The 288,358-nt window shown below is 43.8% G+C and overlaps 3 protein-coding genes across 9 annotated transcripts in view; all 3 read left to right on the forward strand.

The window, feature by feature from the left end:
• The first annotated feature begins 371 nt into the window (after positions 1-371).
• On the forward strand, positions 372-32,051 carry LOC120944872 (calreticulin-like). Its single transcript, XM_040358622.1, has 10 exons — positions 372-445; positions 5,085-5,204; positions 7,910-8,011; positions 9,736-9,939; positions 14,059-14,153; positions 17,596-17,805; positions 21,451-21,564; positions 24,037-24,180; positions 28,424-28,516; positions 31,742-32,051. Exons 2-10 carry the CDS (start codon positions 5,117-5,119, stop codon positions 31,973-31,975), a joined length of 1,284 nt encoding a protein of 427 aa, XP_040214556.1. The 5' UTR covers positions 372-445; positions 5,085-5,116; the 3' UTR covers positions 31,976-32,051.
• Positions 32,052-44,703: 12,652 nt separating this feature from the next.
• Positions 44,704-203,358, forward strand: EPS15 (epidermal growth factor receptor pathway substrate 15). 7 transcript variants are annotated; one of them, XM_040360498.1, is made up of 27 exons: positions 44,745-44,802; positions 79,311-79,452; positions 85,772-85,813; positions 87,844-87,933; positions 90,908-90,955; positions 98,552-98,647; positions 101,411-101,476; positions 102,951-103,076; positions 103,192-103,251; positions 106,109-106,315; positions 108,826-108,971; positions 111,223-111,379; positions 113,700-113,759; positions 130,667-130,752; positions 155,303-155,375; positions 170,590-170,751; positions 172,014-172,211; positions 175,579-175,785; positions 177,527-177,616; positions 178,024-178,132; positions 178,792-178,827; positions 182,138-182,406; positions 185,910-185,979; positions 186,095-186,174; positions 189,516-189,678; positions 193,707-193,858; positions 203,156-203,358. In XM_040360498.1, exons 2-27 carry the CDS (start codon positions 79,426-79,428, stop codon positions 203,300-203,302), a joined length of 2,967 nt encoding a protein of 988 aa, XP_040216432.1. In that variant the 5' UTR covers positions 44,745-44,802; positions 79,311-79,425; the 3' UTR covers positions 203,303-203,358. The 7 variants fall into 7 exon arrangements, with proteins under 7 accessions (XP_040216430.1, XP_040216432.1, XP_040216428.1 ...); XM_040360497.1 differs by lacking the exon at positions 44,745-44,802 and adding an exon at positions 78,545-78,616; XM_040360496.1 differs by lacking the exon at positions 79,311-79,452 and having other exon boundaries at positions 44,704-44,802.
• A 47,777-nt stretch (positions 203,359-251,135) lies between these two features.
• The window catches only part of TTC39A (tetratricopeptide repeat domain 39A), a 104,588-nt gene continuing 67,365 nt past the window's right edge, over positions 251,136-288,358 (forward strand). The window contains exons 1-2 of the mRNA XM_040360502.1: positions 251,136-251,477; positions 280,209-280,313. Of these exons, the coding sequence (XP_040216436.1) occupies positions 251,179-251,477; positions 280,209-280,313 (404 nt within the window). The 5' untranslated portion in view covers positions 251,136-251,178. The remainder of the gene's footprint in view (positions 251,478-280,208; positions 280,314-288,358) is intronic.

Genomic DNA, 288,358 nt, shown 5'->3' on the forward strand with positions numbered 1-288,358 from the left:
TCTTTGACCAGCAATATGGTCCGGGGGGTAAGTGGTTAAAACGTCTCGTTTTGTCGCGGCAAATCGCGGTACAATACGCCGCTATTTGTCACGGCAAAATACGCCGCGTTATAGTGTGAATGCAGCCTAATAGTGTATATCAACCTCTCCGAAAACATCATATATGATACTGATACATATTAGATCATTTATTAGGTTATTATTACAATTCCTTAGAGCTCAGCTGCAGGATGCCCATCTTAGACACTTTCTCATCTTTTCTTGCATGCATGTGGTTTGCTGTGATTGGCTGCCTTGGGTCTTCACCGACCAATAGCAGCAAGCCATCTGTTTGACAAATCGTTTGAGAAGTAGAATCTATTTACAGGTGAAGCCACATGGGTCCAGTACATCACCTGCCTGGGTACCTGTTGCTTTCTCGATTCCTCCTGATACATTTCTACAGGTATGCTAGATATTCATTGTATTACATTATAGATGGAGATTTATTCTTTTTATAACATTTATAATATATGAATCCTACATTTCTAATTCACTAAGGATCATATCTGCATATTCTGGGGCATTTATTTTATTGCATTCATATTTTACTCTCAGTGTATATTGTATGTAATGTTTTGAGTATGTGTGTTTTCCATTGTACAGCAATCCCCTTTGTAGCAGCAGACCTTATAATGTATCTGGGGATCCTCTGTATCGTAAAGTATAATTATCATACTACGGTATATCACCTGCTCACTTGCTAGGAAACAAGTAAAGGGCTGGATGGGTCTTTGTCCAACAGTGTGAGTGCCATTCAACTCTGGAATTATTTTTCTTAAAGTGTAAGGAACCTATACTTTTATACTGTATGTACCAAGATATTTTCTGTAAAATATGTGCCTATGACAAACGCATGTTGTCTAGTTCTATACTAGCGCAGTACTAAGTAATGTTTATGTAGCGCTACCCCCTCAGGAGCCGCTGATTGTTTTGGGATCGGCGTATTAAGTTACCTCTATGTGTTGTCTAGGGGTGAAGGTAGTGAGTAGAGCAATAAGCGAATGTCCACTTCGTGGATAAGGTTTTCTGAATGCTTTATTTCTTGGCCCAACACGACCAACACATCAACTTGAGGTAGACAGGAAAGGTTGATGAAGTAAAGGAACTTTGCGGTATCAGGCTTTGGATAGAAGGGAAGCAATCCTGCTTCTCTACAGCTGTAACAATATGTCGCCACTCTAGCCAGAGTGGGTGAAGTGCCCCCGAACAGACCTTTGCCACAGGCCTGGCAGCCCGAGCGTCACTTTAGGTTGCTGGGAGGAACAAGTCTCTGCCACCGACTTGGCTCTCATTAGATTAGGATGCCAGATGAAACCTCTGCCACAGGCTCAATGCTGACAATGTGAACAGCAGAGCGAATCCTCCCAATAAATCGCTTCAGGGTCTCCGGTTGACAGTGCAAGTGTACCTGTCAATGTCCGGTCACCAGATCCCAGATGGTTCGTTCAAACCCTTTTGGATAACCTGCCTCCGGGTTTTCCTCAAGCCGATCCCCCACTGAACAGCATACAGCCTGGGATCTCCTCAGTAGAAGTGGGGACCCAGTAAGTCACTGAGGCCCCTTTGTGGCTTTAGTTGCTCCAGGCCAGAAGGGCCCAGAGTCTGGAACTCCGCATTGCGCACGACCCCAGGCCAGGTAGGCCATAGTGGTGGGGCCCGCGATGTGCGCACACCCTAAAGGTGGGTGCCACACCTGGAACCAGGAACCCCACGAAGAACCCAGAACAACGGCCTCCGCCACAGAAATACCCCCTCCCAGCATGCACAGCGAGGCTTAACTCTTCTCAATGGCTGCTGGGAGGAAGCGGCTCCGCCTGGATCCCTCTGGCTCCATCTGCCGTCCAGAGATGAGACCGTATCTCTGGACACACAGACTGACCCACAGGACAATCCAGAATTTGGCGACAGCCAAATTTAACAAAATTTTGAATGAGAGCAACTTACCTCTCTCATTCCCCCACTAACTTTAGCGTAGTGCCCTTACTGAAAGTAAAGGGGGCGCTACATTTAGTAATCAGAGCCCCTTACACAGCTGCAGTGAAGGGCCCCCCTGGAGCATCAAAGTTGTTGAGTGTTGAGCGGGGGGGCTGGGTGCTGCCGAGAATTACATCCATCCGCGCCGAAGTTGTTGAGCGGGGGGTGCCGAAGATTACATCCATCCGCCGAAGTTGTTGAGCGGGGTGGTGCCGAAATTGCCACAATTGCCGGGAACGGGAGGGAGATTGCCACAAAATTGCGGGAGGGGGTTTCTGCCAACAGTGGATTGCCGCGAAATTACGGGAGGGTATTGCCGCGCTTGTCACAAAACTGTGGGAGGGGATTTCCGCAAAATTGTGGGAGGGGGTTGCCGTTATTGCCGTGAACGGGGGGTTGCCTGGGATCACTGTCCCCCTGCTCATCTGCCCCACCACTGCAACCCCCTGCTCATCTGCCCCATCACTGTCCCCCCTGCAAATATGCCCCACCACTGTATCCCCCTGCTCACCTGCCCCACCACTGTAACCCCCCTGCTCACCTGCCCCACCACTGTAACCCCCCTGCTCATCTGCCCCACCACTGTATCCCCCCTCCTGCTCACCTGCCCCACCACTTGACCCCCCCTCCTGCTCACCTGCCCCACCACTGTAACCCCCCCTCCTGCTCATCTGCCCCACCACTGTATCTCCCTGCTCACCTGCCCCACCACTGTAGCCCCCCTGCTCACCTGCCCCACCACTGTAACCCCCCCTCCTGCTCACCTGCCCCACCACTGTATCCCCCTGCTCACCTGCCCCACCACTGTAACCCCCCTGCTCACCTGCCCCACCACTGTATCCCCCCCCCTCCTGCTCACCTGCCCCACCACTGTATTGCCGCTCCGGCGCTTTGATTGGCCGGAGCCGAAGTGACGTCACTCCCGTGCATGCGCGCGGGACCTGCCGCTAACGGCAGTCTGTAAATGCAAATGAACCCTTATGTGCCATTGCTTCAGTTTGCTTTAGTGTGCATGTACCAATGACATCGGCAAATGCAGGGGACAGGGGATATCTCCTAAACCGTGCAGGTACAGGAGATATCCTGGGTAACTACAGGTAAGCCTTAATATAGGCTAACCTGTAGTATAAAGTGGTTGTAAAGGGTTTACTTCCACTTTAAAGCAGGCAGCTTTGTGTTGCTTTCTCCCCACCTGCATTCTCACCACCTGCTTTAAGTCCTTGAACCCCGCAGAAGCTTGCAGTTGTGGGGCACTTGCAGAGTGGCCCCATTTACTTGAATGGGTCATGATTGGCAGGCAGTAGCACCCACCAAAAGCAACTGGGGTCTTAACTCCTGCTGTGGCATGTGTACACATTTGGCTACTGCCCCAGCAGCTAAAGGGGGTAGGGATTGGGGGCAGTAAAACCTAGACTCATCCGCAGGGTTGTAGCACCCCCAGCTTTACAGGTGAATGAGCCCTAAGGGTACCGCTGCCAAATGCAATTAAGGGCTAATTCACAAGTACAGCAGGCACTGCTGCTCCTCTGAAACGTGATCTGAGCGTGTTTGACAGATGGTGAAGAGGCGAAATGTTGTTTCCTCACAACCTGATTTAAACCCATGATTGCAGTAATGTATGCGATTGCGACACAGTAGTACGACAATTAGGAGTTTAAGTCAGGTGTGAGGAGGCGACACTGTACCCGGTGATCTTTGATTTCTCCTGTGTTGTTCAGGTAGATCTCCACCTCTTTAAGGTTACCAACCCCTGATATAGATAAATAGATAGATAGATAGATAGATAGATAGATAGATAGATAGATATACAATAATGTTTTATAGGTAGATTCAGGTACGTTGCCGTAACTTTGCGGCGGCGTAGCTTAAGGAATTTAAGCTACGCCGCCGTAAGTTAGGGAGGCAAGTACATGATTCACAATGTACTTGCCTGCTAAGTTACGTCGGCGTAGCCTAAATCGGCGGGCGTAAGGGCGCCTAATTCAAATGTGTTTGAGGGGGGCGTGTTTTATGTTAATGGCGCTTGACCTCACGTTTTTTACGTTTTTTTTTACTGTGCATGCGCCGGGCCCCTACATTTCCCAGTGTGCATTGCGGCTAAGTAAGCCGCACGGGCCTATTGATTTTGACGTGGACGTAAACGACATAAATCCCGATTCACGGACAACTTCTGCAAACGACGTAAAAAATTCGAATTTCGACGCGGGAACGACGGCCATACTTGACATTACTATTCCAATAGGGCCTAGCTCTAACTTTACGCGGCCTATCTCTTACGTAAACGGCGTAAAAGTACTGCGTCGGCTGGGCGTACGTTCGTGAATCGGCGTATCTCCTCATTTACATATTCTACACCAACCGCAATGGAAGCGCCACCTAGCGGGCATCCAAAATATTGCAATCTAAGATAGGACGGCGCAAGCCGTCGTATCTTAGATATGTTTAAGCGTATCTCTGTTTGAGCATACGCTTAAACATAAGTCGGCGTAGATTCTGAGTTAGGTCGGCTTATCTACTGATAAGTCGGCCTAACTCTTACTGAATCTACCTATTAGTGTTTACTTTTTAGAAAAATGTTTCCCGTCATATTCTGTATTGCTTCTTGGATGTATTGTTTGAATGAAAAGTAAATTATAATTACAGTAAGGGCTCTTTCACACGGATCCCCGCTGAGCTGTCGGCGGATAGGGCGGTCCCCGCACACAGTGCAGGGACCGCCCTGTCTCAGCTCCGCTCTGCCCTATGGGGAACCGGATGCAGACGGACCGTCTGTCCGTCTGCATCAGTTCCGTTCCGCCGGACGGAAGAAAAATAGGGTTTTCTTCTGTCCGAAAACCGGATCCCGACGGACGCGGACGCTAGCGGATGCTCCATCCGCTAACGGACGCGATCCCATAGGGATGTATTACAAGTCCGTTAACGGATTTGTAAAAACGGACAGGCGGAGCGGACGTCTGAAAGGGGCCTAAAGTAATTTTCTTACATCAGTCTTTCTACCACCATGTTTACAGTGTTCTCATTCATATATAACCTGTATGGTAACAAGAGTGTATCTCCTTTTTCCTTAGGCATCTGGGATCCAGAATCTTCCTTTCATACCATGAGGTGGTGCATGCTGTTGGCAGCTGCTGTCTTGGCTATATCTGCAGACCCTATAATATATTTTCGAGAGCAGTTTGAGGATGGAGGTAAGAGGTTTAGATAATCTTTAACCACTTCAGCCCTAGAAGATTTGGCTGCCCAATGACCGGGCCATTTTTTGCGATTCAGCACTGCGTCGCTTTAACTGACAAATGCGCAGTCGTACGACGTTGCACCCAAACAAAATTGACGTCTATTTTTTCCCACAAATAGAGCTTTCTTTTGATCATCTCTGCAGTTTTTATTTTTTGCGCTATAAACAAAAAAAGAGCGAAAATTTTGGGAAAAAAAGCAATATTTTTTACTTTTTGCTATAATAAATATTATCAAAAAATATATAAAAAAGCTAATTCTTTCCTCAGTTTAGGTCGATATATATTCTTCTACATATTTATGGTTATACTCAGAGACTAAAAAAAGCAGCTAACACTCACTAGACATATAGTGCAAACATATAACAAATAAATAAATAGTGCATCGCTCTGTAAAGATTGAGAATATGAAGTAAATAGATAAATGAACTGTCAATAAGACTGATGTAGTGATACAACAAAATCACATAATATTTAGGGATGAGCCGAACACCCCCCCTGTTCGGTTCGCACCAGAACCTGAGAACAGACCAAAAGTTTGTGTGAACTTTAGTACCCCGTAAAAGTCTATGCGTGGGGGTCCCCCCAAATTCAATTACCAGGCCCTTCAGGTCTGGTATGGATATTAAGGGGAACCCTGCGTCAAATTTAAAAGAAATTACGTGGGGTTCCCCCTCAAATATCCATTCCAGACCCTTCAGGTCTGGTATGGATTTTAAGGGGAACTCCACCCCAAATAAAAAAAAAATGGCATGGAGTTCCCCCCAAAAATCCATACCAGACCCTTTATCCGAGCACGCAACCTGGCAGGCCGCAAGAAAAGACGGGGGACGAGAGAGAGCCCCCCCCTCCTGAACCATACCAGGCCACATGCCCTCAACAATGGGAGGATGCTTTGGGGATCTGTGACCCCTCAAAGCACCATGTCCCCATGTTGATGGGGACAAGGGCCTCATCCCCACAACCCTTGCTCGGTGGTTGTGGGGGTCTGCGGGCGGGGGGCTTATCGGAATCTGGAAGAGCCCTTTAACAAAGGGGACCCCCAGATCCAGCCCCCCCTATGTGAATTGGTGAATTGTTCCCCTACCATTTCACAAAGAAAGTGTAACAATTAAAAAAAAAAACACAGACACTGTTGGGAAAGTCCTTTTTTAAAATAAAAAAAATAAAAATAAAAAAAAGATTCCAGCGGTGGTAATCCACTCTCAGTCTCTGCTCCAGTGCTGTCGGTATCCTGCGATGGGTGATCTCCTCTCCGGGGTCCACCAATGAGAAGATCTCCTCTTCATCCAGGTCCACGATCCAGCGATGAATTGTCCATCCAAGGACTTTCCCAATGGTTACACTTCCTTTGTGAAACCCCATTACCAATTCACATAGGGGGTGCCAGGATCTGGGGGTCCCCTTTGTTAAAGGTTTCTTCCAGATTCCGATAAGCCCCCCCCCCCGCCAGCAGATCCCCACAACCACCGGTAATGGGTTGAGGGGATGAGGCCCTTATCCCCATCAACATGGGGACATGGTGCTTTGAGGGGTCACAGACACCCAAAGCATCCTCCCAATGTTGGTACGGTTCAGGAGGTGGGGCGCTCTCTCGTGTCCCCCTCTTTTCCTGAAGGGTCTAAAATGAATATTTGGGGGGAACCCCACGTTTATTTATTTTTTTAATTTGACGCAGAGTTCCCCTTAATATCCATACCAGACCTGAAGGGTCTGGTAATTGAATTTGGGGGGACCCCCACGCATTTTTTTTTTATTAATGACTTTTCTCTGTATTGCCGGGAGCCGACAATTCATTATAGCTGCGAGTGGTTTTAAATTACTTTTTTCCTTCAGAAATTACACTTTGTGCAGAGACAGTTCTAAGCACGGGAAACAAACGCTGCTTTACAGGCATACTATATACACCCCCCCCCCCCCCCCGTACGAAATTTAAAGGAATATTTCACTTTTATTGTTTCACTTTAAGCATTATTAAACTCACTGCACCTGAAAAATTGGCAGTTTTTAAAACTTTTTTTGCATTGATACACGTCCCCTGGGGCAGGACCCAGGTCCCCAAACACTTTTTATGACAATAACTTGCATATTAGCCTTTAAAATTAGCACTTTAGATTCCTCCCATAGACTTTTTCAGGGTGTTCCGCGGCTTTTCAAATTTGCCGTGAACACCCCAAATTGTTTGCTGTTCGCCGAACGGGCGAACAGGCAATGTTCGAGTCGAACATGAGTCCCACTTGAACTCGAAGCTCATCCCTAATAATAATAATATACATCAACAATAACAAGTAATACATGAAAAGACTTGCAGTGATCAAAAAATGTAAGGATCATAAATAGATAATCATATGAAAAATGGTCCACTGTGAAAATGAAATCACTGAAGTAGAAGAAAAGACACCCATGTGAGGGCACAAAAGGGTTTTGACTTTGCCTTTGATTGTGAGATCCACCACCATATGATAAGATTGGCACGCTTACCAGAGAGTGTGAACTCATATACAGATACTGTAAGTATTGAGTCAAACAAGCTTTCGAGAGGTATACCTCTTGCTTTGGGCAAGAAAAGTTTTTATGGTGAACCATATAGCTAGACTGTCATTTGTTGGCTCTGTTTAAATCCTTCAGTTTCACATATTCTATTTATGTGTTCTTTTCAGATGAGTGGCAGAACAGGTGGGTTGAATCCAAAAGTAAATCTGATTATGGCAAGTGGCAGCTGACTGCTGGCAAATTCTGGGGTGACCCCGAAAAGGATAAAGGTAAGCTTCACATGACAATTATTGGACTCAAAGAGCAATGAGGATGTGTATACTAAAGTAATCCACAGGAATCCTTCAGATGTCATTTTATTGTTGTCATTGAATAATTATTTCTGATCGGTTAGGATGGGTAACACATTTTGGCCTTCACTTTATTAATGTGATATGTGGAGTAAGGAATGATTTTTTTATGTGGAGACAGACAAAATACATTTTTAGGAGAGTGAGGAATAAATGAAGATTCTGTTTTATTGGTGTCTGGGCCTTCCTTTTCCAGCGATGATGACAACCCCCTGACCCCCTTTTTATTTTATGGGACCCTTGATGTTCCAATAAAGAGAACCTGTCATTACAGTTTGCTATCACATAGGGGGGTGGTAGCTGTAGGCTCCATGCACACAGAAGCTAAAAAAAGCTATAAAAAAATGCCAGTAGCTTTGCAGGGAGCCTTTCACAGTTTTGTAGCGTTTTTGCAATAGCGTTTATTAGCGTTTTTCAGTGTAGCGTTTTTTAGCTTTTTTTTCTAATGGATAAAAAAATGCAAAAAAACGCTGGCGCCAAAGTTTTTGAGCGTTTTTCTGCGTTTTCCCATCCCCTACTCAAGAGGCTTTCTCCACACCAGGGAGAAAGTGTTGCATTACGGTTTGTAGTTACAGACAGAAGAACAGGAAGTGAGGATTTCTCAGAAGAAATAAGGACATTTAAAAGCAAAATGGAAGGATGAGGTAAGTGAAGGAGGACTGCACTAAGGTAAAGGAAGCTATTTAGGGAAACAAAAAAATTACTTTACAACCCCTTTAACCCCCCTGGCGGTGTTCCCGAGTCTGACTCGGGGTTACATTTTTGTGCTGCGATCGGTAACCCTGAGTCAGACTCGAGCTCGCCTCGCTGCAGCCACAGGCATGGTTTACTTACCTTGTCCCTGGATCCAGTGATGCCACCACGCTGTGTGAGCGAGCGGGTGCTCGATCGATTCACACAGTGCCTCTGTGTGCCGCTGATCTTCGTTCCCTGCGACGTTACAACGTACGGGGGCTGAGATCAGCGCCAAATTCAAAAAGGTAAACAAACACCTTACATACAGTATACTGTAATCTTATAGATTACAGTACTGTATCTAAAAAAATACACACCCCCTTGTCCCTAGTGGTCTGCCCAGTGCCCTACATGTACTTTTATAATGGTTTTAGAGCAGCTAGAAAACAGCGATAATAAATTATAATCACTGAGCGAAATAAAGAGAATTGAGCGAAATAAAAGTAATGACATCGACAATTCTGCAACTGAGCAAATTTCAGTGATTTTGAGTTGATTACATTATTGAATAATTTTTATTATAATTATATTATTATTTGTTATAATTATTTATAATGCCTACTAGACTCTTGTTTGGTCAGATTTAAGTGAGTTATTCCTAAGAATTGCAGGCCTACAATTTAAAACGCCAAATTTCCTTGCAAATAATGGTACCGCTTTCAGCACCTAAAATCTGAAATAATCATACCGCCAGGGAGGTTAATGCATAGAATGCATTAAGGTGAAAAAACATCTACCTTTACAACCTTTTTAAATAAGGCCTTATTCAGTATTTTGTTTATTTTTTGTTTGTGTGTGGGTAAATATGTGCAAATAATTGTATTGTTAATTTAGTATTATTTGTCCTTACCATAGCATTATTTATAACACAAGTTAAAAGTATACTTTTGGAATGCCATTGCTGCCAGGTATACAGACTACTCAAGACTGGAAGTACTATGCTTTGTCAGCTCGGTTTGAGCCAATCGGCAATGAGAACCAGAGTTTGGTGATACAGTTCACTGTTAAACATGAGCAAGGAATTGATTGCGGAGGAGGCTACGTGAAGTTATATCCTGCAGACACAAACCAAGAGGAGATTCATGGGGACACTTTATATTGTATTATGTTTGGTGAGTAGTTCCTTTATGGGAAGATTTTTTCTTCAAAATTAAGCTACCCTTAAAAGTGTTCCGTTTGTGACATGAGCCAAAAAGTAGCCGTAGGCATGTAAATCCCTCAGCTCCAGCCCGTGACAAATCTATTCATTACTAATCAAATGATGTGGTTCATGAACTGTGAGATGTTCGTTCTTCTCCATAAAAAGGGTAATGACTGGTGATTGGTTTACAAGAGAGTGAAAGAAAAATTGATGATGCTTGAAACTTCTTAGTATCATTATGCATAGCACCCAACTGTCCCTGATTTGGAGGGACTGTCACTGATTTGGAACAAAGTCCCTCTGTCCCTCTTTCCTACTCATATGTCCCTCATTTTGGTCTGATCTATATACCGGTAGTTGTATATAAAATGCACTTTTTATCTTTAAAAAAGTGTTTCATGGTGCTGCTAAACCTTTCATATCATTTCTACATTGCTGTATTTGTACATTTCAGAAGCCAGTATAAAGGAATAGACAAGGTAAAAAAGGACTTGTGGGCTTACCTTTGCTAATAGGTGTCCCTTATTCCCATCTGAATAAAGTTGGGAGGTATGCATTATGCTGTTTACCTTAGGCCTCGTACACACAATAGGTTAACCAGAGGACAGCGGTCTGAAGGACCGTTTTCATCGGTCAAAACCGATCGTGTGTGGGCCCCATAGGTTATTTAACCATAGGTTAAAAAAAAGCCAACTTGCTTTAAAATTAACCTATGGATTCCTAACCAATAGGTCAAAACCGATCGTTAGTAGGCACGACTATCGGTTAAAAATCCATGCATGCTCAGAATCAAGTCGACGCATGCTTGGAAGCAAACTTCGTTTTTTTCAGCACGTCGTTGTGTTTTACGTCACCGCGTTCTGTCACGATCGGTTATTTAACCTATGGTGTGTAGGCGTGAAGGACCATCAGTCAGCTTCATCGGTTAACCTAAGACAACCGTTGTCCTCTGGTTAACCTATCGTGTGTTTACGAGGCTTTACATGACCAAATTGTCATAAAGGATATACAGATCTGTTTTATATCTGTCAGGCCATGCACTGCCCACCGTAAAGTGAACCTGGTTCGGCCAAAAAAGTAACAAAATAGTAACAATAGTGCCAAAGTGCAAGTACCTTGCAGTGCCTGCTAGTACCTTTTTTATTCTTCAAACTGATATATTTGTATTTGTGGGGCCTATAGATTTCTATGCCAAGTTTCAGACTAAAGGCTTGTACACCCGATCAGAAAATTGCACGAAAAACACCGCTTCAACAAGCGATTGTGCGATAATCTGATTGTTGGTAAACATCTTTCGAGAGTCAGTCTTGACAGGTCGTGCAAAAATATCTGATGGGATATGCACAAAAACAATTCTTGTATGATACCAGATCGTACAATTTTTGTTTAATCAGTGCAGTTTTTGTCCAAAAATACAATACAAATACACTACAACACATTACATCACTTCCAAAAAAAAATTCAGTCGTACGAGAATTTTTGTTTTTTAGTAACCTCTTAATTTTCGATATTGAGACTAGCATGCAAAAAAGCATGCCAGGCCAGTCACAGAGCTGAAGTCCGCGACTTAGGAAGAAATATGGATGCTTTCAGCCAGCGAGGACAGCGGTGACATCGCAGGCTTCAGTTTTAGGTAAGTGGCACATAATGGACTACTATGCAGTAGTAGCCCATTATGCTTTACCTTTGCAGGGAAACAAAGAGGAAGTAAAACCAATCAGGGATTACTTCCTCTTTAAACAGTTAAAGCTAAACTCCAGGAATTATTTGTATTACATACTTACATTGTTTCAGCTTGACAGTAGTTGGTGCTACTACAATGATAACCACGATCTTTCAGGTCCTTCTCAGGTTCTATGCAAACAGCTGCCCCACTGCACACTGATCACAGATAGTTGCTTGCTTTACCGCCACTGTTTAAGTAAAGACTTTTTTTAATCAGTACATGTTCTTTGATTGGAAGAGGCTGAGATGGTGATTTCACTGCCATTCATCTCCACCTTGTCCAATTAAAAAAAAACGACTTGTAGTTTTTGAATGAACGGCAGTAGTATTGGGCGAGCTACCCCATTGGTCAGTTGGGCAGTCAGTTGCATAAAGCCTGATCAGGACCTACAAGATGGCAGCTAACGCTGAAACACTGCTGACTACTACAGTGATTTCCAGCTTTCCCAGAAGTCCATAAGGAGTAATGCACACGCCAGTGGTGGAACTACCAGGGTTGCAAAGGTCACACTTGTGATCGGGTAATGGTGTTCCATCACTGTCAGGGGGGGGGGCAGCAGGGTTGCTGGCCACAGGGCTCTGAGAGAGTCTCTCTCATACAGCCCAGAGCCTGCGCTGACAATTCCCCCTCCCTCCTCCCTCATATGGATGGGAGAGGAGAGAGCTGATTTGCACCTTCCTCTCCTCCTGTGTGTGCACGACTGGAAGTTTGAAGCTAAGCAGCTGAATTTGATCATTCAGCTGCTGGGCTTCACACTTCCCGCAGTGCACACACAAGAGGAAAGGGACGGGAGAAGAATTAGCAGATCGGCTTGCTCCTCTCCCATCCGTGCAAGGGAGGATCTGTGATTAGCTGTCACAGAGTGCGCTAAATGCACTCCCCAGGGTGCACGCGGGAGGCAGGGTTCTGGGAGGATGTCCATAAATGCCATCCCAGAATTAAAAGCCCGGGCTCGAATAGAAGTTTGGGAGGTCAGGGGGGCCCTTTGTGGTTTCTTGCGCTGGGTTCCTCAAGGTTCTAGTTACGTCTCTGGCACACGTATATTGTGCCAAGCTGGACCAATATAAGTATGCTATACAAATAATTCCTTTATTACAGTGCTTTAACACCTGTCCCAGACTTCATGGCACCATGGTGTTTGGATTATGGAAATAGATTAGATTGGTTTAATAAACTTTCACACTTCCTGTCATATCCTTGAACAATCAGCATCTACCATGACACATACATGGTGATTGGTGATTAAGGTGACTAAGCTACCAGTGTATCTATGACATTCATTAAAATGTGAGAAGAAGCTACTGATAAGTAGAGAAACATCTTCATTTGTTAGAGTTTAGAGCAAGTCCAGTTGGATGTGACTAAATACTAATTGCTTAACCATGATCTGCAAAAAATAAAATCTTCAGAAACATTTCAATTATAATATTATCCAATATATTAGAAACTCAAAGACCAGGCAAATCTTTGCACATTTGTGTTTATGCCAGGTATTCAAAGATGGTGGCATGGGCGAGGAGAGGTGGGCCAGATATTAGGGGACTAAAGTTCCTCTTTAGGCTAAGTGTTTGTGTGTGTGTGTGTGTGTGTGTGTGTGTGTGATGTCTTTGTGGACCTTGTTTGTACACTGGTACGTAATCATGTTGGAACAGGAAAGGGTCATCCCCAAATTGTTCCCACAAAGTTGGGAGCATGAAATTGTCCAAAATGTCTTGGTATGCTGACGCCTTAAGAGTTCCCTTCACTAAAACTAAGGGGCCAAGCACAACACCTGAAAAACAACCCCACACCGTAATCCCCCCTCCACCAAATGATATGGATCAGTGCACAAAGCAAGGTCCATAAAGACATGGATGAGTGAGTTTGTGGTGGAGGAACTTTACTGGCCTGCACATAGTCTTGACCTAAACCTGATAAAACACCTTTGGGATGCATTAGAGTGGAGACTGAGAGACAGGCCCTCTCATCCACATCAGTGCCTGACCTCACAAATGCGCTTCTGAAAGAATGGTCAAACATTCCCATAGACACATTCCTAAACCTTGTGGACAGCCTTCCCATAAGAGTTGAAGTTGTTATAGCTGCAAAGGGTGGGCCAGCTAAATATTGAACCCTACGGACTAAGACTGGGCTGCCATTAAAGTTTATGTGTGTGCAGATGTCCCAATACTTTTGACAATATAGTGTATATATATATATTTATTTAATATTTTTGTATTTATTATTTAATGTAGATGAACAATGTGTAAGGTGCTGTGTAAATTGTCAGTGTTATATAAATACCTGTAATAAATAAATATATACAGTATAAATATATATACAGTATGACAACTGATACGTACTTTCTATTGTCACATTTTACAGGTCCTGACATATGTGGTACAGTCCACGAGAGAGTCCATATTATTCTGAATTATAAGGAGAAACATCATTTAATTAAGAAGAATGTTACATGCATGGTATGGAACTCTAATTAATATGAGGTGTGTTAGTAGGCTAGTGTTTGCCTGTTGGGCAAGTATGAAAATATACTTACCTTCATGTATGAAATAACCAAGAATTGCAACCGGGACCTGAAAAACAGAGAGTCCTGGGATCCAAAGCACCATGGGTGCAACTGCACATAAATAATTAATAATTTGGAGGCTAGATAATTGCTTGCACTGCATGAAAGAGAGAAAAGGACAAAATTGGGTTTTAGGCCCCATTCACACGAGGCGGACTCCGTTCCTACGGAGTCCGCCTGCTGCCGCCAGCTCAGCGGGAGATCAGTCTCCAGATCTCCGCTGAGCCGATGGATGACAAGCTCCTCTCTGCTCACTGAGCGGGGAGGGGCTTGTCGGGCACCGCTGTCTCCTATGGAGCTATCTGATGAAAACGGACAGCATGTCCGTTTTCATCAGATCTTACCCGATCCGATCCGCATGGACGGATGGGGACGTGCCCCCCATATGCCTGTTTTTAGCGGATCGGATAGGGTCGGATGTCAGCGGACCTGTCTCCGCTGACATCCGACACTCCATAGGATTGCATGGAGCGGCGTTCAGGTCCGCCGTCAAAACTGACAGGCGAACCCGAAAGGTCCGTCGTGTGAATGAGGCCTTACACCCTGTGATTTTTTTTAACAGTGTTCAAATCAAAATATATAGTTTTTTTTTTCCTTTTTTATATTTTTCTCAATAAAAGAACATTCTATTCATGTTAAAAATAAATAATATATATATATATATATACACACACCATATTTATCGGCGTATAACACGCACAGGCGTTTAACACGCACCCTAACTTTAAGAGGGAAGTTTCAGGAAAAAAACTTTCCACGGCCCCCTGTGTATAACACGCAGGCACAGTTTAACCTCTACTTTCAGGGTAAAAAAGTGAGTATTATTATATGCCAATAAATACAGTATATATATATATATAAATACAAAAGTTTTAAAATGTAAACATGCTTATTGAAAAATATAAAATATACAAAACAAACAAAAATAGACCATCCATGTTGATAGCATGACTTGGGCCATGGGTATAAACAGCTGCCGTAAAGTCACTCTACTAGTTACGCTCAAATGAGCTTCTTCAGGAGTTTCATTTGACGTTAGAGCAGGTCATACCTCGCAGCCCCAGTTCAGATCACACATGAATATGTGGGAGGTCATTAAAACATTCGTGCAGGACATTCTTGTAAATGATTCTGAAAATCCACCACTTCAAAGAAATCCAATCACTCCTATTGTTTCAAACTGTATATGGTAATCAAGCCAGTTGAATCAGTCCACCAACCAGAGAGTTGAGTCCTGACTCATTTGGACAGAGGGAGAGGGGATTTCTCTCTCTCTCCATTCTGTTGATCCATCACCTTATATCATTTTATTTGCTTCCCAGTCTTCAAAGGGATTGTTTGATAGCACACTTATACTACAATTAAATATTACTCTAGGACATTAATCCTCAATTAACCCATCCCTTAGTGGTTTGGAGATTCTTTTTGAATGGTCACTCTCTGGTTGGTGGACTGATTAAACTGGCTTGATTACCATATACAGTTTGAAACAATAGGATTGGTTGGATCTCTTTGAAGTGGTGGATTTTTAGAATCATGTACAAGAATGTCCTGCACAAATGTTTTAATGACCTCTCACATATTCATGTGCGATCTGAACTGGGGCTGCGAGGTATGACCTACTCTAACGTCAAAAGAAACTCCCGAAGAAGCTCAATTGAGTGTAACTAGTAGAGTGACTTTACGGCAGCTGTTTGTACCCATGGCCCAAGTTATGCTATCAACATGGATGGTCTATTTCTGTTTGTTTTGTATATTTTATATTTTTCAATAAACATCTTTAAATTTTAATGGCCCTTTCACACTAGCGGACCGTATGTCCGGATTTTCATCCGTCCGTTTGCGGATGAAAACGGGACATACATGGGTCCCTATGTGATTATGGGTGTCAGCGGATGAACATCCGCTAACACCCGTAATTTGTCCGCCTCCGCAAAGATCCGCATTTGCAGACGGAAGAAATCCTATTTTTCTTCCGTCTGCCGGATCGGATGAACACGGACATACGGTCCGTGTTCGTCCGATCCCCCATAGGGGAGAGCGGAGGAAACACAGAGGGGTCCTTGCACATTGTGCGGGGACCGCCCTGTCAGCTCAGCTGGGATTTTACGGAGGATCCCCGCTGAGCAAAGCGGACACACGGAGCGGATCATTACTGATCCGCTCCGTGTGAAAGGGCCCTAATACTTATGTATTTCTATAATTTTTGATTTTAACACCGTTAAAAAATCCCAGGGTGTAAAACCCAATGTTGTCCTTTTCTCTCTTTCATGATCGCAATGGGATAAGGTGTTCTTGATTTGAATGTTTATGTCCCATATCATACAATGCTTGCACTACATGTCACATGTTGTTAAGGCTGGGTTCACACTGCAGACGGATGCGGCTCGCAGCAGGGGTCTGGTTCGTCCCTTTTCTTAGTTTCGGCCCTGAAACGGATCCAAAGATGCACAGGACTCCTGTGCAAGCAGCTCCTCAGCCACCACAGAGATGTGTGAACCAGCTCCATAGAGAGCTGATCACAAGCTCCTGCCATGCGAATTGGATGCCGAGAAACCCACATCCAATACGCAGCAATACGCACTAGTGTGAACCCAGCCTTAAAGTGTATCTTAAGCCAAAACCGTGTGTAGTCTAGGACTGGGTAGAGCAGCAATTCTCAATCAGGTTTCTGTAGAACCCTAAGGCCGCGTACACACGGTCGTTCCAAATCGATGAGAATGGTCCGACGGGCCATTTCCATCGGTTCACCGCTGAAGTGGCCTGATGGTCTGATGTGCGTACACACCATTGTTCCAAAAACCGATTGGGTCAGAACGCGGTGACGTCAAACACACGACCTGCTGAATAAAACGAAGTTCAATGCTTCCAAGCATGCGTCGACTTGATTCTGAGCATGCTGGGGTTTTGAACAGATGCTTTCTGTACTAACCATCGGTTTGGACCGATCGGGCAGCGGGCCATCGGTTCGATTTTAAAGCATGTTTTAAAATTTTGGACCGAAGGACAACAGACCGATGGGCTATACACACAGTTGGTTTGGATCGATGAAACTGAACCTCGGTCCATTCTCATCGGTTTTGTCCGAACGTGTGTACGCGGCCTTAGGTTTCTCCAGAGATTGCTGGGGGTTCCTTTAGCTGTGGCTGATTGACCCTTTATTTGATGGTGCCTGCATACTTCCAGGGCTAACACCACTTGGTAACTCCAGAAGCATGACACAATTATCTTTTTATCTACGGTAATGGTGCCATTCTGATTGGCATCCGATCTAACACACTTCTTATAAAAATGTATTTTTTTTAATTTTAGTGCTTTTTCTTTCTTCTGAACAGCATGATGAAAGCACCCATTTGTATACATTAATTATCCGTCCAAACAATACATATGCAGTGAAGATTGACAATGAGGTGGTGTCAAATGGGACTCTGGAGGATGACTTTGGCTTCCTACTGCCCCGTAAAATCAAAGACGTAAATGCTACAAGGCCTGTTGATTGGGATGATCGAAAGAGGATTGAGGACCCCAATGAGCTAAGGCCAGATGTAAGTAATAAAGGAGTTACTTTACTGATAACTGTAAAAGGAAATCTATCAGCATAATTACTATATTCACTGTCCTCCCAAAATGTACTATATTATCTATGAAATAAATTCTTCCTGTTTACGCACATGTCATTCTGCAGCACAATTTGTGCTGTAAAGGAGGATAATAGAGAAGATGGACATCACCCTTTTTTTCCCATTATGCCCCGTACATACGATCGGAATTTCCGATGGAAAAAGTCAGTCGGAAAAAAATCCACGGTTTTCTTTTTGGAATTTCCCATCGTGTGTACGCGGCATAAAGCTACAAAACACTCAGATGTGAATGGGGCCTTACAGTGGATACAATTTCAGAGGGGTGGAAAAAGCACAGTTATCAAGCTAATGAAAGTAATATCATTCATCTTGTTTAACCTGCTTTTAGAAAAGACTTTTGCGTTTACAAATTGAAAGCGGCTATCACCTTTATGTTAATTTGCTATTGACTGTTTTATTCTGGAAAGGATTCACCCCTCTGTAAGCATTTTCTCATTTTACTGCAGCTGAAATTAGCAGTGTAGGGAGATTTGCTGAGGACAGTGTCAGCATAGCATCCCAATTTACATAATTAGCAGAAATGTCCTATTAGCTGCTTAATGTAAGTTTATGCTTTTGTTAGAATAATGTGCAGAGTTTGAAACAATTAGCTACAATGGAATGTGTGTGTGTGTGTGTGTGTGTGTGTATATATTGCGATATTTTTGTAAAATGCAACAAAAAATGATTCTAAGGTTCAGTGTTTTTTTTTCAAATACGTACTTACCTGCTCCGTGCAATGGTTTTTCACAGAGCGGCCAAGATCCTCTTCATCTCGGATCCCCCTCCTCCCGCTTGACCAGTGCCCCCAATAGCAAGTTGCTTGCTTCGGGGGCACTAGTCCAAGCTTGCTCCCGAGCCCCACTCTATGCGTCCATAATTCACATAGCGCTTGGCCACGACCCCGTTCTCTCTCTACATTGAGGAAAGAGAGACCTGGGACAGCCGAGGCTTCTGTTCACATTGCTGGATCGAGAGGGAGTTCAGGTAAGTAGTATTAGTAGTAGTAGTAGTAGGTAGGGGCTGGCGGGGAGTTCTGATCAGCCAGCTTAGATGCTCTTGATCAAGATCATCTGCTGATCTGGGAACTGTAGTGGGGACTTTAAATGGCAACTCTAATCACAGGTAGTGTTACTCAATGTGTCGTCAGCTCTGTGGTGTCTCGCAGCAGTGACACCTATGCCGAAATCAGGAGATAGGGTCTCCTCCAGCCATTCCCACTTCACATTTCTCGCCATTCAGCTGACCTCTAGTCTCTGCCCCAAAGCCATGCTGTGAAGTGAATGGGCAGGCAAGGGCTCCAGGAGCAGCTCAGTTGGGCAGCCACAGGCTCCAGGGACAGCCCTGCTGGATGGCTGTGAAAAGGCTGAGAGGGCTGCAGGGTTCAGGAAGAGCCCAGGATTTGGTGACCCCTGGCAAATTGTCATTTGACCCCCAAGGGGGTCCCGAACCCCAGGTTGAGAACCACTGGTCTAGACCAATATAACAATGTATATGACATACCTGGCCAATGGCGCTGGATTATCACTGACACCGCTACTCCAGTGATCTCCACTTGCTTCCATTCCCTGTGCTGAGTAGAGGTCAGCCACTTGGCACAGGCACCATATAAATACCTTGGATTTTTTGTTTCTTACTTTTTTCCATTTCAGTTTGTTTACACCCTTAAAAAGCATATGTAGCGCCCCCCCTTTAAAGTTAGTGGGGCGTTACGCTAAAGTTAGTGGGGAGTGGGAGATTTAAGTTGCTCCCACTCACAAAGTGTTTAGTTTATGCTGTTGCCAGTTTGGTACTGCCTCGTTGGGTCAGTCTGCGTGCCAGGGGTGTGTTGTCACCCCTGGGCGACAGTTGGCGCTAGAGGGGTTCTGACGGACCTATCTTCCTCAGCAGCCAATCAGAGGGGTTTTCCCTCTTCAGCATGCTGGCGGGGGGTATATCTGTGGCGACCGCCACAAGCTGTTCTGTTCTATGCGGGGCCCGAGTCCCAGGTGCGGCATCCACCTTCAGGGTGCGTGCATCCATGGGTCCCGCCATCGAGGCCTGTTTGGCCGAAGCTACGCACCAAGCAAAATCTCACCTTGATGCTGAGAGGGACCCCATCGGCTCGCTGGGTCCCAGATCCTAAGCTGGAGGCTGTACGATGGGGGGTCTGCTCTGGAGAACCTAGATACAGAGGTTGTCTGCGAGGTTTGGACGTGCCATCGGGGATCCGGTCACCACGCCACATGACAGGTACATTTTAGCTGTCTATTGGTGACCCTGAATTGGACTTAGGCCCCTTTCAGACTGGGGCGGGAGCCGCGGTGGCGGTATAACGCCGCTAAAAATAGCGGCGCTATACCGCCGGGATTGCCGTGGAAATCAGCCGCTAGCGGTGCGGTATTAACCCCCGCTAGCGGCCGATAAAGGGTTAATACCGCCCGCAATGCGCCTATATAGAGGCGCATTGCGGGCGGTATTGCCGCGGTTTCCCATTGTTTTCAATGGGAAGGAGCGGTGAAGGAGGGGTATACACGCCGCTCCTCTCACCGCTCCAAAGATGCTGCTGACAGGAGATTTTCTTGTCTCCCGCCAGCGCATCGCCTCAGTGTGAAAGCCCTTCGGCTTTCACATTGAGGTAGCTGGGCAGGAGTTTTTCAGGCGGGATAGCAGCGCTATTTTTAGCGCTGTACCGCCTGAAAAACTCCTCAATGTGAAAGGGGCCTTACTGGGAGGATTCGGTAGTTCTATCATTTAATCATATTTGAATATACACCAGGCCTGTGCAGGGGCCCTGTTTTCCTCCCAGTGACTTTATTTGCAAGTGACCTTCTGGCTTCCAGGCTCAAGTTAATTACCTGTCCAGGGGCACTTTACCTACTCCGGCGGGAGTGGCGATGTTTGAACTGTCTATGCTGAGAGCAGGCTTGCTCTCCATGTTCTTGATATCCAAGGCCTGATACTGCAGTTTCTTTTCCTCTCTGCTCATTAACCCTCTTCCTATTGTGTGCTATGTTAATGTTGGCTATGTTGGTCTTGGAATAAAGCATTAGAAACTCACACTGTTGACTGAATACTTGCTCCCTATCCACACTTACAAGTTGTACCCCTAGACAAGACTTGGTAACCTAATACGCCGATCCCCAAATTATCCAGCGGCTCCTTCGGGGGTGAGCGCTACACATACATAGCTTAACGATGGCCATACACTAGTAGATTTTCAAATGCACATTTATTACGAACAATTGTATAAAAATATGCACAAAAATTCTCAGGACATTGAATGACTTGACAAATGTCATTCAAAGGTACTTCAAAATCTCGTTTGCATTTAGCAATTGGTTTTAGAGTGAATGGACTATACAGAGTGAAAATCACATACAATGTTGTAAATTTTTTAAGTTTGAGGAAAAAAAATCCACCCTGCTCCAGATTTTCTTGTCACTGCGGTCACAAACAAACGTCAACCCAAAAAGAAAATTTTCAAACTACGTTCTACAAAATTCTACAAAAGTTTTCTATAACATTTTGAAAACTCATAACATGTAGAATATACACAAGGATTTTGTATTTTCTGTTTATGTTTTGCAGGACTGGGACGAGAGAGAGCTAATTGTAGATCCAGAAGCAAAGGAACCCCATGACTGGGACTCTGCCATGGATGGGCAGTGGGAACCACCAATGATTCCCAATCCAAAGTACAAAGTAGGCAATTCTATACAGATCATGTGACTTCTAGATAGGGCTTGTTAGTAAATCAGCTCACAAAAATAACAAAAAAGGTATTATTTAATAAGTTAAAGAAACAGTACTCTATAAATACATTATGGGTTTGTAACATAAAAACACACATATTTCTATTTTGTATAACTGTGAAAAGGTGATGGTCTTAAGTTTCTGACAGGCACCAATCAGATTCAGGTCTGCATTGGAAATCTGAATGTGACTGATAAAGCAGAAAGAATAGATAGGAAGTTACACAACATAGGATTCTGAATGTACGATCATATTACTATCCAGAGAAAAACAACAAAAACAGGCGCCACTTAGAAAAGACTGTAAACCTTTAATGAAATGACAGCATCAAAGTACTCACATAGAAGTTACTGTATTCAGGCATATGGATGGGGTCCAAAGGACAGTCAGTCTCTCAGCCGTGTAGTGAGGTCCCCTTGTAGCAGCTGTTGTGTGTTGCAACGATGAGCGTGTGCTGCATAGATGAACGCAGGTGCCTGTTTTCCACACAGGAGATTCCCGGGTGAACTGTGCGGTAGTTGGATGGAGGGCTGAAGCGCACACTGGGACGCAACGGCGTGAGGGGGGGGAAATGGCGTCACAGGACCAGGATGCAACGCGTTTCAGTGCTAGCGCTGTGAGTTCTGGGGGATCACAGCATGCACCTTTCTCAAGCTGACTGTCCTTTGGACCCCATCCATATGCCTGAATACAGTAACTTCTATGTGAGTACTTTGATGCTGTCATTTCATTAAAGTTTACAGTCTTTTCTAAGTGGCGCCTGTTTTTGTTGTTTTTCTCTGTTACATGTTTGGAGTTTGGCTTCAGCTCCCCATACAAGGCAGCCCAGAACTTACAGACTGTTATCTCACTCTAGAGCTTGTTGCTCAAAGGACTTTTACTTGAAATGTGTTTTATCTTCTAACTTCAGTGTGCGCCATCAGTGTATATATTGTATCATATTACTATCCTACTGACTCTGTAAATTGTTTGAAAGGCAGACTACAGAGAACCCAGAGTCAAGTTGGCCATAGATAGATCAAATTTGGTCGGTTCGATAGGGACTAATTATGGATTTCTCTAAAATGGGCCTGTTGAAAATGTTTCCTTCAGTCAGCGCTACAGCCAATAGGCTACAGTGCTGATCAGTGTATTCTGCCAGTAGACGAGTTCCCACTGTCAGAATACATTTACACAGCGGGGAGGATTCCTTCATTCACCTCGCTTGTGTGAAAGGGCGAATATGCTCATTTTCTTTCTTCAGTGGACTGATCAAGAAAATCTGATGCATGTACGGCCAACCTAAGGTAAACCAAGTGAACATTCTGATTTTAGTCTAACTGCAGCATTTACTTGATGACATTGAGCTCATTGATTGCTTTCACCTATTGGCTAGTCGTGCTTTAATACAAAACCAGAGAAATTCCCTGCTTAACTTACCAACCAGCCTGCAACCAACCGAATTATCCTGTCTAACAGTATGCCCTAAAAACAGGGATTTAGTCTGCACACATTTGCAAATACATGTGTAAGTTACAGAGCCCTGTCAAGGCACTCTAGTATTCTCTAAAGTCCTAACTCTAAATTTTGAGAGCCTTCACAGTGGAAGCACATGCATTATAATGGATAGGCAGAGGACAAGTGAGCCTGGTGGAAGCCCACTCCTCCTTAAAGGCACAGGGGCACACTGGACACCCAGCACTGACTGAAGAGTGCCTTTTAGATGTTTTGCGTCTGCTAGGACGGAGGTAAGGGATATAGCCCAGGGCAGGACTGAGCCAGGGGGAAGGGGGGCCTTTGACCCCTAATCTAGTACTAAGACATGTTGGGCTGGCCAGATCAGTGAGGGACCTGCAGTCAGTGACACATGTTGTGTAATATACAGCTACCTGCTCCCTGTTCTGACCTTTCGAACGCTGCGTCTTGCAGGGCAAAGTCTTCCAGCACAATTTCCTAAGTTTTTTTTTAAGATGTGATCAAATGCTGCCAGCCACAAAGGAAGCTGAGTGTCACAATAAGCCATGCCCATTAGGAACATTCAACATGGCTACCAACCTATATAACATGCTTTCCATGGCACATTTTCTTTAGCCCACAAAAATTGCCACGAAAGGGCTAGTTGGTTGTATTTAGTCCCCCAGGCCACAGGTCCACAGTCGTTCTTCTTATTATAATCCCATCAAAATATTAAGTGCAGCCACATACTGTACCTTGTGAATATAGTGTTTCAATAAACTTTATTCATCTCAGTAAAAAGGCTGACAGAACCCGTTGCTGCAAAATACTGACTATGCCTTAAGAAATGTCCTAATCTTCCTTGGTGGGTCCTGGTTTCAACAAAGCTAGAAAACAGGGTAATGCACGAGATATCAAAATATATTATATAATACTATTATTCTATAATATGAGTCATTTAATTATATTTCTCATCTCAATGAACAGGGAATATGGGTGCCAAAAATTATAGATAATCCAAACTACCAAGGTGTGTGGGTTCAGCCAGACATGGACAATCCAGATTATGTTCCAGATGACACATTATACAGATATGAGGAACTTGGAGTTATTGGCTTAGATCTCTGGCAGGTGAGTTCACAATATTTTCTGTTGCTAACTATATACCATTCTTTTTGCCAAGACTGTAGGTGCAAATAATAAATTCACCCAGGTGACTCTGCTGCTGGCTTTTTACAGTGTTTCTTTCTAAAATTACAGCATTAATATCCCTGTGTCAATTTGGGTTGGCTTTTAAAGTTGAATTTATCGTATTAATATGTATATTAACTGTAAATCTTATCTCAAACTTTTTCTTATTGGCTTTGGATGGCATCAGGGAAGAATTAGTGTCCTTGTGAGGTTTTAACTGTTGTATGTGTTCCGAACACAGAGGGCAAAATACCAGACAGGGGTTTAACCAATGCAAAATAGAAATACACTTTTGTTTAGATATACTTTGTTGCAAGCAGCCCAAAATTTCCCATCTATCTGATCAATTTTCTATCATTTTAAAGTGGAAGTTTGGGCTAAACTCATCGAATCTTAAACCTGTCCTCAGACAGTGTAGGGATTGGTTAAACCAGTCAACATTTTTGCCCAATGTGTTCCCATACCCTGGACTTACACTTTAAGTATACTACACTAGGGATGGGCCGAACGACCCCCTGTTTAGTTCGCACCAGAACTTTTAAACATTGTGAAAGTTTGGAACCGAAGTCTATGGGACCCGAATTGTAAAAAGCCGATTATGAAGGCTTATATGCAAGTAATTGGACATACAATTGTTATGGGAGTCCGGGTACTGCCCAGAGGGACATGTATCAATGAAAAAACAGTTTGCGAAAAACATAATTTTTAAATGAGCAGCAATTTATTGATGCTTAAAGTGAAAGCAACGGCTTGGGGAGCCAGTCTGCATGATTAAAGTAACAGGTGCGGATAAAGTGGTCTTTGGGTGTCGGTGGTGCCTTCACACCCTAACCCTATAAGAAGTACTCTTATTGAAAGCAAAAATTGGCCTTGTTGTCAAAAATTTAAATGATATGCACCTTTCAAACAGGTGCGTAAAAATTGGTCTTTGGGTGTTGATGGCGCCTTCACACCATAACCCTATAAGAGGTACTCTTGATGAAAGCAAGAATTGACCTTGCTGTCAAAAATTGCAATGATATGCACTTGTCAAACGGGTGTGGAAAAATTTGTCTTTGGGTGTTAATTATGCCCATGAAACCTACATCAAAAACATTCTTCCAGATGAAATCAACACCCACAACGCTAGGTAGCCTAGAAGTCCTGCAGAGATTCTACATCCCCAAAACACTCAATCAACAACATCGGCATCAGGGCTTCATAGCTGCTGGTAATCCAGGACTGATTAATTTTGATAAATGTCAGATGGTCCACGGAGTCTGTGGACAGACGCGTTCTATCATCAGTAACAAAACCTCCAGCAGCACTGAATGCCCTGGATGCAGGGCAGCCCAGCAGCTGGTTCTGGTCAGTGGTCTATTCAAATGACCCAGTAAGCCAGTGTATGGTCTACTGGAAAGCTCTCCATCTCTGTTTTTGCCCCTAGACAAATGTCCATGTGATGCAGATGCTGCCGATGGGATGTGGAAGCTGACAGCCCTGGAAGGTGAAAACTAAAAAAATTGTGAAATGCATCATTTAGGCTGCGGCCTTCTTCACTGCTCCTCTCTTGACCTCTGTTGGTCAAGAAAGGAGGTACAGCTGACAGATCTCGCATTATCACCACTAGCTTTATGCTGACGTGGGGGCACAACAAGCTGCAGCACTGAGCCCTGTCCTGCATTATTTTGCGAGTTATCAAGTTGCTGTGAACAAAATATATCATCCCTGACCATGCTTGCTCGACCACGTGTCAGCAGTAATGTGGACTTTGCAGCTGACTGCCTTGCCCAATGATGCCACAACATTGCCTTCCACATGATGGTACAGAGCTGGAACAGCCTTACGTGAAAAGAAATAGCAACTGGAAACCTTCCATTGTGCACATTCTGCAAATTCAAGGGGGTAGAATCCACCAGACAGAAAGGCAAAAGTTGTAGAGCCAGCAGCTTTGACAAGCTTGCATTTAGTCACTGGGCATGCGGGTGGCAGTGACTGTATTTTTTTTCCGCTGCAGCAGATAGGGCAGAGAAATTTGCCAGCTATAGTCTACAGCTGGTGGTGTGCTGCTGGCAGATGTGCTGTAAGGACCTGGGACACCCTGCGTTATACCATCATCCCTGTCAGTGGAGGCGGCTGAGAGGTCATGAGGTATAGTGGGGGGCAGACTGGAGTGAGTAAGGAGGAAGAACAGATTTGTGACCCTTTTGTGTGTCTTTTAGGTGAACTTGCCAACGGCTGAGTGGTGAGAGGTTAAATACCTTGTCAAGCATGTGGTACCCAAATGGCTGGTGTTTATGCCACACTTGATGTGCTTGAGACAAAATTTGCAAATTGCAACAGTGCGATCGGCTGCACATGTGTTAAAAAAGGCCCAGATAGCTGAGCTGTGGGAAGTGGGCTGGGGGATAACAGCTCCACAATGTAATGGAATAGGGTGGCTGCTCTCAACTCTTCCATGATGGCTGCCTCATTGGGGTTGTGCCTCACCCTCACTTTCCTTCTTTGCTCTAACTGGCACCCAAGTCGCGCCCGTGACCTCATCATCATCTCCTCCTTCCTCATTACCACTGGAGACAACTTGGCAATACGCTGTGGCTGGGGGAACATGACTGCCAATCTGTGTACCAGTGTTCTTCCCTCTCTGTAAGCTCATGATCCTGCCTTCCTCAGCCTCAGAACCAACATCTGAATCAAGTAATGGCTGTGCATCGTCAAGGAGCATGTGGCAGATGCTGTGTTCAAATAAATCGGCTGACTCATCCATGCCTGATGCTGGGGCTATGGCAGGAATAGCTGTGGACAAGGAGGCAGGTTTAACCACTTTGGCAGCTGCAGCGGACTATGCATTAGTCTCTGATTGGGTGACGGAGAATTGGGATGGTTTAGTAAGCAGTCCACCACCTCCTCTGCGTGCTGTGGCTGGAAAACACGAGCAACATCACTAAACAGAGGAAATGATGCCCTGCCTGAGGAATGACCACATCCACCTTTGCCTGTGGACACATACGCTGCTGGTCCCCTCACAGCGCCATTGGCAATGTCTGCCTCTTTTTGTTGTCCTCCCAGACATGATGGGAGGGTGCTTATTAACAAAATGTAATAAAGATGTGGAAATGTGCACGTGGATGCAATTTAATCAATGGAAAGTGGTGTTTGGTGCACTTTAACTTGAGTACTCACTACAAAGACATACTCCACTGATGCACTATAATGTATTGCAGTAAAACTGCACTGGCGCACTGCATTATACTGCGTCAAACGTGCACTAAAGCACTGAAATATACATTGTTAAACTTACAGTAACGCACTGAATTATACTGCATTAAATGGAAGGTAACGCGCTGAAATATACAGCGTTAAACTTGCAATAACGCACAGAAATATACTGCGTTAAATGGCACGTAACTATCCCTAGATTCACACCAATGTAAAGATGAATGGTGGTCACTACACTCACAATGACTGAACTATTCTTAGATTCACACTAATATAAAGATGAATGGTGGTCACACTACACTCACACTGACTAAACATTGAACTATTCCTAGATTCACACTAAACTGATATTCGACTACACTGACAATAGAATCACAATAGCACACTAACTGTCTAGTAGCACTGAACAGAGCCCTGTTATATCGCTCTGCATGCCGATATCACACTAAAAATGGCTGCTATTAAAAGAATACTTTTATAGTGTGGGGCGGGACTAAGAGCAATGAGCTATGATTGGACAGAATCATCATGACAGCGTCCAATCATGGCTCTAAAAGTGCTCTGCGCCCTGATTGGGCAAAGCTTTCATTGCTAAAGCTATCCAGGTCTTAGGGGGGGGGGGGGTTAGTTAGTAACTTGAAATAGCAGATGTTTTGGTTTGTTTTATGTGCAAGGCCTTCCTGGGCTGTTTCGAGGTGTTCCTGTCTAGTGCATGGTTTACCACTATCACTAGCAGTTGAGCACGTCCCTCTTATAACATCAATTGCAATTGTTAATACGTGGCACATGGGGTGCTGATCATGAGATAAAGTGGGAATCATTTTCCACGTAGGAAATGTTCTCTGTGAAAATACTCATTAACTCACTATTTTAGATGGGTAGCAGCTCCATTGTTTTACAGCTTCCATAAATTAACCTTATTGTCATAGTATAAAACAAGCATGTTAAATTCCTCTTACGTAAACACATTATTTTGTTTCTTTAGGTGAAATCAGGCACAATTTTTGACAACTTCCTTATCACAAATGATGAAATTTTAGCTGAGGAAATTGGAAACGAGACGTGGGGTGCAAGCAGGGTAAGGAACCATGGAGTCAGGGTCTTATATCTGTATGCAAATAAAACTGTTCTCGCGGAACTAGATGTATCCAAATCTTCAAATTAAATAGTAACAAATTTTGTTGAAATTTGTTTAATTTAGTTTTGTATATTTGTTTTCTAATGAATTCCAAATTTTCGGAAAGATTTGAATTTGAATCAGTCGAAAAATTAGCGACTGATTCAAATTCTGAGTGAAGAATAGCTGGTTGTTAAGGAGCAGGCCAGGAAGTTGGCAGCAGTGTCCTTAACAACCGATGACTCATCAGCTGTCAGCGGACTTCCCCACTGACAGCTGAAATATAAACAAAAGAATGCCAGCAATGAAAAATTCTGAACAAAAAGCATGGGGTTCCCCCTCAATCCATACCATGCTAAAATGTATTTAAAAAAAACAAAACATGTGGGGCCCTCAAAAAATACATACCAGACCCTTAGTATGGAATCTGCAACCCCCATGTTGAGGGCATGTCGCCTGGTATGATTCAGGGGGAGGGCGATTGCTCGCCCCGCCCCTTTCCTGGCCTGCTGGGCAGCCTGCTCGGATAAGGGTCTGGTATAGATTTTGGGGGGCCCCATGCCGTTTTTCCTTTTTTTATAGGGTGGGTTTCCCCTTGAAATCCATACCAGACCAAAAGGGCTTGGTATGGATTGGGGGGGGGGCACACTGTTTGTTTCAGAATTTTTTATTGCCGTCATTCCTTTGTTTACATTCAGCTGTCAGTGACTCATCGGTTGTTAAGGACGCGGCAGACAGCTTCCCGGCCAGCTCCTAAACAGACAACCAGCTATTCTCCACACAGAATTTAATCGGTTGATTTTTTTTCTGAACGATTAGATTTTTAATCAGTGCGCATGCTCAGAATCACGTCGAAAATACTCCCTAAGATACGTCGAATCACTGCCTACGACGTGAACGTAACCTACGCCCATCCATATTCACATAATACTACGTAAACGACGTAAAATACGACGGCTGTTCCCTGGTTCATACCTTTGCATTGAGTTGCGGAATAACTATACGCCGGTCATAAGCCTTACGTAAACCGCGTATATTAATGCGCCGGGCGCAAGTACGTTCGTAAATCGGCGTATCTCACTCATTTGCATAATCGAAACGTAAATCAATGGGAGCTCCCCTTGCGGCCAGCGTAAATATGCACCCACGATACGGCAGCGTAGGAAACTTACGTTGGTCGTAGGAAGCCTATTTTCAGGCGTATCTAGTTCTGTGGGCACGGCGCAGAGATACGACGCGCACAATAACACTTACGTGGCGTATCTCGAGATACGCTGGCGTAAGTGCTACGTGAATCCGGGCCAGGGTGCGTGTTATACGCCTGTGCGTGTTATACGCTGATAAATACGGTAGTTATCATCTGCAACAATCAGATAACAGGTATTACAACCCAAAATAAAAGATACATTTTAATTGGTTTCACTTGGCAAGAACCACAAACGAATTACGCCGGCGTATCTATTGATACGCCGCGTAATTTCAAAGTTCCCCCGTCGTATCTTTGTTTTGTATACACAAAACAAGATACGATTGAATGAGGGATCGATCCGACTGGCGTACGTCTTAGTATGTCATCGGATCGTAGGTGCATATTTACGCTGGCCGCTAGGTGGCGTTTCCGTCGATTTCCACGTCGAGTATGCAAATTAGCTAGATACGGCGATCCGCGAACGTACGTCCGGCCGGCGCATTTTTTTACGTCGTTTCCGTAAGGCTTTTTTCGGCGTATAGTTACCCCTGCTATATGAGGCGTATCCTATGTTAAGTATGGCCGTCGTTCCCGCGTCAAATTTTGAAATGTTACATCGTCTGCGTAAGTCGTTCGCGAATAGGGCTTTGCGTAGAATGACATCACCGTCGTAAGCATTGGCTTGTTCCGGTTTAATTTTGAGCATGCGCACTGGGATACCCCCACAAATAAATATAGCAGTCTTGTGACTTCTATCGGTGTCCGGCCAAGCACTGGTAAAAGCTTGTAGGAGGAGTTTTCATTCTCCTCTGACTGTCCTATAAGGCTGCATGACCCCTGACCCTCTGTCTGAACAGTGCTGTTTGGCACTGTGCCAATTACATGCACCCTACCAAGAAAGAAAAAAAACTCTCTAGCAATACACACCAAATTGAGCATGTGCAGAGTGACTCCAAAGGCTCTGTACTATCAGGAGATGGATTGGGAGCAGTGAAAGAAGGGCAGGATCAGAGAAGACAGGATCAAACAGCATTTTTACACAATGTGAAGGATTAACCCCTTAGGTTCCACAGTGAGTATAACAAGCATGCTTTCCTGCATGTACACACTAATTTTACTGTTGTGGGTTTAGTAACACTTTAACAGATGCAGTAGCTAGTATGTATAGGTGGACTTACCAGATGGAGAAAGTTTGACATACAACAGCTGCTTTTTCTTAGAATTAGAATCTAAAGAGCTTCCTGTAATAGAAGACTTTGAATATACACCTCTCTAAACAGTTAAAGCGGAGGTCCGCCCACCGCTGCAAAAATTAAAAGCCAGCAGCTGCACATACTGCAGCTACTGACTTTTAATAAATGGACACTTACCAGTCCAGCGATGTCGGCACCCTATGTCGGCTTCCCCCCGGGAACCCTACTGCTCATGCGCAAGGCTCTGCTCCTCTCTCCTACTGGCCTGGCAGCCAGGGAGCCCGAGCAGTGACGCAAATATCCACACCTGAGGCTCATGGAAGTGAGGTATCCTTTACCCCCTCCCCCCTGAAAGGTGCCAAATGTGACACCGGAGGGGGGAAGGAGTACAATGAGCGGAATTTCCACTTTTGGGTGGATCTCCGCTTTAAGGGAGTTTAGAATGTACCCACTAAGCATAGTAGTTATTTTCCCTGACTCCTGCATCAATGCTGAGTCCTGAAAATGTCAGCATCATAAATTTCACCTGAGAAATCAGTGACTTTCACTCTGATGCTGTCCTCCATCAATGCTGTTTAGTGTGAATGGAGGAATCGCCTGATTTCTCTTGTTCAGCCTGCAATGCTTACCAAAGTAGGTCTATCTTTGGCGTCAATCGGATGGCACAGTCATACTTAGACACCCTACACAACTGCTCTAAGAGAAGGGTGCAGGTACGACTGCAAAAATGAAGATTATTGGTACAATGTCTATATGACTGAATATCTACTTTTGTAGCTTCAACTGAGCTTTAATCTCTTACAGGAACCAGAACTGAAGATGAAAACAATACAAGATGAAGCGAGGGATGCCAAGGATGAAAAGAAGCAGAGATATAAGAAGCTTGAGGAAGAGTTTAAAATGCTTGATGAACTGGAAAGGCAGGAAAACGAGAGGAAGTCAAAACTACGTAAAAGATTACGAAAGCAGTATGGACTGGAGCCACAAGTAGAACAGCCACAGCTGCCAGAGCCTTCACATCCTAAAGATGAGTTGTGAACACCAATTCAAGAAAGAAGAATTAGAGAAAGATATGTGTTGGGGCTTACAGGTGAAACTCGAAAAATTAGAATATCGTGCAAAAGTTCATTTATTTCACTAATGCAACTTAAAAGGTGAAACTAATATATGAAATAGACTCATTACATGCAAAGCAAGATGGTTCACGCCGTGATTTGTTATAATTGTGATGATTATGGCTTACAGCTCATGAAAACCCCAAATCCACAATCTCAGAAAATTAGAATATTGTGAAAAGGTGCAATATTCTAGGCTCAAAGTGTCCCACTCTAATCAGCTAATTAAGCCATAACACCTGCAAAGGGTTCCTGAGCCTTTAAATGGTCTCTCAGTCTGGTTCAGTAGGAATCACAATCATGGTAAAGATTGCTGACCCTCCATAACGAGGAAAAGCCTTAGGCCCCTTTCACATGTGCGGACCGTATGTCCGCATTTTCATCCATCCGTTGCGGACATACATTGGTCCCTATGTGATTGCGGGTGTCAGCGGATGACCATCCGCTGACACCCGTAATCACCCGCCTCCGCAAAGCTCCGCTTTTTCGGACGGAAGAAAATCCTATTTTTCTTCCGTCTGGCGGATCGGATCGGGTGAACACGGACATACAGTCCGTGTTCATCCGATCCCCCCCATGGGGGAGAGCGGAGGAAAGACAGGGCGGTCCCTGCACAGTGTGTGCGGGGACCGCCCTGTCAGCCGCTGGCTCAGCTGGGATTTTACGGAGGATCCCCGCTGAGCAAAGCGGACACACGGAGGCGGATCATTACTGATCCGCCCCATGTGAAAGGGCCCTAAAAATGTAAAAAAAATTGCAAAAGAAGTTGAATGTTCCCAAAGTGCTGTATCAAAGCACATTAATAGAAAATTATGTGGAAACCAAGGACCAAGAGTATGGAGGAAGAATAGAGAGGCACACACTGCAAGATGCTTGAAGTCCAGTGTGGAGTTTCCACAGTCTGTGTTGATTTGGGGAGCCATGTCATCTGCTGGTGTTGGTCCACTGTGCTTCATTAAGTCCAGCGTCAATGCAGCCGGCTACCAGGAGATTTTGAAGCACTTCATGCTTCCTTCCACAGACAAGCTCTATGGGGACGCTGACTTCATTTTCCAGCAGGACTTGGCACCTGCCCACATTGCCAAAAGCACCAAAACCTGGGTCAATGACCGTGGGATTACTGTGCTTGATTGGCCAGCAAACTCGTCTGACCTGAACCCTATAGAGAATCTATGGGGCATTGCCAAGAGAAAGATGAGAGACATGAGACCGAACAATGCAGAAGAGCTGAAGGCCACTATTGAAGCATCCCAGTCTTCCATAACACCTCAGCAGTGCCACAGGCTGATAGCTTCCATGCCACGCCGCATTGAGGCAGTAATTGCTGCAAAAGGGGCCCAAACCAAGTACTGGGTACATATGCATGCTTATACTTTTCAGAGGTCCTATATTGTTCTATGTACAATCCTTGTTTTATTGATTGCATGTACAATTCTAATTTTCTGAGATTGTGGATTTGCGGTTTTCATGAGCTGTAAGCCATATCACAAATCACGACTTGAACTATCTTGCTTTGCATGTTATGAGTCTCTCTCATATATTAGTTTCACCTTTTAAGTTGCATTAGTGAAATAAATGAACTTTAGCACAATATTCACATTTTTCGAGTTTCACCTGTATTTAATAAATACAAGGAAAAGCCAGAGGTGATCAGTAACCCCATAAAAACAATCAGGAACATAAATTGCTCAATCCAGGATGTGATGTTTGACTAGACACCACTGTACTTTGCACTGTGTTACGGAATAAGCCCACTTCTCTGGGGTGGTCAGATGTCCAGAAACCTATGTTTTTGTTAATCTGATGCAAAACTGAAAATGTATTTGTTAGTGTCCTTCCACATGGAGAAGGTCTTCATATACCACACAACTATCTATAGTGTGTCATATAAACCTACCTAAACATTACTCCTTACACATATGATTACCATATTAATATATAATATTATTATTGCACTGTTACCATATTGTAAAGCGGGCATGTGCTTAGAAAAGTGCTTTTTTATTAAGGACTCCTTCCCCATGCCAAAATGCTGAAGTAAAATAAAGAAATATATATATACTCACAGGCAGGGCCGCCATCAGGGTGGTACAGGCAGTACACCTGTAAGGGGCCCGGATGGCAACCCCTTTTAAAAAACAATACAAAAAAATACATTTTTTTTTTTTTTTGTTAGGGGTCCGGAGGTTCCCAGGGCCCCAGATGGCAACCCCTCTTTTTTTTATTTATTTTTTATATATTTATTTATATTTTTTTATTTCTTTGATTTACATTTATTTATATATATATATATATATATATATATATATATATATATATATATATATATATATATATATATAGTACAGACCAAAAGTTTGGACACACCTTCTCATTCAAAGAGTTTTCTTTATTTTCATGACTATGAAAATTGTAGATTCACACTGAAGGCATCAAAACTATGAATTAACACATGTGGAAATATACATAACAAAAAAGTGTGAAACAACTGAAAATATATTTCATATTCTAGGTTCTTCAAAGTAGCCACCTTTTGCTTTGATTACTGCTTTAGCGCCTCAGTGTAAACGTGGCAGTTCAGAAGTGTCAATTCTGCCTTATGTTGTGCAATAATCATCTGACCACAGGGGTCACTGTGGCTGAATTTTCATGCTGTAGACTTGCAGAACTTTTGCTGTAGACTCACCACTGCAACTTTGCTCTTGCTAGAGACTTGCCACCCAAATGCGCTACAAATTGGAAAAGTGCCAATTGAGACTTGTACTTGCCAGGGAAAATGTTCAGCAAGTTAAAGCTGTGTTCTGCCCCCCCCCCCATCCCTCCAAAAATGTTAAGTCAGGAGCTACACATACTGTAGCTGCTAACTTTTAATATTAGGACATGTACCTGTCCTGGAATCCAGCAATGTCAGCATCCCAGCCGATGTTTCCATCGGTTGTCGGGTGCTGCCACCTACATTGCCAAAGCTCTCTTACTGGTCGGGCAGCAGGGGAAAGAGGAGGAAGGAGGAGGGAGCCGAACTTCTAACGTACCTCACCGTGTCGAATTCCGACGGAAGTGGGGACAGCGTACCTGTCAAAAACGGGTACCCTCTCCCCCCTCCTCCAAAAGGTGCCAAATGAGGCAACAGAGGGGGAGGGGGAGAAATCAGATAAACGGAAGTTCCACTTTTGGGTGGATCTCTGCTTTAACAGACTTACAGTTCAACAGCCACAAATTTGTGACAAGTTATCCCTGCAACTAAGATGTGAAAAAAACTGAAGAGAGTGAACCCTGGGTGGCCAACTGGCCATATGGTGGTGGTTTCAATTAATGTCAGTTATTCTCAAGCACTATATTTGTTGCTCATTTTATAAAGCTATGTCTTTGGGGACTCCCAGGTCACCAGAACTAATGTCCCCATTGGAAGATTTCCCCTATTACTTTTCTGGGGTCAACCCAAAATGTTCTATTACTTTCACTTTCAATGATAATGGTAAACACGACAATAGAATCTCCTTAACGGTGGCACAGATGGCAATAAAAACTGACAAGCTTTCAAATCCCTCTTCAATTCATCCAAAACGAAAAAAAAAAAAAAGTTTTGCCTTTAGTAATACTTTAATTGTACCTGTAACCCAAAATAGGCAGCTGTTTTATGGGCTGGCTCAGTAATGCAGATAACTCATCTCACTAGGCCTTTAGTAAATGCAGTATCACTAGTTCCCATTGAATCTGGTAGGCCAAGTATATATGATAATCTATTATGGCTTGCTTTATGGCATGCATTATTTATAATTAGAAAATGTATTTTGTCAGTATCACATACATATAATGGTTATTATTCAAAAATATGCAATAATGCACTGTTTACTAAATGTATTTAAGTTTTTTGTAAATCGTAGTAAAAGCTGAACTCCAGGCAAACAAATAGACTATATATATATATATATATATATATATATATATATATATATATATATATATATATATATATATATATATATATATATATATATATATATATAAATGAGCAGTTTGATTTGTATGACAATTTGTATTTCTGTCAACCTAGTTTTGAGACTTGCACAGTTCTGTTGCAAAACACAGTCCTGGTAGGGAGGAATATATATATTTTTTTGGTTGCAGCTCAGAATGACTTACCGGCCTTGTTCTTCCCCCCACCTGGTGACTGGACAATGAAAAAAAAGCAACAGACTGATAAGCTCAACCTTCTTTATCTCAGCTCTCTCCTCCTAGTTGCATGCTCACTGCACTACAGCAGTAATTATTGGAAAGTTTTTCTGCTTTTATCTTCCCCAAGTCTAAGCTCTGTTGTACAGGAAACTTCAGCACGCTGAGACCAACTAAAAGTCAAGTATTTATACTGATTGTTTTTAAAAAAAAAATATCTAATTTGAGGATGTTATGTGATGTGTTAACCACTTCAGCCCCGGACCATATCGCTGGTCAATGACCGGGCCACTTTTTGCGATTCGGCACTGCGTCGCTTTAACTGACAATTGCGCGGCCGTGCGACGTGGCTCCCAAACAAAATTGGCGTCCTTTTTTCCCCACAAATAGAGCTTTCTTTTGGTGGTATTTGATCACCTCTGCAGTTTTTAGTTTTTGCGCTATAAACAAAAATAAAGTGACAATTTTGAAAAAAATGAATATTTTTTACTTTTTGCTATAATAAATATCCCCCAAAAATATATAAAAAAACATTTTTTTCCTCAGTTTAGGCCGATTCGTATTCTTCTACATATTTTTCGTTAAAAAAAATCCCAATAAGCGTTTATTGATTGGTTTGCGCAAAAGTTATAGCGTTTACAAAATAGGGGATAGTTTTATGGCATTTCTATTAATATTTTTTTTTTACTGGTAATGGCGGCGATAATTTTTATCGGTACTGCGACATTATGGCGGACACTTCAGACACTTTTGACACATTTTTGGGACCATTGGCAATTTTATAGTGATCAGTGCTATAAAAATGCATTGATTACTATAAAAATGCCACTGGCAGTGAAGGGGTTACCACTAGGGGGCGAGGAAGGGGTTAAGTATGTTCCCTGGGTGTGTTCTAACTGAAGGGGAAATGACAAATCGCTGTTCATACATTGTATGAACAGACTATAGGTAATTTCCCCCCCTGACAGGATCGTGTTTACACACACAGCTCCCGGTTCTCGCTCTGTAACGAGCAATCGCGGGTGCCCGGCGGTGATCACACCCCCCCGGGCATGCGCGTCGGGATCAGGGGCGAGCAGGAGGGTGCGCACGCGCCCCTAGTGGCTGATTCGCGAAGTGACGTAGATCTACGTCACCTCGAGCAGGAGAGCCAACCTGGTCGGCAAGTAGTTAACAAACACGGAGCTGCATTAATTTATCTTTTATATACAGTATGCCTAAAGTTCAGCTTTAACGTATATTATTTTGTATACTACATATAAAAAAATGCAAAAATCAGAGATGGTAAAACTCAAGTATAAGGTGTCACTGTTATATTTTAAATTATCAATTGATCTGAAAACATTTTTAACTTAATAAATAAAATTTGTACTTAAAACATGCAAGGTTCATTTACTAAATGGCTCAATGACATTAAAGAAGATCTGGGAACTGACTATTGAATATGGGGGCTAGACCTGCCCAAATGAATACCTGACGATGTCCTATGACGAAACTTGTTGGGCTGGTCTAGGCATGTGAATGTCACCTCAGACGGAATACCTGCACCAGGCAGGGAGAGATGGTATCAAACATAGGATACCTTTTTTTTTAGCATAGCCCAAGGATTGGGCACCAACTACTGTGAGTGTGATAATTTTTCTTGTGGATACATATTAATAACCATCTGCCTGGAGTTTGCATGTTCTCCCTGTGCCTGCGTGGGTTTCCTCTAGGTACTCCGGTTTCCTTCCACACTCCAAAGACATGCTGGTAGGTTAATCGGATCCAGACTAAATTGGCCCTAGTATATGTATGAATGTGTGTTAGGGACCTTAGGTTGTAAGCTCCTTGAGGGTAGGGACGGAGTCCGCCTCGTCTGAAAGTAGCCTTAGAACCCCCAAACATTATATATATATATATATTTTTTTTTTACACTGTGCCTAACACCATTGTCTAGGTAAGTACTGATTTAACCCTTTTACCATTAAAAATGTATTGTAATACATAATGCAAGATCATGGCCAATGGTAAAACGGCATCCCATGCCAACACATTTTACAGATATCCTTGGGATGGAATGGTGAGAATGCAGTGAACATCATGCAAGTAAGAGAATTTTAGAATTCAATCACACAATTCCAGAAACTCTACCAATAGAGCGTATATGATATAAAATTCATAATTTGTTGTGCTGTATATACTTATGTTACAACCAAATCTGCCTTAAAACCACTCTCCAGGCAGACACATGGTAACAGCCGGCAATGTCAAAGTGGCAACCTCACCAGCAAATCATTTATCCTATTTAGAAACGTAAATCTAATATAGAGTTTGCGTTCTAGGCACCAATATATAAAATAAACCAAATTCTATTCTGCCAACATATACATCCTTTCCTCACCTCCATTACCGTTGATCCATACCTCCCAACATTTTGAGATGGGAATGAGGGACACCTACTAGCAAACGTATGTAGGCATAGGGCACGCCCCTTGCCACACCCCCTCAAAGGAGAGTTAACAGAAAAAAAAAGGTTAAAGTGGAGGTTTACCCGGAAATATGAATTTTTAACCTTAGATTGATGCTCATTTTGTCGCTCTCTACCGTTTTAGAGAGCGATCTTCTCCGCCGCTTCCAGGTATGCGCTGCGGGACTGGGCGTTCCTATTTTGATTGACAGGCTTCCGACGGTCGCATCTATCGCGTCACGATTTTCCGAAAGTAGCCGAACGTCGTTGCGCAGGCGCCGAATAGAGCCACGCCGATGTTCGGCTTCTTTCGGCTACTCGTGACGCGATGGATGCGACCGTCGGAAGACTGTCAATCAAAATGGGAACGCCCAGTCCCGAAGACCCATACCCGGAAGCGGCGGAGAAGATGGCTCTCTAAAACGGTAAGTACAGCTTCGATTTAAAAAAAACTAGCCGATTCCCCTAGACAAAATGAGCATCAATCTAATGTTAAAAATAATTTTTAGGGTGAACTCCCGCTTTAATTAAATCCACAAGCTACTTTATTATGGCTTTTAAAATTTGTAAATGTAGCAATTTAGAAATTGGATGAAAGGTTTAGCACTGGGAAACACTTTTTGAATTATAAAAAGTGCAGTTTATATACAACTATATAGATCAGACCAAAATGAGGGAAAAATTAGGGGGAAACAGGGACAGAGGGACATTTCTCCAGATCAGGGACAATCCCTCGAAATCAGGGACAGTTGAGAGCTATGTTGATCTGCACCCTGACATCCATTTATGGCATACGAGATTACTCGACCTGGAAACATCCAAGTACATAGATCTTTTCTTGCAGTAATAGAAACTAGACAGTGATATATAGATTTCAGTAGATGTATACATATATACTGTAATTTATATAAGCAGCTAACAAAGGCTGATTTCCACACCACTGTATAGATTTCCCTCTATTGCAGATGCCACTTGAAGGGTCACCCAAAGCAAACTCCTTGTTTTATATATACTGTATACAGTATAGACCAAAAGTTTGGACACCTTCTCATTCAAAGAGTTTTCTTTATTTTCATGACTATGAAAATTGTAGATTCACACTGAAGGCATCAAAACTATGAATTAACACATGTGGAATTATACATAACAAAAAAGTGTGAAACAACTGAATATATATTTTATATTCTAGGTTCTTCAAAGTAGCCACCTTTTGCAGCAGACACATCTCTAGAACTGTTAGGAGGAGACTGTGTGAATCAGGCCTTCATGGTAGAATATCTGCTAGGAAACCACTGCTAAAGAAAGGCAACAAGCAGAAGAGACTTGTTTGGGCTAAAGAACACAATGAATGGACATTAGACCAGTGGAAATCTGTGTTTTGGTCTGATGAGTCCAAACTTGAGATCTTTGGTTCTAACCCCCGTGTCTTTGTGCGACGCAGAAAAGGTGAACGGATGGACTCTACATGCCTGGTTCCCACCGTGAAGCATGGAGGAGGAGGTGTGATGGTGTGGGGGTGCTTTGCTGGTGACACTGTTGGGGATTTATTCAAAATTGAAGGCATACTGAACCAGCATGGCTACCACAGCATCTTGCAGCGGCATGCTATTCCATCCGGTTTGCGTTTAGTTGGACCATCATTTATTTTTCAACAGGACAATGACCCCAAACACACCTCCAGGCTGTGTAAGGGCTATTTGACCAAGAATGAGAGTGATGAGGGGCTGCGCCAGGTGACTACCTCTTGAAGCTCATCAAGAGAATGCCAAGAGTGTGCCAAGCAGTAATCAAAGCAAAAGGTGGCTACTTTGAAGAACCTAGACTATGAAATATATTTTCAGTTGTTTCACACTTTTTTGTTATGTATAATTCCACATGTGTTCATTCATAGTTTTGATGCCTTCAGTGTGAATCTACAATTTTCATAGTCATGAAAATAAAGAAAACTCTTTAAATGAGAAGGTGTGTCCAAACTTTTGGTCTGTACTGTATAAATATATATATATATATATATATATATATATATATATATATATATATATATATATATATATATATATATATATATATACTGTATATATGTCCAAATCAAAGCTTAGTAGTCTCTCCTCCCCAGTAGACCCTAATGCTGTTGGCATACAAAATATATACATGTAATTCATGAAATAAACCACTAGAGGGCTTCCAAACAACCCCAAGATTATATAGGACTAAATGATAATTCCAAATGTTTACACACTATACACACCATACACACTATACACACTATCTACATATCGGCCGGTTCAGACTTTTGGTCAGTTTGTACAGCTGCCAGTCCGACAAAAGCTGGTCTCACAACTGGCTTCTGTCAAATGGACATGCTGGAAATTCTGTGTGTTCTGGCAGGGGTCAGCATAGGTACCAACTGTCCCTGATTTGGAACAAAGTCCCTCTGTCCCTCATTTCTCCTCATTTGTCCCTCATTTTGGTCTGATCTATAAAGTTGTATATAAAATGTGCTGTCTATCTTTCAAATAGTGCTAAACCTTTCATCCAAATTCTAAATTGGTGCATTTGTAAATTTCAAAAGCCAGTATAAAGGCATAGTAGCCGGGGAAAAAAAAAAAACACTTGTGGGATTACCACTTAAGCCCCGGACCATATTGCTGCCCAAAGACCAGAGCACTTTTTGCGATTCGGCACTGCGTCACTTTAACTGATAATTGCGCGGTCGTGCGACGTGGCTCCCAAACAAAATTGGCGTCCTTTGTTTCCCACAAATAGAGCTTTCTTTTGGTGGTATTTGATCACCTCTGCGGTTTTTATTTTTTGCGCTATAAACAAAAATAGAGCGACAATTTAAAAAAAAATGCAATATTTTTTACTTTTTGCTATAATAAATATCCCCCAAAAATATATATATATATATAAAAAAAAAAGGTTCTCAGTTTAGGCTGATATGTATTTTTCTACATATTTTTTGGTAAAAATAAGTGTTTATTGATCGGTTTCAGCAAAAGTTATAGCGTTTACAAAAAGAGGATAGTTTTATGGCATTTTTATTAATATTTTTTTGTTACTAGTAATGGCGGTGATCTGCGATTTTTATTGGTACTGCGACATTATGGCGGACACATCGGACACTTTTGACACATTTTTGGGACCATTGTAATTTTTACAGCGATTAGTGCTATAAAAATGCACTGATTTCTGTGAAAATGACACTGGCAGTGAAGGGGTTGACCACTAGGTGGCGCTGTAGGGGTTAAGTGTTCCCTAGGGAGTGATTCTTAGGCCGCGTACACACGATCGGTCCATCCGATGAGAACGGTCCGAAGGACCGTTGTCATCGGTTAACCGATGAAGCTGACTGATGGTCTGATGTGCCTACACACCATCAGTTAAAAAAACGATTGTGTCAGAACGCGGTGACGTAAAACACAACGACATGCAGAAAAAACGCAGTTCAATGCTTCCAAGCATGCGTCGACTTAATTGGCAGCATGCGCAGGTTTTTAACCGATGCTTTTGCATACTAACAATCGGTTTTGACCTATCGGTTATCAGTCCATCGGTTAAATTTTAAAGCAAGTTCTAAATTTTTTGACCGAAGGTTAACTGACCGATGGGGCCCACACACGATCGGTTTGGACCAATGAAAAGGTCCTTCAGTCCGTTTTTCGTGTGTACGCGGCCTCACTGTTAGGGGGCGTGGCTACGCATGACACGTCACTGATGACCGTTCCCGATCACGGGGAACGGCCATCAGTGACAGTGTCACAAGGCAGAATAGGGGAATGCCTTGTTTACAAAGGCATCCCCCTGTTTTGCCTTTGCCGACTGCAATTGCGGTTCGCCCGGGAACATCGAGTTTCCGGGACCCGCGAACATCGAGTTTCCGGGACCCGCGAGGAACGCAGCGGAGCGCGCACCCGCTGGGCAGCAGATATAAAGGGACGTACCTGTACGCCAATCTGCCTGCCCGTGCCATTATGTCGACATACATCTGCGCGCGGTGGTAGGCAAGCCTGTTAATAGATAGTGCATTGTTGGTTCACATACATTTTCCTTCAATTTCCCTTCTAAATGTTTTTTTTTCTTTGTATGAATTTCTCACTTCCTGTTTCTCCTCAGAAAGCTTGCCACCATCATCCATGGGGGTTAGTCAGCCAGAACAGCTTACTGAGGAGGAACAGGAAGTGAGAAATTCAGACAAAGAAAACAAACATTTAGAAGGGAAATCGAAGGAAAAGGTTAGTGAACCAACAATGCACTATCTTAAAGAGGAAGTAAAGCCTCTAAAATATAAATAAAAAAAAGCAACCCTGCAAGACAAAGGCATAATAAGCTAGTATGCATAGCATACTAGCTCATTATGAGGTACTTACCTGAGATTGAAGCCCCCGCAGCGGCCCTCGTTCGCCTCCTCCATTGCCGCCATTACTCCCGGAGTGACTTCCGGGTATCGTGGCTCCGGCACTGTGATTGGCCGGAGCCACAATGACGTCACTCCCGTGCATGCTCAGTAGACATCGGTGCAGTCTTTTCTGCAAATATCTCCTAAACCGTGGAGGTTTAGGAGATATTTCCTGTACCTGGAGGTAAGACTTAGGCCCCTTTTACATTGAGGCGTTTTTCATGCGGTACAGCGCTAAAAATAGCCCTGCTATATCGCATGAAAAAACCTGCCCTGTAGTGTTCAATGTGAAAGCCTGAAGGCTTTCACACTGAAGCGGTGCGCTAGCAGGAGCGCTCCAAAAGTCCTGCTAGCCGCATCTTTACCGCAGTATAGGAGCGGTGTGTTCACCGCGCCTTCCCATTGAAATCAATGGGAAAGCGTGGTAATACCGCCCGCAACGCTAGCGGGGGTACCGTCACCGCGGCTGCACGCCTCAATGTGAAAGCAGCCTAAATCTAGGCTTACCTGTAGGTAAAAGTGGTCTGTAAGGGTTTACAACCACTAAAGGAACCTATTTAGAAAATAAAAACGAACCTTTGCAACCCCTTTAACTAAGGCCCCTTTCACATTGAGGCGTTTTTCATGCGGTACATCGCTAAAAATAGCGCTGCTATACCGCATGAAAAAACCTGCCCTGTAGTGTTCAATGTGAAAGCCCGAAGGCTTTCACATTGAAGCGGTGCGCTAGCAGGAGCGCTCCAAAAGTCCTGCTAGCCGCATCTTTACCGCGGTATAAGAGCGGTGTGTTCACCGCTCCTTTCCATTGAAATCAATGGGAAAGCACGGTAATACCGTGGTATTAACCCTTTTTCGGCCGCAAGCGGGGGTTAAAACCTCACCGCTAGCGCCCCGAATATCGCAGTAAATACGACGGTATAGCCGCGCTACAAATAGCGCGGCTATACCGTCACCGCGCTACACGCCTCAATGTGAAAGCAGCCTAATAATCTTTTTTGTACAATTCTCCTCTAAGGGGGCGTGGCAGGGGTGTGTCCTACGCCTGCATACTTTTGCTGATAGGTGTCCCTCGTTTCCATCTCAAAAAGTTGGGCGGTTTGGCTTTCTCTATGCAGCGGCTGCGTCTCAATGGACATGAATGGGACTTCCTGCACTGGAATACATGGAACACTTGTATCGCTGTGTGCGCAAACACAGCCCTCACGTACGCCGCAGTATTCCTGAGGGAACGAGGCCTGAACACAATTTATGAGCTGTTTTTCCATACATTGAAATGCACATGTTAGGCCTGGTGGTCAGTTATAATAACCCCCAAACAGGATCTATTCTCTGGAAGCACTGAGATCCGGAGAAACAATGATGGTTGTTGCAATTGTTTATATCATATAATAAATACTAGTGTCCTGCTAGGGACACGACAGTCACTTCTCCCGCACTTTTTCTTCTTTCACTTTGTTCTTTTATTGTGAACTATGTGAGGCATTTGTGAGGGAAAATGTCATGTCAGGACCACTGACACTGCACGTCCCCTCAGCTTCACCTCAGGCACCCTCTCCCTCCTCCCACTGCCGCCTTCTCTACATGGCTCCGCCCCTCCTACCTCTCACCCCGCCCGCTGTGTCTGCTAGCACGCCATGGCCCCGCCCCATGTCCCTCCCGTGCCTGGCTGAGTGGATGATGGGCGGATCAAGCCGGAAGCAGCATGGCGGCCACACTGCCCCGGACACAGGTAACCCGGACAACGGGGGAGCGGAGAATGGGGGCGGGGGGACTCGGGGTGTCTGAGAGGAATGTGTCACCCCGGGTGGGGGAGAGGAGCGCCGGACAGTACCGGGGGACACAGCGGGAGAGAGAGGGACACTGATTGTATACAGAGAGAGAGACCCCGTCACCTTATACACAGAGACACACACACACTGATTGTATACAGAGAGAGACCCTCCTCACCTTATACACAGAGACACACACACTGAGTGTATACAGAGAGAGAGAGAGAGACCCCTTCACCTTATACACAGAGAGACACACACTGATTGTATACAGAGAGAGACTCCTCACTATACAGAGAGAGACCCTCCTCACCTTATACACAGAGACACACACACACTGATTGTATACAGAGAGAGACCCCCACAGCTTATACACAGAGAGACCCACACTGATTGTATACAGAGAGAGAGAGACCCCTCACTATACAGAGAGACACACACTGATTGTATACAGAGAGAGACCCCCACACCTTATACACAGAGAGACACGCACACTGAGTGTATACAGAGAGAGAGAGAGACCCCCACACCTTATACACAGAGAGACACACACACACTGATTGTATACAGAGAGAGACCCCCTCACCTTATACACAGAGAGACACACACACTGAGTGTATACAGAGAGAGAGACCCCCACACCTTATACACACAGAGACACACACACTGATTGTATACAGAGAGAGACGCACACTGATTGTATATAGAGACTTCACTTTATACATGGGTAGAGAGAGACCCCTCATTATACAGAGAGACCCCTCATTATACAGAGAGAGAGACCTCTCATACAGAGAGAGACCCCTCACTATATGGAGAGAGAGAGAGACACCCCTCACTATACAGAGCCAGAGACCCCTCCCCACCTCACTATACAGAGAGAGACCCCTCACTATATGGAGAGAGAGAGAGACACCCCTCACTATACAGAGCCAGAGACCCCTCCCCACCTCACTATACAGAGAGAGACCCCTCACTATATGGAGAGAGAGACACCCCTCACTATACAGAGCCAGAGACCCCTCCCCACCTCACTATACAGAGAGAGACCCCTCACTTCTCACTATACACACAGAGAGAGAGGGAGGCTTCCTTACTATACACAGAGATGGAGACTTCCTCACTATACAGAGAGAGAGCGACCCCTCACTATAGAGACACCTCACTATACAGAGAGAGACCCCTCACCTTATCGCTATACAGAGAGAGAGAGAGAGACAGACATTTCTCACTATACCGAGAGACCACCTCACTATACAGAGAGAGACCCTGATCTTATACACAGAGACCCCTCACTATACAGAGAGAGACCCTGATCTTATACACAGAGACCCCTCACTATACAGAGAGAGACCCTGATCTTATACACAGAGACCCCTCACTATACAGAGAGACAGGGGAGTGTCGGGGGGCCTACTAATTTCTGTATAAGACCCCCTGATGAGACTCTGAGAATCCTACCAACCTCTATATAAGACCTCCGTTGCATTGTGAATGGAGAAAACAATTGTTATGTACAAAGAGTAGAGAAGAGAATCCCCCCCTCTCTTAAAATCAAATTGTTGTTGCTCTGCAGCCTGAAATGAAGACAAGCACAGTTTTTGTTTTATCCAGCTGTATTTACTCAGTACAACTTCTATCATCCAAGTGAAAGATAGAACCCCAACAGGTCAGAAAAAAAATCAGAATCACGAGTTGGAAAAAGGACCACCCTCCTCCTCGTCCTCCTCCCTTGTAAACTCAATCAGGTGTAGCTAATCAACTTCTCAATGGCACATAAAGCCATTTGACTTTCAGCTGTGGTGATTAGCTCAGCATGAAAAGAGCTTTCCTGGAGCATTTCAGTCTCTGGTTGTGCAACTGAAGCAAACCATAACCTATGGGTGGCAAGACGCTGTGACTGGGAGCTCCGGGATAACGTTGTGGACAGGTACAAGTCAGAAGATGGATACAAACAATGTCAAAGGCTTTATCAATGCCCAGAAGTACAGTGAAGTCTATTATTAGGAAGTGGAAGGTATTTGGTACAACACAGACCCTCCCTGGATCAGGACGTCTCTCCAAACTGCATGAAAGAGCCAGGAGGAAACTGGTCAGAGAGACTACCCAGAGGCCTACAGCAACTCTGAAGCAAATGTGTGAATTTATGAAATTTTTGTGTTTTTGTGACAACAATATCACAAATTCTCCACAAATGTGGCTTGTATGGGAGGGGTGCAAAATAAAAGCCACTCCTCAAAAAAGGCCACATGTAGTGACAACTGAGCTTTACTGAAAAACACCTTGAAGATTCTGAGGACACGTGGAAAAAGGTGTTGTGGTCGGATGAGACTCAAATATAATGATTTGGCCTCAACACAAAATGTGTCTGGTGGAAATCCAATACAGCTCACCATCCAAATAACACCATTCCTACAGTAAAGCATGGAGGGGGTAATATCCCGTTATGGGGGGGGGGGTGTCCCTCTGCAGCAGGGACTGGAGAACTTGTCAGGATAGAAGGAAAAATGGATGGGGAAAATACTATCAAATTCTTGAGGAAAATCTGCTGCCCTCTGCCACAAAGTTGTCAATGTGAAGAAGGTGACAACGTGACAATGACCCAAAACACAGCAAGAATGACCACACAGTGTCTGATGGAGAAAAAGGCGATGGTTGACTCGTGTGGCTTGCATGGCCTAGTCAGAGTTCAGACTTAACCACTTCCTTACTGGGCACTTAAACCCCTTCCTGACCAGAGGACTTTTTGCGATTCGGGACTGCGTCGCTTTAACTGACAATTGCGCGGTCGTGCGACGTGGCTCCCAAACAAAATTAACGTCCTTTTTTCCCCACAAATAGAGCTTTCTTTTGGTGGTATTTGATCACCTCTGCGGTTTTTATTTTTTGCGCTATAAACAAAAATAAAGCGACAATTTTGAAAAAAAACCAACATTTTTTTACTTGTTGCTATAATAAATAGCTCAATTTTTTTTTTGACGTTTTTTTTTTTTTTTCTTTATCCTCAGTCTAGGCCGATACGTATTCTACATATTTTTAGTAAAAAAAAAAAATCGCAATAAGCGACTGGTTTGCGCAAAAGTTATAGCGCCTACAAAATAAGGGACAGAATTATTATTATTTTTTTTTTTTTTTACTAGTAATAGCGGCGATCTGCGATTTTTATTGGGACTGCGACGTTATGGCGGACACATCGGACACTTTTGACACATTTTTGGCGCCATTCACATTTATACTGCAATCAGTGCTATAAATATGCACTAATTACTGTATAAATGTGACTGGCAGGGAAGGGGTTAACACTAGGGGGTGAGGAAGGGGTTAAATATGTACCCTAATTAGTGTTCTAACTGGGGGAAGGGGGGTGACTGGGGGGGTTGACCGATCTGTGTCTCTATGTACAAGAGACACAGATCCGTCTCCTCTCTCCCCCGACAGCACCGCTGTCTGCGAGAGCCGGGAATGAGAGATGATCTCGTATGTAAACATATGAGATCATCTCTCATTGGCCGCACAGATCGCCTAGGAAACGGCCGCTCCGATTGGCCGTTCACGGCGGTCTGTGACTGGCTGTGTCCAAGGGACACGGCCAGCACAGCAGTTCCCCGCTGCGCGCTCGGGGAACGTGCAAAGGGGCGGCCGTAAAAAGACGGCCTGTTAGAGATTGGGAGCCGCGCTGAGGCCGTACAAAGTCGTACGGCCGTCAGCAAGTGGTTAAAGGGGTGGTTCCCCCGAATTTCTTTTTAAAAAAAAAAAAAAAAAACTTTCTCCCACTTGCATAGTGTACAAAAATGTACTCACCCGTCCCATTAACCTAAGCGCCGTCATTCATGAATCATAAAAAAGTGAATTTTATAAAATGGAGCGATGGACGTTTCCATCTTAGCTCCTGGCAGTCTGAAGCCCTGGCAGTCTGACGTCCGTGTCTTCCGGGTTGCGGCGAATGCTGTACTACCAGCATTCACCGCTCTATCCCGCGCATGCGCAGTGTTGACGGCGGGCGCGCCGTCAACACTGCACAGTTACTAGGACAACGGCGCAGCGTGCTGAAAAGGACTCGCCCCCTTCAAACTAAACAGAACATACTGCAGAGATTTCTCTGCAAGAAATCGTGACGCTAGGTGACGCTGCTTTCCCAGGAAGCATAGCGGCTATCCTGGAAGAAAATAGACACGCCCACCGCCACTGAGACAGACCCGGAAGTGCAGGCTTCTCAGAGCCGAAAGTAAGGTAATGAAACCTTTAAAAAAATTGTCGATGGCGAACTGTTTTTAGAAGAAATGTGCCCATGTGTTTAAGGTTAGGTTGCTAGATAGGTGGAACCACCCCTTTAAACCTCATTGAAAATCTGTGGAATGACTTGAAGACAGCAGCCCACAAACAGTCACCATCAAATTTAACTGAACGTGAGCAATTCTACAAAAGAAGAGCGGGCGTGCAAATATTGCAAAGTCTAGATGTGTAGAGACATCTCAACAGACTAAAATTAAGGTGGTTCAACAACAACTGACACAAGGGGGTGATCCTTTTTCCAACTCAGTGATTCTGTTTTTTTTTTATCTTTTTTTTCTGACCTGACAAATACAGGCCATACATGGGTTCGAATTCCGAACAAATTTTCTTTTGAAAATTTAGAAATGTCGATGCGTTTTGTGCCACCATTGATTTTAAAATTCGACCAATAAAGCCTTCAATTGATGTTGCTACAGAAAATAATTTTCCTGGCCGGCAATTTATCTTTTCTTTCCGGGAATTTTCTTTTCTTGTGCATTTCGATTATATTTCTCACAAGGTTCTCCTATTGATTAGAAAATCATTAGTCTTTCCAAAAAATTCCAACGTTCCCGATCACTCAAATTAGATGGCTGCACAAAATTTGGCCATTGCTGCGGCCCACCAATACCGCAAATTTCAAACAAAAATTATTTAGGAATTTGACACATGAACGGCCTTCAGAATAACAAAAGGTAGGAATCTGCAACAGAGTTTGTTAAAATCCCTGCAATGTACAGAGATTATACAGACGGGAATATTATATTTCTCAAGAAAATTGGAATTCCTCTTTAAAGGGGTTGTAATACCACCCCCCGAGCCCTCGAAAGTCCCGCGCTCGCCCCCGTCGTCGATTCTGAGCCTGGCCGTTGATTGGCTACACTGGATGGATTGAAAGCAGCGCAGTCATAGGCTCGCGCTGCTGCCAATCACATCCAATGACGCGGGGAGCAGGGGCGAGTGATACAGTAAGCGGCAATAGCCGCCGGCTGTATCACGGGAGCACACCCGCAGGAACTCAACACCATGCAAGCTCGCTCGCATGAAGGTGTTGAGTTCTTGCGGCGGCCAAGACAGTAACTTTACAACCCCTTTAACATTGTTTCCACCAAGAAATCGCACCCTGTGTGTGTGCGCATCTATCTATCTCTGCTGGAGTCTGACTCAGGGTGAGAGTCTAGTTTAGCGTTTTACTAAAGGAGGATTAGTATGAGAAATGGCCTCACGTGTAGTAGAGAGAGGGCGGATTGTGGTGTTTATAGGATTATTATGAATTCTGACTTATTATACAATGATTATTAGTACGTGATATTCCCTGAGTGCTGATGATTAATGGTCAGCAATGCCAGTGTTACCGAGCCAGGTCAGTGGTCCACATATATATATATATATATATATATATATATATGATTTATGATAGTGTCGATTTTCAAGGCTTCAGGTTGCAATGTGTCATTATTATACATTATTTATATAGTGTAGTAATACTGTGCTAATACTATACAGGCTATGAATGGAGTGATGATGTAGATGGGTCTTCCATTAAGTGTATAGAGCAGTTTATGAGCTGTAGCATTAGTTTGGATGCATTTATTCAGGAGCTCGGGATCAATTTAATGCTAATATTTTCGAATTGTTATATAGTTTAGACCCCTTTCACACTGGAGCATATCGCAGGCGCTATAGCGTTAAAAATAGTGCCTGCAATACGCCCTTAAAACTCTGTCCCTATTCACTCCAGTGTGAAAGCCAGAGGGGCTTTCACACTGGAGCGGTGTGCTAGCGGGACAGTAAAAAAAGTCCTGCTAGCCGCATCTTTGGAGCGGTGTGTTTACCACTCCTCCACCACTGCTGCCCATTGAAATGTGGGAGACAGATATAGTGAATGCAGGCTCCTGGGTTAGTAACACTTTAACTGTTTTACTACTCAAGAGCCTTCAGTCCTAATGCAAGCGGTAAGCTGGGTCTTGGGAGGAGTTCTGTAAGTATAAAAACGTCTTGATGGGTAGATGTCAGTCTGGAGGAGTAGGCATTCCTAGGCAGACTGAATCTGAATGCAGGCCACATGAGAGGATGAGTCTCCATAACTGAAATCCAAAGAATGAAAGTGGGGGCGCTGGAGAGGAAAGAGCTAGAGGATGCTGGATGTCCTCCAGCCAGGGGATGAGGTGGGCTCCGTCTGACCTGCTACAGTGGGGGACAGCCATTCATCAATCGTGATCATCTGACAAGTAGATCGCAACCCGGCATGCTGTCGGCACCCGACTGCCCTAGCCACCTGTGCAATCTATAATATGTAAAGCTGAGCTGAACTAAAGTCCAGCGTTTAAAGATGCTCAGCAATGCACACAGGACACTGGCAGAGCTGCAGCGGGGTGCACTGATTGCACACAGGACACTGGCAGAGCTGCAGCGGGGTGCACTGATTGCACACAGGACACTGGCAGAGCTGCAGCGGGGTGCACTGATTGCACACAGGACACTGGCAGAGCTGCAGCGGGGTGCACTGATTGCACACAGGACACTGGCAGAGCTGCAGCGGGGTGCACTGATTGCACACAGGACACTTGCAGAGCTGCTGCGGGGTGCACTGATTGCACACAGGACACTTGCAGAGCTGCTGCGGGGTGCACTGATTGCACACAGGACACTTGCAGAGCTGCTGCGGGGTGCACTGATTGCACACAGGACACTTGCAGAGCTGCAGCGGGGTGCACTGATTGCACACAGGACACTGGCAGAGCTGCAGCGGGGTGCACTGATTGCACACAGGACACTGGCAGAGCTGCAGCGGGGTGCACTGATTGCACACAGGACACTGGCAGAGCTGCAGCGGGGTGCACTGATTGCACACAGGACACTTGCAGAGCTGCTGCGGGGTGCACTGATTGCACACAGGACACTTGCAGAGCTGCTGCGGGGTGCACTGATTGCACACAGGACACTTGCAGAGCTGCTGCGGGGTGCACTGATTGCACACAGGACACTGGCAGAGCTGCAGCGGGGTGCACTGATTGCACACAGGACACTGGCAGAGCTGCAGCGGGGTGCACTGATCAGTGGAGACGGGATACAGCTGATTTTGAGTGTCATGGCAAAGGCTGTATTTAGTGATGTACATGGGAGTTTTTTTTTTTTTTTTTTCATTTTTAATGAATTTGCAGAGATTTCAAACAAACTTCTTTCATATTGTCATTATGGGGTATTGTTTGTAGAGTTTTGATCAAATTAATTGAATCCATTTGGGAATAAAGCTTTATATAAAATGTGGGAAAAGTGAAGCGCTGTGAATACTTTCCAGATGCGCTGTACGGCGAGTGAATTTCAGTTGGTTACTGATGAACGGGTTGATGATTTACTCATTGGGTATCCCCTCTCCATTCCACATAAGCTGATTGTTCCATTGACTTGTGAAGGAGTCTGTCGGAATATTTTTGGCCGAACAGCACAGGCATCCAATCAGATGAAGACGATGTTCAGGTATTCTGACAGCCACCACTGCTGTCAGAATACTGTAGTCCAGCAGGGGGATTCATCCAATGGGCAGAACACTTAACTTTTTTTGGACAGGTTCTCTTTATGGAAACCTATCGTGTTTGCTCAGCATTTACCCAAGAGTGGTTGGCCAGAAGGCCTTGTTTATGTGGACAGTATAAAATGAAATGCTTGGAACAGCTGTAAACCTATTTGTTTCTATGGAGGAAGAACACAATGTCATGTTACTACTAACCTTGTGGGAGGTTTCAGCGTGAACTTGTCTGAACTTCCTCTTGGCCAATCTGGAGATGTAATCCTGCTGTTGCAATTTATTCCCAGGACCACCTTCCCTTTGCTTGAAACAGCTGGGAACCTCCCCAAAAAACAAACTTGTACTGACACAGCTAGTAGTAGGGGTGCAATGGATCGTCCATTGATCCGAACTGATCAACGTCCGCAGATTGGCACACCACGTGATCCGCGGATTGAGCCCATAGGCAAGGCCGCAGCTTTGGCCTAGCTCCGGAGCGGCGGGCATCTTGGTACACCCAGCAGCGGCCTAGGCGAGCTTCCCAGAGCAGCGCTTACTGGGGAGATGTGGACATTACAGTGTGGGGGGAGATGTGGACATTACAGTGTGTGGGGGGGGGATATGTGGACATTACAGTGTGTGGGGGGGGGATATGTGGACATTACAGTGTGTGGGGGGGGGGGGGAAGATGTGGACATTACAGTGTGTGGGGGGGGGATATGTGGACATTACAGTGTGTGGGGGGGGGGGAAGATGTGGACATTACAGTGTGTGGGGGGGGGAGATGTGGACATTACAGTGTGTGGGGGGGGGGATATGTGGACATTACAGTGTGTGGGGGGGGGGGGAAGATGTGGACATTACAGTGTGTGGGGGGGGGAGATGTGGACATTACAGTGTGGGGGGGGGGGGATATGTGGACATTACAGTGTGTGGGGGGGGATATGTGGACATTACAGTGTGTGGGGGGGGGGGGGAGATGTGGACATTACAGTGTGGGGGGGGGGGGATGTGGACATTACAGTGTGGGGGGGGGATGTGGACATTACAGTGTGGGGGGGGGATGTGGACATTACAATGGGGGGGGGAGATGTGGACATTACAGTGTGGGGGGGGGGGAGATGTGGACATTACAGTGTGGGGGGGGGGGGGAGATGTGGACATTACAATGGGGGGGGGAGATGTGGACATTACAGTGTGGGGGCGGGGGGGCAGATGTGGACATTACAGTGGGGACTATATATGGTGGCGATCTGAAAAATGATCCGATCCGTGGCTCTGATCCGAGGAATGATCGAAACTGTGAGTTATTTGATCCGTTGCACCCCTGGCTCGTAGTAGGTAGTCACATTCAACTGAACGTGTTCTGTAATAATAATGTTACATAGCAGTAATTGATAAGCGGATCTTTTGCCTCTTTCATCTTGTTTTCCTAACGCCGCGATTCCTAGAGATCGGTGTGATGTCAGGTTCAGTTTTGCTGATGTTTATTATTTTTGTCTCCTTGGTTGCACACTTTTCATCCATTAAAGTGGTACATATATCCAGTGAAGTGACTGGCCTAAAGTGATACATAGAGATGAAATCCTCCTACATAAGTTGTACCTGTTTATCTGCTGGGATCTCTCCTCTACAAGCCTTCTAATGCATACATTTTACACAGCTTTTCTGAGCTTTTAAAGGCAGGGGTCGGGGGGCCGATGTACCTACTGTACAGCTCAGAGAGGAGAGCTGAGTATAATCTGAGACCTGAGTGGAGGGAATGGACACATCCCCCTCCACACAATCTCCTAGAGCAGGGGTCTCCATACTTGTCAAGCAAAGGGCCAGTTTACAGTCTTTCAGACTTCAGGGGGGCCGGATCGGGTAGAAAATGCCCCAGGGCGGAGCACCAGTGAGAATAAACATGGCCCCAGTGTTGGTGGGCAGTAGGAGGAGGAGGAATAGGGCTCCATCATTGCTATTAGTCTGAGAGATAGTGCCCCATTGTTGGTGCCATTGGGAGGAATAATGTCTCATATAATTGGAAGCAATACTGCCCCAAGGGCCGGATGAAGGCTAGCAAAGGGCCACATCCGGCCCTCGGGCCGCAGTATAGGGACCCCTGTCCTAGAGCATGGGTGCTCAATCTGTGACCCTCCAGCTAATGCAGAATTACAAGTCCCATCATGCCTCTGGCTTTGGGAGTCATACTTGTAGTCCCACAACAGCTGGAGGGCCACAGGTTGAGCACCCCTGTTTTAGGGAAACATGCACAACTGATGCTTGCAATTTCGGGCAGTGTGCTTGAGCTACCCCCCCCCCTCCCCTGTCCCCCCTCCCCTGTCCCCCCTGATTGCTTGGAGTTGGCACCACCTATCAGAAATGACTCTTGTGGCAAGGCAACAAATGACATTCACACTATAGGAGGATATGCTTTGTTAACTTTCCAAGGCAGAGGTTTACAACCACGTTAAACCCAGCGGGAATTGTGATAAAGGATCCTAATCTTATCCGATCATCTCTGCCTCTCATCTGCTCCTGAACAAGTTCCACCTATAAAACAAACACCAGTCTGACCTGTTTATGCTGTCCGCGTTTTGTTTACAATATTTCTCGAGATTTCCGCAGTAAATGCCAGTTTATCTGTTGCACAAGCTGCCCACTGGAGCTTCTGCTTTCCCTTCATTGGTGCAGGAAATGTTTTGGTTGGTAGACGCCAAGGAGAATTTGCAATGCTTACTGATGACAGTGTTGCTTAAAGTGTAACTAAATGCAAACCTTTTTATTTTTTCCTGGTTTTGGATGGAGTGAAGAGGGATTATAACTAGAGGTCGACCGATAAGGGCTTTTCTCTGGCCGATGCCGATATTTGGAAATCGGGGCGGCCGATGGCCGATATGTGTTGCCGATATTTTAGGCCGATTTTTTTTTTTTTTCCCCTCATCTCAAAAAACCTAGGGCGGAGAGGTGGGGAGGAGATAATTGTTTAGGGTGGAGAGGTGGGGTGCAGCCTGTCAGTGCCACATCAGTGCCCACCAGTGCAGCCCATCGGTGCCACCTCATTAGTGCCCACCAGTGCAGCCTATCAGTGTCCATCAGTGCCACCTCATTGGTGTCTATCAGTGCCACCTCATCAATGCACCAGTGCATCCCATCATTGCCCACCAGCACATATCACCAGTGTGTCACCTCAGTGCCAACCAGTCATCACCTCATCAGTGCCAACCAGTGCCCACCAGTACAGCCCAATTTCATTCACTCATCAATGCCCACCAGCCTAGCACAAGACTTTATTCGTCCCTGGCGTGCCTCTGCCTACAATCCCCAGAATGCAGAGCGGGCCGGTAGCAGCCAATCGGCGGCCGCCGCTGCCGACATCATCCACTGTAAAAAAAAAAAGTCCCCCGACTGCTTGCGCGCCCTGCCTCTGCCTACAAACCCCAGAATGCAACGCGGGCTGGCATTTACCGGCCCGCGCTGCATTCTGGGGCTTGTAGGCAGAGGCAGGGCGCACAGCAGTCAGGGGACGTTTTTTTTCCAGAGTGGAGGATGTCTGCAGCGGCGGACGCCGATTGGCGGTTACAGGCCCGCTGCCGACTTCCTAAAACTAAAAAAAAAAAAAAAAAAATGGGCAGATAGCGAGCGGGCCCCTCCTCCTCTAGGTATAAACAGAGGGGAGGGCCGCCGCGCTGGGAGTACCAAGATGGCCGCGGCTCCGGAGCTAGGCCGAAGTCGCGGCCTTTCCTGATGCTGTGACCCCGGTCACAGCATCAGGAAAGGCTGCGGCTTCGGCCTAGCTCCGGAGCTGAGGCACCGCCAACGGCCATGTTAAATATCGGCCTAATTTGGATGAAAATCGGCCAATGCAGATTTCTCCAAAACGGCCAAATATCGGCCGACCTCTAATTATAACCCCTGTCAGTTTTTATTACTGTCTGTTGCTCTGTTATGGAGAGTCGCCCTCTATCGGTCTTGTTTACCATTTGGCATTGGGACAATATTAGATGGGAAATCTTCCAATGAAGACACTAGTTCTGGTGACACTCTGGGATTTCTCCACACTTCCTGTTTTGGCTGTGGGGCAGGAAGTGAAGGTAAATCTCTCTTATGGGACACAGATGGGTAAAATACTGACTGACAGGTGATTATAACCCTCCCTTTATCCAATATGAAAAAAGTTCTGCCTTTTTTACACTGTAACTTTGACTACTGAGAGGTTGAAGTGATTGTAAAGTTGGGTTTCCTTTTTTTTTTTATAAATCGCAAACCTTTTATACTTGCTGGCCCTGCTCTGCTCTGTGGGGGCACTCATGCTTACTCGCTCCCGAGCCATGCTCTGTGTGTCCATAAGACACACAGAGCGGTGCTTGGCTCCACCCCCACTCACTGGCTCTGATTGACAGCGGTGGGAGCCAATGGCCCTTTCTGCTTTATCTGAGCTAATGAGGGAGCAGAGAGAGCCTTGGCTCTTGTGCACATCGCTGGATCAAGATCGTGCTCATGTACCGTATGTATGCTCACATTTTTTCTTGCGTACTGGTGTGTACGTTTTTCCAAGTAAAGTGGTATATGTAGTTCTTGTGTGTTTTTTATCAGCATAAAACCTTTACCAATTATAAAGATAAATACCGTTATGACAGAAATTATTATTGCTGGTCAGTACAGATGAGCTCAGGCATGTTTGGGATCCTATTCTGAACCCACCTGAGTGAGCCTGCAGGAAGCTGTAGGGCCGGCCAAACATGGATCGAAATTCAGATGGTTCAGCAGGGACAGGTCTAGATTTAATTCCTGTTGGGCAGCACGATTTGTACCCAAGTAAATCTGTTTTTTAAATGTAAAAATGAAAGTTACACCCAAGCACAAAAACAAAAACGTTGAGGCACGCCCACACATACGCACATACAAATGTAAACGCACACGGAAAAGGTTGATTGTGATACATGTTGCATATGATCGTGCACCCTCATTATTAGGCTGCTTGGCATGCGCTTATACTGAGCATCCAAGTGCTTCCGTGTGTAAGGGTAACCTTAAGGGAAAAAAGTTTAACATTTTAAGATTTAAATAGGGTTTTTGTTAAAATATTATTGTGGTGTGTGTGTGTTTTTTTTTTTTTTTTGTTATCGGGACAAATAGATTGGCATGAGGGACAAGTAGATTTAGACCCCAACTTTAGTTTTTAAAAACCTTTCCACACCTTTTGTATATGTGTGGCTGTGGGCAGGGAATGCCCGGTACAGGTTACCGTTCACTCAGGTGGGTTCCAAACATTCCTATTGGCCACGTGACCAGAATTATTCATCTGGTCTTTCCCCAAAAAAAAATTATAATTTTATCTTGTGCTGCAGAAACTATAACGGCTAGATTCTTGGGCCACAGCTCATGTTGTGTGGTGCTGCAGCTTATCTTCTGTCGCAGGATATATATTACAAAGCGGTCATTGGGCATTTACAATTTTTAGAACAACATAGTCTAAGCAGGAAACGCCAAGTTGAGTGTCTGAATAGGAAATACATTCTTACCATCCAGGAAAAGATGATGTGTGAAATCCCACTGGACTCCTAATAATCAACAATTTAGGGCTACAAAGGGCCCTGTTGGTTCTGAATAGTCTCAATTACGTTTTTTAATAAAATGCTTTTTTTCTCAGATGGGATGGTTTTCAGATATTAGAAAGGCCAGGATTGGCCATCTAATCATTGAGGCGCCTAGAACCGATTCCTGTTTCTATTGTTAAAAAAAAAAAAAAACTGATTCCTGTGGCCCAAGTTTGTACGTGAAGGTCATGGACCAGTGGTTCTCAACCTGGGGGACGGGACCCCCTCAGGGGTCGAATGGCGATTTGCAGGTCACCGAATCCTGGGCTGTTCCTGAAGCCCACACCACTCTGCTAGCCTTTTTGCGACCGAGCCAGAAACACAGTGAGTAACACTGATTATATTTGCCATTAAAAGTCCCCACTATAGTTCTTAGATCAGCAGATGACCTTTGATCAAGAACACCTAAGTTGGCTGATCAGAAATCCCCCCAGCATTGCCACTGATCCCAACTCCCCGCCAGCACTGTCACTGATACCACCCCTGCCTGCACTGCCACGGATCCCACCCCCCGCCAGCCCTGCCACGGATCCCACCCCCCGCCAGCCCTGCCACGGATCCCACCCCTCGCCAGCCCTGCCACGGATCCCACCCCTCGCCAGCCCTGCCACGGATCCCACCCCTCGCCAGCCCTGCCACGGATCCCACCCCTCGCCAGCCCTGCCACGGATCCCAGCCACGGATCCCACCCCTCGCCAGCCCTGCCACGGATCCCACCCCTCGCCAGCCCTGCCACGGATCCCACCCCTCGCCAGCCCTGCCACGGATCCCACCCCTCGCCAGCCCTGCCACGGATCCCACCCCTCGCCAGCCCTGCCACGGATCCCAGCCCTGCCACGTATCTCACCCCTCGCCAGCCCTGCCACGTATCTCACCCCTCGCCAGCCCTGCCACGGATCCCACCCCTTTGCCAGCACTGCCACTGATCCCACCCCCAACCAGCACTGCCGCTCTTCTCATTTCCTCCACCAAGGAGTAAGAGAAGGAATACAAATAGAGAATACATGGAAAGGAGAGAGAAAGAGGGGGAGGCACAAAGAAAAAAGGAGAGAAAGAATAGGACGGGGAAAAAAAAATTAATTGGATATAGCCCTGGTTCACACTGGGTACGATTTGGTAAGATTTGAGATGCGATTTGACATGTCAAATTGCATCTCAAATCGGCGGCAATTGTCGGCAATGGCACTGTCCTAATCGGTGCGACGCCGCATCTGCGGCGCTGCACCGATTTCAAAAAGTAGTTCCTGTACTTCTTTTTGCGATTTCGGGCCGCGATTTACATTGAACCCTGCACAGATGTCTCTTAAATCGCGGCAAAATCGTGGCCGCGAAATCGCGGTAAAATCGCGTTTTTACCGCGATTTTGAATTCGCAGCAGTGTGAACCTAGCCATAGAGAGATAAAAGGGAAACAAAGAGAGTGGTACAGCCTAAAATGTACCATAAGGAGTTTTAATACTATACGAGTGGAAGGGACCCAGGGAGCGCTAAATGTCCATGGATTAGGGCCACAAATTACTTGTCTTGCTTTGGGTGCTGACAACCCGCGCTACGAGAATAATTTTGCTGTTAGGGGTCCCCACAGCTTTGCAAAATGTATCAAGGGGTCACGGCACTAGGAAGGTTGAGAACCACTGTCATGGACTTTAGTTGTCCAAATGGTTCACCCAGATTTCATGTACTGCAAGTGTGTCTGAAGCCATTCTCAATAGAATTTTAAATTTCTATTCTCCCCAAGCACACCCTGTTTAAGACCAGACTTCTCTGTAATTAGCCAAGACCGACACTCACTCTTCCCAATCAAAACAAAGCGACAGAGCCAATTATAGTCTACTCAGCAGTCCATGATCCTTCACTATCTCCTCACTATTTCCAAGTCCTTGCTTTATTAAAGCGTGGGTTCACCCTAAAAAAAAATTATTTTTTTCTACCATGCCATCCAGCATACTAGCGCGAGCTACAGTATGCCTTTATTTTATTTTTTTGCGCCGTACTCACAGTTTAATCCCTTAGTTAAGTTTCAGAGTAGGCGTTCCTATGCAGAGGGGAACATGATTGACGGCCAGCTATGGCGCGTCACGCTTCCCGAAAATAGCCGAAATAGGACTTGGCTCTTCACGGCGCCTGCACAGTCAGCTCCTAGTCTGTGCGCAGACGCCGTATAGCGCCGTGTCATACTCCGGCTATTTTCGCGCAAGTGTCTTGAGAGAGGAGCGCGCAGGACTTCAGCAGACCAGCGCAGGCTCTGAAACGCGTTGTGTAGTTTCTTGACCCGTGTCAGCCACCGTCCCTCTGACGTCACCATCCATCAGACGAGCGGCTTGTCTAAACAGCGCTCACACACAGCTATAAGACTCGGCTCTCCCGGCTTCAGAATCGAGTTTTCTTCACAGACTGCAGGCACAGCCCGGCTCCACTTGAAATACCTTCACTTCTACTCCTGTTCCTGCTATTTTAAATGTAAGTGTTGGTTACCTGCACCTGTTATTATAATTAAACCAGATGACTTAGAGGCGCTTTTTCCTGTCTTTCTTTTATCATGTATGCTCGAGTTGACTACACTCTTGGAGAGCAGCCCATGGTTATCTGATGAAATTTGCCCAGTGAATACATCTTTTTTGCATGGACTTTTTGTATTCATATTTATGGACTCTAATACTTAATTTCTGAAAAGCTGCTGTCACTACATCCTTGTTTTTACCTCTAATGCTGATTGTCTTCAATGAACTTCCTGAGCGCTGTAATCCTGTGTTAGCTCAGATTTTACAAACTTGTAATGTTATAGATCTGCCTTACAAAGGGTTTTACTTGTTCTTTCATGTTTTAATTTTTATTTTTTTGCAGATGTTTTTTTAAGTGTCCTTGGTTTAGCCTGTGATATACAAAAATCAGTGTTTTATTATTATACACGATTCATATAGCGCCAACAGTTTAGGCAGCACTTTACAATATAAATGTATTATGCCCCGTACACACAATCACTTTATGTGATGAAAAAAAATGACGTTTTTAAAAACATCACTTTAATTGACCGTGTGTGGGGGAAAACGTCGTTTTATGTCTTCTAAAAAACGACCAAAAAAAATTGAAGCATGCTTAAATTTTATGTGTCGTTTTTCAAAACGTCAACTTTTACTTCACAGAAATTGACCGTGTGTAGCAAAAAACGTTGTTTAAAACGACGTTTTTTCACCCGCGCATGCTCAGAAGCTACTTATGAAGCAAGCTTCAATGGAAAACGTGGTGGAACGTAACCTTGCTTTGCTAGAACATTGTGAGAAAAACGATGGTGTGTAGGCAACTTCATCTTTGAAAATTGAAGTTTCAAAAACGTAATTTTTTACTTCACAGAAAATGTCGTTTTTTTTCATCACATAAAGTGATGGTGTGTATGCGGCATTACATTTTATTAGATGTTTTCCCCCCTTCAGTTTCTCGTTGAGCTGTTGGATAATTTTATATTGGTAAAGTAGGGTTATGTATTTGTCCACAGGCTGCCCAGCGAAACGAGCTCTCTGGTGTGTCTAGGGTTACATGTGAGCGGAGTGGCTATTGCCGATTCAGCGAATGATGTTTCCAAAGATAACCGGCATTCCAAAGAGGGGAAGGACTAGAATTTCCAGCTATTATGTAGTATGCTGTGCTGTCAGCCCCCTTTACCACGATGACCCACACGTTCCATGCCCTTTCTTCCTTTTATACTGTACATATTTTTATATGGTGTATTTATTCAGGACCTGGTTAACAAGATGGTGTTGGGGATCTTTGACTTTTTTTTTTAATATACGATGCTCAGTGGGGTTTAGCTATTTTTGTTCCATTGTCTTTGATGGGTAACACCACTTGCATTTTTTTTGCTTTATTCTGAAGTGTACCTGTCCATTAGGCACAGAAGTCAAGGTAATTTTTTGGGGGGCTGAGAGCTGTTTCAACTAGGGAAGATTTGCTGTGTTATCAGCAACGTGCAGAAATGTTAATTGTTCTAAGCAGATTCCTAAACAATGTACCTGTTGTCTTGAATTCCTCCTGATATGTGAATGTGCCTAGGCCAGAGGTATTGAATTAAAATTCAAAGAGGGCCGGTCATTAAAAAAAAATTCCGGCCGACGTCCGAATCTCTAGTTTGTGAAAGATTGCAGTCACTGTATGTTTATCAAAGAAATTCAATTTTTTCCATAGCATTTCAACAGTGTTTTTATTGTCAAGTTCCATCAGGTGTCTCCAGCAGAGTACCCCTTTCCATCTTATTTTCCCAGCAGAGTTCCCCTTAACATTATAATGTGCCCATCAGTGTGCCCCGCTTACCAGCATAACGGCATATAAGTAAACGGCATACCTTGCGGGCAGGCACCATGTGCAAGCTTAGAAAGGTAGCAAGCTGTAGGGGGTGGGATCTGCGCTGAGAACCTTGGTGAAGAGGGCAGGACACACACATGTGTCATTGGTTGCTGGGATGCCCGTGGTCATTGTTTAAAAGAAAGCCATAAGAAGTCCCGTTTGCGAGAAGCCATGTGGGGGACATGGCAAACATGTGGAAGAAGGTGTTCTGGTCAGATGAGACCAAAATTTTAACTTTTTGGCCTCAAAGCAAAATGCTATGTGGGGCGGAAAATTATCACTGCAAATCACTCTAAACACACCATCCCCACCGTGAAACATGGTGGTGGCAGCATCATGTTGTGGGGATGCTTTTCTTCAGCAGGGACAGGGAAGCTGGTCAGGGTTGATGGGAAGATGGATGGAGCCAAATGCAGAGCAGTCTTATGCCGCGTACACACCATCACTTTATGTGATGAAAAAAAAAAAACATTTTCTGTGAAGTAAAAAACTAAGTTTTTGAAACTTCAATTTTCAAAAACAACGTTGCCTACACGCCATCGTTTTTTCACAATGCTCTAGCAAAGCGAGGTTACGTTCTCCACTTTTTTCTATTGAAGCTCGCTTCATAACTAGCTTCTGGACATGCGCGGGTTTAAAAACGTCATTTTAAACGTCTTTTTTGCTACACACAGTGATTTTTTTTGTGAAACAAAAACGACGTTTTGAAAAACGACAGTTTTTTTTTCTCGTTTTTCACAAGACATAAAACAACGTTTTCCCCCACACACGGTCATTTAAATTGACGTTTTTAAAAACGTCGTTTTTTTTCATCACATAAAGTGAACGCGGCATTAGAAGAAAACCTGTTAGCGTCTGCAAAAGACTTGAGACTGAGGTGGAGGTTCACCTTCCAGCAGGACAATGACCCTAAACATACAGCCAGAGCTACAATGGAATGGTTCAGATCAAAGCATATTCATGTGCTAGAATGGCCCAGTCAAAGTCCTGACCCAAATCCTATTGAGAATCTGTGGAAATATTTGAAAATTGCTATTCAGACTCTCTCCATCCAATCTAACAGAGCTTGAGCTGTTTTGCAGAGAATGGGCAAAAATGTCACTCTCTAGATGTGCAAAGCTGGTAGAGACATCCCCAAAAAGACTTGCAGCTGTAATTGCAGTGAAAGGAGATTCTACAAAGTATTGACTCAGGGGGGCTGAATACAAATGCCCCCCACACTTTTCAGATATTTATTTGTAAAAAATTTATCATTTTCTTTCCATGTCCCAATTATGTGCCACTTTGTGTTGGTCTATCACATAAAATCCCAATAAAATACATTTGTTTTTGGTTGTAACATGACAAAATGTTGAAAATTTCAAGGGGGTATGAATACTTTTTCAAGGCACTGTACATTACTGCTGCATTGCCTTGTGAAGCTGAACACAGACTGGCCTGCTTACCTCCGGGACCAGACCATTATTCTAGATCCCATAACAAGCCTTCCGTCATCTCTCTAACCTTGTAAAGTCTAGAAATTTCCTGTTTTTCCTGAACCGATCAATAAGCACCATAACATTCATGTCTGTACAGGAGACAGTTTGACTTTCTGAACACTCGCAGCCCTATTTGTGGCACTTTCTTTTCATAACCCCTCACCCTTATCTATTGGTTGCAGTTGTCGTCCTTCTACGCCCATCCCGTACTTTTCATAGATGGAGTCCATTGAGTTTCTAGGTAGCAAATGCTTTCCTTACACTAAATATTATCAAACTCATTTAGTAAGTGCAATGTTTTGTAAACCAAGAAACCAGTCAGATTTCAGGTTACTTTTATAATGTAGTAGTAGAACAGAATTCTTATTGGTTGCTGTGGGATGTTTCACTGTTGACGTAATAAATGCACTTTGTACTACTTTGGATAAGAATAAGGACAAATCTGTACAGCAGATTACATTCTTGAGTTGCCCTGTTTATCTGTAGCTGTCTTTTTGATACCTGGTGTAATATTTCTTCCTCCATTTACACATGGTTCTTACTACTTGCAGTATCTTATGCCGCGTACACATGTGATGGAAAAAAACGTCATTTTTAAAAACGTCATTTAAAATGACCGTGTGTGGGGAAAACGTTGTTTTATGTCTTCTGAAAAACGACAAAAAAAAAATTCGAACATGCTTCAATTTTTTGTCGTTTTTCAAAACGTCGTTTTTTGTGTCATAAAAAAATGACCGTGTGTGGGCTAAAACAACGTTTTTAAACCCGCGCATGCTCAGAAGCAAGTTATGACGCAAGCTTGAATGGAACAGAGTGCCACCGTACGTGCTGAACGTAACCGCACTTTGCTAGAGCATTTTGAAAAAACGATGGTGTGTAGGCAACGTTGTTTTTTAAAATGAAGTTTAAAAAACGTAGTTTTTTTACAAGACAAAAAACGACCGTGTGTACGCGGCATTAGTGTTACTAAACCTAGGAGCCTGCATTCAATATATCTAGTCTCCCACAGTACACAGAACATGGGGATGCGATTATTTTAGTAACTATAAACTGCTTAAAGTGGAGGTTCACCCAAAAAAAAAAAATTTTAACATTACATTCAGCCGAGTTGTCCTAATGACAATTATCCCCGTACATACCGTATTTTCACCGCCGCTTCCGGGTATGTCTTCTGCGGGACTGGGCGTTCCTAATTGATTGACAGGCTTCCGACCGTCGCCGAATAGAGCCGAGCCAAACTTCCTTCGGGAAGTCGTGACGCGCTGTGTACGCCGTCGTTTAGCATGTCAATCAATTGGCATGTCAATAGGAACGCCCACTCCCGCGGGATTCCCTACCCGGAAGCCACGGTGAATTCTTTTTTTTTTTTTTTCAATTAACAGTTTTTATTGGACACGAGGTAACCCCCGTGCCAGAAAAGATACGGTACAAGGATGCCATCAGAGCATCAACAGAAAAGAAAACAGTGCATAGCATATAACAGTACAGTACAAGGCAGGTATCAGGGGGAGCTCAATAAAGCCACGGTGAATTCTAAAGCTAAACCTATCTATGGCAAAAAAAAAAAAAAAAGGTCAGTGTCATTTTATATGCAGAACTGGGCTGGATGTAGTGTTAGAAATGTTTTATAGGGTGAACCTCCACTTTAAAGTATGCATCGCATACTAGCCCATTATGAGAAACTTACCTTAGAACGAAGCCTTCCAGCACCACAATGTCGCTGTCGAGAGGCCTGATCTCTTCTGGTCTTCCTTCCAGGTTCGCAGCCACGGCTGCATGAGTGGCCGGAGGCACCATGATGTCACTCCAATGCATGCGTGCAGGAGCCGCCGTTTATGGCACGGGCTCTGAAGGTCTGGCACTGTAAGCCGGACCCTCAGAACGCTTGCGCCGGTGAGGTCATCGGCTTCATGCACTCTGAATATCTCCTAAACTATGCAAGTTTAGGAGATACTCACAGTACCTACAGTACAGGTAAGCCTCATTCTAGGTTTACCTTTTAGGTACATGTGGTGTAACAGAATTTACTACCACTTTAAAGTTATTGTAAACAATCACCTTGTAAAACAACCTATTCCGTTTAAAATTGAAATAAAAGGCAAAACATTTTTGTGTAGATATATAAAAAAATGATAAATACCACTTTTTTCTCTCTCTTTTTTTCCCTGTTACTTGTACATGTGTGTTCTGTGGATCCCTGGACTAACGTGTGTGTGTGTGTAGGCCTCACAGCTCTCCGCTTCTTGTACTCTAAATACATGAAATGCCAATGCAAATGACCGCACATTCCATCCTTGTAATGGTGAGGACTTGGTGCTTAGGAACTGTATTTGTTGCACAATAAGTGTAGATGTAACACGTGGATGTGTATAGGGGGATCAAATTTTTAGTTACAGAAAATGTGTAATGTAGAGAAAGTGGTCAAAAGTCTAAGAAAATACTGTTTTCATACGTCGCACATTATCTTCTGTATTTGTATAGACCCAATGTATATTATGCCCAGGTTACACAAAATCATTTAGAAGAGTAGCTGTGCCCCATAAAAGCTCACAGTCTGGCAGAAATGATACATTTTTATAACTTATCAGAATGGAGGATCTGAGGTAGAACACAGGGCTGCACTGTGACACATTGCATGCAATCTCTCCTTTACTTCACCTTCAATCTGAAATAGTTAACCTCTACACTTGAGGAAAACGTGACAGGAAAGTCGGATCCTTTTCCTCCACTGTAGCAAAAACTCTCGCCAGGACTTTTGATTGGATATTGAATGAGAAGTTTAACACTGATGGGGACACCCCTCTGCTCTCTGCTCCTGACATGTTCACTGTAAGCACTTTAACAAACTGCGATTGGCTCAGATTATTAAGGGAGAGAGAATTATAAATATAGTAGTATTATTGAAAACAAGTGAAGGTGTTTGGTGTGTCCTCTATTAGATATGGCGCCTCATCCCAATAATGGTAACAAAGTAAAGGGAGTGGAGGGGATTATCACGGTGCCTTGCAAAAAATTGTATATTGAGGACAATGTTTTTAAAAGAAGACAATATTTTATTACAGTCAATTAATTAACAGACAATATTCATGAGGGGTGTACATTGATGGATAAATATAACACAATTTCCCAACATTGATTTGGCGAAACATGTTGGGAAATTGTGTTATATTTATCCATCAATGTACACCCCTCAATTAAATACCCCCAATATATACCCCTAAATATTGTCTGTTAATTAATTGACTGTAATAAAATATGGTCTTCTTTTAAAAACATTGTCCTCAATATACAATTTTTTGCAAGACACCGTGATAACCCCCATCACTCCCTTTACTTTGTTAATAGTAGTAGTATTAATAACAATATTTTTTGGGGGCGGCGGGGGGTTTCTTTTGTTGGGATGAATGATTTAAGAAATTGAATTACTTAAAGTGGATGTGAACCCGATTCATGAAATTTTAGCTGGGCACCTATATCTGCAGTATTTTGTTATCTATTTTCAATGAGCCAAGTCCTGTAGCTCTGAACAGTTCCCCTGTTATCAGCCTGAGAACTTCTGACATATTTTTTTACTTTTTAGACAAAAGCAGCCTGAATCTTTTGTCAAAAGAGGTTGCTAAAATAAAGTAGCAGAGAGCAGCTCCAATTACAGAACAGCTCTGAGAGTCTCTGCCTATGAGGAGAAGGGGTGTGTGCCTTTCCTCCAATCAGCAATATTAGCTCTCTTGGCTGTATGCCCAGACATTGCACTCTGTTAACCAGAAAGAGAAAGTCTCCTAACACAATCTGAACTTTCTAAACAGTATATAAATGTGAACACAGCAGATATACATATAAAACCTATGTAGGGAGATTTGTTTCATCTCTGTGTATCATCTGAGGCTGTTCACTTCACTGGGTGTATGGAGGGTTTACATCCACTTTAAGATTGTAAGCAGTAAACTAGGTTGGGATTTCAATTGTTGATTGAATTATGTCTTGTATATTAAGGAATTGAGAAACACTCAACATGTAAGATTGTGTGGAAGAGTGTGCTTATTTTGCCACAAAACTTAAAAAAATATATATATTATTACATTAAAACGGGACAAACGCATGAGAGGGTGGGGAGGGGGTGGACCACCATCCAACAGTGGACTCGCAAGGAGAGTAGTAAATGGGCTGATCAGGTTAACCACTTAAGGACCGCCGCACGACGATATACATCGGCAGAATGGCACGGCTGGGCACAGGAACGTATATATGTCCCCAAGAGCCCAGCCGTGGGTCGCTCGCGACCTGGTCCGAAGCATCGCGCCCACTGGAACCGCGGACCTGATCGCCACGGGTGTCCCGCAATCGGGTCACAGGAGCTGAAGAATGGGGAGAGGTGTGTGTGTGTGTGTGTAAACTAGGGCCAAAACAACTAATCGATTATGAAATTATTCGATTACAATTTTCATAATCGATTAATCGGCCAGTAACATAATGGGGTTAAAATAACTAAAATTAGCCCTTTTCGCAAACCAATCGATAAACGCTTATTGCGTTTTTTTTTTTTTTATACCAAAAATAGGTAGAATAATACGTATCGGCCTAAACTAAAATTTTTGTTTATAGCGCAAAAAATAAAAACCGCAGAGGCGATCAAATACCACCAAAAGAAATCTCTATTTGTGGGGAAAAAAAGGACGGCAATTTTGTTTGGGAGCCACGTCGCACGGCCGCGCAATTGTCAGTTAAAGCGACGCAGTGCCGAATTGCAAAAAGGGGCAACAGCGCCCGCGCAGTCAGCTCTACACGGCTCCTAGTCTGTGCGCAGGCGCCGTATAGAGCCGAGTCCCAGTTCGGCTATTTTCGGAACGCGTGACGCGCCTTATCCACACGTCAATCATCTACGCCTCTTCGTAGGAACGCCTATTCCCCGCGGGAGTGAGAACCCGGAAAACGGGTGAAAAAGAACTATAAGACGGTATGTGCAGCGAAAAAAAAAAAAATACCAGCATACTGTAGATGTCGGAAGTATGCTGGATGTAATGGTATATGGATGTTTTTTAGGGTGAACCTCCGCTAAGTGGCATTACTTTATTTTGAATTTTAAAATGATAATGTAAAATTTGTAGATGAACATATATAAAACGTGAGAGGATTCGCTGAGCTGCGATGATGATTGTAACATTAGTCGCAATGCGGGAAATGTATGTAAAATATTAATTTGCATGTCACCTAAAAATGACAGCATGTTTTTGGATTGTTGGAGGAATCTAGGGCAGTCAGGGGAGAGTCAATGAAACATGGAAAGAATGTACAGATTTCATGCAAACAATGTCCCTGGAGGCCGGAGAGTCTAAGACCCCAGCTATGCCAGAATGGTTTAACCACAGGATATCTCTTGCTCTAGGAAATGTATAGTACATCTGAGTATAGGTGGTTACTTTAACATAAACAATATTATCACAGAGTGCTGTTACCTTTGTGCTGCAGTCTTGTTGATTTTCTTCATGGGAAGATAGGACAGCTGTATCTGCGTATTACTTTTACAAGCTATGTGTGCGTCGGTAGTACAGTGATTGTTCTTTACCGATTGCTGCTTATCGGAGAAAAAAGAATTGCTAGACACATAAAGGAAATCCATACTGAGAGAAATACTGAAGCTGCTATTGCTGCACCTCTAACATACCCTTCATTTAGTTGTCTTCTACACCAATGTTTCTCAACTCCAGTCCTCAGCTACCCCCAACAGGTCATGTTTTTAGGCTATCCAATCATTTTGCACAGGTGATTTGATCAGTTTCACTGCCTGTTTTTACCACAGTTGTTTCATCTGAGGGAAATCCTGAAAACATGACCTGTTGGGGGTACTTGAGAAACATTGTTCTACACGCTCATGCGAAAAGCCGGAAGCTTCCTCTTCTTTTACAGCTTTGGTGGTGATTACTGCCCCGCTCAATGGCATTCACTTGGTGATGTATGGAAAAAGGTACCAAAGTTCAAACATCAATAGAAGACTACGTCAATTTATTTGACACAATAAAAAAAAATTACATCTAGGTAAGCAGATGGCTGTGTCGGGTAAGAAAGCTTCTGTGACCGGTGTGGCTGGCTGGCAGAACCTGCTGTCATGCACGGATTGCCAAAGCCACAGAGAGAATTGAAAGGTTGTAGCAGTGTCTCCTTCAGGCAGAGGGACAAGCAACAGGTGTAAGGGGGCATATACAACGTGTTTCAGGGGTCTTGCCTTCTTTGTCAAGTATCCTTTTGTACTGAACTGTACTGTAATTGTGTTGCCCCCCCTCCATACATTGTAAAGTGCTGCGTAAACTGTTGGTGCTATATAAATCGTGTATAATAATAATATTAATCTGTTCTGCAGTTGTGACTGGGCTGCTTTCAAACTGATCCGCAGGGTTAGCTGCACTCTGCCACAGACTTCTGTTATTACATGGGGGTTGGGGGCATTTTCAGAAAGAGAAAGAGGTCTATGGCAAAGTGCAGCTAACCCGCAGCTAACAAACTTGTGTCTATTTACACCCACCTACTGCCAATACGATCTGCTAAAAAAAAAACAGGGATCTGTCGTCTTCTCCCTGAGCAGATCACATCAGAGGCCCCCTAGAGTAGAGTGGGCTGTGTTTGTGTCTGCTCTACATATGCATAGTGAACACGGATCTGCCATCAGCCCGCTAGGCTCATTGTGGCCTGTGACTGGTTGCCAAGTCGCTTAAGTGGCCCTCGCTATTCTAAAGGTTGGGCACCCCTGGTTTAAATGATACTGGGCATCACTGAATGTGAGCAGCAATGGAGGGTGTGGAGGGCAGGACTGGGGGGGTTGAGAGAGCAAGTAGATCACTTGTGGGTTTTTTTTTTTTTTTTTAGGGAGGACAAGAGAAATTGTATAAAAAAAAATAGGAGTGTTGCTTTAAATTCCAACTCTATGCCATCCTACTGTGTTTGTTTTTTTCTACTCTCCCTTTCCAAGCTCTAGTGCTGCCCTCTTCATCCTCCTCCTATTGTCTTCTGTACTGAACAGGGTAGCCATCACAGATTTTGGGGCCCCTTACACAGCTTTAGGCAGGGCCCCCCTGGAGCAGAGAACCGGGGGGAGGGGGCGGGAACAAGTGTAATCTCTTCTGTCCAATCTCCTGGCACGAGATAAGGGGGCGGCCTAGGGACCACCGGGCCCCTTGCAGGTGTAATGCATCCAGGGTCTGTCAGTCTTCTTCCTTTAAGCCTGGGCTGTCATAGACACTCCCCAATGTGACTGTGTTTCTCCAATGTTGAGGACCGGCCACCAGTCATGCTGGAGGAGAAAACAAAGTCACATGACTGGCCAGAAGAGTCCTCAAATCTAGGTATATATGCTTATTTTGGTTGAGAGTAGAGGGGTGAACCCCTAAATTACATTTGCCAGTCCCTATAGTAATCCAAGGTCACAGGGATTCGCCCTTCAGTGTGTGTATTGTATAAAAATTGGATCCTGTAGATACTTGGTAAAGAATAGTGCCGTGTGGAGCTTAGAGACTTGGCCAATGTTGGCTCATCTGATGTTCATGCAGACGGAGCTGTGAAACCGGCTTCTATGTGTTTGTATCCTTCTGTTTATTATAAACTCAAACAATAGAAACTCTGTGACTGTCACTATGGGGAAAACCATCTCTTGGATGTACACTGATTTAGTATCTGTGCTGAATAGTTGCTTTTATTTTGTATTTGTGAGAGTCATTCATATGAAAACTGTTTTAAAATTACATAATACACATTTAAAGTGGTAGTACTATAAAAGAATAAAAGAAATTGGGCTTCAGGTGCTTTTTGCCATGTTGTACACATACACAGCCTGTTTGCACATTATGGCACATTTACCTAGTAAGTGACCCCCCTCCATCACCGGCATTTCTATCTTCAGTCTTCTGAGTTTGGAATCTTCAGCCATCTTTATTGGCTGGACTGGTGTGACTTGACTCCCATGCATCCGCAGAGCAGTTGGTGCGTTCTAGTGTAGAATGGTGCTGAGGCTGTACACTGAGCTGTGCATGGGCGGCCCAGTGTGCAAAAATGTACCATAGAGTCTTTTCAGTCATAAAAAGCCTTTCGGCTGAGTTTACGTCCGCTCTAAAGAGTCAGTATAGGCAAGATAACATTTTCAGTCTTGGTTCACATTATGAATCGCGACGCATTCCTGTTCAGTTCACATGCGATTCAATATGGTGTGATATGATACCAAATGGCACCGCTTGGCATCAGTCGTGCATGCATCAATTTTAAAACTGTATTACATCTGGATGGCATTGTACTTTTGTAGCATGCGATCCAGTGCGGGCGAACGTGCTGCATTTGGGGTGTTTGTTAAAATTGCTCTGACACCCGCTGGAGATCACAAGGGCAGTGCAATATGTACAGTTGTGGCCAAAAGTTTTGAGAATGACACAAATATTAGTTTTCACAAAGTTTGCTGCTAAACTGCTTTTAGATCTTTGTTTCAGTTGTTTCTGTGATGTAGTGAAATATAATTACACGCACTTCATACGTTTCAAAGGGTTTTATTGACAATTACATGACATTTATGCAAAGAGTCAGTATTTGCAGTGTTGGCCCTTCTTTTTCAGGACCTCTGCAATTCCACTGGGCATGCTCTCAATCAATTTCTGGGCCAATTCCTGACTGATAGCAACCCATTCTTTCATTAACACTTCTTGGAGTTTGTCAGAATTAGTGGGTTTTTGTTTGTCCACCCGCCTCTTGAGGATTGACCACAAGTTCTCAATGGGATTATGATCTGGGGAGTTTCCAGGCCATGGACCCAAAATGTCAACGTTTTGGTCCCCGAGCCACTTAGTTATCACTTTTGCCTTATGGCACGGTGCTCCATCGTGCTGGAAAATGCATTGTTCTTCACCAAACTGTTGTTGGATTGTTGGAAGAAGTTGCTGTTGGAGGGTGTTTTGGTACCATTCTTTATTCATGGCTGTGTTTTTGGGCAAAATTGTGAGTGAGCCCACTCCCTTGGATGAGAAGCAACCCCCACACATGAATGGTCTCAGGATGCTTTACTGTTGGCATGACACAGGACTGATGGTAGCGCTCACCTTTTCTTCTCCTTTTCTTCTCCGGACAAGCCTTTTTCCTGATGCCCCCAAACAATCGGAAAGAGGCTTCATCGGAGAATATGACTTTGCCCCAGTCCTCAGCAGTCCATTCACCATATTTTTTGCAGAAGATCAATCTGTCCCTGAAGTTTTTTTTTGGAGAGAAGTGGCTTCTTTGCTGCCCTTCTTGACACCAGGCCATCTTCCAAAAGTCTTCGCCTCACTGTGCGTGCCGATGCGCTCACACCTGCCTGCTGCCATTCCTGAGCAAGCTCTGTACTGGTGGCACTCCGATCCCGCAGCTGAATCCTCTTTAGGAGACGGTCCTGGCGCTTGCTGGACTTTCTTGGGCACCCTGAAGCCTTCTTCACAAATGCAGTGGAAATTTTTTGTATGGGATTAAGTTCATTTTCATGGCAAAGAGGAACTTTGCAATTAATTGCAATTTGTCTGATCACTCTTCATAACATTCTGGAGTATATGAAATTTCCCATCTCAAAAACTGAGGAAGCAGACTTTGTGAAAATTAGTATTTGTGTCACTCTCAAAACTTTTGGCCATGACTGTATGTGATGTGGGAAAAACGCACGGATCGCGGGATTTCCCGCACTGCATTAGTGTGAACCTAGACTTCTAGACAAACCTCTGGTGGTTTGAACCTCTAGCTACTCAAAATAAAAATTTCCTTCTGTAATAACTTCTGCACTGAGTGTTCTAAGAAATGTTAATACGGATTTCCCCCTTTTTTTCTAAAGTTTTGGCTTCTTTGAACACTTGTTTGTGAATGCTGCTAGGACCTCTTGTACATAAATGTATCCTACATTTTAAAGTGACGTTGTCACCACAGTAAACAAAATCGGTTGCAACACCCTAAATGATAAAAGGCTTCAGGTGAGTTTGGTCCCATAGACTCCCTTTCTGTATATAAGCATTTGATAGCAGCCCAAGAATAACCGTGTGTAAATACTCGTGTTTTCCTCTTCCCAGATTAATTTCTAAGGCCTCTCGTACACACTGTGTATTTTGCCCCGGTGCAGGTGGAAGGCATAAGTATGCACCATCCAGCCCTGCTGCTGGCAGTCTGTAAAACATTGGGAGGCTGAAGACTGCTTTGAATTGGGAATGATTCCAATTTGGAGAACTGCTGTTAATATTTCTTAATCCCGAACCATTTAGGAGAGATTCTAGCGAGCAGCAGCTGGTGACTTCACCGGCGCATGCGCTCGGAAAGGGACATCATACCCGTGCCTTTCCTTCAGAGCTGTGTGCCACACCCACGACTCCTGCACCCATACGCGAGAGTGACATCATTGCGGCTCAGCCAATCAGACGGCCAGGGCCCCAGAACCCGGAAAGAAGACCGGGAGAAGATGGAAGCCTCTGCAGCAGGGACAGCACACCACAGGAGGGCTTCGTTTTAAAGTTATTGTAAAGGCAGAAGGTTTTTTATCTTGATGCATTTTATGCATTAATAAAAAAAAGCCCCCTGTGTGCAGCAGCCGCACCCCCCCCCCCCCAATACTTACCTGAGCCCATCTCTATCCAGCGAAGTTGCACTAGAGACTCGTGCAACATCACTAAGACATTGGCTGAGACGGCAGCGGAGCGCCATTGGCTCCTGCTGCTGTCAATTAAAGTCAGTGAGCCAATGAGAGAGAGAGGGGTGGGACCTAGCGAGGGCTCTGTGTCTAAATGGACACACGGAGCTGCTGCTCGGCTCAGGTGCCCCCATAGCAAGCTGCTTTCTGTGGAAGGCACTCATCAGGGGGAGGGGCCAGGAGAGCTAAAGAGGGACCCAAGAAGAGGAGGGTCTGGGCTGCTCTGTGCAAAACCATTACTCAGAGCAGGTAAGTATAACAACATGTTTGTTATTTTAAGAAAAAAAAAAAAAAGACTTTACAATCACAAGGTAAGTTTTTTCATAATGTGTTAGTATGGGTACTAGCATATGATTTTTTTTAAAGGCTTTACTTCCGCTTTTAATCCTTCTTAGTAGAATGGGAGATGATTGGGCCAAAGCGGTTCTCACTTGATGGAGAGACATTTTGAGTTGACTTGGAGCATTTGTTTTTATTCATAAACGTGCCAAATTCAGTAGTGGAAACTCCTATATTTCCTTTTTATATTTGGCAGGCGGCTCAAGCTCTTGTAAGTCCAGACTTGAATTCCACGATTTCTCAGGGAGACCACGTGAAACTTATTAAAGACTTTGAAGAAGTATTACAGCGCGGGTGGTTATTAAACGTTCATTTAAAAATGATTAAATCTGAACTACAGGCCACTGGCTAAATATGGAAACCATGACTACATAATAAATGCATTAATAAGGGTGCTCTTGTATCTGTCGGAGTGTTTTTATTTCTGTCCACCCAGTTCTTAGATTTAGACAGCTCTGCCACACAGCACGCGAGTGCATATGAAAACAGTTTTCAAACTACACATGTTGTGAGGTATCGCCGCAATCGTTAGAGCAAGAGCTATTCTCTATTGTCTGGATTTTTATAATGTTTGTGGGTTTTAAAGCGGATGTGCCAGTAAAAAAAAATATTAAAAGCCAGCAGCTACAAATACTGCAGCTGCTGACTTTTAATATTAGGACACTTACCTGTCCTGGAGTCCAGCGCTGATCGCAGCAGAGCACGAGCGATCGCTCGTCTCTCTGCTGCTCCCCCCGCCATCCTCCGTGAGGGAACCAGGAAGTGAAGCGCTCCGGCTTCACTACCCGGTTCCCTACGGCGCATGTGCGAGTCGCGCTGCGCCTGCCGATTGGCTCACACGCTGGGAGCCGAGTGTTCCCAGCACACAACGGGGGACAGACGGGAAGTCAGGAAAAACCCGTCTTTTGCCCGAGACGCGTGGCCGGAAGTGGGTGCAAATACCTGTCTTTAGACAGGTATCTGCACCCCCCTCCCCCCTGAAAGGTGACAAATGTGACATCGGAGGGGGGGAGGGTTCCGATCAGCGTGAGTTCCACTTTAGGGTGGAGCTCCGCTTTAAGAATTTTTCTAGCTGAAAAAAAAAAAAAGACAGATTTTAACTTGTAAACAACACATTTGAAAAATAGGCCTGGTCCTTAACCACTTCCATACCGGGCACTTATACACCTTCCCGCCCAGACCAATTTTTAGCTTTCAGTGCTGTTGCACTTTGAATGACAATTGCACGGTCATGCTACACTGTACCCAAACTAAATTTTTATCATTTTGTACCCACAAATAGAGCTTTCTTTTGCTGGTATTTGATCACCTCTGGGATATTTATTTTCTGCAAAAAAAATAAAAAATGACCGAAATTTTTGAAAAAAAAAAAGTTTTTTTGTTTCTATTATAAAACATTGTAAATAAGTACGTTTTCTCCTTCACTGATGGGCACTGATAAGGCGGCACTGATGGGCACCGATGAGGTGGCACTGATGTGGTGGCATTGATGGGCACTAAAATGCGGCACGGATGGGCACTGATAGGCGGCTTGGATAGGCGGCACGGATAGGTGGCACGGCTAGGCGGCACGGCTAGGCGGCACGGCTGGGCACGGCTAGGCGGCACGGCTGGGCACAGATGGGCACTATTGTATGTGTTTTACTAATGGATGCCAATCAGTGCCAAACAATGCCTGCCAATCAGTGATGCCCATTGTGGGCACTGATTGGCATCCATTTTTTGTGTCCTCATCCCTGGTGGTCTAGGGTGGCATCCTCGGGGGGGGGGGGGGGGCTGTGCTGAAAATTCGAACAGCACAACCCCCCCCCCCCCCCTGTCACAGGAGCAGCCGATCGGCTCTCCTCTACTCGCGTTTGACAGACGCGAGTGAGGAAAAGCCGATTACCGGCTTTTCCTGATTACATCGTGATCAGCCGTGATTGGACACGGCTGATCACGTGGTAAAGAGTCTCCGTGAGAGACTCTTTACCTTGATCGGTGTTGCAGGGTGTCAGCCTGACACCCTGCAACAACGATCGCCGCGATGCAGTGGCTCAGAATCCTGAGGACGTCATATGACGTCCAGTCAGGATTCTACAACCACTTTGCCGACGTCAATGTGTCATTGGTGGGCGGCAAGTGGTTAAAGCGGAGGTTCACACAAAAAGTGAACCTCCGCTTTTTGGATCCCTCTCCCCTCCGATGTCACATTTGGCACCTTTATTAAATTTGCAGAAGTGCATTACATACATTATCTTCATTGCAATACAGGTTAATCACATGTAACACAGCCATAGTGATGACCAACAACATACTCTTATCTTTTTTCAGTAAGAAAAAAACTGACACACAGAGAAATAGGAGTAATGCTGGCCATACAGTTTCCGAAAAATCGGCCAAACCCATTTTCGAAAAACGAACGTTCTGCCGTGACCGCAAACGATGGTGCCATCATGTAATGACCAATAAATCGTTCAGTGGACATAAATAAAATAACATTTGGTTCGTTTTTTTTTTACATATACATACCTAGTGCAGACAGTTTGGTCGGGAAACACAATAAAGGGGTTGTAAAGGTAAATTATTTTTTCCTAAATAGCTTCCTATACACTATATGAAAAATCTGCCGAAATTCGGTCATTTAGACAGTTCATTCGTTTTTCGGACAGTTAATGGGCACAAAATCAATAAACATTTGGACCTTTTTGAACCGAAAAAACTGAGGACAAGTTTGGAAATTTTCTGCTGAACGAACGACAAATTGAAAGGTTAAAGGGGTTGTAAAGGTACATTTTTTTTTCCTAAATAGCTTCCCTTACCTTAGGGTCCTGACAGGACCGGGAGCTGTGTGTTTACACACACAGCTCCCGGTCCCCGCTCTGTAACGAGCGATCGCCTGTCCCCTAGTGGCCTGCGCGAGAGCCGACGTTATATTACATGCTCTCGCGCAGGGGAGCCGACTTGCCGCCGTAAAACGACGATGGGCGGTCGGCAAGCAGTTAAACTGCTTCTCTATTCACTCCAGTGTAAAAGCCTGAGGGCTTTCACACTGCATCGGTGCGCTGACAGGGCATCAGAAAAAGTCCTGCCAGCAGCATCTTGTGGAGCGCATTAGGAGCGGTGAACCCGCTGCTCCTAATGCGCTCCTGCCCATTGAAATTGATGTAGTGGCGCATTGCGGGCGGTTTTAACCCTTTCTCGGCCACTAGCGGGGGTTAAAAGCGCCCCACTAGCGGGTGAAATGCGCCGCAAATCCGACGGTTAAAATAGCAGCATTTTACCGCCGACGCTATGGGCTACACAGTGTGAAAGGGGTCTTGCCCCCTCTTTATATGCCAGGAAGTCCGGGAGGCCTGCTTTTATTTTTGAACGTTGCTCCTGAAACTCTCCACCTGACTGGGTGACTCACAATAATATTGACATGAATGGTGATTCTCCACCTGAGTTTTTACTCACTCTGTCCTACTTTCCTCCATTTACCGCCCACATTCCGGGTGTGCCTGTTTGTTAGAAAAAAAATTGGCAGCTATGAAAACTGAAAGTTATGTCGTCGTCGGATGTTTCCGTGTGTGAAACCAGAAACTCCTCCAGCTTGGAGCCGAGAGGAACATCTGTAAGTATAACGTGGAGGCGGAGCTGTCATTGAGATGTCTTCTCTTTTGACGCGCCTTAAATAGAGTTTTTGTTTAACCTGGACATGTAATTCTTTGTGAATGCGATTTTATTGTAACTCATCTGTCCCAAGGCTGATACAGCAGAACCCTTCCCTGGTCCTTGACGGCTTCAGTCTCCTTTCACCTGCTTCCTGGTGGCAACGTTTTCCTTTGGATTTTTACAGGAAATGTTGCTTGGGAGCCTGAGATAACTTCCCCTCCAGCCTTCCCTCTCACAGGCTTCTCTATTGTTTGCATTTTTAAAGTTTGCTGGGGTAAACATTTTGGCTCCAGGATTAAAATAAAGCTACTATTATTATTATGTCTGCAGCACAAAGGCTGCATAATAGTATATATGTGCTCTGAGGTGTATATAAAATGTTTAGAAACGTAGTTCTTTTACAACAATTCTGAAGTAATAACGCTCTGTGTTGTCACAGCAACCAATCAGACTTGTCGTTCTTTGTCATTTTCCAATGCAGTAGGTTTCATCTGGTTGGTTTCTTTGGGGTATCTTTGACAGTTCTTCTTTCAGATGGCATTCTGTAAACCTACTCTGTCTGTTTGCTGTGTGGGTGATATCATTTGTTATAATTGGGGAAATGGTCGTCAAACACTTTCAAATCACATTTCTGTGTGTAATGCTCTTTCCAGTAAAATGGAGCTGATCTGGGAATGATGATCAAAGAACAGCAGACACTTTCCAGTTGATGACTGAAAATTAAACAGTGGATGGTTGGATGTGCTACTGGAGGGATCCAAAAGAAGGATGGCGCTTACTGCAAACAACAACCTGGTCAGTGGTTGGCAAATAGCAGATCTTTAGCTATTGCAGCACCGCAAATCCCAGCATGCCTTGTCCACTTTTTGGCATACAGTCCCACAGTCCTTCTCTCATCCACAATGTACCTTCTTTATAGTTTTATTCCTCTTTATATTCGGATGTATAAACCTCTATAGCTAAATGAACGGATTAAAGCGGAGGTTCACCGCTAAATTGCTATTTTTACCCTTAGATGGATGCTCATTTAGTCTAGGGGAATCGGCTAGTTGTTTTAAAATCGAACCTGTACTTACCGTTGTAGAGAGCGATCTTCTCCGCCACTTCCGGGTATGGGCTGCGGGACTGGGCGTTCCTTCTTGATTGACAGTCTTCCGACAGGCTTCCGACGGTCGCATCCATCGCGTCACGATTTTCCGAAAGTAGCCGAACGTCGGGTCGCAGTATAGAGCCGCACCAACGTTCGGCTTCTTTCGGCTACTCGTGACGCGATGGATGCGACCGTTGGAAGACTGTCGGAAGACTGTCAATCAAGAAGGAACGCCCAGTCCCGAAGACCCATACCCGGAAGTGGCGGAGAAGATCGCCCTCTACAACGGTAAGTACTGCTCGGGTTTTAAAACAACTAGCCGATTCCCCTAGACACAACGAGCATCAATCTAAGGGTATCTAAGGTTAAAAAAACATTTATGGGAGAACTCCCGCTTTAAAGAGCTTGTATTGTCCAAACTTTTTTTGGTTTAACCACTTGCCTACAGGGCACTTACACCCCCCTTCCTGCCCAGGCTGTCGCAAATTGTGCGGTCATGCTAAACTGTACCCATATGACATTTTTATCATTTTTTCCCACACAAATAGAGATTTCTTTTGGTGGTATTTAATCGCTACTGGGGTTTTTATTTTTTGCTAAACAAACAAAAAAGACCAATTTTTTTTTTAAAAACAAACAAAAAAACAGTTTTCGTAATTTGTTATAAAATTTAGCAAACAGGTAATTTTTCTGGTGAGCATTGATAGGAGGCACTCAAGGGCACTAATAGGTAACACTAATGATGAGGCACTGTTGGGCATTAATAGGTGGCACTGATGGGCAGCACTGGTAGGTGACACTGGTGTACACAGATGAGGCGGCGGTGGCTCTCTGTGTGAGGTACCAATGTCCCTCTGACAGAAGCCGGTGATCAGGGTATTTTTTTTTCGCCTCACGCTGTCAGCGCGAGGAAAGAAAATAACAGATTTGACAGCTTTGTTTACATCATGTTATCAGCTGTCATTGGCTGACAGCTGATCATGTGTTAAGAGGCTGGGATCAGCCCCTTCAATCTTCGTGCCCCGCAGGCAGCTATTGAATGATGGGAAGGCTGAATGAACTACCAAGAGCTCTCATCAGCACAGTTCATTGAGATCTACAGGCTGTCAGTTGCAATGACTGACGGTAGTTGTAGTTTTCCCGTTCACAGAACTCCCTGAATGAATGACTTGGCTAGGTGGGTGGAGCCCTGCACGACCTTGGTTTAAAAAAAATGACAGTGGATCCTGGGAAAGGATGCCTGGCCCCGCTGTCGCAGAGTGGAATGGGTGGGGGATTTGGAGGCTGCTCAGTTTGTAACATGGTATACCCCAAATATGGGTGTAACGTGTTACTATAGGACAGAGGTTTGCAATTGGCAGACCTCCAGCTGTTGCAGAACTACAATTCCCATGAGGCACAGCAAGACTCTGACAGCCACAATCATGGCACCCAGTGGCAGAGGCATGATGGGACTTGTGGTTTTGCAACAGCTGGAGGTCTGCTAATTGCATATCCCTGCTATAGGTGAACTTATCCTGTAAATTGCACATTTTAGGCTTGAAGAATAGTTAAAACGCTCAAATACATTTTCTGAAAGCAGAGACCCTGTAAAATAAAATAATGGTAGTTGCAATTTTCTGTCGCATAACATTGGCACAACAGTTTACCAAATGCATTTTTTGTTAAAAAAAAAATAATACAATATATTTTATTTTAGTGGACACAAACACAACAATGGGGAGAGGGAGTTCAGTAAAGCTGCTGCGTCACTGTTTTTTGGTACTTTGGTTTTGTTAATGTGTTACACCTAATTCAAAAGAATATGCAACAGTTTTGGTTCTGACAGCAACTCGTGTGCCAAATTTGTGTAGTTTTAATTTTCTCCACTTCTACATTCTTCCTTGCAATCTATGTAAACTTGTAATCAAAAGCCTGGTTCACATTAGTGCAATTTTCAGATACGAATTGAGTCGCACATAATTTGCATGGCAAGGGAAATCCCATTGTTTTCAATGATGCCCATTCACATCAATGCGACTCAGCACAGAGTGATTTTGGAAAAGGTTCCTGTATTAATTTTATGCAATTCCACCAAATTCCAATTATCAAAGTTGCATTCAAGTAGCGCTACATAATCGCACTGAAAGGCGAATCCAAATCCTATCCCAGCAGTGTGAACTTTGCCTAACCCATTAGATGGATGTGGCTCGGTAGTGACGTTGCACGAGTTGCTGGGATTTTCTGAAGATGCCGGTGACTTGTCGTTAAGGTTCTCCTATCGAGATGGTTCCTGTAAGGACTGTGCAGGCGCAATCCTTGCCGACAGAAATCTCCGAACCTCGGCCGGCATCCAGGCTCATTCCTTAAAGGGGAGGTTCACCCTAAAAACGACTTTCCCTTATTACACTGGCCCCCCACATTACAATACGATTATGCCAATTAGTTTTTTTTTTTATGCTGTACATACCTTCGTACAGCTATTCACCCGTGGCTTCCGGGTTGCGAGTCCCGCAGGAGTGGGCGTTCCTAACATGCTGGTGATTGACGTTTTGACAAAAAACGAGCTCCCCCCGTCGCGTAAGCAGCGTCACGATTGGCGAAATTAGCCGAACGGCGAGTCGGCGCTATACTGCGCCTGCGCATCGCCGTTCGGCTCCTTTCGCCAATCGTGACGCTGCTTACGCGACGGGGGGAGCTCGTTTTTTGTCAAAACGTCAATCACCAGCATGTTAGGAATGCCAACTCCTGCGGGACTCGCAACCCGGAAGCCACGGGTGAATATGCTGTATCAAGGTATGTACAGCAGCAAAAAAAAACTAATAGGCATAATCGTATTGTAATGTGGGGGGCCAGTGTAATAAGGGAAAGTCGTTTTTAGGGTGAACCTCCCCTTTAACATCCCCGTGGATTGGAGGATGTTAAAAAAAAGAGCCAGGAGGCAGAGCGAAGTGAGGACGTGAGGCCGACTGGCCACTTTCCTCAAATTCCACGTCGCCCTGGATGCTGGCCGAGGTTCGGAGATTTTCGTCGGCAAGGATTGCGCCTGCGCAGTCCTTACAGGAACCATCTCGATAGCCGGAACAATATATTGTCAGATCACCAGCTCCTCTCCAAATGAAGGTTTCCTGCGAGTTCCACTTTTCTATCTTTGATATTTCCAGTGCCAGGAAGGGAATTGGGTTGTTGTAGTGAACTGTATGAAATTTCAACTATATGTACTTGTTCTCTTTACCTTGGTTATTTATTATTCCTTGAAATAGTAGATGGGTCTGAGGGATGTCATCAATAACTACCTCCCATATTCCTCTAAGTAGCGGTGACCTTTAATGTGTCACTTTGCTGTAGAATGCCAATTACACGTCTGTTCTGACTATTTGTATGATGTAGAAGCTGTGCACATAGGTGTAGCTTGTATGTCAAATGAGATGTCGTTCCAAACATCCAAATGATATCCTTTAATACAGAAAATGATAAACGTGTGTTACTCATACCAACTAAATTGTTCCTTTACATCGTCGCTATGCTGCACATAGCCTGGCCTGGGGGTGACGTGGAAATCCTCTGACATGCCAGGATGTCCTATCATTTAGATTCCGACCCTCACTCAGTCCTTCTCACCACCCGGGTGACTGACCGCAATGTGACCCAGGCCAGGAAGGGGAACCCGGCTTGTGTCATGTGACTTCCTGTTGCATGGAGTGCAGGGAATGCCGAGTCCCAGTGCTTATAGTATAGCTGGTTGCTTGTGATAAGATGGTTTTATCTGAGGTTGGAGAGGTTTTTTAAGTGATTTTTGCTATGCCAAGATGCTGTAAGGCTATCGCAGTTATTGATGAACTCCAGGCACAAAAATATTGATTGAAAGGGGTTGTAAACCCTCGTGTGTGTTTTCACCTTAATGCATTCTAATGCTCCCGCTGCTTTCAATCAAATCCAATGACGCGGGCGCTGGGGGGCAGGGCAGAGTTATACACTCGGTGTCTATGGACACAGAGTGTATGACACGGGAGCACGGTAACCCTCTCGGGAGAGAGCTTCCCAGAGGGGGTTAGCTATTGCGGGAGGAGCCGCCGAGGGCCCCCAGAAGAGGAGGATCGGGACCACTCTGTGCACAGTGGAGGTAAGTATGACATGTTTTTTAATTTATTTTTTCAGAGTGAACCTTTAGTGTCTCAAAGGCTAGTAAGCCCTTTTTGTGTACCAGATGCTTTTGGAAACCCAGATATTACCTTGTAAAAGTAGCAGTGACATCAACACTGTGTTGCACATAAACGGTGCAGAAAACAGAGCTGTGGGAGTGGCCCAGCAGGCCCCACCCACTACAGGCTGCTTTCCGAAAACGACCTGAGGGGGGCGGAGGCAAGACCACAGAGTCTGTATAAGGAGAGAGAATAGCACTGAGTGGTCTTGCCTACAGAAAGCTCCTGCACAGAGGCAAAGTTTCATGCTGCATTACTGCACAGATCTCAAAGAAACACACAAAGCACACCCAGATTCAAGTGAGAATACACGCGGCTCTTGTATTTAGACAATATTTGCTTATCCCGGTGTTCAGCTTTAAACTTTATACCACTTACAACAATGCTAGGATTGTTACAAAGGGACAATGATTGTAAATGTTATGCGGGGAGATTTTAACCACTTAACCCCCGGACCATATTGCTGGTCAAAGACCAGAGCACTTTTCGCGATTCGGCACTGCGTCGCTTTAACTGACAATTACGTGGTCGTGCGATGTGGCTCCCAAACAAAATTGGCGTCCTTTTTTTTCCCCACAAATAGAGCTTTCTTTTGGTGGTATTTGATCACCTCTGCGGTTTTTTAGTTTTTGCGCTATAAACAAAAATAGAGCGACAATTTAAAAAAAAAATGAATATTTTTTACTTTTTGCTATAATAAATATCCCCCAAAAAATATATATAAAAAAAATGTTTTCCTCAGTTTAGGCCGATACGTATTCTTCTACATATTTTTCGTAAAAAAAAAAAATCGCAATAAGTGTTTGGTTTGCGCAAAAGTTATAGCGTTTACAAAATAGGGGGTAGTTTTATGGCATTTTTATTAATATTTTTTTTTACTTGTAATGGCGGCGATCTGCGATTTTTATCGGTACTTCCACATTATGGTGGACACTTCGGACACTTTTGACACATTTTTGGGACCATTGGCATTTTTATAGCGATCAGTGCTATAAAAATGCATTGGATTACTATAAAAATGCCACTGGCAGGGAAGGGGTAACACTAGGGGGCGGGGAAGAGAATAAGTATGTTCCCTGGGTGTGTTCTAACTGAAGGGGGGGGGGTGGACTCACTAGGGGAAATGACTGATCGCTGTTCATACATTGTATGAACAGACGGTCAGGCATTTCTCCCCTGACAGGACCGGGACCTGTGTGTTGCCCCTATTGGTTGCTGGGAGAGATGACGTAGATCTACGTGATCTCGCCCAGCAGAGCCGACCTGCTGCCGTAAAGCACTTGTATATCAAAGCATTTTCTTTACAGGGTATAAAAGAGAAGAGAGGCACCTCTAAGTGTAGCAATAAGTTGCTTAATGTTGGACCTTCATTAAATGTAACCATATTGCTACACTTAGAGGCTCCTCTCTTATCTTTTATACTCGGGTGTGACATGACGCTACTCTTATATCAAGGCATCGCTTGTATACCAAGGCAAAATTTATAAAATTATTTTGCTTGTCTTGCAAAACGCTCTCAAACCAAGTTACTCTCAAACCAAGGTTTTACTGTGTATGGCTGCAGTGGGCTAGGAAGGGGTTTAAACTGTATTTGGCTACTTTGGGGTGGAGAGAGGTTGAAAGGATTAGTAAATATGGCTACAGTTGGCAGGTTAGGAGTTAAACAGAACAGTGTGTGTGGCTGCTGTAGGGTGCGTGGGAAAGGAGTTGAGATCTGTATATATGGATATTAATATACTTGACTATATAGAGTATTGTATGGCTGTATTTTCTATTCTATTATGTACTGCCTGGCAAACTTGGCTTAATAATTCCAATAAATCTCCTTGTTTTTATTTTCCAGATCCCGAGTAACAATGCGGTATATGAGAAATACTTCCTCCAGGTCAGTGTTCTTTTTATGGGGATGAGTGTATATTGATTATTGTACATTGATTGTAATCGATTTCTCAGCCAGTTAGACACAAGTCCTAGGAGTTTCTAATAGGCTCATGTGTTGTTTACACTCAGCTAGTATCGGGTTGGACCTCTTTTGCCTTTAGAGCGGTATTCATTTTTTGTGGCATAGATTCAACAAGGTGTTGGAAACATTCCTCAGATTTTGGTCCATAGTGACATGATGGCATCAAGCAGTTGCTGCAAATTTGTCGGCTCCCGTTCCACCACATCACAAAGGTGCTCCATTGGATTGAGAACTGGTGACTGTGGAAGCCATTGGAGTACAGTGACCTCATTGTCATGTTCAAGAAACCAGTGGTGAGATGATTTGAGCTTTGTGACATGGTGCATTATCCTGCTGGAAGGAGCCATCGGAAGATGGGGACACTGTAGTCATAAAGGGATGGACATGGTCAGCAACAATGCTCAGGTAGGCCGTGGCGTTTAATCAATGCTCAGTTGGTACAAAGTGTGCCAATAAAATATCCCCCACACTAAACTACCTTACAGAACCAGCCTAAACCATTGAAGCAAGTCAGGATGGATCCATGCCTTCATGTTTTACACCAAATTCTCACCCGACCATCTAAATTTTGCTGCTGAAATTGACTCATCAGACCAGGCAATGTTTTTCCAGTCTTCTATTGTCCAATTTTGGCGAGCCTGTGCGAATTGTAGCCTCGGTTTCCTGTTGGCTGACCGGAGTGGCACCCCGGTGGGGTTTTCTGCTGCTGTAACCCATCTGCTTCAATGTTCGATGTGTTGTGCATTCAGAGATGGTATTCTGCATACTTTGGGTGTAATGAGTAGTTATTTGAGTCACTGTTGCTTTTCTATCATCTTAAACCCATTCTCTTCTGACCTCTGACATAAGGCATTTTCTTCCACAAAACTGCCGTTTACTGGATATTTTCTGTTTTTCTGACTATTTTCTGTAAACCCTAGAGATGGTTGTGCGTGAAAATCCCAGTAGATCAGCAGTTTTTGAAATACTCAGATCAGCCCGTCTGGCACCAACAACCATGCCACGTTCAGTCACTTAAATCCCCTTTCTTCCCCATTCTGATGCTCGGTTTGAACTTCAAGTCTACTTCAACACATCTAGATACCTAAATGCATTGAGTTGCTACTAGGGTTGAGCTCCGGCGTGTTTGCACACTCCACGTGCAGAGCCCGCCAGGAAATCGGCGCTGCGCTAATCGCAGGCAGTGAGACATTTCCTGATCTCTTCAGCTTCCTGGCGGGCTCTGCACGTGGAGCACGCCAGAGCTCATCCCTAGTTGATACCTGCCAAGCCGTGTTCAGCAGAGAGAGGACTGAAGTCTGTTCTCTACTGAGGTCACCAATGTCAGTCCAGGCATCGCGTCTTCTCGACCACGGAGTCTGGGTCCGCCAGGAGCCTGGACTGACGCCTGTCTCAGTCTCTCAGCGAGCCGCTAAGAGGCTGAGACGGCTGCTCCGCCCCTTCACAGCTCAGAACACCAATGAGTTAGGAGGGATAAAAGCATAGATCTGAGACTCGCAGTCCACCAGCTCTCTGCTTCCGGAGCTCTGAAAACCGAGCGATTGGCGGTGTTCGATCGCTCGGTTCTCAGTGTGGAGGCATCGGGGGACAGATGCTGCATCCACCTAGGTAAGTATACTTGGGGGGGGGGGGGAAAGTCCTTTACTTATTTTTTAAGGTTTCATGTTTATAAAGAGCATAAGTGAGCAATACAATGAATGATTTCATATGTTATGTAAGAGTTTCATACTCCACTATATTTGTACAAGACCTTAAGTCCTTTTATATACAATTGTTTTATTGGAAAACAAAATAAAAAAAACGGACAAATTTTAACCCAAAAATTGCTTTAGATCCTCTTTATTTATTGATGTTGATCATCTGTGATTGAAAGCCCAATCAATGAACCTCGTTTCTGTAGAATTCAGCTGTGTTCAGTAACTTACCTTTTCCATCATGCACATTTCTCTCAGTTGGAGTCCGCTAGCTCTGGGAAGGTGTTGGCTGGAGATGCTGCTGTGTTCCTGAAGAAGTCCGGTCTCCCGGATCTGGTTCTCGGCAAGGCAAGCGATTCAAAAATAAAATAAAAATCTGTGTATTAACCTATTCTGTTTTTCTGTATTTCTAATTGCAGGTTTTGTGACTCTGCAGTAAAACAATTTTTTGGGGATTTGATTCTTTTAGATATCAGTCACATAGTTCACAATAGCCAATTATTTGTCATTTTGTTTGAAATCCTAAACATTCTTGTGGATCAGCTGCTATGGGCGGCATCTCCAAATTTATTTTACTATTGTTCTATATTATCTTGCACCAACACAGGTTACATCTAAGTTTGTCCCTGGTGTCATGCTCCCTATAAGTCCAGTATTGTCCCGGTGTGTTTCCCATAACCATTTTTCCTGCCAAATGCCAGATTTGTCCTGTATTTTATATTGAGAACATGGGATTGTCTTGCTTTAGTTACCCTTTTTTGTCTTACTTTTTCAACCTAAAATTAACTGCAGCACCATTTTTTTTCTTTGTTTGCTCACACAAGTTAGGATTACATTTTTATACCCTTTGGACTTTGAGCCGGTTCACACTGGGGCGTCTTGCGATCCGACTTCATGACGCCTCAAGTCGTCCCGAGTCGCGCTGTAGAGAAAAACAATGGAAGTGAATGGGAGCGCTGTTAATACACACGACTCAAGGCGATCCGACTTCAGAAAAGGTTCCTGTACTACTTCAATCCGACTTGTAGGCGATTTGTACCCATTGATTTCAATGGAAGTCGCCTCAGAAGTCGGATCACTGTCTTAACTGAAGCTACTTTCCAGGAAGATAACATACATTTCTCAGGCAAACCTCTCCTGCCTCTCCCAGAGCTGATTGTTGTTTTATTGGCCACTGGAAAGTCTCCTGTCCTGGAGACGGCTTCAAGTTGTGTTGTAAATTGCCCCAGATCGCCCTGTGGTTCATGTTCAAGTCATGTCGGAGTCGCCTCTGAAAGTCGCGCTGGAAGTCGTGTCGCCCTAGTGTGAACCAACTCTTTTAGTTTGGTATTTAAAGCTGCAGCATCCTTGAATTTCAAATGCCCCAGTGCAGACATGCTAACCACTAAGCCACTGTGCTACAGTAAACTGAACGCCAGGCAAACAACTAAAATACTTGTGTCATACATATACAGCACTGTGCAAAAGTTTTAAGCAGGTGTGAAGAAATGCTGTCAAGTAAAAATCCTTTTAGAAATCTATATTTTAATTGTATTTATATCGCAATGAAAATCTAAATCAAATCTACCCTTTTGGCTTTAAATCAGCATCAATTCTTACACTTGCACAAAGTCAGGGATTTTTTTTGAATTAGAGTCAGGTGTACGATTAACCAGTTACCCAAACAGGTGCCATGATCATCAATTTCATATGTAGGTTGAAACGGTCATTAACTCAAACAGCTGTGTAGGAGGCTTAAAACTGGGTGAGGAATAGCCAAACTCTGCTACTAAGGTGAGGTTGTGGAAGATCGTTTTATGTCACAGGTCATGCTCCATGGTAAGACTGAGCACAGCAACCAGACACAATGTCGGTATACTACATCAGCAAGGTCTCTTCCAGGCCAAGGATTTAAAGCAGACTGTGGTTTCAAGATGTGCTGTTCAAGCTCTTTTGAAGAACCACAAAGAAACGGGCAACTTTGAGGACCATAGAAGCAGTGGCCGGCCAAGGAAACGGTACAGCAGATGAAAGACGCTTGCTTCCCTTCGACATCGGAAGATTTCCAGCAGTGCCATCATCGCAGAACTGGAGGAAACCAGTGTTGACCCAGCTCCACCCATCTAATCTGGCCAGATTTGCAGCCAAAAAAGCCATACCTCTGATGAAACAAAGCTAAGCGACTCAACTATGCACAGAAACATAGGAACTGGGGTGCAGGAAAAATGTCAGCAGGTGCTGTACCATCAGGGAGACGTGTGATTTGGCCCCAAATGTATTCTGCAGAAAGACAATGACCCCAAACATACAGCCAATGTCATTAAGAACTATCTTCAGTGTAAAGAACAAGAAGGAGTCCTGGAAGTGATGATTGGACCCTCACAGAGCCCTGATCCCAACATCATCAAGTCTGTCTGGAGTGACACAATAAACAAGGGAGAACATAGACCTCATAACCCATAATACGTACGCGAGACAGAAGGATTTAAGGCAGCCTACATCCACAGAAGATCTGTGGTTAGTTCTCCAAGATGTTTGGAATAACCAACCCGCCGAGTTCCTTCAAAAACTGTGTATAAGTGTACCTAGAAGAATTGATGCCGATTTGAAGGCAAAGAGGGGTAACGACAAATATTGGTTTGAAACTATTGACACTTCTATTTTCTGAAAGCTATCTTAATTTACAGATTTTCTCACCCGCCTAAAACTTTTGCACAGTACTGTATATTGATATACAAATGGGCCAAGCTATTTGTTTTGTTCCATCCAGTCTTGAAAATTACACTGTACTCCAACACAGCACAACCCTGTCTGGTAGGCTAGAACACCTGAATACTCTCTGTTGCAGCGAAGTAATGTAGGTTCTATCCTTCCCCCGGTTTGTGACTGTAAAGAAACAGCAAAAACACGATTTAGTGATTAATGGATACAGAGGTCCGGTCATTTGTTTTATATTTTCCTGGAGTTTTACGTACTGTCGTCCAATTCAAAATTAATAGGTTTTCCTAATGCAACATTTGAAAAACCATTTAGTGAGATGAGATTATTTATAAAGGGGGTAGGCTGAGTAACTTGCATTTTCTTTCACTTCTTTTTTTCTATGAATGTTGTAATCATTTTTCCGTATAAATTACAGAGAACAATGTACTTTTTCTTGTTCACTGAATTGTGTGGGTGTTTTGTGTGATTTTTTTTTTCCTATTCCCAGTAATTCTTTTGATGACAAAGCATACTTTCTGCTGACTTGGGAAATGTAAATGTCTGTAGAGTATCTGTGCTTTCCTGCGGATGTGTGTATGTAGTGGTCTCTGGAACTGACCCTTTGTCCTGTGTCTCCGTACAGGTTTGGGATTTGGCTGATACAGAAAGCAAGGGATACTTAAACAAGCAGGTAATGAGCTTTGCGAATACATATTTAAAATACTACTAATGCCAAACAGTATGCTTCTTGGTGAAATCTGTCCATTAGTTAGCGACCCCCCCCTTCCCCATTCAGTCGACTGTACGTACATGCGATAGTGAACAGTCTATATAGCAGATGTATTGGATCTAAATATGATGAGAGAGGAAATCTGAGCAGAGGAAAGCAGCAATTGTTTCCAGTTTGGGGATTTCCTGTTAGCTCATAATTGGGAAGTCCAGATCTTCTTTTTTCAGTTACTGAAGATCTATCTATAAGTCCTGTTGTATTTGGCCAGCCAGCTATCAGTTCAGCCTGCGTTTGGCAGGGTTACTGGGACTTGTAGTCACTCGGTAGCCAACATTTTAGTGCTATTCCCCCAAACAAGGATAGGGGGAATTTTCCAATGGTGACAAATAATGCAACAATTGAGGTTAAAGTGGTTCTAAAGGCAGAATGTTTTTTTACCTTCATGCATTCTATGTATTAAAGTGGTTGTATAGTTATTTGTTTAACTTTTACCTACAGGTAAGCCTATAATAAGGCTTACCTGTAGAAAAATTAAAAATCTCAAGAAGTCTCCCGCACGCATGTGCGGGAGTGACATCGCGGCTCCAGACGCTCAGAGCGCTGGAGCCGCGATACCCGGAAGAGACGGCGAAGCAAGATGACATCTCCCTCGGTGTGAACCAGGTAAGTTACTAAGGCCTCGAACCAGGCAAGTATTTCATAATGAGCTAGTATGCGGTGCATACTAGCTCATTATGCCTTTTGCTTTACAGGGTTTAAAAAAAAAAAGTTCAGCGGGTTTACGACCGCTTTAAGGTTAAAAGAAAAAAAAACTTCTGTGACCAGCTTCCCCCTAGACCCCCCTGTATACTTACCTGAGCCTGATTTGGATCCAGCATTATGCCTTAGGGCACCAGCACTGCTCTCTCTCCCTCCTCACAGGACTCGGATGCAGCCATTGGCTCCAGCTGTTGTCAATCATATAGGTACTGTGTGCGTCAATAGATGCTCACAGTGTGGCTTGAGATCGAGCCTGTACGAGTGCCCCCATAGCAGGCGTCTTTCTATAAAAAAGTATGATATTTAAAAAAAAAAAAAATCACTTTACAGTTTATCTAATGCCAAGAGTGATTAAAATTTGGTAAATTTGTATTGTTTGGTCTGTGTCCCTGCTAGTAAGATTGTCTCCGTTTCCCCTGGTGACCGGGACTGATAATAAGAGAAAATATAACCTTTAGCGTTTTTACCAGAACAAGATGCGAGGGATAATCTTTCAGTTGGGACAGTTGCAGTGATAACTGTTTTAAAAAAGTGTATTTCTCTTACTTTGGAGGAATGTTCTCTTGCTTAGGCCTCATGTATTGAAATTATGTTAGTAAGTCACAAGGCACCACACACACAGTGTGTCTAGTACTGTGCAACGCTCCAAGCAAGTACTTATTGGCAACCTTACTAGATAAGAGACTGCCTCCACTCGAGTTGCTAGATCATGTCAGCAGCCAACCATCCTCAATAGCCATACATACTGGAGTCACACTAGTCACGTTATTCAATTTCAATTTTGACACTATATCTCAGTGACTGTTCTCATTTGTATAAGTGCTATGCTCTACAATCATAGGAACCACTAATACCACATAAGGGCACTTGATGGGGTTAAAAAAACTAAAAATTAGCCCTTTATAGTACAAAAAAGCAAATCGCTACTGTAAATATTACTTTCACTGTCCCACAGTAAAAAAATGAACCCCTTACAGTAGCGATTTTTTGCTCTTTTTGTACTTATTTTTGTTTTTTATGTTACTAAACATCACAGGCCTGGGTTCACACCTCTGTTTTTTGCAGAAACACACTACAGTTCATTTACATGTTTTCCTATGGGACACGTTCACATCCATGATTTTTTTTCGGCTGCTGCGTATTTGGAAAGAGCAAGGACTTTTTTGGTTCAATATACTTCAATGGAGAAGCTGCAGAAAAGCATGTAATGTGTTTTTGCGGCAATTTGTAATCTGCCCAACAACAAATTGGCCCAAAAAAATGTAAAAATTCAATTTTCTTTTTTTTTTTAAAGGCTATTATCTGATTAATCGAAACAATAATCGGCCTACTAATCGATTATGAAAATAATCATTAGTTGCAGCCCTACAACATTTAGAAACTTATTGCTACACTTAGAGGCACCTCTCTTCTCTTTTATACCCTGTAAAAAAAATGCTTTGATATACAAGTGCTTTGGATTACAAGCATGTTTCTGGAACGAATTATGGTCGCAAACCAAGGTTTTACTGTATTTCAGTAATGGAGGCACAGCATTACATGCAGGCGTTACCTAGGACAGTCAGCATTCTAATTAGGACAGCCCACTGCTTCACACTACATACAACAGTCGAGGCATTTTGATCTTTTTATAACCTCTCCCAGGAGCCATAGCCAGCTGTTTGCATCAGTGGGGCAGTCTGCTGTAATGTTTCCCATAAGCTATGTACAGACAGCACCCTGTTGGCCCCTCCCACAATCCGAGATCTGCCTGCATTGCATAGGGAAGCACAGAAACTCTAAAGACTAAAGTAAGTTAAATACGGTAATTAAAAAACATTTTTTTTTTAAATGTAGTAATTATGTTGGAGGTGCAGGGAAGTTTTTAAATTATAAACGGATTAAACTTCAGTTTAAGCCATTGAGATATTTGGTAATGTAACCTTTTCCTAGCAAAAAAAAAAGAATGTAATTATGCATGAAGCTACAGGGCAAAATCCCATTTGGGCACAGGGTAACAGATAACCGCTAAATTACTTGAACCTGGGAAATGTTTACATTTTGCTTATATTTTTCCAACAAGATTGCATAACTTTTTTTATCTTTCATGATTTATTATACTTCAACAAAATATTCAAGTCAACATTTAACCCAAAGGTTAAGTGAAACATTCACCCAATTAGAAATGACAAGTTAAACCTCGAGTTACATACCAGAAGCACAGCTTATTTGCAGAGTATTTTTTAACTTGGATTTGCTATAGTGCAGCTCACCCCAATCTGCTATGTCAGTGTCTGAAAACGCCCGCTTGGGAATAACATTCCTACATTACAAACATACCCAATGCAAAATCCTTGCGCTCTCAAATAGCTAAAGCAAAGTGTAAAAATAAATAAATAAGAAAAAAAAAAAAACTTTGCCACTAAGGCCCCTTTCACACCTATACGACTTGTCCCACGATTTGTGATGGCAAAGTAGCATGACAAGTTGTTTCCCATGATTTCTAATGACAACCACTGATATTCGTACGACTTCAAAATAGTCCTTGCACTACTTTGGTCTGATTTTGATGCCAGTTACACAGGCATTCCCTAAAATCGCGTCAAAATCGTGCGACTTTGAAGTCGTAGTAGTGTGAAACAGGTCTAAGAGGTTTCTCACAGCCACCAATTAGAATCATACCTAAATTGGAAGATGTAATGTTCATGCACATGAGCATATTTAAAATAAATACATTTTTGCTGTAAGTTGTGGCCATTTAAAGTGGTTGTAAACCCTCTCTGACATGTTTTGCCTACAGGTAAGCCTAGATTAAGGCTTACCTGTAGGTGTTTGCAATATCTCCTAAACCTACACGGTTTAGGAGATATTTGCCAAAAAGAATGCACCGATGTCTACGGCGCAGGCATACTGAGAGTGCCGGTTTTGTGAATGGGTAATGCCGGCTTTGACGGCTCCTGCGCGGAGTGATGTCTTCGACGCTTCAGCCAATCACAGCGCTGGAGCGGCGATACCCAGAAGTAACTTTCAGGGTAGATGTCTGCGGCCGGAGGAGGAGATGAGCACAGCTTCGGGGGGCTTCGATCTAAGGCAAGTAATTCATAATGAGCTAGTATGCTGCTCATACTAGCTCATTATGCCTTTGTCTTTCAGGTTTTTAGTTTTATTTTAAATGTGGGGGTTTACAACCACTTTAATGCTTGTGCTAACGTTCACACACATACTACCTATAGTATGTATGTATGTGTGTGTGTGTATATATATATGTATATATATATATATATATATATATATATATATATATATATATATATATATATATATATATATATATATATATATATATATATATATATATATATATATATATAGACTGTATTGGCTGCCGCTCCCTGGCCTTCATGTATTGATTAACAAAGGGGCACCGCAGCTGCTGATTACACACTATTGATGTTTAGATATTCTCCTGAATGACTCTTTCAGATGGCAGCAGCCCATGCACAGAATGACCTCCAGCCAATTCTGAAGGTCAAGGTCATCCTGTGTGCTGCCACTGCATGGCTCGTTCAGGGTAGATATATACCTCAATAATGTGTAATCAGTGGTAGCGCTTGCTACAAAATATTGGTATTTGCATTCTATTCCTGAGCAGCTGCGGTCAGTAGAGTCAATGTATGCTAGTTCTAACATTTACAGTGTAACAAAGGCCCATCTGCAGGGCCATAAATGCAGGTTTTTCTAGTTTTATTTTATGCATTTGAAGAACTGGAATGAAGCAGTGTTCATGGGGCCATAGCATATGGTACTGTTTACGTTCAGATCTGTATAAATGACAGCTCTGTACACAGTAAACTGTACTCCTCTGTGCATGAGCCCTAAATGTGATACAGAGAGAAAGAAAGGGCACAGGATTCAGAAAATGCATCCCCAGAAATGTTGTAAGGAGCCGTCTGGCTTCTGACTGCAGGGGATGAGCTAAATCCGATTTACAGAACTTCTGAATTTAGCACAGCTTAAAGCGGATCTCCACTCTAAAGTGGAGTCCCGCTGATCGGCACCCTCCCCCCCTCCGGTGTCACATTTGACACCTTTCAGGGGGGAGGGGGGTGCAGATACCTGTCTACAGACAGGTATCTGCACCCACTTCCGGCCCTACGATACGGGCAAAGGACGGGTTTTTCCTCCGCTTCCCGTCGCCCCCCCGTTGTATGCTGGGAACACTCGGCTCCCAGCACACAGCGGGAGCCAATCGGCGGGCGCAGCGCGACTCGCGCATGCGCCGTAGGGAACCGGGCAGTGAAGCCGGAGCGCTTCACTTCCTGGTTCCCTCAACGTGGATGGAGGGGGGAGCAGCAGAGAGACGAGCGATCGGCTCGTCATCTGCTGCGATCACCGCTGGACTCCAGGACAGGTAAGTGTCCTTATATTAAAAGTCAGCAGCTGCAGTATTTGTAGCTGCTTGCTTTTAATATAGTTTTTTAGTGGCACATCCGCTTTAACCACTTAAGGCCCTTTTTACACGGATGGCTGTTTTGCCGCAATTAAAGCGTGTGTAAATGTTCTGTGAAATTCAAGGCTCCAGGCACTGCGATTAGCTGCATTTTTACATTGCGATTACCTGCGTTTACGTGTGGTTACATGCGGCCACGTTTAGCTGCGGTAGTCATTCCCATAGCAACCCTTTTTATTTTTGGTCCCTTCAATCTACCCATGATGCATTTTTTTTCTCACGCTGCTATCCGCAGTTGACACAAAAGACTGCGATTACCTGCGGTTATGTGCATATAACTGCGCTAAATCGCACCTGGACGCATTTAATTCAATTTTTTCTATTCGCACCAAACCGCATGTAACGAAATCGCAGCTAAACACTGTGTCTGAATGGGGCCATAGGAAAGCATTGTATGCTTTTAGCTGCGGTAGAAAACCAGAAAATCCACAGCTAAAAGCACCATTCTATCCGTCCGTGTGAAAGGGGCCCACGTGTTTGTATACTAATTGTTCTACTTCTCGCTGGGAGTTTCTCTTTGTTACCAGTGTCACATGGCGAAATAAAAAGTGCAATAAAAACACTGAAACGCCACCTCTTCAGGAGAAAATGTTTCTTCTGGCTCGTTCCAATGCTGGTCATGTGACCAAAAGGCAGCACATTTTTCTGCTAACCCACAGGAAAGCCACAGGGGCACTTCTGTTCACCTGCAGATCAGCGTGAAACCGTCCTAATAACACTTCTTTATAAGTGCCAATATGCCCATTGCAAAGTGCAGTGTATGTGATGTTTATTACACTAAGGTAGAAATATAATCAGCGCAATAAAACCACAATATAAAGAAAAGCAGCTGAACCATGGGATTCAATCAATAAAATTCCTAAAAGTACATATAAATAGATAGTGCAAAACAATGGAAGGCAATAATCTCGGAAAGTTGGTCAGCATACACAGCCAAGTAACGAATCCGGTCATATAAAAAAAAGGCAGGCCCGCGACCATTCACCGGACTACATGCTTGTATATGCCCCTCATTCCTGGCACTGGATTAAGTGCCTTGCTTGTAAGTGTTATTCTTTTGCCCATTAAATTTACACGGAGAAACACTATGTACTGCCTTTTTTTTATATGACCGGATTCGTTACTTGGCTGTGTATGCTGACCAACTTTCCGAGATTATTGCCTTCCATTGTTTTGATCATTGCTGGATTCACATTGGAGATGAGCTTTATACACCCGTATGGGAATGCTGATCTTGACCTAATCTAACAGATGGTCAAAACCGGGAGGTGAGCGGCCATTGTTACCATTGGTGGAGGTGTTCCTTCTTTCCCACGCTACATCACCTGCATGTTTTGTATTCATCACCAGTCACTACAAATGATCATTTCATGACTTGTATTTGGACTCTTATTCTAAGCGCTGCACTATCTATTTATATGTTTATTACACTGACCTTTTCTCTTCCAACTTCTGCTGGCATCGCTTTCTGGGCTGCTAGAAAAGTCCCAGGCGAAGTTTACTTGGTATCGCTCCTAGGACAGGAGCGGGCACTACAGAGGAAGCATTGGCTCATGTAGCTCCTGCTCCCTCGGTGGCCGTCTGCTCCCTCAGCTTCAGGCTCCATGCACTCTGATGCTCTGAGATGGCGGGTCACCAACCCGTTGATCGCAATCTGGGCTTGCCAACCCGCCATCCCAGATGCCTGGTTTGCGTGCACAGGCCACATCCGAGGGTGCAGCACCCCTGTTATACACAGATCTTAATTGGAGTGCTGATTGTCAATGTAAACAAGGCTTCAGCAGACTTTCATGTGCCAAAGCCCATGTAAACCACAGGCCTAAACCTTTGCTGTATGGGGGCTGCACTGCAGGCCAAGTGCATTATGTTTTCCCTCTCCCTCTGAACATTTGATGTGGGGTAACTCCAGCCAGTTACCCCCAGCAAAACCGTCAGGATTAATATTTCACTGGACAATAAACCATGGCTTTTAATTGGCTGCTATAAGCAACTACTACCTTTTTTATAGGCTTATTTGCTTCTGTATCGGCTCCTTTTATGAGGTTCATTATCTCTAAGAAACTTGTAAAAACCCTGGAAGGCTTGTTACTGTGGAATGACTGTTTGTCTTCACCTTGTCACTTATTCCTGAAAGTCAGGAATTTCTTCCTTTTGCTCAGCTTGATTGCTTTACCCGGATCCTCCTTGTAAACTTTTGTTTGAATTTCCAGGTCTACAGAGTGTCACGCATGTGGCTGTAAAACTGTAGTGGTTGAGTTTATATAATGTTAAGAAAGACATAAACTAATGGATTATCTTATTTTGTTAAGGAATTTTTTGTAGCCTTGCAGCTGGTCGCCTGTGCACAAAATGGCATGGAAGTGTCACTCAACAGTGTCAAGATGGTGGTGCCTCCTCCCAGATTTGTAAGTTTTGCATTTTATTTTTTATTTTTTAAAGAAGTAGGCTTGTAAGGCCCCTTTCACACTGGGGCAGGAAGTGCGGTGGCGCTGAAGCGCTGCTATTTTCGTGATGCTATTCGGCTGCTAGCGGTTTTACCCCCCGCTAGCGGCCGAGAAAGGGTTCAAAATAATGGGAGGCGCATTGCCGGCGGTATAGGCGCGCTGTCCCAATAATTTCAATGGGTGGGAGTGGTGAAGGAGCGCTATACCCACCGCTCCAAAGATGCGGCTAGCAGGCCTTTTTTTTCCCGTCCTGCTAGCGCACTGCTCCAGTGTGAAAGCCCTCGGGCTTTCACACTGGAGAAACAGCAGCAGCTGTTAGGGTCGGTTTGCAGGCGCTATTTTTACTGCAATAGTGCCTGCAAACCGCTCCAGTGTGAAAGGAGTCTAAAGGTAGAAGTCATTAAAGGACAGTTGAAGTAACAGAAACAGATATTTAGAGAGCGGCCTTTGCTGCAAAACTGTCCTCTTAAGTGCCTCTTCTTTGCTGCTGGATTACCTTTTAGGTAAAGTGGAAGACCATCATTATTTAACCCACTTTCTCTGAGCCCTCTCTGGGTCATGAAATTGCACCAACTTTGTGGCTGGAAAGCGAAGAAGAAACTTTACAGTGATGAGCCCCTTTTCCTCCAATCAGAATGCTGCTTCTCAGCACATGAACTGATTGGCTCCTTGTGCTGATTTTCCCCCTGCCGTAGTCTGAGCTTGGCTGTACACGAGGCATATATTAAAGCGGATCTCCACTCTAAAGTGGAGTCCCGCTGATCGGAACCCTCCCCCCCTCCGGTGTCACATTTGACACCTTTCAGGGGGGAGGGGGGTGCAGATACCTGTCTACAGACAGGTATCTGCACCCACTTCCGGCCCTACGATACGGGCAAAGGACGGGTTTTTCCTCCGCTTCCCGTCGCCCCCCCCCGTTGTATGCTGGGAACACTCGGCTCCCAGCACACAGCGGGAGCCAATCGGCGGGCGCAGCGCGACTCGCGCATGCGCCGTAGGGAACCGGGCAGTGAAGCCGGAGCGCTTCACTTCCTGGTTCCCTCACCGTGGATGGAGGGGGGAGCAGCAGGGTGACGAGCGATCGGCTCGTCATCTGCTGCGATCACCGCTGGACTCCAGGACAGGTAAGTGTCCTTATATTAAAAGTCAGCAGCTGCAGTATTTGTAGCTGCTTGCTTTTAATATAGTTTTTTAGTGGCACATCCGCTTTAAAGTCAATTTCTGTTACACTGATTTAATTTAAAAAAAATGTTGTCTTTAATATCTACCTACATTTCAGCTTTAGCAGCAATTGTAGTGAGCCTATTGGCTTGTGTACCCTTGTGACTGGGGGGATGTATGTGTTTTTTAAGAATCATTCTTACCTAGGTGGATGTAGCATCAGTCTGATGCTACATCTGGTGCCTCTAACACTGAGAACCAAGTGATCGAACGCTTCCGATCGTTCAGTGCTCACAGCTCTCTGCTCTGCAACCCCCCCCCCCCCCCTGCGCGTTTATGGGAACACTGACCTGTGTAGGGCCTGAGCAGGGTGCTGGTCCAGGAATGTCGGCGGATCCCTAATTCATTATCGCGATCTTGCCTGGGCCTGCTATGTGATGTCCGTCAATAGCGGCCTTCAGCCCACTGTCTACTGGAAATGGGTCACAGGAGTGCAGAATGAACTGCACTCCTGTAATTCGACAGGAGAAGTACAGCCAAATGAGCTTTGGCTGTACTAATTTAAGCTGCAAAGGCAACCGGATAGGAGTGTACATCACAGCTGTGAAGTTTTGCTCTCTGTGGCAATATTATCCCCTGTAGCATTTAGCGGGCAGTAGCACCACCAAATGCGCCCCTTTCAAGTTATTAGGGTGGCACTGCAACTGTATGCATTGCAAATACAGATGGAGAGGTGACATGTTGCCTGTTGGACAGGTGCGGGAAGCACTAGTCCAAGGGCTTTTGTCAGTGGCATAAGTTAGGCATAAATATTAAGATCATTCTAAAATTATTTGCTGGCGCTTTTGACCAGCGTCAATCTGCGTTTGCATTCCTATAAACTTATAGGGGAATACAAAACCTGCTTGATGCAAATAAAGCCCTGTGGCACAAGCCCTTAATATGATTGTATAGCTGAATAGGCACAAGAGTTTGACCGCTCTGCCCAGTGCATACTAATCTAACAGACCTGCTTGGGTGCACCCTTCTCTGTCCAACACCCATTACTGCTGTCCCACTCATTTCTATGGATCTTGTAGTCACACCTGCACACTGATAGAACATTGACAGTAAACACTGCCTGACGCTGCAGACCATCTTTTTTTTTTTTTTATAGAATACATGATAGGGTAGACTTTCAGTATAAGAGTACAAAGAGAAATATGGAGAATGACAATGCTGATCTCCCCTTAAATTGAGGAGAGGTGTGGCATGGGTTTCCTTTGCCACAGAATCTATATACTGTACAGTCTGTAAGATTTTGAGGTCAGTTGCTTATTTGTTAACCCACAAGGGACCTCTTCAGACTACAATGTAGTTCATTGGCAGATTTTTGAACTTTCTTTTTATGACCTTGATGGCAACATCGACATTGAGCTAGGTAGGATAGAAATGACAAGCGTTTCTGGTATACTATACATATAATTTTTTCAAGTACTGTCCCTGTACTGGAATGCAAAGAAGCTTTTCCAGAGTGCCCACTGATCATTTGATTTAATAAACAACATTTTTGTTCTTCCTTAGCATGACACTGCAAGCCCTTCCTTGGCGGCGGCCCCCATCTCTTCAGACCTGCCATGGACTGTCAAGGTGAGTGTTAACAGTGTTACTTTGGTGTTTAATATCACTAGTTATGTGGATGATTACTCTTTATTGCTGGAGAACTTTACATTAATGTTATGCTGTGTTACAAATTACAATACAGTAAAACCTTGGATTGCGAGCTTAATTCGTTCCAGAAACATGCTTGTAATTCAAAGCACTTGTATATCAAAGCAAATTGCCCCATAAGAAATAATGGAAACACAAAAATGATTCGTTCCACAACCATTTATTCATAAGTCCTTCAGTTTATAGTCCATATAAAAAGATTATAGCAATGTGATAGGTTGTGTAACCATAAAATGTCCATCCACAAATAGAAGCCTCCACAAGGGGATTAGAAGCAAAATCCAGCAGAAGCTCCAGAGTATAAAAGAGAAGAGAGGCGCCTCCAAGTGTAGCAATATGGTGCCAAATGTTGTACCTTCATTAAATGTAACCATATTGCTACACTTGGAGGCGCCTCTCTTCTCTTTTATACTCAGATGTGACATGAGGCTACTTGATATACAAGCAATGTCTTGATATACAAGTCACAATTTATTAAAACATTTTGCTTGTCTTGCAAAACGCTCTCAAACCAAGTTACTCTCAAACCAAGGTTTTACTGTAACTTACTCATGGATTTTTTTTGGGCAGTTTATCTTCGAGCATTCAAACAAACTTTTTTTATTTATTTTTTTATTTATTTTTTGTGTTAAAATTAAATTGTCCCTTTTGAGCAGAACTAAAGTCCTACTTTAATGCCGCGTACACACGATCGATTAAACTGATGAGAATGGTCTGATGGACCGTTTTCATCGGTCAAAACCGATCGTGTGTGGGCACCATCGGTTATTTATCCATAGGTTAAAAAAAAGCAATCTTGTTTTAAAAATCCACGCATGCTCAGAATCAAGTCGACTCATGCTTGGAAGCATTGAACTTCGTTTTTTTTCAGCACGTCACTGCGTTCTGACACGATCATTTTTTTTAATTGATGGTGTGTAGGCACGACTGACCATCAGTTAGCTTCATAGGTTAACCGATGAAAACGGTCCATCAGACCGTTCTCATCGGATGGACCAACCGTGTGTACGCGGCACAACACTCCCTCCCCAAAGCAGAATTGTGGGCCAACTAAAATGTATTCTTTTGTCGCTTTTGTTTTTTTTGTCTAGACCAGAATGTCATGTACAGGGTCCTGCATGGTACTGTTTTAAAGCTAAAAAATAGCCGTGAGTCTTTGCATGTTTCATCTTTCCCATCTCCTAACATTTTTATTTTTAATAGTGTAAACTGCCAGTGAGGTATGTGCAGTGCAGTGTACACCACAACTCATTCCTGATGTCTGTAAGATGCTTAGAATACAGACGGTTGTCGGGGACAGTGTTACTCCAGTGTGCATGTGTTTTTTTAAAAGTTGGTCAATTTTTTTCCACTTTATGAAATATGAATTAATTGACTTTTGATTGCTTTACAGGCAGATGAAAAGGCTAAATATGATGCAATATTTGACAGTTTAAACCCTTCGAATGGATTCCTGTCGGGGGACAAGGTCAAACCTGTGCTGCTCAATTCCAAATTGCCTGTGGAAGTGCTTGGAAGGGTAGGTGTGACCGTCGGGGGTTTACTCTTCCTACTGCCTGGCTAGTCCTTGTATTGCTTCTTATTCTGTCAATTTCTTTTCTAGCTACTAAATCACTTGCTTTTTTTTTTTTAAGGTCTGGGAGTTAAGTGACATTGAACACGATGGACTTTTAGACCGAGATGAGTTTGCAGTTGTGAGTATTTTGTTTGTTAATAATGTGTTGGTCATTCCCCACACTCACCATAAAGAGTATGCATGCCTGTTATATACACTCACTGGCCACTTTATTAGGCCTGGCTAATACCAGGTTAAACCCCCTTTTGCCTTCAGAACTGCCTTAATTCTTCATGGCATAGATTCAACAAGGTGTTAGAAACATTCCTCAGAGATTTTGGTCCATATTGACATGATGGCATCATGCAGTTGCTGCAGATTTATCGGCTGAATTTCCATGATACAAATCTCCCATTCCACCACATCCCAAAGATGCTCTTATTGGATTGAGATCTGGTGACTGTGTAGGTCATTGGAGTACAGTGACCTCATTGTCATGTTCAAGAAACCAGTGATGAGATGATTTGAGCTTTGTGACATGTTGCATTATCCTGCTGGAAGGAGCCATCAGTAGTTGGGTAGGCTGTGGCATTTAAATGATGCTCATTTGGTACTAAGTGGCCCAAAGTCTTCCAAGAAAGTATCCCCCACAACATTACACCACCAGCCTAAACCGTTGATACAAGGCAGGATGGATCCATGTTTAGGCCAAATCCTAACCCTACCATCTGAATGTCGCAGCTTTAATCGAGACTCCTCAGACCAGGCAACATTTTTCCAATCTTCTATTGTCCAATTTCGCTGAGCCTGTGCGAATTGTAGCCTCCGTTTCCTTTTCTCAGCTGACAGGAGTGACACCCGGTGTGGTCTTCTGCTGAGCATATGTTTCAAGACTCGATGTGTTGTGTGTTCAGAGATGGTATTCTGCATGCCTCGATTGTAACGAGTGGTTATTTGAGTTACTGTCACCTTTCTATTATCTCGAACCAGTCTGCCCATTCTCCTCTGAACTCATCAAGGCATTTTCATCCACACAACTGCCACTCCCTAAATATTTTCACTTTTTCTGATCATTCTCTGTAAACCCAAGAGATGGTTGTGCATGAAAATGCCAGTAGATGAGCAGTTTTTGAGATACTCAGACCAGAATGTCTGGCACCAACAATCATGACCCGCTCAAAGTCACTTAAATTCCCTTTCTTCTCCATTCTGATGCTTAATTTGAACTTCATACAAAATGTGATCCTACGCTACTCTTTTTCAATACTGTGTGCAAAATTAATTCAAGTGCTACTGTGTTTCCAATACCTTAGTGACAAGTAATAATGTAAACAATAAAATTACAGTGAAACTTTAACCACAATAATAAAGTGACATAGTGCTCCATATAAATTTCAATCTCCGAGGGTGAATATACAACGTCCATAGGTGTACCAGCACTAGGAATAATCTGACAACAATATCGATATGGCTGCTCTGCCATCCTTTGGAGCCAGAACGTGATATAGTTTAAAAAATATCACATAAATAAAAGTCAAAAATGTCCACTCACATGTACAAGTGGCATATCCTGGCACGAAGAATAATCTGCCAACAATATCATTATGGCTGCTGCTGCTCCACGATCCTCTGGAGCCAGCGTGTGTTCCACTAGGCGGAAGTTCTGAGGTATGTGACTGAATTGCCTGCCCTCAGTTCAGTCACGTACCCCAGTACTTCTGCCTAGTGGAACGCACGCTGGCTCCAGAGGATCGTAGAGCGGCAGCGGCCATAATGATATTGTTGGCAGATTATTCTTCGTGCCAGGAAATGGCACTTGTACATGTGAGTGGACATTTTTGACTTTTATTTATGTGATCTTTTATTTTAAACGATATCACGCTATGTTGGTTCCTGTCATTCCATTTCCTGTATAATGCCGACACACAAGGTAAATTCCAGAGAAATCACCAGTGTAGACAAGCCTGATAGACCCACCTCGGCATAAGATCCGGGGGTAAATATCTGCTGGTGAGTGAGCACCCCGGTGGGGGATCATCCATGGTGTAGGATAGTGGAACTGAAGAGCTAAATGCACACAGAGCACTTTATTAGAAGCAGTTCTGGATATCATAATTACAGCTTTCACTGGGAGCATGCTTGCTTTGGAATTATGGACTTTTTAGTTGTATATACACTCAGATTGAGATTTATATAGAACACTACAGAACTTTATTATTGTGGTTAAAGTTTCACTGGAATTTTATTCTTTACTTTATTACTTGTCACTAAGATATTGAAAACATAGTAGTACTTGAATAAATGTTGCACACCATATTGAAAAGGGTAGTGCAGGATAAACATTTTGTATCAATTTATATATGGTAACAACAATTAAGCTGCTGCAACCCATACATTGGATATCTAAATTATATTTTTATTTCTAAATTTCTTTTTTTTTTTTGGACATCATATTCACCTTTGTGCGAGTGATACACACCACTTCATTTGAACTTCAGCAAGTTGTCTTCACCATGTCTAGATGCCTAAATGCGCTGACTTGCTGCCATGTGGTTGGTTGATTAGAAATTTGTTACCAAGCAATTGAACAGGTGTACCTAATAAAGTGTCTGGTGAGTGTATGTGTGCCATCCCTGTATTGTGATTCACGAAAACTGTGCTTATAGAAAAGGACAATCTGCTGTGGACGACCTCCTCAGGAAATGCCAGCTGCCTGGCTCTTTTATGCTAGTACAATGGCTTCCGTAGCCTTTGCATTTTTAATCTGGAAATTCAGTGCAGATCGGGAGTTCTCAATTGCAGCTGTCTTGCTCTCAGTCAGACTTATAAAGTTTATGTAGAGGCATTATGAGACTTGTAGTTCTGCAGCAGCGGGAGGGCCACAGGTTGAGCACAACTGCATGGTAAAACATTCTCGTGAACAAGTAAAAAATATAAAAAGTCACATAGAAATATGGAAACCAGCTGCTAACATCATGTGTGATTTGTTTGTGCAGGCAATGTTTTTAGTGTACTCTGCTCTGGAGAAAGAGCCAGTTCCAATGATATTACCTCCTGCATTGGTGCCACCATCCAAGAGGAAAACCTCTGGTCCTGCCTCATCCTTGCCAATCATACCACCACTGCCAATGCCACCATCTAAAGAGCCACGACATTCGCTGCCACCTGTAGGAATCATCCCCACGAAAACGCCTGGTACACAGGTAAGAGCATAAAGGCTGCTAAGCAAGAGAATTTGTCATTCCGCACGTAGATATGTCTGAATTTATTTGCTTTCTGAAATAGCTGTAGTCATAAATTCCTTAATCAATACATTTTATCACAACTTGGATAACGGTAATAAAGGTTTGGATGGCTTATGCCCCATACACACGATCAGAATATCTGACTACTGATCATCCAAATTTTTTTTTTGCATGCTTGTCGCATATCCAACATGAATAGTTTACTAAAGTTATGAAAATTCTCGTACAACAGAATAAAAAATTGGAAGTGATGTCATGTATTGTAGTGTATTTTTATTGTTTTTTTGGATAACAACTGTACTGATTAAACAAAAATCATACAATCTGGTATCGTACGAGGGACAATTTTTGTGCATCTTTGATCGGATAATATCTGATGAACGGTCGTGATCGGCTCTCGAAAACTGCGTACTAACGATCTGATTATCGCATGATCGACTCGAAAGCCGTATTTTCCGTACGATTTTTGGATTGTGTTTACCGGCCATTAGAAATGCGTATCTTTTAACTGGAGTCCTTATAATGTTTCTGTGCCTCAGTGCTTGTTGCATAACCAGTGCTGTGGCATCTTTGCAGAAGGGAGTGTTTGTCTTTTAGTGGCTGAATGATTCAGCTTCCATATCGCTCCCTTAGGCTGAGACCGTGTGACCAGTTTCACAGCATTGGTCATGTGATTGAAACTTGAGGCACGAAAGCACTGACCAGGGGAAAATGACCTTCTTGAAGTGTACATGTACTTCAGTAATAAGAATAACTCTAAAAGGAGCAAGGTGTAATGGAGTTTTTCTCCATACATTTTCGAATTAGTGTTGATAGTATTTGTCATGTTTACCATTTAAAGTTTAACTCCAGGCAAACAGGTTACCCGCCCCTCCCCCTCGTCACTCTGTTCTATCCTCCCACGAGCGTGCTTCTTGCACTGCAACACACCTAATACACTCCATGTACTACTTTTCCCTCCCCCTTTCTGAGCTCTGCTGTACAACCAAAGGCTCCTGTATAACAGTATAAAGAGGTCCCAAATCCAGTTATTATGTAATAAACAAGTCTCATGACGTAAATTTCCTTTTAAAGCGGTAGTAAATCGCAGTTAAAGGAGAAGTGTAACCATTTAACTGTGGCCACGGTGCACTCCTATGATGTGTGGAAGGTGGAGAGGGGCAGTCCAAGGCGGAGAGGGGCGGTCCTGGGCGTCTGGTATACAGTGCTGGGCAATTCTACTGGACTGAGAGGGGCGGTCCCGGCGTCTGGTATACAGTGCTGGGCAATTCTAATGGACTGAGAGAGCCGGAGAGGGGCGGTCCCGGGCGGCAGTTCTAGAAAATTCTACTGGACTGTGGGAGGTGAAGAGGGGCGGTCCCGGGCGGCAGGTACAGTTGTGGGAAATCCTACTGGCCTATGGGAGGTGGAGAGGGGCGGTCCCATTCTGCTGCTAGCCTGTGCGAAATGGCGTGGCAGCTCTATAGTTGAATACAAATATTTTACTGGCCGCACTGTGTGTGTCTGAGCGGCGTACAAGGGATACTCGCACTGCACATAAATTCCCTCGCCAAATGCGAGGAGGCGAGCACACACACTGTGAATTTAGTAGTAAACTTACCTTTAAATAACAGTTTTTCATCCAGGTAGGAAGTATCGGCTTATGTGGCTCTGCTCTGCAGACACTTGCTTCCTCTACCTGATTTCCTGCACTGCATGAGAGATGGTGAGGCTGCAGATAGGCATCAGGCTGCAGATGGGCATCAGGCTGCATTGGATGGGCGCAGATGGGCACAGAGGCTGCAGATGGGCATCAGGCTGCATTGTATGGGCGCAGATCAGCTGTGGCTTCATTCACAAAACTACTGCTCTGGGATTAGCAGGTTGGCAACCCGTGATCTGGGCTTGCCAATCTGCTATCCCAGAGCAGGAGGTCGAGGGCCACATGTGGCCCCCGGGCCACTGGTTGGGCACCCCTGTTCTAAATGAACAGGTGTGCCTGCTGGACTCTTTGTATAAACTGTATGCTGCCTCATCTACATACAGTATACAACGGTGATATGGAAGCTTCTCTCTTCACTTCGGTAACAAAGCAGAGGTGGGCTGAGCGCTGCTCAACCATTCATAAGCAGCTTTGTATTCTCTGAATGAAGACAAAGCTTTCTTCGGAATGCATGAGGCTGAGAAGTGACGGGATGACGTCACAATCTCTGACTCATTCAATGAATACAAAGCTCCATGTGAATGTATGAGCAGCACTCAGCCTGGATGTGAGAAGGAAACTTCCCATCTTAGTGCTGGAAGACAGTGCTACATACTGTATGTAGCTGAGGATATATTTCTCATTATCACCAGTCTTGTTGATTTATGGTATTCCGAAGGTTAACATGAAGTTTAATTAAATTTCTGCTCTGAATTTTTTTTACTTTGTTCTTTAGGATAGAGTCGTGTAAAACATTGCCTCTGACTGTCTTTATTTTTATTTACAGTGGGTTGTGTCACCTATAGAGAAAACAAAATACGAAGATATTTTCATGAAACTTGACAAAGATCAGGACGGCCTGGTGTCCGGTCTGGAGGTCAGAGAGATCTTTCTTAAGACTGGGTTGCCCTCAGGACTTCTTGCCCACATATGGTAAGCACAACAGAGTAGCTGCCATATAAAAAGATGATCAGCCATAGATGAGCATATTCAATAGAAATACACACTCACCGGTCACTTGATTAGGTACATCTGGTTAGTACCGGGTCGGACCCCTTTTGCCTTCAGAACTGCCTTAATTCTTCATGGCAAAGATTCCACACGGTGTTGGAAACATTCCTCCGAGATTTTGGTCCATATTGGCATGATAGCATCACACAGATTTGCGATGGTATGTGAATTCCCATGAAGATCCTGGAAAGTCCAACGCGTTTCGGGACACTGTTTGTCCCTTCATCAGGGGCTAATATCCTGACGGGATCACACTATACAATACAGATAAAAACATCTTAGAGAATTATACATTTGAACATTAATTGTCTGTGCAAAAATGGGCAAAAAGAACAAAGTAATTACACGGTACTAGAATCGTACCCAATCACATCATTATAAAGACTCGCGGGCCCCCAAGGAAGGCACCAGATAGCCTCCTGCGTCCAAAGGGCACACAGGTGAGGAAGGTCCCCAAAAGCTCCCAACAGATCCAAGCCGCACCACCAAATTACAGACACAGAAGCCACGTTAAGACGGTCCTTGAAGTTCTATTGAAAGAACAATAATATATATATTGAAATCATCTGGGACATATGAGCTTCCCAGTGTCTATCCCTCTAGAATATTCCCTCAATATTCCGTGATTTGGTGGTGCGGCTTGGATCTATTGGGAGCTTTTGGGGACCCTCCTCACCTGTGTGCCCTTTGGACACAGCAGGCTATCTGGTGCCTTCCTTGGGGGCCCGCCAGTCCAACCGCGAGTCTTTATAATGATGTGATTGGGTATGATTCTTGTACAGTGTAATTACTTTGTTCTTTTTGCCCATTTTTTTGCACAGACAATTAATGTTCAAATGTATAATTTTCTAAGATGTTTTTATCTGTATTGTATAGTGTGATCCCGTCCGGATACTATCCCCTGACGAAGGGATGGACAGTGTCCCGAAACACATTGGGCTTTCCAGGACCATCATTAGAATTCATGTACTATCGCACCATTCATGTTTTAATGTTATTAAGTTGTATATTTTGTATAATTTGTGAATAAAATTACAATTTTATACGTTCTTAGTTATTGCCCTTAAAGCGGATGTGCCACGGGGAAAAAATATTAAAAGACAGCAGCTACAAATACTGCAGCTGCTGACTTTTAATATTAGGACACTTACCTGTCCTGGAGTCCAGCGCTGATCGCAGCAGAGCACGAGCGATCGCTCGTCTCTGCTGCTCCCCCCTCCATCCACGCTCAGGGAACCAGGAAGTGAAGCGCTGCGGCTTCACTGCCCGGTTCCCTACGGCGCATGCGCGAGTCGCGCTGCGCCCGCCGATTGGCTCACACGCTGTGTGCTGGGAGCCGAGTGTTCCCAGCACACAACGGGCGACAGACGGGATGTGACGGAATGCCCGTCTTTCGCCCGTAGCGTGTGGCCGGAAGTGGGTGCAAATACCTGTCTTTAGACAGGTGTCTGCACCCCCCTCCCCCCTGAAAGGTGTCAAATGTGACACCGGAGGGGGGGAGGGTTCCGATCAGCGGGACTCCACTTTAGGGTGGAGAACCGCTTTAAAGTCCCACCTGGGGGGTTCTTCCTCTTTAAGGAAGATTACATGTCCCCCCCCCTATTTTTAGGGTGGAACATGTAACGTGTTCCTTCTCCCTGCAGCCCCTCCCAGATCCCCCTTCTTATTGCGACAGAGGGCTGAGAATCTTCTCCCTGCACCCGGTGTCACAATTTAAAAAGAGGTCCGTCAATGAACTACATGTACCGGCAGCTTTTGCAACTGACAGCTTGTAGATCTCCATAAACTACCAGGGCACGGATGTGTGCTCCAGGTAGTTCATTGATGCTTCCTGTCACTTAGTAACTGTCTTCTTGTATGAGCTACAGGAAGACCGATACACAGACAGTCTGCAGGAGCCCTTGGATTGCACCTGCAATCTGTAGATCGTGGGTGCAATGCTTTACAGGCGCCTAAAAATAATTATAAATGCACATTTTTTTCTACCTGCCAAAAAGACAGTACTTGATTATTATTTTTATAGAGGTGAACTTATTCTTTAAGAAGGCATTACTGTGCTCTGCGCTATTAAGAGTGAGGGCTTTTTGATTGCTTTGACCATAGTCTGTATGGTTATACTGTCATGTTTTGTTTTTAGATTGAAACTGACGTTTTTTGTATTGTTGGATTACAGGTCTTTGTGTGATACAAAAGATTGTGGAAAACTTACCAAAGAACAGTTTGCATTGGCCTTTCATTTTATTAACTTGAAGCTGCTGAAAGGTACTGATCCTCCTCAAGTCCTCACCTCTGAAATGCTCCCACCATCTGAAAGATCTGCCACACCTCAGGTAAGACTCATAGAAATCCTCTTGTTTATTGTGTCCACTATCATTCCACATTGTAGCACCAATGTTCAGAGCTATTTCAACAAAAACAGATGTAACTTCAGGTTTCACAAGTTTTGCATTGTAAGGCTAGGTTCACATCTGAGCAGGTACATCATTGCGTGTAATTTGCATGCTTTCCTCCACCTGCAACAGAAACGTGCTGCTGCTCAGATGCATGGGGGTGCTATTCGTTTTTAATGGCACCCCAAGCACTAGAATCTGCAGCACGGTTTCCCATGCTGGGAACTACATATCAGTATGCAGTTTCCCCACAGAGGTGATTTTGGAAAAGGCGCAGGACCATTTTCCCTGCATTTTCCATAAGTATAGCAGCCCATTCAAATAAATGGGCTGCTCTCCCATGCAAACGTGGTCGCAGGGAAACCTACATAGTGTGAACCTAGCCTAAAGCAGTGTTGTAATAACTATTCCTTATCAATGTTTTCTTAAATGCGTGTACAGGCTTTTGAGTTATTCACTGTGTCTTGTGGGGACTATAACATGCCTTGATCAAGGGATCCATTTACAGATGCCTGCTATTCTCTACAGCTGCATGTGACATGCACTAAATATACAGCATTCTGTATGTCTTATAGTTTTCACAAGTAAATGTTGATCTGGCAGTATAGTGATTGTGTCAAATCTATATGCACACAAGAGTAATAGATATGTAATTAATATACTTTATATGGCTGAAAATGTTGTTATGCCTGAAAAGCTAAGGGGTCAGTAGAGCCACATGTTTGACCTTAATGCACAAACATACTGTTGATATCTACTGTAAAATGCTGCTAAATAATCAATTGTTCAGTGTATTAATGGTTTAATCAGTGTGCTAGACAATAAAATGCACACCTATATGGCCAGGCATAGTCTTTATAAGTCCTTAAAGCCTGCCATAGATTGTGTAAATCTCTGCGGGTTCAGCAGGCAGCGGCCGTGGTATGATCCATGTATGGGCAGGCTGATTGTACCCAAGTCAATTCATTGATCAGCTTGAGTACAAACCAGCATGTTGGATTTCTAGCATGCGATTATTGCCAGTGGCTAAAGCAACTAGCAATAATCACTGAGTTCTCCCAGCAGGGACGGCTCCCCGTTCCCCCCCACCAGGAGCGCACAATGGATTGCTTTGGTTGCAGGAAAGAAAGTCGCATCATCTATGGCTTGCCCTCATGTGCGGTTAATAGATGTACTATATGTTTGTTTATAGATGGATATATGTAGTTTTTCCTAAATTTCTGGTAGGAAAGACAGAGCCATTCAGTTTTATGATTACCTATGGCAGTTATATGCCATATTGTGTTATCTGAGATTCTAGTGGAACTTGGGTCTCTGTTATCTGAAACTAATAATGAGAGATCACTGCTCCTTCTCATAAGGCCATTTTTTGCAAGTTGGGTTCCCCAGTTATTTAATGTATCTTGTTTCATGTAAAAGCCTGGCGCCATGTCTAGGCCTTGTATAGCATGTTGGGCACAGTTAGAAACTCTGGTAGGGCTATGTCACTGCTGGACTTTACCAGAGATGAGAAGCTAGACCTTGATTCAATTTGTAACCACACCAGCCACAGTAAAAAAAAATGCTCAATTTAAAAGTAACAATGAATGTGCTAAATGGGACAAGCAAAGTTATTTGTTAAATACTATACTGTACAGTATTTCACATTCTTCAGCCTTGTTAAAGAATACCTTGCAGTAGAATGCAAGGTCCACCAATAATGTCCAGGCCTCCTCCTTTTGTAATAATCACTGGCCAATAGTGTTTCTAAAATGTACCTGTACAGAATAAAGACATATTTTATGTTTTCCTTGCTCCGTTTTCTGCGTTTAGCCCCTTGGTGAGGGCGACTTTACACTCCATCCAGTGAGATCCCTCGGAAGACAGCAGCCCACATTTCACAAGAAGACAGTAATAAACTAGTAAATTAGTAACTAAAGAACGAGTATCTACTCGTGAGATTTGGGGTACTTATCCTTCTCCCAGTAATTTTCCTAGAAGGAAGGTAACATCACACCCTATAATCTGGAGCACTAAGGCAAGTATTTAGTCAGAATTTTTTCTTAACAGGTACATATTGGAAAGAATATCAGCCAGCGATCTATATAGGTGGGGAGGGCCCAGACATTATAAGCAGACCTTGCATGGTACTGAAAAGTCCCCTTTGCTGGTTTCTAGCGTTGCATTGTTGAGAAGTATGTAATTAATGAGATTGTGTATTTTTTTTTTTTATAAACAACAAAATAAAATGTCTTCTAATTTACACTTCAAATTGCCTTAGAGAGCTGATCGTTTGCCGGTATGGAATGTACCTTATTCCTTTTCTTCAGGTCCTCTCTGTGTAAGTCAAGGGGGAGTTTGCATTCAATAACAGGCTCACTGCATTGTTTTTTTTTTTTTTTAACTGTTTAACTTTGTTATGCTTTGGATAAGGATGCTGCTGTGTAACAAAATACACAAAGTATATTAACATCCTACTTCCATCGTTTGCTGTGAATATTTTTCTTGGAAAGTGTTTTAACACTTAACCCTTTCATGTCTAAGCCTATTTCTGACATTTGTTGCTTACAAGTTAAAACCCTTTTTTTTTTGATCGAAAATTACTTAGAACCCCCAAACATTTTATATATATATTTATTTATTTTTATATATATATATATATATATATATATATATATATATATATATATATATATATATATATATTTTAGCAGAGACCCTAGAGAATAAAATAGCGATCGTTGCAATATTTATGTCACACGGTATTTGCGCAGCAGTCTTGCAAACGCACTTTTTGGGGAAAAAATACTTTCATGAATAAAAAAAACTAAACAGAAAGTTAGCCCAATTTCTTTTGAATAATGTCAAAGATGATGTTACGCCAAGTAAATAGATACCCAACATGTCATGCTTTGAAATTGCGCACACTCGTGGAATCTCGGCAAACTACGGTACCTAAAAATCTCCATAGGTGATGTTTTTAAAAAAATGTAGCGGTTACCAAATTAGAGTTACAGAGGAGGTGTTTTGCTAGAATTATTGCTCTCGCTTTAACGATCACAGCAATACCTCACGTGTGATTTGAACACTGTTTACATATGCGTACAAGATTTATGTTTGCGTTTCTTTTCTGCATGAGCTCGCGGGGACGGGGGTGCTTTTAATTTTTTTTTTTTTTCATTTTTTTGCAATCAATTAAAAAAAAAAATTCTGATCACTTTTATTGCTGTCACAAGGAATGTAAACAATCTCTTGTGACAGTAATAGGAGGTGACAGGTACTCTTTATGGAGGGATCAAGGGTTTAAAAGACACCAAATCCCTCCTTTTGCACTTAAAAGTATTTCGATCGCCAAAAGTTGCAAATCTGAATACTGTGTCCCAGAAAAGTTGAAGCTGTTATAGCTGCAAAGGGTGGGCCAACTCAATATTGAACCCTACGGACTAAGACTGGGATTCTATTAAAGTTCATGTGCGTGTAAAGGCAGGTGTCCCAATACTTTTGGTAATATAGTGTATATAGCAGCTAGGCACTGCAAAGTGCTGCATAAATGCTAATCGGATATAACCTGGTTTAATGTGAGTTCACTGATTTTTGTTTTGTCTTGACTGAACTTCTCCTTTTCAATGCAGTGAATTGGTTCTTTTGAAGGCTCTTTTGCTCCTTGCACTAACCAACTATCCTCGTTTTGCTTTCTTTGCTTTGTTCTAGCTTGCTGGACTGTTTATTTCCATCTGCCTCAATCTGCTTTCAGCCTCGCTCTAATATTCCTAACTCTCGCCTCTCCTCTTCTGGCTTTGCAAGGTTAGACCATCTCTTACACTCTTTTGTCAGACTCGTGTTTACCTAGCTTTATAGACATCCAAATAATGAAATGGCCAGGCCACCCCAGTTGGAATTGGCTGGGAAGTCTGATGCAGAGATCTGCTCTCTGGAGCCCCAACCTCACATTTTTAATTTAGAGTTGGTTGTAGTGGCCCTTTAAAGTCACCATGCTTGTATCCTTTTGTGTTTGTGACCGAGTACGTGAAAACGATGTCTGGGAATGTCCCTCATGTCCTCTTGCAGCATATTATGGTAAAGAGTATATAATTCTAAAAACCATCATTATACTGTAGTTTACCAATCCTTAGATGTGGTAGCTACTTTAAGATCTTTTATTTTAATTTGGTGATCCTGCCAGCAACACATTTCCTGTCCTAGGGGGACAATTGTGATCTGCTGTTTTGTATGTGTGGAGGAGCAGCATCTCCCCCTCTTCTCTATAACATAGGGGGAAGGTGTTCTGTAGTTCAGGCATGGAACAGGCAAGGCTGTTTAAGATATCACTGCAGAGAACACAGGACAGCACTGGATTTCTGGAAGGACCAACAGGTGTTTTTTGCACTTATCGAACACTTTAGGCAAATCTAAAACCCTCTAAAAACTACTTGCCGACCAGCCGCTGCAGTTATACGGTGGCAGGTCGTCTCCCCTTCGCGAGAGCACGTAGCTCTACGTCACCTCGCGAAGCGGCCACTAGGGGCACGTGCGCGCCCCTCACTCGTCCCTGATCCCGACGTGCGGGTGCGATCACCGCCGGGCACCCGCGATCGCTCGTTACAGAGCGAGGACCGGGAGCAATGTATGAACAGCAATCTGTCATTTCCCCTATTGAGTCCACCCCCCCTACAGTTAGAACACACCCAGGGAACATACTTAACCCCCTTCCCCTCCCCCTAGTGTTAACCCCTTCCCTGCCAGTTGCATTTTTATAGTAATCAATGCATTTTTATAGCACTGATTGCTAAAAAAATGACCAAAAATGTGTCAAAAGTGTCCGCCTTAATGTCGCAGTACCAAACAAAAAACACTGATCGCCGCCATTACTAGTAAAAAAAAAAAAAGTATTAATAAAAATGCCATAAAACTACCCCCTATTTTGTAAACGCTATAACTTTTGCGCAAACCAATCAATAAATGTTTATTGCAATTTTTTTTTTTTACAAAAAATATGTAGAAGAATACGTATCGGCCTAAGCTAAGGAAAAAAAATTGTGTTTTTATTTATTTTTGGGGGATATTTATTATAGCAAAAAGTTAAAAATATTCATTTTTTTTTTCAAAATTGTCGCTCTATTTTTGTTTATAGCGCAAAAACTAAAAACCGCAGAGGTGATCAAATACCACCAAAAGAAAGCTCTATTTGTGGGAAAAAAAGGACGCCAATTTTGTTTGGGAGCCACGACGCGCGACCGCGAAATTGTCAGTTAAAGCGACGCAGTGCCGAATCGCAAAAAGTGCTCTGGTCTTTGACCAGCAATATGGTCCGGGGGTTAAGTGGATAAAAATCAACTTAACAATTTGCATCCTGTGAAATGCAATCACTGTTTGCCAGAACCAGCATGTGCCCAGAGCTGCTTGACAATACAATAGCGATTCCATTATCCACACTGTAATCGGGGATGGGGAAATTATATATGCACCCCAAATTTAAACCATATATTGAGGATCTTGAGAATACCTCCACCCAGAGCATATTTTTGGGGTGGCAGAAAGTACTGGTTATATGTAAATAATTAGCCAGCTTTCTTTGTACAGTAGGTGTCCATCCCATGTTGGTATTAACATACAATTTAAGGTATTATTTGTAGGGACTACTGATATCAAGTAAACTGCTTTTGTAGTTTCTTTTTTTTTTTTTCTTCAGTATATTTTATACTGGGCATTGAATGACTTGGGAGCAGAATCCCTTACTTCACTATAGATATTGGTTCCTAATTAAATGTTAAAATATTACAATAATTAGTTGTCTTTCAGTGGAGAGCAAAGAGTGTAATAGCTTGCATGAATGCGGTGTGACTGCTGCATGTTAAACTGCTTATGTCATGGCTTTTGCTGTTTTTTTCTTCCAGCTAATAAATTTCAAACCCGCTTGTAATATGGTAATGACTTTTGCAACTATGTACATGTCGTCCTCTCCAGTGTATAGCTTATTGGTTCATAGAAAAATTATTTTTAAAAGAAATGTTTTGTTAAATGGACAACTGATAATACCTGTGAAAGGCACGCAAGTAGTTTATGTAGTGCAAAAATTCAATTCAGCACCATGCAAGTGGGTATTCCATGCAAGACTCATCTCTGCATGCAGAGTAGGAAACATACAAATATAAATATATAGTGGTCTTTTCTTCCAACTTTGACTAATACCATAAGTCCTGTCTTTCTGCATACCTCCCACCCTTTTATGTTGCTTGTATTGTATGCACAATTTCCATTCTTATGCCCCATACACATGATCTGAAAATCGGACAAAAAATACAGATTTCAATGCGATCGTACAATAATCAGATCGTTGGTATAGAGCTTTCGAGAGCCGATCACGACAGTTCATCCGATAGTATTTTAAAGGACATGCACGAAAAATGTTCTCATACAATACCAGATTGTACGATTTGCGTTTAATTGGTACAGTTGTCATCTGAAAATACAATACAAATTCACTACAACACATGAATTTTTTATTCTGTCGTAGGAGAATTTTCGTATATTTAGTAAACTCTTGAGGTTTGATATGCGACTAGCATGCAGGAAAAAAGCGAACGATCTGTTGTTCGATTGTCGGATCGTGTGTACAGGGCAGTAGTCCAGAATGAACAAGGTTATACCATGTGTGAGTTTTGGGAATTGGTGAAGCTGGAGTCACCTGCCCTTAGATATGTCTGGTGTTGCTTCAGTTGTCGTCTTTGTGCTTTTATGTTGGACGGTGCCATGGAAACAGGAACGCTTTGATATGAAGCTTTTCACCTCAGCAAAAGTGAACTTGTTAGCCATTATAAGCCTTTAAAAGTTAAAGGGAAAATACAGACTATGCTTTGTATTGGTGCAAATGCATACACAATGCTTTATTGTGCATTAAAGCATTAATACATGCTCACATTTTTTTTTTAAGTAAATCCATTCTGATCAATTAGTAAAACATTCCTTATTTGTGCCCAACACAGTGTTAGGCCCCTTTCACACAGATGGATAGAATGGTGCTTTTAGCTGCGGATTTTCTAGTTTTCTACCGCAGCTAAAAGCACACAATGCTTTCCTATGGCCCCATTCACACACAACGTTTAGCTGCGATTTCGTTGCATGCGGTTTGGTGCGAATAGAAAAAATTGAATTTAATGCGTCCAGGTGCGCTTTAGCGCAGCTATATGCACTTAACCGCAGGTAATCGCAGTCTTTTGTGTCAACTGCAGATAACAGCGTGAGAAAAAAAAAACAGGAAGCACATCATAATAAAAAAAAATAAAAAGGGTTGCTATGGAAATGACTACCGCAGCTAAACGCGGCCGCATGTAACCGCACGTAATCGCAAATGCAGCTAATCGCAGTGCCCAGAGCCTTGAATTTCACTGAAAAAGTACATGCTTTTAATTGCGGCAAAACTGCCGTCCGTCTGAAGTGGCCTTATTGCTCTACACCACTTCCCCAAACACCCAGGTATGGAATCACCTGCACTGGCCACATCACAGGGAGCAAGTCACTTGGACAGCGCAGGCTCCAGCTGTCAGTCAACTTGCTAGAAGAAGCTTGTTGTTGCTGTATCCCTCTGGGCTATGTGTGTGCGTGGACTCAAGCAGTACAGGGACACTCGGCTGCAGTTCCAACATGCACACATGCAGAAGCAGCTCCATTGGATGGAGCCAACCTAAAGCAGGAGCTAGTAAAGAGTCCTTTTTCACACATGGAAATGCAAAGCAACCACAGGATTTAAAAATAAAATAAAAAACATGGCGCAAACCTGGTGAATGCTGAGGTCTGCAGCACCAAAGGCTTTTTTTTTATTTTAGGATTTTTAACATTTAAGGTAGTCCTTTCAGTTTAAATTAGATTGCATGGCACCTTAAAGAGACCCTGTTAATTAAAAAAGAAAATGCAAGTAGAAATCGAAAAATCAAGTATTTTAAATACATAGCGTTTTTCCTTTTTCATAAATGACTTTGCATTTACTTGCAAAGTGCTTCAGTTGGTTCCCTAGCCTTCTCCTCTAGTGGGAATATGTACCGTAATTACTCTGTACTGGCCCAGCTCCTCTGCCTTTTCCCTCAGCTCAATGCATAACCCTTTATGTAGCTGCTAAGGGAATAGCGAAAGAGAATACTATGGAATATCATGGCTCGGAGTCTGTTGGGGATGCTGACATCACATCTATAATAGTGGCGCCAACCAGCATTCTCTGGGCTCTTCTCTACACCCGGGAGGCTTTTACATGTAAATAATATGTCTAAAGTATGTTAAATGGACATATAATCTTATGAAGAGGAGAGATTGCTGTTTATATGAATGGCCTGGTGAGGGGGTCTCTAGCAGACTAAAAATGGACCTGACCCCTTTTTATTTATTCAGTGCACCACAGTTTGTATATTTTGGTGCACTCCATTGCCTGCTACTGTAATTGCACATTGGGGTGCCGTTCAGGAATATAGTACCACACCACAGTGCACATGCAACCACAATGGGGGGGGGGGGGAGGTGTTCTTGCCCCTAAAATTTGTTGGCGTTTTTTTTTTGGTGCAATTGTGAACTATTAAAATCTTGTACTCTTAGCTTATGGTTTGCCATCCAATCATGATGATTTACATGGCGGGCAATAAAAAAAACAGACATCAAACCCTTCCCTACTCTATCCAAAACCCCCAAAATGTTTTGGTTAAAACTTGCTTAAGGAACCTCCCACATCATCCCCCACTACACACACACTTGAAAAAGTATTCGCACCCCTTGAAATTTTCCACATTTTGTCATGTTACAACCAAAAACATAAATGTGTTGTATTGGGATTTTATGTGAGAGACCAACACAAAGTGGCACATAATTGTGAACTGGAAGGAAAATGATAAATGGTTTTAATTTTTTTTTTTTTTTTACAAATATCTGAAAAGTGTGGCGTGCATTTGTATTCAACCCTCCTTACTTTGATATCCCTAACTAAAATCTAGTGGAATCTAGAGTCCCCCTGTGTAAAATATAATCTTAGTCTAAATACAGCTGTTCTGTGAAGCCCTTAGAGGTTTGTTAGAGAACCTTGGTGAACAAATCGCATCATGAAGACCAAGGAACACACCAGAAAGGAAAGAGTCCACCTGTGTGTATTTTAGTCTCCGTCTAAATACAGCTGTTCTGTGAAGCCCTCAAAGGTTTGTTAGAGAGAACCTTAGTGAACAAAAAGCATCATGAAGGCCAAGGAACACACCAGACGGGTCAGGGATAAAGTTGTGGAGAAGTTTAAAGCAGGATTGTCTTTTAAAAAAATATCCCAAGCTTAGAACATCTCACGGAGCACTGTTCAATCTATCATCTGAAAATGGAAAGAGTATGGCACAACTGCAAACCTACCAAGACATGGCCGTCCACCTAAACTGACAGGCCGGGCAAGGAGAGCAATAATCAGAGAAGCAGCCAAGAGGCCCATGGTAACTGGAGGAGCTGCAGAGATCCACATCTCAGGTGGAAGAATCTGTCCACAGGACAACTATTAGTTGTGCACTCCACAAATCTGGCCTTTATGGAAGAGTGGCAAGAAGAAAGCCATTGTTATAAGAAGTCCTGTTTTCAATTTGCCAGAAGCCATGTGGGGGACACAGCAAACATGTGGAAGAAGATGCTCGGGTCAGCTGAAACGAGAATTAACTTTTTGTCCTATAGCAAAGGTTATGTGTGGTGGAAAACTTAACACGACATATCACCCTGAACACACCATCCCGACTGTGAAACGTGGTAATGGCAGCATTATGTTGTGGAGATGCTTTGCTTCAGCAGGGATAGGGCTGATGGGAAGATGGATGGAGCCAAATACAGGGCAATCTTAGAAGAAAACCTGTTAAAGTCTCCAAAATACTTGAGACTGGGGCGGAGGTTCACCTTCCAGCAGGACAACGACCCTAAACATACAGCCAGAGCTACAATAGAATGGTTTAGATCAAAGCATATTCATGTGTTAGAATGGTTCAGTCAAAGTTCAGACCTAAATCCAATTGAGAATCTGTGGCAAGACTTGAATTTTCTGTTCAGACGCTCTCCATCCAATCCGACAGAGCTTGAGCTATTTTGCTAAGAAGAATGGTCAAAAATGTCTCTCTCTAGATGTGCGAAGCTGGTAGAGACATCTCCAAAAAGACTTGAAGCTGTAATTGCAGTGAAAGGAGGTTCTACAAAGTATTGACTGAATACAAATGCAAGCCACGCTTTTCAGGTATTTTGTTTTTGTCAAAGATTTTGAAAACCTCTCTTTATTTTCCTTCCACTTCACAATAATGTGCCACTTTGTGTTGGTCTATCACATAAAATCCCAATAAAATACATTTAAGTTTTTGGTTGTAACATGACAAAATGTGGAAAATTTCAAGGGGGGGTATGAATACTTTTTCAAGGCACTGTAAAACATTTTCAGCTTGCCAGCCCTGGGACCCTCTATCTATTCCACACACCATCCTTTCTTATGCCAGAATACACCAGCATGAGAGTTCTGGCTTTGGAATGTGCTGTGTGGCCAAATTGTTAAGACCTCTGCTAGCAATGTAGTAATTTCTGGCAGGTAAATTAGGCAGGTCCCAGTTCTCTTTGTGCAGCAGAAATGTTTTCATGCCTTTTTATAAACATCTGCAATGATCAACATGAGCAAAAAGTTAATACATAGGACATTGTGTACTTTTTTTACTTGTTTTTTCTGGCTGTAGCAACTACATTCCATCATGTCTCTGGAGTCCTGAATACATTTTATTGGTTTCTATTCACTACTTTTCACTTTGACAATAATAAGCAGCACCACATATCATGACAGCATTACAAAGTCACGAGTAAGTTTACCATACCGGTTAAAGCGGAGCTCCACCCTATTTCAATACATTATCTTAATCAAACAGCAGACTAGAATGCATTAAGGGATGAAAGGTTTTTTTTTTTTTCTGCGATAGTACCTTTGTTATCAGCAGCTGTCACTCGGCTTCCTGTCTCTCTCTTTTGCGGGTAGCGCGTAATTTTTTTTACCCGCAATGTCTCCTGGGAGCTTTTCTCATTACTTCCTCAGAGTTATGGTGGAATTTCTTAAAGCGCAACGCTGCTGTCTCGTCACATCAGGCTCCCCATCACAGATTGCTCTGGAAGTGACCGTCGCCACCATCTTGCTACTCCCCACACTCCTGCACAGTAATGATAGAGTGAGAAGGGTCAAGCAGTGTAGCAAGATGGCGGCGACGGGACGTCACTTCTGGAGCAATCTGTGATAGGAGAGCCGAATGTGACGAGACACCGCCCGTTTAGATGGAAACCCGGAACAAGGAAATGAGTGCTTGTGGGCTTAACAGTGCCCACAAGCAAAATGGAAACGGCGTTACAAAGAAAATATAAGTTATAATTCCAGACGAAATCGGACAGCGGATGACTTTAAACAGCAGTAGAGTGAGTGCTCTCTTTATACGCCATAAATAATTTAATGGCCTAAAAAAAAACGAATGGCTACGGGAGATCCGCTTTAAGATGTGAAGGACTAAAGCAGTAGAAATTCATTTTATTTTGAGTATAATTAATTTTCTTGCTATAAATGATAAAATGCTAAAACACTAATCTTGAACCCCCTTTTGTGGCCTAACATGACAAAAATGGTCTCTGGCTGTTGAGAACAATGTTGCTCTTTTATATTAAATTTAGGATTATTATTTTTTACATTTGGATGGAGTAAGGAACCACTGTTCATTGTTTTCTCTTTTTGCCAACTGTGGAGATTTGCCTTCACTTCTTGACCTTTAGCCAAAAACAATTGTCCCTATTGGAAAGTTTCTTCCTCTATTCCTTTTCTGGTGATAACCCAGGATTTGGGATTTTCTTACACCCTCACTTTCAATGATGATAAAAAGGACAAATGGAGGGGAAGAATCTCCCCAATGGACATAGACAGCTAATCCCTCTTTACTCTATCAATAACTAAGAATCCCCCTCCCAAAAGAAAGGGATTATACTTTTAGTCATCAATGCGTTGTTTTAGTGTGATAAAGGCAACAGCCAGGTACAAACATTGTGTAGCATTACTAGTATGGCTCCCCCCATGTACATATACTGGTAATATTAAAAACACTGTCGTTTCTCTAAGACTCCATTCATACCTGAGCAATCTGCACCTACAGCTGCTGCAGCTCATTTTGTTGTACCTTTTTTTTTTTTTTTTTTTTTTTTTAGAGAAGCATTTTCGGAGTGTCACCATTCATTTGAATGGGCCTCCCTCCGATCCACAAGAAGCTCATTTACCAAATCTTGGCACAGAGCCAGGAGCGTTTGCAGTTGTGATTTTGCCGCGACTGTAGTGCATTTTGTTGCTCAACAATGGCAGCAAAATCGCACTGAGGTTTTTAAACAATGGCATTGCAAATGCGTTCAGCTTTTTTGCAGCGATTCTGGATTTGTGGGCAGAATTACAGCGACCCCAATCCGGATCACCCGGGTGTAAACTGAGCCTTAAGAAGCAAAATAATCACTAGTAGCTAAATGGTGTATTTGTTGCAGTCCATCTATCATTTCTAAAAGAAGGGCAGTTAGTAGCAAAAAGACAAATGCAAAAAATATTAAGAGTGTTATGAAATATAACCACACAAAAAAAACACACTTGCACTGCTCTGTCATTTTTCACAGTAAAAAAAATGTAAAATGAGTAATAAATCAGACTCTGCTGTCCTGCTGGTTGGAATGTACCTATTGCCACCAGGGGGTGCTCTGTCCCTTCTGATATCACAGTCTCCAGCTACTTCTATGTAAAGAATATGCAGGGAGGTAGGTGATGTAAATTTATGAATCTCATATTTGTCTAGTAATTGTCATTTGTGAAAGCTGCATTGAGGGATGTAAAGTGTAGGGTTATTACCAACAATAGGTTTTGCCTAGTTAAAAATTTTGCTGCAGATTCTTTTTTTGGGTGGGGAGTGCCTAAGACGATTTTAAAGCTGGCAAAGGAGTCGATCAATTGCAATTAAGCCTTAAGGGCCATACACACGAGCTGAATATCAGGCGGTTCAATAGAAACTGGCTGCCACTCGGCTCTTTTGTATGGCAGCCGGCCAAATGTCCGGCTTCTGTCAAAGGGTATCCCCGAGAAAGGTCTTCTGATCAGCTTCCAACCAGCGCTCTCAGCCTAGGGGGGTCCCCCTGTCAGAACACGATAGCTGAACGAGGAGATTGATGTACTAACATTGCATAGTTAGTACAGCGGCTCCTCCCAAGCAGTTCATTTTTTTTTTGTTCTGCCCGCTGGATTAAATGGGGGGGGGGGGGGAAATAAACTTCTAGTGTGTACCAGGTATATAAGTCACCATACATATTGCATTGTGATTGTACAATCTCCTTTAGATCTACCTATTGGTTTATTGTATACAAATAAATAAGTCCCCCTGTTATTTAGTTTGGTAAATATAAAGTTGAATATACAAAGATTGCCTGGCCAGATTATAACGTTTTATGATGACCTTAAAGCCCTGTATACTCAGGCCACATGTCGGGAGACATCGGCTGGTTCAATAAAAACAGGCCGACGTTCGGCCCTTGTGTATGTCAGTCGGTCCGACAGAAGCCGGCTTTTGATGGACAAGCATACAGGAAAACCACCAGCCAACCAGCTCCCGATCAGCCTTCTCAGCCAATGGCTAAGAGCGCTAATCTGCATGTTCTGGCCGGGGGGGGGCGGCATCCCTCTGTTAGAACACAAAAGCTCAGCAGGGGAGATCGCTGTGCTGTTCTTTCCATAGTGAGTTCATGGGCTCCACCAGAGCTGTCATTTTTTTTGTTTTTGCTCAACCCGCTATGTTGGAAAAAAAACAAAAACCTGTTAGTGTGTTCCAGGCTTTAAAGATGGACTTTAGGAGTTTTTTTTTGTAAACTTGCATTGGCTTTGCTCTATGTAAGTATTGATTATCCTATATCCTGAGGATGCTGAAAATCACTGTACTAGCCTGAGCTACATACAATGAGAGCCGTGATCTTCCCGTCCTCTGCACACTTGACCACAGGGGGCACCTCTGCCATTCAGCCAACTCCTATTTTTTTCAATGAATACAATGCCTTCTTAGATTGGAACAGGTGAATATTGTGGCATCACCATCTCTCCTCTCCACATCACTCAACCAAAGAACATCTTGTATTCATGGGGAAAAAATACAATAAGTTTTATGAATGGCAGACGTAACAAGCGAAACCATGTGGTCAGTGTATAGAGGGAAAGCCATTGGCACAGAAGCTCTCTGGATATCAGATATACATTATGCTTTAGGTCCCCCTGAAAGATCCTCTACTCAGCCAAGATACACCCACACTGTTCTGTATTCTGAAGTGGCAGTAATGGGTAGAGCTGGGTTATCTCATGAGAGATATTAATGGAAGAAAGGATAAGATTCCTACCCACATAGTCTGTAGCAGTGCTAGGTTCCTATACAATTGCTGTTTTACCATACATTGATATTATATGATGTGCAGTATTGTATGTGAGCCTTAAAAGCAAATTATGAAAGAAATGTATGGGTTGCTGTTGATCTTCTCCCTCTCTGAAAAAGCTATTCATCTTTTATGCCAGCCTGCTCACCTTCGTTCACTGACTGAGATTATTCCAGGTCAGCTACTCAGAAAATACTGAAGATAGACATGTAGTTTGTATTTTACCCAATAATACATTTTTCTAGGTAATATATTTCTAAAGGTGCTATTGACATTAAATTTTCACCACATGTCAATAACAACCCATGCAATTCATACATACGAAAAAAACAAAACAATTAAATTCAGAAATTTGTAATAAAATGGAATGACATTGGGGGATAAAGTGTTGAACGCATGAAAATAAGGAGATGCAAATAGGCATGGAAAGCCAAGACACCAGCTGAAATCTATCCGTAATTAGAAAGTCACCCTGTCCCTTGTTAGTGCAAATTAACATCAGCTGGTTCAGTCTCAACTGATGGCCTATAAAAAGGTGTCTCATTACCAAGGTGTCAGCCGAGAAACTTCTCATGACGGGTAACTGCAAAGAGTTTTCCCAAGACCTTCCCAACCTTATTGTTGCAAAACATACTGATGGCATTGGTTGCAGGAAGATTTCTAAACTCTTGAATGTTCTAGTGAGCACTGTTGGGGCCGTAATCCGGAAGTGGAAAGAACATTATTTTACCATAAACGGGCCACGACCAGGTGCGCCTCCTTGCAAATTATCAGAAGAGTTGTCCAGGAGCCAAGGGCACCAATATTTCGTTTTTTTCATAGAAGAGGCCCACAGGACCTTCAATATTGGAAGACTGTGTGAAAGAATGGGCCAAAATCACACCCGAGCAATGCATGCGACTAGTTTTTCCATACAGGAGGCATCTCTACACTGGATTTTTTCACAAGTATTTAATTTCAGTTCAATACTTTTTTCCCTGTGTCATTCCATTTTATTACACATAACTTAATTTCTGAACTTGCCTTATTTATCGGCATATAACTCGCACCTTCATTTTGAGAGACGTTTCAGGAAAAAAAAACGTACATTTTAAATAAAGAACTTTGAAGCCAAATAAGGGTCAGTGCCCATCAATGCAGCCTAATCAATGCCCTTCTGCAGCCTAAAAATTGCTCATCAATGCCCATCCACAGCCTCCCCATTGCCATGAATGCAGTCTGATCAATGCCCATCTCAGGGAAGGGGCGGGATGAGCGCCGTCAGATTACAGACAGCGAGAATCTCCTGTTTACTTAATATAAAGTCCCGCCTCCTGGACCAGCTTTTATGATAGACCGAACAATGGTTCAATGCTTGACCAGGAGGCGGGACTTTCTTTTAAAGAGGCCGCTGTGTAAACAGGAGATTGTCGCTGTATGTAATTTGTTGGCGCTCGTCCCACCCTCCTCCCCGGTCTCTCCGAGGCAGGCCAATATAACACGCACACACTATTTGAAAACGATTTGCAGGGTGAAAAAGTGAGTGTTTATATGCCAATAAATACAGAATTTGTTTTGGTTTCTTTGTATGTCTGAATTGCTTGGGTTGTTGCCGACGTGGGGAAAATTCTTTGTCAACAGCACCTTTAGGAATATATTTACCTAGCAAAATGGTGACGTGTTTGATACATATTTTTCCCGCTGTGTGTATATATGAATACAGTTTGTGCTCATAAGTTTACATACCCTGGCAGAATTTATGATTTCTTGGCAATTTGTCAGAGAATATGAATAAGACAAAAACTTTTCTTTCACTCATGTTTAGTGTTTGCTTGAAGCCATTTCTTATCAGTCAACTGTGTTTACTCTTTTTAAATCATGATGACAACAGAAACTACCCAAAGGACCCTGATCAAAAGTTTTTTGGTCTAATAACATGCACACAAGTTGACACACAAAGGGGTTTAATGGCTATTAAAGGTAACCATCCTCACCTGTCATCTGTTTGCTTGTAATTAGTGTGTGTGTGATTGATAAAAGGTCAATGAGTTTCAGGACTCCTGACATACCCTTGCATCTTTCATTCAGTGCTGCACTGACATTTCTGAATTCTGAGTCATGGGGAAAGCAAAAGAATTGTCAAAGGATCTGCAGGAAAGGGTAGTTGAACTGTATAAAACAGGAAAGGGATATAAAAAGATATCCAAGGAATTGAGAATGCCAATCAGCAGTGTTCAAACTCTAATCAAGAAGAGGAAAATGAGGGGTTCTGTTGAAACCAAACCACGGTCAGGTAGACCAACTAAAATTTTAGCCACAACTGCCAGGAAAATAGTTTGGGATGCAAAGAAACCCACACATAACTTCAGGTGAAAAACAGGACTCTCTGAAAACATGTGGTGTGGCTGTTTCAAGATGTACAAAAAGGAGGCACTTTGAGAAAGATGGGCTGCATGGTCGAGTCGCCAGAAGAAAGCCATTACTATGCAAATGTCAGAAAGTATCCCGCTTACAATACGCCAAACAGCACAGAGACAAGTCTCAAACCTTCTGGCACAAAGTCATTTGGAGTGATGAGACCAAAATTGAGCTTTTTGGCCGTAACCATAAACACTACATTTGGAGAGGAGGCAACAAGGCCTATGATGAAAGGTACACCATTCCTACTGTGAAACACGGAGGTGGATCGCTGATGGTTTGGTGATGTGTGAGCTACAAAGGCACGGGATGTTTTGGTCAAAATTGATGACAAGATGAATGCAGTATGTTATCAAAAAATACCGGAGGAACATTTGCATTCATCAGCCAGGAAGCTGCGCATGTGATGTACTTGGACATTCCAACATGACAATGATCCAAAACACAAGGCCAAGTCTACCTGGCATTGGCTACAGCAGAATAAAGTGAAGGTTCCAAAAATTTACAGGAACTGGAGGCTTTTTGCCAAGAGGAATGGGCAGCTTTACCATCTGAGAAGATAAAGAGCCTCATCCACAAATACCAAAAAAGACTTCAAGCTGTCATTGATGTTAAAGGGGACAATACACTGCATTTTTTTTTTTACACCTGTAAGGCAAAAGCCATAATGAGCTAGTATGCACTGGTGCATACTAGCTCATTATGAAATACTTGCCTTAAAACGAGGTGTAGAGAACTTACCTGGTCCACGCCGACCGAGATGTCATCTTGCTCCTGGGTGTCTTCTGGGTATCGCCGCTCCAGCGCTGTGATTGGCTGGAGCGGCGTTCCCGTCACTCCGGCAAGGCGATCCCGTCACTCCGAGATTTCATTCCGGCAAGGTCCGGCAGCTTCCGGCCCTTTACCCGAGGATCCCCCCGCGCATGCGCCGCTGCAATCAGTGGCGCATTGCGGGGGGAATATCTCCTAAACCGTACAGGTTTAGGAGATATTCTTTATACCTACAGGTAAGCCTTATTATACGCTTACCTGTAGGTAAACATAAAGAATTTCAGTATACAACCACTTTAAGAACTGGGGTATGTAAACTTTTGATCAGGGTCATTTGGGTAGTTTTTGTTGTCATTATGAACCAAGTTAATCGAAAATAAATGGCTTTAGCCAAACACTAACCATGAGTGAAAGAGAAGTGTTTGTGTTCTCATTCATATTCTCTGATAGATTGCCAATAATCATAAATTCTGCCTTGGAATGTAAACTTATGAGCATAACTGTATATAGCAGGTAGCATTGGAACCCTACAATTTCCTTATGACAGGTCATTTTAAAGAGAGACAATCATGGGCGAAAAAAAGAAAACTGCAGTATGTTTTCAAGTCCAGACACCTAAAGGGGAAAGACATACCTTTAGTTAGTTGAATCCCAGATAATTCTGACAGGCAAAGATTCGGGACTTCCTGTTGGTGACAAACTTCTTCTTACCTCCATCAAAAATATATTGGTAAGTGATGCTGCCCATCACAATGATGGACAAAAAGGAGTGTTGGGGCTTACAGCAGTTTCTGACTCTCCTTGAAAGTGTCATTGCTTCACCTGTCAAAACAGCCCTGACAACCACGAGAAGAAGATTTTGGAGGTTGCTGCAGGATATTTTCACCTCTGGGTTCCTGCAACCGTTTTTTTTTTTCCTGATATCTGCTGTTTTATTTCAATTACATTTAAGATCAGATCTTTTGTGCTTTATCAGATCTCAGTAATGAGTGGAAGCAAACCGCTTCTGTGAGAAACTATTCATTTGCATGTGGTGACAATTAAATCAGATAACAAATGCAGATATTTTTCAACAGTTTTTTTTTTTTTTCTCACATCCACATAGAAATTTTTTATTAGTTAAACACAGATAACAAATGTGTTCCTGTACTGGACCTTTGCAACATTTAATTAGACCTAACAATAAAAGCTACACTTTGCCTAAAGACAACCGGGCGTGTATCAGCATTACTAAATTACTTCATTACTTTTGATATGAAAAACCTTTCTTGCCATTAATAATTGTTTTTACAAAGTTCCTCATGTGTCCTAAAGCCATGGTTCCCAATTTCCATGTGCCTAGTGGGTGTTTCACATCATTAAAGACTGAAAACGATATATCGTCTTTTAGTCATGAAAACCTTGTCGGGTGGACTGGCAGCAAGGTTATAAAATTTGCATGACACCAATAGGTAGTACAAGCTATTTATGTAATAAGTCATGTACCTATATAAACTATGCATGCAAGTACGTTTTTGTATTTAAGCATTAACACATTATTTAACATTAAAGTGATCTTATTTATACAGTTCGGTAAAAAAATAAAAAGGTTTAAAAGTTGTAGTTTTCTTTTTATAACACAATGTTCTTTTCCTTTAGATCCCATCAGCACCTAGTCCTGTTGCAGATTTCTCCGCCATCAAAGAGCTGGACTCCTTAAATAACGAAATTGTCGAATTGCAAAGGTGAGCGCAAGTAATGTATATATTTGGTGGCTGCAGCCACCGGGAAGAATGTGTGTAAAACATTCAGTTGAACCCAGAGGAGATATGCTGTGTCTCTTAGACCCTGCATGTCTTATAAAGAGAACCGGTCACCTAAAAATCATCACATAGGGGACTTTTTGTCCCCTATATGGGGGGGGGGGGGGGGGTTTAGTAATGAAATAAAGTTACACCCAAGCACAAAAATACCCCCCCCCCCAAAAAAAAAATTGAGGCCGCGCCTTCCCCCACATATACGCATGTAGGGTGCCTACGCGTGAAAACGTCAATTGTGATACACGTTGCGCTTTGCCACCACGCCGGAGTGAGAGCAATAATTCCAGCACCAGACCTCCTTCGTAACACTAAACTGATGACTTATAGGGGGCTTTTGAAATGTTGCCTATAGAGAATATAGGGTACTAAAATTTGTCCTTCACACATATTTAAGGTTTGACATGTTGGACATCTATTTACTAGGTGTAACCTCGTCTTTTATATTCTACCAAAAATATGGGTAGTTTATTGCATTTGTGTGCCCTAAAATTAATTTTATTGTGTTTTTTACTGCAATTTTTCATTTCCTAGACCTTTGCGGTAATATCTTGTGACATAAAAAATTGGAACTACCGCTATTTTATTCTCTAGGGCAGTGATTGCAAACCTTTGCACCCCAGAACTATGTTTCCCACGATGTTCAACTACACTGCAGAGTAGGCATTGTGGGAAATGTAGTTCCAAAACATCTGGGGTGCCAAGGTTCGCCATCACTGCTCTAAAGTGTCTGCTTTCAGAAAATATATAAGGTTTGGGGGTTTTGTGTAGGGCTGCAACTAACGATTATTTTCATAATTGATTAGTTGGCCGATTATTATTTCGATTAATCAATTAATCGGATAATAGCCTTAAAAAAAAAAATTTGCTTTTAAAAAAAAAAATTTGCTTTTAAAAAAAAAAATTTGGGCCAATTTGTTGTTGGGCAGATTACGAAACACAAATTGTCGCAAAAACGCATTACATGCTTTTCTGCAGCTACTCCATTGAAGTATATTGAACCAAAAAAAAAATAGCACCGTTTTGCGTTAAAAACTCTTTGCCCTTTCCAAATACCCATTAGCTGAAAAAAAAAATCATGGATGTGAACGTGTCCCATAGGAAACCATGTAAATCAGGGGTGTCCAAACTTTTTTCAAAGAGGGCCAGATTTGATAAAGTGAACATGCGTGAGGGCCGACTATTTTGCCTGACATTCTTTGAACCATTAAAATTCGGTGTGTGTTCGTCTGAGCACTAATACACGGCCCAACAAGAATTCTCTTGCCTTTGTGGCTGTGTGTGGTGAAGAGATGAGCTTGGGCGTGTTATTTGGATACACTGTATTTCTTTTGTGGCCCCAACAAATCCCAGAGCGCTGCTCAGGACGAAGGATGAGCTTGGACGTGTTATTTGGATATACCGTATTTATTGGCGTATAACACGCACAGGCTTACCATTGCCATGAATGCAGCCTCACTATTGCCATGAATGCAGCCTCACTATTGCCATGAATGCAGCCTCACTATTGCCATGAATGCAGCCTCACTATTGCCATGAATGCAGCCTCACTATTGCCATGAATGCAGCCTCACTATTGCCATGAATGCAGCCTCACTATTGCCATGAATGCAGCCTCACTATTGCCATGAATGCAGCCTCACTATTGCCATGAATGCAGCCTCACTATTGCCATGAATGCAGCCTCACCATTGCCATGAATGCAGCCTCACCATTGCCATGAATGCAGCCTTACCATTGCAACCAATGCAGCCTCACATGTGCCATAAATGCAATTCATTTAATAATCGATTAGTTGTCGATTAATCGATTAGTTGTTTGGCCCCTAGTTTTGTGTAATCTTCAGGCTTAAAAAGATTTTATAAACCCGTGCAAAATGCAAGAAACCGGCTCTGGCAGCGAAAAGGTTAAAGTGTATCTAAACCCAAGTACAAATATTTTAAATATTTCTGCTTACCTTTGCCCAGCACATTTCCTTTACTACAGTGGCCACGTTCATTCATTTTACTGTATGCATTGGGGAGCATTGATGTTGCCTTAGGACAGAAAGTGTACAAGAACTACAGAATATCTCACTTTCCTATCGTTCATGTGAGGAGGTGTTCTGTAGCTCCGAAGACTGGGTGGGGCTGATAACACTACTTTAGATAACGTTGCAGAGTACACAAGGCAGCACTGGATTTATGGCAGGATCAGTACGTTTTTTGTTTGCACTTATTGAGCAGGTATAACAAAACACGTTTAATGGAACGTTTATCGGAGAAAATGAAGGAAAGTTCATAGTTGGGGTTTATATATTTTTTAACTGACCTCAAATGTCCTTTTTGTCCATTTTTTTGTTAAAGTAAAATATAACAATCTAAATTGAATTATTGATGTATCCCATTAACTTAGGGCAGAGATGGCGAACCTTGGCACCCCAGATGTTTTGACATTTCCCATGATGCTCTTGCACTCTGCAGTATAGTTGTGCATCATGGGAAATGTAGTTCCAAAACATCTGGGGTGCCAAGGTTCACCATCACTGTCTTAGGGGATTTGGAAGGAAATTTCTACCCTATCAGAGTAAATTTGACCATCATTTTGAAAAGGGTTCATTTCCTCCATGGACATTTTTCATTATTTATAATGTAGAAATAAATAATGCTTTGGTATAGATTTCCTCTTAACAGGCTAGTCTGTGAAACACTGGTATGAAAGCAGAATTGCTTTTTGTTTATTTTTTTTGCAGAAGAAAATCTGTATGTATGTTCTATAATAAAGTAAAATTTTCTGCCTGCCAGCAATTTTCTTCATGTACAATGAGCCGTGCATACGAAGTTCATTGTACAATCTCAGCATGCTGTGCCTGCTGGGGTGAAGTATCTCCTGTGCAAATGTGTGGATGTTGCATCATCCTGGGCCAGCCAATTAACATGGCTAAAGACTTCAGATGGAAGTAGTAGCAATACACCAATGAGGATGATTGCAGATGTCGCATCGCTGGAGGAGTGTTTTTGGGAGGTAAATGTTCCAGTGTGTGCAAATTTGCACATTACAGCAAAGCCCCATCCCAGCCAAAATGATTTATTCTCCTATTTAGTTTGCCCAGTCTCCTATGATGTCTGACATCAACAAGACGTTTTCATCCACACAACTGCCACTCACTGGATATTTTCTCTTTTTCAGACCATTCTCTGTAAACCCTAGAGATGGTTGTGTGTAAATATCCCAGTAGATCAACAGTTTTAGAAATACTTAGACCAGCCAGTCTGGCAACAACAACCAATGCCACGTTCAGTCACTTAAAGCGGAGGTCCACCCCAAAAACAAACTTCTTATTTACCACTTAAGCCCCCGGACCAGGTCGCTAAAGGACCAGGCCACTTTTTGCGATTCAGCACTGCGTCGCTTTTAACTGACAATTGCGCGGTCGTGCGACGTGACTCCCAAACAAAATTACGTTTTTTTTCCCCCTACAAATAGAGCTTGCTTTTAGTGGTATTTGATCACCTCTGCAGTTTTTATTTTTTGCGCTATAAACAAAAATAGAGCGATTTTTATTTTGAATTTTTTTTTTATATTTTTTACTTTTTGCTATAATAAATATCCCCAAAAAAGATATAAAAAAAACATTTTATTTTTCTCAGTTTAGGCCGATACATATTCTACATATTTTTGGTAAAAAAATCGCAATAAGCGTTTGATTGGTTTGCGCAAAAGTTATAGTGTCTACAAAATAGGGTTTTTTTTTATAGCTTTTTTTTTTTTTTACTAGTAATGGCGGCGATCTGCGATTTTTATTTTTTATTTTTTTTATTGTGACTGCGACATTATGGCGGACACATTGGACACTTGACAAATTTTCGGGACGGTCAGTGCTATAAAAATGCACTGGTTACTGTGAAAATGACACTGGCAGTGAAGGGGTTAACCACTAGGTGGCGCTCTAGGAGTTAAGTGTTCCCTAAGGAGTGATTCTTACTGTAGGGGGGTGTGGCTTGCTGTGACACGTCACTAATCGTGTTCCCGATGACGGAGCGCAATCAGTGACAGTGTCACTAGGCAGAACGTGGAGATGTTGTGTTTACACGAACATCTCCCCGTTCTATCTCTTCGTGAGACGATCGCGGGTTTCCCTTGCAGCGATCGAGTCCGCAGGACCCGTGTGCGGGCTCACGGAGATCACGCGCCCGCAACAACCGCTTCTTAAAGGGGACTTGCAGGTACGTCCTTTTGCCTGCCTGTGCCATGTTGCAGACTTATATCTGCGTGCGGAGGGCGGCAAGCGGTTAATAGGTTCCCATTAATGTTAAAAAAAACTTTTTGGAAAAAAAAAAATCTGACTTGCCTTCAAGTTGCTGTTACTAGGCAGATTTCCTAATCTGCCTAGTTCCTAGTCCGCGGTGGATCTACTTCCCTTCCTAACTCACCTGGCCTCCTGGGAAATGAGTGTTATCATTTCCCAGGAGTCTCTGGGCATTACAGTGCTACGAGCTTAACTACGCATGTGCGAGATCTTCGTTATCATAACAGGGCGGGACGTTCCTTCATCGCCGCCTGTTGTCATGACAACAATACAAACGAACGGCGCTACAAACGTTGTTTAACTGCGCATGCGTGAGATAGGTGCATGCTGGTTACCCAGCATGCACCTCTCGCCTGAAAACCAGGAACAGATAGTGACTGGGCTTCACATGCCCTTAAAATGGAAACAGCCACAATATCATGGGCGAAGATATTAAGTACGTTTTTATATTGCTAAATCGATCGGGAGCGGCTAATATATTTAATTGTTTGTATGCTATAGTAATGTGTGGATCGTAAAAAACAAATAAAAATTATGGCCGGACTTCCCCTTTAAATTCCCTTTCTTCCCCATTCTGATGCTTGGTTTGAACTTCAGCAAGTCGTCTTCACTGTGTCTACCTAAATGAGTTGCTGCCATTTGGTTGGCTGCTTAGCAATTTGTTTTACAATGCAATTGAACTGGCGTACCTAATAAAGTGGCCAGTGAGTATATACAGTATTTCACAAAAGTGAGTACACCCCTCACATTTTTGAAAATATTTTTTTATATCTTTTCATGTGACAACACTGAAGAAATTACACTTTGCTACAATGTAAAGTAGTGAGTGTACAGCTTGTTTAACAGTAAATTTGCTGTCCTCTCAAAATAACAAACGGCTATCAATGTCTAAACCGCTGGCAAAAATGAGTACACCCCTAAGTGAAAATGTCCAAATTTGGCCCAAAGTGTCAATATTTTGTGTGGCCGCCAGCACTGCCTTAACCCTCTTGGGCATTGAGTTCACCAGAGCTTCACAGGTTTCCTCTTTCACTCCTCCATGACGACATCACGGAGCTGATGGATTTTAGAGACCTTGCACTCCTCCACCTTCAGTTTTGAGAATGCCCCACAGATGCTCAATAAGGTTTGTGTCTGGAGACATGCTTGGCCAGTCATCACCTTTACCCTCAGCTTCTTTAGCAAGGCAGTGGTCATGTTGGAATACTGCCCTGCGGCTTAGTCTCTGAAGGGAGGGGATCATTCTCTGCTTTAGTATGTCGCAGTACATGTTGGCATTCATAGATTCATGCCGGCAGCTCCAGACCATGACACTCCCACCACCATACTTGACTGTGGGCAAGACACACTTATCTTTGTACTCCTCACCTGGTTGCCGCCACACACACTCGACACCATCTGAGCCAGATAAGTTTATCTTGGTCTCATCAGACCACAGGACATGGTTCCAACAATCCATGTCTTTAAGACTGCTTATCTTCAGCAAACTGTTTGTGGGATTTCTTGTGCATCATCTTTAGAAGAGGCTTCCTTTTGGGACAACAGCCATGCAGACCAATTTGATGCAGTGTGCGGCGTATGGTTTGAGCACTGACAGGCTGACCCCCCCACCCCTTCAACCTCTACAGCAATCACTCATACATCTATTTCTCAAAGACAACCTCTGGATATGACGCTGAGCGCGTGCACTCAACTTTTTTGGTTGCGGATGGCGAGGCCTGTTCTGAGTGGAACCTGTCCTGTTAAACCGCTGTATGGTCTTGGCCACCGTACTGCAGCTCAGTTTCAGGGTCTTGGCAATCTTCTTATAGCCTAGGCCATCTTTATGTAGAGCAACAATTTTTTTTTTCAGATCCTCAGAGAGTTCTTTGGCATGAATTGCCATGTTGAACTTCCAGTGACCAGTATGAGAGAGTGAGAGCGATGACACCAAATTTAACACGCCTGAGACCTTGCAACACTGAGTCACATGACACCGGGAGGGAAAACGGCTAATTGGGCCCAATTTGGACATTTTCACTTAGGGGTGTACTCGCTTTTGTTGCCAGCGGTTTAGACATTAATGGCTGTGTGTTGTTATTTTGAGGGGACAGCAAATTTACACTGTTACACAAGCTGTACACTCACTACTTTACATTATAGCAAAGTGTCATTTCTTCAGTGTTGTCACATGAAGATATAATAAAATATTTACAATAATGTGAGGGGTGTACTCACTTTTGTGAGATCATGTATATATTACTGACTTCACCATACTGCCAACAGAAAGTCACATCTGTCCAGTTTTCTGACAGCAGATCTATATTTAGAAAACAAATTGTCGCCTTAAAGCTACCAGAATACCAGTTCCTGGCTATGATTGATTGATATCCTTAGCCATATTATTGTGATGAAACCAGATTGTGGACTATGACTGCTCTCAGCACAGTGACTTAATGGTTTATCTCCCTGGTTACAATGTACCCCAGGGATTTCTCTTTCTTACAAGTGCATGGCGATTTCTTTAGAAAATTAGTGTTCCATGATTTCTGAAAAAAAATTAAACAATATAGAGATGCACTACTTCCTTGGAATAAAAAAAAGAAAAGAAAAGCTTTACTGAGAATAATGTAGCACAGGGGACAGTCTTTGACATCCTTCTGAGAATGCTAGTTGCCTGACAACGTCAATAGAACTAGTATGCAAGCCATATCCTGGTTTGGCCGCCGTAACATATTGACAATTGACGCAATGCCTAGGCTACTGTACTTGTTACAGGAATTACCAATCAAAATGCTCCGGACTTTCTTCCACTCTGTGCGTACACGGTTTATCAAGTTTATATGGTACGGCAAACTTCCATGTATTGGTAGGAATATGATGTTAGGCCCAAAAGGTGGTTTGGGTTTCCCTGATCCGGCCTTGTACTAGAACGGTGGTCCATGTGACGAGGGTGGTAGATTGGTGGAGGCACAAGACCCAAAAATTGTGGGTCACACTTGAACAAGAGGCAGCAACAGCACCACTTGCAGGTTTACCTTGGGCTGTAAAACAATGCGTCTCTTATCTTGCTGCCCATTCACTAATTGGACCTACCCTGGTGGATGAAGACACTTTCTGCGTCCACAAGGTTGGCTGTCAGCACATACCTTGCTTTCTTGCTCATCCAATCCTTTGAACCATTGAAGAGCTCTTCAGCTATCAATTTTTTTGCATTTGCTGCCTAACCCCACGTTATTCCGAAGGTAGCTACATCCTTTTGTGGAGATGTGTCTGGGAGAGGGCCCTATTCGTGGATCACTTTCCACCTACAAATCTCTTAGATCTATGGGTACAGACTGACCCTTCCTTTCTTGTTAAATGGGATAGGGACTTATGAGCCACTTTCTCCGGTCCTCAAAAAGAGCGCATACCGTATTTTCCGGCGTATAAGACGACTGGGCGTATAAGGCGACACCCTAATTTTCCAGGAAAAATGTTGGTTTTGGGATATACTTACTGTATAAGACTACCCCCTTCTTACTAGTCTTTCTGGAAGCTGAGGGGTAGCCAGAACCGCTGACAGAAACAGGCTTTTTCAAATCTCACTGTGCCATTAGATTACATTCCTCACTGTGTCATTACATTACATGGCCCGACTGTGCCATCACTTGCTCCCACTTGCCCCTCACTGTGCCATCACTTTCCCCTCACTGTGCCATCACTTTCCCCTCTCTGTGCCATCACTTTCCCCTCTCTGTGCCATCACTTTCCCCTCTCTGTGCCATCACTTGCCCCCTCTCTGTGCCATCACTTGCTCCCACTTGCCCCTCACTGTGCCATCACTTGCCCCTCTCTGTGCCATCACTTGCCCCCTCTCTGTGCCATCACTTGCCCCCTCTCTGTGCCATCACTTGCCCCCTCTCTGTGCCATCACTTGCCCCCTCTCTGTGCCATCACTTGCCCCCTCTCTGTGCCATCACTTGCCCCCTCTGTGCCATCACTTGCCCCCTCTCTGTGCCATCACTTGCCCCCTCTCTGTGCCATCACTTGCCCCCTCTCTGTGCCATCACTTGCCCCCTCTCTGTGCCATCACTTGCCCATCTCTGTGCCTTGAGCTTGCCCCCACTGTGCCTGAACTTGCCCCCCAGTGCAATCACTGAAAACAGTGCCATCACTCACTCTTTTTCTGAATAGGCGGTGCGGTGCGGTGACAGTCTCCGTGCTGCGAGCGTCAATGATTTAAAAGGCGCGCCTTCTCCTCAGACTGTCCTGTGTTAGGCGGAACACAACATTTCCCAGCAGCGCCTCTGTTCTGTGTTCCGCCTATCACGGACGTCTTCTCATCTCGTCCGAGGATGATAAGGCATCTGTGATAGGAGGAACACAGAACAGAGGCGCTGCTGGATTTGTGTTCCACCTATCACAGAACACTCTGAGGAGAAGGAGCGTCTTTTAAATCATTGACGCTCTCGCAGCACGGAGACCGTACCCGGCATATAAGACGACCCCCGACTTTGGATGCATTTTTTTGCATCCAGAAAGTCGTCTTATACGCTGCAAAATACGGTACTCTTTTGTACACAAGTCTTCCCTATGTAGCAGATACCAAGAAACCACTTACAAAATAGTGAGCCACTGGTATAGGACCCCATCAGTTCTCGCCAAGTTATTTCCCCAACAAAGTGATCGCTGCTGGAGGTGCGATACATGTGCGGGCAATCTCTTGTACATTTTTTGGGATTGTCCAGTTTTGCGTACATTCTGGCAACCAGTACTTAAACTAATTCACAAATTTACAGACATCTCCCTACTTGATGATCCTGCAACAGTTTTGTTTAATCTTACTCCCCTATCCAGGAAGCGCTACTATAAGTCCCTACTCAAACACTTGTTAAACGTGGCCAACGCTTGTATCTCTAGCATGTGAGAACAACAAGCGGGCCTGACGGCTGCCCTGACGGCTGCCCTTAGAGACAAAACTGAGGAACATAAGACCAGATGGTTCTACTGGAACCTCCTTTAGTTTCTCTGATGAATACCCTCAGTATGTATGAACTGTTTCATTCCAACCTCATGATGGTCTACTCGCGGGTTAATAGTATTGACTCCCCCACCCCCCTCCTTTTTTCCCCCCTCCTTTTTTTTTCTTGTTAATTTATTTTCCTGCATAATCCTTGTTAAAAAAAATCACCTTATGGCACGCACAAACCCAGGCGGATACACGTGGTTTCTGCATACTTTTATTTATTCATTGTAAGACACTGTTTAGTGCGCTGAATTTTTCTCAGCACTTTGCTCCGTGATCACTAGTGGAGTCTCTCCCAACTCGATGTGCCAGCTTACATAGCCTTATTTGGCTTGATGTAAGATACACCAGCATATTTTGTGTCTTTTTGATTGATGCAGTTTTGTTTTTGTATGAACACGGTTGCCTCTTCTATGTTTTTTTCAGATTCTATTGTTTACTGTCTTACACTGACCGGAAATGTACACTGTGCAACTGTAAGCAGTCCATGTACTATATCATTGCTATCCAATACAAGCCATTAAATAATTAAAAAAGAACAAGTATGCAGCCAAAGTGGTTGTAAAGGCAGCAGCCCTTCCAGACCCCCCACAACACTTACCTGAGCCCCTTTTCGATCCAGGGATGTGCACAAGAGCAGCGGCTTTCCTGGGTCTCTTCCTTCTCATTCGCTAAGACACCAGCTATCAATCAAAGCCAGTGAGCCCATGAGGATAGAGCAGGGGCAGGGCCGAACCACGCTCCATGTGTGAATGGACGCTTAGAGCAGCGGCTAGGGAGCGAGCCTGCTTGAGTTCCCCCGTAGCAAGCGGCTTGCTATGGGAGCATTGGGCCGGAGGGGTCAGGAGCACTGGTGGGGGATCCGAGAAGAGGAGGATTGGGGCTGCTCTGTGCAAAACCACTCTTTAGAGCAGGTAAATTATAACTTGTTTGTTAAAAAATAACCTGCCTTTATTATCACTTTTAAGTCATTTGTAAACTCAGAATTCCTAATCTGCGTATTAGTTTCTGGTCATTAACTCCAGTAAGTATTGAGGGTGCTCAGCCAGGAAATGTGTATTTTCAGAAGAGAAGGTCTTATTTTTCAAGAGCTACGCTACCTCCAGGACATTCAGAGTTCCCTGTAATGATGTTGGGAGTGTCCCCTGACCAGAAGGGTATGTTGGCACCAGCCTTTGAAGTCAATGGTGCTGTGTCTTATCGCCAGATACCTGAGCGCAAAAGTGCTATAACATTTACCTGCCATTTACCTGCTATTTGCCTATTTGTTGCTGACTCAGAATGACCTTACTACTCTCTAGCTTGCTGCCCACCAAGAACCCTGATTGAAACTGACTACTCTCTTGTCTGCCACCTTCCATGACCCCTGTCTGGACCCAGCTACTCTTTCTACCACCTTGTGAACTCTCTCTACAACATTGCCCTCCTACTTCAAAAATAACCATGGTAGGGTGACCCTGCCGGCTGTGACCTGGTACCAGTTCACAGCAAAGAAAATGATGGTCCGATGGGGTTTCCTGCCTATCTCCACCATCAGAAGCTCTGGGAAAGACTAACTGCTATTTTGATTCCGCGCCTTGGGTGACAGCTGCCAGCGGGAACCATAGCATGAACAATGACAACCTTTCGTTTTAACACTTTGTCACTGACATAGAACTAGTACAGTCTCTATTTACGCTGTTTTTAATGGTATACTTGTTCCGAGTCAGGACCTAAAAAATATTGAAACTAGTGGATCTGAAAAAAAAGGCAAGCAGCTAGCATTTCAGAAGAGGGTCAGCAAGAGCAGCCCCTGTTCTCTCCTGACAAGTTTACTTATGGAGGTTTATTTTTAGGGTTGCAGAGCTTCTTTCCTGTCAATTTTTTTTCTTTTAATGGTTTTCAGCACAGATACACATTAGCATTTTGTCACCCATCTGTCCTTTGTTTTGTTTTTTTCTTATGCAGAAACAAAGCAGAGATTAAGTCTTCTGTAGAGATAATGGAATACTCCCCATGCTTGCCGGTGGGAAAAATATTGTTGTAATCAGTGCATACCCTAGTACAGGATTATTTCACACACACAAAACAAATTGGTTGCCTAGCTGTGTAAATTTAGAAGTGAAGAAAGTTGCCTATTTGCTTATATAGCCCCTTTGTCTCTCATAGGCCTTTTGGCTTTCCCATATAATAGAATGCATGCAGACTGAGCCTAATAAAACTACTTCTGCTAGCATGAGAAACTACAGATAAGACCCATCCCATTGTACACAATGTCTAGTCAGTTATTAATCAAAGCAGAACTTCACCTTTTTTTCTTTTTCTTTTTTTTGAGGGCGAGCAGCTTCCTAGTTTTATCAGGTACTTGATCCCTTTTCCTCTCATAGCGCCTAGGCGATCGGGGCAAATTTTCTCGCACATGAATAGTGGGGAGTCAGACGGCTTCCCTTAGTAAACATGCCGGGGGACCCATATACCGGTGAAGAACCAGCCTGGAGCTGGAACCTTGGACAGGTAAGTGTCCTTTTTTAAGCCTAGGTTCATATTGGTCTGATTTGGCTTGTCAAATTGTATGCCAAACTGGTGGCTATTGCCGGCAATAGCACCGTCCAAACCAGTGTGACGCCACACTGATTCCCAAAAGCAGTTTCTGCACTACTTTTAGCAAATTCGAGTGCGATTTTTCAATAGACATATGTGAAGAAACCCGCAACCTGTGAAATTGCACTCGAAGTCGGACTGCATTGCGGGGTTGAAATCGTGCGAGTTCAGCTGAACTCGCATGAATTCTAACCCGCAGCAATGTGAACCTAGGCTAAAAGTCAGCAGCTACAGTATTTGAAGCTACTGACTTTTCCTTTTTTTTTTTTTTTAACATCCTCTTTAAGTACTTTGTGCAGACATTACCCAAATTTAACCCCAAACCTAACTCTAAAGCATTATCATTTTTTTTTATCTTGCTCCTGCAGCAAGAAACTGCTTTTATTTTTCTGTTACATCATCTCCAGGCTTGAATATACTTGCAAGGTACCACTGAAAGCTCAGTTCCTGTGTAGGCACACCCCCAGAACTACATCACCCAAGAGCCTTTTTATCTACACGTAGATTGTGAGTCAAGGTAGCAGAATTGTTTTGCTGGCAAATAAATCCAGTTCTAAGGCTCAGTAGACAGAGCCGACAACAATTCTTAACATTTCCGTGAAGCTGAGGCAGCGTTTTAAGCTCACTGGATTTTAGGCAGGCAGGCAGATAGCCGCCATCTTGCATAGTTTTTAAACCCTTGTTAATCTGGGAACCAGGCCTTTAAGGACATCTTAATGCTGAAGGTTTTTCCTGTGCTTCCCGATCACTGTGACTGTCAGTGACAGTAGTCACATGATCAGGAGGCCCATCCCATCGGTTCTTGTGTGTAAACAGTGACTGGGAGCTGTTGGTGACAGCTAGATCACAGTGCTGGGGGTGTGTGATTGAGTGTGCTTCCAGCACAGAACAGTGATGCTTGCTATACTTGTATATGTGGAAGCAAGGTGTTAAAGCCCACCTCCATTCTGCCACATATACTGTTAATGCATACGCCTGGCAGGAAGGAGTTAAAAAGAATAACCATGGAGAGAGTTATGCATGTATTGGACAGATTGTACTTCATATGTTTTATTGTTTGTTTAGACATACAATTTACCATTTTGTTGGTTAGATTAAAGTAACTGGTAAAAAGGGTTGACAAATTAGGTTAAAACCTCAATACTGCTGTCTCATTAAATTGTAGGGTTGGTAAACCTGTTGTTAGTGTTAATCTGACAATTGCTATGGGATTCCATGCTTACTAGACACTTGTGACTTCTGTCACACATCCCCTGGGTGCGATGCAGTCATTACCTGCTTTGGAGCTGCACTTCTATGTTGCCAGTTTCATTACCTTCCGATAAATATTGACAAAGCATCTTCCTGACCTTTTGATGACGGACATTTCTGGGATCCCGGGATTCGTTAAACCTTTGATCTCCTGCCATTAGTCTGCAACATTTTTGCTGTGGTTCGAACCCAGCCCTGGGACCAGGTCCCTCAAGGATTATGAACCTTCAAAGAACCCGCCTTCCAGCATTTTGTTTCATGTCTGCCGTTCATAGCCTACATTACCTCAGTCTTTATCTGTTTTTACATTATTTAAGCATTCTTCTCTCTCAAATGACAATGGAGCGTGAGTAATGATCAATTAAAATGCTACGCGCTGTGCGCGACTGCTTAAAATCTCCAAACCATCGCTCTTCAGACTTTCATGGGTGAGTGTGCACAGATAGGGTTATATGTGATGAAGACACAAATGTTTTGTCTGTATGACTCTGGCAATTAAAGGCTTAAAGTATATACAGTATGTTACCAAAACTTTACGGGAAGCATTCAAAAACCTTGTCTGTTTTTTATTCTCTTTGTCCCCGCTGAGAAGATTTACGCTCTTTATTATTCTTTGTGACCATAGTCAGAGTTATGGGAAATCCAACATTTTTCACAGAAGCAGGAAGCAACGGTAAATCTAACAATGGTGACCCTCGGTGGCAAATGCCTAAGAGGGGGATATCTTACTTTGGAAAGTTTTCCACTCACTTCCTTTTGTTTGTCTACTACCCAGGCCGGGATCATGAGAGTATGGTGGGACGAGGCGCAGGATGCCACCCATCACAGCCAGTTTTTTTTAATGGTACTATCCCCAGTAGTTTATAAAGCAGAGCTCCTCCAATAAATGCAGAGAAAGGGACTTTACAGTGAGCAGAAAAAGATCCTACTGGTATCATCTGTGCTCTGAATTTCTTTCAGTCCTCTCTATTCTTGTTGGTGAAACTTGTTGCGTCTTTGTTTTTTGTAGAGTGCTCTTGGCTTCCAGACTGTGCTTAATTGCTAAGAGCAATTACTTTTTCCCCAGAAAAATGAAAATCCTTAAAGGTATTTGAGCACTTTTTTCTCTATTATCACAGAGGCATCCTCTCCTTCCACAGTCTTTTTTCTTAATGTTGGTTTCAGCCTTTGGCAGAAGTCAGACCAAAAAAAATCAAACGGTTTCCTCAGAGAATTCTGTTTTCTTTCTTCGCAATCTCCAATATCACCAGCAGGTTGGACTGCAAGTAACATTTAAAGTTTGGATTTGAGTTCAGGTAAAATCCTGGGATCCTTCTAAGGAGTTCTTACTTCCGCTTATATCAGGGATATGCAATTAGCGGACTTCCAGCTGTTGCAGAACTACAAATCCCATGAGCCATTGCATGACTCTGACAGCCACAAGCATGATACCCAGAGACAGAGGCATGATGGGACTTGTAGTTTTGCAACAGCTGGAGGTCCGCTAATTGCTTATCCCTGGCTTATATGGTAAATCCTACCCTAGTAACATGGAAGGATTGCTAAGGGATTCCCAGTGCCTGTTAAACCTTTTCAATTTGTCCAGTCATGCAACGTAGAGTGTGGGAGCATCTCTGTGCCCAAAAGACACGGCTGCTGCGTACAGCCGCCCAGACTAATGAATGGCCGCATATGGGTTTAAACAGTCGCTTGAGCAAACTTTTGCATGTACATGGATGTACAACCCTGGGTGTTTTCAGGAGTGTACAGTGTTATGCATTTGCGGGTTTACACAAGGAGTGTGTACCATTTTTTTGTTTTTAATTGACCATTTTTATTTGATTTTTTCCAAGACCGAGTATGGGAATATTTTTTCTCATATAGTCGCGGATACCAATTATTATGCATATTTATTTTGAATGCATTTATTTTTTACACATAACGCCCAGCTTATCTGCCCCCTGCGATATAGGCACACATTCACAGTGCGATATGTTTGTCAAGTGCAATTCCAATGCAAACTTTTAGAAATCACAGCTGTGCCCAAGCCGGTTGTTAAGGAGCAGGGCCGCAAGGTCCTTAACAACCAATAACTCATCAGCTGTCCCTTTTAGTCGCTCCCCCCTTTCCTGGATTGACAGGCTCCATCCTCGGACAAAGGTCTGGTATGGATTCGGGGGGGGGAACCCCAAGTTATGTTTTTCTAATTTTGGAGTGGGGTTCCCCCCTAAAATCCATACCAGACCCAAAGGGCCTGGTATGGATTGCAGGGGGGACCGCTGCACTGTTTTTATAAAAAAAACTGAGACAAGTACTTGGTAAGAGTATAAGAGCACTGTGCAGAGCAGCAAACAATCTTCGCAAGCTCTGTATAGACAATAAGAAAAATGGTAAATATGTAGGGGGAACAAAACACTGGGGCGAGGACAGACGGCGGTAAAGCGCCACTATTTTTGTGGAGGTTTTCTGCCGCTAGCGGAACACTTTTAACCCCCGCTAGCAGGTGAAAAAGGGTTAAACCTGCCCGCAAAGCGCCGCAATGGGCAGGGGCGGTGTACACACCGCTCCTTCACCGCTCCAAAGATGCTGCTTGCAGGAGATTTTTTAACGTCCTGCCAGCGGATCACCTCAGTGTGAAAGCACTCGGGCTGTCACACTGAGACTGCAGGGGAGGCGTTTTTCAGGCGCTTTACAGTCGCTATTTTTAGCCCAAAAGCGCCTGAAAAACGCTCAGTGTAAAAAGGGTCTAAGCTCACAGGTGAGCAATTCAACTACCAACAGAAGTTGACAGGAATAACATATTTTGTGTTAGAACATGAATATAAAACAACAAAAACATTGTGAACATTGGGAGGTGGTCATCTATACGATCACCCCTTGAATTAATAATAATAAAACCCAAGATTTCAAGATCGAGACAACCTTAAATGGTAATCCTTGGAAGTAGGCCCACCAGGTAGGAAAGCCCACATCCCCCGCACGGTTTTTCTTCCAAATGTTTTATTTATTTTGTTTACATTTCAGCTGTCGGTGGGGGAATCCTGATGAGTCACAGTTGTTAAAGCGGGAGTTCACCCATAAAACAATTTTTCCCCTTAGATGGATGCTCGTTTTGTCTAGGGGAATCGACTAGTTGTTTTAAAATATGATCCGTACTTACCGTTTTCGAGATGCATCCTCTCCGTCGCTTCTGGGTATGGGTCTTCGGGAGCGGGCGTTCCTTCTTGATTGACAGTCTTCCGAGAGGTTTCCGATGGTCGCATCCATCGCGTCACTAGTAGCCGAAAGAAGCCGAACGTCGGTGCGGCTCTATACTGCGCCTGCGCACCGACGTTCGGCTTCTTTCGGAAAATCGTGACGCGATGGATGCGACCGTCGGAAGCCTCTCGGAAGACTGTCAATCAAAATAGGAACGCCCAGTCCCGCAACCCATACCCGGAAGCGGCGGAGAAGATGCATCTCGTAAACGGTAAGTACAGCTCATATTTTAAAACAACTAGCCGATTCCCCTAGACAAAACGAGCATCCATCTAAGGGGAAAAAGTGTTATATACGGGTGAACCCCCGCTTTAAGGATGCAACCAGCTGTGATTTCTTAAAGTTTGCATTGGAATTGCACCTGACAAACAGAAATCGCGATGTGAATGCGCACCTAAATCGCACTGAAACGAGTGGCATTCCACCGCAGCATTGTCAATTGGTAATTGGTTTTAGTATCTAAGCGTTTGCAAGTAAAAGTACTCGTGCAAATGCTTAGCATCGATACTGGTATCGGTGCAGCGCTAATCCCAGGCACAACGTAATTTTACGTTGTGTGCCCAAGTATATATGGCCCAAGTCATGTACAGTTAGATATTAAAAGAACATATTCATTTTTTTTTTAATTGTATGCCTTTATAAGTGTCAATTTTACCCAATGAAATACCCCTTATTTGTTTTATTTTGTTTTGTTTTCGCTTTATCTAAATTTGTAGATACAGCTGTCATTAGTTTCTGAAGAATGTTGGCATAGATCCTAGAGTTCACAGTGGTCTACAGTTCCCCCATGTCAACAAGCAGAATTTGAACGTTTCCCGTTATACACAATGCATAGGTCATAAATACTGTTTGTGTGAAGTTTCATCTCTTTAATGCTGTCCATTTTGAGATGTACATTGCTGTAGTTGCAGAATTGTGTTTCAATTGAATTGCAGGTGCTGTTACAGCTTAGTAGAGATTGTGCTTTTGTTTGTCTGGGTTTCTATTTCTGGTATAATTGGCTTGATGGAAGAAGTCCCATGAATTTGCAGATGTATTACATTTCCAAAGCGTTTGCTGCAGTTCTGTCTGTGCAATAGACCATTGCATATCACAAGAATACATTAGTGCTGCCTTATATTTTGATTATGAGATCTTATGATAGCCTCAGCCTTGTTTCTGTACATAGTTCCCTTTGGTTTGGGGATCAATGTAACTTGTGTTTTTTAAAAGGGCATGTTATGTTGGGCACATTTATTCATTTTGATGTATGTTATAAAACGAGCCAGTATTTTTTTATTGGACACTAATATTTGCATTCACTATATATCTACATATCTATTAAAAAATATAGAAATTGCTTCGGCATAGTCTGATATCTTTTAATATAATTATATTATAAAATGTTGTTATACGCACAAAAGTGCTTGACAAACATGCATATAATATAAAAGAAGAAACCTGCTGCATCCATTGGATAACAACTGTGGAAGATGAGATAGATACAGTTGTTAGGTGGAGGCAGAATAGGCTTCTTTGAAAAAAAGGTTTTCAGGGATCGCCTAAACGTGAAGATAGTTGGAAATAGTCAGTCGGACAGATTGGGGTAAGGAATTCCAAAGTATGGGAGAGGCTCGGGAGAAGCTCTTGAGGAGAGTATGGGAGGAGGTAATGAGGGAGCTAGAGCTCACGAGATCTTGGGAGAATGAAGAGGACATTTGGTTGCTATTTTGAGACAATGTTAGTGATGTAGCTGGGGACCGAGTTGTGGCTGGCTTTGTATTTTTTTTTTTTTTTTATTTGTTGGGTGAGTGGCAGCCAATGGAGGGATTGGCAGAGAGGAGTAGCAGACGCTGAGCAGTTTGTAAGGTAGATGAATCTGGCAGCAGCATTCATGATGGACTGAAGGTAAACCAATGAGGAGCATGTTGCAGTAGTTGAGGCGAGAGATGACCAGGGAGTGAATCAGGAACTTTGTGGTGTTGTAGAGGTTAAGGTGGCATGTGTGTGCGTGCGTGCGCGTGCATGTGAGATAGTGACCATAGAGTTTGGGGACAGGATTTGATGTGTATGTACAGTATGCTTGGCACTGCTCAGATTGCAGTAATATAAATGGCTGTAATAAATGGTAAATACTGTATTTATAGGCATATATCACTCACTTTTTCACCCTGCATATAGTGTGTGTTCGTGTTATACGCCAATACTGCAATTTGGACTGTCTGGGAGAGAACATGGAAGGGGGCGGGACGAGCGCCGTCAGATTACATACAGCGATAATCTCCTGTTTACTGAGTGGCCTCTGTAATAGGAAGTCCCATCTCCTGGACCGGTATTGGATCAGTGTTCTGTCTGTCATAGAAGCCGGTCCAGGAGGCGGGACTTTGTGTTAAAGAGGCTGCCGACTAAACAGGAGATTCACGCTGTATGTAAACTGACGGCGCTCAACCCGCCCCCCTCACTGAGATGGGCAATGATCAGGCTGCATTCATGACAATGGGAAGGCTGCAGATGGGTATTAATAATCAAGCTTCATTAATGGGCAGTTGTGAGGCTACAGATGGGCATTGATGGGCAATTGTGAGGCTACAGATGGGCATTGATCGGGCTGCATTGATGGGTACTGACCCTTTTTTTGCTTCAAAGTTCTTTATTTAAAATAAAATAAAAAATCCTGAAACTTCCCTCTTAAAATGAAGGTGCGCGTGTGTGTGTTCTATGCTGATAAATACGGTATTTAATCCCATTGAAATATTGGAGTGACCTCTGGAGAGAAGTATTTGAACAGCAGAATGTTATCCGTTCATCATTTTATTTGTGACAATTTACATTTTTTTATTACTATGTCATGCCACAGAAAGATTTGACCCGACTCTCAGCTGAAAGTCAAGGCCTGGTTTCCTTTTTATATCTGCAGCATTCCTCATTAAAGTACGCTGCAGTCAAAAATGAAAATAATGTATTTTTACACAACTTTGTTTAAAGCGGTATTCAACCCAAAACCAAAAAAATTATATATCGCAGCTCACCGATCCTTAGTTGTGGTGGCTGTATTCGTGGTCTTTTTTCCCACCTCTGTTTTCACCTGGTGATCTGGCCATTAACACACCTCCTGTATTAGAGTGCCCCCACCCTGGATGAAGGAGAACAGGGGCACAACAGCAGCATTGAGGGCCTGGGGGAAGGGGAGTGTTTGGTGTTCTAGCAGATTTAGATACACTAACACATTGAAGCCAAACTCCAGCTCACACTGCAGTTACACAAGCAGTAACAGCAACATTTTTTCTTTGGGGATAAAGGTTTTATATGAATAAATAAAAACGGATCATTGTAAGCACCCCTGTCAGTGGTAAATGGTTTGTCTCAACACTTGTGTTGTAAAACAGACTTGCTGGCTGGATCACGAGGTGAAAAGAGCCAAAAAAAGAAAACTGATGCAGTCATCACATCTAAGATTTGGTAAGGAGCTGCAATATAATACATTAGGGATGCACCAATACCATTTATTTTACAGCGAGTACCAATACTATTTTTGTAGTACTTGCCGATACCAAAAATTTTCTAATTTTTCAATATGATACGTGTAAATATATGTTAAAGGTGTAAACATATTAATGAACAAAGCAAACAAAAACAAACAAAAAAAGTTTTATTTTATTAATAGTTTAATTTATGGAAGTGAAAAAAAAAATCAGCAGGAAAATATTTAAATGGGGAAGGAGAAAAAGGTGTTAATTAGGGCTGATTGGAGTACATTGAGTTAGTAAGGGGTTAAATAGAGTAACATTTAAAAATCATTTTTTTTTTACTTGAAAGGTAAGTACAAGGTCATCCCTTTGATCTGCAGATGAATAAACAGAAAGATACAAAATTAAACAATGTTTCTTTTTCTTTTTCTGTTTTAGTGGCTGAGCAATGTTGTTGTAAGAATGCTTTTAAAAAAATAAATACATTTACAGTTTCAAAACATTCTTTACACTTCAGCTGTCAAAGGGGAATGCCCCTGACAGCTGAATGAGTCATTGGTTGTTAAGGACGCAGTGGCCCCGCTCCTTAAAGTGATTGTAAAGTCTTATTTTTTCTATTAAAATAACAAATGTGTCATACTTACCTGCTCTGCACAGCGCAGCCCGGATCTTCCTCTTCTCTGGTCCATAGCTGGATCTCCTGGCTCCTCCCTCAATTTGAGTGCCCCCACAGCAAGCAGCTTGCTATGGGGGCACCCGAGCTGCAGCTCTGTGTATCTATTTAAACACAGAGCTATGGTTCGGACTTGTCCCATCTCTCTCTAGATTGGCTAACTAAGTTTGACAGCAGCGGGAGCCAATGTCACCGCTGCTGCGTCTCAGACAATCAGGAGGGAGAGTCACGGACAGCCGAGGCAATTGTGGACATCGCTGGTTAGTGATGGGGCTCAGGTAAGTATTAGAGGGGCTGCTGAACACAGAAGGCTTTTTATCGATGACGGCAGAAAGAAACAAGCCCGACAATATCAGTTTCAGGGATCGGAGCAATTGCACGAGTAACAATACTCGTGTAAATGATTAGTCCCGGCATCGGTGCAACCCTTTTGAGTTTAATACCCATATAAGTTGTGAAGGGAATGGCGAAGATGTGGAACCAACGTCAGGTTTTTATTGTCTCTGGCCTTGCTGGGGAGATTGTCGCCTAAAGCGAGGCGAAATCCCAAATTTTACAGCTGTGCATAGAAATGTTATCACAAAGGGAATGGTTAAAAGATCCATGTATTTCTCTGGACTTGCCTAGGGGATTACTGCCAAGCAAACAGATAATGATTAGAATTGGATGACGTGTCCCCCTTGGCAGTATTTTGTCAAATTTTGTCAGGACTGTGTAGGCTTCGGCTGTTTTGTGATGCTCGCGGTGATGTCAATGGGATCTGACATAAATCCTCTCTGTGCCACTGTAGCCAAGTTAAAATAATAAAAATCATTCATGGTTTTAGGAAATTTGAAAATGTATAGTTTTAATTTTAAACGGCAGCATTAAAACCAGTCATTATTATATTTGTTGTTCACTTCAGAAATCTCACAATGAAATACTTTGTGTATTGCTTTACTAAGAAGGATTTTTTTTTTTTCTAGTTGAGGATGGAATTGGGAAAGGTTAGAACCTGTCGGGTTAAAGGGGTTGTAAAGGTAAAAAAAAAATCCTAAATAGCCTCCTTAGTGCAGTCCTCCTTCACTTACCTCATCCTTCCATTTTGCTTTTAAATGTCCTTATTTCTCACTTCCTGTTCTTCTGTCTGTAACTACACACAGTAATGCGAGGCTTTCTCCCTGGGGTGGAGTGTCGTGCTCCCCCCTCCCTTGGACTACAGGAGAGTCAGGACGCTCTCTATGTTGCAGATAAAGGAGCTGTGTGTTAGTGGGTGTCCTGACTCTCCTGTAGTCCAAGGGAGGGGGCGAGCACGACACTCCACACCAGGGAGAAAGCCTTGCATTACTGTGTGGAGTTACAGACAGAAGAACAGGAAGTGAGGATTTCTCAGAAGAAATGAGGACATTTAAAGGCAAAATGGAAGGATGAGGTAAGTGAAGGAGGACTGCACTAAGGTAAAGGAAGCTATTTAGGGAAAAAAATGTTTTACCTTTACAACCCCTTTAAATAAGGTCTTTTGATTTAATTACATGGGTAAAATGGATATAATTTGAGTTATTTGCTGTCTTCTAAACTTTAATGTTATACCTATATACTCTGACTAAAGAGTAATAAAGAATGTATAAAAAAAAAAGAACCTGTTGGGTATCTGTGTTGCTGTTGGTGAGTTTCCCCCATTTCCTGTCTGATAAATCTGTGTTACCAGAACAGGAAATGAGGGGCCACCTCTCAGCGGTGGCGATACATACAACACACAGATCAAACCATTCTTCATAGAATCTAACAATATGGTCCAATCCATGAATTATGGATAAGACACATATTGGGGGTTATTTACGAAAGGCAAATCCATTTTGCACTACATGTGCAATTGGAAGTGCAGTCGCTGTAAATCTGAGGGGTAGATTTGAAATGAGGGGAAGCTCTGCTGATTTTATCATCAATCATGTGCAAGCTAATGCTGTTTTTTTATTTGCCTTCGGATCTACAGCGACTGCACTTTCAAGTGCATTTTCACCTTCGTTGCGTTTTTAAGTACACTAGTTGTGCAGAGTGGATTTGCCTTAACCACTTAACGCCCGCCGAACTCCTATTTACGTCCACAGAATGGCACGTACAGGCAGATGGGCGTATATATACGTCCCCGGCTTCTAGCGGGTCGTGGGTCCAATCGGGACCCCCTCCGCTGCGTGCGGATTCCCGCGGGGAGCGATCCGGGACGACGGCGCGGCTATTCGTTTATAGCCGCTCCGTCGCGATCGCTCCCCGGAGCTGAAGAACAGGGAGAGGCGTATGTAAACACGGCTTCCCCGTGCTTCACTGTGGCGGCTGCATCGATCGAGTGATCCCTTTTATAGGGAGACTCGATCGATGACGTCAGTCCTACAGCCACACCCCCCTACAGTTGTAAACACACACTAGGTGAACCCTAACTCCTACAGCACCCCCTGTGGTTAACTCCCAAACTGCAACTGTCATTTTCACAATAAACAATGCAATTTAAATGCATTTTTTGCTGTGAAAATGATAATGGTCCCAAAAATGTGTCAAAATTGTCCGAAGTGTCCGCCATAATGTCGCAGTCACAAAAAAGATCGCTGATCGTCGCCAATAGTAGTAAAAAAAAAAAAATTAATAAAAATGCAAAAAAAATCCCCTAATTTGTAAACGCTATAAATTTTGCGCAGAACAATCGATAAACACTTATTGCGATCTTTTTTTTACCAAAAATAGGTAGAAGAATACGTATCGGCCTAAACTGAGGAAAAAAAAAATTTATATATGTTTTTGGGGGATATTTATTATAGCAAAAAGTAAAAAATATTGAATTTTTTTCAGAATTGTCGCTCTATTTTTGTTTATAGCGCAAAAAATAAAAACCGCAGAGGTGATCAAATACCACCAAAAGAAAGCTCTATTTGTGGGGAAAAAAGGACGCCAATTTTGTTTGGGAGCCAGGTCGCACGACCGCGCAATTGTCTGTTAAAGCGACGCAGTGCCGAATCGCAAAACCTGGCCTGGGCATTTAGCAACAAAATGGTCCGGGGCTTAAGTGGTTAAGTAAATAACCCCCTTTGTGTCATTGAGCAATTTTGCATAAAACAGATTGATTTCTTTGTTGGTATTCTGAGTAGATCTGTGAATGGTCACCATAGCAGTTCTAATTCTTCCCTGCTGTATCCAAAACTAGAAAGAAAATGTTGGTTTAGATGCACTTCAGGACAAAGTGTAATAGCAAAGATGTCATCATAAGTGTGTTTTTACTGATGTCTAATTGGCCAATGCCTTTGACTTCATTTTACACCTTGTTCTTAAATTGCCATATTCTATTACCAGTAAAATAATGTGCTTGGCGTGTAGCTGCCAGGGTTGTATACATGTTCCTGTTTAGAATTAATAACTGCACATAGAATATTCATTGCTGGTCAGATACAATTGTAGCGTGATTGAAAAGCCCAATTCACCATTGTGATGAACAATGGGGGAGGTTTTATCAAGTCACAGCGGGGAAGTTCAGCGTCTACGGTGTGGAGTAATGCAAATGCTCCATTCAATACCTGCCAGCACGTTTTTAATTATTTTATTTTTCACAATCCTGCAAATCAATGAGCATCAGTGTGTTTCCGGTCTGATTTAAGCTCCACCTGTCTGATGCTATGTGTGCTGAGCTGACAGCCAGGCTTGTGCAGTGTTAAGTGCACAGCTTGCTGCCCGCTGCCTCCCCTCCCACCTGACTCCTCAGCACTGTGCATTAGCCCATTCCTCCTTAGCAACAGTGAGATCATCACAGACTCTTTCATTGATTTCTCACTCTCCTCCTCCAGCTTTTCCCATTTTACCCTGGCCGTTCTCCCACGATGAGGTGCTGGTTTTAGTGCTACCTAGGCCGGTGTCTCTCCAGGCTTTCTAACAGCTTATTATATAAAAAAAGAAGCAATGTATTTAAAGTGGGACTCCGGCCTGGGTGGCTGGATTAGCATGCCGGCTGTGACTGATGTCTTCAGATATTCCTGTATGGTTTGCTGGTCTTCTAGGGAGAAGACGAACGTGGAGCAAGAACTGACTGAGAAGGAGGAAACGGTGAAGAAGAGGACCGGCGAGGTTCAGGTAAGGAAAAGTATTGCTTGTCTGCTGCTGTTATCATTGCAATGTACACTAAAGGAATGTAGGGGAGGTATATGTCCAAACAGGGAGCAGTGGTGGTTAGAGGATCTCTAATGTATTAAAGATGATTTAGTTTGTGGTGGAGGCTAGTGAGTTGAATTGCCAACTGATTATCTTTTGTCTCTCAGGCATATTCCAGTCAGATCTCTTAGACTGAGTTTTAAGTCATCTTATTTGCGCTACAGCAATTATGAGGAGGTCTCATGCTCCCTATTGACATAAAATTTCTAGTAATCTGTATGAAAACGCAGCAGGAAGAATGGGACGTTCTGCTGCACCAGTAGTAGTAAAACCATCTCTATTGCAGCAGAAGATATGAGACTGCTTCTTTCACAAAAGAACGTGGCTTTTTTTGGCCACTAGAGACTACATGGGAATCTCTCTCTGCCTTGGTAGCATGTCTGGCCTCCTCTGCCTGTAGAAAAGAGAAGAGTTGCAGCAGGAGAGGCAAGATTTCCACTGATGCAACAGGAAAACAGATACGGAAAAGTAGTGGGGACAGAGGTAGGAGCTCGAGCAGGGAGACTGAGATGAGGGATACAAGAACAAGAAAAATCTGAAAAACAGAAAAATCAGGAAATCGGTTTGGTCTGGGCTGAGCTCTTAAAATATGTGTAAACGGAGTCACTGAAATCTCATGAGCTTTTAACATGTTAAAGTCATTTCAATGTCATTTGTTAAATTTGCATTAAAATAACTAGTGATTCTGCCATGAAGATCCTTGTGCAGGCACTTCCTGTGATGGGGCGATCGGGCCCTCTTCATGTGTCCCAGTTTTTCTCCTGTATTGTCAACCTGTCCCTTCATCAACCAAAGGAAACTTTTATGTCCCAATGGACACTACAAGCATCTGTGCTGATGAATATTGTAATGGAGCGCCAGATCAAAGGATAAGAGCCTGATGTCATTTATTAGTTTGTCCTAAAAAAAGAGAGACTCCCTCTTCATGAAGGCTTCAATAGGAACCTTGAACTCAAAATTGAGCTTTCCTGTGTAAACCTGTGCAGGGAAGCTCTGTGTTTTGGGACAGCAAAGTAAGGCTGCTTTCACATTGGGCAGCGGAGGTGCGGTGACGGTATAGCCGTGCTATTTTTAGCGCCGCTATACCGTCGTATTTACCGTGATATTCGGGCGCTAGCGGTGAGGTTTTAACCCCCGCTAGCGGCCGAAAAAGGGTCAATACCGCCCGCATTGCGGGCGGTATTACCGTGGTATCCCATTGATTTCAATGGGAAGGCGCGGTATAGGAGCGGTAAACACCCCGTTCCTATACCGCTCCAAAGATGCGGCTAGCAGGACTTTTGGAGCGGCCCTGCTACCGCACCGCTTCAGTGTGAAAGCCTTTGGGCTTTCACATTGAAGCCTGCAGGGCATGATTTTTTCATGCGGTATAGCAGCGTTATTTTTAGCGCTGTACCGCATGAAAAACGCCTCAATGTGAAAGGGGTCTTAAGCTCAGTATACACAGGCCGAATGTAGGGCGTCACCGGCCGGTTCAATAGAAACTGTCCGACATTCAGCCTGTGTATATGAAAGGCGGCCTTTCGGCCGGCTTCTGTCGAGTGGGTCTCCCAGTCAGCGCCCTTCGCCAATGGGTTGAACGAAAAAACAACTAGTAGTGTGTACTAGGCTTTACTAGCCAGCAGAATCTGTGTGAGGACTTATGTTGATTACTCACACCTATACTGCTGGCCAGTAAGTTTGGGTACACATGTAAAGTTTTATGTTGTTCGACACAGCGGTCTCAAAAAAAAAAAAAACTGCGCGTTTGCCATACTAACTAAGCGATGTTGGTGCAGCGATCCTACCCGCTGTGCCTTTGTGTTCTGACACTGGGATTGTCTTCCCACTAGAACACACTGATCAGTGCTGGTAGCTTCTGGCTGCCAGTGCTGATTGGATGCTGGTTTTCCCTTCGACAAAAGCTGGTCATTAGGCCGGTTTCTGTTTGAAGACAACTGTACACACTGACCGAATGTCGGCCGCTTGCTGTTGAACCGGAGGATACCAGCCCATATTCAGTTTATGTGTACTTGGCTTTACTCTCCTGATCCAAAATGGTGTTTCCCTGCAGAGATTCACACAGGAAAGCTCTATTTTAAGTCCATTCAAGTTTTTCAATTTTAACTGAAGCCTTGGTGAAGGGGGAGTGTCTCTGACCCCTGAAATACGTTGGCGCAGTTTTTTCATGGTCAAAATTTTCAATTCATTGTAAAAAAGACAGTTATAGTACAAGCAGCCTAGCTGGTGGTAGCTGTTACAGATCAATACAAAATTGTTTATACAGTTAAGCAGTGGATATGATTGCATCTTATGAATCATATTTGGTACTGAGGCGGAGATTTCAATAATGGGAATCAACAGTTATTTGTTTAACAGCAGCGAGATTGAACTGCTTGTAAAGGGGGTTGGCAGTGTTTTTTAGTACAGAATACCAAAGGGGAGTTCCACCCACTTTTACAACTTTGTCTTAAAGGAATGAAAACCACTCGATCTTGGATAATTATTATTTTAATTTTATGAAGTGCCTTGTGTACTTCTGTCCCTGCCTCGCTGCGGCCCAGTGCGTCAGGTCCTCTTCTCCCCCGTTGCCTTCTGGGACCTTTGTGTGTCCCAGAAGATGACGGGGCCCATTCAGGAAGTGCCGCGCAGTGGGCAGTAGAAAAACCGGCAGTAAAGCCTGAAGGCTCCACTGCCAGTTTCCCTTAGTTGGAATGGCGGCGCCTGCTCCCAGTTCGATGGACCGATCTGCCTCGGGGGGGCCAACATCGCTGGCTCCCTGGACAGGCAAGTGTCCTTATTAAAAGTCAGCAGCTGCAGTGTTTGTAGTTTCTGACTTTTAAAAAAATATATATATTTTTGGCTGGAACTCCTCTTTAACTTGGACTGCTTTTATCCTTTAGTCGGTTGCTCCTTCCACTTCTGCATGTTTTTTTTTTGTTTTTGTTTTTGTGACTTTCTGGGGTACCCACTGCAGGGTAGCATTGTCTGTTTTCATCAGCCTAACCTGATCCAGTGAGCTCTTCAAATGTTTGTGCCCCCTCACTACTGTGTATAACTCACATTAAAGTCCCAGCACCTCTTGGATGATATTTCTTCTTTGGAGCATATTGTAAAGGTCCACCATTTAAAACCATAGGGAAACCCGCCCTGAGAAATGATCAGCAGCAGTTGCTGGAGCAAGTGCCTGTTTACAGGAAATGGCTGCAGCAACACAGGATTAAAAATGGCTGAAACCTTTTTAGTTTTACTGTTATTTTAATGTTTCTTAATGGTGGTTGTTTATAGACAATGATTTAGCAAACTAAGGGGCCAATTAATACCAGAGCATATGGCGCTCTCTGCTAGGCGCCACAATGTTACTTCACACTGCTGCCTGCACTTTACTTTTACTTTGCTTTATGCTGCAAAGAGAACTCTATGATTGGAGGAGAGACTGGTCACGTGACTTTGAGGGCCCATTCACAGTATTGCATTGCAGAAACACATTTTGAATGGCTCAGTCCAATGCAGCAAAGCTCAAAATGCATTCAGATGGAGTGTATTGCCAGAAATGGTGCTAGTAAGCTGCCTTCACTCAATGCACGTTAATGCACTGGATAACGTCCATGTACTATACATCGCAATAGTGTGAATGGGCCTCACAGGTCGCATAACTGGGCTTCTTTTTATTCTTTCATGTCAATATCACTCTCTTGCTTTGGATTTTCAAAGCGCAATGCACATTTTTAAAGTACCCCGCTGTGTTTAATAAATGTGCTATATGTATTTTTTATATCAAAGCAGTGGTGTTTCTTCGGTAAGGCTATGCCACTGTTTTATAAATGGAGACCTAAATGTCATTCAGTTAGGGTTTATAGATCATTTTTAGTAAACGGTGCATCGAGCAGCCCTGTGCAGCAACCCACAGCAGTGAATAATGGAAATCGGGTTTTGCTAGCCTTGTCGCCAAAAGTTGCCACAAGGGAAGGGATTCAGTTAATTTGCTGGGCTTTCCTCTCACTTTCTGTTTAGCTATGGGACAGGAAGTGAAAGGAAATCTCTGTATTGGGGCACAGATGATGAAAAAAAAATCTGAGGGGTGATCACTCTTTTGCTCTATCCAAAATGAAAAAAAAAATTGCCTATAGTTCTACTTTGACTTGTGTCCTTTTGGTCCTGAGTTTCCTACCCATTGTAGACTGGTAAGTATTTTCTCTGCAGTTGTCTTTAGAAGTGGTTTGGTGATCTTCTTCTGCAGGTTATAGCCTCTATCCTCATGGATTATGACACTCAATGGTGATTTTGATGGTTTAGGCCATAAGATCGTTCAGCTCCCCCTAGCAATGATTCACGGGTGAAGGGGCTATAACTTTTTGAGTACAAGAATGTTGAATTGCTAACTGGCTCCTATGAGAAAAGACTTCGGGGTAGATCCACAAAGAAAGTACGCAGGCGTATCTACTGATACGCCGGCGTAATATCAAATTTCCCACGTCGTATCTTTGTTTTGAATCCTCAAAACAAGATTCAACGGCATCTGGGTTAGATCCGACAGGCGTACGTCTTCGGATCGTAGATGCAATTCTTCGGCGTCCGCTGGGTGGCGTTCCCGTCGTAATCCGCGTTGAGTATGCAAATTAGCTATTTCCGACGATCCACGGACGTACGAGCGGCCATCGCATTCTTTTACGTCGTTTCCATTCGGCTTTTTTCGGCATATAGTTAAAGCTGCTATTTGGTTGCGTACACAATGTTAAGTATGGCCGTCGTTCCCGCGTCGAATTTGATTTTTTTTTATTTCGTTTACGTAAGTCGTCCGTGAATGGGGCTGGACGTAATTTACGTCCACGTCAAAACCAATGACATCCTTGCGACATCATTTAGCACAATGCACGGCGGGAAATTTAGGAACGGCGCATGCGCAGTTTGTTCGGCGCGGGGACGCACTTCATTTAAATGAAACACGCCCCCTACTTGCCGCTTTTAAATTCCGCGCCGTTACGCCGCGAGAGATACACTACGCAGCCGTAACTTGCGGCGCAAATTCTTTCTGGATTCAAACCAAAGCCGGGTAAGTTACGGCGGCGTAGCGTATCTCCGATACACTGCGCGGGTGCAGATCTATGTGGATCTGCCCCTGTATGTTCAATTTTGATTGTGCAGTCTGTGCAACTAGATCCCAAATTGGGTCCTATAATTCAATTATAAAGCCTAATCTTTTTTTTTTGTTTGTTTGTTTTTTTTGTTTTTTTGTTTGTTTTTTTTTGTTTTTTTTTTAATTAATAACCCAGTTGTAATATAGAAAAGATTTTTGCTTCAATATTCACCTTCAGTCCATAGTTTTCCCGCAGTAATTTCTTTCAAGCCACTTGAAAACCTTAGTCTTGAGGGTTAAGTGACAGCTAGTGTCATAAAGCCCACGTCTTCTGCACTCAGGCTGAATTGCACCCATCCTCTGGGGAATTGTCGCCATGAAGACTGGACTCCAGAGCGTTACGGACTTGACATGTTATTAGATGTGTGCCATTCAGTGCAGCAGAAAAGATCTCCCTGCACTACTGGCAGAAAGGAAGCGGTAGGACCTGTGATGTCATCGAACTAGCCAGAAGACCTGTGGGGAAAATTTAAAGGGAGTTGGGGGGACTTCAGAGTCATAAACTTTAAATCATGCCTTTTAGGGACTACAGTGGTGATTTTTTTCCACTATAATTTGCAATTCTGCTTAGCTGCTATGGCCATTACAAAGTCAATTGTAGTGTCCAATTGTAGTGTCACCCTTCCTCAGTGTTTTCCGTATTCAAAATATTAAATGGAAAAGTGTATAAATCTCGCACCTATTAAAAAAAATATATACATTTTTTAAAATATGAAATAGCTGGAGAATCCTTAAAGTCTCACCTCCGTTTATTTATTTATTTTTTTATAAAGGGTTCTGTTCACATTTTACTTTGTCCCGTCTTCTTATGTCTAATGGCTAGCTGTGAGGGAGAACAGGACACCCCCCCTTCCTCTACGGCTGTTTGACAACACCGCTATCAAAGCTGAAATGTTCCAGGTAAGCAGGCAAGTGCTTGCAGACAGGGAAATGCCATCTGTCAAAGTAGCCATCATCTTGGTAGCTATGCTGTCGGTCGGCAGTAGACGGAAGAAGAGTGCTTTGTCCAGAATCACAGCTAGCCTTGGAGAGCACATAAGAAGATGGGGCAAAGGACTACATGTACTTTTGTCCCCTGGAGACACAGGACACAGTAAAAAAAACTGGAAGGGAGACTTTTTCTAGAACTAAAGGAAGTATGTGTCCATTGAGGACCCTTTCACACTTGTGCGACTTGTCCTGCTACTTGGGACTGCAAAGTCACATGACAAGTCATACCCCATGATTTCCAATGAGTACCATTCATATCTGTGCGACTTCATGTCAGTCCCTGTACTACTTTATTTCGACTTTGATGCGAGTTGAGGTCCATAGACCTCCAGTTTACAAAGGCATTCCCTGAAATCACGGCAAAATCCTGTGACTTTTAAGTCACGGCGGTGTGAAAGGGGCCAGAGTTTACCAGTAAACCCTGTGAAAAACTCAGATCGAATATAATTTTATCTTAACATTGATTTTTAATGTGTAGTCCGTTAGCCTTATGTGTCGCTGCTAATGAATCTTATACCATTTTTGGAAAATTTTATGTAGAGTTAGCATGTCCTTTCCGGAGTGCTCTGTTAGTTGCTGCGTCTCTTTTCATAAACTGCATCTTGGTATACATACAGCGGGTGGACAAGGCATAGGCATGACCTTTAAGCTCCATGCACACGAGCATTTTTTTATAAGCTCAAAAAATGCTTGAAAAAAAAAATGCTGTCTGAAAAATGCTGATAATAGCGTTTTTATGCGTTTAAGAATTTCAGTAGTGTTTCAGAGTGTTCAGCATTTCTGAACGCTGCAAAAAAACTCTACAAAAATATATTTTTTCTCTGCTCCTAGACGCTGAAGCTCGAAAAATGCTAATAGCCTAATGTAATGAGCATTGACACATAAGATAACACAATCTAGCTTCTAGGAGCTTCAAAAAATGCTAGTGTCAATGCGCACAAAACATGTAAGTCACGACAACCGCACAGCTTGCGTTCCACAAGCTGACCACAGATGTCCCTTCCTCTGTCTCCGGCGCAGCACTGACCTCACTCCAGATGCGTTGGTTGCTATTGGCTCTGTTTGGTTCCTCCAGTTCTCCTCAGTGGTGGTGTCACCACCGAGAGGTCTGACCTGCTGAGCCCTGTGATTTGGCCACATCCAGGCAACCCCACACCTTCCCAGTCCGGACATACATGGCCCTCTATCCTCCTGCTCCTAGGGGCTTCATCTTTCTTGGACCCGGCTAGATCACCATCTTCTACAGCCTCTGGGCTCCTTGGGGCCAGATTGGTGCCCCCCATGTGATACCAGCGAGCCCCCCCCCCCCCCCTGGATGTCTGTTTACCCCTCTTCCCCATCTCAGGTCTCCTGTGGTAATGTTGAATAATGTCCATTACATCATTGTTTTTATAACGGTTTCCCATCTGATTTTTAGACTTTAATTTTAGGCTTTGCATCAGCTCATCGTATCTATGATGGAATAAACATTGTTGGCTCATCATTCCATGGTTACAAGTGCCTGTTTTTATGACTACTACACTTTGGATCTTACTCATGGAGCGCTGCTTATAGTTCTTTTATGTTTGTTCCACATTATTCCAGTGTTGTGCCAGCTGCACTGAGATTGATCATTATCAACCATGGATTGTATACGTCACAGTTACATCTAATCATACATGACCCTAAGGTCCTTTGCAGCGCTTCGGGATATTTTTTGTTTACATCTTAAAGCAGTTTTAACCCCCAAACCAAAGATGTATTAAATTGCAGCTTATCAATCTTTTTAGATGTGGTGGCTGTATTAGATAAATTTTTTTAGGCTCCCCCCCCCCCTCTTTTTTCCCCTGGTGATCTGGCCAGGAACACACCACCAGTATTAGTGAGACACAACTCTGAAGGAATGAACACAGGAGGCACAACAGTCGGTAGGGTAAGGTAGTGTTAAACGTATTAGCAGATTTAGATGCACTAACAAGTTGAAGCCAAACTCCGTCTCGCACTTTATAACCAGTTACAGCTAACCGTTTTTTCCTTTTAGGATAAAGGTTTTTTAGGAATATATAAAAGCTGATCATTTTAATCCTTGCCAGTGTTAAGTGGGTTCTCTCGTCTGTGTAAACTGATAGATTCTGCTGGAGAGCCTGTGCTTTTGAAAAACAGACTTGCTGGCTGGATCACCAGGTGAAAATAGAAGAACGAAAGCATAACAAATAAAATGTATGTAGCAATCACATCTAAGGCCCCTTTCACACGGGCAGATCGATCGGCTCCGCCTGTCAGTTTTTTTAGGTCGGGCCTGATCAGACCATCTATTGCTCACTCTGGAGGGACGGATGTTAAAGGCATTGTGTCTGTTTACATTCGCCCACATTGATCCTATCTGCTAAAAATGGACAGATGGGGGATCCAATCGGATGACAGTTGGATGGAAACGGAGAGGCGATCTGTTTCCATCCAACCGCCCATAGAGGAAAGGTGCTGTGTCCACTCTGCATCAGCGGAGCGGAAATGTACCCGTCATCCGCCTGCTTAGTGGGGATCAGAGGAGAGATTCCCCCTGCCAGTGTGAAAGAGCCCTAAGAATTGGTAAGCTGCAATAATAATACATTCTTGCTTTTGGGTTTTCTACTGCTTTAAATACAAATACACTTTTAAGTAACCCACCTAGAATATCCTGAAATATCCTTTTTTGGTAGAATTGGTCTAGTTTATCTTTTATTTTTGTTCATGCAGTTCCTTTATCCTATTTTGTTGTTCTTATACAAAAACAAGACAGTTGGGGCCTCACAAAAATGAAATATAGTTTGGAGGACTGTCAAAAATCTGGTGCACTGCTGGTGAAAAATAAATACATTGGATCATTTTTATAAATATAATTACATTTTCCACATGACTGTTGATGTTTTTGGCCTCCTTTCTCCACATTCTTAAATGCCATTTCTTTCTGTCATGATTCAGTGAGTTGCTCAGCACTCAGTGTTGTTCCTTTTTATACTGTTAATTTTTTGTTTTGCCTGTTATGTGCTGCTGGTTCCTTAACCTTCATGTGACCTATATCTGTCATACTGCTCAGCTTCCATCACTACTCCGCCACCCGCTTCTGCTCAGTTTGGCAAGAATGGCCTATCTTTCATACCTTCATCTCGCCACATTCATGCTCACACATTCATACTTCATGTCTCTGACCCCTGTACATCTTGGAATTATATGCAGCTGTAAAATAAATAATCTTCCACCTACAGCATGTTATTGTCCCAGATATTTTCTGTAGTCACTGAGCTTGTGGCTGTGACATATGAATATTAATTATGTTACAATATATGCTGCAGTGTAAGCCCTCATTCACACCTAGGCGACAAAACGCCTGAAGCGCGACGCCCGTGCCGCGGGAGGGGAGAATTTCCATTGATGTCTATGAGATGGTTCACATCTCATAGACGCCGTACGCCTGCCGCCTGAAAAAAAGTCCCGGACCCTTTTTTTCAGGCGGCATTGGCGTTTGGCCATAGACATCAATGTAAATTATTTGTGAAAAAAAAATAAAAAAAGTTAACTAATCGCGGCAAAATACGCCGCGTTACAATGTGAATGGAGCCTTAAATTACATAGAGGTATGCCTATAGGTCTTGAGCTGCCTGGGCTGTGTCATGCTTTATGCTGGAATTTGTATTATGGGGAAACTGCTGTGATAGTAAGAAAATAAATTCTAGTTGTTTTACCCATTGCTTTCTTCACATACTCTTACAACAGTTGCCATCTGTTTCAGTACATTGGGGTGCTTGGGGGCTACCTGACTGGACCAATAGCCATTGTTTTATCAGTCGGAACTGAACAAAATACCTTTGAAATACAAAATGCATGTTCTCCTTGGAAAACCTTGCATTTTTGTTTTCCCTTTTCATATAGTTGACAAAAATAAGACAACTAACTCAGTTGTTTGGGTAACACTGTTCTATTAGAACTTTTTCTTTCTTTAAAAAAAAATCATTACCAAATTTGGTTTGATGCTAAGCTCGTTTGGTGTCGGTCAGATGTCTCCAATTTTTTTTAACCAAAGGGCCAGTTTACTGTCTTTCAGGCTTTAGGGGAGCCGAACTGTGGCCAGCATGAGTAGAAAATGTCTGGCATCAGTGGTAGTAAACAATGCCCCATCATTGGTTTTAGCAGGTGGAATTGTGCCCCATCGTTTTTTGTGGGAAGAGGAGTGTACCAAGGACCAGAGGGAGGCAAGCAAAGGGCCACATCTGGCCCCCTACTGGTGTAGGTCTTGAAAGTCTTAAAAGGAACCAGTCGGAGTGGCCATTCCTGGATTTTTATTAAAGAGGCGGTCCAGCCCATTCCATAATTTTTTTTTTTAATAATGCAGCTGCTGACTTTTAATATATGGACACTTCCCTGTCCAGGTAGCCCGTAATGTCGGCTCCCCAGCCGATCTTCAGATTGGCTGTCGGGTGCAGCCGCCAGCATTTCTGGTAGGGAAACCCGGCAGTGAAGCCTTATGGCTTCACAGCTGATTCCCTACTGCACATGTGCGACGCGCGCTGCTCCTTCTAATTGGCTCAGCGGCGGAGGAGGGGGGCCGAATTTCCGAGAGACTGCTTTTTTTATTTTATTTTATTGAATAAAATGCATCCATACAGCAATCAAGAAAAAATGATAAATCATCTGATGCATTTCACACCCCTTACTGGTGCTTAGTGATAGCTGATTTTATGCAATACATTTTTTTTTCACGGGGAGGCAGCTGTCCCAATTTCCTCTATTGCATCTTGGGGGCTGCACTTTGCTCCCTCTGAGTTTCCCTTAAGCCGCCAGTCTTTGGGATTACTTGTCCCATGATCCTCCATTCTGCTTCCCCATGGCTGATCCTCCCCTCTGTCCAATGGGGAGGGGAACAGAGCGAGCAGCTTGCTGTGACAAGCGCCGCTCTCCTGCACAGCGGAGCAAAACGCGGAGGGGGAGGAATAGCCCGCAGCTGTGTCTTTCTTTCTCTCCCTGTATTTAGCTTCCTTCCCCTGCTGCTGACAGGAGAAAGGAGGGACGCTCTTCCAGAAGCTGACAGTGGCAACTCGATCCTGGGGGACAGCCTCTCACCCTTGGACCCGCTCCTGAGTTGCAGGCAGGAAGACCAAGCGGGAGGGGGAATCCACGGCACCTGCTACATATGTTCCACACAGAAAAAGGAAATCTATGCATGGAATAAAATATCCCTATAATGTCCCTATAAACTGTAACAGTCGGTCCAATACCAGTTGAGGAGGAGCAAGTCCTGGTGTTAAGCCATGCTTGCCATATCGAGTAAAATGGGCCCGTTTGTGTTGGTGTGTTAACTTTTCATGTACCAGCAGCGAATTGACCTGGTCAATCCATTGTTAGATGGTGGGAACATAAGGGGAAAACCATAATCTAGCAATCTGTTTGCGTGCTATATACAATAGTCTAATTACCATAATATGAAGTGGGATAGGTTATATTGCTCCGATAATACACACGCCTCCATGGGCACTTTAAAGCAGAGTTCCACCCACATATAAGACTATTCCATTATTCTATTAATGCATCTTAATGTATTGGCTATCTTTTTTTTTTTTCCCCTTTGTTTTACCTTGTTTTCTATGGTTATTCTCCGAGGCGAGGTACGTCCTTTCTAAAAGTGATTTGGGCTCTCCCTCCTTCCCCCCCCCCCCCCCGCTGCCTTCTGGGACCTGTGTGTGTCCCAGAAGACGACGGGACCACTCGGCAAGTGCAGTGCGGCTCCTGCATGAGCAGTAGGAAAACCGGCTGTGAAGCCCTGAGGCTTCACAGCCGGTTTCCCTTACTTGCAATCCTGGTGCCTGCACCTGAAGCTGATGGACAAATTGGCTTGGGGTGCCGACATCGCGGGAACCCTGCACAGGTAATTATCCTCCTATTAAAAGTCAATAGCTACAGTATCTGAAATCTCCCCAATAAGACCCCTTTTCACTCTGAGGGCGTTTTGCAGGTGCTATAGCGTTAAAAATAGCGCCTGCAATCCGCCCTTAAACAGCTGCTTCTCACCCTCGGGCTTTCACACTGGAGCGGTGCGCTGGCAGGGCGTCAGAAAAAGTTTTACAAGCAGCTTCTTTGGAGCGCATTAGGAGCGGTGAACTCTCCATGTCATTTTTTTGTGCTGAAAATGCCCCCCTCGGCTTATACTCTAGTCACCTTTTTGCGCCTGATCTCCCGGACTTTGGGGACCCGGTACCGGCCGGTCATAGGTCCCCTGGACTTACCACACATGTAGCCCCACTCATCCTCTACAAGTGTGCAAAGTTTGCTGTTCGGGGGACCTACGGCCGAGGAGCACCCATTTTTCAAAGCCGGCACCCCTTCCATAGACTCCCAAAGTTAAACATCAGGCATGGATACAGTGAGGCATGGGCACAGTGAGGCATGCAGATGGACACCCTAGGCTTATACTCGAGTCAATACGTTTTCCCATTTTTTTTTTTTTTTTTTTGTAAAATTAGGTGCCTCGGCTTATATTCGGGTTGATTATACTCGAGTATATACGGTACATTTGTTGTATAGTTTAGGTAGGTTCTTATATTGCATAGATTTGTATGGTCAGATTGTAATGTGTATGGTAAGCCCAAGTCTTACTAGGGCGTGCATCGATGGGCAAATGCAGCATGCTTTTACGTGCATTCTGGTTGCATTCAAATTGCTTCTGCATCTCTTGGGTGTTCAGAGATGCTTTTGACTTCCCTCTAAGCTGCATCAAGCTGCTTTTACATTCCTCTTTACGTGAATTGGGAGAAGAGCAGACCTGGACAAATGGCAAATTCCTACACAATTCCTCACGTAGAGTACAAGTCGGTGTGTGCAGGCACTTCTCCCCAGCAACAGGGATCATGACCCAGAAGATTGCTCACTATTGGTTGAAAATGTGCGTTACCATGATTTCCTTTCTGCAAGAGCACTGTGTGCTAACATAATGCAATATAGTCATTTTATATTGCTGCAAGAATACAATTTCCTTTTTTATCAGATTATTATATAAAATATTTTCCATAAAATATTTTCTGCAAGAATATAATTTCTTTTTCATCAAATTATTTATTATATATTTAATTTATAGATATCAGAAGACTAATTTTGCAAAGGAAATACATGAATAATAAGTGGATTAAAATGCTCAATTGTAGCATTTAGAAACCTCTGCCTTGATTACAGTTTATTAATTTTTTTATTTGTATAATGTCAGGATGTCCTGGAGAAATGAGCACAAGGCTGCTGAATCTCACCTATGTGTTCCTCCTAGGCTGTTTTTATTCAGCAACCCTGTGATGTCACATGCATTTACCTGCGCAGTTCCCTTTATATTAGACATGCAATGAAAGTACTACATAGAATGACAACAGCTCCAGCCCTATTTAGGTTTGGATCAAGCAGGCAACTTTAATGTGAGTTGTAATTTTTTTCATAAAGTGAGCGTTAGATGGCACCCTTTCTATGCACAAACACAGGTGCAGTGGGGAAAAGCACATGCGATTCTTTGCCGTGCGATTTGCACACAATTATTTTTGCATTGACGAAAGTATCAATACTCGTACTCGCTGATAAAAAAATCTGTATCTGAGCAACCCTACCGCAAAGGATGGCAGGGCTTCTAGTTCATTCACAGACAGAGCTGTGAGAATGATTGAAACTGCCGTTTGGGCAGAGCCCCGCTAACTTCAAAAAGTGACAGCTAGTACGGGGGACTTCTCCACATACTGCTGTCACAAGGGGGGGGGGGTGGAATCGGGCAGCGGCTGCAGCTTTGAGAACATGTTCCACCCTAAAAACTGGTGGAACATGTAACCTGTTCTTAAAGGTAAACTTATACTTTAAACCTAAAAGCAGCCACTTATTATATTGCTTACCAATTCTTAGATGTGATGGCTACCTGGCTAGTAAATCTGTTCTTCAAAGTCTTGTGCCATAAACGGCGGCTCCCGCGCACATGCGCAGGAGTGACTCACACGGTCAGAGTCTGTGAACCTGGAAGGAAGACCGGAGGAAGATGGAATCACCTTCAGCGGTGACAGTGCGTCAATGGAGGGCTTTGTCCTAAGGCAAGTTTCATATAATGTGCTAGTATGCAATGCATTCTAGCACATTCTGATATTGACTTGCAGGTTTTAAAAAAAGGGGGGTTTTACTACTACTTTAACTGTAAGATAACATTTTAGAATAGGTATGCTTTAAATAATTTCAACTGTGTTACCCTGGTGGATGTGTTAGAGAAGGAGAACAGCAAGGGAACACCTAAGCAGCAGCATTTGTGTCCCATTATGGAGATTTCTCTTCACTTCCTGTCCCATAGCCAAAACAGAAAGTGAGAGGAAATCCCCCCAAAGTGAGGGAATCCTGGGGTGTCCCCATCGGAAGATTTCTTCTTTATTCCTGTCATCCCAGGATTTGGGATTTTTGTTATTTTTTTACTTTTAATGATAACGGTAAACAAGATAAATAGAGATGGTGAATCTTCTTAATGGGGGGGGGGGGGGGGTTTCTAATCCCCCTCCACTCCATAAAAAAAAGTCTTAAAGCGGAGTTCCACACGTTTAAGACAATTATTAAGTCAGCAGTTACAAAAGGCATACCTGCTGACTTTTAATAAACCAACACTTACCTGTCCCATGTGGCTGCCTGGAGGCTCGCTCCTCTCCCTCTCCTTTCCTCAGTGCCGTCATGCCAACTGTGGGCACCCGGCCGTGACCACTTAAGGCTTCACGGCCGGGCGCGCACTGCACGAGACGCGCTGCACTCTGCTATTGGCCAGATGATCTTCTGGGACCTGTGTTGTGTCCCAGATTGCTGGCAGGGAGTGGCCGCCTAGAGCGAGAGGAGGAGTCGCCTAGGTGGCCAAAAAGAGGAAGCAGGAAGGCCCACTAAAAATAACATGCCAGGGGGAGAGGAGTGCTTAAAGTGGAAGTTTCACTTTTGGGTGGAACTCCGCTTTAAGTGAAACATTATAATGGACTTCTTTATTACCCACTTAGTCTCTTATGAACTGGTCTGGTCTGTTGCGTTCTTTAGGATCTTCAGGATGAGGTGGAGAAAGAGAGTGCTAATTTGAAGAAGCTCCAAGCCCAGAAGCTGGAGGTAGAGGAGGTGCTGGCAGGTCTGGATGAGCAGAAGGCAAAACTGGAGAAAGAGTTACAGGAACTGAGACTGCAATGTGAAGAGGAGGCACGACAGGTAAGGTTATTTTGGATAAAAGCTCCGGTAACCTTTTTGGGGGCATGGTAGAAAATATTTTCAGTGTTGCTTATTCCTGCCGTTTGATTCACTTAGAGCAGGGATCCTCAAACTACGGCCCTCCAGCTGTTGTAGAACTACACATCCCATGAGGCATTGTAGCACACTGACATTCACAGACATGACTAGGCATGATGGGCATTGTAGTTTCTGAGCAACTGGAGGGCTGTAGTTTGAAGACCCCTGACTTAGAGAATTGATAAGCAAGTCTCACTTTCATTAATGTGATCTGTTTTCCAGTGGACGTAATACACAGAGTACTGTCCTAACTTCCTAAATACTGTGTAAAGTTAGCGGTCATGTTGGACAGGGAACCCCCTCCTCCCTCCATGGCCACCCGACAATGCAGCTAGCAATGAGATGGTTACTTTGACCGATTGATCGCTTCTCTGTCTTCAAGCACTTGCCCAAGATAAGCATCTCAGGGGGAATGCAGGGGATGGGGTCCTATCGGCTAAAATATTCCAGACAAGTGCTTGAAGACAGAGAAGAGAGTTGTCTGTCAGAACAGTCATCTCCTTGCTAGCTTTGTTGTCGGTGAGCCGTGAAGAGGGGGATGGGGGGGGTCTTCCCTGTCTACCTCACAGCTGTACTTTGTGCTCTCTGCACTTTTGTTGGCTTGCGATCAGAACACATTATTAAAACTGGAAGTGATACTACTTTAAAGTGAACCTGACCCAACAAGAAAAGTGCCTAACATAACAAGATTGCTAGACAGAGTCAAGAAATGAAACCTTGTGATACCTGCTAACACTTGCTAATATTTACTTTTCTATCCAGTCTCTGTATCTTTGTCCTGCCTCTTGGATCCTTGTCCTGTTATCTCTGTACCTCTTGGATTCCCATCAGACTGGTTCACACTATTTTAGGTTTGCGTTCTGCGCTTGCACAGGCATGGCAGACCATTCATTTCAATGTGCTTGCCTTTCCTGCAAAAAAAAAGTATATTCACCATGTTTGAAGTGCAGTTTTTACACCATGCAATTTTACTGCAGTTCTCGCACCTACAAAAGCTCTGCAGTTTGATAAATGTAGGGGTGCCATTATAAATGAATGCCACCCACGTGTGTTTTTAAACAGTGTGTTTTGACTGCGGGTGGTTGCCGGTGCGGTAAAACTCTGCGATACTCGCAATAGTGTGAACCAGGCCTTGTAGTTTAGTCAACATTTCCTTATTTTTGGACCCTCTTCTGTTTGCCCAGGTCTCTGATTTACAAAACGAGGCTTCAAGTCAGGAGAGACAGATCTCCAGCTATGAGGAGGAAGTAATCAAAGCTAAGGAGGAGCTGATCCGACTGCAGGAGGAGACTGTGCAGCTGGAGGAGAACCTGGCACGGGGAAAGGAACAACTCCTGCCATTGGAGAAACAGTTTCTGGAATGTCAGGAAGAGCTGCAATTGGTACGTTTTACTTTCCTTATTTACTGGGAAAAAATAAAACATCATACTTTAATTTGAGTGATAAATCTTTACAGACAGGCCAATGATAGATGTTTGGGAGCAGGCAGATGAGCTCTGAAAAGAAATCAATGAATCTGCTTGGGGATCAAGAGCACCTTAACTGATGTTGTAGGCTTAATTCACAAAGCTTTACCATCTGAACTCATTTTTTTGCTTTCAAAGAAACGCTGTTAAAAGCAACTGCCTAAAAACGACTGTAAACAAGACTGGCCCAGATTCAAGAAGCAATTGCGCCCGTGTAACCATAGGTTACACGGGCGCAATTGCTTACTTTCTCCGGTGTAACGAGTGCTCCTGATTCAGGAACCTCGTTACACCGACTGCAGCCTAAAATCTGCGCGGCATAAGGCCCTTATGCCACGCAGATTTTAGGCTGCATTCTTGCGTGGGCCGCTAGGGGGCGCTCCCATTGTGATCAGCGTGTAGTATGCAAATTGCATACTACCACTGATTCACAGACTTGCACGGGCCCTGCGCAAGCCAGGTACGGAGTTTCCGTACGGCAACTTTAGCGCAAGGCTGCCCCTTCTAATAGTAGGGGCAGCCAATGCTAAAGTATAGCCGCCGCTCCCGCGACGTGAAATTTGAATTTCACGTCGTTTGCGTAAGTGATTCGTGAATGGCGCTGGACGCCATTCACGTTCACTTTGAAGCAAATGACGTCCTTGCGACGTCATTTGCCGCAATGCACGTCGAGAAAGTTTCCCGACGGAGATTGCCCAGTACGCTCGGCGCTGGAGCGCACCTAATTTAAATGATTCCCGCCGGGAATTGTTGCCCTGCTCCCCCGCAAATATTGCGCAAATGTACCTGAATCTGGGCCACTGTGTACATGGTCACATAAGATAACATTGAATGTGTTCAGGGGCAGTTGCAAAATGCATCCAACTGCCTCTGAATGTCCATTTAACAGCAGCAGTGTACATGAGGCCTATTTGTTCTTGTGACCCAGACACTTTGTAAGAAAAGCTAAACTGGGTATACGCGAAAACTTTTTTTTTCGGTCAACAACCAGGGTGAATGCCAAACAACTGACAGATCCCTGCATCAACAGATTTGTGTAATGCGGAAATCTCCCCTGACACTTTTTGTTTTGTAACAGGGGTTGCCCCCCCCCCAGTAGAATACACAGCCATGGGCTGCAAGCGCTTATTGAATGCTGCTTCTCCATCAGGACTGTTTGTCAGAAGTCTTCTGTTGAACAGACCGCAGTACACATAGACCAAAGGTTAGCTTGTACCGGCTGAACCAGACGATTTTTGGTCTGTGTATACCCTGTTTCAATAGAAACCAGTTGACTTTCAGGCCGTGTGTATGTCCTACAGAAGGTCTGCCAATCTGCACCAATGGCTGAGAGCGCTGACCAGTGTGTTCTGTTTGGGGGGTACATACCTCTGCAAGAGTACAGTAGCCCAGCGGGGGTGGTTGCAGTACTAATATTTGTTAGTACAGCTGCTCCAACTTGAGCCGTCAGGTTTTTTTTTGTTTTTTTTTCCAACCTATTAGTTTTGTGTATGAGGCCCTACTCTCCTGATCCAGCAATTGGCTTCCATGCACAGGTTAACACCAGAAAGCTCTATTTTGAGTTCAAGTTTCCTATTATAACTGAAGCCCTGATAGATAGTACAGCGGCTCCTCCTGAACTCTTATGGGTTTTTTTTTTCATTCAGCATGGTGTACAGGGTTGTACCAGAACTGGCTGAACTTCTATCCATGTATGGGCAGGCTAGTTGTACAGAAGTTGATCTACTGATTGACTTCTGTAAAACCAGCCTGTCGGGTTTTCCCAACTAGATTTGCGTCGCCAGCTATAGCCGGCAGCAGTTCCGGGACAAGGGGTGGGCAGGAGGGACGGCTGTCCTGGGCACTGTGGTTTCATGTTAGCTGGGGGGGGGGGGGGGGGGGGGCACTGCAGGGAGCTTGACGGGGAAGGGGATTTGTGTTGGGAGGACGAATTTGGTGGGCGGCAGGGGAAAATAATTGTTCTAGGAGCAGAAATGCGGGGGGAGGTTCTAGGAGTGGTGATTTAGGGGGGTTTGTGCTAGGAGGAATTTTTTTTTTTTTTTAGGGGGGTTGGGGGAGATTTTGCTGGGGGAATGGAGGGGGCAAAGCTTGGAAGGGGTATTTTAGCAGGGGGGGGGGGCTTTTAGTGCCCAATTTTTTTTGGGGGGGGGGTTTGCTGATACATAATTCTCATACTACTTGGGGGGGGCAGTTTGACATGTTCGCCCTGGGCTCTAGGTGACCTTGTGCCAGCACCGATCAGTGTATTTTGACAGCTTCTCCCTGCTGTCAGAATACAATGGCTCAGCGGGAGGCATTCCCCTATCCACATCAAATGTGTGGATTGTGAAATCGAGTCATATTTAAAAAATAAAATAAATTTCAACCCGCTGGTTTGACGAAAACATATTACTGCTCTAATGGCTGCCTTAAGTTGGCCATACATTCTTCTGTATGACCACTGGTTGAACAAACGAAAATTACTTGATTCCCCTATCCACACATGTTGATGTGGATGAGGGAATCCTTCCCACTGAGCTATTGTACTCTGCCATCAAGGAGTCTTCCCTGCCATTAGAAAATACTGATCAGCCAGCGGTGCTGATCGACGGAAAATTTTCCAACAAGCTGGAAGTACCCAAGTTAATCGATAGATCAACTTGTGTTCAATCAGCGTGCCCATACATGATCGAAATTCAGGTGATTCTTGCTTAACCAGCCAAATTTTAATCTATGTATGGCCAACTTTTCATTGCTATCGGTCATAAGCCTGCTGCTACCTAGGGAGAAAGAAGAGAATATCGGGGAGAGAAGATAAGACACTATCTTTTGTATCTCTCTGGTAGCAGAGTTTGTCATTTCTCCTGCTTTTCTCTTCTCTCTTCCTATTCTGTCTGTCCTTGGCATAGACTGTATCATTATTGCCCCCCAATCGCAGTAAATCTTGAGGCTGTAAGCAGATTGGCCTCTAGAGACTCACCGATTTTAGGCACTGTTCCGAGACTGTAGGACAACTGAGGCTGTGCAGGGTAGAATGAGGCGGTGTATTACTGGATTTAAAACAGTATAGGAATTTTTTATATTATACCTGTAAAAGGGGCCAACATGAAGTCATCTATCTGGACCCATTTTTCTGACTAAAGTTCCACTTTAACGGTGTATTTAGCCCTCAGTCTAAAGTTCTGTTTTTATGTTTAACCAGCGTTTCATCTTTAATCATTATAACTGGATTATTTGGGCATTTTTGTATCAGAACGGTCTTATTTAATGTTGTTGTTGTTTTTTGTTTTTGTTTTTTTAATAGGCGAAGCTCCAAAATTTTAAGACTGCTGAGAATCACATAAATGATCAAATTCAGCTCAGCTGGCGCCCTCATTTAGATCTAGTCATGGTCAATGGTACTGGAGAGCACTCAAGCCTAAGTAATAGTAGCAGCGAGCCTGCCAATCTTCATGAAAACACAGAGTATGAGACCCTGGCTCAGACAGAAGATCAGAACCAAAGCTCCTCAGTAAGTATTTAGTATGAAGTATCAATGGCACTGAAAGTAAGGCAAACCACTAGTATGTTTTAAGGTCCTACATACATTTACGTTGAGTGCAGATTTCTTGCACTGAGCTTCAGGGTTTAAGTCCCCTTTCACACGGGTCGAAACAGGCTCCATTTAGATAAACAGATGTTTCCACCAATCCCCTGCTGAGCAGAGCAGGCGGATGACAGGTCCATGTCTGCTTAGTTTTTGTAGAATGGACACAGACAGAGCCTGCTTTTCTCTTCCCTATGGGCAGCCAGGTGTAAACAGACTTTAACTGCCCTCTGATCCGATCCGCCAAGACGGAGGGGGATGGATCCCCTTCCATTTGTTTTTGTCTGATCAGATTGGGGGTAGGTTGGTAAACTGAAACAAGTCTGTTTACACTCGCTGGTTCATGGGGTAAATGGAGAGTCTAATTGGGTCCACCTAAAAAATTGATAGGCAGACCTCATCGGACCCGTCTTGTGAAATGGGCCTCAGAAGGTCAACGGAATGTGCTGCATCAGTCTATTCTGAACAGGACTCGGTGGAGTTTACACTAGTACATCATCCTTTTAATTTCAGTATCTGGGAATCACTCCCTTGGTATATGGAATGTGTGGTGTCTTCTCACATGTTGCACTCATTTACAGGCTTGTTTATTCTGTGAGTGTAATTATATTACTGTATATACTCGAATATAAGCCGAGTCACTTTTTTGTGCTGAAAATGCCCCCCTCAGCTTATACTCAAGTCACCTTTTTGTGCCTGGTACCCAGGAGCAACGATTTTTCCTAGACTCCCATGTTAAACGGTAATTTCTCTGGTGACTTTGGGGACCCGTTGCCGGTCGTAGGTCCCCTGGACCCACATTGGGTCCCCTGGACTTGGCACACATGTAGCCCCATTTCTCCTCTACAAGTGTGCAAAGTTTGTTGTCTGGGGACCTACGACTGGGGAGCACCGATTATTCAAAGCCGGGCACCCCTTCCATAGACTCCCATGTTAAACGTCAGCCTAGTCAAGGGCACAGTGAGGCATGCAGATGGACACCCTAGGCTTATACTCGAGTCAATACGTTTTCCCAGGTTTTGTGGTAAAATTAGGTGCCTCGGCTTATATTCGGGTCGGCTTATACTCGAGTATATACAGTATATTGTTTCTTTGGGGTAACAAAATAATATATACCGTATTTATCGCCCTATAGCGCGCACCCCAAACCTAGAGGAGAATCCTAGGGAAAAAAAAGAAATACTGACAATTTGCAGATACAGTTACTTACAGTTGCCCGGCGGCCTTGTCCGGTCCGGCGTCCGTTTGCGGCATTTGCGGTGTCCTCGTGGTGTCCTCCCCACTTCTCCCGCGCTGTTTTTGGATGCCCCTGCCGACATATACCAAGTGCAGTACACTCGGGTACACTCGGCTGGGCTCGGCTCCTCTCGCAGAGCCAAGCGTGGCCGAGCCCAGCCGAGTGTACCCGAGTGTACTGCACTCAGTATATGTCGGCGGCGGGGATCGGCGTATAACGCGCACCCACGATTTCCCCCTGATTTTAAGGGGAAAAAAGTGCGCGTTATACGCCGATAAATATGGTGTGTGTGTGTGTGTGTGTGTATATATGTATGTATATATATATATATATATATACATATATATATATATATATATATATATATAATATGTTATCAGTTTTACAAAAAAAAACAAAAAAAAAAAACGGTTATCCTTTTTTTTCTAGGTAAGGAGCAGTCCTGATATTGCTCATACCTCAGGGAGTGATGCAGAGGACAAAGATGAACACAATAATGTGCCTGTTACTACTGACAAGGTAATACTGCACCTTTAAATCCTGTCTTCTCAACACTTGTCTTCCCTCCTCAATTTCTCCTCTCTCCTCCCCTCTTCTCTGTTCATCTTCCCTTTCCTCATCTCCTCTCCTCTTTACTTACAGTATTCCCCTCATGTTTTTTTTCCCTTCTCTAATTTTTTACTTTTCACTTCCCTTCTCTCCTCTTCCCTACACCCTTCCTTCCTCCTCCCCTCTCCCATTTCTTTACCGTCGCTTCCCTCTGTATTCTCTCTTTCCCCTCCTTTTCTGGATGACACACAACTAATATTTATACAAAATGGCAGCTAAACTGTCAGCATGACGAGAGAGTTTCAGATGATGTGAAAACAATAGCATTAAACAATGCGTGAACAGAGATTTAGTTATGTTATTTTTTTTTGCTGTAGGAGATCACGTTTCAAGTAGATCCTTTTGAGACGAAACAAGGTGCACCCCCTGCACAGTCTGTGCCAGAGTCAGGACTTGACTTCTTCCAGAGTGATCCTTTTGTGGGCAGTAAGTTTTCTTTGTTTTTTCTTCTTGTAAGTCTGCTTCTCTACCCCCTGTGTGCTGCCCAGCTGGCTAAATAACATACTTTTCTCCTTGATCCAGCAATCTTCTCTTGTGGCCCTACCCGGCACCATGCTGCCTTTCCAGCAAAAAAAAACCCTGCCAGGTCCTCCTCCCAATGTGCATGCACTTCGCCTTCTTATTCATTCCTATGGGTAAGATGTACTCAATGTGGCCATCAGTGCTTTATGCAGAGTACCTCGTACCCATAGCAATTAAATTGAAAAGCTGTGATATGCGGAAAAATCCTATTCATTCTTATGGAGAGGCCATCTTTTATGTATCCTTTGGATAAATGGTCTTTCTATTGGAGTAAATGGTATTTCTTTCTAAATACGCAGAACATGTGAGGGACTAGAGAGTGTGCTGCAGCAATTATGCAACTCCTCGTGGATTTTGCAGGAGCATGGGGAGTATGACACATTAAAGGGATGATGTAAACGATGATAATATAGAAGTATAGTTATCCTTGACTCATGAGCTCCCAGCAGTGCGCTGTGCACCAGTACAATTGCATACTGTTTCCTTATTGTACATTGGGAATGGTTGTTTATGTATTTTGTGGTTGATTTTTTTTATTTATTGATTTTTTCTTTAATTTCAAGGTGATCCATTTAAAGATGATCCTTTTGGTAAAATAGGTAAGTTGTGTGTGCTAATATGCAGCATTCAATTCTTTCTCTATAGTGGATCTGCAGCTGAGCAACTCTTTTTCAAAACAATACCTTTTTGCAAAACAGAGATCTAGATTTTTTAATTGTAAGGAGCCACACTTCTACAGTAACAAAATATATGTACGTCTAAATTATATCAAATTGGCTTAAAGTGTACGTCAAGGCAAAGTAGGAAAAAAAAAAAAAGATATGCAGCACATCTTTGCAATACATATACCTTTCCACCATGTCTTTTCCATTTAAAGACCCTGGAAGTGCAGAAGAATACCCGATGACTGGGCTCCTGTCTGTTGTGTGCTGACAACACAAAGCTTTTTTGTGACCCGAGTGTTGCCAGCCTTGCCGTTTTCTCTTGCCAAATTACTCCTACCCACCAACTCCTCTTAGATGCAGTCACTGTTCGGGGGACTCAGGAAGCTGTGGGTACTGTCGGGACATTCAGCGCTGTTTAGCGTGGACGTGGGAATTAAAGTATATGTGAACTCTTACCTAAAAGCGGAGGTTCACACAAAAAGTGAGACAGGTATTTGCACCACTTCCGGGTTCGGATCCCCGCGGGGAATCCAGTCTGTGACGTCATACCCCCCCCGCAGCAGTAAACTGGTCCTCTCCGTATAGAGCTGTGAAGGAGGCGGTGTCAACACAAGTCTTGGCTATTAGAGAACAGACAGAACACTGACCATGCTGGGATGGATGTGCTTTTATGTCTAGCGTAGTCAGTTTTAAAAAGAAAAGCAGAGGGACCGACAGAATCACCAGGTGTTATACACAAAGGAGTCAATACAAAGAGAAGAGGATACCTTTTATTACAAGTACATGGTAACAGAGACACTTATCAGAAATATGAGATGTTGGGGTAACATACACTTTATTTGATGTCTCTTGTTCTGCTCCACGTTACTGAAGGAGTGAAAGCTACATGTGTATGGCTAGCCTGTTCATTCTGTAGTCTCAAAACGGGAACTAGGAGGGCTTATTACTTAGTACTAGACTTAGGACTAGTACTCTGACAGGAAGTGAGTACTATAGGTAGGACAGCTCTTAATTTCTGAGAAAAATCTAAATTATTATTTTTTGTTTCAAACTAACAAAACAAAACCCAAATTTCACCTATATGTATTAAACCCAAAAGCAAACATTTAATATATGTATTGAGATTAATAAAATTAGATACTTATTACAGTCAGGGTGGAGCAATACTTTCACATTAGTCCCGTGGTGGTTTGAAGGTTCATTAGGCCTATACGTTAAAGTAGAACTATAGGCAAATTTTCTATTTAATTTTGGATAGAGAATCGGATGGAAAAATTAGTAAAATGTGTTTTTTTACGATTTTCGTATTGTTCGTACGGTGCTTTCGACAGCCAATTTCGCTTTTTCGTCAGACAAAAGCTGGATGTGCAGGCTATAAATACATTTTGTCGGATGTGAGCTCAACGTCCGATTTTCCTTAGTCATTAGTATGGTTTTCGAACGAAAAACTCTTCACTTTCGACATGAGACTAGCATGCCACAAAAAAACGACGTCTAAAAATCTAAGCACATGTACGAGGCTTAAGGGAGGGTTATAACCCCTGTCAATTTTTTATTTTTTTTGCCATCTGTGTCCCATTTCAGAGATTTTCCTTCGCTTCCTGTCCCATAGCCAAACAGAAAGTGAGAGGAAATTCCTGAAAATTTAAAGGATTTTTTTGGGAACCTCCAGTAATCAACAATAGTGTCCACATTGGTGGATTTGAGCACACCGTCTCCCTTTTCCCCACCCTTTACCCCTTCCTTCCCCCTCCCCTTTCTTGAACTTTTTGTTTATCTCTTTCCTCTTTGTCTTCTTGTCCTCTTTCCGGGCCACTCAATCTAGCCATACCGTTAACTTATTTGCACTCCGTTAGATGTATGTGTCCATAGTGACCTTTGGGTGTTATACAAACCCTTTACTGTCTTGATGCTACCTGCACACCTGCCTTAGTTTTCTTCCTTTTACTTCCCTGGGTCCTGGTCGCAGCAGGTTCCCATTGGGGTGCCCAGGCCGAGGGTAGTCTATACCTGACACAGGTTACCACTGTATACTTATATTTGTACTACCAAAATGCTTATGAGGTAACTGTTTGTACACATTTGCTTGTATGGAATGTACGTGTTTTACATTTTGCAGATCAGACTGCCCTTTGTCGGGCGTTTGGTCCGATTTCTTCTGTTTTCTGTTTATACTTGTCTGAAAAATTACAATAAAAACTTATTGAACCAAAAAATAGTGTCCCCATTGGAAGATTTCCCATCTATTACCTTTCTGGGGACAACACAAAATTTGGGATTCTCTTTTACTTTCAATGATGATGGTAAACAGGAGAACTAGAGATTGTGAATCTCAATATAGGGGCACAGACTACAATAAAAACTGACGGGGGTTTTAATCCCTCTCCCCTCCCTCTATATAAAGTTTTGACTCTAGTTATACTCTAATGCCGCGAAAACACGACCGTTTTTCATGTCATGGAAAAAAACCTTTTTCTCAACGTGACTCCTCTCAAGCCTGCCTTGTATACACACGATCGTGATAAAAAATGCTCAAGCAAAGCGTGGTGACGTACAACACGTACGGCGACACTATAAAGGGGAAGTTCCATTCGAATGGCGCCACCCTTTGGGCTAATTATGCTAATTTCCCATCTCATAACTTCTGAGCATGCACGTTTTTTACCCCATCGTTAAAGCGTACACACGACCGTTTTTAACGATGACGTGAAAATAAAAAATAGAGCAGGTTCTAAATTTTTAATGACCATTTTTCTCGTCGAGAAAAATGCTCTGGAGCCTCCACACGACCGTTTTTAACGACCAATTTAAAGTGCATTTTTCTCGTCATAAAAAACGGTCGTGTGTACGCAGCATAAGGAGATAAAAGTGAACCTTGAGGATTTTTGTTTTTGGATATTTTGTTTCACGTGTGACATGAGGTGTAGTATTTATTGCATGTACATTTATGTATTTTTGTTATTGAGGTTTTTTGGTCACAGTGCCTCCTCCAATTGGCAATCAGTGTTTTTAATTGGGCTTGAAAATGTTTTTTGATTTAGAATAAGGCAGCAACAGTAGACTTGAGTTATATACACAGTGGGAATTTTTTTTTCTGTGACACAGAGCATATTGAAGGCTTCAGCCTAAACTTAGCTGTTTTGTGCTTTATGTATTACTATTTATGGGAAACCTTCTGTTACTACATGATAACTAAAGATCCATCAAGGTTGTCAATGCTAATTTGTTGCCACTTTATTTACAGATCCTTTTGGTGGAGATCCTTTTAAAGATTCTGACCCTTTTGCTGCTGATGTGTTTTTCAAGCAATCTACAACAGATCCATTCCCATCCTCCAAAGCAGATCCTTTCCCAACCACAAAAGAAGATAAAGTAGATCCTTTTCTTTCCTTAAAAACAGATCCCTTCTCGTCATCTAAAGCTGATCCTTTCACAGCCTCAAATGAGGATCCTTTTGTGTCATCAAAAGTGGATCCTTTCTTAGCTGCAGCATCAGGAAATAGCGTTCCCTCGGTACGTGTTGAAGTATGTGTTTTAATATAGGCTTAAAACGTTTACTTGGATTTTTTTTTTAACCACTTGTCTACCAGCAGCATTTCTAAATGGTGACTAGCTGAACAGGATTTTAAATGCACTCCTTGCTGTTAAAGCAGGTGGGGGTGTTTAAAGGGGTTGTAAAGGCAGAAGGTTTTTTTATCTTTATGCATTCAGAAAAAAAAACCTTCTGTGTGTAGCAGCCTCCCCAGCACCCCTTTAATTACTTAGATTAGTCCCATCTCTCCCCAGCGGCGTCCACAATTGTTTAAGATGTCCGGGATACTCTGGATTGGCTGAGACACAGCAGCGGTGCCATTGGCTGTGATCAGTCAGTCCGCCAGCCAATCGGGAGAGAGAGGGCATGGCCGAGTCGGGGCTCTGTTTCTGAATGGACACACAGAGCTGTGACTTAGCTCCAGTGCCCCCATAGGAAGCTGCTGACCGTGGGGCCACTCAATAGGAGAGAGGGGCCAGGAGCAGCAAAGAGGGACCGGAGAAGAGGAGGGGCCAGGCTGCTCTGTGCAAAACCAACTGCACATAGGAGGTAAGTATGACATATTTGTTTTTTAAAAAGAAAAAAGACTTTATAATTAACTTTAAATCTGTTTAACTGGTTATAGGCCCCCCACTTGGCCATATACCATATACCAGCTGGATCAGGCTGTTCACATGTAGCAGCTGAGATATTTTATAACGCAGCTCCAGCAAATTTAACCGCATACAGAGTTGACAGGTACTGTTTGACCGTTCAAGTCAATGGGGCCTGAAGCACATTGGCCCTATTATACACCACTGTTCAGCAAAAAAATTAAAAATGCGTGCATTCAGAATGTGATCAGATCGCATTTCAGACCATTGACTTGTGTGAAGCTAGCCTAGAGCTGCCCGATTGCCTCTGCAGCCTGCTAGGGGAACGATCTGGGCTCCAGTAGCTTCAGCGTAGGGCAGGAGAGACATCATGGGTCCCTCCAAAGTTTGTCACCTTTTCATGAACGCATTAAGCGTTAAGGCTTGACATGCTTGGTATCTATTTGGCACTAATTAATATTTTATATTTTACAAAGAACTTATGTAATATATTGTGTGTACTAAAACTAACTTTAGTGTATTTTTACTGATAAAAATGCACGAATATCATGTGACATAAATTGCGACTACCATTATTTTATTCTCCGGGGTCTCTGCTTTCAGAAAATATGTTTGAGGGTTTTAATGAATTCCTAGGCCTAAACTGTGGATTTTATTGTGTGCAAAACCTGGAAAAATGGCTCTGGTATAAAATGTTTAAAGTGAAGAACGGCATTAAAATTTATTGTGCAGGATAGTGACAAAAGAAGGTGCAAAGCCGAAGCATAAAGAGCACTGAGAATAACCAATATTCACCAAATAAAGCATTTCTGTGTATTAGCTGTGTATCTCATCGTCTGCCTGGTGCTCTCTCATTCGTAAATTTTATTTGCCTTTGTTCATTTCCGCACACTAAACTCAAAAAACATCACTCATCTTTCCTAGAAGTTGCAGCTTAGCGTTGCTCCTCATGCATTTCAGTACTTGTAAGAACTGTTGTTGCCATTTGCTGTGGGCACACTTGACATCCCATCTGCCCCTGTATGTGGCAGCGGTGAAGCTTTTTTTCACTAGCTCAGCTCAGCACAGCAGAGATTGGCAATATGCTTAGTGCAAGAGGCCAGGCATTTTAGAACATATCCAGTATGTACTTACATGTATTCTGAAATGTCGCATTCATCAGTGTTGCTCCACTACAGCAGCTAGCTGTTATCAATTGTGAGGTGACACTGAACTGAATGTGACTGTAAGTGCCAAGTGTATTAGAAGTCCGATCCTGCACATGTGCTACTCTAGTTGAAAGGGTCTTTTGATGTTTTATAATGCCCTTTTCATTAAACATTTGACACCCTTAGGCCGGCCATACAAAGTTCGATTCTTGACCGGTTTAGCAGGAAACGGACAAGATTCGAACCATTAATCGATTGATCAACTTGGGTACAATCAGCCTGCGAGAGCCGTCTCCACCAGGAGAAGACCATTGCTATAGCAGCAGGGACAATGGAGGGATTTCCACATCAACACCATGTGTGTTGATGGGGGAAATCAAGCAAATTTCTTTCCTGCAACCCTTGGATGCAGGTAAGAAATTCGCTCTGTGTATGGGCCGGCTTTAGATATTATATTTGTTGGCTATCTGTACATTTTTAGATCTAAGCTCTTAGCAGCTGTTGAGCTCTGCTGCTCTCTACCTTGTGCATTGTACTTCTGCAAACCTACATAAGTGCCTAACCTTCTCACCTATTAAGCTGACCTTGCATGGTTCATTTTTTTCCGTTCGGCCAGTGGGCTGAACAAAAGAAAACGGAACCAAACATCCCATTCACCTATTCTAGGTTGTTGGGGAAATCCTCCCTCTGGCACTATTGTATTCTGAGAGTCGGTAGATTGACTTCCGTCCAACTGCGGTGGCCGCACATGGATGGAAATTTGTCTGGGCTCTGCCGAAACCGACTGAATTGTGATCCTTCTAGGGCCACCTTTTAGTTTACAGAGCTTATGGTCTTGATACAGCCAATTCTATGATGCTTGCAGCTTAAGACATACCAGACTATTCACCACAAAATCTTAATCTTCTAGTTATCAGTGTAAATTTTCAGCTGATCTGTGCTTTGCAGCTCTTAAATTACACAAGAATCTTTACAACTACAATACGTACAATTCGCCAGAACAAGCTGGAGTAGTAAAATCGAATGTATCCCAAAACAAGAGAGCTTATTCACTTCTGTGGCTCCGAATTATTCTATGGACACCAGAAGCATTTCAATATCAGTTGTATTTATAAGACAAGAGAAAAACATTTCCTCTTACTGGGCTCATCTAATGAATGAAGAGGTGAAACTTGACCCTTTTAAAATAATGAATTGTAAAACGGACCATTTTGAATTTTTGAGTGGGAAAAAAAGCTCAACTAGAACTATTCTTATAAATGTATTCCCAGCCCCCACCCCCATCCTCTTTATCCTATCATCCTGCCTGACATAGTTAGTCAGATTGAAAAAAAACACCAGTCCATCCAGTTCAACCATAAAAAATAAATAAATAAAAAATATCTTACAATCCCGTATACCCACAGTTGATCCAGAGGAAGGCAAAAAACCCCAGCAAAGCATGATCCAATTTGCTACAGCAAATCCCCCAAGAGGAAATCGGATTTTCCCCGGATCAACTTTACCTATGAATGTCAGTACTCAGTTTTATTACATTTAGGAAAGTATCCAGGTCTTTCTTAAAGCAATCTACTGAGCTGGTCAGAACCACCTCTGGAGGGAGTCTATTCCACATTTTCACAGCTCTTACTGTGAAGAAACCTTTTTGTATTTGAAACGTATATGTGTACTTGCCTTTTTTTTTTATCTGCTCAGGAACAGACTGGAGCTTTAAAAAGCTTTACTTTACTTTTATTATTCCAGGTGGAGGATTTGAATAGCAATGACCCATTTGCTCCTGGAGGAACTTTTGTCCAAGCAGCCAGTCAGCCTGGTAAGTGATATTGAAGGTCGTTATTACCGATTTGTCTCATCATCCTGTAGTTCGTATTTGTGTTTATTACCAGGGTCGCATCCCGTTATCCAACCTTTTCTATCTGCTTTTCTAGGGATTGATGACCCGTTTGCCTCATTCTTTGGAAATGAGTCTTTTGGCAGTGGATTTGCGGACTTCAGCACACTTTCTAAGGTAGCTTACCTGGAAAAGTATGTTATGTATATGTGTGCGTGTACATTTGACTTTTTACAGATTTTTATTGGATATATTATATAGCAGAAAGTAAAGAATAAAAACTGCAGAGGTAATCACATACCAACCAAAAGAAAGCTCTATTTGTGGGAAAAAAATTACAATTTATTTGGGTACAGCATTGCACGACCACGCAATTGTCAGTTAAAGCGGAGCTCCACCCTATAGTGGAACTTCCACTCATCGGAATCTCCCCCCCTCCGGTGTCACATTTGACACCTTTCAGGGGGATGCAGATATTTGCACCCACTTCCAGGAGTCCTCTCTGCAGGGAGTACGTCACTTCCCGCCCGCTGTGTTCTGGGGAACACTCGGCTCCTAGAACACAACGGGGACCAGTGAGGACAGCGCTGCGCGACTCGCGCATGCGCCGTAGGGAATCGGGCAGTGAGCCGGAGCGCTTCACTTCCTAATTCCCTCACGAGGATGGTGGTGGGGGCAGCAGAGTGACGAGCAATCGCTCGTCCTCTGCTGCCGACGTCGCTGGACTCAAGGACAGGTAAATGCCCTAATATTAAAAGTCAGCAGCTTCAGTAATTGTAGCTGCTGGCTTTTAATATTATTTTTCCAGCGGAGATCCGCTTTAAAGTAATGCAGTGCCGCATCACACTATATAATATAGTGCACACCATTAAACCATATATTGATTGGTTTGCGCATAAGTTATAGCATCTACAAACTATGAGATAGATTTATGTAATTTTTTTTTTCTTACTAGTAATGGCTGCTATCATCGATTTTTAGCGGGACTGCAAGATTGCGGCGGACAAATCTGACACTAAGCGACATTATTTGGGGACCAGTGACAATAATACAATGATCAGTGCTAAAAAAAAAATTCACTGTTCTAATGACACTGGCAGGGAAGAGGTGAACATCAGGGGCGAGCAAAGGGTTAACTATGTTCCCTGGGAGTGTTTTCTAACTGTGGGTAGGGGGGTGTATTTACTGTGGAAAGACAGAGATTGGTGTTCCTGCTTAGCTGAAGCACAAGATCTCTGTCTTCCCTTTTCAAAAACGGCAATCTGCCTTATTTACAAAGGCACATCACCGTTCTACTGATCTCGGGAACGATCGGCGGCTCCCAGCGGACATCGTGTCCACCAGACCCGCTGATTGGCTCTCGCTGTGTCAAAGAGCAGGTCACCTGTGGCATGTGCACACCCCAGACCTAGGAGTGTCGGCTCACTTACTAGGTATATCTGCGCAGGGTGGTCGCTAAGCGGTTAAAGTTTTTAACCTACCTATCCGCCTCCTGTACTGTAAGTTGAACACACTCAGCAGTGCTGAAGCTGATTAAACTCCAGGAGATGCTCAGGTGTGATGTCATCTCAGCCCATCCAATGAAAGCGGCTAGCGTTCGAGACCCGGAAGCTAGCTGCCCGAAGACCTCAGCAGGGAGCCCCAGGACACCGCATCGCTGGACTCAAGGGGAGTATATTTCTGCTTTAAAAGATTTCCTTTTACCATCTCTGACTGAGCCAATTCCTCCTTTGTGTGTCTCTTAATCCCAGTTCTTAAACACTGCAGCTCACAGTGGATTGTTCAGCAACAGAGGCACTGTCATCAGTCTAGTAGGCAGTGGGCAGAGCTGGCTGTGGCCAGGTGCGGATTGGCACACTACTAGCATGTGACAATGCTGATAGCCATGCCCTCTGCAACAGTTTTTTCATCTTCCTGTATTGCAAGCAGGCACAGTCTACATGAGAGTGGCAACTCTGCTCTATATACAGGAGCAGTGCAGCGTTACTACCCCACCATCACAGCAAGCTGTGTTAGGTGGACTTCACTGGCAGAATCAACATTCTGGGACTTAGAGAAAACTATAAATGCAGATGCACAGAATACAAAGATATTTTGGACATTTGTGCATTTGTGCACTTTGTACAGAGCCAGCTCTATAAAGACACGGTTAAATGAGTTTGGGGTGGAGGAACTCGAGTGACATGTACTGAACCTTGACTTCAACCCTACTGAACACTTTTCGCATTATTTGCAATGCAACTGAGAGCCACGGCTCATCCATCATACATATCTGACATCACAAATTAACTTATGGCTGAGTGGTCCACGGACATACCCCCAAATCTTGTGGAAAGCCTTCCCAGAAGAATAAAGACACTTATAGCACAACGGGTGGGGGACTTCTAAATAGTAATGCCCATGGTTTTGGGATGGAATGTCCAATAAGCTCTTGTAGGTGTGATGGTTGGGTGTTGACAAAATTTCAGCCATATAGAGTTTAAAAAATAATCAGAGTGAAAAGATAATATACCATAATACTAGCATAATTTCTCTACTCATAACTTCTGTAAAGTTAACCTATATTAAAGAGAAAACACAGTACACTGGATGGCAGGCACAATAAAATGCCTGCTTATACGTTTTAACCGCTTAAGGACCACCCTGCAGGGCGGCCCTTAAGCGCAAAATCTGGTACCTGTACGTGATTCCTTTCCTCCACTCTGGGGCGCGCGTGCGGTGCAGTGCTTTTTTAAATTTTTTAAGCACTGATCACTGTTGGTGTCGCTGGTCACCAAAAAGTGTCAGATTTGTCCGTCACAATGTCGCAGTCCTGCTTAAAAGCACTGATCACCACCATTACTAGTGAAAGAAAAGTCCATAAATCTATCCGATCGTTTGTAGACGCTATAACTTTTGCGCAAACCAATCAGTATGAGCTTATTGGGATTTTTTACCAAACATATGTAGTTTTATTGGATGTGTTTTATAGCAGAAAGTAAAATATTTTTTTTCATAATTTGTCTCCCTTTTTTTTTTTGTTTATATCGCAAAAAATAAAACCCGCAGATGTGATCAAATACCACCAAAAGAAAGCTCTATTTGTGGGGGAAAAAGAATGCCAATTTTGTTTGGGTACAGTCCACGACCACACAATTGTCAGTTAAAACGACGCAGTGCAGTATCGCAAAAAATGGCCTGGTCATGAAGGGGGTAAAACGTTTCGGAGCTGAATAGGTTAAAGACCACTGAAATTTCTATGTGAATGCTGACCACCTGTAGTCTGTATTTGCATAGGATTGGCATAACCCTGGTATGACCATGTTCAATCCTGGCAACTGGTTTCCCAGGCACAAAACACTGCATTGCGGGAGGCAGGGAGGAGTTTGCACGCCTGCTCCAAAACTTAAGTCCTTTTTTTCCCCCCAGGTTACTAGATTAGGGATTTTCATTTTTTTTTCTATCTCCTTCATAGCATATTGTTTCTCTCAGATTATTTGTGCACTTTAACCATGTTATGAACCTTTTTTGTTTTTAAGCAGAACGATGACTCAGACTTTGGGGATGGCACCTTACCCTTTAAAGAAAAAGAGACACTAAACAACAAGAGCACTTTTGAATCAGAATCTCTACAGACAGAGACCCCTCCTGCACTGCCACCGAAGACTGGAACTCCCACTCGGCCATGCCCTCCTCCTCCAGGTACATGACCCACACCCTACACATGACTGCCAGCACTGTTCTAATAGGCACTTAGGCAGGTGACCACTCTGATATTGTGCTTGGCTTGGTCCAATTTCAAACAGAGCCTCAGCTCTCATGCACATTGCTGGATCGTGAATGGGCTCAGGTAAGTATAATGCTGTGTACACACGATCGGATTTCCGATGGAATATTTCGTCGGAATTCCGATGAAGCAGACTTATCAGTCTTGCCTACACAGGATCAGACTAAATTCCGTCTGTCCAAAACGCGGTGACGTAAAACACTAAGATGAGCCGAAAAAAAATGAAGTTCAATGCTTCCAATCATGCGTCGACTTGATTCTCAGCATGCGTGTATTTTTCTCCGATGGAGTTCCACACATACGTTCAGAATTTCCTATCATTTTTTTTTTTCCATCGGAAAAATTAAATACATGTTCTATTTTTTTACACAGATGGAAAAAGTCAGATATGGGCCCCCACACGATCATTTTTTCCAATGAAAAAAGTCCATCGGCGGGGGGGGGGGGGGGGGTCTTACACAAAAGTTATTTTTTTCTTAATGCAAAGACTGCAATTGAGTTAAAAAAAAACTTTTAGAACCACTTTCGGTCTGCAAAAGATCTTTCAATATCCTTTTATGGTCAGCATTTCATATATACTGTATTTATTGGCGTATAACACTCACTTTTTTACCCTGAAAATAGAGGGTAAACTGTGCCTGCGTGTTATACGCAGGGGGCTGTGGAAAGTTTTTTTCATGAAACTTCCCTCTTAAAGTTAGGGTGCGTGTTATACGCCGATAAATACGGTACACACATAGTTAGCATCAGAAGTAGACGGTGGCCTGGTCTGATGCATCTTTTTTTCTTTTACATCATGTGGATGGCCGGGTGTGTGTGCGTCACTTACCTAGGGAAGAGATGGCACCAGGATGCACTATGGTAAGAAGGCAAGTCGGTAGAGGCAGTGTGATGCTTTGGGCAATGTTCTGCTGGGAAACCTTGGATTCTGCTATTCATGTGGATGTTACTTGACATGTACCACCTACCTAAACATTGTTGGTGACCAAGTACAACTCTTCATGAAAATGGCATTCCCTGATGGCAGTGAACTCTTTCAGCAGGATAATGCGGGTTGAAGGAAAGAAAAGTGCTGAATTCCCCCATCAGCACAATCAGTGTTAATGGGGGAATCCCTCTAGAGGCGCTATTGTGTTCTGCACCTGCAGAATACAATGGTTTTCTGTTGGCGGCTATAGCCACCGACAGTGATCTGGTGAAAAAAGCACCAAAAGACTGGTTGTACTGAAGTCAATCAATAAATCTACTTCAGTACAACCAGCCTGCCCATAGATGCATCGAAATTTGTCTGGTTCATGCTGAACTAACTACATTTTGATCTGTCTGTGGTCAGCTTAACCACTTGCCGACCTCCTCATGTACATATACGTCAGCAGAATGGCACAGACAGGCACATGTACGTACCTGTACGTCCTCTGCTTGACGTGGGTTGGGGGTCCGATCGGGACCCCCCCCCCCGGTACATGCGGCGGTCGGGTTCCCTCGGGGAGCGATCCGGGACGACGGCGCGGCTATTCGTTTATAGCCGCCCCGTCGCGATCGCTCCCCGGAGCTGAAGAACGGGGAGAGCCGTATGTAAACACGGCTTCCCCGTGCTTCACTGTGGCGGCGCATCGATCGAGTGATCCCTTTTTATTAGGGAGACTCGATCGATGATGTCAGACCTACAGCCACACCCCCCTACAGTTGTAAACACACACTAGGTGAACCCTAAATGTTACAGCGCCCCCTGTGGTTAACTCCCAAACTGCAACTGTCATTTTCACAATAAACAATGCAATTTAAATGCATTTTTTGCTGTGAAAATGACAATGGTCCCAAAAATGTGTCAAAATTGTCCGAAGTGTTCGCCATAATGTCGCAGTCACGAAAAAAATCGCTGATCACCGCCATTAGTAGTAAAAAAAATAAAAATAAATAAAAATGCAATAAAACTATCCCCTATTTTGTAAACGCTATAAATTTTGCGCAAACCAACCGATAAACGATTATTGCGATTTTTATTTACCAAAAATAGGTAGAAGAATATGTATCGGCATAAACTGAGGAAAAAAAAAATTATATGTGTTTTTGGGGGATATTTATTATAGCAAAAAGTAAAAAATATTGCATTTTTTTCAAAATTGTCGCTCTATTTTTGTTTATAGCGCAAAAACTAAAAACCGCAGATGTGATCAAATACCACCAAAAGAAAGCTCTATTTGTGGGGAAAAAAGGACGCCAATTTTGTTTGGGAGCCACGTCGCACAACCGCGCAATTGTCTGTTAAAGCGACGCAGTCCCGAACTGTAAAAACACCTTGGGTCTTTAGGCAGCATATTGGTCCGGTCCTTAAGTGGTTAAAGTTGCCCAATAATTACTTTGTTTTCGGGGTGTTCGTTGTGTAGGCTTGATGGAAGAGGAGAGCCTTTATGGATCTTTTTCTTGCAAAGCTTATTTTATCTAAAGTTACCTTAACCACTTCCCGCCCGGCCTATGGCCGATTTACGTCCGGGAAGTGGTTATGAAATCCTGACAGGACGTTCTAGAACGTCCTGCAGGATTTCATGCCGCGTGCGCCCGTGGGGGCGCGCATCGCGGCGATCGGTGATGCGGGGTGTCAGTCTGACACCCTGCATCTCCGATCTCGGTAAAGAGCCTCCGGCGGAGACTCTTTACCACGTGATCAGCCGTGTCCAACCACGGCTGATCACGATGTAAACAGGAAGAGCCGCCGATGGCTCTTCCTCACTCGCGTCTGACAGACGCGAGTAGAGGATAGCCGATCGGCGGCTCTCTTGACAGGGGGGGTTAGCGCTGATTGTTTATCAGCGCAGCCCCCCCTCGGATCGCCACACTGGACCACCAGGGATGCCCACCCTGGAGCACCAGGGTGGCCAAAAAATAAAAAAAGCAAAAAAAATAAAAAAAAAGTCTAAAAAAAAAATAAAAAATAAAACCTAAAGAAAAAAGATGCCAGTCAGTGCCCACAAATGGGCACTGACTGGCAACAATCAGTGCTGCCACCCCAGTGTCCATCAGCGCCACCCCAGTGTCCATCAGCGCCACCCCAGTGTCCATCAGCGCCACCCCAGTGTCCATCAGTGCCACCCCACAGTGCCCACCTAGCAGTGCCCATCTGTGCCACCCATGAGTGCCCATCTGTGCCGCCCATGAGTGCCCATCTGTGCCGCCTATGAGTGCCCAGTGCCGCCTATGAGTGCCCATCAGTGCCGCCTATGTGTGCCCATCAGTGCCGCCTATGTGTGCCCATCAGTGCCGCCTATGTGTGCCCATCAGTGCCGCCTATGTGTGCCCATCAGTGTCGCATACCAGCGCCGCCAATCAGTGCCACCTCATCTGTGCCCGTCAGTACTACCTCATCGATGTCCATCAGTGCCATCTCATCGGTGCCCATTAGTGCCGCCATATCAGTGCCCGTAATTGAAAGAGAAAACTTATTTACAAAAAAATTAACAGAAAAAAATAAAAACGTAATTTTTTTTCCAAATTTTCAGCCTTTTTTTAGTTGTTGCGCAAAAAAAAAAAATCGCAGAGGTGATCAAATACCACCAAAAGAAAGCTCTATTTGTGGGGAAAAAAGGACGCCAATTTTGTTTGGGTACAGTGTAGCATGACCGCGCAATTGCCATTCAAAGTGCGACAGTGCTGAAAGCTGAAAATTGGCTTGGGCGGGAAGCTGCGTAAGTACCTGGTATGGAAGTGGTTAAGAGACATTTAGACAACACTGCCACCTGTAGGTTTATGTCCTGTATTACAATCTATGCATTTTATTCCTAATTTATGTATTTTAAGTCATAGTTGTTCCCTCGCAGTGTTTTTTGTTATGCATCTTAGAAACATTTAGTATTTGTCCAGGTGTTAGACATTTATATTTTTCGTTTAAGACTTGGTTACCAATAAACTGTAATGTTAAGAATTTGTGTGGTGTTCCTGTTTTCAGGCCAGCGTCCTCCCTCAAGGCCAGAGGACTTGTTCAAGCATGGAGATCCCTTTCAGCAGTTCAATCTCAGCTTCCCCAAACAGGTGGAATCTGACCCGTTCACTGCCTGCAAAGTGGGAGACGATTCCAACAGCCTCAGTAGCTTTAACACTGTAAGTACAAGCTGAGCCAAGAGGCAGGCATGACCCTCTCATCCCGAAAACCGCCCAGTGAGGGGCGGCATTATGTGGCTCCTCTGTATTATAAATCCTTTGCTGTTTTTATTGTGCTTTTTTGACACTACTTGTACCGTTCTTTTAACTGATTTGAAGTAAAATATGATGTCAATTATGTCTTTTTGTTGATGATTTCTTCTTTTTTTCATATCTTTTAATGAGTGATGATAAACCTTTTACTAAATAGCAATGCTCCAGGCGACCTATCTTGTATGTCACTTTGTGCTGCACCATATTTACTATGCTCCAAACACGCTATGGCAATCTTTGCTAAAATCACATGTAAACTTTTTTGGTACTTTTGATCTTCTTTTATCACGTAAAACTGAATTCCAGGCTGACTGAGAAATACACACATGAAGTACATATATGGCATCTATAGTATATATTACCTGCCAATTGGGTTTTCTTTTTGTCCATCCTGTCCTGAGATTTAAATCACTCTTCCACACAGCGTGAAGACCTGATTTTTCTTTGCTGAACTTGCATAACACTTACAAGTCTTGTTCCTCTCCCACCCTCTGACTTGGGAGGTGAAGCAGGAGACTTCTCTTCCTATAAGCTTGCTCCTTGTTAGCTCACGAGCACTGTAGTACAACTGGTTTGCGACTTGTGCTGTGCTTCCATTGCAAGTATGAGCTCTGCTGCACATGGACTGCAAGAGACTAAGCCCCCATTCACATCTAGGCGTTTTTACGCCTGTAGTGCTACGCCGCTGCCGCCAGAGTCATGAAAACACATGTCCCTCTATGGAGATGGTTCACATCTCCACGCTGAACGCCGGACGCCTGCCGCCTGAAAAAAGGTCCCGGACCTTTTTTTCAGGTGGCTTTCGGCGTTCGGCTAGGAGATGGGAACCATCTCCATAGAGGGGGTCAATCTGGGGCACATCTAGACGGACAATACTGGCGTTTTGTCGCCGCAAATCACGGTACAAAACGCCGCTATTTGTACCGCGATTTGCGGCGACAAAACGCCGCAAATTTGTCTGCCTAGGTGTGAATGGAGCCTAATACCCAATCAAATTCAGGGGCTTACACTGTTTGCATTTAACAAATAATAATGTAATATTGAACACCGTTATACAAACTTTTTTCTGCCTGGAATTCCGCTGTAATCAAGAACTAAAGTGGATGTAAACCCGATTCATGAAATGTGAGCTGGGCACATATATCTGCAGTATATTGTTATCTCTCTTCGATGAGCCAAGTCCCATAGCTCTCTCCTGAACTGTTCCTATGTTATCAGCCTGACAACTCCTGACAAATTCTCAGACTTTTTAGACAAAAGCAGCCTGAATCTTCAGTCTGGGGAGGTTGCTAAAATTAGCAGGGAGCTGGCCCTATTGCAAAACACATCTGAGTGTCTCTGCCTATGATGAGAGGGGGTGTGTGCCTTTCCTCCAATCTGCAATGTTTGCTATCTTGGCTGTATGCCCAGACATCACACTCTGGGGGTTATTTACGAAACGCAAATCCACTTTGCACTACAAGTGCACTTTTAAAGTGAAGTCACTTTAGATCTGAGGGGGACATGCAAGGAAAATAAAAAACAGCATTTTAGCTTGCATATGATTAAATCAGCAGAGCTTCCCCTCATTTCAGATCTTCCCCTCATTTCAGATCTTCCCCTCAAATCTACAGTGACTGCACTTCCAAGTGCACTTGTAGTGCAAAGTGGATTTGCCTTTCATAAATAACCCCCTCTGTGTCAAACAATCTCCTAACACTATCTGAACTTTCTAAACAGTATATAAATGTGAAGACCGCAGATATACATGTAAAACTTATATGGGGAGATTTGGTTCACCCCGGTGTATCATCTGAGGCTGTTCACTTCACTGAGTGTATGGAGGGTTCACATCCACTTTAAGATGTTAAAGGAACATTTGACAATCTTTTTTTTTTTTTTTTTTTCCTTTCCTTTTCCTTTTCAAAATATTGGGGGTACTCCATTCCCAAGCTTTGCTGGCTCAAAACAAATTTAATCAGGTCTGCCACCACAGTGTCTCAGAAGTGTGGGATAGGATAGTCATGTATTGCTAAACAGGCTGTTCTGATTTTTGATTGGATCAGTCTTTTTCTGTGTATGTGCAAAAATGAACACGCAATACCGATCTTAAGTTTATTCTGTGGTGATACAACTCGACACCGTGCAGAACGCCACCGTTCTCCAATCATACTCTGCAAACACTGGCTGTATCTATAGACACACATAGCATGGCCTCGGCCCTGCCCCATCCCCTCCAAGCTTTTTGCTCACTGGATTTGATTGGCAGCAGCAGGAGGCAATGGCTCCTGCGAGAAGAGAGAGAGGGGAGACACGTGGCTGCTGACGGGCACAGCACTGAGATCAGGCTTGGGTAAAAGTTTTAGGTAGGGCTGGGGGAGATGCATTAAAGCTAAAAAAAACTTTTTGCCCTTTGAGCCACTTTAAAGCTGTGATATAGGTTCCCAGAATGCAGTGTGTTCTTTGATTGGAGGGACAGACCTTTCATTTGTCCACCTGTCGTCCAGTCACAGAACGCTTTGAATTTTGGAAGTCTATAGTACAGGTATTCTAAATAGAGCATGGGGTGGAAAGGGTGGGCATACATGGCCCTTTTGATGAGTGTCTGTCACAGGCACAGCCGCTGATATCAACTCCTGCGGCATCAGAATGTCACTGCTCAGCGGCAGAGGTTGGACGATTTCTGTTGTAAGGGCCAGTTCACACCAGGATCACATGGATAATCTGGTGCAATGCATCTGGTAGTGCGTTTTGACAGCCCATTCATTTGAATAGACTGCAAAATGGACTGTATCATGGAAAAAGCAGTGCTTGTGATTTGTGAAATATGATTTGTTGCACGCAAAGCCACTGCAGTTGCGATCTGTGTTTGGGGTACCGTTACCAATACAGTAGCACCCACATACAGATCACAAGGACAGCGCCTTTCCCTCACTGCGTTCTGGTGTGAGCCATCCTATAAAACAGCCACCAGCACATTGGGACACACTTCATTGCTGGTAAGTAGCGTCCTTGGTGCTGTTTAAAGTTTGTCAGGCCAAAAAATGACTTTATTTTCTAATTGAGTAGCACGGGAAAGGATTAGAACTATTGATGGGCCCTTATTGATATCTGGGACAGAGAGATTTAGGCCTCTTTTATTATGGTTGAGCATCTGCTTTTTTGGAAATAAGTTCAGGCAATTGTTTTGCGTATATGAACATTTGCGCACAATACGTTCCTAGGAAAAAATCATCAAAATTTGTGCGCATGAACGTGTACCAAATACTGACCGGGAACACAGTTGTTTCTATTTATTTTGTTTACTTAAAAATATGCAGCGCTTGTTTACACGCCTGTGTGTACAGGCACACTGTAAACAATGGGCTGCATTTTAGATCAGTAAAAAAACACACTGCTGAGCTTTTTCAAGCTGCGGTGTGCAAGAGGCCTAACTCTCACTTCCAGCCCAGCTGGCTGCAGGAAGTGGTGGAAAATCTGCAGCAGGTACATAGATCTAAAAATCTGATTACTGCTCATAAGAGCAAAACAATTTTTATTCCTGTGTTGCTATTGGAGAGGATACATCTTTTTAACAGAGCCCTGCATAGAAATAAAACTTCTGACAGGGTTTCCAATCCTTCCCTACTGGACACTTTCACCCCCTGCTGCCCAGGCCAATTTTCAGCTTTCAGCACTGTAGCACTTTGAATGACAATTGAGCGGTCATGCAACACTGTACCCATATGACATTTTTGTAAAAAAAAAATCACACAAATAGAGCTATTTTTTGGTGGTATTTAATCACTACTGGGGTTTTTATGTTTTGCAAAATTATTGAAAAAACAAACATTTTCGAGAAAAAAGCTTGTTATACAATTTTGCAAATAAATATTTCTTCATAAATTTAGGCCAAATTGTATACTGCTACATTTCTTTGTTGAAAATAACCCAAATCAGTGTATATTATTTAGTGTGTAGGAAAGTTATAGAGTCCACAAACTATGGTATATACTTAAAAATAAATCAATCCTGATGTCCTGATGGCCGCTCTCATTTCTTGAGGCCCCGAAGTTGCCAGGACAGTACAGATATCACTCAAATGACCTATTTTTGGGAAGTAGACAGTCCAAGGTATTTAGTAAGAGGCATGGCGAGTTTTTCGAAGTGGTAATTTTTTGTCACAATGTTTTGGAAAATTTAAAAATTAAATGTTGTGTTTTTTTTTTTACATACTGTCACCAGTACAGTACAGCGTCACCATACAACTGGTGTGCCGGTAATCAGGGACACTGTTAACAGTATGTCAAAAAAAATATATATATAATATACATTTATTAAAAAAAAAATTCAATTTATTTTTACACAGTGACCAGAGGAATACAGTGTTTTTTATTTTTGTTTTACACACTGATTGCTTATAACTGTGTATTTTACAGTTATAAGCAACCATTTTTTTGATGTGATTGACCACACCAAAAATCCCAGGTTATAGATGGGCTGTGATTGACCCGATCTACCATGCGATGGCTGTGACCAATCACGGAGCTCATCACAATAGTACACAATGAACGGCATGTTCACCTGTCATGTGATCTGCAAGGAAAAAGTATTTTATGATGGAAGACCCTTTTGCGTTACCAACACCCCTGGTTAAGCTAGGAAAGAGGAGAGGTTCCCCCAGGGTGGGGCTTTAACGGTAACAATGATAAAAAAGTATGAGGTATAGTAAAATTTATTATGAAAGAATACAAAGCAAAAATTATGATAAGCAACACATTATTGTAAAAACAAGGTAAGTCACTAAGTGGTGCGTATGTCCGCAGGGATGAGTTCAGGCCCTACATGTGATCTGCTGTAGTTGATCACAGCGATCACATGGTACTGGCAGCGGGCCAGTTCAGTGATCTGTCATCGGTCGTGTCCAGTACACATGACGGGTGACAGATCGGACAGATTTTGGAAGGACTTCATATTGCATCCTCTCAGAAAAACAGGGCTCCAGCCCAACTGTCATTTACAATAGGCTGGGTGGGAAGGAACTAAAGCTTACAGTATGTCAACCCAAAACAGGTTTTCTTAACAGATTCTATCCCAAAGAAATAACATTTTAGTTTTAAGTTATGATTATATAAAAACCTAAATTCATTTCATGAAGTGCAATATTTTTTTTTTTTTTTATAAATAACTTCTGCGGACCACATAAAACATACGTGCAGCAGCAAGGAGGGTGAGCTTTAACGCCCATAAGCCACACCAATATGTCCATAGTGACCACGGTGCTCTCCCAGCACAGTGACCCAACGGTCAGACAACTCACGGTTTGATTGTGATTGAGAGCAGGCAGGGGTGGGCTTCCTGGTCATGTTACGACTATGACAGCCAATCACAATGCTCATGTGACTGTGAAGTGTAATCTGCACCCTGACGTAAAGACCCTGCTTGGACTTGACTGGTTCAAATTATGACACCTTTTTTTGTTTTGTTTTATTTTATTTTTATTTTTTATAAAACTTCATTTAAACTGTAAAGCATAGTAGTTGGGTGGATCAAAGGTCCACCTGTGTGTAGGGAAACAATTCAGCTGGAGCACTTACGCAGCACTTACGTGGTGGCTGCTAAGAGACAATGCCAGTAATAGGAGCCACTGTGTTGGTAGGAATTAAAAATTGTAATAAAGATACTGTGCTGTATTAAAGAGAGAAAACATAGATGGTCATAAAAGCTTTACATGTGGCATTATGATGATAGTTTTTAGCATGTGAGTTTATTGCCACTATACCTGTCTAAAAGCTGGTAGTCCAAAACGACTTCCAGGATAGGGATCACTAGTAAATGTACATACCATTTTTAAAATGTAAATGTTTTTTTCTTATGGCTAATGAAGGTTCCACGCAGCTGATGACTTGTTATAACAACATTTGTAAAGCAGGCCATACACGGTCGAATTTCAAACAAATTTCCTTTTCAAAATCAGAAAGTTCGTTTTTTTTTTGTGATCCGATGATGCCACCATTGTTTTTCGAAATTCCGCCGACATAACCTTCATGTTGCTACAGAAAATAATTTTTGTGGCTGGGAATGTTCTTTCCTTGCACATGCGCATTTTTTTTTCTGTTACATTTCTCGCACGATTCTCCTATCATTGATCAGAAAATAGTTTGTTTTTCAAAAAAATTCCAACATGTCGGATTCCTCCAATTTGATTGCCGCACGAAAATCGGATGTTGCTGCAGCCCACTAACGGTGCAAAATTCGTACGAAAATTCTTTGATACGATTTCCGAAAGAAAATCCTTTCGAAATTCGAACCGTGTATGGCCGGCTTTAGAAGCTGTTTTCACTGGTGTACCTGAATTGTCTCTAATATCCAAACATTGTCGGGATTAATTTCCTGTTACAGGTCCACACTGTTTGTTCTGTAAAACGGCGGCTTTGAAACATAGAGAAGATGCAAGTAAAAGGCATTTGCTTAATATATTTATGGTGTTTTTTGTTTGTTTTTTTATAATGGCGTTAAAGAAGTCTTTGAAGGAATTAGTAATGATGTATGCTAGTTGGGGTAGGACTGCTTTCTCTAGATTTTTCACACCAAAGGTAACCCTAAAATAGCGCTTATGGTATGTTTTTTCAATATCAATAATTTATACATATAATAATAATAAATTAATATGTCTTGCCCAAGTATGGTGGTTCTCTTTTAACACTAATGCCCCAAATTTAAAACGATCAGATATGATCACAAAATACATTTAAAAAAAATCATAAAATTAAAATCTGTGATCTGTGGAGTGTAGTGCCTTTTTACAGGGCTCAGTGAAAAAACTGCCAACCTTACAGACATCTAAAAAGATCATTGTGGCATGCCACTGACTCCACCAAGTGATGTTGGCCACAGAATGTAAACCATGGGAGGTCAGTCTTCCACAGCTCTAACAACTTTTAGAGAAGTGGTTCTCAACCTGGGGATCGGACCCCCTTGGGAGTCGAATTACGATTTGCCAGTGGTCACCGAATCCCAGGCTGTTCCTGAAGCGCATGCCGCTCTCCCAGCCTTTTCAGGACCGCTCAGCAGGGCAGTTCCTGGAGCCCGCGGCCGCCCACTCAGCCTATTCGGAGCTGCCCACTTCACAGCATTAAAGGGGGGGGCGGAGACTACAGATTAGCTGACTGGTCAGGAATGTGAAGTGGGAGGGGCTGAAGGAGACCCTATCCTGATTTCTGCATAGGGGTCACTGCTGCGAGACATCACAAAGCCAGAGACACAGTAACACTGCCTGTGATTATATTTGCCATTAAAAGTCCTCACTACAGTTCTCAGATTAGCAGATGACCTTGATCAAGAACACCTAATTTGGCTGATCAGAACTCCCCTCAGCACTGCTATTTGTCACATCCCCCCCCCCCCCAACAAGGAGTAAGAGAAGGAATAAAAATAGAGAATACATGAAAGGGAGAGGAAAAGAGGGGAAGTAACAAAGACAAAGGGAGAGAATAAGAGACAGAACAAGAAAGTTCGCTAGAGAGAGGGATGGGAGAAAAAAGAAATTAGGGTAGAGAGAGAAAAAAAGGGAAAGGAAGGAGAACAAGAGAGCGGTGCGGTACATCCTAAAATGCGGAGTGGAAGGGACTCGGGGAGCATTAAATGTCCATGGGTTAGGGGCGCAAATTACTTGCCCTGCCTTGGGTACCGACAACCCAAGCTACAATTTTTTTTTTACTGTTAGAGGTCCCCACAACCTGGGAAATTTTGTCAAGGGGTCGCGGCACTAGTAAGGTTGAGAAACACTGTTTTAGAGGAAGCCTAGTTGGGAATGACTTTATAGACCAGTATTTATAGACCTTTTTTTCTTTGGAAAATGTAAATGGCTTGGCATTCCTGTTTTAGCAGATGAGCACTTTCTGAGGGACTGACCAGGAACAATGAAGCAATTTAGCTGTTCTGACTTTGTAATCTGTTTGCTTGTCCCAGGTCAATGTGTCAGAAAATATATAGAGGCCATAGAGAAGCCAGAGACTGACCTGCAACTGGTATTCTTGGAAAGACGTCACAAATGGAAGACGTTATATATCTTAGTACAAGATTTCTTTAAAAAATAAAACAAAGGAGCTGCCATTAATGACCTTCTTCTACAAATACCTGGGCACTGAATTTTTTGTTGTTTTCAGTTATTGATATGAACCAGGCGTGTATTATGAAAAGTCAAATTTAAGTTACGGTAACTCCTTTTCGTGGTTGGCACAGGTCAAGGGAAGTTATTGGGTGAGATTGACAGCCAGGAACATTTTCGTAAGCATAGGTCTTGATTAGCCTACAATATATACTCAGTACGGGTTTCCTGAATTCCAAGTATGGCTTTTTTTTACATAGTTACATTGGTCCAGACTGGACCAATGTATCTATGCATCTATGATACCTGTGGGCTCCCTCTAGAAGCTGGAAATCCCTGCAATAGGCACATCTGCTGCAGCTATTTCCAATAGCTTCCAGGTCTCCTCCCAAGCTCTGCTGCATTATGAGAATCAGGCGCTCGGCCGCTGGGCACATGCACCATTCAGGGAATACTTAATATTTTCTCAATGAATGCAAAGCATTCTGTGATTGGAGGAGGTGACATCATGCTCTTCACCTTGTCCACACGGAGAATGCTGATGCTGAGCAGCCAATCTCCTGTGTTCATAATGCAGCAGTGTAGCCACTTGGCACGGGAGCCAGAAGCAGGTGGAGATTACTGGAGCAGCGGTGCCTACTACAGTGATTTCCAGCTTCTAGTGGACTCTCACAGGTATGGGATATGCTATTTACATTACTCCAAGCAACACCAATGTAACTATGGCGGAAAGGGTAACCGCTCAGATGAAACCAAAGAGCCTTCTCACTGAATCCAAACCATGGGTGCCGGCAATGCAATGATGATGCAAAAATATAGAGGAAAACTTGGACAGCCGCACTGTATGGCTGTCCAATTTTTTCTCTATATTTTTGCACCAATGTAACTATGTAAATAATGACGGAATGTTTCCTCAAGCCTCATTTTTTTTTAGAGCAGCATATAAAATGCAAGAAACCACAACTGCAAGGTGTAACTTTTTTTTTTTTTTTTAACTTGTGTTAAATTTACATATAGGGCGCATGGTGCTCCTGAAAGAAAACCATTTTCTGCTGTTAGGTGGATGTTTCCTCAATTCTCTGTTTCATGTTTTTGTGACTTGCTTAGCCAGTGCATGTCTTTCTTGAAATCTGCAGTACCAGTCTGAGGACGATATGATCGAATGGGCGAAGAGGGAAAGCCAGCGGGAGGAACAAGAGAGGATGCAGAGACTAAAGCAGCAGGAGCAGGAAGACCTGGAGCTCGCCATTGCGCTTAGCAAGTCTGAGATCTCCGAAGCGTGAAACATACTGGCTGCCGGGTGTACAATAAAACTGTGTAGTTCCTAGGAATATTTAAATAGTTTTTCATTCTTTACCCATGAAGTATTTAAACATCTATTCAACTCTTGCTTGGCTAGGGGCATCTCTAGCAGTGAACAGGTAATGTTATCTGTGTGTGTTTTTAAACTTGGCTGAGCAGTGATACTATGTATTTCTGTATACTAGTCTGTGACCTTTGCCCTTGCTTTCAGAGTGTCTCCTCCCAGTTTCAGACAGAATTTATTAAATGGGGCTTTCTGTTTCCTTTTGCATAAATGTATAATCCACCCACCCCATGCAGATTTATTATATCCATATATCACCACAAACATATTTTCTCTGGGACCACAAGCCATAAATCTGTTTTTCTTTTCCCAGCATCTCCAACTGCTAGAAAAACATTTTATTGTTGCATCACACTTAAGCCTCATACACACAATCCAATTGCCGAAAATTTACTAGCATGTCATCCAACATTTGTTGGCAGAAAGTTGGACAATTGTAAAAAGGAGCGTACTAACGTTCAGATTTTAGGACAACAGTCTTTTAACAGACAATCCCCTGCCAGCAATCGAATTGTGTGTACGAGGCTTAAGATGCAATAAAGCTTTGAAAGGTTCCATCAAATGGGGATCGTTTTAATGAGAACCTGTCGCAGACAAAATCCATGTATGTATCCATAAGGTGCCTATTCACATGCAGATCATCTCCAAAAACAAACCCAAATCTAATGCTTTTAAATATTCACATTTGAGTGTTCAGGATCCTGCTCAAGGCCTGAAGCTCAGAAAGGTAAATAAGCTACTTTTGACGCAGAACGAGTTGTTTTTGGCCCTATTAACTTCAAGTGTGTGTGAAAATGCGAAAAATTGTACAATCTGTGCATTTTTCAGACGCTCCCATAACAAGTCTATGAGGCCACAAAGGCACAATTCTCCTGTATGGCACTTTGTTGTTAGTGCAAATAAAGCCTAAAAAAATTCTCCTAACATACGCTATGCTCAAGTGTAAATGGGGGATAATAGGCCACCTGTATCTTAGGAAGGCCAGAGCTGTTACGGAGTGGGCTATTATCCATTGGATGTCCTGTTACAAGTGAGGGCAGCCATAGAATAGTACACAGTCCAGTCGTGTGCTCACCAATGTGCCCCGATCACTTTAGTGATCCAAAACCAAAATCGTCTGCATCATCCCTTAAGTCAAGTGAAATCAATTTTTCTTAGCACTATACTAAAAGCAGTAGAAAGTCTTTGATTCATGTGGGTCTTGTTAGTAGTTGTACAGAACGCGCTGACCCCTTGTGCCAGTTTTAGACAGTAAGTGCCATTCTTCCTCTCTGGCATGATAATCACTCCAGGACTGCTGAAATTATTTTAAAACACCACTCCCTGGAGCTAAAATGCAATCCAGGAGTTGGCTAATGGTAGCTTGCACCTAAGGCCTCTCATACATGTACTTTGCTTTGTGACAGATTCCATCTAAATTAATTCTTTCATAAGGAAACTAAACACATCCCCACACTATAACCTTGCACCATATGTCCCTGTTCTTGCCTTTATTACTGCTGCTAGCACCAGTTACTGAAAATGCCTGGTATTGGTGATAATTGCACACTTTAGCACATCCATCTCCATGTGACAGATTTGGGGCTTGTTGATTGATTATTTAGGCCCCAAGTGCTACATTAGCAGGAGGCAAGGAGTGTGCATCTGGAAGTACCAGGCTTTTTACTGGGCAGCAGTAGGATGAGGTGGGTTTAAGTTTATTTTTTTCTTATGACACAGATTACTTTAAATATGCTGATTAGGTTTCAACATCATTGACACAAGGGCACAGCTGTTGTGGCAACATGGTTGCAGAAAAGCAATCTTTGTGTTACTAAATATACTGGGTTCCAAAGTTTTGGGTGAGTTTTACAAAACCCCATTAAGGTTACATTGTCTCTGGAAACATGCAGAATCCATTTCTGGCAACCTCTTCTATGGTGCAGCTGTCAAAGCTCACCTTTCTTAGGGCCTATTAACACTTGTCCGTTTTAATGCAGCAAAACCCATGCAAGTAGAAATGCTTTTCTTACCTAATGGGCTGGCTCACATGCATGGACTGTTTAGTATGAAAGAAACAATATAGGCACTTCATATCTATAAGTGTACGTTGCCTTATGCACTCAAAACAGTGTGAATCTAGACTATATGTAATGATTGGCTGTTTTACTTGATAGCGATACGCACTCTGAAAAATAGAAGAAATTCACCATGAGCCTTTATTGCTTGAACCTGTTTTCAGAGATAATTTAACTGAAAGCAAATACTGTATTTGCTGGCGTATAAGACTACATTTTACACTTAAAAAAAACTGGCCAAAAAGCAGGGGTCGTCTTATACGCCGGGTCAGATGCCTGCTGGATGTGCAGTAATACTGTATGTAGCTTCGGATACATACAGTATATACCGCTTAGCCAATCCCGGGGAGTGATGTATTAAAATGAATACAGAGCCTGCTCGGATTGGCTTTGAGAGTCAGAGAGGCGTGGGATGATAATGTTACAGCCTCTGCCAATCCAAACAGGCTTTGTATTCATTAATAGAATACATCGCTCGCCGTGATTGGCTCCAACTCCAGCAAGAATGAAGAAGAATATGGCTTCAAGAAGGAAGAAATATGAAGCGTCGGAAGCCTTGGAAGGGGGGTCGTCTTATACGATGATTACAGGCAAAAAATCTTAAAATGTAAAATTAGGGGGTCGTCTTATACGCCCGGTCGTCTTATACACCGGCAAATACGGTAGATTCTGTATATGGGTGAGGAAACCCTTGTAATGTAGCATTTCAGTTACATGCATGGTAAAGCAGGTAGGGTGCCATCTTAAGTTCAGTGACGCCTTACATTATTCATGTAACGCCTCTACTTCTGTTATAGAAACGTACTTGCTTTTTCCAGTGCACATCTATCTGTGTCTATCTGTTACTACTAGCCTCTGGAACACACACTTTAGGATTATTACTCTACAGAAGGAGCCAACACTACTAAGCAAGTTAATTCAATGCATTTGAATGCAATTTGTAGCTAAAGAATTCTAAACTTTTGTGCAGTGCCTGATGACTTCCATATTAGAGGCTAAGGACATCTTACACCAATAGAAGTTTTTGCTTTGCTGTATGTAGCACAGTAATTTCCTGGTGAAATGTAATGGTGCTGAATATAGTCCAGTATTCGAGGCCTTGTTTCTCAATCTGCACTTGTGAAACTTAAAAAAAAAACAAAAAACAATTCTCCTTGACCAGGTGCCTTTATTTCTATCATTCTTTTATTTTTTATACGTAAACTGCGCCTCCTTGAGACACGTTTGCCTTTAGGTCCTCAGTGCCAAATCCCTATGCCAGGATATATATTAGGAATAATGAAACTATTTTGAATAATGTATGACATGCCATGAAGGCTTTCTTTGCTCTGTGTTCACACTGTGTACATTATGCAGTAATTTTCAGATGTCATGTCACTATGACTACATTTAACAGCTAAATGCCAGGCGGAGGACCCTGGCGAGCACCCAGGGGGTTAGCACTCCAGGTTAGTCACTTAATACTGCTTGATCTAGAGCGATTCATCAGAACTGTGGGTAGCATACAAGATAAAGTAAATGTGTTTATCCTCCCTAGTCATGGATTTAACCCTATTAACACAGATAACCATATACAGGGTCATTTAATAAACCTGCACGAGGAGCAAGGGTGATGCGCAAAGGATAGTAGCCAATGGCAACTAATCAACTTTCACTTAATGAGAATAAGATAAGTAAATGGTGCCTTTTGATTGGTTGCTACTGCTTATTCCATGCTGTGCTTTGCTTTATTTTTAAAGACTGGTAAAATGAAGCTAAAATATTTTAAATACAGGTAACAGGGCACTTTTAGGAGGGGGTTGCGATTTTTTTGCTCAGGTGTGTTCCATTACCAGGAGATTCTGACTTGGCCCTCCACCACAGCCTTGCCAAACAGTGCGGTTCTTGTGGTTAAGGCTCCATTTTTCATTTATTCTAACAGTGTGCAGTACAGGAAGTGACCACAGCCAGTGGAGCAGGGAGGTAGAGCCAGGTTCCTAGACCAGAGCGTCTGGGTCAAAGGAATGTCCGGTACCCTTATTTGGTTAGGACTTACACTTTAAGAAACAAACAAGAAAATGATTTTGGAGTCAGTGACTCCTATCCCATTATACCTGGGGTAGGAAACCTTGGCACTCCAGCTGTGGCGAAACTACAAATCCCATCATGCCTTTAGGAGTCATGCCTGTGATATTATCAGGGTCTTGCAATGTCTCATGAGGCTTGTAGTTTCACCACAGCTGGAGGGCCAAGGTTGCTTACCCCTGCATTATACTGTAAGTCCAATTGATACGCTCTGGTGTATTTTTTCAGTTCCCCCGCACAGGTTTAGATAACTGAGGTGACCACAGCTGCATTTCAGTAAATTGGGCCCCTTGATTTGCTGAGAAGAATAGACACTACAAGAAAATGCAGTGTGTTTTGTATATTTAATGTTTGTTTTCTTCCAAAAAATGTCTACCTGGCTACAGTAAATTCTTACCAAAATTGTTGCACTGCCTTGTTCTGCCTAATCTTGCTGTGTTTTAATATCTTGAATTTTGCAGCACCCGGCACTATTTTGGATTAATAACAGACCCTATCAGGACTTACTTTTCTAAACCTTTGAGACCCCCAAAAGGCAGGACAGCCCTAGAAAAAATTAAATTGTTGGCTATGGGTTAGTATATAAAACAGTCGAAAGGGAAAGTGACAGTGAGACCCTGCGACTTTACAGCTGCTGCATGCGTGAATAGTGCTGCACTTTCTCATTGGGCTGGCTGCGGCAAGGGCTGAACTTCCAGTTGAGTTTTCAAACTCGGCAGGAAGTGGAAGCAGGTACCTTTCAAAACCAGGTACCCGCTCCCCCCCCCCCCTACAAGGTGCCAAATATGGCAGAATAGGCGGGGGGCAGACAAGCAGAGCTTCCCCTTTTGGGAGGAGCTCCACTTTAATCGGACTGATTATTTTATTTTAAAGTGAAATATGTTTTGAGTAGATTGGCCCTTTATTTAACCCTTTGATTTGACAACCCATTTAGCCTTCCACTAAACTATATTATATACCATAATATGGTACATTAATCCCTGGTCTTATTTCTTGCACTGAGTAGTTATAGAACAATGTTTTCATGACATCCCAACCAGTAGATTATCAGATTTCAGGACAGATGGATGGATTTCCATCTTTGATAACGTACCACTATGTGTAGTTACTTGTATTACTATGTGGTCACAAAGAGTTGGTACATGCGTATAGACTCAAACCTGTGTTGCACAAAATGTTGGTTGGCTTAGCGGCCATTTTGTTTTTATTCTCTGTTGACTAATCAAATGTGGAATACTATTTGTTATTATTTTGAAGCATGTTCATATTCCTGTGTTGATGAGATACTTTCCCCCTTTTACCCTCAAAAATGCTATTTTAAGTGTACACTGTTTTACAGAGATGCAGAATTTATTTGCTATTAAGGAATACTCTGTGGACCAATATTATTATTGCTATTAATAAATATGTATATATCAATTAATGTATGTTTATTCTACTGACGTACAGCTGTTCTGTGCTGGAATTTTAAACATAACCACTAAAAAAGAAAAAAAGAGAGAGAAAAAAAACAGTGTACTTAGTCTTTGGGTCTTATAATCAAAAATGCCTGAAATAAACAAAATACCACAAAAGCCACCAGGTACCTCCTGATTTTCACTTAAAATCCACAGTGCTGGTAAAAAGTTTCTGCCTCTCAGTCAGCCATTGATGAAGCCCATCACACTTTGTAACCCACAGAAGATGAGTAGATCTGGGAAGGATGGACTTCAAAGCACCCATGAGCACTTTTTCTCTGATTCACAAACCCAGAAGATCGTAGAATAATTAGGTGTGCATGCAGGCATTGGGTGCCATCACGCCACCAGCAGTTTATGCTAAAGGTTCATGTTTTAAGTTTTTTTTTTTTTTTAAAGCTCTTTTAGAGATCTAGCACAGAATGGAGGAAATTATAGGTTGCCATGTGAAACAAATATGGCTCTTCTTTCAGACATGTTTGATAATAAGGCCTATTACTTGCAAGGATCTTTGACTCCGTAGATTTATTTGTAAGGCAATGGGAGGTATGCAGAATGTGGGAAAACCTCGTAACTGATGTCAGATAAGTAAAAAAAAATGGCTGCTCTCTGGTCAAGTGAAATCTGGCTATGATGGGTTACTTCACTTTGTACCTCCTCATTATGCCTTACTGAGCAGGCTCCCTTGTGGTAAAGTATTGTTATAGTTCTCCAGTAAAAGGCAGGGCATCTCTTACATGACTCCATATTTTCCTGTTTGTTTTCTATATTTTATTGGAGCTAGATGTTGTAATTATGAACATAATATGTAAGTACTTAATAAAGTGTAAATTAATAGAGATTGCTTGGCCACGTTTTGTTGTTTGTCATTATTTTATGTATATTTTTTTGATTGTTTAATATCTGACATTTTAAATGTTTAAACTGTAAGGTGTTGATATTAGTAATTTGGCCTGAGTAATACCAGGCTGAACTTTTTTTCTTTCCATTCAATTCAGTGGAAATTCCAAAGCAGCATAAGAGGTCAATGCAAGTCAGGAGGCAGTCAAAGGCCCTCGTAATGGAAGTATCTGATCTAAAATCAGGCTGGATGCATTGTAAAGCATTATGTGTTTGCCCATCTTCAGAGGTCCTTAGATGACATTTTATTATATACAAAGATCAGCACAAGAAACATAACTTACAGTCAGTCGGATGTGCCCCTTGTGCTGATTCATCTTCTGTTAGTAAAAATCTTCCTCCATCCTGTACTACAATGTCTAAGAATAAAAAAATCTATAGCTCTGCCCCTCCATTCAAAGATTCAGTTTTTTTATTCATAGAAGTTGTAGTGAGGCTTCTATGAATGGAGAAAAAGGCATAGTCAGACACTCTTGAAGAGAGTCTGTGCCATGTGGCAACCTGTTAGTCGTATTAATAGAGAAGTGTAGCTTTTAAAAAAAAAGAAAAGAAAAATCATATTTACCTAGATGGCTGCAGCTGTCCCCCCCGACCCCTCTAAGACCTAGAACTGAGCGATCAAAGACTGCTTATCGCTCACTTCTCAGCCTGCAGAGAGCTGGTGAATGCGTCAGTCGCCGGCTCTCTGCTTTGTTTCTTTCCAGCGCTCATGCGCGCGCTGTGCAGGGGGCGGTACTGGCTGGCTCAGTCTCCCAGCAGCTTGCTGAGAGGCTGAGCCAGCAGCCGGTACAGACATCTTCACAGCTGTGATCTTTCCCGAGCCTGGACTGACGGCAATATCTTTGGCTATACTTCTCCTTTAACCCCTGACGCACTGAAAGATCATGATGGAAGGGGGGCAGAGGTCAGAAAAGAGGAACATTTTCACTAACAAAAGAGGAATTCGCACAAGGTACATCGCTTCCTTACTGTAAGTTATGTCCCTTGTGCTGATTTTTCAGGTTTGTGATTCTGGCAGCACTTTAAAGTGGTTGTAAACCTCAGACATGAAATGTGAACAAATTACACATTGTCTTGGTTAAGAGCAATACGTGTAATTTCTGTCTGTTGCGTTTGTTCTTTGCTATCAGTATGACTCACTTCTGACACGTTTTCCTGACACCAAGAGAAAAATGTGACAGGGGAGGAACCTCCAGCTGATTGACACCCTCAGCTTTGTTCCTGAGTGCTGTTTGAAAGGGGGTGTGTCCCTTTCTTCCAATTGGCTCCTAGAGCTATCGTCTCTGAGCTCTGCAGAGTGTAACTCCAGCTCTCCGTCCCCTTTTTTCTGACCGCTCAGACAAGCCTTATAAATTCTGCACTTTGAGGGGATGTAGAGGAGAGAAGACGGTAGATAATCAAGTACAATGTATGTAGGAGGACTTAATTCATCTCTGTGTATCACCTTAGGTCTGCCACTTCACAGGGTATATGTAACGGGTTACAACCACTTTAAGTTATTGAGATGAGGAGAGGGGGAAATGTCCTGTAGCCCTAAAGGGAAAACTCAAGGTAGGAGCAAGAACACCTCGTCAATCAACAGGAAGTTGGGAAGTCAGTTGATTTCTGGCAGGATCAACGGATGTTTTCTGTACTAGTAGCTTTTTAGGAGACACAACACGAGGGTTTAATCTATCTAAATTTGTGTTTCTCTGAATTTGCTATTCTGCCATAGGTGGTCCCGGGCCTGTGCTGCTAAAAAACAAAAGGTAGGGTATGATCCTAAACTAGCAACCTAGCTCTGCAAATACCTGAAACTGGAAATGTGCCCAGCACTATGTAAAGGATATGGAGCTGGTTATACACACAGGTAAGGTTCTAGCAATCGCAGTTTATTCCGATACCAGTACAATATGCAACACAATAAATTCAGGGCCCTATAAGGTCATATTTACAAAGATAAAACAATGATTTATAGCAGGGGTCTCCAAACTGCGGCCCGAGGGCCAGATGTGGCCCTTTGCCAGCCTTAATCCGGCCCTTGGGGCACAATTCCTTCCACTGATATGAGGCACTATTCCGCCCACTGACACCAACAATGGGGCACTATATCTTCCACAGATACCATTCCATGGGATACTATTCCTCCTACTATTAGGGGGAATACTCCTCCATTTGACCACCAACCCTGAGGCCATATTTATTCTGCCCGATGCTGGGCTTGTGACATTTTCTTCCCCTTTTGGCCACAATCCGGCCCTCCTAAAGTCTGAAGGACGATAAAGTGGCCCTTTGTATGAAAAGTTTGGAGACCCCTGATTTATAGCATGCACACATAAGAGCTTCTTAGGTTTGGTTCCAAGCCAAATAGGCATCATACATTCAAATATGGAGGAATCATGTGAGAAGTCGGGAGGGAAAAAAAGGGGAAAACCTATTACAAGACATAAAACAAGAATGGAAATGGAAAGGGGAAGAACAACAGATCAAGGTAACTTACCACCAACAGTTTGAAAATGAATAAACAATTGAATCCTCTGCTGGGAGTTTCACCGTATCCATTGCATTTTTGTGTGATTTAAACTTTTAGTTGAGTGAGTGTATTATGCTAGAAACATTTCTTGTTGGTCTTTGCATTTTAGCTGTGCTGGTTGTCATCTGGCAGTCTTGCCTTAGGACATTATATACAGATCAGCTGATTTGAGCAGCGTCACAGGTGATAAGGCATAATATTAGTACATGATAATAGACATGACTAAGAAGAACAGCAAACAGCGTTACAGGGAGTTTACATGGTGATCTATTTACAGACTCAGAAAAGGTCGTGAATACCTCAGTGGGGATGTGCATAGTGTGATGCCCTGTACACACGACCGGTTTTCCTGACATGCCAAAACCCAACGTTTTTCTCGATGTGATTCCTCTCAAGCCTGCCTTTATATACACACGTTCATTCAAAAAAACGCTTGACCAGATCGCGGTGACGTCCAACACGTACGACGGCACTATAAAGGGGGCGTTACATTCAAACGGCGCCACCCTTTGGGCTGCTTTTGCTGATCCTCGTGTTGGTGAAAGTTTGGTGAAAGACAATTCGCACTTTTCAGCCTTGTGCTGTTCAGTCCGTTTTTACAGCGTGATGAATGTGCTATCTCTATTACAAACGCTAGTTTTACCAGAACGAGCGCTCCCGTCTCATACTTGATTTTGAGCACACGCGGGTTTTTTTTACCCTCAGGAAAGCATACACACGTGCAGTTTTCGCGACGAGAAAAAGACTGACGGGAAACACGAAGGGGGAAAAAATAGAGCGGGTTTTAATTTGCGGGCAGTTTTCGTCAGGAAAACTGCAATGGAGCATACACACGACCGGTATTCCTGACCAATCTAAAAAAATAGCAGTTTTCTCGTTGGGAAAACCGGACGTGTGTACGAGGCATAAGAGTCCATTATCAAAAATAGTCACTTTAGTCCCAGAACAGTAAGCTGAAATATGATTGATAGGAGTTGGGGCCGGTTGACATCTGTGCATTTTTGGTGCACTGCATTTTAGACGTTTTACTATTGGACTCTATGAGACATGCATATTCATGAAATCGCATTAAAGATGCAGCACTGCACCGTAAATGCACAGGTGTGGACAGGGCCTTATTGTTTGAATGTCACCATTGCACTTTGCAGTAATATAGTACAACCAAATCAAATACATCTTGGGTGCATTAAAAGGTGTTTTAGGTCTGAGAGTAATTTTATTGAGAGAGAATCCACTGCCTGAGTAGAAAAGCCTGTCTCCTGCCAGCATGCTTCAGAGAAGGACTCTTGTTCTGTGTTTAAGCCGTTGTCTCCCTGCAGAGGTCGGGCATGCCACCTATTATGTTAAACCGATAGCTCTACCATCATAAAAAACTCAAGCTCCCTGTTTGAAGAGTGAGTGAGAAACTTATATAGCGCAACACATGCAAACTGAATCGCCTCTAGGCGAAGAGCTCTAGTTATGACTCACAGGAGGTGTGTTGAACTCCTGTAGAGAGACCACTGCACACAAACCACAAAAGTCCACCTCTGCAACATAATGGCAGGGTTATAGACGTTTCCTCTCTAACTGTTTTCTAAAGTGCAAGACTTCAAAGTCTAAGCTGAAAGTTTAGTTGGGCTATAAACGCATATTCCACCTTTTTGCTCAATTTTTTTATTTATTTTTTTATAAATGCACCCATGTTGATTTAACCACTTGCTGTCCGGGCCAATTTTGACATTTCCCACTTCTCACATGTTAAAATCAGCATGTGTTTACTAGGAAATAATTTAGAACCCCAAACATTACATGTTTTCTGAAACCTGAGGCCCTGGAGAATAAAATGGTAGCTGTGCAGTCCTTTATCAAGCGTAGAAAAAAATACACTTAAATGCATTTACTATACTACCCATTTTTGGTATATAAAAGATGATGTGCTGAGTAAATAGATACCAAACACGTCAACATTTAAAATTGGCACACCTGTGAAATGACAACAAACTGTGGTACCTAAAAAAACTCCATAGGTAACGATTTAAACCATTACAGGTCATCCGTTAAATGCGAGCTTTGGTGCCAGAATCACGTTGACACCTCACATGTGGTGCATCATTGTTTGCATGTGAATGCGTGACCTACATACGCATTTGCGTGTGTGGATGGGGCGCTTTAAATGTTTTTAGATTAATTTGGTCTAAATAATTTTTTTACACTTTTTTTTTTTTTTTTAACTTTATTGCTATTATAAGGGATGAGCAACATTATTATTTATTGAGGTATTAGGGGTCTGTTAGTCTTGTCACTTCCGGTTTCATCTGCTGTCACAGAGGAGAGCGAGGAACGGATTACCGAACCACTTGCAGTCATCTTGGGCACCCTGGTGGGGTGGAAAAGCCCCTTTCCGAGCCCTATAAAAGTGATTGGACAGCTGTAGAGCTGCTCGCATTACTTTTACAGTAAAGTTGATTGCCAGCTAAAAATGTTGATACCTTACATTTTTATACGTGGTATAACCCACTTCTCATCTAAGGGGTGTGTGTGTATGTATGTGTGTGTGTGTGTATATATATATATATATATATATATATATATATATATATCTGCGATTGCACCTCGTGCTCCCCTGAGATTTACAAGTCTCTCTGTTTGTCAGGTGATAACAGTTATTCCTAAATATGTACACATCTCTAAATCTCTTGGGTGGTATTAATCTACCGCAGTGATCTTTGGTGGGTTTTCACTTTTACAATAATTTTTTCTTTTAAAAGTAATAAATCTTTTATTTCTTGTATAAGTGTATAAATTATCAGCGTGTCCCTAGAAATACTTTACATTGTGACACGTTCCTTGAAGTACAAAGGAGGAGTCGGTAATGGGCTAAGCTTACAGTGCCATTCGTTTTCACCCTGCCTATCAGTGGCACACCTTGTGTGCACACAGTACCCAGCTCTGCACACCCAGGGTTATACACACAACCTGTCACCTGCCTGCATCCAGGAGGTTGTCTTTCATTTCTAGGTTTCCACAACTTTCTATATTCCAAGGATGTTTTTTTTTTTTAAAAACAAAATGTTTTATATTGTATCACAGGGGAATATAGCTAGCCAGAGGTGTGTAATGTATTCATGATGCAAGAGGGTTCCTTTTTTTTTGTCTCGCATGTCAAATGCACTCAGACTGAATATACACTATATTGCCAAAAGTATTGAGACACCTGCCTTTACACACACAGGGCCAGATTCATGAACAATGGTGCAGATTTGCACCGGCGTGGTGCATCATTTTTAGACTACACCGGTCCAGCGTGGAGAGGCAGTTAGGTGATTCAAGAAACTTTTTTTGTCTACGATGCCCCAGCGGGTCGGATTTTAGACGGCGTAAGGCGGGGTAAGGCCAACTGGGAGTCACCCTATGCTAATGAAGTGCCGACCGTGGCGCAGGGATCACGCCGGGGCGCATCTTAGACCGCACATGCTCAGTGACATCCAGGGGTAAATGCCTCAATCTGCACATGCTCAGAACTGCGCCCCGGCGTGATCCCTGAGCTACGCCGACCCACTACCAAAGCCCAGTCCATGAATCAGCCCAGACTTCCGCCCTGCAGGTGCAAATGTACTGAAGCTTTTTTTTTTTTCTAAGCTAGGTCGTTTGCATTGTGGTGGGGCAGTTATGGCTGATGAGGAATCCTCAGGTGGGCGGATGACCAATTTCAGCCCAGAGGAGAGGGCTGTAATTATTGAGGGCCTCTCCCAACATGGGGACCGCCTCTATGTGTTGTCCAGCAAGTGTTGTTGCTCAGTTCGTTTGTAACGCTGCTGCTTTAGCTGCTCTCCAGCTGACCTCTGCAAGTTTGGTGCAAAGTTACCCCTGCTTTTATGAGGTGTAACTTTGCACCGGAAATTTCAGCTCCGCTCACTGGGAGTAGCCTGCGCCAGTCAAGCTTAAGTTGATGAATCGGCCCAAAAACCTCATTTGCATATTTAAAACACAAAAACCATGGCCGCGCCAGATCCGACCAGCGTAAATCTGCACCAACGCCGCGCCGGCGTGGAAAGGTTACACCGAGGCGATGAAGTCTATTTGGAGGCGTAATCTGGTTCTCTGGGTAAGGCGCAGCGATCCGCCGGCGCAAATCTGCACTTACGCCGTGCATCTACCAAAAAAACTGTGTAAGTGCTTCATGAATCTGGCCCATGAACTTTAATGGGATCCCAGTCTTAGTCCATAGGGTTCAATATTGAGTTGTCCCACCCTTTGCAGCTAGAACAGCTTGAACTCTTCTGGGAAGGCTGTCCGCAAGGTTTAATAGTGTGTCAATGGGAATGTTTGACCATTCTTCCAGAAGCAAATTTGTGAGGTTGGCTGAGAAGACCTGGCTCGCAGTCTCTCTAATTCATCCCAACGGTGTTCTACAGTAATATCAGGTTGAGGTGCAGGCCAAGTTTCTCTACCCCAAACTCGCTCATCCATGGCTTTATGGACCTTGCTTTGTGCACTGGTGTGCAGTCATGTTGGAACAGGAAGGGGCTGTCCCCAAACTGTTACCACATAGTTGGGAGCATGAAATTGTCCAAAATGTCCTGGTAGGCTGATGTCTTAAGAGTTCCCTTCAACAACAAGGGGGCCAAGCCCAACCCCTGAAAAACAACCCCACACCATAATCACCCTCCACCGAACTTTACATTTGGCACAATGCAGTCAGGAAAGTACCGTTCTCCTGGAAACTGCCAAACCCAGACATGTCCATTGGATTGCCAGACAGAGAAGCACAATTGGTCATTCCAGAGAACATGTTTCCACTACTCTAGTTTCCAGTGGCGGCATGTTTTACAACAGTGGTTCTCAACCCTTTCCTCAAGTACCCCCAACAGGCCAAGTTTGCAGGTTTTCCTTTATCTTGCACAGGTGCTTTAGATCAGAGTCAATGGCTTGGCATTTTGGACAGCTGTTTTAGCTAAGAGAAATTCCCAAAACATGGCCTGTTGGTGGTATTTGAGGACAGGGTTGAGAACCACTGCTTTACACCACTGCATCCGATGCTTTGCATTGAACTTGGTGATGGAAGGCTTGGATACAGCTGTTCAGCCATGGTAACCCATTCCATGAAGCTCTCTATCCACTGTTGTGCTAATCTGAAGGCCACACAAAATTTGAAGGTCTGTAGCTATTGACTCTGCAGACAGTTGGTGGCTTCTGCATACTGTGAACTTTAGCATACGCTGATCTGTCTCTATTATTTTACATGGCCTACCACTTCGTGGCTGAGTTGCTCTTTTTCCCAGTTGCTTCCACTTTATTATACCACTAACAGTTGACCAGCAGTGGCAGGGCCGTGCACCTCAATTGTTGTGCAGTCTGAGCACCATGACTGCCAAACATTGCCTGTGTGCAGCGTTTTTTTTTATTGTACATAAAAAAAGTTTTGTCTTTAGTTTTAATTAATAAGTTACATGAATTTAAAAATTAATTTTCAATATTTTAAATTTGCAGCTCTAATTAAAATAGCTGGTGATCCCACCATGAAGGTCCTTGTTCAGGCAGTTTCTGTGTGGCAATCACTGTCTTCCACCTGTGTATGTGTCTGTACATTGTCAACCTTTCACCTGGATTCCAATGGAAAATTGCTTGTATGGGCCACTGCCATCGCAATCAATAAATCCACCCTGAGACTTGCCATGCAGCCATAACTGGTGATGGATTTGAAGAGGCTGCAAGAGATCAGGAGAATTGAGATGTAGCAAAGAATGGAAAAAAAAGTGAAACCAGGTATTTTATTTGGGAAAAAAAAGTAAAACAAAAATGTCATTCAGTTACAGTTTGTAGCAATCGCAGGGGGGCCTAGCATAAATGTGAAAGACAGTGGCAGGAGTTTGTGCATTCCTGCTGCTGTCACCTGTTAGTGGCTGGCTTTGGCCACTGAGCCTGATACGCTTCATCACTTGCTGCGGTTATCTTTGGCTGTGCACACAAAGTGCATCTAGCAGTGATAACTGCAGGCAATTACTGGCTGTGTGGGCAGCTACAAATTGTTGCGGCTGCTGTCACCCAAAAATGTAACCATACAGGGCTCGGTGGTTGAATCTAGCCTCTCACAGGTGGCAGAAACAGCAGCAGGAATGAGCAGATTCCTTCCGGTGCTAGTCCCCTGTGCGATTGCTGCCTTACATCTGTTTTAACAAGCCTCAAAGTGAACTTGAAAGAATACAGTGATAGAAGCTGCAACTGCCAAACTATTTTTAAGGCTCCATTCACGCCTGAGCGACAAAACGCCTGAAGCGCGACGCTCAGATACGCTGGAGGGGAGAAATAACATTAATTTCTATGGAGATGGTTCACATCTCCACGCTGATCGCGTGAAGCTCAAACAAGTCCCGGACCCTTTTTTGTCGCGCGTATTCAGGCGGCTTCGGCGTTCGGCATACCCGACAATGACCTGTTAAAAACGCTGCGTTTTGTCGCGGCAAATCGCGGTACAAAACGCTGCAATTTGTCGTGGCAAATCACGGTACAAAACGCCGCGCTAAGGTGTGAATGCAGCCTAAAAGATGCAGTGTCCAGGGTTGTCATACTACTCCTGTCTTCACTACCCAGAGAAGCTTTTCTCAAACTTTTGAACATGGAGGAAGACTTGAGATACATTTCAGGTCTCAGTAAACCCCTGGTTATACTTACTTTACATACAGTTTATGATGCCTTAACATAAATAGTTGTAGATAGTGAGAGTAAATAAAAGTATAAGGAACATGATACACTGAGCATATTTGACAGGTCTGCTCTTTACAACTAAATTATTTTCCGAGATATAGAAATAATAATGGCCAGAAGGTAAATGCAGACAGTGGAAAAATTGTGATGTTGCCTCACATGGTGATCAGGGAAGAAACTTTGATCGCCAGTAGAAATGTGCCCTCCTTACATTGGTGCTCAGAGGAAAAAGGACTTCTTTGGTAGTTCGTAAAATGTTCTCTTACATTGATGGTCAGTAAAGAAGGACCTTCTTGTATAGGTAGACAATGGAGAAGGGCCTTCGTGTATAGGTGGTCAGTTGAGAAAGGCCTTCTTGTATAAGTACTCAGTAGAGAAGGGCCTTCTTGTATAGATGGTCAGTAGAGAAGGCTTTTTTTATTTTATTTAGGTGATCAGTGGAATGTTCTCTTACATCGTAGTTAGTGGAGAAGGACCTGCTTATATAGGTGGCCAGTGGAGAAGAGCCTTCTAATGCCACGTACACACGATTGGAAATTCCGACAAAAAAAACGTGGATTTTTTTTTTCCGACTGAATTTTGGCTCAAACTTGTATTGCATACACATGATCACACAGAATTCTGACCGTCAAGAACGCGGTGACGTACAACACTACAACGAGCCGAGAAAAATTAAGTTCAATGATTCCGAGCATGCGTCAAATTCATTCAGAGCATGCATGTTTTTTTGTGCGTCGGAATGACATACAGACCATCGAAGAACTTTTTCCATTGGAAAAATTGAGAACCAATTCTCAATTTTTTGCTGTTGCAAATCCGACAGAAAAGGTCAGATGGAGCCTACACTGGGTCGGAATTTCCGACCAAAAGCTCACATAGAACTTCTCTTGTCGGAAATTCCGATCGTGTGTACGCGGCATTAGATTACTGGTCAATGGGGAGAATATCTCCCTTACAGATAGTTCAAACATTTGCTGGTATCAGTGTTTTTTTACTCGGCGAGCAGAAACTGCTCATCGCTCAAGGAACTTCAAGCCACCTCTGGAGGATCCCTAGTTGAAAAAGGCTAACCTAGAGTGTCAGTGACCTGAAATGCATGTAAAATCAGAGTTACAGATCTGTACTAAGCCAGGATTACAGTGCTGGAGCTTGCATCTTTTCCATACTCCAATAAATGTTATTGAGGCTGTGTACCTTTAGTTCAGTGCAAGATTATTAAATGTTCAACTTTGGAAGAGCTTTGATACATTCTCTGCTGTGAATAATTCTAACTGTTCAGGTTACAGTGGACTTTTTTTCTCAGAATTTATTTCTATAAATGTCAAATTAGCTTTTTGGCTTTGGTGCAAGAATATAGTTTCTAAATTATTAAAATAATAGGCAGCAAAGAAACATGTCTGACCCGAAGAAGTATCATACATTTTTGCTTGAATAACCAGTGCTGTCTATCTCTCAAGGAGATCTGCAAGGCATATTTGGAAATAATTCTAATTTTTTTTTGTCCTTGTCAAGAAATGTCAAGGGCTTTGAAAAACAGCAGTTTCATTTATTTTCACAGCAGTTTATCATTTCATATAGGAGGTTACAACTGAATTCGAGGCAGATATATAAAAATCACAATTTCAGTTAGTTGGAAATATGTTAACCACTTACCCCCCGGAACATATTGCTGCCTAAAGACCAGAGTACTTTTTGCGATTCGGGACTGCGTCGCTTTAACAGACAATTGCGCGGTCGTGCGACGTGGCTCCCAAACAAAATTGGCGTCCTTTTTTTCCCACAAATAGAGCTTTCTTTTGGTGGTATTTGATCACCTCTGCGTTTTTTATTTTTTGCGCTATAAACAAAAATAGAGCGACAATTTTGAAAAAAATGAATATTTTTTACTTTTTGCTGTAATAAATATCCCCCAAAAAAATATAAAAAAACATTTTTTTTCCTCAGTTTAGGCCGATACGTATTCTTCTACATATTTTTCGTAAAAAAAATCGCAATAAGCGTTTATTGATTGGTTTGCGCAAAAGTTATAGCGTTTACAAAATAGGGGGTATTTTTATGGCATTTTTATTAATATTTTTTTTACTAGTAATGGCGGCGATCAGCGATTTTTTTTTCGGTATTGCGACATTATGGCGGACACTTCGGACATTTTTGACACATTTTTGGGACCATTGGCATTTTTATAGCGATCAGTGCTATAAAAATGCATTAGATTACTATAAAAATGCCACTGGCAGTGAAGGGGTTAACACTAGGGGGCGGGGAAGGGGTTAAGTATGCCTGGGTGTGTTCTTACTGTGGGGGGGGGGGTGGCCTCACTAGGGGAAACACTGATTTTCTGTTCATACATTGTATGAACAGAAAATCAGCATTTCCCCTGCTGACAGGAACGAGAGCTGTGTGTTTACACACACAGCTCCCGTTCCCCGCTCTGTACCGAGCGATCGCGTGTGCCCGGCGGCGATCGCGCCCGCCGGGCACACGCACGGGAGTCGGGGGCGAGCGGGGAGCGCGCGCGCGCGCCTCCGGCGGCGCGCACGCGCCCCCTAGTGGCGGCTATACGATAGGACGTATAGCTACGGGCTCTCGCCCAGGAGAGCCGACCTGCCGCCGTATAATGACGGTGCGCGGTCGGCTACTAGTTAAAGAATACATTATTTTTACATAGGGCTGGTAACAGTAGCTAAATCTCTTGATCGCACCCTCCTGAAATCCCCTATACAGCAACAGGTAAAGTGGTTCTAAACCCTTACAGACCACTTCTACCTACAGGTAAGCCTAGATTAAGGCTTACCTGTAGGTGCAAGAAATATCTCCTAAACCTACACGGTTTAAGCCTGGTACACGCGATGGGATTTTCCGCGGACAAAGCGTAGGACTTTTGTTCGAAGGGTGTTGGCCATGAACTTGTCTTGCATACAAACGGCAAAGAATTATTGGCCAACAAACACAAAACTACGTGTTTTTTTAGCGTCACCCTTTGTGCAACTTCTGCTAATGTTGTTTTATGGCTAGCATTGCTTCTGAGCATGCGTGTTTGTACTTTGGATTTTTTTCCGAAGGACTTCTGTGCACACAATCGGATAATCCAACAATACACATTTGTTGTTGAAAATTTTTAAAACATGCTATCCCACAATTGTTGGCGGAAAATTCTACAACAATTGTCCGATGGCGCATACAATCAATCGGATTGATTGTATTCTATCACACAATCACACAGCCCGCCATCACACAATTTCCGTCGGAAAATCCGATCATGTGTATGGGCCTTTACACTGGAGGGGAAAAGACAGCACTGCAAGCCCATCAGGTTCTGCTGTATCATAAAGTACTTTGCATACAATACTTGAAACCACCTAGCACAAAGAGAAAAACACAGAGATGACAGCAACAGTGCTCTGCTGCCCTTAAATTGTGCAATCACAGGCTGTGGCAGGTACTAGATAAAAAAATCGCACTTCTCCAAGCCCCAAACTCGCTTCTTGGGGGCTCCACAGCTCTGGGGACCAGTTGACAAAGATCTCAGCTTAGCGTAGCAAGTATATAATTATCAAAGGATCTGCGTGAAAAGGTAGTTGAACTGTATAAAACAGGAAAGGGGTAAATAAAAAGATATCCTTGAATTGAGAATACAATTCAGCAGTGTTCAAACTCTAATCAAGAAGTGGAAAATGAGGGCTTCTGTTGAAACCAAACCACGGTCAGGTAGACCAACTAAAATTTCAGCCACAACTGCTGGGAAAATTGTTCAAGATGCAAAGAAAACCCACAAATAACTTCAGGTGAAATACAGGACTCTCTGAAAACATGTGGTGTGGCTGTTTCAAGATGCACAATAAGGAGGCACAACTGTAGCTGCTAGAATGGCCCAGCCAATCACCAGACTTGAATCCATTAGAAAATCTATGGAAAGAATTAATGATCAGAGTTCATAGAAGAGGCCCACGGAACCTTCAATGTTTGAACTGTTTGTGTGGAAGGCCAAAATCACACCTGAGCAAAGCATGTAACTAGTTTCTCCATACAGAAGTCTTGAAGCTGTCATTAGCAACAAATATATTTACCTAGAAAAATTCAGACCTGTTCAATACTTATTTTACCCGCTGTGTTATATACATAAAGAAATGTAGAAGAAAGCAATATATGGGTTGTTTAATCATCAGAACTAACAAATGTGTTGGAAATTGTAGTATTTGATTTAAAAACACACTAATTTGTTTTTCTTTTTTTCCATCACAGTCCATCAACTCTCGGCAATGTGTGTTGAAAAGGCTTGTTTGTCTGCTTGCATTGTGAACATGTAGAATACTTGACTTTCCAGGATGCTGGAGCAACACAATAACAAGTCAAAGTTCCATTGTACTACTATCCCACACATTTGTACCTTGCCACTTGAGGACTTGCAAGTAAACATGTCATGAGAGAAAACATGGCTCTGATAGCAATAGGGTTATTGTAAACCCGCCATTGCCTGGTTGTCATGCTGATGTTTTGGCTTCAACGCATTCAAATCATTGATCGAATATGTTTATCGGTAAGTCAGACAAAAAGTCAGATGTTTTTGGTCAGTAAGGATTTGCACATCGGCCAGGCAACTAGCATTCAGATTGGGGGGTATTTCCTTGACATCCAAACCAAACCCTTCATCAAGGATAGGTGTTTTGGGTATATATTTTAAGGGGGGCTCCCTTTGCCTTTTTTTTCCACAATCCATTTACCATTATTTCCTATGGGTCCTGTTCACATCTATACAATTTCCTGCAGTGCGTTTTGGGAAAATGTACAGGGATTTTTTAATAGTGCTTTTTTGGCTCCATAGACTTCCATGGAACCACACAAAGAAGGGGGATGGACGAAGTCCCCATGCCGGGGCATTGTGTTCTGACAGCAGGTCTCTCCACTGTCACAATACATGGATCGGTGTGTGGGTGGGGCTTAAGGTTCCACAGTGTCCTTAGTAGGGACACTGTGGAACTGCTCTTTCTAATGTCTGTATTACAGGCAGTAGCTATGGTCATGTAAAAATCAGCATTAGGGCGGTACTCTGGACTTAGAAGCGAGCAGAGCAACTTGCACAGTTAACACTTCGCAATCCATGGCCATACTTGTATTGTTCACACTAATGCACTGCGGACACAACTTCTGTTAGAGCTCACATCTCCGCAGGTATGCAGCATTTCTGAGCTGGTACTGCAGAGCGTGTATCTGTCTTCACCAACTCAACAGTTCCATCACCTCACTTCCCATGACAATGTTCTGTATGTACTAGTAGATGCAAGAAAAACACTTCTCCATAACTCGATGCTTGTCCTCCCAGGGCCTCTCTACATCTCTCTCTGTGACTCCAGACTAGGTCCCTAGCTACTCCTTACCATGAGGTCGGTCCCAGTATGTGGTGAACCAGTCGCTAGTGAAGGGGCCAAACACTCCCTCACTACTAGAGCATCCGCCGCTTTTGCCATGTCACCAATTTCCTGGCTGGTGGGTGCTTTAGGAATTGCAGACTGTAGTGATTAGTAAATATAGCCTTATTGGGACAGCTTTTCTGATTGTTAGACTTCTGTACTGTATCTTCTCCAATCTTTCCAGGACCCTGTTCTTTTGATACACCTTGCATGCACCGCTTTAGAGACTTCATACAAGGCAGATTAGATGTAACGAAAAAATCTTTTACTGAAGTCTTAGGCCCCGTACACACGACCAAACATGTATGCTGAAACTGGTCCGCGGACCAGTTTCAGCATACATGTTCGGTCGTGTGTAGGCGCGAGCTGGCCGAATTCCAGCTAACATTTGCCCGCCGGTCCTTTTCCCAGCAGACAAATATTCCTGGACGTGTTTTAAAACCGTCCGCTGGAATCCTGCCCGCTCGGACATGTACGGTCGTCAGTACAGACCTACCGTACATGTCCGAGCGCCCGCCGTCCCTCGCATGCGTCGAATGACTTTGACGCATGCGTGGAAGCCTTTAAATGGCAGGCCGTCCACGTCGCCGCATCATCACCGCGTCATCGTCGCGGCGACGACGTGGACACGCCCCGCGTATTGTTTACGCGCGGACTTCTGTACGATGGTTAGTACAGCCATCGTATAGAAGCCCTCTGGCAGACATGTACGGTGAAAACGGTCCGACGGACCGGTTTCATCGTACATGTTTGCTCGTTAGTACCCGGCCTTAGGCCTTGTACTCACGAGCAGACATGTCCGCGGACCGTTTTCATCGGACATGTCTGCCCGGGGACTTCTGTTTGATGGCTGTACACACCATCAAACAGAAGTCCGCGCGTAAACAATACGCGGGGCGTGTCCACGGTGTCGCCGCATCGATGACGCGGTGTCGCCGCGACAATGACGCGGCGACGTGGGCGGGCCTGCCTTTTAAATGCTTCCACACATGCGTCAAAGTCATTCGACGCATGCGAGAGATGGCGGGCGGCCGGACATGTACGGTAGGTCTGTACAGACGACCGTACATGTCCGGGCGGACAGGTTTCCAGCGGACTGTTTTAAAGCAAGTCCAGGAAACAGTTGTCCGCTGGAAACCTGTCCGATCCGCCCGAAAATGGTCCGCTCGGGCCTACACACGGCCAAACATGTCTGCTGAAACTGGTCCGCGGACCAGTTTCAGCAGACATGTTTGGTCGTGTGTACGGGGCCTTAGAGGTAACACAGAAGCGGTCCCTCCAAGACCACTCCAAACACATTCCTGACAAGTTTTTTAAGTGCCCAAAGTAGTACCCCATGATGTAGTCATATCTGAATTAGGTCCAAAACTGGCAGTAATCCATATAAGGTAGAATTTATCCATAAGCAGGGTCCAGTTAAAGTAGCACATATTTATTCAAGTTCATGAAGATGTACAGGCTCCATAAAAAAATGAAAAATTCCTTTAAATATTGTACCTGCTGGGTGTCTATAGTATGCCTGTGAAAACGTCTTTGAGAACCCAGGTCTTGCCCCAGGGAACATGTATCAACGGAAAAAAGTTTTAAAAACGGTTGTTTTTTCTGGAGCAGTGATTTTAATGATGCTTAAATAATGAAAAAACAAATGAAAAATTCCTTTAAATATTGTACCTTCTGGGTGTCTATAGTATGCCTGTGAAAACGTCTTTGAGAACCCGGGTCTTGCCCCAGGGAACATGTATCAATAGAAAAAAGTTTTAAAAACGTTCGTTTTTTCAGGAGCAGTGATTTTAATGATGCTTAAATAAAATAAAATAAAAAATGAAAAATTCCTTTCAATATCGTACCTGCTGGGTGTCTATAGTATGTCTGTGAAGTGGCACGTGTTTAGAACTGTCCCTGCACAAAATGAGATTACTATAAGAAAAAAGTAATTTAAAACTGCTTGCGGCTTTAATGTAATGTCTGGTCCTTGCAATATGGATGAAAATCATTGAGAAAAATAGCACAGACACAGACAGTACACACACCACGTAGCTTTAGGTGCACATTGCAGAGGACATGGGCAGTACACACCACGTAGCTTTAGGTGAAAACTGCAGAGGACATGGGCAGTACACACACTACGTAGCTTTAGGTGCAAACTACAGAGGACAAAGGCAGTACACACACCACGTAGCTTTATGGTGCACACTTCAGAGGACACGGGCAATACACCACATGAGAATACTGCAGCTAGCACAATCACCTGCCTGCCAGTAAATTAGGAAGAGCTAATCTAGCTAAACTATACAGTGTATAAATATATATATACAACACCTGGGATGCATATATATCCTCTACACACTGTAACTTTAACTGACTAGCCTGCCTGCCTGCTCTATCTACCTACTAAAGATGACACTCTCTCTCTCTTTCTCTCTGTCTTCTCTCTTTGAACAACCGCAACACACTACACAAGGCCGACCTGCAGGCAGCCTTTTATAGTGTAGGGCGTGTACTAAACCCTCTGAGCCATAATTGGCCAAAGCCACCCTACATGGTAGAAAATTATTTTCATGCATATATACAGCTTAAATAACAAAACCCCAGAGCATACTGTAGTACATAGTAGAAGAAAAGCTTCAAACTTTTTGAAAACACCTGCTCAGCCACTGAACACCAAAAATGTTCCAATATTCCCATTTGACAGAAGGAGTTCTAACGATCGACTTTTGTGAAACAGAGACAGTCACACATGGGCCAAAACTCTGCTGAACCGGCCAAATGTTTATCCAGATGACCAGCTTTAGGGCATGCTTTAGTATTTGGGATACGTACATGTTAGGGACACTTTATGGAATTTTACTGCACTGAAAAGGCCCCGACAAGTGATGTCCAGACCTAAATTATCTCATTAGGGCTTTCATGTGATATGGCGCCTTATTGTGTTCAGCAAACCCTGTTCAGACATCATATGATCTCATAGCTAGTTTATAAAAGAGTTAATACAAGACGAGGTATCCAGCATAATTCTATAAATCCTACTGCAGGTTTTATAACCCCTGTATGGGAGCTCCAGACTGAGACTGTCAGATAAGACTTATTCAGCGAGGGACAAACAGGAAATTAGAATCACACACACACTGCCTCTCTCCTTCTGTACGTAATCACATGCCCCGATCACATCATGATTGCATGAGGCATTATAGGAAGATGTTGCTGGCATCCAGCCGACTGCATTATGATGTCACTGGCATTTACTGTACTTATCATTTCCAGCCAAAGAAGATACACTTGCCTGACGAAGAGGTCCTGTGCGACTTCGAAATGTTGCTTTTTTGTGATCGTTTCTATGCACTAAAAATTTTTTGGACGTTTTTCTAAATGATCCTCGGTGTGCTGGCGAATATATCTACATGATCGCTTTTCCAGTTCCCAGCTGGTGATCGCTTCAGCACCCTCTTTTCTTATTGGCCGCTCTCCAGGAAGGTGTGCAATTTTTGAGAAGATACAGTGGAACCTCAGTTTATGAGTAATGCGCTTAACGAGCGTTTTGATTTGCGAGCAACCTTTTTTTTTAAATTCTGACTTGGTTTGCGAGTGTTGCCTCGCAAGACAAGCAGAATTCAACCTAATAGGGCCTGCAGTACTGCATTTGGCCTGAGGTGTGGGGGGCACCGGAGCCGAACAGCGACAATCACAACCGTTTGGCAATGCTTGGAAAACACGGAAATACTCAGTTTCCGAGCCTTTCCGACATTTGCCGAGGTCAGCCGACATGTCCTCAGGCCTTTCCACCCGTTTCCGAGGCTCTCCGGCGCCCCCCACCTCTGAAAGCATGCTGTATTGCATCCCATTGAAGTCAATGCGGAACATCACTCTCCAGGGGACCCACCTCCCCCTCCCACCTGGGTTTCAAAGCATAGGCCGACGTGGTCGCGCCCGGGAGTGTCAGCATAGTGTGGAATTGGGATATCAGCTTTTTGGGGTCTGGGTATTTAATTGCTGCCATCAGGGGGTTATCTGCCAAAGATAAGTCATCTTGAGGGAACTGAGCACGAAATGCGTGACGTAACTGTGCATACTGAAAAAACATATGGTCAGGTAGGTTAAATTCGGTTTGCAACATATCGAAGGATTTCAGTTTTCCACCTCTGGTGACGTGGGAAATGTAATATATCCCCCTAGAACTCCAAGCCACAGTGTCCTGGATAAGATCCAATTCAGGCAGGGCTGCATTGTGCCATAGGGAGGTGTAGCCATGCAGGGACATAATGTGAAGCCTGTCCGAGGCCACACTCCACACCCACCTATAGTGATACAACAGAGTGTGACGGTCCCCTGAAGATCTCACTCCTCCCGCTATTGCCACAAAGGGGTCCTCTGTTGACTGGGTCAATGCAGGACACAGGAGGCAGAGGAACCTAGCCCTGTCTACCTTGTCTACATGGAATATTTGTGACAGCTGTGCAGTCAAATAGTATGCGTTAAAGTCTGGGAGTGCTAGTCCGGCCAGGTCAGTCGGGTTCTTGAGTCTATGCCAGCGGAGTTTGTGTCTGGCGGCGCCCCAGATGAATGGTTTGAGGAGAGCTTCCAGTGACTTGAAGCATCTGAGCAGAAGATACACCGGGGAGTGCCACACCATGTACAAGATTTTAGGTAACAGAATCATTTTTACTAAATTTATGCGACCCGTAACTCCCAGTGGGAGGCGAGCCCATGCTTGGGTCCTCTGTTTTAGCATATCGTACAATGGCGTGACATTCAGAGATACGTAGTCTGCCGGGTCTCTGGTGGTCTGGATGCCCAAATACTTGATTTCAGCGACCCTCTGCAGCGGAAGGAGGGCCCTGTCTCTGGACAGTGGGTAGCTATCGAGTGGGAGTATCTGGGATTTATCCCAATGGATCCGGAGACCCGAGAAAGCCCCGAATCGCTCAATCAGGGCTAGAGCCACTGGAAGGGAGTCACTGGAGTCGTCTAAATACAAAAGGGTGTCGTCCGCTTATGTGCTTATCTTCTCCTCCACTCCCCCCTCTGTAGTCCCGTTATACCTGGGTGTGTGCGTATGGCGATCGCGAGTGGCTCCGCCGCAAGTGCATAAAGCAGCAGCGACAGGGGGCAGCCCTGCCTTGTGCCCCTGTGCAGAGGGAATTGGTCCGAGGACCAACCGTTGGCCAGGACTCTGGCCACTGGGGCTTGCTAGAGGAGTTGTACCCATTTAATGAATTTGGGGCCTAGTCCGAATTTTGCGAGACAAGTCCAGAGGTATCGCCACTCCACCGAATCGAATGCCTTGGCAGTGTCCAAGGCAACGATTATTCTAGAACCCGGGTTGTCATGCTTTGTCTGAAGGTTAATGAAAAGCCTTCTGAGATTAAAGGAGGTGTTCCAACCAGGCATGATGCCCGCTTGATCAGCGTGCACCAGGGACGGGATCACTGCGTTGAGGCGGATGGCAAGCACCTTAGCCAATATTTTGATGTCAACCTGGAGCAGGGAGATGGGGCGATATGATTCTGGTAGGTGGGGGTCCTTCCCGGGCTTGGGGATCAGTACTACGGCGGCTTCCCTCATTGAGGGCGGGAGCTCAGAACTATCAAAGATGGAGTTATAAAGGGCGAGAAGTTTAGGGACCAGTGTATCAGCGTAGGTAGAATAGAACTCCGATGGCAAGCCATCAGATCCTGGCACCTTGGATTTTGGGAGTCCAGCCAACGCTTTGGAGATCTCCTCCGCTGTCAGTGGCTCCTTCAGTGTCTGAATCTGCTCCTCGGTTAGTCGAGGGATCGGCAGATCAGCTAGGAAGTCCTCCGTCAGAGAGTCGCCGTCAGGGACCACTGTGTCATACAGGGAGGAAAAAAAGTCGCTGAACATAGAAGTCACCTGCCCTGGGTCAGTCACGAGGTCACCCCCCTGAGAGCGCAGGGAAATCACCACTGGGGGTCTCTCCTCACAGTGCACTAGATAGGCGAGTAGTTTCCCGGCTCTCTCACCATGTTCAAACGTTCGTTGTCTAAGAAAGAAGAGCTTTCGCTTCGACTTCTCATAGTGTAGTTGGTCAACTGTCCTGGAACAGAGTTTGAGGTCTGCAGCTAAGTCAGCGGTCGGGTTATCAGCGAACTCCCTCTCTTTTGCAAGAACAAGGTCCGTGGCCCTATCCAGCGCCTCTGAAGACGTTTTTTTGAGGGAATTTATACGGGACGAGAGTGTCATACGTGCATGTAGTTTGAAAGTCTCCCAGACCACCTGCGGCGACGCAGAGTCAGAGTTACCATCAAAGTACCGCTCCCATTCCGTCGCCAAGTCTGCTTCCTCCGGGAGCAGAGTTAGCCAGAATGGATTTAACCGCCACGAAGGCGGTGGGCGGGCTTGGGGCAGTGACAATTCCGCCCAACAAGGGCAATGGTCATATAGGGACCTGGGGGAGAAGCCTGCATCCCTCAGCCTAGGGAGGAAAGCATTTTTACTTTACAGCATTTCTTCACACCTACCTAAAATGTTTGCACAGTACTCAATGTACAATTGTTACAAATATAATATAGTAAACTATACAAAGGATATGTGGTAAACTAGAATTGTATTACCCAAGGCTTGCAGTCATCTCTGGCTGGAGGAAGGATAGCTGAGGTTTGTTCATTTCAGCCTACGTGGCATCCTGAGTTTTGTGGGCTGTACTTATCCACAGAGTTGAATGGCGGCAACATTAATAATACAATTATCGGATCAATGTTCCAGGGTCAATAAGGGAATTAACAATCGTTTTTTAATCCAGTATGATTTTGAGAAAGCTTGTGTTAAAGCTTCATTTCTCCATCCAAATAAAGGCACCTGTTTTCTTGCTAATAAAAATACATATTGCAAAGCTATTAGATGTTGTAAGACTTAACTTATTTGACTTGTAAATTTATTTGATTTCCTAAAATGAATGTCAACAGTTCTATGGAAAATTGCTGCATTAGTATATGCTAGAAGACTAATAGACCCTGAATGTATTATGGAGCAGGTTAGGTGTTTAATGAGCTATTTAGCCAAACAGATTTATAAGCTGTTTATGTGACCATCACACCTACCTATAAAGCCAAAGGTATATGAAGGCCCCTCCTAGTGTTTGAGTTCAGGTATTTCCAGTGAAGAATGCTGTAAGGCCCTTTTCACACTGTGGCGGGAGGTGCGGTGGCGCTAAAAATAGCAGCGCTATATCGGAGGAATTGCGGCGGTACTCGGCCGCTAGCCGTGCGGTTTTAACCTCTGCTAGCAGCTGAAAAGGGGTTAATACCGCCGGCAATGCGCCTCTGCAGAGGCGCTTTGCCGGCGGTATAGCCGCAGATTCCCATTGCTTTCAATGGGAAGGATCAGATAAGGAGCGGTAAACACACCGCTCCTAAGATGCTGCTAACAGGACTTTTAGAGCGGTCCAGCTAGCGCACCGCTTCAATGTGATAGCCCTCGGGGCTTTCACACTGGAGAAACAGCAGTCGCTGTTTAGGGTCGGTTTGCAGGTGCTATTTTTAGCGCAATAGCACCTGCAAACCGCCCCAGTGTGAAAGGGGCCTTAATGCTACAGAACTTGTTTTAAGAAGTTCTGACCTCAACCCTATCGAAAACCTTTGAGAGGAAAGGGAACATTAATTTTGAGCCTGAGCTTCTCTTCCAAATTCAGTACATGATCTCACAAATGCTATTTTGGGTAAATAGACCAGAATTCCCATAGACACACTTGAATCTTGTTGAAAGTCTTCCCAGGAGACTGAAGACAGTAAAGCCAGCCATAGACAGTTCAAATCTCTGCTGAACTGGCCGAGATTAAAATTTTGTATGGGCAGGCTGATTGTACCCAAGTTAATCGATCTATCAACTCGAGTACAGCCAGTCTTTCATATTTTTCATGCGATTATAGCCAGTAGCAATAATCATCTTGTGTTCCCAGGCCGGGACGGCTCCCCCTACTGGGAGAACACAATAGCTCCACAGGAGGGATTCCCCCATCAACACAGTCAATGTTGATGGGGAATCAAGCGATTTTTTTATTTCCTGCAACCAAAACCCCTCCATCTGTGGCCGGTGCAGTGTCATATTCTGCTCCCTATCTCAGAATGCTCCGGAAGTCACGTGACGGCGAACTGCGCATGCGCAATGCGTTCCAACACCAAATGCGATGCGTTCCAGGGTATTCACGACACTACCCTTCAGTGAACTATCACAATTTGTCACGGAAGTGATGTATTACCATACACGGAGCGGGGGGGACAGAGAGAGAGACACACATTCACAGCGAGAGAGAAACAGAGATATAGAGATAGTGAAATACATTCAGAGCGAGAGAGGGATCGTCTACATATATTATAGATAACGGAAGTAATGCACATAGGGGAGGTAATCCCCTCCCTGAGCCCCGGTTCTCTGTCAGTATCTCTCTATCTGTATCCCTCTCTCGCTCTGAATGTATCTACGTATCTCTATATGTCTATTTCTCTGTCGCTCTGAATGGGTCTCTCTCTCTGCCCCCCCCCGCTCCGTGTATGGTAATACGTCACTTCCGTGACAAATTGTGATGGGTTCACTGAAGGGTAGTGTTGTGAATCCCCTGGAACGCATCACATTTGGCTTTGAACGCATTGCGCATGCGCAGTTCGCCGCCACGTGACTTAGGCAGCATTCTGTGATAGGGAGCAAACGGTGACACTACACCGGCTTTATCCAAAAAGGAAGGGGGGAGCAATGCCATATTATGCCCACGTTCTTGGTATGGGATGTCTAACAAGTTCATAGGTGTGATGGTCAGGTGACTACAAATGTTGGCCAAATAGTGTATTTTGAGCTTGGTAATTAATCCAAGAAAATGTGTTCCGCCATCCTCTCCAGCTGTGTGTTAGTTCTGCAAGGTTCATCATTTTTAGAAAATCCTTCCGACACAGTTATTTCTGGAAGCGTCTGTCCTAATTTCAAGCCTATAGCAGAATTTTGAGTTAGTCGTAGTTTCCTGCAGTTTTTTAAAGAATATGAAACAACCTTTGTTCATACAGCACAAATATTCCTGGAATTCAGGGAGTGAACATTGAAAAGTTTGAAAATCAAGACTAGTTATATTATTTTTTTCTGTGGTGATATCTAACCTGTACAATTTTATCTTTGCTTTCTTCTTTATATATTTTTACCTGCATTCGGTTACATATAATTTATTTTATAGTACCTTTATACAATACTTGACTTTTTACCTTCTGTGAGTTTACTTTATGTATCAGGCCATGATGTCATCAGTATTGATTTAATCAAATCCATTTTGTAAAACTGAAGCACAATCCTTTTGCCAGGGCTCTACTTTGAGGTCATTGCCACCCAGGGCCACCTTTAAGCCTCATACACACGATCGGACTTCCATCTGACTTTTCCGTGGATTTTTGGCGAATGGGCGTTGGCCGTGAACTTGCTCTGTATACACACGGAAGAACATTTCCAGCCAACTTTCACCAAATCACGTGGTTTTACCGCCACCCTTTGGGAAACTTCTGCTATTGTTGTCTGATCTTTAGCATAGGTTCTGAGCATGCGTGTTTGTACTTTGGACTTTAGTCCAATGGACTTGTGTCCACACGATAGGATTATTCTCCATCGGACATTTGTTGCCGGAAAGTTTGAGAGCATTCACAGCGAACATTTGTCCGTGGAAAAACCGAAAACAATTGTCCGATGGAACAAACACGGTCAGAGGTTGTAGGAGGAGCTTTCATTCTCCTCTGCCTGCCCTATGAGGATGCAGGACCCCTGACCCTCTGTTTGAACAGTGCTGATTGGTCCTGTGCTGATCACATGCACCCTCCCCCCAAAAAAAACAACTGAGCATGTACAGAGTGCCCCCAAGGTTCTGTACTATCAGGAGGTGGGTTGGGGACTGTTGAAGAAGGGGAGAATCGGAGAAGACAGGATCGAACTGTCTTTTTACACAATGTAGAGGATGGACCCCTTAGGCCCCACAGTGAGTAAAACAAGCATGCTCTACTGCATATTCAGACTGATTTTACTGTTGTGGGTTTAGTAGCACTTTAGATAGTTGTTAAGCCAATTAAGTGCAATTCAGGATCAATAGTCCTGCATTGTACTTGAGGACACCACAACCTGGAGTGTCGAAGAGAATGGTGGTGGACCAGGAAGGGGCATTAAGCGATATGGTAAGTATTACACCATTTCCCTCTACCCCTTAGCATTTAACACTTTCAGGGTTGGGGGGTAGTTAATTGACTACTTCGGATAAAAAATACCACAAGTTATTTTTATGCACTATTTATTTCTTGGTGAATTGACATCACAATCTTGTTGTCAGTGATAGAATATCAGGATCTGCTGTCTACGGCAGTGCCCTGTCTTCCCTTTTTGTCACTTGATTTGGAGATGACTCATCCCATGTGAAATGTGCTACAGGCCGCTGACAGCTTCACCCATTAACTCCGGCACTGCACGCCTTTATTCAGGACAAAGTTTGATGTCAGCAGGTACTCCACCCTATCGACTGCCCTGAGGTGTGTCTGCCAAGACATCAAGAACAAGAACCGTATTATACATTTGTGCTCATAAGTTTACATACCCTGGCAGAATTTATGATTTCTTGGCCATTTTTCAGAGAATATAAATAATAACACAAAAATAAATCTTTCACTCATGGTTAGTGTTTGGCTGAAGCCATTTATTATGAATCAACTGTGCTTACTCCTTTTAAATTGTATTGACAACAGAAACTACCCAAATGACCCTGATCAAAAGTTTACATACCCTGGTGATTTTGGTTGGATAACATGCACATAAGTTGACACAAAGGGGTTTGAATGGCTATTAAAGGTAACTATCCTCACCTGTGATCTGTTTGCTTGTAATTAGTTTGTGTGTGTGTGTGTGTGTGTATAAAAGGTCAATGAGTTTCTGGACTCCTGACAGACCCTTGCATCTTTCATCCAGTGCTGCACTGATGTTTCTGGATTCTGAGTCATGGGCAAAGCAAAATAATTGTCAAAGAACCTGCGGGAAAAGTTAGTTGAACTGTATAAAACGGGAAAGGGATATAAAACGATATCCAAGGAATTGAGAATGCCAATCAGCAGTGTTCAAACTCTAATCAAAGTGGAAAATGAGGGGTTCTGTTGAAACCAAACCATGGTCAGGTAGACCAACTAAAATTTCAGCCACAAATGCCAGGAAAATTGTTTGGGAATACGAAGAAAAACCCACAAATCACTAAAGGTGAAATACAGGACTCTCTGAAAACATGTGGTGTGGCTGTTTCAAGATGCACAATAAGAAGGCACTTGAAGAAAGATGGGCTGCATGGTCAAGTCGCCTGAAGAAAGCTATTACTACGCAAATGCCAAAGTATCCCGCTTACAATACGCCAAACAGCACAGAGACAAGACTTAAACCTTCTGGCGCAAAGTCATTTGGAGTAATGAGACCAAAATTAAGCTTTTTTGGCCACAACCATAAACCCTACATTTGGTGAGGAGTCAACAAGGCCTATGATGAAAGGTACACCATTCCTACTGTGAAACACGGAGGTGGATCGCTGATGTTTTGGGGATGTGTGAGCTACAAAGGCACGGGAAATTTGGTCAAATTTTATGGCAAGATGAATGCAGTGTGTTATCAAAAAAATACTGGAGGAACGTTTGCATTCATCAGCCAGGAAGCTGCGCATGGGACGTACTTGGACATTCCAACATGACAATGATCCAAAACACAAGGCCAAGTCGACCTGTCATTGGCTACAGCAGAATAAAGTGAAGGTTCTGGAGTGGCCATCTCAGTCTCCTGAGCCACTCTGGGGAGATCTCAAACATGCCGTTCATGCAAGACAGCCCAAGAATTTACAGGAACAGGAGGCATTTTGCCAAAATAAATGGGCAGCTTTACCATCTGAGATAAAGAGCCTCATCCACAAATACCACAACATATTTCAAGCTGTCACTGATGTTAAAGGGGGAAATACTCAGTATTAAGAACTGGGGTATGTAAACTTTTGATCAGGGTCATTTGGGTAGTTTCTGTTGTCATTATGATTTAAAGATATTGAACACAGTTGATTTCTAATAAATGGCTTCAGCCAAACACTAACCATGAGTGTAAAAAGTTTTTGTGTTATTATTCATATTCTCTGAAAAATGGCCAACATTTTTGCCAGGGTATGTAATACAGGCTCTCTAGCTATTGTGGAACTATGACCCAGTTTTTATGATACCCCATTCCTGATTTTATTAACAATTTTACCTTCAAGTATAAAATTGTTTATATTTTTTTGGGCTTGCATTTTATTCCTGCATTTGAAGTGCACATGGAGCACACGTCAAATGCAAAATCAGCAAAATCCCAACATACACATAGCAGTTGAGAAGATCCGTTTGATCCGCTTTGCATTCCTGTAATCAATCTGTGTTTCTTTGAATGCAGCATGTGATTTTGATGTGTGTTTAAACTGCAGGCAAAACTGTTTTCTTGGCAAATGCTGTATTAGAACCCATGTAAGCCCAACATTTCACATTCCTGATCTGTGCCTGCTGTACCATGTACTTGTATGAAAAAGTATCCTATTCTCTTTGTATGGCTCTCTGTATGTGAAATCCCTGGTGTTCCAGCCAGCTCCCCTTGCTTTCCTATTAAACACTGACCACACTTAGCAGGAGAGAATATTGTGGTCAGTTCTCTAGCTGACCACGTTGTGCTCAGGTGTCTCAAGAGGAGACACACAGGCAGCGGCACTGAGCAAAGGGAGAGAGACAGCCCCCCCTCCCTCTCCTTCCTGTGTAGCTGTGCTAGGAGAGCAGTGCCTGTGTAGCCCGGCCCGTCAATGCTTGCTCCTGATTGGCCACAGAAAGGGCCAGACAGAGAAAAGAGAAGGAAAGGAGCACCATGGAACATGTAGTTCCGAAGAAGAGTGGCCCCATGGCAATCCCTGAGAGCAAACTACAGACCCCTGCATGCTGAGAGGGGGACAGTGGCAGAGGGAAAGGAGGGACACACCACGAGGCTGCATGGGAGCAAGGACCATGAGGCGGTAAGCTCGGAGGCAGGAGAAGGGGGCTCTTCTTCCTGGGGGAATTTTAAAGGGGGACATCATGGTCAGGATGGTGAGACCGCTCTCCCACCAGCAGCTTCATGGTCTGGCGAAGGCCCACCGCCACAGGTACTCTATCGGCTGTGTGAGTACCTGTACAGGTATCACTGGGTTCTTTGGTTGCCAGTCTGGCATCCTTCAAGAGCCTGTCTCAGGACATCCTTTGACTTGAGCCTTGGTGTCGCCAAGATTGGTGAGCGGACAGATGCCCACCTTGAGCACATACACTAAAAAAGACACTGCATGCAGACACCTTTACCTTACCCTCTCATCAGAGCTTTCGCAGGAGACAGTTTATATGTTGCTGGGCCTTATAGCATAGAGATCTCTTTGGGCCCTTGTTGAGCTAGTTGAAGATACTGGATATCACCACTGTAAGGACTTCCACATTTCTTCTGCTACAACTCTAAGGACTCAGTGTAAAATATTGGTACACATTAAGGAGGAACTCCCACTTTAAAAGAGTAAAGTTTAACATTGCATGTTCAAAACAAGGAAATGACCTAGGGGCAAGTCATGGACTTTGAGGGCACTGTAGTCTGGTAAGGATAATAGTCAAGAGAAAAAGGGGATTTTTCTAAAAAAAATATTTATTACAAAAATACTATACAATTTTAAAACAGAAAATCTCAGTACACTTAGAATCACATACTAACAGATTAAACAGCGTTGGGATAGTCATAGGGGACCAGCAGGAATTAGTGGACAATCATAGTCACATGAAAATAATATATAGATAATGAAAAAACATTATTAGAGGTAGAACCTCCAACCGATTGTAAGTTGTATAATTCCTGGAAAGGAGCCGAAGACCCATAGACTGGATGTCTAGATGATGGTAAATACACCGCTGTGGCCTGACATGTTTCGCGCTAAACTTGGCGCTTCTTCAAAAGGCTTTTTAGTTAGAGTGTACTACAATAGTGGAGAGAAAACAAAAGTCACATATAACACGTTTAACAAATATATATATATAACTGACCACGAACACCAAGGAGACACCAGTTTGGGGAGGGGAGGGAGGAGCCAAGGGCCCAAATGCATGGCATTTCATTTCCTTGTTTTGAATCTATTTAGGACGTGGCACACGCAATACTACCATGTATATCCACATGCTCACTACATGTGAGGATGCATTTAAATCCCCTTGTTTTCCATAACATTGCATGTTACTGTGTATTGCATTGTACATAGTTATGTTCTGGGACCGTGATCTCACAAATTTAAGGAAGAAGACTGTCATATGAGAAGTCATCCTTACTCTCTTTCTTTTTTACTCTCTTTCATACCTGAGCACATAGGCTATCTTAGGGCCTGTGGTTTAGTCAAAACTGTGTTTTGAATACTTTGCATATTCCTTTGTGGCCTGTTATCGAATATCAGGGTTTACTATAGGTAACTGCCTATTTAAAGTTACTACTGTCTTGTTTATTACAAAGTCTTTCGGTAAAGTATTTTTGTGGTGTCCCCTATCATTGTGTCTGTAGTGATATTTGTGTATCAGGTGTGCCAGAGGGGCTGAGACTGTTCTTGGGGTTGAGAAGCAGAACAGAGAACCTAACATTCTTAAGGGGCTCCTTCAGGGATGCATACTTGCCAACAGTCCAGATTTTCTCAGGACAATCCCAAAAATTGGACCCTCGTCCCGATCTATCAAAATCCTGATTATTTTTTTTGCTTTTGTCCCGGGAATCTGGCCTTTTTTTTGGCACCGGCCGCCGCAGCTTCTGGCTATGAACACACTGGGAAAGAGATCCGCCAAGCTCAGCCTCCACTATGTAGAGCTGGTCTTCTGTAATGGCGGTGGTCGGCGGAGATCAAATCACGCAGGAGGGACTCTACTGGGGGTACCTGTGATATAAAGGCGGACTATACTGGGGGCACCTGATGTAAGGAGGGACTCTACTGGGGGGGCCCTGATGTAAGGAGGGACTCTGCTGGGGACACTTGATGTAAGGGGGGAATGTAATAGGGGCACCTGATGTAAGGAGAGATTCTGCTGGGGCCACCTGATGTAAGCAGGGCTTGGAAAAACTGATGGCATTTGGTGGCAGGCGATGTGGCAAGTGACACGCTCAGGGCTTCCACTGATTCTGCATTATAATGAGTTGAACTACTTAATTTTATATTACAATGTAATAATAGAAATAATGCGCTTCAATCATCCTGACACCATACCAATTATGAAGTGCTGTCCCTCCATCCCTCTTCCTTTCCTTCCTTCTCACTCCTTCCCTCCCTATTTCTTTATTTCTTTCTCTCTCTCTCTCCCTCCATCCCTCATTCATCTCATACTCGAACCACTCCCCATTTGAGCCACGCCCAATATTTAGTTTAAACCACGCCACATTTTTCTTCCCCTGCTACGTCACACCTACAAATAAATGCCCCCTAATTATTATTAGACTCCACCTACAGACAAAAAAGTGTCCCTATAAATCTTTTGACAATGTTGGCAACTATCTCCCCGCAGGGGAGACCAGGGCAGGTAATCAGGGCACTGATCATCAGTGCCCTGATTACAGGAAAGCCCCAGCAGTGCCCATCAGTGACACCAATCAGTGCCTATAAGTGATGCCAGTCAGTGCAGCCTTTCAGTGCCCATCGGCGCCTGCTCATCAGTGCTGCCCATGAGTGCTGCCTATCAGTGCCGCCTATCAGTCCTCATCAGTGCCGCATATCAGTGCCCATCAGTGCAGTATATTAGTGCCTCCTCATCAGTGCCACTTAATCAGTGCCCATAAGTGCCGCCTTATCAGCGTACATCAGTGAGGGAGAAAAATTGCTTATTTACAAAATTTACTGACAGAAACTAAGAAAAACTTTTTTTCCCCATATTTTTGGTCTTTTCTCTTTTTTTTTTGTAAAAAAGAAAAAAAAAACAGCCGTAATTAAATACCACCACAAGAAAGCTCAATTTGTGTGAAGAAAAGTATACAGTGTTGCAGGATCTCCACACCAGGCTGATTCATTTATTTCCCCAAGAGGAGGGGTCTGCTTTATCTGACCTGCTGGTGAAACGGGTCAGATTTTGAGGTGAGCGGCTAGGATATCGAGGTGGATGAGAGCACCAGCACTTTTTATGTATTTTGCACTATTTGGTGAAGTCTTCACTTTGGAAGGAACTAACGACTTTTGTCATTAGCATCAATGTTCATAATTTAAATGTTATAAATCACTTTGTGTTTTCAGTGTAGTGCCGTTCTATTCATTGGATTAGGCACCAGTAGCACTGTGGTGGAGGTGTAGTATTACACCCTGGGCCAGATTCACAGAAGAAATACGCCGGCGTATCTACTGATACTCCGGCGTACTTTCAAATTTGCCGCGTTGTATCTTTAGTTTGAATCCTCAAACCAAGATACGACGGCTTTTGGCTTCGTACGCCTTCGGATCGTAGGTGTAATACTTCGGCGCCCGCTGGGTGGAGTTCGTGTCGTTTTCCGCGTCGGGTATGCTAATTATCTTTTTCCGGCGATTCACGAAGGTACGCGCGGCCGTGAAATGATGACACTGAATCAAAGAAAGATTGTGCAACTACTAGTCCCAGTATATCCCTACAGCAGCTCAAAGGGTAACTCCACTTTTGTAGAATTAAAAATAGTAATGTATATATAATTGCTACACAAGCCAATAACCACTTCAGCCCCAGAAGAAGTTACCCCCTTCTTGACCAGAGCAATTTTTGTGATTCGGCACTGAGTCGCTTTAACTGACAATTGCGTGGCCGTGCGACGTTGCACCTAAACAAAATTGACGTCCTTTTTTTCCCATTAATAGAGCTTACCGTTGGTGGTATTTGATCACCTCTGCGGTTTTAATTTGTTGCACTATAAACAAAAAGAAACTGTGTACATTTTTAAAAACTATATTTTTTACTTTTTGCTATAATAAATATCCCTAAAATATATATATATATAATTCTTTCTCAGTTTAGGCCGATATGTATTCTTCTACATATTTTTGGTAAAAAAAAAAATCACACTCCATTCAGTTTCAGTTTGTTGCCAGGGTTGCATTCTCTTACGTCGTCGCTAGTCGGCTTTTCCCGGTGTATAGTTAAAGCTGCTATTTCGTGGCGTATAGATAGACGTGCCATGTTAAAGTATGGCCGTCGTTCCCGCGTCGAATTTTAAATTATTATTTTTTTTGCGTAAGTCGTCTGTGAATAGGAAAGGACGTAACTCACGTCGACGTTCAAAAAATTACGTCGGTGCGACGTCATTTCACGCAAAGCACGGCGGGAAATTTCAAAACGGAGCATGCACAGTACGTTCGGCGCGGGAACGCGCCTAATTTAAATGATCCACGCCCCATTTGAATTAGGCGGGCTTGCGCCGGAGGGATTTACGCTACGCCGCCGCAACTTTACAGGCAAGTGTTTTGTGAATCAAGCACTTGCCTGTAAAACTTGCGGCGGTGTAACGTAAATGCGATACGTTACGCCGCCGCAAATGTACCTGAATCTGGCCCCCTATCTTTACATTGAAATTTCCTATTTTGCACATTCTTTTGCAGGTATAATTCATTGATTATTAATCTGATTATTTGCACATTTATTTGATTGGCAGTGCACTGATCGCTGTATAAATGTCACTGGTCCCAAAAAAGTGTCAAAAGTGTCTGTCCGCCGCAATGTCGCAGTCCCGCCAAAAATCGCAGATCACCGATATTGCTAGTAAAAAAAAAATGCCATAATTCTATCCCCTATTTTGCAGACGCGATAACTTTTGCGCAAACCAATCAATATACACTTATCGGGATTTTGTTTACCAAAAATATGTAGAAGAATAAATATTGGCCTAAACTGAGGAAGAAATTAGTTTTTTTACATTTTTTGGGGGGGGTATTTATTATAGCGAAAGTAAAAAATATATATTTTTTTCTAAATTGTCGCTATTTTTTTGTTTATAGCGCAAAAAAAACCCCGCAGAGGTGATCAAATACCAACAAAAGAAAGCTCTATTTGTGGGATTTTTTTTTTTTTAAAAAGTCACAAAGTCGCAGAAAGAAATTACACTTGACATAAATTTAAACTCCCCACTCTTTCTGTACCTAAAAAAAATGAATGAGCTGTATGATGTCCAATCTACTCAACATCTTTTTACTGGGATCAGAAATCTCCATTTTACTGTGCATGTTATAAGCCTCACCCGGGTCATGCAGCAATGCTTAATCTCTTTATCACCATATAAACTGTTCTACCAGATTCACCTCTATGAGAATGGGAGGAGGAAATAAACATGTGAAACCGGTTGGGCTGTTATAGGCAACAGGAACTGTTCCTTTCTTCAGACATTATTATGAATAAATCTGTGAAATGATGACACTGAATCAAAGAAAGATTGTGCAACTACTAGTCCCAGTATATCCCCACAGCAGCTCAAAGGGTAACTCCACTTTTGTAGAGTTAAAAATAGTAATGTATATACAATTGCTACACAAGCCAATAACCAATTCATCCCCAGTAGAAGTTACCCCCTTCTTGACCAGAGCAATTTTTGTGATTCGGCACTGAGTCGCTTTAACTGACAATTGCGTGGCCGTGCGACGTTGCACCTAAACAAAATTAACGTCCTTTTTTTCCCATTAATAGAGCTTACAGTTGGTGGTATTTGATCACCTCTGCGGTTTTAATTTTTTGCACTATAAACAAAAAAAAACTGTGTAAATTTTTAAAAACTATATTTTTTACTTTTTGCTATAATAAATATCCCTAAAATATATATATATATATATATATATATATATATATATATATATATATATATATATATATATATATTCTTCTACATATTTTTGGTAAAAAAAAAAATCACACTCCATTCAGTTTCAGTTTGTTGCCAGGGTGGAAGCGGCGTGCGGAGGTAAGGGGGGTAAAAAGCGCCCCCTCCCTCCACTATCCCCTGGGGAATGCTCCGATTCAGACCAGGACCTGGCTGCGGCTCAGGTACCTGGTTCTGTTTTATCTGAAGATGTGGACCAGGACCTTCCTTGTGAGGAAGACACTTTAACTGGGTCGGGGAATGATAAGGCACTTGTCAGTGAGCTTATCAATGCTGTGAGGGACTCCCTTAAAGCGGGGGTTCACCCTATAAACCCAAAAAAAAAAAAAAATGTTTTCTTCTACCATAAAATCAGGCATTGTAGCGTGAGCTACAGTATGCCTGTCCCGATTTTTTTATCCCCGTACTCACCGTGTACTCGTACATCGAAGATACCGACTCCCCTCGGGGAATGGGCGTGCCTATGGAGACGGAGGATGATTGACGGCCGGCTCTGGCGCGTCACGCTTCTCCGGAAATAGCCGAAATAGGCTTGGCTCTTCACGGCGCCTGCGCATAGCCTGTGCGCAGGCGCCGTGAAGAGCCGAGACCTACTCCGGCTGTCTTCGGGGAGAGTGACGTGCCAGGGCCGGCCGTCAATCATCCTCCCTCTCCATAGGCACGCCCATTCCCCGCGGGAGCCGAAATCTATAATGTACGAGTACACAGTGAGTACGGGGGTAAAAAAATCGGGACAGGCATACTGTAGCTCGCGCTACAATGCCTGTCTCGATGGTAAAATCGTGTCACTGAGGGTGAACCACCGCTTTAAGCTGGATAGTGCAGCTGAGGAATGCGCTGAGGGCTCGGTCTTTTTTGAATCATACAAATCAGACCGCTCTGTGAAGGTTTTTCTTTATGTGCCCTTCTTTGATAAATTCATTGATGCGGAATGGGAAAAGCCGCAGAAGGCGGTTCGGTACCCCTTTGCGGAGAACCTTTTAAAAAAGTGTGCTTCTCCTCCGGTGGGGGACCCTCAGGTTGCCCGGTTAAATAAGGTTCCCTATAGAGGGAACCCCTGCTTTTAAGGATCAGACTGATAGGAGATGTTTACTATGCTGGGGTCTGCTGGGGTCTGCCTTGCGGCCTATTGTGGCCACTACCCTGGTGTCTCAGACACTTACTGAATGGGAAAAGGTTTTGCGCCAGACTGCGGAGGAGCACCAACTCCCATCCAAAGTTATTAGACTGGCGGACCAGCTGGTCCAGGGCCTTGTCTATGTCTGTGATGCTTCACTAGATGCAGCACCCTTGATATCCAGGGCTTCTGTTTCGGCGGTGGTTTTACGCCGCCTGCTTTGGCTGAAATGCTGGTCTGTGGACCAGGCCTCTAAAAAAGCCCTGGCGGATTTACCCTTCAAAGGTGGGAAGCTTTTTGGGTCTTCACTGGACGACATTATCAAGGATGTCACGGGAGGGAAGAGCACACTCCTCCCTCAGTCCTCCAAGGGGAAGGACCCCCGCCGTAAGCCGGGTCCTTCCTTTCCCACACAGAAGCGGTATTTTCGTCAGTCATGGTCCACGGGTAAACCCTCCCAGGCCGACAAAGGCACAGCTGGGGGACAGAAACAAGCCTGCACCCAAGCCTGCCACTGCATGAAGGCCTGCCCCCGCCCGACTCATGGGTGGGGGGACGGCTTCGCAGGTTCACGACTCAGTGGACCTCTCTGCTCTCCGATCAATGGGTCTGCGAGGTGGTCTCTTTGGGGTACAAGATAGAGTTTCTTTCCTATCCCCCGAACAGATTCTTTCCCTCAGGTATCCCTCTCCTACCGGCTCGTCGGGCTGCCCTGTTAGGGGCTGTAAAGGACTTGCTAAGTTGCGGGGTAATTTTACCCATTCCGCAGGATGAGAGGATTTTTTATTCTAATCTGTTTGTAGTCCCGAAAAAGGATGGGGTCCGTCTGATCCTGGACCTCAAGGCTCTGAATGCCTTCGTGAAAGTAAGGAAGTTCCGCATGGAATCCATTCAATCGGTGATAGCTGCGTTACACCAGGGGGACTTTCTGGCATCCTTGGACTTCAAGGACGCATACTTGCATGTCCCAATCTGCTCAAGTCACCAGAGGTTTCTGCGTTTTGCGATCGGGGAGGAACACTATCAGTTTGTGGCCCTCCCTTTTTGCCTGGTGTCAGCACCAAGAGTTTTTACCAAGGTGCTCGCACTGATCCTAGCTTTGCTGAGACAGCGAGGCATTGCCATCGTGGGCTACTTAGATGATCTTCTTCTGAAAGCAGCTTCTGGCTCAGAATTAAAGGAGGATGTGTCTATAACCAGCCAGACCCTCCAAGAATTTGGGTGGGTGTTGAACGTTCAGAAGTCGGTCCTGGTTCCAACTCAGCATGGAATATCTGGGGTTGATTCTGCACTCCTCAGAAGCGAGGGTCTTTCTACCCCTTGAAAAATTGCAGACACTCCAGTCTGCAGTGAGAGTGTTGGCATCCCGCGAATGGTCGTCTCTCTGATTTTGCATGCGAGTTCTAGGCCTCATGGTGGCCTCGTTCGAGGCAGTACCGTATGCCCAGTTCCACACTCGAGTACTACAGAGGGAGATCCTGTCCAAATGGAACAGATCTCCATTGCCGCTGGATTGCCAGATTCAGGTCAGCCACCTGGTCAGGGCCTCTCTGAATTGGTGGCTGAGATCCCCGGCTCTTCGGTCAGGAAAGTCTTTTCTCCCCTTTCAGTGGACAATGGTTACGACAGACGCCAGCCTCACGGGCTGGGGGGGCGTCTGGGGGGTCCAGTCGGCCCAGGGTCGTTGGACTCTAGAAGAATCCCATCTACCGATCAATGTCTTGGAACTTCGAGCTATCAGGCTATGCCTCTCCTTGTGGTCAGGGAGGTTGCAAGGTCGCCCGATCAGGATCCAGTCAGACAACGCCACGGCGGTGGCTTATATCAACCATCAGGGTGGAACTCGGAGCTCGGCTGCAGTGTCTGAGGTCGCTCACATCCTAAGGTGGGCGGAAAGAAGCGCGTCGGCCGTCTACATTCCAGGCGTGGAGAACTGGCAGGCAGACTACCTGAGTCGCCAGATGCTGGACCAGGTTGAATGGTCATTGCTTCCGGAGGTGTTTCAACTCCTTAGCAGGAGATGGGGAACACCGTATGTGGATCTCCTGGGCGTATGCGTCAGACGCGTTGGTAGCCCCGTGGGGTCAGTATCGACTAATTTATGCCTTTTCCCCATTGAAGTTGCTTCCTCGGCTGCTCCGCAGAGTGGAGGCCGAGGGGATCCCGATGATTCTAATCGCCCCGGATTGGCCCCGGCGTCCTTGGTACGCCGATCTTGTGCGCCTAGTGGCGGATGCGCCTTGTCGGCTGCAATGCGGGGAGGACCTTCTGTCTCAAGGTCCCATACTCCATCCTGCTTTACAGTCGCTGCCTTTAATGGCATGGCTATTGAAAGCCAGTTTCTAAGGCTGTGTCCGTCCATTAACGACAGAGAAAAGGATTTTGCGGTGAGTACAAAAAATCCTATTTTTGTCCATCTGATCATCCCCCACAGCTACTACCTTTTGTTTCACCCTCCCTTCTAGATTGTAAGCTCTAACGAGCAGGGCCCTCTGATGCCTCCTGTATTGAATTGTATTGTAACTGTACTGTCTTCCCTGATGTTGTAAATCTCTGCGCAAACTGTTGGCGCCATATAAATCCTGTATAATAATAATATTCAGAGGAAGCCGCTGAGGAGGAGGAGACGCAGAGGAAGATCCTGAAGCTGCCCTCGACCTAGATGGGGTAAGTGTGGGGCTGGTGGATGGATGGGCGAGCAATGGGGGGATTGGGTGGGGGGTTTTGACGGACTGAATGACGGACGGACGGGCGGACCGACCGAACAGGGGGGGTGGTTTGTTTGCCACCCCCCGTTCAAAAAATGTTGCACCAGCCGCCACTTACTCGGTAACAGCAGCATAAGTTGTCACAAGTAAAAGATTTTCTGCATAATGCGAGTCTCTTCTGGTAAACTAGGATCTTGCTTCCTATGTGATGGCTTTGCTTTGAGAACAGTAGATGAAAATTTTTCATAAATGTGCCCCATTGTCAGCCTTGATGCAGAGCAGAATTTACAGGAAAAAAAGAAACTGGTGGCTTGATGGGATGAAATGCATGTCTAATGTGTGTGAAATAATCAGCGCACATGTATCAGGGAGGTCATACTCTCAATGTATATGTGAGGCGCTTGTTTCCTGGCCACTGAATGCACATTGTGGGCCTTAATAGCTTTCCATCCAAATATTCCCTCAGGTTTGTAATTAGCTCTGCACCACAAGCCTCTCTGTCATGTGTCACAAATTAAGTTCTGCCGCCGATCAGAGTTTCCCTCTTGCTTCAAGATTCCCCTTTCACTTCCTGTGGACTTGTATTAATGCAACTCGGCAGTTCTTTCACAAAGTCACTCAGAATTCATTTACCAAAATTGCACAGCAGAAATAAAAAAATGGCGGCTACTTATAGAGGGAACAACATACCTTAAGCCTAGGTTCACACTGCTGCGAATTCAAAATCGCGGTAAAATGCGCGATTTTACCGCGATTTCGCGGCCGCGATTTTGCCGCTATTTGCCGCGATTTCGGCCGCAATTTAATGTAAATCGCGGCCCGAAATCGCAAAAAGTAGTACAGGAACTACTTTTTGAAATCGCAGATGCGGCGTCGCACTGATTAGGACAGTGCCATTGCCGACAATTGCCGCCGATTTGAGATGCGATTTGACATGTCAAATCGCATCTTAAATCGTTCCAAATCGTACCCAGTGTGAACCAGGGCTGAAACCCCTTTCACACTGAGGCGCTTTGTAGGCGCTATAACGCTCAAAATAGTGCCTGCAAAGCGCACTGAAAGAGCCTCTGCTGTCTTTCCAATGTGAAAGCCATACCTCCCAACTTTTCAACTTCAGAATGAGGGACAAATGAGCATATGAGCAATGAGGAGGGGGGGGGGCGGATCAGAGTTGTTGAGCGGGGGGGGGGGGTTACGTGGAACAAAGTTGTTGAGCGGGGGGGGGTTACGTGGAACAAAGTTTTTGAGGGGGGGGTTTACCGATCTACCGCAGATCAGATTACGTAATTTATCGGGAATCGCGCGGGGGGGGGGGGGGGATGGACTGATCGCGGGACCACGGGATTAGACGTGAATCGCGGGACATTCCCGCGAAATCCGGGACGGTTGGGAGGTCTTTCACACTAAGGTGATGCGCTACACGGACGGTAGAAAAAATACTGCTAGCAGGATCTTTGGAGTGGTAAAAGAGTGGTGTGTACACCACTCCTGCCCATTGAAATCAATGGGCACCGTGGCTATACCGCTGGGAAAGCGCTGCTGCAGCGATTTGTGGGTGGTTTTAACCCTTTTTCGGCCGCTAGCGGGGGTTAAAAACGCCCCCCGCTAGTGGCCGAATAGCGCCGCAAAATTGACGGTAAAGCGCCGCTAAACATTTTTTTGCTTTACCGTCGACGCACCCACTGCCCCAGTGTGAAAGGGGCTCTAGTGTTAAATGATTCTGAAACATGAAGATTGCATCAGCCAATCAGATTCTAACATTCATGTTGTAGTTTGATTTGAAAGGATTACAATCTCATCGTTGTTAGTTGCTATGGACAACACCGACACTCAGGCTGGATTCACACCTATGCTTTTTTAGTGCTTTTTGCATTTTTCAGATTTGCACTACAGAACATGTACCATAGGAAACCATGTTAAATGGTCTGTAGTGCAAATCTGCAAAATGCCAAAAGCACTAAAACTGCATAGGTGTGAATCCAGCCTTAGGCCTGGGTCAGGGTCACACCTATGCAGGTTGCAGTTTGCATATTGCAGGTGCATTTTGCGTTTTTCAATACATGTTTTTGATCCATTGAAGTCTATGGAACCAAAAAACAGAAAAAAGTCCCTGGCCCTTTCCATAAAATGCATAGATGTGAACTTGACCCATGGGGAGCCATGTTAAATGGACTGTAGTGTGTTTCTGCAAATCTGAAAATGCACAGAAAAATGCATAGGTGTGAACCAGGCCTTAAGGTTAATTCTGATTTAAAGCAGGCAGTTGAGCCGCTCCCCAATCACCTATCTGAGCATGGATATGCAGCCCTCAGGGCTGTACACATGCTGCCCCTGTCACATTCAGTGAACATGACCCAATCGAGTTACAGGGCAATGGTCCAACCCTCCTTTAACCGTGGTGCTTTTGTTTTGAGGGTTAAAACAGGCGGTGAGGAGGCAAAATATTGCCCGTCAGCCACTGTTTAAAAAGCAAACCACCACAGATCATTTTTCAGAGGGGTGGAAAGGGCTGCCACATGTAAGGTGCAGGACGCCACTCTACTGAACCCAGTGCTGATACATTAGATGGAAGTGTGTGGCCTCAGCCAGCGTCACTCTGGCCACACCGCTGACACGTTTCGCCCTTCCAACTGGGGCCTAGTCACAGAGGTCTGCCACCTGTCAGAAAAAATAGACCTCAATAAAAATCAATACTTTAAAGTGGTTTTAGACACTGGTGCAACTTGTCATGCGATTTGACAGGTCCAAATCGCATGACAAGTCACACCCTATTATCCCCATTACTTGTAAGTCATCAGCCTGTACCCCTTTAGTAAATCATTATTCCTATTACTTGTAAGTCATCAGCCTGTACTCCTTTAGTAAATCATTATTCCTATTACTTGTAAGTGATCAGCCTGTACTCTCTTAGTAAATCGATGTCCACATTAGTTGTAAGTGATCAGCCTGTACTCTCTTAGTAAATCAATGTCCCTATTACTTGTAAGTGATCAGCCTTTAGTAAACATCCCTATTACTTGTAAGTGATCAGCCTGTACTCCTTTAGTAAATCATTGTCCCTACTCCCTATTACTTGTAAGTGATCAGCCTGTACCCCTTTAGTAAATCATTATTGCTATTACTTGTAAGTGATCAGCCTGTACCCCTTTAGTAAATCATTATTGCTATTACTTGTAAGTGATCAGCCTGTACTCCTTTAGTAAATCATTGTCCTCATTACTTGTAAGTGATCAGCCTCTACTCCTTTAGTAAATCGATGTCCACATTAGTTGTAAGTGATCAGCCTGTACTCCTTTAGTAAATCATTGTCCCTACTCCCTATTACTTGTAAGTGATCAGCCTATACTCCTTTAGTAAATCATTGTCCCTATTACTTGTAAGTGATCAGCCGATACTCCTTTAGTACATCATTGTCCCTATTACTCGTTAGTGATCAGCCTTTAGTAAACATCCCTATTACTTGTAAGTGATCAGCCTGTACTCCTTTAGTACATCATTGTCCCTATTAGTTGTTAGTGATCAGCCTGTACTCCTTTAGTAAATATCCCTATGACTTGTAAGTGATCAGCCTCTACTCCTTTAGTAAATCATTGTCCCTACTCCCTATTACTTGTAAGTGATCATCCGGTACTCCTTTAGTACATCACTGTCCCTATTACTTGTAAGTGATCATCCGGTACTCCTTTAGTACATCACTGTCCCTATTACTTGTAAGTGATCAGCCTGTACACCTTTAGTAAATAATTGTCCTTATTACTTGTAAGTGATCAGCCTCTACTCCTTTAGTAAATCATTGTCCCCAGTCTCTGTGTGACTTATAAGTACATATCCTGCACTCCTTTAGTACATCCAGTGTCTGTGTGATCTCTGTAGATCCTGGGATCCTGGTGCTGTGATCTGGGCTCAGGCTGATGACTTGTTGCAGGAGGAGTTCCAGCACTGAGCATTCTCTTCTATCATCAGCTGTGCAGAGATCAGTCCTCTCCCTGGAGGACAACTTTCTCCAGTGCTGATGATGTATGGGGATTATCAGGCAGACAGTTATCTTCTCTGATCCCAGGAGCTTGCAATCTGCAGCATTTAAAGGGCACACAGCTGACGTTGTCAGGTCTGGAAGGCTGTCTGCAGGATCGTGTAGTAGAAGGTATCTGCCAATCAGAGAGCTGGGAGAGGGCAGAGCCAGCCCTGCCCAGAGCCTGTGTGACTGTCACTTGTCCCCGAGCTGCTGTGTGTCTGTGTGTGTGGTAGAGAGCTCCGGAGGTCTGGGGAGATTTGTGCTGACTGCCAGCTGCAGCATGTCCAGAGACACAGGTGGAGGGTGAGTGTGACATCTATGGTCTGATCTATGACTTCACATTGTGGGGGGGGGGGGGGACCTGATCACCTACTTCAGTCCTGACCAATGGGGCTCTGTGCTGCCAGGCACTGAAGGGGTTAATCAGAGTTGTATTTCTAGCACTGTGTTACAGGTATAATGTCTGTTTTTAAAGCAATCCGATTGCCTGTTCCTGATAAAAGAAAACAATCATCAATATTTTTTTGCTACCATACTGATCACTTTTAATCGCTTTTGCATGATCACATTTGAAGATGACGACAATCAATCAGGCTGTAAAATTCTGCTTGCAAACCGATTTAGGCACCTGAGCGATTTGTCGCACGTTTCTAGAAGCGCGTCAATGTGCAACACTAGAATTTGTTCTATCGCTTGGGGCCCATTCACATCCAAGCAATGTGCTGTGACTTAAAGTACAAGCACGTCTTTGGGACAGGATCGCGCTTTTATAGCCCCATAGACGTAAAGTGGGAGTCACCTGAAAAAAATGCGGAACGCTTGTTTTCCTGTTAGCAGCTATTGTCCTCCTCTTAGTAAATCGACTTTTTATTGGCGTAAAGGCGTTGGACCATTACAACCAAACCGACTTAGACACCTGAGCGATTTGTCGCACGTTTCTAGAAGCGCGTCAATGTGCAACAGTAGAATTCTATCGCTTGGGGCCCATTCACATCTAAACAATGTGCTGCGGCTTGAAGTACAAGCGCGTCTTTGGGACAGGATCGCGCGTTTATAGCCCCATAGACGTAAAGTGGGAGTCACTTGAAAAAAATGTGTAACGCTTGTTTTCCTGTTAGCAGCTATTGTCCTCCTCTTACTTTTTATTGGCGTAAAGGCGTTGGACCATTACAACCAAACCGACTTAGACACCTGAGCGATTTTTCGCACGTTTCTAAAAGTGCGTGTAATTTGTTTTATCGCGTGGGGCCCATTCACATCTAAGCAATGTGCTGTGACTTGAAGTACAAGCGCGTCTTTGGGACAGGATCGCGCGTTTATAGCCCCATAGACGTAAAGTGGGAGTCACCTGAAAAAAAAGCAGAACGCTTGTTTTCCTGTTAGCAGCTATTGTCCTCCTCTTAGTAATCTACTTTTTATTGGCGTAAAGGCGTTGGACCATTACAACCAAACCGACTTAGACACCTGAGCGTTTTTTCGCACGTTTCTAGAAGCGCGTGTAATTTGTTTTATCGCGTGGGGCCCATTCACATCTGAGCGATGTGCTGTCACTTGAAGTTGAAGCGCGTCTTTGGGAAAGGATCGTGCGTTTATAGCCCCATAGACGTAAAGTGGGGCCCCCACGCGATAAAACAAATTACACGCGCTTCTAGAAACGTGCGACAAATTGCTCAGGTGTCTAAGTTGGTTTGGTTGTAATGGTCCAATGCCTTTACACCAATAAAAAGTAGATTTACTAAGAGGAGGACAATAGCTGCTAACAGGAAAACAAGCGTTACGCATTTTTTTCAAGTGACCCCATTCACATCTGAGCGATGTGCTGTGACTTGAAGTACAAGCGCGTCTTTGGGACAGGATCGCGCGTTTATAGCCCCATAGACGTAAAGTGGGAGTCACCTGAAAAAAATGTGGAACACTTGTTTTCCTGTTAGCAGCCAATCTCCTCCTCTTCGTAAATCTACTTTTTATTGGCGTAAAGGCGTTGGACCATTACAACCAAACCGACTTAGACACCTGAGCGATTTGTCGTACGTTTCTAGAAGCGCGTCAATGTGCAACACTTGAATTTGTTCTGTCGCGTGGGGCCCATTCACATCTGAGCGATGTGCTGTCACTTGAAGTTGAAGCGCGTCTTTGGGACAGGATCGCGCGTTTATAGCCCCATAGACGTAAAGTGGGAGTCACCTGAAAAAAATGCGAAACGCTTGTTTTCCTGTTAGCAGCCAATCTCCTCCTCTTAGTAAATCTACTTTTTATTGGCCTGAACGAGAAGAATTATGTCTGCGAACATGCAAAAAATGAGAGTAAAAATGCACATAAAAGAAATGCGTTAAAAACGCACAAGGAAGCCGACGTTCTTCAAGTGTGAAGCTTGCCTTACGGTGCAAGCGATTCTGACTCAATGGATTCACATTTTTCATCCATGGGAATTTTTTTTTTTTTTGTCAAAATGTATCGTTTTTTGATACATCAGTTACAACAGCTGGATGGAACCAGAGGCGTTGCTAGGGGGGTGCGGCCCGCACCGGGTGACACCCGCTAGAGGGGTGACACCATCCCGATTTAAAAAAAAAAAAAAAAAAAAAATTTAAGCTGACAACGGCTCCCCCCCGCGACTGCAGCGATGAGCGCCGCGGAATCGGAGCGCCGAGCGCCGCGGTACAAGAGGAGGGGGGGTTGCGGGGTGACACCGCAGCACCATCCATCCCCTCCTCTCATAGCCACGGGCTGTTAGCGGTGCTCGGCAGTCGGTACACAGGCACAGCCCCCTCCTCTCTGTTTGTGTGTACAGAGGGGGAGGGGCCGAGGGGCCTTCTGTCCATGTGCCGTGGCGCTGCCTGCGATGATCTGAGGTACTGAATGGGGAGGGGGGGGTGTTTGCACCTGGGGGATTTCACTGAAGGGGGGGTTTGCACTGAGGGGGGGAGGGTTGTACTAAGGGGGTGTTTGCACTGAGGGGGTTTTCACTAAGGGGGGTTTGCACTGGGGGGTTGCACCGAGGGGGTTTGCACTGAGGGGGGGTTTGCAATGAGGGGGGGTTGCACTAAGGGGGGGTGTCTGCACTGAAGGGGGTCTGTGTAACATGCAGGGGTCCAGAGGTGCAGGTGGCTATGTAATATAAAAGGGGTGCAGTGATGCAGGGTGCTGTGTAATGTAAAGGGGTCCAGAGGTGCAGGGTACTGTGTAATGTAAAGGGGTGCAGAGGGCTGTGTAGTGTAAAAGGGTCCAGAGGTGCAGGGGGCTATGTGATGTGAAGGGGTGCAGAGGTGCAGGCGGCTGTGTAATGTAAAAGGGGTGCAGTGATGCAGGCTGCTGTGTAATGTAAAAGGGTCCAGAGATGCAGGGTGCTATGAGATGTAAAGGGGTCCAGTGATGCAGGGTGCTGTGTAATGTAAAGGGGTCCAGAGGTGCAGGGTACTGTGTAATTTTAAAGGGGTCCAGTGATGCAGGGGGCTGTGTAATGGAAAGAGGTCCAGAGGTGCAGGGTTCTGTGTAATGTAAAGGGGTCCAGAGGTGCAGGGGGCTATGTGATGTATAGGGGTCCAGTGGTGCGGCGGGCTGTGTAATGTAAAGAGGTCCAGAGGTGCAGGGTGCTGTGTAATGTAAAAGGGTCCAGAGGTGAAGGGGGCTGTGAGATGTAAATGGGTCCAGTGATACAGGGTACTGTGTAATTTTAAAGGTGTCCAGTGATGCAGGGGGCTGTGTAATGTAAAGGGGTCCAGAGGTGCAGGGTGCTGTGTAATGTAAAGGGGTCCAGAGGTGCAGGGTGCTGTGTAATGTAAAGGGGTCCAGAGGTGCAGGGTGCTGTGTAATGTAAAGGGGTCCCGAGGTGCAGGGGGCTATGAGATGTAAAGGGGGCCAGTGATGCAGGGGGCTGTGTAATGTAAAGGGGTCCAGAGATGCAGGGGGCTATGAGATGTAAAGGGGGCCAGTGATGCAGGGGGCTGTGTAATGTAAAGGGGTCCAGTGATGCAGGGGGCTGTGTAATGTAATGGGGTCCAGTGATGCAGGGGGCTGTGTAATGTAAAGGGGTCCAGAGGTGCAGGGTGCTGTGTAATGTAAAGGGGTCCAGAGGTGCAGGGTGCTGTGTAATGTAAAGGGGTCCAGAGGTGCAGGGTGCTGTGTAATGTAAAGGGGTCCCGAGGTGCAGGGGGCTATGAGATGTAAAGGGGGCCAGTGATGCAGGGGGCTGTGTAATGTAAAGGGGTCCAGAGATGCAGGGGGCTATGAGATGTAAAGGGGTCCAGTGATGCAGGGGGCTGTGTAATGTAAAGGGGTCCAGTGATGCAGGTGGCTGTGTAATGTAATGGGGTCCAGTGATGCAGGGGGCTGTGTAATGTAATGGGGTCCAGTGATGCAGGGGGCTGTGTAATGTAATGGGGTCCAGTGATGCAGGGGGCTGTGTAATGTATGGGGTCCAGAGGTGCAGTTGTGGAGAGGGGTACACAGTAGTAACAAAAAGATATTGAAGGATGCAGAGGTATGCAGGGGGCACAGTGGGGTGTTTTTTTCATTTTAACGTGGGGGGATGCCAGATATTGGATCCGCCCCGGGTGCCAAATGCTCTAGGTACGCCCCTGGCCTATAGGCTCCTGAGATGTGAATTCCGGTCCTGGAGAAAGAGAGGTGGGGGAAGGGGACAAAGAAAAATGGAGAGACAGAAGAAGGGATAGAACGAACAAGAAAGATGGATAGGGAGAGAGAGAAAAGGGGAAGAAAGGAGAACAGAGAGCAAACAGTAGGGTAAAAAATATTTGACAATTTTTATTGGGGGGGGGGGGGGGGTGACACCATATTTTACCGCACCAGGTGACACCAACCCTAGTGACGCCACTGGATGGAACCCCAATCGCGAAGCTTGGTGTGTTGCATTATTTCCCAAGTCGCTAAGCGCGTTGCTGTGCCGGCTCATTTGCACACATGTAATCAGTAAGTAATAGATGATTTAACCCTTCGTGACAACTGCAGTACACTGAATTAGGTTGTGGACAAGTGATTATGAGCCTGTGTGTGGTTAAGCCCTGAAGGGATGGAACAGAAAACTCTCTTATCTTATTGCTTGTGTCTGTAAAATGCAGATGTTAGGGAAGCAGAAATGTCCCCGGGTACCTGGATATAAAATGTGTGGGAAAACTCTCAGGATATAATATGGAATAAGATGCATATTAGTTGTCGTCTGATGTGACCCAATCCTCCTTCTACTGAAGATCTACTGACGTTATCTGATTTTGCTGAGACCATGCTGTTCATGGAAGGGGCACAATGTTTTATTTTTTATTATTTATTGCAAGTATTTGTATAGTGTCGACAATTTACGTTTTACTTTACATATACATTATCTCACAAAAGTAAGTACACAGTTTTGGAAATGTTTTATTCTATCTCAGGGGTGTCAAACTCAAATTCATCAGGGGCCGCATCAGCAGTTTGGTTGCCCTCAAAGGGCCGGTTGTATCTGCACTCCAGTTTTCTTGCGCTGCGTAGGGAGCGCAGGGTTCAGGAGTGCGCTGCGTAGGGAGCGCAAGGGTTCAGAAGTGCGCTGCGTAGGGAGCGCAGGGTTCAGGAGTGCGCTGCCTCCTCCTCTCTGGTGTCCCCCCCTCCTCTCTGGTGTCACTGGGGTCCCCCTCCTCTCCTCTCTGGTGTCACTGGGGTCCCCCTCCTCTCCTCTCCGGTGTCACTGGGGTCCCCCTCCTCTCCTCTCTGGTGTCATGGCTGTCTGTACTGAGCGGAGGAGGGGGACCCCAGTGACACTAGAGAGCAGAGGGACCCCAGTGACACCAGAGAGGAGAGGGACCCCAGTGACACCAGAGAGGAGAGGAGTGGGACCCCAGTGACACCAGAGAGGAGAGGAGGGGGACCCCAGTGACACCAGAGAGGAGAGGAGGGGGACCCCAGTGACACCAGAGAGGAGAGGAGGGGGACCCCAGTGACACCAGAGAGGAGAGGAGGGGGACCCCAGTGACACCAGAGAGGAGAGGAGGGGGACCCCAGTGACACCAGAGAGGAGAGGAGGGGGACCCCAGTGACACTGGTCCCCCTCCTCTCCTCTCTGGTGTCACAGGTGTCCCCCTCCTCCGCTCAGTACAGACAGCCATGCTCCCCGGGTGATGGTGTCTCTCCTACCCGCAGGTGCAGATCTCAGATACTTTCTCCTCATGTCTGCGGTTGTGGTCCCGGGTCTGTAATCAGCTAGCTGAGGCGGTGCAGAGTGTCACGATGTGCACTGGTTACTAGGCAAGCCGACTGTCTCTACTGGGGTGGAGCAAGATGGCGACAGCGAAACGTCACTTCCTGACGAGATAGCCGCCGCCGGGTGTACCAAGATGGCCGCCGCTGCGGAGCTAGGCCGAAGCCGGGGACTTTCCTATGGCTGAGGCTGCGGAGCGCTCCGCGGATCGCGTGGTGTGCCGATCCGAACGGGGTGACCCGTTCGGATCACGGATCGGTGACAATCCGTTGCACCACTAATCACGTCCATGAGAGCGATCCCCCTGCTGATGGGGGCCGCTGCGCGGGCCACATAGCAAGGCCTGGCGGGCCGGATTCGGCCCGCGAGCCTTGTGTTTGCCATCCCTGTTCTATCTTTTCATGTAACGACACGAAATTACACTTGTGCTACAATGTAAAGTAGTGAGTGTACAGCTTGTATTAGAGCCGGTTCACACAGGGGCGACTCGTCAGGCGACTCAGCCGCCTGACAAGTTGCGTTCCGCTCTGTTCAATGGAACCATTCTAATAGGAGCGACTCAAGTCGCTCCGACTTAGAAGAAGGTTCTTGTACGACTTTGGCGGCAACTTGCATTGACTTCAATACAGAAGTAATTTTTTAAATCGCCTCTGAAGTCGTCTTTAGATCGCCTTGCCGAGTCGCCCCCTGTGTGAACCGGATCTAACAGTGTAAATTTGCTGTCCCCTCAAAATAACTCAACACACAGCCATTAAAGCAGAGGTCCACCTACAAAAATATATTAAAAGCCAGTAGCTACAAACACTGACTTTTAATAAATGGGCACTTACCTGTCCAGTGTGCCTGCGATGTCAGTAACCAAGGCCAATTAATTGCTTGGCTCTCGGCTGCCCCCGCCACCATCCTCTTTGAGGGAAGCAGGAAATTCACTTCCCGGTTTCCTCCTGCGCATGCGCAAGTTGTGCTGCGCGTCCTCACTGGCCCCCACTATCTTCTGGGACCTGTGTGTGCGCCGGACATGACGTAGGTCACCGTGATCACTGCAGTGATCTATGTCAGGAAGTAGGTGCAAATACCTGTATTACACAGGTATCTGCTCCACCCTCGCCCCTGAATGGCAAGAACGCGGTGACGTATCGTCAAATTCGATGCCGACGCTGCCATCTTGCTACTCCCCACACTAACCTTGTATGCTACCGCGCTTGCGTCGAAGTGTTATAGAGCATGCATGGTTTTTCACCGCATACAGATAACCTATTTTCTCAGCAGGAAACACTCTGCCGGGAAACCCAACAAGAAAATAGAGAGCATGGTTCTCTATTTTCCCGTCTGGATTCCTGTCTGTTTTCCTGGTGGGAAAACTGCTAGGGAGCATACACACGGCCTGGATTCCTGGCAAAATGCCCTCCTGTAGTTTATTGGCGTTTTGGGCTTTTTTTTAAAAAGCCTATAAACTGAACTCTATGTTAGCCTATGTGCCCATGCACTGAGCTTTGGAGTTTATTGGCTTTTTTCTGAACGCCCAAAATTTGCGTTCAAAGTGCAGTTTTTCTGCGGGAAAAAACGCTCAAAAACGCCGGCACCAGCGTTTTTTTGCATTTTTTTTTATCCATTAAAATGTATATTTTTTTTTTAAAAAAAAGCTAAAAAACGCTACACAGAAAAACGCTTATAAACGCTAAAGGCTAAAAAACGTTGAAAGGCTCCCTGCAAAGCTACTGCCATTTTTTATAGCTTTTTTTAGCTTCTGTGTGCATGGAGCCTAATTGTTTGTTTTTTCCTGAAGATGATGCCAACTAATATAATGAGTGGAAATCTTAAGATGAGGTGATAGGGATTAAAGAGTAACTAGAGTTACAAACATAAAACCTCATCGCCTTCCTTATCAGATTGTGAAATAGGAGGACAGAGACGTCAGCCACCATGGTGTTCTCCCTGCTGTATGTTGCCCCGGACAGGACAGTGTTTACATCCTGTCGAGCAGTGGTTCTCAAACTTCTAGTGCCGTGACCCCAAGTTGTGGGGACCCCTAACAGTAAAATAATTTTTGTAGCATGGGTTGTCAGCACCCAAGGCATGGCAAGTCATTTGCACCTAAACCACAGACATTTAGCGCTCCCTGAGTCCTTTTAATGGCAACTATAATCACACTCACTGTGTCTCCGGCTTTGTGGTTTATGGCAGCAGTGACACCTATGCCGAAATCAGGAGATGGGGTCTCCTCTAGCCCATCCCACTTCACATTCCTCACCAGTCAGCTGACCTCAAGTCTCTGCCCCCCAGCCATGCTGTGAACTGAATGGGAAATAAGGCTGCGAATAAGGCTGAGTGGGCGGCCGTGGGCTCCAGGAACAACCCAGCTGGGCAGCCACAGGATCCAGGGACAGCCCTGCTGGGTGGCTGCAAAAAGTCTGGGAGAGTGGTGCGGGCTTCAGGAATAGCCCAGGATTCGGTGACCCCTGGCAAATTATCATTTGACCCCCGAGGGGGTCCCGACCCCCAGGTTGAGAACCACTGCTGTAGAGCTTTCCTGGAAAGTCACGCTGAATGTCCAAGGCACATATGTCATCCTCTGAACTGGAATAATAATGTTCTCTTTACATGGCTTTTTAGAAGACTTGTAGGGACATCGCAGGCACAGCCAGGACAAGGTAGGCAGAAGTGGCAGCTGCCTTTGGTACACAGGAGGTGGCACAGGAAGTACACAGAAACTGATGCTGAAGTAGTTCACAGCTCATGGAGGGGGCATTTTGCCCTGTTTTCGCCTTGTGTGCTGGAGTGATTTCTCAACAAAATAAAGCATGGAGACATAAATAGGCGGGTGATTTTACTTTGAATATTAAAAATTAATTAAACAGCATTTTTTGTCTGTGGCGGTCAGATGCAGTGTACTTCCGCTTTAAGAAATCCTTTCATTAAAAGTTGGAGAACTAAAATACAACTGTTTGATGGCCTGAGTTCTTATTTGTCAGCTGTCCTTGTTTACCAGGGACAGTCCCTAGCTTGGAAGTTGTGTCCCTGGAAGTGTCCTTGTTGCAGAATATAATTTATTGCTTTTTTGTTTTTTATCCAACTCATAGTGGAACTTTGGCTAAAATCAAAATGAAATCTATGCTGTAGTTCAGCACTACCAGTAATGCAGACATCTTTGTTGTTCTGAGTGTCCTCCGTAACATAGTTGTGTTTCCTGTTGTGCCTGCCAGTAGATACTTTTTCACTTTCTGTAACAGGGTGACGATGATGTTTATTCTGCAGTGATTTCACATAACAATGTTTTCACCTTGTGGACAGAGCATTCATGGATGGGCATATAGTGCTAAATGGACTTTAAAGCGGTATTAAACCCAAAAGCAAACATTTATTAGCGTATTTATCGTCATATAACACGCATCATTTTAAAAAGGAAGTTTCAGGAAAAAAATTAAACTTTAAATAAATAACTTTGAAGCAAAATAAGGGGCAGTGCCCATCAATGCAGCCTGATCAGTGCCCATCTGCAGCTTCATAATTGGCCAGTATAGCATTAGCAACTCGTTAACAACTAATTAACTCTTGGGAAAGAATTTTGATAACCCAAGGAGGTACATCTGACGTCCCACACATTTTTGGGTTCTAGTATTTATCGTATTGGGAATGGTGCCTCCTAAAGGTTGATATTCCATAACAATCTATCCCCACATACAAAATTTGGGTTTAGTTATTTTTGAAGTCTTCTCGTAGTGTCTTCCGTAAAACTTGGATCATTGCTTGTTAATGGAAATTGCTCTTAAAATCATATCGGCCTGAAAATGTAAATGTAACTGCCTGTTATCAGGATAATTATATCAGTATTTTCATGGAAAAATGTGTTGTTATCTCTCGCCCAACTCCCTTTGTATTAGCAGATCATTTAAACTGACAGTATATTTTCTTTGATTAAGCAGAGTTGTTCCAGTGCGCTTCCATTATAAACGCCAGTATTCTGTTTTGATGGAGTACATGGCATAAATGAGCACTGATAATGTCCTTTATCTCTGGCTCATTAATAACATATGCTTGTTGCTGTCCTGGTAACAGCTAATATCCCTGCACTGTGTAGTGGGAGTACGTGGGCGCTCAGAGGAGTAATAAGGGTATAAGTACATCTCATGATAAAAGCACACTGAGGTCATTCGTTACTTTCATCTCAGAAGATAACAGTAAAAAAAAATACATATTTCCAAATCATGCTTAGAGTGGACTTATTATATCCAATCTTTACATAAAGTAGTAGAAAACATGTCAGCACTACCAGATCATATTGTTACTTTAAGTAAAAATAACTTTTTTGTGCTATTAATTAAAAAAATATATATAATTGTGTGCTGCTTAATTGTCCTATAGCCTAGGCAGCCCGCACCATGTGATAAACATAAAAATTGGTAAAAAAAAAATAGTAAAAAGCTGCGCTACAAAGTAAAGAACCAATACTGTGATCAGTCGTGATGATGAAATATTATGATGAATAAAATGTGCAGCGCTAAAAAGTTAGTGAATGTATTCAAACAATATTATAAGGAAATAATAGAGGTGTAGGTAATGTGGATAAGTATGTCACAGCAGATCACACTAAAGAACATTAATATCATAACCAATCACGAATAAATCGCATCGGAAAGGAACAATTAGCTAGATTCAGGTAGAGTTAGGCCGGCGTATCAGTAGATACGCCGACCTAACTCAGAATCTGCGCCAACCTATGTTTAAGTGTATTCTCAAACAGAGATACGCTTAAACATATCTAAGATACGACGGCTTGCGCCGTCTTATCTTAGGTTGCAATATTGAGGCTGGCCGCTAGGTGGCGCTTCCATTGCGGTCGGCGTAGAATATGTAAATTAGTAGATACCCTATTCACGAACATACGCCCGGCCAACGCAGTACATTTACGCCGTTTACGTAAGAGACAGGCCGCCTAAAGTTATTCCATCAAATAGATGGAATAGTAATGTTAAGTATGGCTGCCGTTCCCGCGTCGAAATTCGAAAATTTTACGTTGTTTGCGTAAGTCGTCCGTGAATAGGGATTTACGTCGTTTACGTCCACGTCGAAATCAATAGGCCCATGCGGTGGACGTAGCCGCAATGCATACTGGGAAATTTAGGCGCCCGGCGCATGCGCAGTAATAAAAGAAAAAACGTCAATCACGTCGGGTCAAGCCTCATTACCATAAAACACGCCCCCTCAGACAAATTTGAATTAGGCGCCCTTACGCCCGCCCGCTTTAGGCTACGCCGCCGTAACTTAGCAGGCAAGTACTTTGAGAATCAAGTACTTGCCTCGCTAACTTATGGCGGCGTAGCCTAAACACGCTAAGCTACGCCGCCGCAAAGTTGCGGCAATCTCTCTGAATCTAGCTAATAGAATTTATTTTTTCACTATTTTCTTTACTGATTTACATGGTTTTTCAATCATTCTTTTAGTGCACTAATTTTGATCATATTAATATTTTATTTATGGTCACATGTTTCATTGTTGATATATGCACCTTGTCACATGACGGACTGATCACAGTATTGGTTCTTTACTTTGTAGCGCAGCTTTTTACTGTTTTTTTACCAAGGAAAGAAATCAACCTGACGGGAGGAACAAAAAGCTTGGCGATCTCTGCCGCTGTTATGCTATACAATTAGTATGAAAAGGTAAAGATACCTGCACATGGACACAATATAAAATAATAAATAAAATAGCTGCTAACACAATCTGCTGGCGGCAAATATATACAATATAAAAGAAAAAGTGTTGCGTTTCTTAATAAAACATCATAACATGATAAGTTTACACCAAAGTGAATATAACATTTTGTTTGTAGTCAGTTCTTAACCACTTGCTTACTGGGCACATAAACCCCCCTTCGTTCCCAGGCGAAATCTCAGCGTCCGGCACTGCGTCGCTTTAACTGACAATTGCGCGGTCGTGCGACGTGGCTCCCAAACAAAATTGGCGTCCTTTTTTCCCCACAAATAGAGCTTTCTTTTGGTGGTATTTGATCACCTCTGCGGTTTTTATTTTTTGCGCTATAAACAAAAAAAGCGCAACAATTTAAAAAAAATATATATTTTTTTTACTTGTTGCTATAATAAATATCCCAATTTTTTTTTAAAAAAACTATTTTTTTTCTCAGTTAAGGCCGATACGTATTTTTCGACGTATTTTTGTAAAAAAAAAAAAAAATCGCAATAAGCGACTGGTTTGCGCAAAAGTTATAGCGCCTACAAAATGGGGAACAGAATTATGATTTTTTTTATTATTTTTTTTTTTACTAGTAATGGCGGCGATCTGCGATTTTTATTGGGACTGGGATATTGCGGCGGACGTATCGGACACTTTTGACACAAATTTGGCGCCATTCACATTTATACAGCGATCAGTGCTATAAAAATGCACGAATTACTGTATAAATATGACTGGCAGTGAAGGGGTTAACACTAGGGGGTGAGGAAGGGGTTAACTGTGTAGCCTGGGTGTGTTATAACTGTGTGGGGGGAGGGGGGTGACTGGGGGAGGGGACCGATGCTGTGTCTCTATGTACAAGAGACACAGATCGGTCTCCTCTCCTCTGACAGCACGTGGAGCTCTGTGTTTACACACAGAGCTCCACGTCCCTGCTGTCACCTACCGTGTCACCGACGATCGCGTGTACCCGGCGGACATCGCGGCCGCCAGGTACACGCATCGGGTCTTCGGCGATGCGCCAGGACAGTTTTTACCCGCCGCGCGCCACCCAGTGGCGCGCGCGGGTAATGCACATACAAGGCCGTGTTTAAACGGCCACTTGGCACTTGAGAGCCGCGCTGCGGACGTATTTCGTCTATAGCGCGGATCTCAAGTGGTTAATATGCATGCGGCCATTGGTGAGTAATATGAAATACAGGTGTAGCCAAAAGTAAGATCCTCCACCACTCAGAGAAGCACACAAAGCCTCTTACCAGACAGTGTTGACCTCCTAAGTACAAGCGGTCAAAGCATGCAATCTAAAGAAAACAATGAGGACCCGGTCCACCAGCATACATCATCAACTCTGGGTTTCTGGCAAAGTCTTAGGCTGACGAAACGCGTAGGGTAGAGCATAGGCATGCAACGTCATTGTGTATGGGAGCAGAGCGCCGCCATCTTACTGGTTTGAAGCATTGCCTTACTATGCTAATACCCCACTGTTTTTCTATTTTTTATTTAATGAAACAAGTTGACAAATTTACTACACTATGAGAAGGCCTTGTTCTTCTCTTGATTTATATCCTTTGGAGACTCATTGTCCAGGTGTCTTGATGCAGAGAAACCCAGAGTTGATGGTGTATGCTGGTGGACAGAGTCCTCACTACTTTGGATTACAACTGCATGTTTTGGGCACTCATATTTAGGTGGTCAACACCATCTGGTAAGAGGCTTTGTGTGCTTCTCTGAGCGGTGGAGAATCTTTCTTCTGGCTTCACCTGGACTCCATATTACTCACCAATCACCCTATACAGTTAGGTAACATCCCTCCCTTCCTCATGCTCAACCTGTGAGTTACTCATTCCTGTGATGGTGGGAAAGAATGTCCAACATATGGAGTGTCCTAGTCAGGGCTGCTGTTAGAAATCACAGGGACCTGACAGGACCTGTGACGGTGTTTGTACAGCCACTGCTTGCCCATAGAGTACCAGGCGGCTCCAACCACACAAACTGCTCATTCACACTGAATAAAGAGCACATGTGCGCAGGAGGGCCAGAGGTACCCCTTTATCTGTGGGCCTGGTCCTAGCAATACGACAGGATGGGGGATTGATAAATATAGGGGATTTTTTTAGCCATGCTTCAGCAGTGCTATAAATGGCCTACAGGTATGACACTTTGAGTAAACAAGCTTCTCTATTTTTTTTATGATTCCCCTGTCTACTGGAGCAATTTTTCATACACGTTAAAACCTGCAATTCTTGATAGAAAATTACTCTAAACCCTCAAACAAATATATATATTTTCTAAAAGCAGAGGCCTTGTAGAAAAAAATGGTGGCACTTGCAATATTTTGTGTTACAGGATACACAAATAAACACACTAAAATCTATTTTAGTGCACACAAACATAATATAATACCCAATTACTCAGTAAAATATAAAACATGGGGGTTGTGTAAATAGATAGCAAACACGTCAAAATTGTACGCACTGTACGCATAATTATCCATAATCAGTGCTTTAAAAGCCTTAATCAGTTTACAAATAAGCATGAGTGATGGCTTTAGAAATATAGATTTTACTCTGGTCCTCGATGATACCTAACATGTGTGGTACAATTACTATTTACATACATGTGCTTGCCCTGTGGGCGTGTTTACTTTTGGGTTTGTGTGCTGGAAGACGGGGTTGCTTTGAATTATTTTTTTTGAAGAACACTTTAATTTTGAATTTTTTACACACATTTAGCCAGATTCACGTATCTTTATGCCGGCGTAGCGCATCCCATTTGCACTACGCCGACGTAACATAGTGAGGCAAGTACTGTAGTCGCAAAGCACTTGCCTCCTAAATTACGTCGGCGTAGCGCAAATGGGCCGGCGTAATCCCGCCTAATTCAAAATAGGCAGGTAGGGGGCGTGCTCCATGTAAATTACCCGTGACCCCATGTAAGTGAGGGCCGTTTGTATGGCGCATGCGCGCGCATGCTCAGAATCACGTCGCAAATACTCATTGCTTTCGACGTGAACGTAACCTACGCCCAGCCCCATTCAAGTCCATACCTTGCATGGGCTGCGCCATCTTTTTGGTGGTTTATCTTTACGCCTGAAAAACGCCTTACGTAAACAGCGTATCGGGCGCAAATACGTTCGTGAATAGGCGTATCTTGCTCATTTGCATATTCTAGGCGTAAATCCACGTACACGCCCCTAGCGGCCAGCGTAAATATGCAGCTAAGATACGACGGCGTAGGAGACTTACGCCGGTCGTATCTTAGCAACAGTTAAACGTATCTCAGTTTGAGAATACGCTTAAAGATACGACGGCGCGGATTCGGACTTACGACGGCGTATCTACTGATATGCCGTCGTAAGTCTTACTGAATCTGGCTAATATAGCATAAATATACACACATCACCATAGATTTGTGGACACATGACCATCACACATTTATTGATCCTAACATCCTGAATCTTAGATTGTGTTCAGTAGTAAAAGCAAAAAAAAAGTATATGGGGCTGTTGACTTTTCCTACAAAAAAGGTGAACTTGGATCTGTCCCCATTGCATATAGGACGTTCGCTTTCATTCAAAGGGGAACTAAACCCTTCTATCCTTTACAGCCAAAGAAGGTGCCATCTTTGCCTACAGCTGTTTGACCTGCAGGTGCCATGGCGCTGCACATGTGATCAGTTATAACGCAAGCCATTTGATGATTGACAGTTCAGTTGAGAGCGTAAGCAACTGTGATAGTTGCCTTGAATGTAACTTTTTGGGGAATTGTTAAATAAATGGGTTTAGTTCTGCTTGAAGTAAGGTTAGCATTGCATTCATTTGTTAAAAATGTTCTATATAGTTGCAAATATGTTCCACGTATGGGCTTGGTAGCACTACTCAGAGCTTACACCTCGCTGTTTCTCAGTGCAAGCCTGGCATTCAGGTCTGATTGTTATAAGTAAAATGCTGTCTGTATGGTTGATATTTTATCTCAGCAGTATATTGGATACAGGAAAAAAGTATTGATACACAATACATTGTATAACCAAAAGGGTGTGGACATCTCATCAAATTACTAAATTCAGGTGTTTCCAGTAAATAGTACAGTTAATGTTACCGCATACAAAGATATTTTAGATAATAATGTGCATGCAACATTGTGGGACCAGTTTGGAGGAGGCCCTTTTCTGCTCCAGCATATTTGTTCACAAAAGCCAGATTGGCTGTGGTTGGTGTGCAGTAATTTGAGAGGCCTTGTCCTCCACTCTTTTGGATGAATTGCCATGCAAATTGTGAACCAGGTGTTTTTGTCCAAGTACATCATTTCACAACTGCTTTTCTGGCCAAAAGAAAATTCCCACAGTTATACTCAAGAATTTTGCTGAAAGCCGTCCAAAAAAAGTGGAGGCTCTAATAGCTCCAAAAAGGTGGGCAGGGGGCAACTCCTTATGAAAGTGTTTGTAAACACTAGGACAAAAAAAACAACCTGCAAGACAAAGGCATAATGAGCTAGTATGCATAGCATACTAGCTCATTATGAATTACTTACCTGAGATCAAAGCCCCTGTAGCCATCCTTGTACACCGCTCTGGCGGCCGACATCGCTTCCGGAGTTACTTCCAAGTATCACAGGCACCGGCGCTGTGATTGGCCGGAGCCGCGATGACGTCACTCCCGCACCGGTAAAACGGTACACTCACTGTGTACATAGGTGCCATTGCTTCAGTTTGCTTCACTGCGCATGTGCCTATGACATCGGCACATGCAAATACAGGAGATATTGCCTAAACCATTCAGGTTTAGGAGCTATAAAGGATAGCTACAGATAAGCCTTATTATAGGCTTACCTGTAGCAAAAACCTACTAGCAAATGTATGTAGGCATAGGACATGCCACCCATGCCACACCCCCTTAAAGGAGAATTAACCCAAAAAAAAGGTTAATTAAATCCCCAAGGGCTCTTTTTTTTTTACCACTACTATTTCTTTATATTGGCTTTTAAAATTTACAAATGCAGCAATTTAGAAATTGGATGCAAGGTTTAGCACTGTGAAACACTTTTTGAAAGATAAAAAGTGCATTTTATATACAACTATATGGATCAGACCAAAATGAGGGGCAAATGAGGGGGAAAGAGAGACAGAGGGACATTGCTCCAAATCAGGGACAGTCCCTCGAAATCAGGGACAGTTGGGAGCTATGGTCAAAAGGAAAATGGCTATGTTAGCAGTCAAATACCCTAAAGCCCTGTACACACGATCGATTTACAAACCGATCTAGTGTGGGCCCCATCGGTTTGTTTTCCATCGGTGAAGAAAAATAGAACATGTTTTAAAATTTTCCTATAGATAAAAAAAAACATAGAAAAAAAGGATCGTCTGTGTGGAAGTCCATCGGTCAAAAATCCACGCATGCTCAGAATCAAGTTAACATATGCTCGGAAGCATTGAACTTCATTTTTCTCAGCACGTTGTAGTGTTTTACTTCACCATGTTTGGACACGGTCGGATTTTTGACCGATGGTGTGTAGGCAAGACGGATGAAAGTCAGCTTCATCGGATATCCGACGAAAAAATCCATCGGATTAGATTCCATCAGATATCCGATCGTGTGTACACGGCTTTAGGGTCAGTCCTCCGAACATGATATTTTAGATTTAAGTGGAGCCTGTTGACTTCTTATGGGTCTTGGGTCTGACAGTAAGATTTCCTAGCCATAATTCTTGGCTCTGGTCTTGTCCATCTGAGAGTTCTGGGTCTTCCATCTCACCTTTGAGAGTTCCAGCACCTCCTGTTATGCTTTCCATATTATAACATTAATAGCCATCAGCTAGACTGGGGAGCCATCATAATGGCCATAGTAGGGACTCATTGTATCTTCAATAGACTCCCCAAGATATATAAGGCACTGTTCAGTGGTTTAACTCTGCAGAATCTATCAGAAACTGAAATCAGTTTTCGGTGTCAGGATCCTTTAAACCTTAAGGCCCCTTCACATTTTTGCAGTGCGGTAATGCATGTGTGTTTAGTCACACATTAACATGTAATGCATTAAGGCAGCCTATTGAAATCAGTGGACTTCCTACAGGATTACTAACCACTTAAATTCAGAGATTAGCTTACTTCCTCATTAACAACCCTCATCGTAAGAAATGGAAGCAAAGTGGTTTATTTTAAGATATTTGATATTAGAATCCAAGAAAGAGTTTTTGCATAGACCAGGAATTTGCTTTAAAGTATAACTAAAGGCAAAACTTTAGTTTTGGATAGAGTGGAGAGGTATTAGAACCCCTGTCAGTTTTTATAGCTGCCTGCGCCCTCGTTAGGGCGATTTACTCTCTATATGTCCTATTTACCATTATCATTGAATGCGAAAGTAAAAAAAAAACCCACATTTTTGGGTTCTTCCCAGAAAAGAAATAGAGGGGAAATCATCCAATGGGGACACTAATTCTGGTGACCTGGGGGTCCCCACGGAATTCCCCCTATTTTGCATGGATTTCCTCTTACTTTCTGTTTAGCTATGGGACATAGGGTTGCCACCTCATCCTTTAAAACTGAACACATATTAGAGCGGATGTAAACCCTCACATATACCCAGTGTAGTGAACAGCCTCAGATGATACACAGAGATGAAACAAATCTCCCTACATACGTTTTACATTGATATTTGCTGTCTTCAGCTTGCTATATTCTTTAGAAAGAGCACATTGTGTTTCAGATTTTCTCTTCCTGTTCAGCACTGGGAGTGGATTATTGGCATACAGCCGAGACAGCTGATTGGAGCAAAGGCACACACCCCCACTCCACATTGGCAAAATAAGGAAGTAATGTGCAGAGCTCTGCTGTGAGATGGCAAGCTGTCTGCTAATCTATTTATAGCAACCTCCCAAGACACAAACTTCAGGCTGCTTTTATCTCCTGTCTCTGAGAACTTCTCAGATGTTATCAGGCTAATAACAGAGCTAAGGGACAGAAGAAACACACAGGATTTAGTGCTTTGGAGAGAGATAAGAAAACACTACAGATATATGTACCCAGCTCAAATTTCATGAATTGTGTTTACATCCACTTTAATTACACAGGTTTACACACAAATATATATATATATTTTTTTTTTTTTTTGAGGCTTCATGCACACTGGACGTTTTTGGGCGTTTTTACAGCAGCTGTTTTTGGCAGTAGACATTTTTTTCTACAGTCAATAAATTCTCCATCATGTTATCCTATGTGTCCATGCGCACATAGGCTGTTATCAGCAGTTTTGGACAGTGACGTTTTTGAGCAGTAAAAAAAACTCAAAACTAGTGGGTTCTGAGAGACGTTTTTCAGCTGTAAAAATGCTCTAACGCTGACAAACGTCAATAAACGCTGATAAACGCTCAAAAATTTCACTCACCAGCGTTTTTTAACGTTTTTGATCGATTGAAAAAAAAATATTTTTTCTTCAACCAAAAAACGTGGAAAACGCTAAAAAACGCTAACAAACGCTAAAAAACGCTATTGAAAAAACGTTTAAAAAGCTGAAAAAAGTTGAAAAATTCACTGCAAAGCTACTGCCGTTTTTATAACGTTATTTTAATGTCCAGTGTGCATGAGGCCTTACACTGTCACTTTTTTTTTTTGTTTGACCACTTTTATTCCTATTACAAGAGATATAAACAACCCTTGTAATAGCAATAAGGATGGCAGGTCCTCTTTTATGAGAGAGGGTTAGAAAGACCCAATATTTACCTTTAAAAGAAAGAGACATTTTTTTTTTTGCATTTAGACATCAAAGATTTGAAATAAAAAGATTTATTTTGGCCCGAGAACCGGAGGTGACGTCAGATGTCATTCCGGTCCTCCAAGGGCATAGAGATGAGTGGCAGCCACTCGATTTCCTGCCCAGCAAACGGCTGCATTGGATTACTTCTGGACTTCATCCATGTTTTTGAAAACGACCGGGAACCCCTCCTACCCCATCTAAAAGTGTGCCTGCGGCCAATCCGCCCATAGGATCAGTTTTATGTGAAAGAGAACCGGCCATTGTTAAAAATGATAACGGTATTTTCTTGTGAAAAAAAAAAAAATGATAACGGTATTAAACGTCAAATTAATTATGTATTTTTACTATGGGCCGGTCGGCAAGAGGGAACCTGTAATAGCAAATATTTTGGATTGAAAAAGAATAGAGGGGAAATATTTCAAAGAGGACACCGGTGCCAGGCAGGGATTTCCTCACTTTGGAGTGATTTCATCTCACTTCCTGTTTGAGCTATGGAAAGGGAAATTAAGGAAAACCACTCCAGTGTTATGACTCTTCCTTACTTTATCCAAAATGAAAAAAAAAAAAATTGCCTTTATTTCTACTTTTAAATGCTCAGACAATGACAACCCTGGAACTTGCACCTACAGAAACAATAGCCAGAAGGAGCAGATTCTTTATGTTCCTTTTAAACAAGTCCTAATGCCTGTAGGGTTATGGCCCTCATATTGTTACTTTAACCCGAACACATCTGACATGGCAGTGTTTGGTTACAATAAGGAAGGTATGAACTGAGTTGGTTATAGTGATGATTACTAGTGATAAGAAGGGAGCAGATGGTCTTGCCTGAAGTTGCTTGAAAGCAATGTTCTAAAAGTGTGCTGCTTGTCTACACCGAAAATATCTGAGCCAATACATGTCAATACCACAGTACTGTCTCTTCAACAGAAAACACTGCCTTGTCCATGAAACGGCTTCCGCTACTTTTTCTGCACACAAGTTCAAATGATAGAACTGTTTAAAGGGTAGGTCTGTCCATACCCAATTAAGTTATCATTTGTCATACATCCAAATAATTTGTCACATCTAAAACAAGACTATAGCGCCATTACTATGATGTAAATCTCTGACGCACTGCATTCTGTCTGCACTACGTTATGTCTAATCATTGCCCTGTGTGTGGACACCATCCTGTTCCTGAACACTACCTTGTACCTGGACTCTACCCTGTTCCTGAACACTACCTTGTACCCGGACTCTACCCTGTTCCTGAACACTACCTTGTACCTGGACTCTACCCAGTTCCTGAACACTACCTTGTACCTGGACTCTACCCTGTTCCTGAACACTACCTTGTACCTGGACTCTACCCTGTTCCTGAACACTACCTTGTACCCGGACTCTACCCTGTTCCTGAACACTACCTTGTACCTGGACTCTACCCTGTTCCTGAACACTACCTTGTACCCGGACTCTACCCTGTTCCTGAACACTACCTTGTACCTGGACTCTACCCTGTTCCTGAACACTACCTTGTACCTGGACTCTACCCTGTTCCTGAACACTACCTTGTACCTGGACTCTACCCTGTGGAACACTACCTTGTACCTGGACTCTACCCTGTTCACGAAACACTACCCTGTACCTGGACTCTACCCTGTTCCTGAACACTACCTTGTACCCGGACTCTACCCTGTTCCTGAACACTACCTTGTACCTGGACTCTACCCTGTTCCTGAACACTACCTTGTACCCGGACTCTACCCTGTTCCTGAACACTACCTTGTACCTGGACTCTACCCTGTTCCTGAACACTACCTTGTACCTGGACTCTACCCTGTGGAACACTACCTTGTACCTGGACTCTACCCTGTTCACGAAACACTACCCTGTACCTGGACTCTACCCTGTGGAACACTACCTTGTACCTGGACTCTACCCTGTTCATAAAACACTACCCTGTACCTGGACTCTACCCTGTTCATAAAACACTACCCTGTACCTGGACTCTACCCTGTTCATAAAACACTACCCTGTACCTGGACTCTACCCTGTTCATAAAACACTACCCTGTACCTGGACTCTACCCTGTTCCTAAACACTACCTAGTTCTGGGACAGAAGCATAAATGGAACATCTCTGTATGATTAACGTAAGTTGCCAACACCCCTGGTAAGCAGGAAAAAGTGGAGAGACCCCTAAATGGGGCTTTAAAGGCAACAAAGGTATACGGTAATCACAGTAATCCAAAAAATAGGTATTTTAATATTCAAAAATGGAAATTGTACACATATATCACACAGGATTATTTAAAAACAATACTTAATTAGGTGTCATTGAAAAGCAAGGTCCATGAAGACATACACGGCCCTACGCGTTTCGGATTACCCTTCATCAGGGGCCGAAGTATATGTAGTCAACGGGTATAAGAACCACTTTTCTAAAAAACAAAGAAAACATATATGTTGCAAGTGTTACAAATAGAAAATGGCAATGAATACATCAAAAGGTGCAGATAAAAACACACATACCACTCACAGCGCTTAATCAACCCTGCACACCCCAGAAAAAGGACACCACTATCAGGACGCAGAAGGACTCCTCTGGATGAAATTAAGAGGAAGGAAGCCGGCGGGACAAAACCATGGTCCTGAACACTACCCAGTGCCTGGACACTAACCCGTTCCTAAACACTACCAAGTGCCTGGACACTCCCTGTTCCTGAATACTAACTTGTTCCTAAACACCACCCTGTTCCTAGAAACTAACCTGTTCCTGGACACTACCCTGTGCTGTTACGGTTCGGGGTCAGGTTCAGAAGCCAGTGGCTATAGCAGTGGAAAAACTTACACAGGAACCAGAAAGATAAATCAACAAGTAGATTCTCTTGGTCGCTGATGCAGGTTCACTAACCGATCTTCACCAGAGCTCCTGATGCAGAGATGGAATTTGCTGCATGCTAGTGCCAGGTTCGCGATCCTCAGGATGACTCCACCAGGATGTGAGCAAGGCAGGGTGTGGTAGCAGTTATAGAAGGTAGGGATCAAGCAGAAGTGTAGCTGGTAAACAAGCCAAAGGTTGGTAACAAGTGGTTGCAGGTTGGGAGCAAGCAGCAGCATAGTGAAGGAGCAAGTCGAAGGTTGGTAATGAATAGTTGCAGGTTGGGATCAAGCAGAAGAGTAGCCGAGAAACAAGCCAAAGGTCAGTAATTATTGAATGCAGGTTAAAATCAAGCAAAGCATAGTCGAAGAACAAGCTAAAGGTTAGTAACAAAGCACAATAATCTGACAAACAGGAAGTGCAAAGGCACGGCTTAATTAGGAAGTTCATGGGAGGAGTACTTTTGCCCAAGGGTTCAGAAAGAGAGCTGTCCATCATCTCAGATGGCGAAACAAGAGGAGTTACTGCCAGATGCAGAGGTCCTGGGTTTGGATCCTGGTCCGGACATGTGCCTGGACACTAACCTGTTTGTAAACACTACCCTGCGCCTGGAAACTACCTTGTGATTGGACACAAACCTTTTCCTAAACACTACCCTGCCCCGAGACACTACTTCATGACTGAACATCACTCTGTGTTTAAAGGGTCACTAAAGGAAATTTTTTTTTTAGCTAAATAGCTTCCTTTACCTTACTGTAGTACTGGTTTCATGTCCTCATTGTTCGTTTTTGCTTTGAAGTAGCTGTAATTCTGCTGTGATCTCCACACTTTTTGCTTGTCTGGCTCCTTATAACCACAGTACTGGGAGATTTTCACGGTGGTCTAAGCTGTCATTACTGTGTGTCTAAAACTCCTCAGAACCAATCAGATTCATTTTAAAAACAAAACAGTGCCCTGGATTTGTTGTTTTTGTTCTGCGAGTCTTCCCGACTCACCTCTCACCCGGAACTTCATGTATGTACCTTTAAAACCGAACGTGAAACTAGAGGCACATTATATGATAGATTCAATTTTTAATCATTTTTAAAAGGAATCAGTTAACTTTTATGTCTCTATACCCTGTAAACAGTCATTTCAGCAAAAAAAATGTTTTCCTTTAGTGACCCTTTAAATCATGGGTCTTCAAACTACGGCCCTCCAGTTGTTCAGGAACTACAATTCCCATCATGCCTAGCCATGTCTGTGAATGTCAGTGTGTTACAATGCCTCATGGGATGTCTAGTTCTACAACAGCTGGAGGGCCGTAGTTTGAGGATCCCTGCTTTAAATGCTTCACTGTTCCTGAACACTGACCAGTACCTGTACTCATAGGCGTGCGCAGCCTATTGCATTAGGGTGTGCACCTCAAAGCTCAAACACACATGAATGCCACTGGCTGTCACAGGGAGAAGGCTCTGGTGGCGGGAGACAGTTGATTGGGAGAACATTACGCTACACCCTAAATACGAGTGTAATGTGTTTCTAAAGTTGAACCTAGCCTTTAATATAATGGTGGCATTTACACTGGCCCCTGGCACCCCCCAACCACCCATCTGGTGCCCACCTGGAAAATGCTAATTCACATGGGGTGATTAGGGTGTGGCACACCCTGTGCGCACACCTATGCCTGTACTGTTCCCGATGCCCCAACACTCAGTGCATGTATGCTGAACCTTGGCTAACAATGCCCTTTAGAGCAGCTTTCTATTTGTATCTACAGCACGTGTTGAGTAATTATTTCTTGCCTCAAGCTGGATTACCTTGTTTGTTGCTCTGTGTTATGTGATGATTCTTTATTCTTCATTCTTCTCTTGACAGTTGGATTGCTTAAAGGATTTTTTGCCTTATTTCTCCTGTACAGTGGTGTATGACAAGACCAGCAAATATATTAAAGCAGTAGTTCACCCTCCTTTCCATCATTAGACCATTACATTCGGCATCGTAGCGCGAGCTACGGTATGCCGGTCTTAAATTTTTAATCCCCGTACTCACTGTGCTATCGATGATTGAAGAATCCGACTCCCGCGGGGAATGGGCGTGCCTATGGAGAGGGAGGATGATTGACGGCCGGCTCTGGCACGTCACGCTCCCCGAAGACAGCCGGAGTAGGTCTCGGCTATTCACGGCGCCTGCGCACAGGCTATGCGCAGGCGCCATGAATAGCCAAGCCTATTTCGGCTATTTCCGGAGAAGCGTGACGTGCCAGGGCCGGCCGTCAATCACCTTCTCTCACCATAGGAACGCCCATTCCCCGGATTCTTCAATCATCGATAGCACAGTGAGTACGGGGATAAAAAATTTAAGACCGGCATACCGTAGCTCGCGCTACGATGCCGAATGTAATGGTCTAATAAAAAAAAACTTTTTTTTTTTTTTTAACAGGGTGAACCCCCTGCTTTAAGCGCAGCCACAGACCCGACTTCCTACAGTTTGACAGCTGCTAAGGAGCATGGATATATTGTTTTCATAGCATACCTTGAATTTTCCCTTTAACAAAACACTTTGTAAGAAAGTTTATATAATGTATCAACCTAGGTCATATCTTACAACATTTTCAGTAATATGCTTAATGCATGATACGTCCTGAAATCCTGCAGTCTTTTATTTATTTAATACCTCTTTCAAGTAGGTCAAGTAGTCAATAAAAATAATTTTACAAAAAGTAGGTCAAGTAGGCCCAAACAGCTCTTTTGCCAGTAGCTATGAATTTTTTAGTAGTTTTTGTACTTTGTTGGGTCCTTGGGCATAACATTTTTCAAGTAAATTTATCCCTTAAAGAATATCAATAAAGCGGGATTCCAGGAAGGAAATTTTAACTTTTATTAGGAAGATGATTTATTCACTTTCTGAGTGTGCAGTGCTGACAGCCGTCCCCGCTGAGAGAAGGCGTGCACACAGGGTGTGGCAGGTGTGCCAAGGCACACCCTAATCACCCTGTGTGATGCAGATTGCACCGAACTATACTGTGTCAAACGTGCACTAACGCACAGAAAAATACAGCATTAATAGCACGTAACACACAGAAATATACTGCGTTAAACATGCAGTAATGCACTGAAATTTACTACGTTAAGCGTGCACTAATGCACAGAAATATGCTGCATTAAACGTGCAGTAACGCACTGGAGTATACTGCGTTAAACATGCACTAATGCACAGAAACATACTGCGTTAAACGCGCAGTAACGCACAGAAATAGACCCCTGATATTTAACCAAAGCTCCCTAATGGGGCTCCTAAAATAAAAAAATTAAAATTACTGACACTGCCCTACTGACACTGTCCACGGCTCTGCTGACACCATCAGTATACTGTATATACACATGAAAATATGTTTGATCTTTGGGGTGCACACCCTAATGCCATAGGCTGCGCACACCTATGCGCTGGCCATAATCGGATTGAATTAGACAGGCTGGTTTTACCCAAGTTGATCGAACAATCACCTTGGTGCATTCAGCCTTCACATTAATGGCTGGAATCTCTGTCAGGTCGTGTTGAACCTGCCGAGATTCGAACCATGTATGGCCAGCCTAAGGCCCCTTTCACACAGACAGATAGGATGGTGCTTTTAGCTGCGGATTTTCTAATTTTCTACCGCAGTTAAAAGCACACAATGCTTTCCTATGGCCCCATTCACACACATCGTTAAGCTGCGATTTTGTTACATGCGGTTTGGTGCGAATAGAAAAAATACAATTGAATGCGTCCAGGTGCAATTTAGCGCAGCTATATGCACATAACCGCAGGTAATCGCAGTATTTTGTGTCAACTGCGGATAGCAGTGTGATTCAAGGGACCAAAAAATAAAAATAAAAAGGGTTGCTATGAGAATGACTACCGCAGCTAAACGCGGCCGCATGTAAACGCATGGTATTGCAATGTACAAATGCAGCTAATCGCAGTGCCTGAAACAATAACATGCTTTTAACTTCCGTGTGAAAGGGGCCTAACTGCACAAATTGGATGAAAAAAATATATCAGGAGAGTGATAAGGTGTAATTACATCATTGTTTCGCAGATCTGGGAGATGTATCCATTCTCTTCTGTTTACCAAAGGCAGGAATACTTATCTGCACCATATGACAGCTATAGAGTGACATTATCCTGTTCTCTGTGCTATCAAGATCCACACACAGCTTGACCACGCTTCACTATCTAACCGGACAGACTGGTTTCCAATGTGAACTTTATTTTCGGGTAATAGAGCAGAACAGAAATAAGAATTTCTATACACACCTTGTCTGCAGGAGGAGGGGCAGGCGGCAGTACCACTGGGAGATAAATAGCATGGTTACTGTGTAACACTGAGCACGCCAATTATAGACAAAAGCATTACGTAGGCTCGGGTGGCGTAGGAGGTGACAGTTCAGGTGGCATTGTCCTAGGTCCCTATCTCATGTGACGCAGGGTGCAGCTGCCCTTTTTCACACACGCCCTCCTCTGAGCATTGACATCCACCTCTATGACATGCCAGGAAGACAGAGAAGGTAGAGCAGAACAGATGAACGACTGAGATTTCTAGCTGTTCATTGTTTATAGACATTCCAGAAGCCCTAAAGGGACAATGAAGTTTAAACTATAACTAAAGGCAATAGAGGGATTAGATCACCTGTCTGGTTTTGTTTGCTTACATACCATCCAATGAGAATGGCAAACAAACATTCAAGAGTCTAAGGACACTTTCACACTGGTAGCGCCCGGGGGTCGGCAGTAAAGCGCCGCTATCCAGAGAGTCGGTCATATTTTCATGCTATGCAAATTGGATGCAGGGAATCCACATCCAATTCGCATAGGTGTGAACCCAGCCTGACTCCAGACTTAACAAGCAGTTAACCCTTGCACAGCCCGACTGCAAGGAAGGATTTACAAGTTTCCATGAAAATCTTAAAGGAACACTAAAGGTTCGTTTTTTATTAGATCAATTGATTTATGTAAGCTAGAGCATTTAAATATCACTTACCTCGTTTTTCCTTTTGACCTCCAAAATACAGTAATCCAGGTTTGAAAATGCCATTTCCTGTCACTCCTCTTCTTGCTTTCCACCAGCATCTGAGCCGTTTTGCATGGAGGAAAGCAGAATGTGCTCACCCCCTCCATATGACTACAGCCCTGCCTGAAGATGCTCTCTTATCCCTCACAGGCATGGAGGCTAAGCCTAATGGGAACTGTAGTTGCCATTAGGCCGTGATGTAGCAAGAATGAATGTGCACCGCAAACCAGGAAGTCAGTGAGAATAACGATTCAGGAGTGACGGAGGTGAATAAAACAGCTCGATTTCAACAGGTATCAAACTAGTTATAATGCAAAACATTACTTTTTACTTTATCAGCTACTGTCAGACTTTAATTTAAGAGGTAAATATTTTTGTCTTTACAACCCCTTTAAGCCTGGGTTCACACTTGTGCGATGTCAAACATCACATGTGATTCGCCCCCGCACTACGGGCTGATCACATGCGATGGCTGAACTCGCATTGGATTTACACCAAAAATGGGCAGGGACTTTTTTTTCCCCGCACTGGTTCGCATGGGTTTTCTCAGAAAACGGAGTCACCACTCTTCACTCTCCATTCTGCTCCTCCAGCGCTCGCTGGAGCACTGGCCTAGGGAGGGGGTGGGCACAGCTGGGAGGTCACCTGGGGAGCCCCAATGGATTCCCTTAACTTGTAGGGATTTTCTCTCACTTCCTGTTTTGGCTATAATGTTGGGAAGTGAAGGTAAATCTCCCCAATGGCACACAAATGGAAAAAAAATTACAGGGATTAATAACCACGGGTCAAGTCCTGGGGAAAAAAGTGTGGGAACTCCCCCACCAAAAAAAAAAAAAATTATACGCTCATATGCATAATTACTAAACCGCATGTTTTTTGTTTTTTCGATCCACTGTAACTTTAAGCAAGTTCTTCCTAAATTCAACGATAACTCACGGCAGACCTCCGCAATGTCTCCTGGGAACAATGATAAAAGCTCCCAGGAGACATTGCGGCATCGAGGAAGTGACAGAATACCCGCACACTACCCGATGAATCCATATACAGGAAGCGGCCAGTAACATAAAGGATTACTAAGGTTAGCCTGCCCCTGACTCGAGCTGGGCATCGCCGCTTAGTGAAGGATTGGCTCGGGCGGCTCGGCTGCTCGGCTGCTCTCGGCTGCTCTAGTCCTGCAAAGGGAAGTGCGTTCCTGCTGTGAAAAAAGTGCAGGAATTCCGTTCCCACGCGTTCCCGCAGGACTTGAGCCCTGTTTATAACCCTCCTTTACTCGATCCAAAATGGAAAAAAAAAGTTTTGCCTATAGTTCTACTTTAATATGTTTTTGTTAGATGTGGCATTCCCTTATTCATGGTCATTCATAAAATTATTAATAGGAAATGTGAGGGTTCAAAGAGCTGTTTATTATTATTCAGGTCATCTGGACTTCATATACTTCCAGATCTTTGCCAGTAGTGTGATATACTCTGTGAATACAAAGTGATCTTGGTAGACTGATGTGTCTTTTATCTGTTGCAGACCTCCAGATTCGGACTTGAAGACTTCTTTATCAGAATGCATGAAGGCGCTTGACATGTTCTTGAACAACAACTTCCAAGAGGCCCTTAGCTACCTTCAGGCCAAGTAAGATTTCTCGTATTTGTACTGCAGCAATGTGTACCATACCATTCTCTATACCATGTCTAAGCCTACTTTATACTGTAATTTGAGGGGTGGAAGTGAAGCTTTGTATTTGGCGTTCATATAGGCCGAGAAGAATTTTGCAACAGAGGTGTACTTCACTGAAGTTGTCTCTTTTCCAATAGCTGTTAAAGAGGAAGTAAAGCCTAAAAAAACCCCCAAAAAAACAAAACCCTGCAAGACAAAGGCATAATGAGCTGGTATGCATAGCATACTAGCTCATTATGTAATACTCACATCCGATCGAAGCCCCTGCAGCCGTCCTCGTACACCACTCGGGCGGCCGACATCTCTCCCGGGGGTTACTTCCGGATATCGCGGCTCCGGCACTGTGATTGGCCAGAGCTGCGATGACGTCACACATGTGCACAGGAGCCGCCAGTCATGGCACAGGCTCCTTTAGGAATGGCACGATCGCTGTTGCTAAAGTGTACCAACGCCATTGTCTATGGCGCATGCGCCGTAGACGTCGGCACCGGTCATTTCTGTAAATATCTCCTAAACCGTGGAGGTTTAGGAGATATTTCGAGCACCTATAGGTAAGCCTTAATCTAGACTTACCTGTAGGTAAAATTGGTTGTAACAGGTTTACAACCACTTTAAGTGTTTGAGAAGTGTTGTCTCTGGATCCAGTATTGTTTTGGATTATGGAAAGAATATTGCAGATTAGCTGCACGTTGAGCTACAGAGAGTTCTGTGACTGCTCTTTACAACCTCATCATGCTGTCTAGCCTAATTTATACAGCTGAATTACTTGGAGGTATACTTTAGAACAAACCGCTCCGGCGTGTTTGCATAGAACACTGCAGAGCCAGTCAGGAAGTGTGCACGGCGCTGTGCTAATCACAGCCAGGGAGACATTGTCCCGATGCTCGGCTGCAGGGATCGTGAAATGTCTCCCTGGCTGTTATTAGCGCAGCGCCGTGCACACTTCCTGGCGGGCTCTGCACGTGTTCTATGCGAACACGCCAGAGCTCATCCTTACTCGTCATAGAGGTGGGATGATGAAGCAGGCAGTGTTCATATTTACGCAACAAATGGCCAAGGTTCTACCATCCACTAAAATCTTTGTGCTCTAGGCCAGTGGCCTAGATGGGGCCCTTTGTTTTCCTTTGTCTGGCTCTTGGGACACTATTATTCCCACTGACACAGAGAACGTAGCACTATTCCATCCACTGACACGGACGATGGGGCATTGTTATTCCAACCGATTCCAACAATGGGGAGCTATTCCTCTCACTGACACCAACAATGTGGCACTATTTCTCCTACTGACACCAACAATGTGGCACTAATCCTCCCACTGACACCAACAATGTGGCGCTATTCCTCCCACTGACACCAATTATGAAGCACCTGCCACTGACACCAATGATGGGGTACTGTTCTTCCCCCTAATACCAAAGATGGGGCATTGTTTACTCCCACTGATGTCAGAGCATTTTCTACTTTCGTTGGCCACACTCTGGCCCCCCTAAAGTCTGAAGGACAGTAAACTTGGCCCTTTGTTTAGAAAGTTTGTTGACTCCTGCCCTAGGCTAATGGGCAGTCGAAGTGGACATGATTGGAACACCCCTGTCTGACTGGCATTCAGTGGTTAGTGGATATTTCAGGTGCCAGAAGGTCTACACCCCATCTCTCTGAAGAAGGTGGTGCCCAAATTCACACAGAATGTTGGCTTTATTTCTACCTGATTGTAAGTAAAACGCTACATTTATGATCCCAAGCCTTATGAATTTGTGTTTACAGCATTCATCACACACCTCACACTGATGTTATGCTGCGTACACACGATCATTTTTCGGCATGAAAAAACGTTGTTTTTCAAAAATGTAATTTAAAATGATCGTGTGGGCTTCACATAATTTTTCAGGTTCTGAAAAACGACAATTTTTTTTCGAACATACTGCATTTTTTAACGTTGTTTTAAACTATGGCCCGGATTCACGTAGAGCTGCGTATATTTGTTTCGGGCGTAGCGCATCTCATATGCGCTACGCCGACGTAACATTGAGAGGCAAGAACAGTATTCACAAAGCACTCGCTCCCAACGTTGCGCCGGCGTAAGGTAAATTGTCCGGCGTAAGCCCGCCTAATTCAAAGTAGGAAGGAAGTGGGCGTGGTCTATTTAAATGAAGCTTGACCCCATGCAAATGATGGGCCGAACGAATGGCGCATGCGCGCATGCTCAGAATCACGTCGAATTTACTCCCTAAGATACGATGGCTCAATGCCTACGACGTGAACGTAACCTACGCCCAGCCCCATTCACGTACGACTTACGTAAACAACGTAAAATATAACGGCTGTTGCGTCGTCCATACCTTTGCATGGGATGCGCCTCCTATAGGTGGAATAACTTTACGCCGGACGTACGCCTTACGTAAACGGCGTATACTACTGCGATGGGCGCAAGTACGTTCGTGAATCGGCGTATCTCTGTCATTTGCATATTCGACGCGTAAATCAATGGAAGCGCCCCTTGCAGCCAGCGTAAATATGTGCCCAGGCTCCGACGGCGTAGGAAACTTACGTCGGTCGGATGAAGCCACATTTCAGGCGTATCTAGCATTAGGAATACGACGGCGCATCTGTGCACTTACGCGGCGTATATAAAGAAACGTCGGCGTAAGTGCTTTAAGAATCCGGGCCTATGTCTTTTTCGGGTTGTAAAAAATGATCGTGTGTGGGCTAAAACGATGTTAAAAACCCGCGCATGCTCAGAAGCAAGTTATGAGACGGAAGCGCTCGTTCTGGTAAAACTACCGTTCATAATGGAGTAAGCACATTCATCACGCTGTAACAGACAAAAAAGCGCGAATCGTCTTTTACTAACACGGCATCAGCTAAAGCAGTCCTAAGGCGAATGGAACTTCCCCTTTATAGTGCCGTCGTACGTATTGTATGTCACCGCGCTTTTCTAGATAATTTTTTAAAAACTATGGTGTGTGGGCAACGTCGTTTTAATGATGAAGTTGGAAAAACATTGTTTTTTCAACATGCTGAAAAACTACGTTTTTTTTCATGCTGAAAAATGATCGTGTGTACGCGGCATTACACTGCTCGCTTCAGTACCTCCAACAGTCAAGCAGTTGAGGATGTGAAACTGATCCTCACACCCACCATGTGGAACCCCAAATATGGGTTCACGTTTAAGGCGTTACCACAGCTTTCACCCAGTGCAATCCTACACATCCATGAAAACTGTTTGGGCCAAAATCCACTAGTGCATTGCATGTGTTACTGTAATGCAGTGCTTCTCAATTATTTTCTGTCATGCCCCCCCCTAGGAAGAAGAAAACATTTCGGGCCCCCCCCCCGCGCGACTGTAATAAGTATCTTTTGTCTATAAAATTGTTATTGCTCTATACGGTTTTTAGGTGAACCTCCACTTTAAGCTGACAACTGCACGTTGGTTTTTGATCACCTCTGCGTTTTATTTTTTTCCTTTTTTTTTCAACAAAAGATCAATTTTGACATTTGTTTTTTAACGTTTTTTTTATAAACTGGCCCTCCTCATTGGAGTACAGGTGAGGTGGGAGGAGGGATGACACCTGTCAGCCTGCTGGATAAGGTGGAGGGGACAGGCGGCCTTACCTTTTCTTCAGCGCACTGTGTAAGGCGGCAGTCTGTCAGTCCCGTCCTGGTCCCGCCGTTAGAATTTGAACTGCATGCCTTACGCATGCACGCAACGGCGCCGCGCTACCACCTGACCACCTGACCTGAGACGCGGAGGAGGGAGGAAGGGAGGGCGTGTGTGCCAAGGGGACCAGACAGTGTCAGACACTTCGGGCGCGTCGGCGCCACCCCCCCCTTCTGCAGCACCGGGGTGCCGTGCAGATCAGCATCCCCAGCATCCCCGCACACATCATTCACGATCAGGCCAGCCCTGGTCGCTATGGCAGTAGTTCCGCCACTGGCTGGAAACGGGGGATAATTGCCAGGTCACACGAGCCCCCCTTTACGGAGCCTCGCGGCCCCCCAGGGGGGCGCGCCACACTATTTGAGAAGCACAGCTGTAATGCAACAAGCAAGATGTGATACAATGGGGTGCTTTTTTTTTCTTAACGGCGCGCTAATGCATTTACAGAGTGCTCTTGCCCTACATAGCAGACCACAATGCACACACATAGGGCAAGAGCAATTTCTCCTGTGTTGGGGTCCTACAAAAGTAAATAAGCTCCAATAATGCAGTACACCACAATGCATGATAAAGCATGTTGTGGAGCATGCGTTACTGCAATGCACTATGGTGTGAATGGGGCCCTCTTGTAGAGATCATAAATCTGCATCCGTTTCCTCATTGCTTTGATCTGCTAATTTCTCTCTTAAAGAAAACTGCTTCTACTAAAGCACTTCCCCTTGCAATACATTTCCAACTGTGAAACTCTTGAACGAGCGTGAAGCCCATAATATGCTTTAAATACCAGTCATGGATGATTCATCATTTAGCCTTTGTGAATTTGTCAGGTTTATTGACATTCATGATTGATTTTGTGTAAAAAATCAGGATTGCTGGTATCACAAGTTTCCATATAGTGTAATGTCGTTATAATGGGCAGAAACATTGTACGTTTTTACTTCTTGTGCAATGAAATAAACCTCTGTGAATTCATGACTCACTAACCACATTAACACCCAGAATTGCCAGATATGTGATCACCTCAGGAATGTACGGCTGCTTCTCCCAGCATCCTCCTGTCATATTTACTCGTTGTGGATACCGAAATAATAGTATTCATCTCTTTATCTGTGTATGAGCCAAATCCGATACAAGAAATCTTCCCATCCTATTCCTGCTTTACTTGCCAATGGAACTTGTTGTATTTAACTGGATAATAGGAGAAGCTTGATCAAGAGATCAAAACTGATCAAAACAAAGCCTTTTCTATATACAAATGGTATCTTTGTGCGGGCGTAAGGTATCCTATTTACGTTACGCCTCCGCAACTTTGACAGGCAAGTGCCGTATTCTCAAACCAAAGTTGCGGCGGCGTAGCGTAAATAGGCCGGCGTAAGCCTGCCTAATTCAAATGTGGTAGATGTGGGCGTGTGTTATGTAAATTTAATGTGACCCCACGTAAATGACGCTTTTTACGAACGGCGCATGCACCGTCCGTGAAAGTATCCCAGTGCGCATGCTCCAAATTAACCCGCAAGAAGCCAATGCTTTCGACGTGAACGTAAATGACGCCCAGCCCTATTCGCGAACGACTTACGCGAACGGCGTAAAATTTTCAAAATTCAACGCGGGAACGACGTCCATACTTAACATTGGTACGCCTCATATAGCAGGGGTAACTTTACGCCGGAAAAAGCCTAACGTAAACGGCATATCTGTACTGCGTCGGCCGGGCGTACGTTCGTGAATTGGCCTATCTAGCTGATTTACATATTTCTAGGCGTAAATCAGCATACACGCCCCTATCGGCCAGCGTAAATATGCAGTTAAGATACAACGGCGTAAGAGACTTACGCCGGTCGGATCTAATACAAATCTATGCGTAACTGATTCTGAGAATCAGGCGCATAGATACGACAGCTCGGACTCAGAGTTACGACGGCGTATCTGGAGATACGCCGGCTTAACTCGTACGAGAATCCGGGCCACGGTATTCATTTTTGGCAACTTGGGAGTAATTTGTATTATTACTGTGTGCGTTTATATATTTTGTTTAGCGATCTCTTGAAACAAGGCTAGTAACCTGGGGGAGGCTCAGATCTTATCTGGCTTTGTACTGGACAGGTAAAAGGGGAAGAATATGGAGTAGGTCATAGGAATGGGTGTCCATCCATTGAATATTTGCCCTACACCCCAATGTAATAGGAAGTTTGTTTGTGTATAATTATGCTCGCAATCCAAGGTTTTACTGTATATGCATTCTGAACACAGGAGGTTGTCTGCTCAGCAGGGGCACCATTCAAATAATGTTTTGCAAAGAGTTCTCTCATTGAACGAGGAGGATACTGTGCAGGCCCAGACTGGGACAAAAAATAGGCCCTGGCATTTTAGACTGAGCAGCCCGAGGGGGGGGGGGGGGGGGGAGCGCTTTGCGGCGGCGGTTAATGATGGGATGTGGGGTTCCAGAACCTTGTACCTCTGGACCCCTTTAAATTACAAAGCACCCTGCACCTCTGGGCCCCTTTACATTACACAACACCCTGCACCTCTGGACCCCTTTACATTACACAGCACCCTGCACCTCTGGGCCCCTTTTACATTACACAGCACCCTGCACCTCTGGGCCCCTTTACATTACACAGCACCCTGCACCTCTGGGCCCCTTTACATTACACAGCACTCTGGACCCCTTTACATTACACAGCACCCTGCACCTCTGGACCCCTTTACATTACACAGCACCCTGCACCTCTGGACCCCTTTACATTACACAGCACCCTGCACCTCTGGACCCCTTTACATTACACAACACCCTGCACCTCTGGGCCCCTTTACATTACACAGCACTCTGGACCCCTTTACATTACACAGCACCCTGCACCTCTGGACCCCTTTACATTACACAGCACCCTGCACCTCTGGACCCCTTTACATTACACAGCACCCTGCACCTCTGGACCCCTTTACATTACACAGCACCCTGCACCTCTGGACCCCTTTACACTACACAGCACCCTGCACCTCTGGACCCCTTTACATTACACAGCACCCTGCACCTCTGGACCCCTTTACATTACACAGCACCCTGCACCTCTGGACCCCTTTACATTACACAGCACCCTGCGCCTCTGGGCCCCTTTACATTACACAGCACCCTGCACCTCTGGACCCCTTTACATTACACAGCACCCTGCACCTCTGGACCCCTTTACATTACACAGCACCCTGCACCTCTGGACCCCTTTACATTACACAGCACCCTGCACCTCTGGACCCCTTTACATTACACAGCACCCTGCACCTCTGGACCCCTTTACATTACACAGCACCCTGCGCCTCTGGGCCCCTTTACATTACACAGCACCCTGCACCTCTGGACCCCTTTACATTACACAGCACCCTGCACCTCTGGGCCCCTTTACATTACACAGCCCCCTGCACCTCTGTGCCCCTTTACATTACTCAGCACCCTGCCCCTCTGGACCCCTTTACATTACACAGCACCCTGCACCCCTTTACATTACACAGCACCCTGCACCTCTGGACCCCTTTACATGGCACCTGGAAGTAAGTTGATATTTTGAGCTTCTAGGGACATCCACCAGGTATGGCATATACACTTAATAGATAGGATCACAAAGAGCTACAGTAATGTGGTGTAATTAGTTAAGCCGCAGCTGTAAATACTGTCCCCTTACAAAGGGGGAACAGAAATGTGCGAATTTGGACTAAACAGCACTTGCCTTACACCTCCAACTGATTAAAACTATATTTGTACATTTAATATATTCAACCCCTTAAAGGGGTTGTAAAGGTTTGTTTTTTATTTTCTAAATAGGTTCCTTTAAGCTACTGCATTGTTGGTTCACTTATCTTTTCCTTCGATTTCCCTTCTAAATGTTTTTTTTCTTTGTCTGTGTAGCGCCCCCTTACTTTCAGCCACTTTTCCCCAGCAGCCAATCAGAGGAGTTTTTCCCTCGCTGGGCATGCTGGGGAGGGGTATATCTGTGGCAGACGCCATTGATTTGTGTCCTTTTTCGCGGGGTCTGTGTTCCAGGTGCGGCACCCACCTTTGGGGTGCGCGCATACATGGGCCCCGCCACTATGGCCCACCTGGCCGGAGTTACGCACCATGCGGAGCTCCATACTGATGTTGAAAGGGGCCCCAGCGCCTTGCTGGGTCCTGAACCTTACTAGGAGACTCCTAGTCTGAAGGCTGTGCGGTGGGGGATCGGCTCAGGGAGAACCCAGAGAGAGGTTATCCAGGAGTTCTGAACGAGCCATTGGGAGTCTGGTTACCGTGATACTGACAGGTACAATGCAGCTGTCTACCGGTGACTCTAACTGAATTTACTGGGAGGATTCA

This window comes from Rana temporaria, chromosome 7 (assembly GCF_905171775.1).
Source record: "Rana temporaria chromosome 7, aRanTem1.1, whole genome shotgun sequence".
Lineage (NCBI taxonomy): Eukaryota > Metazoa > Chordata > Amphibia > Anura > Ranidae > Rana > Rana temporaria.

Coding starts and splice junctions, on each gene's coding strand:
- LOC120944872 (XM_040358622.1), top strand. CDS start 5,117: ATGAGGTGGTGCATGCTGTTGGCAGCTGCTGTCTTGGCTATATCTGCA. Junction 5,205..7,909: donor AGAGCAGTTTGAGGATGGAG/GTAAGAGGTTTA, acceptor TGTTCTTTTCAG/ATGAGTGGCAGAACAGGTGG. Junction 21,565..24,036: donor TTCCCAATCCAAAGTACAAA/GTAGGCAATTCT, acceptor CTCAATGAACAG/GGAATATGGGTGCCAAAAAT.
- EPS15 (XM_040360494.1), top strand. CDS start 78,548: ATGTCGTCGTCGGATGTTTCCGTGTGTGAAACCAGAAACTCCTCCAGC. Junction 87,934..90,907: donor CGGATCTGGTTCTCGGCAAG/GCAAGCGATTCA, acceptor GTCTCCGTACAG/GTTTGGGATTTGGCTGATAC. Junction 90,956..98,551: donor AGGGATACTTAAACAAGCAG/GTAATGAGCTTT, acceptor TATTTTGTTAAG/GAATTTTTTGTAGCCTTGCA.